This window comes from Myodes glareolus, chromosome 6 (genome assembly GCF_982192425.1).
Source record: "Myodes glareolus chromosome 6, mMyoGla1.1, whole genome shotgun sequence".
In the NCBI taxonomy this organism is placed as follows: Eukaryota; Metazoa; Chordata; class Mammalia; order Rodentia; family Cricetidae; genus Myodes; species Myodes glareolus.
The window spans coordinates 12,651,349-12,918,916 of record NC_142031.1 but is presented as its reverse complement, the minus strand read 5'-3'; the positions used below and the strand labels follow the sequence as shown (position 1 = coordinate 12,918,916).

The 267,568-nt window shown below is 50.2% G+C and overlaps 4 protein-coding genes and 1 long non-coding RNA gene across 10 annotated transcripts; 1 reads left to right on the top strand and 4 right to left on the bottom strand.

The window, feature by feature from the left end:
• Positions 1-12,193: 12,193 nt before the first annotated feature.
• Positions 12,194-21,446, bottom strand: Ctrc (chymotrypsin C). Its single transcript, XM_087906926.1, has 8 exons — positions 21,292-21,446; positions 20,131-20,222; positions 19,951-20,048; positions 18,118-18,243; positions 15,874-16,010; positions 14,199-14,344; positions 12,698-12,850; positions 12,194-12,269 (listed from the first exon to the last, which is right to left on the bottom strand). Exons 1-8 carry the CDS (start codon positions 21,329-21,331, stop codon positions 12,255-12,257), a joined length of 807 nt encoding a protein of 268 aa, XP_087763052.1. The 5' UTR covers positions 21,332-21,446; the 3' UTR covers positions 12,194-12,254.
• Positions 21,447-24,944: 3,498 nt separating this feature from the next.
• Positions 24,945-41,995, bottom strand: Efhd2 (EF-hand domain family member D2). Its single transcript, XM_087906925.1, has 4 exons — positions 41,643-41,995; positions 28,696-28,843; positions 27,600-27,734; positions 24,945-26,534 (listed from the first exon to the last, which is right to left on the bottom strand). The coding sequence occupies exons 1-4, from the start codon at positions 41,942-41,944 to the stop codon at positions 26,403-26,405; spliced, it is 717 nt and encodes a 238-aa protein (XP_087763051.1). The 5' UTR covers positions 41,945-41,995; the 3' UTR covers positions 24,945-26,402.
• Positions 41,996-55,843: 13,848 nt separating this feature from the next.
• Fhad1 (forkhead associated phosphopeptide binding domain 1) lies at positions 55,844-186,073 on the bottom strand. 3 transcript variants are annotated; one of them, XM_048426648.3, is made up of 34 exons: positions 185,939-186,073; positions 182,690-182,796; positions 171,971-172,177; positions 157,996-158,260; positions 151,518-151,627; positions 148,468-148,713; positions 139,946-140,069; positions 137,658-137,788; positions 135,730-135,819; positions 134,086-134,190; positions 128,811-128,918; positions 126,448-126,531; positions 125,052-125,204; positions 122,430-122,625; positions 111,695-111,765; positions 110,671-110,811; positions 105,770-105,877; positions 105,421-105,528; positions 101,758-101,865; positions 100,656-100,760; positions 90,966-91,139; positions 88,393-88,618; positions 86,341-86,425; positions 84,396-84,502; positions 82,462-82,621; positions 82,041-82,158; positions 76,255-76,384; positions 75,499-75,626; positions 72,015-72,110; positions 71,367-71,587; positions 70,394-70,559; positions 65,958-66,026; positions 62,933-62,986; positions 55,844-56,813 (listed from the first exon to the last, which is right to left on the bottom strand). In XM_048426648.3, the coding sequence occupies exons 2-34, from the start codon at positions 182,780-182,782 to the stop codon at positions 56,703-56,705; spliced, it is 4,398 nt and encodes a 1,465-aa protein (XP_048282605.3). In that variant the 5' UTR covers positions 182,783-182,796; positions 185,939-186,073; the 3' UTR covers positions 55,844-56,702. The 3 variants fall into 3 exon arrangements, with proteins under 3 accessions (XP_048282605.3, XP_085546443.2, XP_085546444.2); XM_085690317.2 differs by lacking the exon at positions 62,933-62,986; XM_085690318.2 differs by lacking the exon at positions 128,811-128,918.
• Positions 186,074-190,557: 4,484 nt separating this feature from the next.
• Positions 190,558-191,560, top strand: LOC146894088 (uncharacterized). The gene is made up of 2 exons (XR_015002173.2): positions 190,558-190,889; positions 191,130-191,560. It is a non-coding gene; the product is annotated as an uncharacterized LOC146894088 (long non-coding RNA).
• Positions 191,561-208,473: 16,913 nt separating this feature from the next.
• On the bottom strand, positions 208,474-257,575 carry Tmem51 (transmembrane protein 51). Of its 4 annotated transcripts, none has more exons than XM_087906924.1 (3): positions 256,775-257,575; positions 214,636-215,008; positions 208,474-209,580 (listed from the first exon to the last, which is right to left on the bottom strand). In XM_087906924.1, the coding sequence occupies exons 2-3, from the start codon at positions 214,974-214,976 to the stop codon at positions 209,169-209,171; spliced, it is 753 nt and encodes a 250-aa protein (XP_087763050.1). In that variant the 5' UTR covers positions 214,977-215,008; positions 256,775-257,575; the 3' UTR covers positions 208,474-209,168. The 4 variants fall into 4 exon arrangements, with proteins under 4 accessions (XP_087763050.1, XP_087763049.1, XP_087763048.1 ...); XM_087906923.1 differs by having other exon boundaries at positions 214,636-215,174; positions 256,775-257,574; XM_087906922.1 differs by lacking the exon at positions 256,775-257,575 and adding an exon at positions 256,347-256,532 and having other exon boundaries at positions 214,636-215,174.
• Positions 257,576-267,568: the final 9,993 nt, after the last annotated feature.

The window sequence follows — 267,568 nt, the reverse complement described above, 5'->3', positions numbered from 1 at the left end:
AATACACAGTTACTGGGGACTCAGAGCTGATCACTAATACATGTAATCCATGCAGGCAACCACAGGGGCTGCAGATGTAGTTCAGGAGTGTTTGTTTACGTCATGAAGCGCTGGGTTGGAATCTCAGCAGAGCATTAGATCCCAGTGGCTCAGGCCTGTGATCCCAGGGCTCCTGTGGATGGAGGCAGGGGCATCAGGTGTTCATCTTCAGTTATGCAGCATCTTCAGCCTATGTGAGACCCTATCTCAAAAAAGAAGGGAAGAGGGAAGAGAGGGAGGAAAGTAAGAAAGAAAGGAAGAGAGCAAGCCAGCCAGGCACAGTTCTGGGACTACTGTGTGGGTGGCAGACTCAGGACAAAAGAGTCTGGCAAAGATGAGGGGTGTTGGGTGCAGAATCCTGTGTTCTGGTTCGAGTTCTACCGCTAATGGTCTGTAATCGATAGGACCTTTTATTATGGTCATTAGGGTCGTGAAAGCAGCCATTTTAGAAGTGTCAATTTTGCCTTAAAGTTCAAAGTGCAGGTAGCATTCTCCTCTGGCGGTTGGTTCTGATATCGAAATAGGTTTTCTCTGGTTAAAGTCATTGAACAAACAGCAGTTTGGCACAAGCCATGAGCTCGCCGTTGTGACCTTGGGCAAAGAAGGCAGGCTTTCTCTTGAGGGGGGTTGTTTATCCACAAAGTGGAAGAAAACACGTTCAGTTTCCGTCTCTCTCAATGTGAACCTGGGACTTGAACATGCTAGTCAGGCACCTGCCTCCTGAACTCTGTCTCCAGCCCCCTATCCATAACTGCTGAGCCATTTCTCCAGCCCCAAATCATTTCATGCCTGGCAGACAAGTACTCCACTAACTGAGCTGCGTGCCCCCTCCACCAGTGTTTTTTCTCTAGTGATGCTTGGCGTCTCACTGTAGGAATCTCTTCAAAGTGTCGTTGTTCCCACTCCTTAGACACCATCCCCAATTTGACAACCAAAGATGTCTCAACCCACTGCCAATTGTCCCTGGGAACAAGTCGCCCCTTAGCTGATTCCTTTCTATTTGTGGTTGTAGCCTCAGATCGTTTCATGAGAACTTAAGGTAGTTCTTCTCAACAAGCAGATTGGGCTTGCTTCTGGTCATATGACCTTCCTAGGACCCAGGGCCTGCTAGGGAAAGGGATGTAGTGCGGGGACTGGTGGGGCCTGCAGCACATGCTCCATCCGTGGTCTCGGCAGGGAGGGCGTCCCTCAGACCGCTTTCCCAGGACTAAGACTGGGCTGCACATGAATCCAATCCTGTCTTCTGTGCTCAGAGGAACAGCAAGGCACCACTGCAGCCCCATCTATCCCCTTACACCCCACACCCCACTGCTGCACTGTGGGATAGCCTGGCTGTCCAGTGAGCTCTAAACTGGTCTGTGTGACCTTGAGCTTCTCCAGGTGGAGCAGTCCTGCAGATGGGACCTTCTCACCAGCTCTTGACTCGGTCAGAACAGCTACTCTGAGAAACCAGGTGGCTGGCTCCCTGGCTCTGGGCCTGGTCTCAGCATGGGCGTTTCTGTGTGGGCATGCTGGTTGGAGGTTCTGGCCTGGCCTTGTTGTTGGGGCCAGCAATGCTGGAGCAGATGGGAAGATCGGAACTCCCACCGGACCTCTGATCTCCGGATTCGGCAACTGCAGCCAAACATCATCTGGGGTGAGATACTGGCTTGGCACTAGAGCATGTGGCATCTCACCGTTCCTTAGCAAACAATCTCAAAGTCAATGTTAATCCCTGATTCTGGCAGTCTATTTCCTTAGATTCTCAGAAGGGGAACTGTGTATGCAGTGTGTGTGTGTGTGTGTTATGTGTATGCATGTTTTTATGTATATGAGTTTGTGTTTAAGTGTGTGCATATGTGTGTATATGTATATGAATCTCTATATATGTATGTCTCTGTGTATGTGTGTGTTTAAGTGATCTTTGTATGTATGTATGTGTATATGTATCAGCATATGTGTGTGTTATGTATGAATGTATATATGTATACGAATATTTCTCTATGTATATGTATGTGTGCATTGATATATTGTGTGCATGTTTAAGTACATGTGGTTTTTTGTGTGTATGCATTTATATGTTTGTTTATATGCATATCAATGTGTATATATATGTGTATTTATGTCTCTGTGTGAGTGGGCATATGTGTATTTGCTTATGTATGTATTTATGTGTACATGTATACGTTAGGTATGTATGCATGTGTTTATGTATATATGTGCATTAGTGTATTTATGCAAGTGTGAGTGTACATAAGTATATATGTTCTTGAATGTATATATATCTGTGTGTACACTTGCATATGTCTGTGTACATGTGTGTGTTTATGTGTCTGTATGTATCTGTGTTAGGTGTGTGTGTGTGTCTATTTGTATGTGTCTCTGTGTGTATGTATGTTTGTGTTTAGTTGGGTGTGTGCCTGTGTTTATGTGGGTGTGTGTATATGTATGTGCTTGTGTGTAAGCAAGGCCTCATATAGCCCAGACTGGCCTTAAACTCACTATGTAGGCTGGATCAGATGGCTTAGTGAGTCAACACTTCCGTGTAAAGGTGGAAGGAGAGAATGAATCCTGAATGTTGTCCTCTTCCACATGTGGCATGTGTGCACCTCCCATATTGTATACGCACAAGAGCAATTTTAAAAAATTCATCACATAACCAAGGATCCAGTGGATACATAGAGCACACACCTGCAATCCCAGATCCTGGGAGGTGTTCGTTCTGTTTGTTCTTTTTCTTTTTATTCCTCTTTCTTTCTTTCTTTCTTTCTTTCTTTCTTTCTTTCTTTCTTTCTTTTTTTTTTTTGAGACAGGGTTTCTCTGTGAAACTGACTGTCATGGAACTCACTCTATAGACCAGGCTGGCCTCGAACTCACAGAGATCCGCCTGCCTCTACCTCCTGAGTGTTGGATTAAAGGCGTGTGCCACCACTGCCTGGCCTTTTTCTTTTTTTAGACAAGGATCTCACCCTGTTTCCTAGAACCTGCCTAAGCCTCCCCAATGCTGTTATTATAGATGTTCACTACTGTGCCTATCCAGTGATCTTTCTTTTTCTGTGTGACTTTATCTATGTCTGTTTGTCTGTCGGTCTACGTGTGTGTGTGTGTGTGTGTGTGTGTGTGTGTGTGTGTGTCTGTCTGTCTGTCTATCTATCTATCCATCCATCCACCCACCCACCCACCTACTTACCCACCTATCTACCTACCTATCTATGAGATAACTACCTCCTACTATGAGATGGAGATCTCAGGTAGTCCAGGCTAGTCTATAACTTGCCATATAGTTGAGAGTGACCTTGAACTCCTCCATTGCTCCACCAGGAGCAGTAATTCTTTCCCCTGTCTCTCGAGATTCTTTGCTGCTCCCTGCCGCCCACGCCCCCTCCCTGGTAACTAGAACACTTCTGTACTGAAGGGGTCTGTGTGGCTTTAGGCGCCTGGTGGAATAGTGTACCTATCCAGAGCACAGCTGTGCATTTGGACTTTAAATCTTGGTGCCCTGTTCCTCGTTGTGGGACCCGAGGGTGGGGATTTAAGCCTCTCTGAGCCTGAGGTTCTCTTCTGGAAGGGATAGTGGTCAGGGTTCTCTGTGGCTGACATAAGCTGGTAGTGACGGTTCTCAGCGTGTGTGAGTCAGAGTGATTGCCACTCCTACCCACAGCAGCATCATGGGTAATAGCACAGGGCTCTCCAGCCAAAGCCAGCTACCCCTCAACCCGGTGTGAGTTCCTAGAAAGAAGCTGTGTCTGGCTGACTGATCAGACCTGTAGTGATATGGAGACTTTGGAAGGTTGTAGGTCCAGAACACAGCTAAGTGTGTCTTGTGTGGTCTTTAGCCTACTAAATATCCATTCCTTGCCCCAGCTCTGTGTCTACACAAATACCCTGCTGCCACCCAGCCTTGGCACCCTGACAAACAGATAAAAACTGTTCGGAGTGTATTAAGTTAACAAAACCCTACTTTCCCACCAGAAACGAAGGGCTGTTGTATAGCAGTGGAGGCCTATGGCAGAGTCCCCCATCTTGCTATAACCCACCTGTCTGACGTCACCACCAAAATGTTTGAACAGTGTCTTAATTTGTGGCTTTCTTTGTTCTGTTACTATAAAAAGATGATGGAATTGCAATCTTGTTGGAACATGGTATTTGAGGAGACCCAAACCTACGTTCCTGGGACATGGCCACTCTTATTTGGCTCCAGAATAAACCATGCATTTTATTCCTTTGAGGTGAATGTTGTTTCTTCATCAACACCATGAGGAAAATGGGGGATAAAGCTGGGGGTCATAGTGCACACTTCTAATCCCTACACTGGGAGGCAGTGGCAGGAGAATCTCTGTGAGTTCAAGGCCAGCCTGGTTCATAGTGAGTTCCAGGACACCTGGGGTTACATAATAGAGACCCTGTCTCAAAGCAGCGTGGGGGGGCAATTAAAACCCCAGTTCCAATCCTCTTCACTTCCACCCACCAGTCTGTGGCCTCTCAACCAAGTCCTCCAATATTGCTATCACCCAAGTGGCCCCAGGGAGTCTTCATGACCTTCCTTTATCCCTGACTCTGACAGGTTCCTTCTGTCAGGCACAATGGTGCCTGGTGTTACTTTGGCTGTGGTAACAGCCACCACACACCATGTCAATTTCTCATCTTTAAGTTCTAGAGACAGGGAGTCCAGTTTATCCCACAGGGCCGAGTCATGGTGTCAATAGGGCTGGCTTTTTCTTGCAAGCTGCAGAGAGAGTCCTTCTGGACCAGTAGTTCTCAACCTTCCTAAGGCTGCAACCCTTTAACACAGTTCCTCATGTTGTGGTGACCTCAACCATAAAATTATTGTCGTTGCTACTTTATAATGGTGATTTTACTACTGTTATGTATCATTATGTAAATATCTGATATGCAGGATATCTGATAAGGGGTCACGACCCACAGGTTGAGAACCACTGATTTGGACCTTTTCCAGCTCCTGGTAACTGCCTGCATCTCTTGTCTTGTGGAGTCTCCTCCTCCGTGTTCATAACTCCCTGACAGTGACCTCCTGGGGGAGGGTCATCCTTCATCCGTAAGCCTCTGATGTGACTCTCTCTCATCTCCTCCTTATGGGGACCCCACTGATCACACTGGGCCCAGGCTGTGATGGTCAGTTCTGTCGTCTTGACTGCCTTGAGAGTCACCTAAGAGATTATGGAAGCACACCTCTGGGCGTGTCCGTGACGTTTTTTGGAAAGGGTCTGGCCAGGTGGACCTCTGGCCTCCTCCACAGTTTCATTCAAGATTTCAGTAAGCCATTATGAGGAGGTGGGACAGGGGGAGCTGGGGCCTGGCTGGAGGAAGTAGGTATTTAGGGGTTAAGTCCGCAAGGGTTGTGTCTTTTCCTACTCAATTCCTGTTATTGTTCCTTTCTGTTCCATATTCCCCAGGCAGCCGTGCCCTTCTGCCACAATGCTCTGAAACTGTAAGCAAAGCAAATCTTTCCCCTCTGTAGACTGTTTCTGCCAGCTCACGGTGATGCCAAAACTTACACACAGATGGATCACCCCGTCTCAAGATTCTAAATCAAATCTGATAATCCTCCTTTGCCCTGGGAGCTTCCGTGTTCATAGATTCCGGGGTTATGACATGAACTTTTCAGGGAACATGATTTATTTAACCCAGACCTTGAATTTTGGGCACCGTAAGAGGATTGGGTCACAAACTGGAAAGTGTGGCACTTTCTCAAGGGCTTTCTTCAGCAGATTACATTAGGCAGTTACATTCATCCAAGTCAAAGTAGACCTTAAGCGATGAGGTGTTTTTATTTTTAATTTCACGTGTGTTGGTGTTTTGTCTGCATGTATGTCTATGTAAAGGTATCAGATCCCCTGGAACTGGAGTTACAGACAATTGTGAGCCACCATGTGGGTGCTGGGAATTGAACCTGGGTCCTCTGGAAGAGCAGCCAGTGCTCTTAAATCCTGAGTCATCTATCTCTTCAGCCCCAAGGCTGTGAGGGCTTTTTTGTTTTGTTTTGTTTTGTTTTTTGTTGTATTTCAAGACGGGGTTTCTCTGTGTAGCTTTGGAGCTTGTCCTGGAACTAGCTCTTGTAGACCAGGCTGGCCTCGAACTCATGGAGCTCCACCTGCTTCTGCCTCCTGAGTGCTGAGATTAAAGGCAAGCACCACTACCGCCCAGGGCTGTGAGGTTTTTAAACTTGTGACAAGGGACTGAAGCTAGAGTCTGCTCATTCGGGGAAACCCTTCTTAAGCTCCAGAAAGCCACAGGCACCTAGAACCCAGGAACGTCAAGTCTACTGTCCTCAGCCAATCCCAAGACTGCATGAGCTGGCCTGTGCTCTTGCACTGTTCATCCTACAGCTGAATTATTTCTCCATCCCCTGCACACTCAACCTCAGCACCAGCGCTGACCACCTTCGACTTCACCACCTTCACTCGTTTCTTTCCATTGTAGTCAATGGAAAGTTTCTCTTGGGCAGCAGTTTCTCTGTAGAATTCCTCTGAAGGCTCCTCTGTATGTGTACAGCATGGGTGCAGGTGCCTGTGGGGTCCAGCAGAGGGCGCTGGATCCCTGAAGCTAGAATTACAAATGGTCGTGGACTGCAATAGGTACTGAGGACCAGACCTGGTACCTCTGCCTGAGCAAGTGTTCTTAGCCTCTGAGTCATCTCTCTAGACTCTCCCTGTATTCGGAGACAGGCTCTCACTTTGTAGCTAAGGCCCATTTGGAACTCAATGCTCCCCAGGCCTGTGGCTCCTGTTTAACATGGTGCTAGCTAGCTGAGTGTATTTTTTCAAGATAGTCACCATGCTTTAGCAACAGTAGCTGCTGGAGTTCCCTTCCAGGCTCTCACTGTGGCTTTGCTCAGGAAGGGGACCCCCTCCCCTTTCCCTGCTCTGCTTCCCGTTAGGAGTGTGTGGAGCTGCAAGGAACTGAGGGCTAACCAGGCTGTGCAGGCTTTCCTTAATTCCAGTCCTTGGAAGGTAGAGGCAGGTGGATCTCTGTGAGTACTATGCCTCATTCTGGTCTACATAGGAAGTTCCAGGCCCGCCAAGGCTATACAAAAGATCCCGTCTAAAGAGAAGAAAGAAAGAAATGAAGCATTAACGACAGCGGCTAAAACAAATGCAGATTTTGTGGTAGTCACATGTTGGGGGGCATCTGTCGGGGTCCCGCCTCCATGGGGTTCACACACTCAAGGGTAGGAGCATGTGGATTGGAAAAATTAACATAGGAGCAACAGAGATACAAAAGAAACACAGAGACATAGGATAGAACCGGGAGGGCAATCCAGTGAATCCCGAATACGCCCATGTTTACTTTGCATAGGCTTATATACCCCAATCCAAAAACAGGGGAAGAAGGCAAAAGACTGCTCTAGCACGACACAAAGAGCAAGCAGAACAATTACTTGCCTCAATACTTGAAATATCAAGTAACTGTATCCTTTAGTTACGTATTCTGTTGTTTAGGTAGGACATGTCAGGACCACACCTTAGACCAAGCATCCTGTAGGCAGCCAGTCCCTGGGTCAAGCCTTCTGTCATATCCTTGAAGGGGCAGGCTTGAATTCTCTAATCTTTGGCTGATGTGGAGCAGACCCTGCTCTATTGGCCATCTTACTATCCAAAACACCAAGTAACCACACCCTAAGTCAGGACATCTTGTTTGTAGCCACTCCTTAAGTCGGACCTCTTGTCAGTAACTTTGAAAGGTTGAGAGCAGACTTAAGCCCTCTGACCTTCAGTCAAGGTGGAGCAGACCCACTTCTGTGGGCCCCCACAAGATTTATTTTCATTTTTTTTCCACACAGCAAAGAAATTCGAAGGGGAGTGGTTGCTGGCCTCAGTTTTGCAGCATCAGCTCAACAAGGTCTGAGCTGGTATTGCTGCAGTTCACATGGCCACAGGATGGCTGCCTCGGCTCCAGCCATCGAGCCTGTATTCAAGGCGTAACATCAGTATGTGTTGGTTCCCCTTACAGGGACGATTTTCCTTCTCCTTACATTTGTGCTAAGATCCGTGTGCTCTGGAGCCAGATTAGCAATGCCTGAGTCCGAGCTCTCCCACTTGCTAGTTAAGCCATTCTGGAAGGCCCCTAGATCATTCTGACCTTAGTTTTCTCACCCATCAAAGGGGGTGTGTATGATGATAGCCAGCCTCACTGGCCTGTGTTGGGGAGATGAGATGAATGTAAAACCCACAGGGACAGAGCTCATTGAACATCAGATTTGGTGTGGGAGGTCCTTCTGTCTGTGTGTTGCTTTTATTGGTTAATGAATAAAGAACTACTTTGAGCCTATGGCAGGGAAGAACAGAACTAGGCGGGAAAAGCTAGGCTGTATGCTGGGAGGAAGAAGGGCGGAGTCAGAGAGAAGTCATGGAGTCACTGCCGGAGATAGACGTGCTGAAGCTTAGCTGTCAGGCCACGACCTCGTGGTGATGCACAGATTAATGGAGATGGGTTAAATTAAGATGTAGGAGTTAGCCAGTAAAAAGCTAGAGCTAACGGGCCAAGCAGTGATTTAAATAATATGATTTCTGTGTGATTATTTTAGTTCTGGGTGGCTGGGACGAACAAGTGGCCCGCTGCTACACAGATTATTCCATTATTATGTTCTATTGACCAAAACCGATTCCCCTAGTTCCCTACCTGCAACGAACCTGGGGTCAGCAAGAGTTGAGCATGTATCACCGCCCACATAGAGACAGGCATGAAAGAAGGTTTCTGGGGATGCTCAGGTCAAGCAACCAGCAATACTCTTAGGAAACTTCCAATTTTAAGAACTATCTTGGGCATTGCCACCTCTAGGAATCCCTCCTGGACTTCCACTGCCAACAGACCCTGGATAAAGTAGCTCATTTCTGTTCCCCTGGTGTGTATTTCTGAACACATATGCACACATGCGTACCCTCGTGCGCACTCAGTGTTCTGTCTACTGCAGAGCAAGGATCTTCTCTAAACCTGGGGGCCCTTACACCCTATCACTTTCTGAGTAACAAAGGACACTCCTGGGAGTGGCACCCCGGGGCAGGGGAGGCCATCACAGTCCTCACCTCCAGCAGCTGACGCCTGATGGAAGGAGCAGGGCAGCTAATGGACTAATCAGTAGCTGTAACTAGGGGCTCTCGTGGGGAAGTCAGAGGCTGTGGTGCAGCCCCGGTAGATGGTGTGCTGGCTAGTTTTATGTCAACCTGACACAAGTTACAGTTATAAGGATGGAGCCGCTGTTGAGAAAATGCCTCCATAAGATTGGGCCGTAGGGGCTGGTCATAGTGCACACACCTTTAATCCCAGCACTTGGGGGGCAGAGGCAGGTGGATCTCTGTGAGTCTGAGGTCAGCCTGGTCTACAGAGGGAGTTCCAGGACAGCCAGAGCTACACAGAGAAATCCTATCTCAAAAACAAAAACAAACAAACAAACAAAAAATCAGTCTGTAGACAAGCCTGTAGGGCAGCAGTTCTCAACTTTCCTAATGCTGTGACCCTTTAATACGCAGGTTGTGCGACCCTCAACCATAAAACCATTTGTTGTTACTTCGTAATGGTAATTTTACTACTGTTATGAATCATAATATAAATATTTGATACGCAGGATATCTGATACGTGACCCCTCAAAGGAGTCATGGCTTTTGCAGAGGATTGTGGAAAGAGTAGAAGTTGGGCTAGAGAAGTCATTGGGTGTTGAAATCTCAGTGGGCTGTTCTAAGGGAGCTCGGAAGACGAGAACATTGAGAGCAGCAAAAACAAACGATGGAGGTCTGGCTCGTGGAGTTGCAGAGAGAAATTTAAAGACTCAATCAGAGCCATTTGTTATTTTTGAATTAAGATTCTCTGGGTCTAGAGGTAGTTGGATCTCTCAGTTCGAGGCCAGCCTGGTCTACAGAGCGCGTTTCAGGATAGCCAGGGCTACACAGAGAAACCCTGTCTTGAAAAACCAAAATGGGGGTGGGGGTCGTAGTTCTGGTTAGCTGAGGCTGAAGAACCAGCTGTGATTAACAAGATACAGAGCTACTGATGTGAAATCTTTGCTCTGCTGGGAGCATGACTCGATGCTGGTCGACTGGAGCTGAGAAATTAATGGTGATTAAGAAGAGGCCAGCATTGTTGAGGTGAAATCTCAGGAACGTGTTTGCTGAGAGTCAGCACACAGAAGCTATATTCCAGACATGCCTGAGTTTGTGCCTCTCACTGGCAGCCAGACTTTTAGGGTAAGAGTCACTCCATGGTGCTGGTTTTGAAGGTGTGAAGGGGCCATGGAGAGCAGCTAAGGCCCTGTGTGGCAGGGTTAGAGTCCCTGAAGAGGGCCTAGGAGAGGCTATTGGAGAAGATGCAGTCTCAGTGGCAGGTGAAGGCCCAGGATTGAAGGGATCAGGCCGAGAAGCTGAGACTTGGCACCATGTAGGGAGCCCAGGGGAGGCCATTGGTGAAAGTGCAGCCCGGTTGCAGCAGAGACCCCAGTGTTTTGAAGATGCCTGTGCCGTGGGGTGACCACCAAGGGCAGCAGTGGAGTGGAGCCAGTGGGAGCCTAGAAGACAAGCTGTGTGTGCTACAGAGGGTGGAGCTGGAGCAGTGACCCCCAAACCCTTTGGAAGAGTCCAGAAGATGGTGAGTGGATCCCAGACACTGGATACTGAGTTATAGTTGGGGTTTGGTTTTGCTTTGATTTGATTGTGTTTGATTGTGACTGTGCCCTGGTTCTTCCCTCTTGGGGTAAGAATATAGTTAGTTGGCATCAAATTTATTTTTGATTTTATAGGAGCCCATAGTTGGATTTTAAAGAGATTCTAAGTTTGTTTGGTTGGTTTGGTTTGGATTTTTGAGACAGGGTGTCTCTGTGTAGCTTTGGAGCCTGTCCTGGAACTTGCTCTGTAGACCAGGCTGACCTCGAACTCTCAGAGATCCACCTGCCTTTGCCTCCTGAGTGCTGGGAGCACCACCACTGCCCAGCAAGATTCTAGGTTTTAAAAGAGACTTTGGAAATTAGGTAGACTGAATTTTAAAGTGTTTGAATCTGTAAAGACTGGGGTCTTTAATACTTGGACTGTTTGACGTTGTATTGTTCTTATTAGTGTATCCTCTCGGGGATGAACAAGAAAGGAAAGGTTGTGGCTTAAGAGTGATGTGTTTGTGTGTCAGGTTGGCAAGGGGTCAGCTGTGCTGGCTGGTTTTGTGTCAACTTGTCACAAGTTAGAGTCACCAGAGAGGAGGGAGCCTCAACTTAGAAAATGTCTCCCTAAGATTGGGTTGTGGGGCATTTTCTTAATTAGAGATTGATGGGGAGAGTCCAGCCCACTATGGGTGGTGCCACCCCTAGGCTGTTGGTCCTGGGCTCTATAAGAAAGCAGGCTGAGCAAGCCATGGGTAGCAAGCCGGTAAGCAGCACCCCTCCATGACTCTGCATCAGCTCCTGCCCTCAGGTCCTGCCTGCCCGAGTTCCTGTCCTGCCTTCCTTTGAGGATGAACGGTGATGTGGAAGCCTAAGCCAAACACATCCTTCCTTCCCCAACTTGCTTCTTGTCATGGTGTTTCATCATGGAAATAGGAACCCTAAGACAGATGGCACACTTTCAGGCACGTCCCAGGCCAGGGGACCCTCTAGTCAGGGGACGAAGGGGCAGGGATATCTCTCACCAGACCCTGGCTAATCAGGTCTGGAGTCTCACCTGCCTCCTGAGAGCACTCCTGTCCCTAGTCCACTGTGTCTGAGACCTAGTCCAGCACTTTCTTCTCAGGGCCTCAATCTCCCTCCCCATCTTATTCAGTGAAGGCTTTTCCTAGACTGGGTAGAAATCATTGCTTTCCTCAAGGCCGTGGGTGGGTCTAGGGGCTCCTCCTCCTGTGCCGCTCTGGTTCTGGATTCATCAAACCCTTCTTCAATCAGACACCTCTGGCCAACAGTTGCTGTTGAGACTGTGCTGGGCGGGAGGAACCTGCTGGGTGCTCATCTCTAGGAATTAGTGGTTGTCTCTGAGATCCATGCATCTTCCTGTGACCTGGCCTTGAGGAACCCTCTGCCTCCACCAGCTGGAGGCCCTAGACTTTAATTCTGACCCCTCAAGCTACCTGCTTGCCTCCTGCTGACAAGTGACACCTGCCTTTAACATCTCTATGGTTTAGGGTGTATGTTTCCAGTGTTCAGAGACCCGGGAACCCCCGCAAAGCATTAATGAATGTACCCAGGCGTTTATGGAAGGAGCTTTATTGCTGCTGGGAGATGGGCCGCAAGGCTTCTGGAACCAGCTCTTCACAGTTGTATTTTCTGGTGGAACAGAAGTCGTTATGAGTGACTCTGGGACACGCTACCTTCTGGGGCAGAACAAGGCGCTTCAGGATAGTAGGTTCCCACAGGGGCCAGGCCAGACCTGGTCTCTCCTTAAAGGCTCTGGGTCTCCCAGCTTTTCAGAGCATAGCCAATGTGGGCTTAGAACATATCCTATACCTACTGGGAGCCCTGCCCAGGATGCCTCTGTCCCTACACCCTCAAGCCTTTATGTGGCCACCCGCATGCCCTCTCTGTGACCCCCCCCCCCCACCATTCTCATTCCTGACTCTAAGCTTACTCCAAGAAGGATTCAGCTAGGGTTTCTCAGTGAGTGGAAGAATGGAACTTGAATGTGGGCCAGTGAAGGAGAGTCTACATGAGGAAGTGGGCTCAGGGGCACAGGCAGGGGCGCAGGGGACACCTACCTCATTGATCCAGTCAATGTAGGCAGACACACGGGTGAAGACCCCTGGCTTCTTGGCTACGTTGCAGCCTTGAGAGGAGCCAAAGCTCACGATGCCATGCACCTGCCAGGAGCCATCTTCTGCCTGGCAGTTCAATGGGCCGCCCGAGTCTCCCTGTAACAGAGCAGCAGGTCTCAGCTTCAGTTCTCCCCCAGGGCTGCCTTTGGCTGCTGCGGGGATGTGAGCTGGGTCCTTGACCTCTCTATCTGTTATTTAGGCCTCAGACTAGCCGGAGGGATAGCGACAGAAAGCGTAGGGACTGCCTGGACCTCATTCTGTGAGGCTCTGAGGTGTCAGCTAGCTCTTGGTTTGCTGTGGTCTGGGATGATGCCAACCGACTCTGCCTCAATTTCCCCGATTGTTCAGGTCACTGTGTGTAAGCTTCTGTGAACTTGCCAGAGAGTCAAGGAGGCTGGGGACCCTGAAGAGGCCCGGGAAAGTAGGGAGGCTGGTGTGGGGACAGGGTTATCTGTTTCAGAATGGACAGTTCCCCATTGTCCTGGATGTTTTGTGGTTCTGGTCATACTCCGAGACCCCGTCTCCCTGGACTGGCACCTCGGAGCCTTCAGGAGCATGTGTGAAACCTGAAGGAAGCTATTTCATGCTGCTATAGACCCATTTAGTTTCTTGACAGCTCTGTGAAGTGGTTTCTCTCTCTTTTTTTTTAATGTGTGCATGTGCACGCATGTGTGCGTGTATGTGTGTGTGTGTGTGTGTGTGTGTGTGTGTGTGAGGGTGCAGGTATGCGTGCCAGTGTGCATGCAGATCTATGTGTATGTGTGTGGAGCCAGAAGATGCCCTTGCATGCCATCCTCAGCTGTACTTCCTCTCTTCGGCCTGGAGCTGGCCAGCTGGGCTAGAGTCATTGTCCAGTGAGACCCAAGAGTTCTCGTATCTCCACCTCCTTGGCCCTGGGATTCAGCTGCACCACCACGCTTGGCATTTTTACAACGTGAGTTCTGGGGCTCGAACTCAGGTCTTTGTGATTGCAAGGCAACGGCTACCAACTGAATCACCTCCCCAGCCCTGGCCCCGCTTTCTTTCTTGTTTTCATTTATGTCATGTGCATGCATACATGTCACAGGGCAGTGTGGAGATCAGAGGACAGCTGTGGCAGTCGGTCTTCTCCTTCTACCACGTGGGTTCTGGGGATCAGACTTAGGTCCCCTCTACCCTTTGAACCACCTCTCCCCTGCCCGCCCCCCTTTATAGAACACTTTGGCAGACCACCAAATTGCCGGTTCTGTTGGGGCTTGAAGTTGAGCCCCTCACGCCCAGCCCCCTGCCTGTTCCCATACCCTGGGGGTGAGCAGCCGAGGAGTGGGCTGGTGTGGCAGCTTTCCCCTAGGCCTGCAGGGTCCCTCGGGGCTTGGCTTTCTGGAGGGAGGGGTTTGATTGACTCCCTCTCACCCTGCTCTGCCCACCTCCCGGCCGCCCCCTGGTATGGTGCCAAGATACTCACGTTACAGGCTGAGATGACGCCGTCACCCCCAGCGCACACCATTTTCTTGCTGACCATGAGGAACCACCAGTCCCACCTGGAGCACGTGGAGTGACTCACGACGGGCTGCAGGCCCTGCTGGAGCACATCAGCGATGGGACCATCGGCTGGGGAGAGAGCAGTCGTGCCAGGGAGTCAGCCTGTGCCCTCAGCCCAGCCATAGCTCTGGCCTCCAGGCAGCAGGAGACTGGGACTCGGCAACGGCAGGTTTTGGTGTTAGTATTCAGGCATCCGTACTGGCCTGCCCTTGGAGCTCTGATGGGCTACATTCCCAGCTACAGCCACTAAGGGCGCCTCCTGCGCACATTCACCACGTTCCCTTTTTAAAAGGCCCTGCCCACCTCCCATCTCTTTCGTTCTCTCTCTGTTCCTTTCTCTCTCTCTCTCTCTCTCTCTCTCTCTCTCTCTCTGCTTCTCTGCCTGTCTCTTTGTCTCTTCCCCCTTGTCCGTCTCTCTTTTCTCTTCTGTTGCTCCTGTCTCCAGAGACCAGTCTCTCCCCTCTCCGTCCCCCTTTCTATGTTCCCTTTCCGTTAAAAACAAAAACAAAAACAACCCCCCCACAACAACAACAACAACAAAAACCTTCCACGTGAGCTCTATTGCGTGGTATCTTTCTCTCTCTTGCTGCTTTTTTTTTTTGATTTTAATTATGACATCTGATGCATGGAAGGCCGTGGAAACCGTGAATGAGCCCTTCATCAGAATGGCACAAATCTTTGGGTCGCAGTCCCCTGGAGACCACGCGTCTTTAGTTTGGAGTCTGACTTTTACTCCCTTTTTGTTTTGCTGTGCTAGGGATCAAGCCCAGGGCTTTGAGTATGCTAGGCAAGCCGTATACCCAGCCTTCTTTAAACTTTTAGTTTTGAGACAGGGTCTACCTGAGTTGCCTAGTTTAGTCTTGAACTCATTTCTGTACTGAGACAGGGTCTCCCTGAGTTGCCCAGGTTGGTCTCGAACTCACTCTTTACTGAGGCAGGTTTACCTATGATCCCTCTGCCTCAGTTAGGATGTTGAGGGTTCAATTGTCATTTCCTTCCAGAACTCCATCTTAGCTGCATATATCTGAAAGTTCTTGCCCATGATGTCTTTAAGAGCTAGCCTGTGCTTTCTTTAATTTCCTGTGTATAGCTTTAATTTCCATTTAACCATCTAGTTCAGCTGACATCTGCTTGGACATTGGCTTGCCGTGAGAACTAGCCTCCTACCCCTAAGAGGATGGTTTTAATTAGTTGGTTAGTTTATTTCTTATTCTGATACAGGTTCTCATGTAGCCTAGGCTAGCCTCAAACTCCCTATGTAGTGACCCTGAACTCCTGATCCTCCAAGTTCTGGATAACAGGCCTGCATGACCAGGCATGTCTTTTGTTTTTAGTTTGTGGCTGAGGCAATGAGCCAATTTCTCTTCTAAATGCTTGATGAGTTCTAGCCTATTTAATCCTCGTATCTCCCACCACATTCGCTTGTGACATGCTTGTCACATGATATGGGCTGAGCAATGAATCTTAACTGGCATTATCATAAAGGTTTAAAATCTATGAAACTATCAGGCAGGAGGGAGAACGTGGGAGACAGGCTGATCTTGAGTGGCACCTCTTCCAGGAAGCCTCGGGGATGTCCCGGGCCAGGCTGTACTCACTCCAGAGGCGACCCCAGCCAGTGACATAGCAGGGGTAGTCCTGAGGCAGCACGACACCGTCCTCTGGGAGGCAGGCCAGCTTGATGGTGTCACTCAGCTCCACGGGGTTGGCCAGCTTGATAATGGCAATGTCGTTCCTGGGGTGCACAGCAGCAGTTTGGCAAGTGTGTGGAAGGTGGTGCTGGGTGTCGGGCCTTGGTGGCCAGAGATCCCCCATAAAGACCTCCTAGCGGCTGATTAGCTGGTGGACACTCTGGAGGACAAATGACTGTGTGTGTGTGTGCATGTGTGTGCGTATGCACGCGTGCATGGATGTCAGGTGTCAGGTGTCAGGCTCTCTCACTCTCCCACCTTATTCCCTGGGGACAGCCAGCTGCCCCTGGAGATCCCCAGGTCTGCACCTCCCACAGCCCTGGGGTTGGAGGTTCTCCCAGCCACATGCAGCTTCTCATGTGGGCGCCAGGGATCTGAACTCAGTTCTCAAGCTCACACAGTGTGCTGTCTAATTTTATGTTGTTTTGACACAAGTTAGGGTCACCTGGGAAGAAGGGATCTTGATTGAGAAAAGCATGTATGTGTGTGTGTGTGTGTGTGTGTGTGTGTGTGTATGTATATATATATATGCTTTGTTCTGTCTGCATGTATGCCTGCAGGCCAGAAGATGGCACCAGATTTAATTACAGATGGTTGTGAGCCACCATGTGGTTGGTGGGAATTGAACTCAGGACCTTTGGAAGAACAATCAGTGTTCTTAACATCTGAGCCATCTCTCCAGCCCCCCATTTTTTTTTTTCATGACAGGGTTTGTCTGTAGCTTTGGAGCATGTCCTGGAACTAGCTCTTGTAGACTAGGCTGGCCTCGATTTCACAGAGATCCGCCTGCCTCTGTCTCCTGAGTGCTGGGATTAAAGGTGTGGTCTACTACTGCCTGGCAAGAAAAGCAACTTTCATAGGATTGGCCTGTAGGCAGGCAAGTCTGTAGGGCATTTCTTGATTCATCTGATGAAAGAGGGCCCAGCTCACTGTGGGTGTTGCTGAAAGTTGGGCGCCTGATGGCGCATGCCTTTAATCCCAGCACTCGAGAGGCAGAGGTAGGTAGATCTTGGAGTTCGAGGCCAGCCTGGTCTACAGAGCGAGTTCCAGAACAGCCAGAGCTACACAGAAAAACCCTGTCTTGACTTCTGCTCTGCCTGAGTTCTTGCTCCAACTTCCTTCAGCGATGGACGGTTACCTGGAAGTATGAAGCAAGCCCTTTCTTTCCCAGGATGCTTTCTCGTCATGGTATTTATTGCAGCAACAGAAATCTGAACTGAGACACACAGCAAGTGCTCCTAGCCCTGCAGCCACCTGCCCAGCTGACCCTTCTAATGGGCACACCTGTCCCCTGGGATGTGGCATCTTCCTCATGTGCCAGTTCATGACAGCATAAGAGAGTGGAAATGTTCAGAACCACTGCAGGTTATGACCCCCTGGAAAGTGAGCTGTAGCAAGCAATTGCAGAGGCGTGTACAGGTTCATTTCAATAGTCTCTGTTGCTGCAGGAAAATTGGTGACCCAGGCAGACATGCACTGGACTATATGATGTGGGACATATTTCTTTACTTTCTCTTTTGGATTTTTGAGACAGGGCTTCTCTATATAGTCCTGGCTATCGTCTTTGAACTCTCTCTGTAGACCGGGCTGACCTCGAACTCAGAGATCCACCTGCCTCTGCCTCTTGAGTGCTGGGACTAAGGATTTATGCCACCACTGGTGGCCTCACTGTTGTTTGTTTGTTTGTTTTTTTGAGACAGGTTCTCTCCACTTAGCCCTGGCTGTCCTGGAACTCATTAAGCAGACCAGGCTGGCCTTGAACTCACGGAGACCCACCTGCCTCTGCCTCCTCAGAACTGGGGTTAAAGGCTTGTATCACCAAACTCCACATGGATTATGTTTCTTAACCTCTCGGAGCTTTGGTTCCCTGTCTGTCGTGAGGCTTAGATGAAGGGTGGCACTCACATGTCTGTTGCAGTCTGCGCATGTGCTGAGCACTCACTCTGGGTGACACTTGGCTCAGCCTCTGGCTGGGTGAATTCTAGATGAGTTTGGTGGAGGTTTTGGAGATAGAGATCCCTTATGTACTTAATCCTAATCTTTGATCACTGTGAAGGACTGAATGGGTGCCATCTTGTGACCCTGTGGTTTGGGCATGCCAAGTGCAGGGGTTAGACTCTGTGGCTCCAGCTGCCCAGGGCTAGCACTCACCTCACAAAGAGGGAGTTCCATTTCTCATGGACGTAGATGGTGTCCACCTCTGCGTACAGGGAGCCTTCCTCATCTTCCACTGTCAGATTGTACTTTCCCAGGCCCACGCGGTAGGTTAAAGTTGTGCTAGAAGGGGGAAAAGAGACGTCAAGTGGCTTCTGGCAGGGCCAACCAGAAACTGAGAGCATTGGTGACCTGGTCCTCTTGCTACAGCAGGGCTTTGTGGGAAAGGGAGTCGTTAGTGTCTGTTCCCATCGACCCCGTGTAAGAGGAGAGAAAGGACCTGTGGCTTAGAGCCAGGGACTTGGGTCAGGTATGGCCTTGCCGCCCTAGACTGGCAGGCTAGGAGAAGCCAAGTCGCCATTTCCTCTGACTTCCGCATAGCAGTAGCCACCTGAGTGACTCCTGCTTGACTCTGTCCTCCCTACAACAAGACTCTCCTGCCCTAGGATGGCAGGCCAGCGCCACCACACCTGGCTTTCCCTGACTGTTCAGCACCTCCTAAGACAGCTGCTAACCGCCCATAGCCCTTCCCACAACTCTGCCTCTCTCCAATCAAACCACATAGTCCTTGCAAACACACCCTCACACCCCCACCCCGGCCTCACACTCTGCTCCCAGCAGGAGGCTGCCCTAGTGTTTCCCAAGCATCAGAGAGGTGCCTCCTTCAGGCATGCTGTTCCTGGACTCCACAGATCAGCCATGGCCTCCCCACTTCCCTCCTTTTGTGTCCGTGCTCTTTCAGGGAGACCTTCTCCCAGACCCGTCTCTCTTTCTTTCCTTCTCCTTTTTCTTTCTTTTTTCCTCTCTCCTTTCCTCCTTCCCTCTTTCCCTCACTCTCCACCCCCTTTCTTCTTTTTTAGCCCAGGCTGGCCTCAAATGCAAAGATATCCGGGCCCAGGATAGCCTTTAGCCTCGACTCTTCCTTCCTCTGCCTCTCAACTGATGGGATTACAGGTCCCATCACACCTGGGGAGTCAGCTCAGTTTTGTATATGCTAAGAAAGAGCCCCACCAACTAACCTACATCCCAGCTCCCTTATTTTGCTATTTTAACTCCCTCCCTCCTTCCCTTTCTCTTTCCCTCCCTCTTACCCATCTTCCCAGTTTTGGGTTATCTTCTTTTAAATTGAGCCCAAACCACCTGTATTCTTCCCCTCTTCCAGCCTCCTTTTTGTCTGATAAGTTACATATTTTCTTGTTCATCTATTGCTCTACTTTCTGCTAGAATAGTTGATGGAGGAGGGTCATCTGTCTATGTGTTACTTTCATTGGTTAATAAAGAAACTGCCTTGGCCCTTTGATAGGACAAAAAATTAGGTAGGCGGAGTAAACAGAACAGAATGCTGGGAGAAAGAAGGCAGTGAGGCAGTCGCCATGACTCTCCTCTCCGAGACAGACGCAGGTTAGGATCTTTCCCCGTAAGCCACCACCTTGTGGTGCTATACAGATTATTAAATATGGGTTAAAGCAAGATGTGAGAATTAGCCAATAAGAGGCTGAAACTAATGGGCCAAACAGTGTTTAAAAGAATACAGTTTCCGTGTAATTATTTCAAGGTAAGCTAGCCGGGATCTGGGTGGGAACACAGCCTGTTGCTCCTTCTACAAATAGTGGAATAGAACATGCTGACAAAATAGCCCCGGAGGCTGGCTTTTGTTGCCTTTGTTGTTTCTTGGCACATAGTAGGTGCACTGTTTCTTAGCACATAGTAGGGGCACAGGAAATGTTTTCAACCAAATCAATGAGCAGCTGGGTTAGTAGAGGAAAGCAGCGAACAGAGCCCAGTGCCCGGAGCCTTAGCTACTCTGGTCTCAGGATGGTCCCCGCTCACCTGATGCAGTGGGCAGCGGTGAGGACGTGTCTGTTGGTGATCAGAGTGCCCCCGCAGGTGTGCCTCCATTCGCCGTCCCTGAGGTACTGCAGAGAGATCTGCAAAAGGACCACATGTCAGCCCTCCAGGGATCCCCAACCTTGTCCCTCCGCCTCTGGGGCTGCCCCAGGAAGTGCTTACCTGCCACGGCCAGCTGTGGGGGACAGCATCATCTCCTCCTACCACCCTGGTTGACAGGTTGGGTGGGTAGGTGGGATCCCCGCAGCTGGAGGCTGGGGAGAGAGGGGCGTGAAGGTGGGTAGACTGTTGTGTCATGTGTCCCCTCACCCCACCCCGGGGCTCAGGTGTGGTGGTGGCTCACATTCTACTCAGTGACTCGGAAGAGTCCCTCTAGCTGTCTGGGTCTCAGTCCCCCAACCCCGGTGTGTGTGTGTAGAATAACACTAACTTGAGTGGCTCCTGAGTATTAAGCCACATGACACATTTAAAAAGCCATAGAAGCCAGGCAGTGGTGGCACACGCCTTAAATCCCAGCACTCGGGAGGCAGAGACAGGCGGATCTCTGTGAGTTCGAGGCCAGCCTGGTCTACAAGAGCTAATTCCAGGACAGGCTCCAGGCTCCAAAGCCACAGAGAAACCCTGTCTCGAAAAACCAAAAAAAAAAAAAAAAAAAAAAAAAAAAAAAGGAAGAGGGATGCTTCCTATAGTGAAAGGAGCAGGCCTTTTGTGTGCAGCATGTGTACGGGGGAGCATTCAGTGTGGGCTACATGGAGTCCCACACTGTCATGTCTAGGAAGTCAGTGTGTCCTTGCTCTGAGGTGAGGAGATGGGGCTGGCATTCTGGCTGGCAGCCAGCATGTGAGCCCGAGCATCACTGGACCTCTGTGTCCCCACTGTTGAATGGAGATATGATCCAGTCTGCATCTAGAGAGCTCAGCTTGACGCCTGACGAAGGGCTCTCACTTGCCAAAACCAAACCAAAGCCTATCGAACCCCTCAGTTTGTAATCTGGGAGGATGCCACCAACGTGGGAGAGCAAAGGAACCCTAAGAGGGAGACACAGATGGGAAAGGCAGGCCCAGTGGTCCCCTGGAGTGGACACAGGGTGAAGCACCTCTGGGGGCCCTGCTCAGGCCTCTGGTCTAAGCCTCACTCCCTAGAGGGTGTTCTTCTCTTCTCCAGCACCTACTAGTTTGGAAGTGGCTTAGTTGTCACACAGCTGCTCAGTAGCTGAACCCACACAGGACCCCAAAGTGCCTTTCTTGGGGAGCAGAGGACACCCCGAGGCCAGCTTGATCTTACAGTCCACTGGCTGCAGCTTGACCCCACTCCCAAGCTTACCGCAGGCTATGATGGCCGCGAGGACTGTAATTGCCAGCATGATCAGGCGCTCAGGACTGGCTGGCGTGGAGGCAGGCTGGGCATTTATAGGCCTAAGGGAGGGGGAGTGAGGGCCCAGGAGTCAAGGCTGACCTCAGCCTGGGGACAAACCTGTTCTGACAAGGCCTTTTCCTGACCTTGGTAATTACTGTTTAATTTGGGCAGGAGATGTGGTTGGCTAGAAGTATGGGGTTTCCAAGGTGGAGTGAATCCACAGGGCCTCTATCTGCCATCAGAATACTAGTCCAAACTCCAGGCTGCCTGCCTTTGTAGATGACTGTGACTCAATTTGCATATTTTTCTGCAGATTTATTATTATCGCTATTATTATTATATTATTTTAAATGTAAAGATGATTTTATGTGCGTGAATGTTTGCCTACAGCTGTACACAGCTGTGCCTGTGTGCCAGAGGAGGCCAGAGGAGGAATCAGACCTCCTGGAACTGGACTTGCAGACGGTTGTGAGCCGCTGTGTGGGTTCTGGGAACCAAACCTGGGTCCTCTGTGAAAGTAGCAAATGCTCTTAGCCACTGAGCCATCTCTGCTTCCTGCTGATTTTTTTTAAAAAAATTTACTTATCATGTGTTCTGCCTGCATGTATGTCTACAGACCAGAAGAGGGCACCAGAGCTCATTACAGATAGGCGTGAGCCATCATGTGGTTGCTGGGAATTGAACTCAGGTCCTCTGGAAGAGCAGCCAGTGCTCTTAACCACTGAGTCATCTCTCCAGCCCCTCCTGCTGATTTAAAAGAAATCAAAAGCATTCTCTTGGGCCTCTCAAGGTCTTTGGCACTACCCTTGGGTATCTTCAGTGTGCCTGTGAGCAGCCCTTTCTCAAGAGCAGCTGGTGGGGTGGGCAGCTGTTACTTTGGCCCTCTGGTCTCTGGCTCTGCTGCAGGGAATTGCTGGAGGGAGAACTCCCTTAGCCTTGGCCCATGTTGTGATACTGGGTGGGCTGACTTACTGCTCTCACAGGGGGCTGGCGGATTTCCTGTGACTCTGGAATAGGGCTTGACTTGTCTGTTTACAGATGTGTGTTTGTTTGTGTTTTACTTGGCATGCTATACATATAAAAAACACGAATGGGTTCATTCACGACCCCAAGATTCATTGAGCACTTGCTATGTGTATGCTGTGTGCCAAAGGCAGCTCCCTGTCAGCCAGGGTGACATGTTCCCCGGGGAAGACAGTAGGAGATGAACTCCATTAGGCCTAGGTGGGAGCTTGGTGGATGGGATACAGTGAGGTCTCTGCTCTGCTCATCCCATGTTCAGAAGGAGCTGGAGAACTGGGGGTGCTGAAGGCATCAGGTCCCTCCACTGTTTCCCACCATATCCCCGCTTCCCAGCACCCACAGTTGTCTCTCAGGACCTAAGATCTCAGGGTCAGAGGCTGTAATGGAAAAGTAACCACAGAAGGTACGTGAGTGCACTGGGGGCTGTGGCCTCCAGAAAAGGCCGTGAGGGAGGCGTGAGAGCCCGGGAAAGGGACAGGTGCTAGTGACAGGGCCCTGGATTCTCTGCCTCCTTCGGCAAGACTGGTGGCAGCTGTTGCCTCTTGAATGAGGCTCATTAAGTGGGGGAGACTGAAGGGCTGGTGAGGTTTTCCCTCCAATACCACAGGGCAGAACTGTGGCCTCAGAGAGAGTTTGGGGTCCACTGAAGAGTTTCAGATCAGCAAGGTAGAGTGGTAAGTTCAATGTGGGGTTGGGTGTGGCGGTACTTTTAACCCCAGTACTTTTAACCCCAATACTCAGGAGACTGAGGCAGATAGAGCTCAGAGTTTGAGGCCAGCCTGGTCTACGCAGAGATTGCCAGGCCATCCAGGGCTACATGTTGAGACCCCCGGGTCTTAAAATTAAAACAAAACAAAACAAAACAAAACCCAAATTCAGTGGAGGATCTGGGAAAGCAATGGAGACTTGGGTGGCTGGGACCTGGTAAAGAGGTATAGTGAGAAGATGGGACCTTGTGAAGTTTAGTTTTTCATTTGTTTGGATTTAAAAATAAAAGTTAAAAATTACATTTATTTATTTCCTTGTGTATACACACACATGCCAAGGTGTACATGTGGAGGCCAGAGGACCACCTGGTGGAGTTGGTTCTCTCCTTCCACCATGTGGGGCCATGGAGCCCGGGCTGGTTTTTCACTCCTGATCCTCCTGCCTCTACATCCCCAAGGCTGACATGACAGGCCGGTGTCCTAGGGATGGCTTCTGGAGCAGTCCCTCATGGGAACAGGTCATTTGAGGCCTCCTCATTTCTCAGCGGGCTTTCTCTGTAGGGTCTGCCGTGGATGGGGGTCTTGGCAGGCTAAGGCTTGCCGTCCCCAACAGCTGACACTCTGGCAGCTGATGTCAGCCTGTTGCAGTTTGAATGGCAGCTGGTCTCTTCCCCCACCAAAGTCTGTCCCGCTAGCACATTGGACTCAACCTATGGGGTTGCGACCCCTCTGGGGGTCAAATAACCCTTTCGCAGGGGTCGCAGATCAGATACCCTGCATATCATATATTTACATTCTTAACAGTAGCAGAATTAGTTTATCATGCAGCGTCAGGAAGGTTGAGAACCACTGCTCTAGCAAGTTAGGGAAGCCCTAGTACAAGGGGTATAGAGGGTGTAGAGTTCACAGATAAGTACCAGGAAGCCCTGAACTGTTGACCAGTTCTGGGAACAAGGCTTTCTTCTTCAAGGGAAGACCTGACAACTGTTTCCCATCCAGGAGGCTGTGAGTGGTTGTGTTACCTGGTCATCTTTGCACCTGATGCTGCAGTTCCACCATAGCCACATGGGGGCAGAAGAATGCAGGCAAATCAGAAACTTCTCCCACTCTGCCTAGGCTGTCTGACCACAAGTCTGCAATGACCAGTCTACCTACATGTTCGGCGATGAGGACCCGGATGCCATGGGCTCTGCAGGGGCAGCTGCTGGTGCCACCACTGCAGCCACTCCCCCACTCCAGGGACACTGAGCACGGTGGGTATCTGTACCATGGGGATTCACTGATTCTGATCCTGTTTCTTTAGATAGGGTCTTGCAGTATAGACCCAACTCAGGCTCTAGAAGGCATGCACCACATCTGGTCCTGGCCATCATTTTGGGGTCAGGTGGCACACATGGGCCGTGGGCTAGCTCCAATTGGTCTGTGTGCCTGGCCACCTTCAGGCCTCCCTACTCTATATATTCTATATTCAAAGACTTATTTATTTTATGTATATGAGTGCTTTATCTGCATATACGCCTTTATGGCGGTAGAGGGCATTAGATCTCACTAGAGATGGTCGTGAGCCATCACGTAGTTGCTGGGAATTGAACCTGGGTCTTCTGGAAGAGCAGCCAGTGCTCGTAACCTCTGAGCCATCTCTCCACACCCCCCATTCTTATCTTTAAAAGGGGTTTAAAAGACAGTGCCCTTCAGTGAGCTTCTTTCAGGACAAAATGTGTTTAATATACGTTGTGCTTGAACTGGTAGTGTTTCAAAGGCGCTAAGGGCCCAACCTCACCATCGGGAGTGTCCTCCCCAGGCTCCTGACGTGACTGCCCAAATCCAGTGACCTTTATCCTTGTCCCATCCCCTGCCCTCTTCAGTGAGCCATCAAAAACCACACACACATAAGAATATAGACTTTTATCTCGTTTTAGTTAAAAAAAAATAATCGTACCACTGAATGAAGAAGTAGCTGTTTTCTTTTTTTTTTGCTGGGGGGGGGCAGGGGAAAAGGTGGTGAGAGAGAGGGCAAAAAAATAAAATGCAAAAAGCCAAAAGCAAAGGGAATTTATATCCATCTGTATAAACATATCCACTAAGGCAAACACAAGCCAGGGCCATAGCCGCCGGGATGGGCTGGGCTCGGTCCCTCTGATTCTCATGGATGCTAAGGCTGAAAAAATAAAACCTTTGCGAGTCCCACAGGGGGAACTGGGGACTCCAGGAGCTGTGGTAAATAAAGAGTTATCAACTTCCAAAGCGGTGGCACACTGAACGCTGCACAAAGGCGGCCACTACGGCCGTTCACTTAGACTGGGTGACGTCACAGTTTCACCAACACGGCAACAGATACACACACACACATACACACACACATGTGAGCAAGCACATGGGAGCTATGGAGGAACGGCACGCGCTTCACTATGGCCTGTCTGGCGATGGGTGGGCTTGGGGAACCCCCATGCGTTCTAGGGGTGGGCATGACAGGCAGGCGTTGTCACTGGTGACAAGCGCAGGGAAGGATACGTGTGAAAGGGGTGCCAGCCCTGTGTCCTGCCAGTACACAAACACGTCAGGCACTCCAAGGCAGAATGCTGAGGTCCCTAGGAAGGCCAATCCCTTGGCACCCCACCCCAGCCCCTTGGGACTCTCAGCTTGTTCTCGGGGTAGGGTGTCAGAAACAGACATAGCTGCCCCTCCCCACAGAGCCCTGTCACTCATGTCCCCATGACATGCCTAGCAGAGTGCAGCCTGTGAGGTAGATTCAGTGGCCTTCACCCTGCCTGGGCCCCGTTTTTTATTAGCCTAGAGTGTTAGGGCCTGGGTCTCTTCATCAAAATAGGAGTCCCTCCACTTGTAGCCCCATTCATATCAGCCTAGAGTGCTAGGACCTGGATCTCTTCACCAAAACAGGAGTCCTTCCACGTCCAGCAGAGAAGGGCCTGAAAGGAAGCGTCCTGTGGAGAGGACTGACTCTCTCTGCTGGTCCTTATTTAGGAAGGGGCCATGAGGCCCAGGGCAGGGTGGCCTATAGTTAAGGGTAGGTGGGTGGAGAAAGTAGCTGGTAGACAAGGCAGGGGCATGGTGAATGGGCTGGAACTGGGCTAGAGCAGGCAGCAGGGTGGCCAGACAGAGGATGCTGGTGTCTGGTGTCACAGCCTCAGGGACAGCGGGAGGGAGCAGGGACTGGCCCAACCACCGGGGAGACTCCTCAATGAGATCCGTTCACGTACAGTTTAGATTTTAGTAGTGGTCCTGGCACACACAGACCAGGACTCAGGCCTGTCTCCCACAGGTCTCCTGTACCCATCCGTGCCCCCAGACTGCACACTGGGCAGGGCTGGGTCTCGGCCTCGGCCCTGGCTACTTGAAGGTGGACTGCAGTTCCTTGAAGGCCGCTTTCCGCTGTTTCACCTCCTCAGCCTGCTTCTTCCTTTCCTCTTGCTCGGCTTTGATCTCCTCCTCAAAGCGGCTGGACACATTGATGGCCTGGACCTGGGAGAAAGGGTGACAGGTCGGGGACGCGGTCACCATAGCACCCCTAGGAGCTGCTCACCTTCTGTCCCAGGCTCCCCGACAGTGGCCCTCATGAGCCACAGTTTCCCCTCCATGCCTCAGTCTCTCCACACAGAACCTGGCACACGGTGGCTGACCCCAGGGGCCCGTAGGGGAAGGGTAAAATAACGCACTGATAGGGTACAACTGGTAAAATGCTCGCCCAGCACGCATGGCAGCCTGGGTTTGAGCAGTACTTCAAGAAAACCAGGCGGGGCGTGGTGCTGAACACCTGTGATCCCAGCACAGGCGAGACAGAAGCAGGAGGGTCAGAGTTCAAGGCCAGCCTGGGTTGTGTGAGACTACGTCTCTCAGAGACGAAGAAAGAGTGAGAGACAGAGAGACAGAGACACACAGAATAGTCATTGGCAGAGCAGTGCCCGGCTCTGCAGGCAGGAATGATGCTCTTGATGTCCTGACCTAAGGTGAGCCAATAGGTCTGCTGATGGACCCTGACATCTCTATCAAAGGTTGGAAGAGAGGGGAGGCAGGGCAGCCTTGGAAAGCAAAGGTCTTAGTTTGGAGAAGAGGAATAAGGAAAGGCGGGTGGCCTGGGTGGGCAGGACTCAGGAGTCATTGGACCCAATGTGTCCCCCCATCTATGTGTGTGCTGAAGGGGAGGAGGCTTGTACATACAGACGTATGAGGTCTGAGGACCCCCCACCCCCACCCAGCTTCCTCCAGGGTAGGGCTGACAGGAGAGGGTCTCTAGGGAGCAATGCTGGCTGTCTCCCTCTTTAAGAGCCCCTAGCCCTGCACACCCCACAAAGAGTTGGCTCAACTGGGACAGGGAGGGATTGAGCCAGTCCCCAATCTAAGCTGTGCAGTCACATAGCTGGACCACGCCCCACGCCATCACACAGCTGGACCACGCCCCACGCCATCACACAGCTGGACCACGCCATCACACAGCTGGACCACGCCATCACACAGCTGGATCACGCCATCACACAGCTGGACCACGCCATCACATAGCTGGACCACGCGCAGTCCCTGGCTCCTCACCTTCGCCTCGAAGAAGTTCTTGGCACCCTTCACACCCTCTGTGGAGACATCGATCTCCGAGAGGCGGGCCAGGACGTGCAAGCCACTGTCTTCCTGCAACTCCCCTGCTGCTGCCTTGCGGAAGATCAGAAGGAACTGTGGAGGGGAGACACGGGGTCAGCAAGGCACGAGTGGAACAAAGTCCCGGGCCACACCCAAGCCTGGGCTCATACCTCTGTAGAAAGGCAGAGCTATGTGCTCACCAGCAGGGCTGGGTTTCAGGCCCTATCAGTCCCTATCTTCCTGGTGGACCTTGCCAGGACCTTGGGCTAAGGACCACACCCAGCTCCCACCCTCAGCTTCAGCCTGCCTCTCCTGTTTGTCATCCAGGATCCAGGGTTCCCCCGCATAAATCTGCACTGTATTCCATTCCCAAAGCCCGGGTGGGCGGGTGGGGGGAGCTCGCTCCCATTCTGCAGTTTGGAAGATGGTTTGGAGGTGGCAAAAGGCTTAAGTGATGGAAGGGAATGGATGCTCTGACCCCAACTCATTCCCATGGCCACTCTGATGTTCTTCTCAGGTCTCCTGTCACCTCCTGCACCCCAAGAAGCCCGTGACACCTCCTCTCTCCCCGACCTCCTGCCAGTTGTAAGGGACAGGGCTCCCTGAGCACCCGCCTCCCCAAACACGCAGCTCCATGCTGTTTAGAACCATAGCTATCACGCTTTAACCTTCACCCCTCCTGCCAGTTCCTAAACAGGCTGGTCCATAGCTTCTGCCTCAGAGAATGTGAAGCTACCTCGCTTGGTAGCAGGCACCACTCCCTTTCCTCTGAGCCAAGCACGTGTTCAGCTGCCTCCCCTTCTAAATCAGGCTACACAGCCTTTCCTACAACTCAGCTGGGCAGACAGAAGTCATCCAAAATAGCTGGTTGTGGTGGCTTACATCTATAATCCCGGCACTTGGGAGGCTGAGGCAGGAGGACACCTGCCAAGAATGCCTCGCAAGCCTCACCAGGTATCCACAGTCTATTGGTCAACGACAGGGCCGTTCTATAGCAAAGGCCACCCGGTGCTAAGGCGTGGCAGGCTGGGGAACAGGCTGCGGAGGAACTCACCTCCCGGAAGCTGAGCTTGCTGTCAAAGTCCTCATCCACCTCATTGATCATGCTCTTCAGGCCCAGGTGAGTCTGGGGGGCCCCCAGTTTCTCCATCATGAGTTTCAGTTCCATCAGATCGATGAAGCCATCCCTGCCGGCATCATACCTGTGGACACAGAGAGGCTTAAGGGTACCCTGATATGCCTCACGTCTGGCCATGTGGCGAGGCCACAAGCCTGGGATACAGGAAGTGGTCCGTGTCTTTCCATCAGAGCTGGAAGGGACCTCAACACACGCTGGGGTAGCATCCTGTATTTAAAACAGTGCTGATTCTCACACGAGCCCGAGGCTTGAGGGAGGAAACCACAGCCTCCCGTCCAGAGTGTGGGGTAAGCAGAAAGAGCTCCCACCATGCCTGTGGATCCAAGCTGTCTGGTCCAGGCACCTCTACAGGCACTTGTGGGGTGTCTCAGGCTCACCCTGGCCGGATCTGTGGCTCCAGTTAGGTGGTAGGCCCTTGTGAGCTGGGGCTGAGATCCTTTTTGCTCTGGGGGCTGCCCTGTGCACTGTCGGATGTTCACAGAAGTAGCCCTCCTGGGCTACGACAGCCAAATGTCCCGCAAACACTGTCAACTGTCTCCTGTATGTGTGTGGGGAAGGTGGGGGGCAGGCGGGGAGGTGCAAAATCATTCCCAGTGGTCAGAGGATGGTGTGGAAGGTGGTCTCTTATTTTTTAAACAGTCTCACTATGCAGCCCCGGTTGTCCTGAAAGTCACAATGTAGCCCAGGCTGCCCTTGCACTTGTAGCAAGCCCCTACCTCCCACATGTTGGGACTACAGACATGCACTGCCATGCCCCACTATTTATTTATTTATTTATTCATTCTGTGGTGTATGTTCCGCTCCACCACTAAGCCACATCCCTTCACATGGGACCAGTGACTCCTTTCACACCGCACCCTGCACACGGGGATCTGACTTCCTGTTCCAGCTCATGCTAGGTTCCAGGGGACAGAGTGAAAAGCACCTGACAGGTGCTCAGGCTGGTGAATAAGCGACTCAGGAAGGAATCCAGAGCCAAGAGTCTCAGCAGCCTTCGTGGAGCCCTGTGCCGGGAGGAAGGCAGAGGCAAGGCCATGGTCACAGCGGGGTAGCGGCCTTGGGTGTGTCCAGGAACAGGCTGTTCTGGGAGTCTGCAGGGAGTGGTGGGGGTTGCTGGGCAGCCTGGCACAGAACCAGCAGATAACAAGGCCTGTTCCTGCCCTTCCCTTCTTTCCTTTGACACCAACAGCCTGGTGGAGACTGGGATCAGTGAGAACAGGGTCTAAGTGTCCCTTTCCTAAGGCCACACTCCTTGTGTTGTGAGTGACCAGAAGTGGCCTCCAGCCCATTTCCTAGCTGGTAAGGTGCTGCCCATACCTGAAGCAATGGCTTTGCTTGCAGGTGCATCAGGTCTTCCTGTCAGGGTGACTGTCTCCTGGGACAGGGTGACACGTGGGGCTTTTCTGGTACCCGAGGTCTTCAGCTGGACAGATGACAACAGTCTGACACCAGGCACCCAGTTACAGACACCAAGTGCCTTCCCTGCTTATCTATGGGCTCCCCTTTGCCCCTCGCCAGTTACATACAGCCACGCCCAACTTGAGACATCTAACAGCCCCCAGGAATTGAAAACTGTCTTTGGGTGGGAGCTTGGTTGCTTACTTTAACACTTTTCATAACCAGAGGCTCAGAGAGGCTAACTGACCTGGGCAAGGTCGCACAGCAGTAAAGGAGCTGGGCTGGTATCCCATGCCTGTTAGGTTGATGCACTTATCAATCTGTCTGTCTGTGCCCCAGCCTCCTCCTGTGTCCTGCGGCCACGTGCAGAACAGTGTCTGCCGGGAACGCCAAGACGAGCATCCGTATGAGGGGTATAAATAGTTCATGCCTGAATGAGTCAGTAATGAAGCACAGAGAACACGGGACCATGGATTCCCTACAGAGTGAGAGGGCTGGGTGGGGGACAGGCAGGCGAGAGGGCCTTGAGGGCGGAGGGACTGCTGGGGTGGGGGAGCAAGTGTGAGAGGATGTGGTGGGGTGGCAGTGAGGCAGGCAAGGGTGTCATGGCCTCCATCTACAGCAGGAAGGGCCGCGAGGTGACTGGGTACCCCTCCTGACACTGCGGGATGTCTGCAGGCGGTGGAGGGCTGGGTACCAGCTGCGTGCCTTTGACAAGAAGAGTGCCCGATGAGGGGCTTGCCTTTCCCAGGCCAAGACATAAGGATGCCTCTCCTCTGAGCCCCTTGGCGCCACAAAGTCCCCCTACTTTCTGAACATTGTTTCCAGTGAAGGTCCGAGATGGCACATCATAGTTCTGATGTCAGACGGCCTGGGCTCCCCCTCAGCACAACGCAGAATGTGTGTTCTTTGAGGGACAACTGGTAACATCCGGGCCCATTCTTGGATTCATGGGTGCTACTGACCAAACACCAAGGAAGATGCCTACAGCATCCAGCATCCTAAGAAGAAATGGTCCGATCCTGTCTTAGCCTCTTTCCTGAGGCTGTGCTAAAACAGCCCGATACAAAGCAGCTTGGAGGGAAAGGGGTCTTTTTGCTCCCAATTCCAGGTTACAGCCACGATGGCTGGGGAAGTCATGGCAGGGGCTTGAAGCTACTGGTCCCATCGTACCCAGCAGGGCACAGTGGATGAATGCATGCTGGCACGCTCGCTGCTACTCAGCTCACTTTCCCTACGTGCCCTACTTAGTGCTAGTTGTCAACTTGACACAGCCTGGCGTCATCTGAGAAGGGAATCTCAATTAAGGGTTTGCCCAGATCAGATTGGCCTGCAGGTGTAGCTGGAGAGGATTGCCTTGATGGCTAATTGAGGGCCCAGCCCATGTGGGCGGCGCCATTCCCTGGCCAGTGGTCCTGGGCTGTATTGGGAAGCTAACTGAGCAGGGACCAGAGAAAGTGGCATTCTTCCAGGGTTCCTGCTTCAAGTTCCTACTTGAGGTCTGTCCTGCTGTCTCCCAATGATGGTCTATGATATCGAGGGGTAAGCCAAATAAATCCTCTTCTCCCCAAATTGCTTTTGGTCCAAGTGATTTATCATAGTATAGGAAGGAAATAATACTGTTATGTAAATAAAACCCCAAACCTAGGGAGTGGTGCTGCCCAGTCTTACACTCGGTCTTCCCATATCATTAGCATAATACAGCCCCCTACAGACACTCCCATAGGCCAACCTAGACAATCCCTCCTTGAGGTCCCCTTTCAGGGGATTCTAAATAGTGGCAAGCTGACAAATCGAAATTAACCATCAGGGGTCCTAAACGTCACTGGACCGTAGTGGAAAAACCCAGATGTCATGGTGCCTCTTGGTTACTGGGAGACCTGCCTGGGCTCACAGATGCCAAGCCCACAGCAAAGAGTCCATTCAAGGGTAGCTACCTCTGCATGGAAGCTATCTATCACCGTGAGATTTTGTTATCTTGCCAAGTAACCACTACGTGCCAGGCACCTTATTTTTATATGCTTAGCAATCATAGCAGGTCAGGACCGGGGAGCGAGACCACTAAGGAGGGAACTAGCTTGGGATTCAGACCCCAGCTTGGGAGGCACATGTCCCTTGTTTTTCTGGGTCCCCAGCTGGACCTACATTCAAGGGTCTATGCTTCTTTCAAAGCCAGAACAACTCAGTCTAAAGGAAGCACACACCATATCTAACCTTGGACGTCAAGTCGGGCTGTGGATTCCCTGGTTTCTGGCAACTTCAGGCTGGGCCAGGCCAGGCCCCAAACCGCAGTCTACATCAATCAAAGGTCAATCAATTACTAGGGCTGGGCTCCAACCCAGGCAGATTCCAGTCCCTGGGGGACAATGCAGGAGCTGGCTACAGTTCCAAAAAAATATCAATCACAGCCAGGTGACAGAGAGCCAGAAGCCTGGTGCGAGGTGGCCCTAGAGGAGGTGACCGTTCCCCAAAGACCCTAAAAATGTACATCTGTCATGTGCCTGAAGTCCTGATGTGGCCTAAGGCTGGGCGGGCAGGGCTAAGACTTGACTGCATGCTTACATCGAATCCAAACCTCAGGTCTACCTCTGCTGGCTGGGTGGCCTTGCAGGTCACCTGTCCCCACGAACCTCACCTTCACCATTTCTACCATACAGATTAAAGAACTCATTTTGGGATTGAGGCGAAGCTTGGGAGATGGTTCAAGCTGACTCAGCACAGTGCCAGGCTCGCAGCAGGTACTTAATACACGCTGATTGGCAATAATAACCAAATGCTATGGCCTGCCTTTAGGGATGCGAAAGGGTAAATGCTGATATAAAGTGGCCAGCACACGGTGGTGCCTAAAACCTGTTAATGTCCTCAAGATCACACACCAGATACTGCGCTGAGTATCTCACTCCCTTACTATGAAAAGGGAAGCAACAGTGGAATAAAAGCCACCCTGGAGCCCAAAGCACTGATGCTCAATCATAAAGACCAGGGTCTGGTTTACAGCACCCGGGCAGGCAGCTCTTCACTTTAACTCCAGCTCCACAGGATCCGACTCCCTCTTTTGGCCTTCTGGGGTACTGCATCATAAAATGCACAGAGATACATACATATTTAGGAGCAGGCACACACACACACACACACACACACATGCACGCATGCACGCACGCACGCACGTGTGTGTGTGTGTGTGCGCCAGAACACTAAATTAAAAAGGAAAAAAAAAGTCCCAAAACAAAACCAAACCCCACTGTGCTGGTGCTGAGTGTGGTGGCCCTTGCCTATAATCTCAGCATTTGGAAGATAGGGGCAAGAGGATTGCAGTGAGTTTGAGGTCAGCTTGGTTTACAAAGAGAGTTCAAGGCCAGCTAGGGCAGTCTTAAAAACAAACAAAGGAAAAAAAAAAAAAAGAAGAAGCCCTGCTTAGGGCTTGATGATGCAGGGCTGGAAGGAGAGGCTTAGGTGGACGTGACCAGGGTGGGGGTGGGTGGGAGGTGTATCTGTCTGGATCATGACAAAAGGGCTCCCCCAGAATTTCCCCTCCTCTGTAACTTACTTGTCCCCTACTAGGCCTGACTTAGGGGTCTGGCTAAGCTGAAGGAGAAGGAGCCTCAGACTGCACAGCTCCGAGTTTCCCTGCTTTCTGGCTGTAGGTAAGGGAGGTGACGGTGGTGACTGTCCCCATGCCTCCAAGCCAGTGAAGCCTGAGACCTTGGCTGGGGAGGCCCGCTTACCCTGATGCCCTTCTGAGCACAAATAGAGGATCCAGGAAAAGAAAGGTTAGCCCTCAGGGCTCATCCACATAGCCTGGTCCACCAGAGTGGGCAGTGATAAACCCAGAGTCACACAGCAGGTGGGTTCTACTAGTTGCCTCCTTCCTCCTGAACCACTGGGGTGGGGAGAGTCTCATGTTTTTCAAGTACATAGGTGAGGTGGGGGAGGTTGGGACCAATGCTCCACTTGGGGTTGGCCCAGAAGGGTCAATGTCACCCAGCTCTGTCAACGAAACTCCCAGGCTTTGGAGCTCAGCACCTTTCCCCAGCAGTGGAGAGAGGCTGTGGGCCTGGCATCCGGCCCACATTCCTGCCTGCCTCCCCCTGCATAGTTCTCAACTAGGGGAGGACTCAGCAGCTGCTGCCCCGGATGCCAGCGACAAAAGTCCCTCCCATCACCCTCCCTACAGCTGCCACCCAGGCAGACCCTGTCTTTCGGCCTAAATGTGGTCCTACAAAGAAGCTGGCTTCCTCCTAGCTTCAACTCTCCCCTCCCTAAATTCTATTAATCCAGAGTCGCAAAAGCGGGCAGCGCCTGGCTCCAGTGACATGCAGTATGGATGCCTGGCCCAGTCCCCAAGCAGGCTCCTTCCACAAGGTTATCCTTCATGGAGACTTTGATGAACACCTGACCATATGCTGGGTACTGGGCCAAGCGTGCTGTGTCAGACTCTCGGTACAGACATCCCTTTTCAACAGACAAGGAGACTGAGACACGGAAAGGAAGTGTACGGGCCAAGGTCAGCGGGGACACGGGGACAGCAAGGTACAAATGCTATAAGAGCCACACTAGCTCCCGATGCTTCCAGACCCAGGTGGAAGAGCTCCAGAGCTGCAAAGGATAGTGCAGCGAGGTCATTTCACCATGCCCCCTCCCCAGCAAGGGTCAAATGCCCATGCACTTCTTCCGCTTGGTGACTTGAATACCTCCGAGAGCAGGAGGCTCACTGTGCCCTTTGCCCTTGGACGCATCGCCTTGATTGCTCCTCCATCCCCATCCCTGCCCACTGGCTGAGATGTGAAGCCACCATCACAGCTGTCCACCAGCAAAGGGAAGGGGCACAGGGAACTACATTCTGTCCCTTCTGGCACCCAGCCCAGGCTTGTGCTGCTGGCTCCAAGGGGCCACAGGATAGACTGCGGAAGGGGTGCTGTTTATAGATTCGGGGTCCCCAGTCTGTGTGCTACACTATCATCATGAATATCTATTTTCAGGATTATTAAGGATTAAGTGTAATCATGAACAGAAAGGGGCAACCACAGACGCTTCAAGCCTATTAATTCTATTCTAATCATTAAGTGGCTGTATTCTGGGGCCTCCCCCATCCTGCTTAAGAAGGGGTCTCAGTGGCTCCCGAGCCTCTATATCTTGAGAGATGGGAAGGTATCCTTGAGGGTAAGTGACTCTTTGCTGGCTCTTCTGGCCAGCCTGGGCCTGCCTGCTTGTTTCTATGGGAAGTGCAGGTGGGTTCTAGGCAGGACAACTCAGCAGAGACAGCATAGCGTGTCCCCACCCCCACTGACTGACTCATGGGAAAAGCCAGACAAGCATCACTTCTTCTTCTCCTTAGGGTAGAATGTGACTTTGATCCTGGCCTAAGTCAGGGGGATTTAGGGCGGGACCAGGGTACCATGCTCTCAGTCCCCCAGCCCTAGGCTTCCAGAGAGCCTGAGGGTCCCATGAGAGCCCCCGAGCTGACAATGACTTGCTTGGAGGCTGTCGTGGCTCAGGGTTGTCTTAACCCCAAGTCTGACACCACCCACAGGCTGAGCCAAGGTGACAACGTGGGAGCCTCCTGTCTCTGCTCTACTTCCCACCCACCCTTAATCATCACTTATGATAGTGATCATGGAGACCGTTACTTAATGTCTAATATAATCCGGTGAGTGGGGTTACATACGCCTGACTCCATTCATCCTATTCCTGAACAGCTCAGACAGACAAAATCACCTGCCACCCTACAGTCACCCGTAAGGGACATGGCAGGAGACTGGTACTTTCTTCCTTAGTGGTACTGGGGATGAACCCCAGGGCCTCATGCATGCTAAGGTCTCACCAAGTTGCCCAGGCTGGTCTTGAACCCACTTTGCAGCACAGGTTGGCCTTGGATGTTCTATCCTCCTGCCTCAGCCTCCTGAGCAGCTGGGATGACAGGCCTGCTCCGCCAGGCTGGGGAGGCCCTTGCACACAGGGAGACTTGTGGAGGTGCATATTCTGAACTGACCACGGTAGGGCGCAAGCGATGCTGAAGGTCACTGGATCCCGTGAGGGAGGAATCAGGGTCCGGAGTCAGACCCAGGATGAGGCGATGCCTCTGCCTCTCACTAGCTATGGGACCTTAATCTTCTGAGACTCAGTCTCCCTACCTGTGAAGTGGGCGGTAAGCATCTTACAGGATGTTTGGAAAGTATTAAGAAGGGAGCCAGCCGGGCTGGAGAGAAGACTCCGTGGTTAAGAGCACTGGCTGCTCCTGCAGAGGACCTGGGTTCTATTCCCAGCACCCATATGGCGGCTACAACTGTCTATAACTCCAGTTCCAGGGGATCCAGTGCCCCGCACAGGCCTCCATGCAGACAAAACACCCGTATACATAAAACAACAACAACAATAATAACTAATAGAAGAAGAAGAAAACTAGTGTTCTGGCACCCAGTGGGTCAGTTGTGGCCCCATTCACCAGCCAAGTAAGAACTTCCTGCTCAGTACTGCCAGGCCCAGCCCCAGCTCGTCACACACCTGCCTGCCTGGTCCCGCAGCCTCTCTTCTGGTAAAGCAGAAGTCCATCAGGAAGGCTGCTGGGCAGCCAGAAGGAAGTTAGTGGCTGCAGGATGTGGGGACTGTCCTTGCAGGAGGCTGCAAAGGGACTAACTTCTCAGCAAGGCTGGCCTTGCAGAACCCATCACTGACCTGCCTCTGGCAGCACTGAGGACCCTGGAGCCTGGACTGTTCCAGCTGAAGACTGGCCAGACCTCAGGCGACAGAGTGCGAGAAGGAGAGAGAAGAGGGCAGATAGGAAAGTCCCCAGAAGGGGTGGGGGGGGGGAGTGACTCAGATGCAGAGGGGAAGTGGGAGGAAAGACGAAGGGGCCCTCTGTTGGGAATCCTCCCTCCCTGGGGCGTGAGGCACCCCAACCCCCACCAAGCTATGCTCCGACTTCTGCAAGATCAGACATCCACCCGCACCCCCCTAGCCTCCTGGATCTCGCCACACACAACTCGCACTCAGGACTTGGTCAAGTGACTCAGCCTTTGAGGTTTGAGGTCTAAATTGACCCCTAAGGTATAGGTGAGTTCCCAGGGCACTCTCTCTAACAAGGACAGGACCCTGGGACAGCTTAAGCTTGACAGCACCCACAGGAAGCCGCAGTCTTTTCAGAGGGTAAAAATACAAAAGCCTCCCATTACTGGCCCTCCGCCAGAGTCCCATGAGGTTCTCTGAGGCCTTTGGCTGGAATCTGCATATGCAGAAACTTAGGAAGCTAGTTGTTGGGTGACTGTCTTCTAAGACCACTCACGACCTTAAAAATCCCCACACCATATCTGTGCTGTTTCTGGTTTCACACACTCAACTCTTAGCACTTGGCCAGCTAGGTCCTCCAGGCCCAGGAGAAACCGAGGCTCAGAGGCCCTGTGCCCTGCCCAGAGCAACCCAGCTGGGTGACAAGGGGCTGTGCCCCAGTTTTGTGCCAGTCCGAGGGCTGCTGTTTGCTCTTCCCTTTTCTTCTGCCACCTGCCTTCCATGTAATTAAGTGATAATGAATTCATTTCTCTATTTTTGTTATTTATCAGAGCAATATGTAGCTGTCAATCAGAGCGTCTGTTGGGCAAAAGGAAAGAGGTTTATGGGCTGGATCTCTGTCATTCTGGCCCAAAGGAAAGGACTGTTGCCAGCCTAACAGCCTGGTAGCTCCGTGGGGGGGAAGCGGAGGCAGCCAGAGGCTCATTTCGAGCTACCTCAGTGTCAGCACTGATGACTGCTACCAGGGCCAGGGCATAGGCTGGACTTGGGATTGTGATACCAGTAACTTAGTAAGTATCGATTCTGTGCCAAGTACTTGGCTGAGCACTTGAAAGCACTATCAGGATGAGGAAAGCGGCTCAGAAGGAGTTAAGTAAGGTGCTCAAGTGCCACCCAGGCCTGCAGGTCATCAACCAGTTAGGGAAGAGAGGGAAGGGCAGGTGGCCCCAGGAGCTTGTGAAGAAAAGCTCAGGCCAGAAGGAAAGGGAAGCTAGCCGGCCCGAAGCAAGGGGTCCTGAGATGAAGTGGGCTGGGAGGCTAGGCAGAGGGGCAGGGCCTGTGCGGGCCAGCAGGACAAGGAACTAGGGCACCTTCCTCAGATTCCACAGCAGATTCACAGTTATGTGACTGCCTGAAAGGCAGGCAGGTGTCAGCTTACAGAGGGAGCCCTCCAGAGCTCTTCCTAGGCTGCTGTCAGCACAAGGGTAGCCATCCCTGAAATTTTGTGGGCCTGTCCCACACTTTTTATCTTGGAAGCTTCTAGAAACAACTCTGAATGAGTGGGCAGAGAGAGGGGAGGAGAAGGGTGGCAAGGGGAGAGAAAGAGCGAGGGGGGGGAGGGAGGGGGGAGGATGGATTTCGCCTGAGGCTATAGGGGTGGGGGTGCACAGGCTCTAAGATGCAAGGCCTCTATGCTTGGCAGCAGGCAAAACTCAGCCCATGTCATCTTTAAGTTCTACCTTCAGGAAAACCTATAATCCTGAGCAGGCCATTTCTCCTTTCTGGGTCTCAGTTTTCCTGTCTGTAAAATGGGGAGAGGGGCTGGAGTCAGCTGGCAGGGAGTCAGCTGGCAGTGTGGTGGGTGGCAGAGCCTGCTGCTGTTTCCTCCCATTCTCCCTTTGACCACACTGAATAAATGGACCAGGAGATTGCACAGAAGTTCTGGTGAGCATCAAGGTTCAAGACCCTGATGGAATAAGGCTGGAACATAAGAGCCTTTGAGAATCACTACACACCACCTAGCCGCACCTCCCCTCCCCCGCGCACTTGGGTAGACTGAGGTCCAGGGATGATACCTCCTAGCTGTGGCTGCCAAAAAAAAAAAAAAAAAAAAAAAAAAAGAAAGAAAGAAAAGAAAAAAGAAAAAAGAGCCATCTTCACTTCCCAGGGACACCGACTTCCTCTCCTCCCTGCCTCTCCCCTGCTCTCCAGAGCCCTGGCTACGATCCTGGGACCTGCTGGGCCCCAGGAGGCAGCAGCCACTTGCACAGTGGAAGCAGAACAAGCGTTCTGTGCTTGGAGAGGCCTTCTGTGGCGGTTCCCAGCCGGGATTCGGCTGGGCTGGGCTCAGCGGGCACAGTAAGGCCTTGTTTCCCTGAACACAGCATCAGCAGCTCTGTGCCCCAGCCAGGGGGACTCTGGCGAGTGGCACTTCCTTCCCCTGAGGTCCAGCTTTCTGGTCCCTTCCTGCCCTGCCGCCCCTCCCAACACCCCAGCGAGCAGCTAGTGCCAAGAGGCAGCTCTGAGGAGTCCACAAAAGTACTTCTCCATCAAACTCGTTCCCCCCAAAACAGCCTGTGTGAATTGAGTGCTCTTTTCAAGCACACAGCTTCCAGACCATTCTCCCTACTGGCTCTCCACCAAAGTTATTTTTCCCAAGCTTGTTCTTTAGGGGTATCTGGGTTCCCCAAAACATTGCTATGGTTTGGGGGATAAGAATACTACAGAAACACAAGAGAAGGGTGATTGAAGAGTAAGGTCAAATGGGCTGGTGGCGGCCACACGGGAGAGGAAAGTCAGCTATACACACAGACACTGGAGCAGGTATCTGTGATAGAAAACTCTGAAGGGCAGACCATGGCTTTTGAAGCTGCCAGTCTGAGTTTGAATCCTGATCCTACCATTTTGGAACTGTGAAGTCCTGGCAAGTAATAGTCTGTGGCTGGACTCCATCTGCAAGGGTGATGCAACCATCCTGGGTCACGGGGTTGGTGCAAGGCAGGCGTGAGCTCCTTCTCAACCCTATTGCTTCAGGAATCTACGATACACGTGAACGCCCTCTGGACTGCCCCACAGGGCAGCTCTACCTGGAAGTCACACCTGGCCTAGGGTTCAAAAGCACGGAGTGTGGGTTCAGAGGAGTCTGAAGCAGGAGTGTCCTCTGGCCCTTTAACCTCCATGGAGAGGTCTGGGGTGGCATTATAGTAACAGCATGGGGTTTCTAGTCACCCAGGGCTGGGAACCTAACCCTCTTCCCACGTGAGGGCTGGCTGTGGGTGTAGAGGAGAAGTGGGAAGAACCTCTCTGAACCCTGGCTGTAGGGAACGCCCCCTTCCTGGCTTCCTGGTTGGTGTCTGGGCACTGTCCACTGGGTGGGGCTGGGGCTGCCAGTCCTTTACCTGCCCACTGATGTCGGCTCTCGGGCTCCCTGCAGACACCACCCAGAGCTCAGCTGCCCCATCTGGCATACATGCACTCCAGTCTAGTACCTATAGGACCGTCTGCTCCCTTTCCAGGAACTGTAGGTGATGTGACAGGAAGTAGGAATGACCGGCACATGGAGGGGCCCTGGCACCATCCCTACCCCCATGGGTACTGTCTCTCTCCCCCACCACATTGCTTGATTTTGTGGGATGTGGAATAGCTGAGCCCACACACAGGTCTAGAGGGTATCCTTCTAGCCTGGTAAGGGTACAGCTTGGAATCATAGGAACTGAAAGGTAGGGGTGGGAGTCCCTAGGCAGGGCACAGAGCAAGGGGCCCCCTTTCCGCCCAGAGAGAGGATGGGTGCCTGGGATTGTATGGGGAGAGGGCAGCCTTCTGACAGAAAGCAGGGGGTCATCACTGCAATCACTGCATGGCCAACGAGTGAGGGGTATGGGGAGAAGAGACAGAGACATGCACCCACAGTGTATAGCAGGGGGTGGGGGGTGTCTAAGGCCCGAGGGGACTCTGCCCTGAAGGGATGATAGGGTAGTTACATGTTTGTAGACGTGTGGGGGGGGGGGGACACGACACACAACAGCGACACAGGAACCCTTTCTTAGCAAGCCCACCTGAGTGTTAAGGAAAAGGGACCTGGTCAACAGGGTGGGCGGGAAGGGGTGAGAAGGGCTGAAGGGTTTTTCACCACAGTAAGTAAACAGAATAATTGGTGTGTGTGGGGGCGGGAGGGTGAGTCCCAACCCAGAACTAGAGCTACCAGAGCGAAGCAAAAGAAATTAAGGGACCCTAGTAAAAGGCATATGCTAGGCGCGGGTGCCGAGAACGGGACGGTCCCCCTTGAGAGGCTGGGGCGCCTGTACCGCTGTGGGGATAGAGAGTCCAAGTGGGATGGGAGAGGAAGGGAAGACACCGGCCCTTTCTCAGTGTGTGTGGGTGTCGGATGGTAGGTTCAGTAACATTAACAGTGAGAGGGGAGTCGGCACCCTGTGTGATGGTGGGGGCTCGCTAGGGACCCGTGATTATCTGGAAGGAACCTCGGGTGCCCCCAACAAATGTGGGGTATCCTGAGGGCAGCATCACCAGGAGGGGGGTCACTGTCAGGGCCAGGAAAGGGGGGATCCCCAGACCCACTTGCGCGCTGGGGTGGCGGGTCTGGAAGCCTCGTGGCCCTCCGGAAAGGGCGGCAGAGTTCTCCACCCTGGTGATTCAGGGTCCTGAGGGAGCCTGGCTGGGGATGCTGGGGTTCGGGCCCGAGGCCGGGTCTAGGGTGGCGGGGAACCGGGCGCGAGGGCACTCACTGCTTGAACATCTTCTCCATGTCTTTGATCTGCTTCCTGGAGAACTCCTTGAACTCGGTGTAGGGGTTGAAGACGCGGCGGCTGGGCGACTGCGGCTCGCCAATGCCCTGGTTGAGGTCCGCGCGCCGCAGCAGCTTGGCGCTCAGCTCGTCGTCCGCGCTGCCCAACGCCTGGGCAGCTTCGTCGGGAGCCCCGGCCGCCGCCGCCGCCCCATTGAGCCCCGGCTGCTCGGTCGCTTCGCCGCCTTCGCCCTCCATCTGCAGCCTCCGGCTCAGCTTGCTGGCTAGCTCGTCCGTGGCCATGGTGGCCCGCGCGCAGCTGCCTCGGCCGGGCCCCTGCTCAGCACTGCACAGCCGGCCGCGCTCTTCCTCTTCCTGACACTCCCCGCCGACAGGCGCCGCCCCGAAGGTGGGACTTAGGGGACCGCCCGCCCCCGGGCCGGCTCCGGCCGCCCGCGCTGCGCGCCCAGTCTTTCTTGGTCCCCGGGGAGGGGGTCAAGTGCAACCTGCGCCTCAGCTCTTCATCATCGCCCCCCTCCCCGCCGTGAAAAAACATCAGCATCTCTCTGGTGACTTCTGGGAGACCGCTGAGTACCCGGGAGACCTCTGAAAGGAACCTGGTTTGGTGGTGGGGAGTGTCCCAATCCTGCGGGAGGGAAAAAGGGTCCGTTTGGTAGATGTGTATTCAAGGACTAGAGAGGGGCGCTCCCCGCAACCCCTTCTCTGGAATCCCCATCATTTGTGTCTCTTGACACCCTGTCGGTTGCCATGGAGACACTGGTAGTGAAACACTGGGTGTTCTTGATAAGGTTGCGGGAATCTGAAGAAGGTGGACCCCGGCGCAGGAGTCCAGTTGAGATTGTCCCCAGAGTCAGAATGGCTGGCATCTTTCAAGGGTGGGGCAGTTACTGTGAGGGAGGTGGCACCCTACCCAAGTCCTCAAAGGTCCCCAAAGAACTGGGAAAGGGGAAGGGGCTCGTCCTGTTCCGCGATGATTCAGCACATAGCTGCTTGATCTGGGTGATGCCTGGGCCTCCACCTTAGAGCGATTTCAGAGAGATCTTGATGTAGCCTCCTTGATGGGGATCACGGAGGAGAGACCTCCTCCCCAAAGGCTCAGGAATGGTCGCTGGAAAGGGAGAGTTCAGAGAGGATTTGGCTCTGTCATCTTATGGGTCACTTCAAAACCCCAAATCTGGGCTGGAGAGAAGGCTCAGTTGTTGAGAATGATTTTTGCTCTTCCAGAGGACTGAAAATCGGTCCCTAGCACCCACATAGGAGTTTGGGGGTAAGAGATGGCAAGTCACAAAGGCCTGTAACTCCAGGTTCAGGGGATTCAAGACCCTCTTCTAGCCTCTTTATGCACCTGCACACCTGTGCACGGTTCCTCCCCCCCCCATGCACATAATTAAAAATAAAGTATATCTTTGAACAGGGCATGGTGGTGCAGTCTTTAGACTCAGTACTCAGGAGGCAGAGGCTGGGCAATCTCTGCGAGGTCAAAATCAGCCTGGTCTACATCAGGAGTTCTAGGCCAGCCAGGGCTGCATAGCAAGACCTTGTCTCAACAAACAAACGAATGAATGAAACCCCAAAGCTGCGGTGCTCCGTTGCCAACTGCAGGGGCACTAGCTATAATGCTGATCCCCAGGCCCCACCTGGGCCCTTTGGTGCTGAGGTCCAAAAAGTTGCTTTTCGGGGACACCTGGGGAAAGCCTTATCCTCTGGAGTCAAGAGTCTCTGGCACAGATGGGGTGTCTGTTCTCTGAGATGTTAGGGCGATGCTGGAGACCCAGATACTGCCCACTCCCACAGACAAGGTGCAGAGAAAACACGAGGAGGGCAGGCTAAAAAGGCAATGCTGTGGAGGCAGAGGACACCCCAGCAGGTGACTGTTGCAGGCGGCCACAGGACAGCATGCAGAGGAAGACAATATTTGTGGATGCATCCAAAACATTGTAGAATGAAAAGGTATTTGAAAGAATAAAATGGACGTTGGAAGAAATCTATAGTTTAGAAAATGCAAAATTTTGATTCACTGTGAGGTTGTTAAGTCTAATAAAGATGCTAAGTTTAAGAGATTTCTCCCCCCCCCCCCCCCCCCCCCCCCCCCCAGACAGGGTTTCTCTGTAGCTTTGTAGCCTGTCCTGGAACTAGACCAGGCTGGCCTTGAACTCCTAAAGAGCCGCCTGCCTTGCCATTTTGTTTTCTTAAAGACCAAGATAGATTTGGGTGTTTGGATCCAGTTGCTTGTGAAAGGGCCTAAGGGAAGGAAGGTGGTTTACTGATTTCATAGAAACAAAGAATGGAGGTGGGAGGGGCAGATATTTGAATATTTAAATTGCATCTGCACGTGCCTAGGTGAGTCCTTGCAAAATGTGTAGGTGACTTTCAAAGCTCTCTGGTAAGCCTCTTTACCCAAACCTGGGACTTTATTTTAGGTAGATTTCCATGTAGCCCAGGCTAGCCTCGACCTCACTGTGTAATGAGGATGATGCGCTTCTGATCTTTCGGCTTCCTAAATATGCTGGGAGTTTAAGATGTGTGCCCTCGGACCCTGTTTATATGATGTCAGAGACTGAACACAGGGCTTTGAGCCTGCTGGGCCATCGTTTTACCATGTGATTCACGTGCCCAGCCCCATTTTTTGTTTTGTTTTGTTTTTGAGAAAGAGTTTCACTTCGTGGTCCAAGGACAGCAGCTTCTCGGGTGCTGCCATCATGGCTGTGATGCTCCCAGCACATCGACTAGCTCTGCGGGACGTGGCCGTGTCTTAATTAGGGGCAGTTTTGCCTCTGTTTGCACTGTGGTGAGATCATGGGAAGGGGCTGCTGCCTTGAAAAACATGCGTATAGATTACTCTGGGTTTCGAGCTGGAAATCTTTGAAGATACACATGTACATTAAACTTTAGTTAACATCTCACTTTGCATAGGTAAAGTCCTTGGGAAGGAGGCTGGGTACCCTTATTAATACTTCTTCTTTGGTGTGTGTGTGTGTGTGTGTGTGTGTGTGTGTGTAGCTGAACTTGTGGAGATCAGAGGCGACAATTCTTAAGGGTTATTTCTCTCCTTTCATGGTGGTACTAGGGATAGCACTCAGTTAAATACCTTTGCCTGCTGAACTATCCCAAGAGGTGTTTGTATTTTAGATGAAAGTCTCACTCTGGATAGTTCAGGTTGGCCTGAAATTCCCAGAAATCCTCGGTTTAAGCCGCTTGAGTACTGAGATTACCCAGCTTGGAAAGCCCTATAAACAACTCTTGGGTTACGTGTGTGTGCGTATACGCATATGTATATACACGTGAAGGACAGAGCCAACTCTGGCTGTGTTTCTCAGGCACTCTTCACCTTGCATTTTAAGGCAGGGTTTCTCACTGACCTAGAAACTGCAGAGTAATCTCTTTACAAAGAGTGTTGGGCATCGAACTCAGGTCCTTACACTTACATGGCAAATACTTCACCCTCTGACCTGTCTCCCAGTCCTGGGTGAACTTCCTGCCTGAACTAGAGGCACAAGTAGGAGGCTACCTTCTTCTTTCTTCTTGGGGTCATTGGATTTCAGGGAAGCATCCCCTCCCCCTTTAGAAACTAAAGCAATAGCGAAGAGAGAAAAAGCAAAGGTGATTGATGGGCTCTGACTGGAGACAGAACTTCCAGGAAATACCAGTTGACTCTTTATTAGAGGAAGTCCCTTTACAATGGCCGTGACTTCTTCGAGGTGAGCATGGATTCTGGCAGTTAGCAGGAAAGATCTATTCTGGTGGCACACTCCAGCATCTGGTCATGAAGAAAGAATGATCTTCAGGAAAAATCACCCCCTCAGCGAAGGATTTCTACCGAGGCTGGGGCGAGTGAGAGCCAATTCTGACGCTCTTGCAAGTGGGAGCGAGGCAGACTTAGTCACCGTTGACATGTCTCTTTTCTGCCTCCCACATTTACTTGTATAACTGTCTTCTGGGGAGGGGTGAAGCCATGTTAAGAAAAACAACAGCAGTTTGACAAAGAGAAGGGATGGGCTCAGTGAGTGGGAACAGTAAGGCTGGAGGACCTGAGTTCGAATCCCAAGCATCCACACTTAAAAAAAAAAAAGAGCTCTAGGGAATAAGACATAAGATAGAGTGGGACACTCAATATCACACATGTGAGTGCATGGGTGATGGGTGCGCGCGCGCGCGCGTGCACACACACACACACACACACACACACACACACATACATACACACACACACACCCGGGCTTGCCTGCATACCCAGAAAAGACAGAAGGGAGGAACAAGAAAGGGTTGGGAGGAGCTCTGGGTTGACCAGAGAGGGCATGACCACTGGACACATTCCAGAGTCTGACAGAGCTGGGTGGTCCCTCCAGCCCCTCCAGAGATGCTAGAGAATCAAGAGAGGGATTAGTGAGGCCTGCGAAGATAAGAGTGGGTCAGAGTAAGCAGTGTGCAGTTTGCTGAAGGCTCAGGAATGCTAGTATCCTAATTCATCACCATAAACATCCAGTCACCAGGAAGACCCTGACAGACCAGGGATGTTTAGAAGTCAAGGGATACCATCAATTCTTTCTCTGGCAATGGGTGACAGCAGGGTGAGGGCCACAGTCCCTGCAGTCTCCTGCAGCATCTGGAGGCCATTCGATGGGCACAGTGTAGGTAGTAGCTGGCGTCAGCTAAGGAACTAAGGCCCCCTTATGTGCAGTAAAGGGAGGTCGTAGTGGGAACTGTTTGAAATATTTAGAAGACAGCACACGTACACAGTTTTCCTTTGGAGTTATCTTGGAGATTCTGAATTGACTTGAGAAACTAGGTGGCATTTCAGAATACTTGCATATGGGCTGGGGGTGTAGCTCAGTGGTAGAATATTTGCCTAGCATGCATGGGTCCTGTGTTTTATCCTCAAAATTGCTAAGAATTAGTGCATAGGTCCAAATAGGTTGTGATTGTTTTTAATTGCATGTAAGCATAGATGTATGTATATACACACATGCATTTGTGTATGCATGTATGCCTGCCTGTATGTGTGTGTGTGCGCACATGTGTGCATACCTATATATGCATGTGTGTGTGTGCATGTATGTATGCATGTGTAGGGGCTTGTATATACGGGCGTTGGTGGTTGTGCTGGGTTGGTGTTTTATCATTCTGTCACAAATCTGGACGAGTCTGGGAGGAGGGAGCATCAGCTGAGGAAGGAATTGCTTTATGAACCAATCTGCTGGAGCAATGCTGCATCTACAGAGACTGAAGGACTGGTTACAGTTATGCGGAGAGGTTGGAATGTTGCGGGTCCAAAGGCTTGTCACTTTATCGTGGGCCATTCCTTACACCTTTCTGAAACCCCACACTAACATCCTATGACTAATAGAAACCTCTTGGAATCCAGTAACTTAGCCCACCAATCCAAAAGCCAAGATAGCATCAGATAGCATCTCGAGCCAATAGGAAAGCTTCCCCATCTCACTGTACCTGCCTGTGTGATGATGGACCCACCAATGTGTTAAACTTGCCTTGATTTATGACACTATTTGTTCTGTACAGCTATAAAAACTTCATGATACTGTTTCTGCATTGGAATATGGAATTTGGGATGATGTAGATCTGACCTGGAAACTCAGGAAACAGAGGCAGGCAGATCTTTGAGTTTGAGGCTAGCTTGATCTACAGAGCAAGTTCAAGGACAGCCAGGGCTACACAGAAAACCCTGTCTCAAAAAAAACAAAACCAAACTGTGCAAACGCAAACAAACAACCCCCCCCCCACATTATTGATGTGGGAGGGTACAGCCCACTGCCTCAGTGCCTGCCTCCAGGTTTCTGCCTTGACTTCCCTTCGTGATGAATGGTGATCAGGATGAGCAAGCCGAATAAACCCCAGCAATAGAAAGCAAATCAGAACAGTGGTGGTGGTGGGAGGGTGTGCCATGGTGCCAGGTGGAGTCAGAGCTCACCTTCCACTATGTAGGGCCCTATAGATAAAACAATATATCTATGTAGGGCCATAGATAAAACTGGCAGGCTTTGCCAGCAAGAACCTTTGCCAGCTGAACCACCCTATCCAGCCCCCAAAGGGGATTTTAAGTCACAGGCGAGTTAATGTTTAGTTAAGTTTAAGCTGAGTGAGACCCACGTCTTAGTGTTGGCAGCAATTTCCTCTGAATTGAGCTTTCCTGGCTGAAGGGAGGGGGCGGGGCTCAGGAGACCAGGAAGTAAACAGACCTTAAGAGTCCTGGAAAGAAAGCTTCCATGCTCACAAGGCTCCTCCCCAAAGGACAGTAAACAATTGCGGGGGAAGGGGGTCTCTGGCCAGCTGAGCAGCTTCCAGGTGCCCTCCAGGGTTGCAGCTTTCCCGGTCCTCACCTGGTGGCCTTTCCAGCTAAGCAGGCTCTTAGTCATCCACCGCTCCTGTAAATACCGCCCCACCCAGACGCCTGTAACTTCAATAAACTCACTGGTCTCTCAAGTAGCACGGCCTTAAAACGAGTGGAGTGGCCACCTCAGGTTGTCATCTGCTCCTGTCTGGGTGAACAGATGTTTGTTTATACAACACTTAGCTATTTTCATTCTTTAAGACAATGCGTATGCTTATGGGGAAAAGGTACCTTAAAGCCAAGCTCCTCTGGCACCATAGCGCCCTTCTGGACTCCTTCCAGAGACAGTACGAATATGGGCATAAGATCGAGAATTTTATGCTGGCACCAGCTACTCTGGGAAAGCGATGCAGGGCGACTTGCAACTAATCAAGACGTATTTGTGAAGCGTGCTGGCCCCCCCCCCCCGGGTGTGGCCCGGGATCCTTCCTGTTCTAGGCTAACAGGACTGGTGTAGGGCATAGGAGCTGAAGTGTTGAACTGGGAGACTCCCTGGGACCCCACGGAGTAGAGGGGAAAGGTCACAGCTCTCCAGCCGCGTTACTTTGGGCCCCAGCACTTAACTAACCACCGGGAGGGTTGATAAAGCAGCTGATGCCCTGGCCCCAACCAGAGTTCTGGGGTAGCCTTTGTACCCTCCCCCTCAGCTCCAGCATTGCCCCTAGCCTAGCCTGAAGTGAACGCGCTCTCTCTCTCTCTCTCTCTCTCTCTCTCTCTCTCTCTCTCTCTCTGTGTGTGTGTGTGGTGGGGATGGGGGTGTGGAGAGGTAGGGGGGAGTGGGGGGGCGGGGAGTGGAGAATGGCCTGTGATGTCCTGACAAGACTGGGGACATATCGGGTGTTTTCTCAATGTCCCCCCTAGAGCATCCAGTGGCCCACTTTTAGGTCTCAAGGTCACTGCCAAGAAAGAGAAGCTGCTAAAGTGACACCTCTGAACACAAGCTTCTCAAGTGTCCCTCCTTTGCTGTCTCCCAGGAAGTGAGAGTGGCCTCAGATGGGGCTGGGGCCGTGACATGCTGGCTTTGGGCATCACTGTGACCCAGAGGTTAAGTAGCTCTCTGCTCAGCAGACAGAAGGAATAATAATAGATAGAAGGTTCTGGCAAACACCGCATGTGGTCACCGCAGGGGGCACCTGGGAATTTAGGACACTGTAGAATTAACACATAGTGGACCAAAGCAGAAATAGGTGAAAGGTGTCTGGGACAAGCAATCTGCCTGGAGGAAGCGGGTGACTCAGCAGACACCAGGAAGTGCAGGAGTCTGAGGGTAGAATCCCTTCAGGCTAGGGTGGGGGTGGGGTGGGGTGGGGGTGGGGTGGGGGTGGAGCTACTCTTCCAGGTCAGACAGAGAGGCAGTATGGACTGAAGGTTAGGGCCTGTGCCTGCCCAGAGCACTGGGATGAATGGGCTTGGTCCTTTGGGAGTTCCAGGGTCTCTCTAGACAGCCCAGGCAGGTCTTGAACTCACTACAGAGCTTAGGTTGGCCTTGAACTTGGGATGTATTTCTTGTCTCAGCCTCCCCTATCCTGGGATTACATCCATGTGTCCATAATCATCTCTGACTCTCCTGGAGTTCTTGAGAGGATCAGGCACAAAACTATGTGACGTGTTTAGTGCCGCTGGAGGTACACATGACGCTGGAGGTACACGTGACTCCATGGGGGCTGGCGAGAAGGTTCAGGCGGTAGAGGACTTGCCATGTGAGTGGGAGGACCCGAACTCAACACTCACATAAAAAAAGGTCAAACAGGGAAGGAAGCCCAGTCCAGTCAAACTGGTGACTCCAGGCTAAGTGAGAGACCCTGTCGAAAAGTTAGGGAGCGATTGATGAAGAAGACACATGACTCCCATCTCAGGGTGTTCACCCATCTCGTGGTGAAGACGGTCATCCTGCAGCTACCTGGTGGCCAGCCACATAGCAGGTAGTGGCCATGAAGAAGCTGATCGTCTAGCCTTGAAGACAGTTTAACACGAGGACCGGGAATTCTGCTCCTTTTTATAGATAAAGTTTTACTGAAACACAGCCATGCTCATCCACGTACCTCCTTGCCCCCGAGACAGAATGAGAGTGTTCACGGAGACGCCATGGCTGATCGTGTATAATGATGACTTTTTATAGAACAGGCTTTTGTTCACGGGCTAACGTTGTCTCCACCAATCAGTGTGCAAACAGTGGGGGCCTGGACTTCCCAAAGTCAAATGGCATCCTGAAGAAGTTATCAGATTCCAGCTGCCAGGAGAGGGTCATCGCACCCACAGCTCCTGAGACAATGCCCAGTAGTAGACCCTGACAAGGTGAAAGGTCATGCGATCATCAGAGTGGCCTCATCGTTGGAACATATCCCCCACATCAATGACTCTAACTTCAGTTAAAGTAGTAGGTCAGAGGGCTGGAGAGACGGCTCAGTGGTTAAGAACACTTGCCACTCACACAGAGGACCTGAGTTCTGTTCCCAGCACCCACAGCCAGAGTCTCACACCTGCAGTCTCTGGGAATCTGATGTTCTCTTCGGATCTCCATGGGATCCTACACAGACAGGCACAGTTTACATCTAAGTGATAAATTAAAAAACAAAAAAAACAAAAACATTTTAAGAAGCCATAGATTGGGGTCTGGAGAGATGGCTCAGCCGTTGAGAACACTGGCTGCTCTTCCAGAGGCCCCAAGTTCAGTTCTCAGCACCCATCCTGGTTGCTCACAACATCTGTAACTCCAATGCCAGGGAGTCCCACGCCCTCTTCTGGACTCCATGGGCATTGCTTGCACATGGTGTGCAGACATTCAAGCACATACTCATACACATAAAATAAATTTTAAAAGCTGTAGATTACAAGGTGAAGTGGGCAAAAGCCAATGCCAGGAGGGCTGGCACAGTGACATTCCCGGCCCATAGCAGGAGCTATGTCTAATTGTTTCCCTCAAAAGGTGACTTACCAGTCAAAGGAAGCTTGCTTCTCTCGCAGTAATACCCCAGTTAAACAGAAGCTAAGGTTTCTGTTTAAGGGAGGGGAACTGTTTAAACTAAAAGTGAGATGAGACTCAAAACAAACAACCTGCTAATGTGTCCATCACGGGATGGAGGCGTGGCTATGGCTTCCTGGGAACAGATGGGCAAAAACAAAAACATTAAAAAAGAAAAAGAAAGAAAGAAAGAAAGAAAGAAAGAAAGAAGCAAGCCAGCCACATAAGGTCATGAGTTGGCCCAAAATAACCGGAGACACTGAGAGGACGGACGCAAGCCGTGTATCTCGATGGAAACCAGGCCAGCTTGATAAGCCGAAATATTCCGTCCTGGCCTCCTGCTCAGGAGGCCCCTTGCAGGAGAGAGAGGGCCACAGTTAGCGTTTGCAGGTTTTCGATTTCCTCGGCTCCTGTTCGTATTGCTTCCCCCTCCAAGGCCCCTGCCAAAGATCAGAAACCACAGTTCTTCCTAGGAGCATGGTTTGGAAATGAAGATCCGGAAGCTAGGTTTTTTTTTCTTCTCACCCAGACATCTCATGACTCTGGCTTCTGCAACAGCAGGCACCGGCGATGCTGCCAAGTTGCGAGAGAAGCCACCTTAGCTGCAGAGTCACGATTCCGGGCTTCCACACGGGCTGCCACCAGCAAGGCAGAAGAAGATGTGTGCCATAGCAGGAGGAACCGAAGGCAACTTGTTCTAGTCAGGCATAGCCCACCCACTCACATATCCAAGGTCACGTTGCTGGCACATCTTAGAGCCACCAGTGTGTACGGGGCCAAAAAGTCACTTTCTGGGCTGTCTGAGCTTCCACTTCTGTGTGGCTAACCTTTCTATTCTATTCTCTAACTCACTTCAACGCCTTTAAATAACTTAACTCTTTTCCTGGGCTTCTCCTGCGTGCAGCCAAGGAACCTGTGTGTGTGTGTGTGTGTGTGTGTGTGTGTGTGTGTGTGTCTGTGTCTGTGTGTGTCTGTGTGTGTCTGTGTGTGTGTGTGTGTGGTGTATGTACCGGTGTGTGGACATATATGTGGAGGTCAGTATTCAGCCTCAGGTGTCAGTTCTTATGTGTCCCCTTTCTTGTGACTTGAGACCGGGTCCCGGAATCCACAGGTTATTCGGGCTGGCTAGGGAGCATGAGGTATCTGCCTGTCTCCACCCACCCGCATCGTTCTGGGATTAGAAGTACACATCCCACTTTTTTTATGTGGGTTCTGGCCCTAGCGGAAGCCAAAGGCAGGCCTTAGGGCCAGCTGCCCTTTAGAAGGGAAGGAACTAGGACTGAGAGTGACCTCCAAGCAAGGTAGCTTTCTCCTGCGGTCCCCGCTGGAAATGTGCTCAGCTTCAAATAACAGAAACATGGCGAGGGAGGATGGTGAAGATTTTGAGCCCCTCCTGTACCAACTCTGGCCTTGTCTACCCGAAGACTAACAGACCCGGAGCAGGTAGAGACTACAGAGGCACGTGCTGGAACTTGTTCTCAACAGCTTCTCTCTGGAACCCGTGGCCACCACCAAACACGTGAGCCTTGTTGGTCCTCTGGGAAGATGGGAGAGAGCACTGAGCTGTAACAAGCCCCGCCAAGGCCTCCCAGGGCTGAGTTTCACAATCTCACTCGCTATCCATTGATGACGACTTGCTTCTCTGCATTGATGGATGATATGGTTCTGCGAGGTGTGGGATATTTGGCAACCTCTGCCCCCACCCTCTGTCTGATTAGTGGCATCGCTCATGGTTGAGAACCACTACACCAACCCATGGTCTTTTCAGGAAGCAGACAGCGTAGTCGGCAGAGCTTTGGCTCCCCTGGACTTGTGCAATCATGAGGCATAGTATCTGGTGTTTTATGTTGCCAAGTTTCAGGTGGTTTGTTCCGGAGCAGACTCGCACCTGACTACATTGGTTGCAGTTGTGGGGACAAGCAAAGTCCAGAGTTACACAGCCCAGTCATGACTTAGAGCTCACAGATGCCACCAGGTGCCCCCAGACCCTCTTCCTTTCTGCTCTATTGTTATTTGAAGGCAGGTTTTTCCTTCTCTTTCGGAAGCAAAGCCTTCCCGGGACTCTGATGTCTGTGACAATGTCCAGCTCTGTGTAGTACGTTCTAGCTGCAAGGGAGGAGGGAAAACCAAGATGTTCAGCATTTAACCTATATTGCAGAGGAAGGAGATGACCATACAGTGATCAAGCAGAGATAGGATCTGCTTCCCAGTGGCTTCTCTCTGTACTGTCCCCATGCTGTCTCTCTGGGCTTCTGGGGTTCCTTGCCTCTCTCTCTCTCTCTCTCTCTCTCTCTCTCTCTCTCTCTCTCTATATATATATATATATATATATATATATATATATATATATATATATATACATATTCTGGCTCTCCCTTCCAGAGAATCGGCTCTTTCTTTTTCTCTGAATGCAAATGGGAACCTGACTGCTCCAGCCCTGGGGTAGCATTGCATCACCGTTTGTCTCCAACTCACTGAGGACCTGAATGGCATCTCAGTGTCCACTTCCAAATGCCAAGGATGGAGGTGCTGATGGGCCCAGCTTGAACTGGGGGTGGGGTGGGGGAGGAGTCAGACTGGTTATTACCAGTCTGCTATGGTTGAACTGGGAGGGAGTCAGATTGGTTATAACCAGTCTGCTACGGTTGAGCCAGGAGGGAAATTGGCTATAACCATCTGCTATGGTTGATGATACAGCAAATCTGATGTGGGTTGCTGCTCTGGGGAAAGCAGGTGTCAGGAAGTGAGGTCAGTTGTAAAGGTGAGAAAAAAAATTAGCATGTCTCTCTCTTTCCTTCTATCCTTCTTCCTTCCCCCCCAGCCCCGCTTCTTTCTTTCTCTTCATGATGCTGGAGAATGAGCCTAGAGTCTTGTCCATGCTAGACAATGTCTTTACTACAGAGCTTGTATCTCACTAACCACACACAACTTTCTTTCTTTCTTTCTTTCTTTCTTTCTTTCTTTCTTTCTCTTTCTTTCTTTCTTTCTCTTTCTCTCTCCCTCCCTCCCTCCCTCCCTCTCTCCCTCCCTTCCTTCTTTCCTTTCTTTTTTAGACAAGGTCTTCTTACATAGCTCAGGCTGGCCTTGAACTTCCTATGTAACCTGGGCTTGACTTTACTCTTGCAATCCTCATGCCCAGCTACCTCCTGAGTGCTGAGATCCCACACCCGTGCCACCATCCTGGCTAATATGACCCTCGAGTAATCTAGAAACCAGTAGATTCCCACATGCTTACCTTCAGCACACGCACATCCTATGCACGTGTACAGCAGAGCAGCAGGGTGTGGTTTATAGGCTTTGGTTCTCAGATATGCGTCAGCTGCTCTTACTGCAGCTTACTTAGTGATCTAGAATGGTTTTTGGATGAAAACTTGCTGTTTGGGAGTTTGAGGACAAGGCCAATAAAATTATTCAGTTCTGGTGTGTGGGTGGCACGTGTATGTGGAAGTGTGCCTGTGTGTGCATGTGTGTATGCTTGATATGTGCATATGTGTGTGTGGATGTACGTGTGTGCTTGTGTGTGCATGAGTGTATGTGTGTGATATGTGTATGTGTGCGGATATGTGCACACACACTTATGTGTGCATGTGTGTTTGATGTATACATATGTGTGTGTGGATGTGTGTGCACGTGCTTGTGTGTGCACTTGTGGATATGTGTGGGTGTGTGCATGTGTGTGTGTATGTATATGAGCACTTGTGTATGCACTGATGCAGAAGCCAGAGAAGGCTGTGGGTGTCTCACTCCATCACTTTAACCCTATTCCACTGAGACAGGGTCTCTCACTGCCCCTGGATCTGAGCTGATGGCCAGCGAGTCCCAGCAATCCTCCTGTCTATCCCTTAGATCACTATGGTTGCAGGAGAATGTACAGACAGACACACCTGGCTTTTTACCTGGGTACTGGGGATTTGAACTCAGGTCCTCACGCTTGAGCACTGATCCATCTCCCCAACCTTCCCCTTCTGAGACAGTGTCTCAAGTTTGGCTGTCCCCAAACTTGCTACATCCTTGAGGATAACCTTGAACTCCTCCGCCACTTCCTCTGACTCTGGAGTGCTGGGATCACAGGCATGACTCAGTTCAGGTTCTTCATGAAAAAAATGTTTTTGAGATTTTTTTTTTAAAAGAGCTTTAAGAAAGCCTTTCTTTAATTAAATTTTTTGTTGTTGTGTTTGTGCTTATGTGCACCATGTGTAAGCAGCTGCCTGTGGAGGTCAGAAGAGGGCGTCAGGTCCTTTGGAGCTGGAGTTACAGATGGCTGCGAGCTGGGAACTAAACCTGGGTTGTCTAAAAAGCTGCCAGTGCTCTGCCCCACTGGGCTGTCTCTCCAGTCCTTCAGGAACATCTTCAGGATCAAGTCAAGTTCACCTTTCTCGCTGATTTTGGACACACCTGTTGTGGAATACCACATAAAGAGCTTCCCCTCTATTCCCCAAGTTTTAGCAAATATGAAGAATGTGTTTGGTTTTAGAATACACGATGTTAGCTTTCCTTGTTGACTTGACCCCACCTGGAGTCGCCTGAGAAGAGTGTCACGGAGGGACGGTCTACTGTGATTTGGTCTGCTGGCGTAGCTATGGGGTGTGGCCTTAGTGGAGTTAACTGATGTGGGAAGATCCAGCCCACTGTGGGTGGCACCATTCCCTAGGCAAGGGTACTTGAATTCTACGAGGGTAGGGAAATTGAGCTGAGCACAAGCAAGCGAGCTGACATGCGCTCATTTCTCTCTGCTCTCAACTGTGGGTGTGATGTGACTGTCTGTTTGAGGTTCCCGCCTTGACACTGGCAAAAGGAGTTGAAGCAAACCCCTTCATTCCCTGAGTTCCTTTTCGTCTGGGTATTGTATCATAGCAGCAGAATGAAACTAGAATAGAATATGAAAATATTTTTATTGTGGCTTTCAAAAATAAAACAACAACAACAACAACAAGACCAACCTATTTTGTGCTTTTTGGCTCTTTCCCCACTTAGGTGTGGCTGGCTGCAAGGCCAAGAGAGAATGACAGTGGTGAGGCCAGGCAGGTAGACAGAAGGCAGGGCACCAGAGAAGAAATGAGTCTCTGGGAACCACATGGAAATGGAATACATCTTCTTTGGTGACTGAGTCCCTGGTCTATCCTGTCGCCAGTGACTGAGAAAACTAAGGTTGCTCAGTTCAGCAGGACGGACAATGTGAAAATTAGATACCGGGCTTCCCAACCCTGCGTTTACTAGCTGAGTGACTGTAGGCAGGCCAGTCAACTTCCTGGGCTCGGCATCCTGGTCTGTGAAGTGGAGGAACGAAGGGCTTGGGGATTGATTTAGAAGTGTGTTGAGAACTGCAAAGTGCCGTAGACATGTTGATCAGGATTACAGAAACAATGAAATTGATTGGCTTTCTAAATTTATTATAATAAACTCAGATATAAACTCATTATACTGTGGTTGGGTGCTCCAAGCTTCCCCTTTGCTCTGTGGCTCTAGTTGGGTTTCTTGGCACACAACTGTATCCACAAGGCTAGAAGTCTGGGTTATAGACATATTCTTCATATACCTGAGTGTATATACATTTATAGATAGTTTTTAAAAATCCTCTCCCCACACACTCCAAAATACATTCTGTGCAAAATATTAATCTAGAAGGTCAAACAACCAAGCAACCATCTTTAGCATGCTATAAAAGTCCCTGGCTTACTGGAGAGTCAAATTGACTCACTCAGGATCACATGAGCCCTGGGACAGCATGTTTTCTAGTTCTTTCCACCCGACTTAACAAACGACAGACTCTGGCTAGACTTGCACGCCTCCTTTTTCGTCTCTTTTTCTTGGTCTGTCTTCTGGGTGGCTTTCTTGCCTCCAACCTTCAATGAACAAAAAGAACAAATGCACAAAATTTGTCAATGGACCCCAAATGGCCTATGCATTTTTTTTAAAAATTCACTTTATTTTATTTTTGTATTTTTGAGACAAGATTTCTCTGTAGGTTTGGAGCCTGTCCTGGAGCTAGCTCTCATAGACCAGGCTGGCCTCGAGCTCACAGCGATCTGCCTGCTTCTGCCTCCCGAGTGCTGGAATTAAAGGCATGCGCCACCACCACCTGGTTAAATTTGCCTCATTTCTAATTAAGTGTATGTCTGTATGCTTATGAGCACACACATACATGTACAGGTGCCTGAGGAGCCCAGAGGCAGCAGATTGCCCCTGGAGCTGGAGTTCCAGGCATTTGTGAGATTCCTGCCATGGGTGCTGGGAATCGAACTCTAGTTCTCTACAAGAGCAGTACGTGCTCTCTACTGATGGACCATCAGTTTCAGACCCTTATGCAGTTTTTGTTTCTGGAACAAAGTAAAATATGTATGCCTACAGATATGAACAAGGGGGTACAATGATTGCACACTGCCATGCTCCCCAAAGATAAGCCTCATGCGTGGGTGCATCCTTGCGGCTCACGGTGTGCAGACTGCTTTCCTTCCTCCTTAGTGACACCGTTTGCTTGAAAATGGGAGTTGTGCGATGGGGCTGCTGCTAGGGTGGAGTTTTCTACTCCTCGGGGTGGGGGGTGTCCCGCATAGCTGTCACAGGACTGAAGGTGTCCCTCTGGCTCTAACGGCTTGGCAAGAGGACAGGCAGACTCTTCAGGAGGCCCTCACTCCTTTCTGAGTCCTTCTCACTCCCTCAGCAGGGGACACCATGGTAGCCACAGGCCTGATGCTGCTCCCAGGTCACAGCCAGGCTTTTTGGATGATGGTGGCTCTAAGGATCAGGGTTAATAGACTCTAGGTGTCGTTCACTTGCTTCCTGTCACGTGACCAGGAAAGAGGTCTGCAGAGGGATGGGGTAGTTAAGTGGACAGTGTGCGCGTTTGTAGTCAAGTCGACACTGTGTGGTGTGTATGTGTGTGTGTGTGTGTTTGTGTGTGCAAACAGCATCCTGTCCTCTCCTTTGGTTCACAGGACACCCATCTCTGTTTCCATCTACACGTCTCCCATTTGTGGGCAGGTCACTACAGCTCCAGAAGCCCTCTTGCACACGACCCTCTATGTTCTGTGGACACCTTGGCCTTTTGAGTTCCTATCTAACAGGATGCACGCTTCCTGCTGTCTCCTTCACATATGACTGCAGGCATTAGTATACACACACACCCAAGGCAAACGGGAGCTGGCTGGTAATGGTGAGTTCCAGCTGTCACTATGCGACACCTCCCCCGACCTTCCACCGACAGCCTCTGTCAGGTGGAGACCAGGCTGTGGGGCCTGTCTTTCTCAGAGACTTTGGAGTCATGCTGGGAAGATTTATTATTTTTTCAACTACATTTTATTTGCTTGGGTATGTAGGCATGTATGTACATGTATGTGTGTGTGTGTTGCATATGTGTACATGCCTTGCATATAGTCAGAGTCCAACCTGCAGGAGTCTGTTGTCTCTACCTTGTGAGTACTGGGGACTAAACTCAGGTCGTGAGGCTTGGTACCAAGTGTCCTAATGTACAGGGGTGTCTCTCCAGTCTCTGAAAACATCTTGACAGGAACGCTATCTCTTCATCCCTTTGTGTTTTAGGACAGCTTTGAAATTACCCTCAGGAGGCCCAGATGAGTGGCAGATGGGAGCCTTATATGTTTGTTTTGTTTCAAATAGTTGTATTGTTTTATGCGTGTGAGCGTTTTGCTTGCAAGGATGTGTGTGCCCCACACGCATGCCTGATACCCGACAAGGTCAGAAGAGGGTGCTGGATGCCCTGGAAATGAAGTTAAGATGTTTGTGAGCCCCCATGTGGGGCTTGGGAATCGAACCCGAATGATCTACAGAGCAACAAGTGCTCTTAACCATGGAGTCAACTCTCCTCCCCTTGTTTTGTTTCCTTGAGACAAGATTTTGCCAGGAAGTGGTGGAGCACACCTGTAATCCTAGCTCTTGGGAGGCAGAGGTAGGGGGATCTCTGTGAGTTCAAGGCCAGCCTGGTCTACAAATCGAGTTCCAGGACAGCCAGGACTATTACATGGAGAAACCCTGTCTTGAGGCCCCTCCCCCCACAAAAATATGTAGTCCAGGTTGGCCTTGAAATGGTAGATAGCCCAAGCTAGCCTTGAATCCCTGATCCTCCTGCTTCTACCTCCCAAGTGTTAGGATTATAGACCTGTGCTACCTACCATACCCGGCCCTTGAATTTGTTCTGAGAGCCTGCATTCAGAATTCATTCAGCGGAGGAAAACCTGTACAGTAGGCCGCTCAGCCACTATTGACCTGACACCCAGGGAGGAAGCAACCAGACAGCAACCAAGATCTGTTCTTCATGCTTCTTTCACTGGGGTTTCAATAAAACTGCCACCTGCAGGTGGTTCCCAAATGTCACTGCTCCAACCTGTTGTGGCACCAGAGCCAGAAAGATGTTTATTAAAAATAGAGTTCCAGGTCCAGGTGGAGCCACCCCCATGTCTGCCAAGAGTGGGGGAGAAGGGACTTTTGGTGTCTATGTGACTTGACGAGGGAAGGGCCAGCAGAAGGCAGGTGTGCTCATGGGCCTGTGCAGAGGGGTAGCTGCCAACTTTGGACCGGCTGATGTAAACAGGAAGGAGCAGAGCCCAGCCTGAGATGGCCTCCAGACAGACAGCACCCAGTGTTCAGTCTGCCGTCTTTGGGATCACAGTCCACACCCTAAAGGACAGGACCCAGGCGGCAATAGTGCTGCCCTGGTGGAAATTATACACTGGGTCGGCTTTTTCTGGCAAACCGCAAGGCCAAGCCGTTCCCAAGCAGTCACGGATGCCTTAGCCATCTCCCCACATACCTCTGTGGCCTCCACCTGGGTGGGACCCCTTGAAAGAGGCCCTGGAGCTCTGCCCGCTGACCTTTGCCTTTCCAGCACTTTGACCAAAGTAACTATTAGCCCTTGAATTCGCTTAGCAAAAATAGAGTTCCAAGGCTAAGCCAGGAAGACTTATGAGTGTTCTGATCTGGTTCCCTTGTCAACTCTTCATTCATTATTACCTCTTGCTGACACTGTGGATATCTTTCCCTATGCTCTCTCAGCTATATGAAAATGTCATGTATGGTATTCATGTATGCATATATGTACTATGCATGTGCGTACATGTATATATACACATGTCAGTGCTAAGAAAGTTTGTATTTTAGATCTTTAGATCAGGGATACCCAATCTGTATGTGTGCCTGTGTGCACATGTGTCTTTGTGTGTTTTCATGTATGTGATTTACACATAAAGAATTTATGTCTGCCTTCTTGGAGGTGATATTGCCCCTTTGGGGGATGTACGATTAACCTCCACACCTGCCCTCATTTGCCACATCCTAGGCTCTCTGCTCATATCTGTCATGGGGTGGAACCTGGTGTTCACGCTTCCTACCCCATGCTCAGCAGTATGGTAGCCCAGCCTGGGCAATCAGCAAGGCTCACATAGAAAATTAGAGAAATGTCTACTTTGGCATGTGGCCCACAAGCAATGACAAAAGACTATTGGCTGCAAGGGAAAGTGATGTGAGATTCCCCTCTGTGTGTTGTGAATATGTTTTATTGCCATTGGTTAATAAAAAAATGCTTTCAGTCAATGGCTTAACAGAATAGAGTTAGGTGGGAAAACTAAACTAAATGCTGGGAAAAACTAGGCAGAGAAAAGGAAAAGTCATGTAGCCCTGCCGGAGACAGATGCCAGAGGAAGCTTTACCAGGTAAGCCACAGCCACGTGGTGATATACAGATTAATAAAAATGGGTTAATTTAAGATATAAGAGTAAGCCAGAAATGTGTTTAAGGCATTGGCCAAACAGTATTGCAAATAATATAGTTTCTGCGTGATTATTTTGTAGTCTGGGCAGCTAGGAATGAACAAGCAGCCTCTGCCAACAGGAAAGACAACCAGCCTATGGCATTTTGGAGGGCAGAAGACTAAGGCCATGGGACCTTGGTAAGTTAGGAGGGATCTGTGGGTAGGCAAGCCTGGAAGAGACTTCATAGGCCCTGTCTCTTTACAAGAGGCCAGGCGTGCTAGGGAGGGGGCCTAGCAAAAATGTGCAGGACGCTTGGGTAAAGCTTTCTACACTACTGAGTCCTAGGCCCCAATCCTTAAAGTGATGCCTTCACGACTGGAAAATGAGATCTCTGTGCTCCTAGCAGAAATACACTTTGCCCCATTATCTGCAGCCCAGAGGATGTTTGACATTCCTAGATCTCCATATCAGAGAAACATGATGCTCCTGAACATCCGGGTTCCCTAGACATCTTTGCTTACATCCTCAGACAAAACCTAGCTGCATCTCTCCCATATTTATGGGTGATTGACAAGTTTGCCCTTTACAGCAAACAAAGGTCTCAGATCTAAGGGACCCCCGGGACATTCTCTGTCCTCCCAACATCTATCCCCGTCTAGTTTTGGGGTAAAAATATTGAAGAAGAGACTTTTGGTCTTTAATAATATTTCTTATGGCCGGGTGGTGGTGGTGTACACCTTTAATCCTAGCACTCAGGAAGCAGAGGCAGGTGGATCTCTGTGAGTTTGAGGTCTATAGAGTGAGTTCCAGGACAGTCAGACTTACACAGAGAAACCCTGCCTTAAAAAACAAAACAAAACAAAAAACACAAAAAGGCCTTTATGACCAAGCATGGTTGCATGTGCCTCTATACTAGAAGACAGAGGCAGGCCAGATCTCTGTAAATTCAAGGCTAGCCAGGTATATATAGTGAGTTCTAGGCCAGCCAAAATCACATGGTGAGACCCTGTCTAAAAAACAAATTGTTTATTATATAGAATATATGCTTTTTCCAATGTTAATTTTGTTGTTTTAGAATAATGTAGCCTTTCAGGGACCTGGGGCACAACAAAAGAGGAAGTATGGGGACATGAGAGGGAGAGGGACATCTCATCCGAGGGGCTGAAGCCTCTCACAGTGGAGACACGTGATTCCCTTACTATAAAGACTGCTGACTTAGAGTCAATAGTCCTAACATTAAATAGACATCTAATGTTAAAGCGGTTAAAAGCCCGAGTGTGTCTGACCCAGGGTGGGGCTCACACTTTCCCCAGACATTGCCTGTGACTTTCAAACAAAACTTAACTCTATTAATGGAAGAAAGCCCACCTTCTGCACCCCTGTAGGCTAGACTTTAACTGTGTCGATTGTAATTCTGTTATTTGCCTCTCTGGAATGACCCAGTGATAAGATGGTCAAGTCAACCACCACCCAGATCCTGCACGTTGCACGCAGGGTCAGGAAGCACAGGGAGAACCTTGACTCTTCCCTGAGGAGCCCACACCCACACGTGAGTATCTCTGACCTAACCCTTGTGCTGAAACCTACATGAAACTAAAATCGAAAATCTCCAATTCTGCTTTATAAACTGGCTTGTCTTGAAGTGCTTTGATGCTCTGAATCCTGGTTTAGCCTCAATCGAGATCCCTTGAAGCTCAAGAGAACTCTTCAGGCTGTCGAGGGTGATACTGTGTGTGTGTGTGTGTGTGTGTGTGTGTGTGTGTGTGTGTGTTTGAGCACTGAGGCCAGGCCATACGGGGTGGGGGGGTTACTATACCTCCTTCATCTATACCCCTGAAATGCTGACAGATTTACCTCCCCTTTTGCGTACAGAGGAAGTGCGTCTCTTCCCCAGGCTTCCAAAAGCTTGCCTCTGCTTTCAGCAAGGCAGAGTGTGGATTGGGGCAATTCCAGGAAGGGCTGGATTGCAACTGCGATGGTTTGGTCTATTGAAAATGTCATAGTCTTGATTCTCAGCTCTTAAAAAAGAATATTTTAGGGGGTGTTCTCTCGGAATTGGAGAGAAATGCTTACCGGAACTGTGGTACGTTTACAGGCCTGGAAAACCCAATGTCTCCTCATTAATTGTGTGGCTGGGGACACCTCCGTCTCTGAGCCTCAGACCCTTCCTCTGTGGGTGAGGTTAACCCCCGCCCCAGAGGTGGGGGAGATGCCATGCTGCTGCCGAGTGCTACCTGGTTCTTCTCTTTCCGGCTCACCTGGAACTTGGAGTTTTGCATCTTTCTCTTGACCACCTCTACAAATATGCGTCTCTTTAACACAAAAAGGACAGTGGCAGCATTTAGTATAGACTTGCATTGCCTTCTGCGTCAGGGAGAATGGATTCCTCTCTATTTTAAGATGCTGTTTGTTTGGAATGTTAGGCTTGTTTTTTGGAAGAGGGGCAGGAAGTGACACATTTGCTTGCAGTAGTGGTGGTGGGGTGATGCTTTGGGAGTACAGGGACTCCTGCTTAGCCGGTTGGGGATCTCTGATTAGATTCTTTCTAGGAGGAGACTGGCTGGCTGAGGGCTCTCCCGGAGAACATAGACCCTTTTCAGGGGGCAAAGCTACTTCTGCTGGTGGCAGGGCCGTGCAGTACAGTGGGACAGAGGGCTCCCGGGCACATACGGGCAGGACTAAAGAGACCACAGTGACTGCCCTGCTCTTTAGGGATCGCCTGTTGGGAAGCCACTGCCACCCCAGTCCGGCAGGTTGTTCAGATTCAGAAGTGTTGGCCCTGGTGTCTTCCAGAGCCTACCTGGGGTAATTCCCAGAAGAGAGACACTCTTCAGAGGTTCAGGGGTACCAGAGGGAGGGGGCAAGCTGGGACCTCCTGGTCAGAGGTCAGCAAGTAAACCCAAAGTGCTGTTAGGGACAGGGAGTTCCCAGAAAGCTCTTAACACCCTAAAGATCGCCACATTTAGGGCTCTGGGTGGAAGAAAAAGAAGAGAGATTGGGTGAGCTACGGACCAGGAGCCTGGGTCCTTCCTAATAGGCTGGGAAGGAGGTGGCAGATGGACTTTTGGGCCTCTGTTATTGTCTCACGTTTCTCAGAGAAGCTAGAAATCCAGCATATTGAGACATTACTTAAAAAACACCACCACCGAAACCTCAAAGCAAAATACATCCCATGAGCCAGCTGAAGCACACCTGTGGGCAGCTGTTGGTGACGGCTGCTTCTGGGTCTCCCCACCTTGGCACCAAGCTGGTGTCCAATCAATATTGGTGGACTGCCAGAGAAAACGGGGCCCAAGTCCGCTCCAGCTTCGTAATGAGAGCACATTTCTATGAAAATATATCCCCTCTCCAGAGTTCCGGAGGTACGTAGACTAAATTACTAGTTGTTGTTTATCTGAGTTCAAAAGGCAGAGGGCGTGGCTCTGTAGTAGAGCATGTTCCCAACAGGCTAGCGGCCCTAGGTTCTATCCCCAACACTGCAGAAGAACGCTCCCCATGAAATTCAGCTGTAACTGGGTGTGTTTTACTTTCCCCTCCTACTCTGGCAGCCCCACCAGGCTCTCCCCAAGCCCCACGGAGGGAGGGAGTGGGGGCTGTCTCGTGGGACAGGCAGAGTGAATGCACGTCAGTCTCTTCCCTCTCCAAACAGCTGTCCCCGGAACTCTTTGAGGCCTGAATTTAGCTGGCAGCTGCCCTCTGGGTATTTTGTACTTAGGGGGCCTTGAGCTTGCAGTTGTTCAATATTTATCATGTTGGGGCTGGAGAGATGGCTGTTAGGAGCTCTGACTGCTCTTTAGGGGACATGAGTTTGGCTCTCAGGGTCCCTGTTAGAGGCTTAGGACCAACTGCCTGTAACCCCAGCTCCAAGATATCCCATGCCTTCTGGCCTCTGCAGGCAACTGCACATCTTGGCCCACCACACACATACACACATGAACACACACACTCATGCATGCACGCAGGCACACAGGCACACACGCATGCACACACACACGCTTACGCACACATGCAGGCATGTACACACAAAAACGCATGCACACACACATGCGTGCACACAAACACACATGCATGCACTCACCCCCCATGCACATGCACACACATGCTCACAAATGTATATACACACACACGTCACAAACCTGGCTTAAGGGGCCTAGGCTTGGACAATGACCACTATCCAGAGTCTGTGATATTATAAAGTGGCCATTTAAAACCTTCCCTTTTCTTTCTTTCTTTTTTTAAAGTACTGGGGATGGAACCCAGGACTTTTCATATGTTAGGCAAGGACTCTCCCACCGACCTGCAGCCCCAGCCTTGGTTTGGGTGCCTTTCTCTTTCCTTGTTTTCCTGTTTTCTCCTCTTTCTGCAGCAACCCCTTACCCAATTCAACTCCCACGAGTATGTTGGCGTAGAAAATGTATGTAGTAAAGCCACTATGGCTAATGTGGGGTCGGAGGTGTCAAGCGTCATCCTTCCCATGGAACCCAAGGACTCCGAGGAACCCTAGCTCACTGCTCCGGAATCCGTTTGTGAATGAAGGCCAGCTGGCAGAAAGCCGAGCCCTGAAGGGCAGAGCCTGGGAGCTGGACTCACAGGGGTAGGAGGACATCAAGAGCTGCTCTCAGGTGTGACTCCATGGACGCGGGGATGCTTTTTCACCAAGACTACTCTTGGGGATGTGGTCCATTATGTCACAGGAGACCCCCCACACAGGGGAATACGCTGGATGGTCCTTATTCTGAGGACACTGGGAACCACTCATGTACTGTATTTGGGCATGAGTGTGAACTGGGGACCAAGTGGGATGGATCTCCATTTCCTGGCTGACAGGAAGCCCGGAGTGAGGTGAAAGTTGATGCAGGTGTGAGGGCTGCTGTAGTCGGGGACATTCGTCTCCATTCTGGGTCCCACTTTGTACCCCCCTTGCCCTTCATCCTTAGGATGGAGGTCCTGGGATACCCCACACTCTCCCTTTTTTCTTTTCTCACGACTTTGCTTCCAAATCCCCAGGCCATTCAGTGTCCAAGATGTTTTGTCCCATCAGTCAAAAGTGCCCTGGGTTTTCTTACACTTCGGGACCCTGGGTTAGACACTTGCCTGTCTCCTAGGTCCTCTGTCCAAGGTGCCAGTAGGCAGTGGGCAGGGTGAGGCTGGGAGGGAGGGCGGGGAGGGGTGCCAGTGTCCCTGGGCAGTGTGGGCTGCTGTTCACTGCTGCGGGGCTCTCATTCCTTGCCAGGACGGGCTACTTGGCCCGGGGATGCCTGATCGTGCGGCTTCGCTTCGTACCTGCCTCTCGTTGTCTTTGAAGGGACAGCTGCAGGAGGCGTCTCTTTTCTCTTGAGTCTCGACTCGATCCTGAGTGAAATATCAGGTGAGGGAAAGAGCATTTAGTCCGTCCTGTTCCAGGCTGGGGTATACCTGGGAGGGCGTCTGGGAGATGCTATGGTTCACTGCCCAACGCTCTCAGGAGAGGCACGTGGGAGAGCCTCTTTCTTCAGGCTCTCCTTTCTTCAGCACACTCCATCTATCCTCCACACCACAGGTCTGCAGCTTATGTTCCGGCCTCCATCCTCTGGCTCTCAGTCCATTCCCATCCAATATACCTACTGACTTCTTTCATTTTTATTTCATTTAATTTGTTTATTTATTTAGCGTCCGTATGAGCCATGAGCTCATGTGGCGGTTAGAGAGAGCCTTTACTTAACAAGTCAACCTCACCTGCCCAGCGTCTACTGGTTTCTACTCCTTGGCCACCATGGGACAGAGGCAAAGAGGATCTGGACCATATCTGGGCCCACGTCAATCTTAGAAAGCAGTGAATTAATTAAGCAGAATAAGGAAGATGGCAGTGACCAAAGGTATCACTGGACATCCGACTTGCTCAGGCTTTATGCCCACGCTCTTGTTGAGTTGAACCCCGTGAGCCGTGCGTGCCCTGTTTATATTCTCATCCTGAAGACATGGGAGGAACTGGGGACTCTGGCCTAGCTGAGACTGCTCCTAACAGCAGCGCCGGAGCCCCCTGGCCTGGGGTTTGACAGTCTGGAGCCTGGAAAGGAGGGAAGTTTTCTCCCCTGGCTAAAGCAGCCACTGATAGCAGCTGTTCTCACATTTCCAGACCTGACAAAGCCCGGGAAAGGGCTGACAGGCTTCTCAGAGGGCAGCTCCCGGGTGTTCAAAAGCTTTCTATTGAAAATTCCCATCTGAGCCATTCACGGAAAGTATCTGCTCTTTCTTGGCTGAGGCCCCAGCTGCATTCACCAACTAGAAAAGACCGCTTTACAAAAGGGCTGCCAGCCCTACGGGAGCAGGAAAAGCCTCGGGGTTTGCTGGGCTCTCGGCTGTGCAGGGGGCATTACCAGCCCCCACCGTCTGGAGTTGCCTTTCTCTCCCTGTAGGACTGCTGCCATGTAGCCTTCCCCACTACTCTGCAAAGTGGGTCCTGTTTGCCACTGCTGTAGTTGAGAAGCCAGAGACGTGAGATGGTCACCTACTCGTCACTAGGTCTCAGAGGTGGGCACAGACCCTACTGTTTGACTCCAAAGTTGACCTCTTCATTCTGAGACAGGCGCCTTATCTGGGAATGTGAAAGGAAAACAGAAGAGGACTGAGCACAGCCAGGGGCATTGTCACGGTCCGATTGTCCCACAGAGAGAGCTCTGAGGTCCCAGGCTGCGTGTGTGTCCAGCATCGGGGTTTTCTTAGTGTTTCATTGCACAGCTGAAGGTGTTAGTCTACAGACAGTCAAGCCCCCCCCACTCCCCCGCAGAAAGGCAAACAGTGAATGCTGTCCCTCATTTGTGCTTCCCGAGTTTTTTGGAGACACAGATTATAAAATCGTGTATGTTTATATGACACAAGAGTAGGAGCAAAAATGTCTAGGGGACCAAGGGGCTTGTGGGATTGAGAAGAGGGATTATGAGAGAGAGTGTGTGTGCATAATGTCTAATATATATGTACAGGAGAGTGTCCTCATGTCACCCGGTGCCATGTGCAAGGCCTATATATCAATGAAAAGTCAAGAAAAGAGAAAAAGTGTTTTTTAAAATACATTGGTGTATGCATATACATGTGTGCGTGCGTGTGTGTATGCGTGTGCGTATGCACATTTCTCTGTGTATGTGTGTGTCTGTGCATGTGTACGTCTCTGTGTCTGTGTCTGTTGTGTGTGCGTTTATGTGTCTGTCTGTCTATTGTGGAGCAGCGTGGTTCTGAAGCTCCAGATGGGAAGTTTCCCTCCCCCGGGCCCAACCAGTCCATCTTTATGATATTACAAAAGAGACTTTGAAAAATATTAAGCCTCCTTAAGAAAAAAAAAATTAGATGTAAAAATTTTCTTAAAATATTAATTTTCCTTTAAGACCCCTTCCCTTAAAAAACAGGGTTTCACCAGGTGGCCTCAGACCCTCAGGGAACACCTGCCCTGCCTCCTGAGTGTGGGATGAGAGGGGTGTGTCATCACACTTCATTCTTCTTTAAGTGAAAATATACTCCTAAGATAAACAGATGATTTAGAATTTCTTTTCCCTTAGCAAACAAGAGTCTCTGACAATACATAGAGACACAGGCCTTTTATGACAAGCAGCGCCCTAGAGTAACACCCCCACTACCCTGGCAATCAGGGGAGTGTAGAGGTCACAGGGGCGGTGAGGCCGAGGGTGTGGTGGGGGTTCTGTTCTGTTGCTGGGCTGCCTAGCATTGCGGCCCTTTGTCAGTCTCCTCTGAGCCTGCCGCCCCAGGATGAGCCCCTTGCAAGCTGCGGAATGCAGCAGGTGCAGGATGGAGTAAGCGCGCCCAGCAGCAGGCACACGTGACCCTGGGTGGAGCGTGACATTTATCAGCACGATGTGGCCGTGCTGCAGGCTGCAGCTCCATCTATCTCTCCAGACTGTAAAACCCGAGAATTCCAAGCCCTAGCTCTGCAGGGACCCCTGCTGCAGGTTCAACTGGACCGGTTCAGGTCACCCACGCAGGATGTCTGGTGCCAACCGGCTGGTCGGCTGCATTGTGTATGAAGGAGGCAGCTCATGAATAATGCATGTGACACTGATTATGCAAATCTCCAAGTTCTTAGATTTTCAGCCAGCACACCACAATGGGCTGATGGGGGGCCCTCTGAGGTCCTGTTCTGTGGTTTTGGGTCTGATCTCGAGGACCTGGGCTGCCAAGTCTCAGGGGGCACCTTGGGAAGAAGTGGGCTCCCTGGCAAGTTCAGCTTCTTATCATTGCTTTAGCTGTCCTGGCATGGCTCAGTGTAAAAGGCCCCTGTGATCTGCCTAGGGTAGCCCCTGACACACACATGTGGAGGCTTGTGATGTTTAATTCAAAAGGATGAGTGTGCAAGCAGTGTTTGGAATTGCTTTCTCTGCTGGGCAGGGTTGGGCTTCTCCAGTGACTCTGCCCCCTGGTAGAGCTTCCTGGATGGGGAGGGGCATCTTCTTTTGATGTCCTGGCCTCCTCAGAGCTCACCCACACCCTACAGTGTCACATGTTGATGTACACAGAAGAGTCATGTGTATGTCTATGCCAACACAGACACATACACTGTTACAGTCACACATACACAGATATACAAGCATGTCCATTGTCATGAATATTTGCATACTTGCACATAATCATATACATGTAAACACTCATATATATATATGTATATATACGTGTGTGTGTGTGTACACATGTGCACCCGCACATAAACATGCAGCTCCAAAGTTGAAAGGGGAATCCTGGGGGACAGCCCAGCATACAGTACAGGAATCAGGGGAGACGCCTGGGGCCATGGTGTAGCCCTATATACCAGCCACTGTGTGAACCTGGGCCAACCTTTCAACCGTCTCTTTTTACTGTTTTTTTTCTTTTAGAAAGGGGCTCATCTCATGTGGCTCAGGTGGGCCCCAAATACGGCTATGTACTCTTAACTCTCCTGTCTCTCCTCCTGAGTCTGGGCTCAGAGGCAGGAATCACCACACCCGATTTATGCAGTGTGTGTGTAGGGGGTGGATCTGACCCAGGGCTTTGTGAATGTATACTCGGCAAGCACTCAACCAACTGAGCTACGTCCCATCCCCAGCCCCGGTCTCTCAACCCATCAAGGCACCATTTCTTCATCTGGAAAAAAAAAAAATCAGGGCCATGGCCCTCACCAGGAAGGCCCTTTGATGACGCTAGTATATGGCCATGGCTGTAAAGTGCAGACAGAGCCCTGGCCCTGTCCTAGCAAGAGCTGAGGGGGCTGCTGAGGTAGTGCAGAGGGTGAAGGTGTCTACTGCCAAGCCTGACAACCTGAGTTTGATCCCCAGGACCCACACGGTAGAGGGAAAGCACTGGCTCCTGAAAATTGTCCTCTGACACCCACATGTGCACTGTAGCACATGCACGTCCATGCACAGACAATGAAATAAACAGATGCAGTTAAAAACAGCACCGCCAGATGCTGGGGACTGGCGAGGTTAAGAACCTGCCATCTCAAAGCAGGTGGTGGAGAGCGGAGTGCTGAGCCCAAGTAGGTTTGTTGGTTGGAAAAGCTATCCTGCCACCTTCTGCACTGTGGGGGTCTTCCTGGAATTGTTATAGCATTTCCTTTTTCTTTTTGAGGCACAGTTTTCTGGGTAGCCCTGGCTATCCTGGAACTCACTCTGTAGACCAGGCTGGCCTTGAACTCACAGAGATCCTCAGGCGTGCGCTCCCACTCCCAGCTGTCCTTTCTAAGGGGCCAAATGGCTCACCTTCTGCTGCCTGAAGGCCCTGTTGAGCCTCCTTTCCTGGTACAGCTGCTGCTCTGTGCGCTCCAGGGCCTCCTTCAGCAGCGCCTTCTCCTCGGCTTCTTTGTAGACGTCATCTTCCAGCTTTGCCACCTGTGCCTGGTACATCTGGATGGACACTTTGCTCTGCCTGGGTGCATGGACGGACAGAGTGCCGTTTCCCCTCACCGTCCGCACTCGCCATCAAGGTCCCAGCCTCTCTAGATCCTTCCGTATGGAGCTGACTTCTGAGACCGTGACCAAGACTTGGGGAGGAGAGTGCAGAACACACTAGACATGGACAGCATTGAATGACTCAAGATGGTCGGCCTTTCCAATGCTCTAGGGTGCGGGTGGGGACCTGCAAGTCTGTGTGAAATCAAGGTTCGTGTGTGTATGTGAATGTGGGCACGCATGTGTGGAAGCTGGAGGATAAACTCAGGTATGGGCCCTTGCCTTGTTGAAGGCAGGATCTCTCTGCTGCTTTTCTGTATACCAGAACAACGAACCCCATTTCTGCCTCCCATCCTCCCAAAGGAACACAAGAACTATAGACACCTCTGCTACTGTCCATACGTGGATCCTGGGGATTCAAACTCAGTTCCTTACCATTGTGGGACAAGTGCTTTTGCCTATAGAACCATCTCAAGACTTTTGCTATCTTGAGACAGGGTCGCATGCTACCCAGGTTTGCTTTGAACTTTTTGTGTAGCAGACGATGGTCTTGAACTCCTGATCCTCCTGCCTCTACCTCCTGAGTGCTGGGATTATAGAGGTGAGTCAAGTTTTATGCACTGCTGGGGATGGAACCCAGGGCTTAACGCCTGCTAGGCTCCAGCAGGTCATGTTCCCCAACTGGTGTTTTCCCTTACTCTGCACCCTGGCCTCTGACTTGTCCCAGCCTAGCAGCGCACGTTGCTGTCCATGCTGAGGCAGGGACCACGTGCAGTGGCGGTACCTGAGTTGCTCCAGTTCCCGCTCGCATTCTCGCAGGAGTTCCTCTTTCCGCTGAAGCCGGGTCTTGAGCTGAGTGATCTTATCAAACACCAGATCCAGGTCCTTCTGCCGGAGGTGGTTGATCCTCTCACGCTCTTTGGGCGAGAGGTGCTTCAAGTTCACGTGGCCGGACATGTCCTTGATGTCCATCAGGCTGCCGAGCGTCTTGCTCATACCCATGTACTGCAAGGAGATGGGGTGCTGGTGAGGGCAGCGCTAGGGGCGGCCTGGAGGCCGTCGGGAGGCTGGCGTCGACTCTAGCGCATTCTTTGCAGCAAACGGAGGAAGCAAATCAGTATGTTGGAAGTGACCGCAGTCAGGTCTTGCATTCCCCCCACAGCCATGTACAATAAGTCCTTTCCGGAATGGATGGAGATTGACAACAGACTTTAACACTCATTCTAATGATGGAGCTTTCAAGGAATTGGGCTATGTGTTGATTCCTGACCCATGCAGCGTAGCAGCCGGGTCTGGCCGAGTTATTAGAACGGCTCAATAAGACTCAGGGGTTGATACTTAGTAAAAGGCCCTGTGGTTAATGGTGATGACATGTGGGGACCCGTGCTGGGCAGAAAGAAAGGGGAAGGGAAGGGATGGCGCGTGCACACACCAGCTTCTCACTGAGCTCCAAGGCTTCTGCGGCATCTGTTTTCATGGACTTCTCGACGGCCAAGTTGGACGTTGAGCTGAAAAGGCCATTCTGAGGCTGAAATGAAAGAGAAACGAACACGCCCTTGGTGGTCTGTCGGTGTCAGCCATGGGGAAGCCAGGACTCTGTGTGACTGTGGAAGAGGGGGTCCCACAGGTTTCTTATCTCTACTCCTGACCCTCTGGACGGAATTATTGGTCATTGGCTTTGTTATATGTCTGTCGGCTCCTCCTCTGATGGCTTCCCTCTAGAACAGCGTCTCTCGGCCAGGTTAAGTTTGCACCCCAGTCTAGAATAGTGTCTCTCAGCCAACTTAAGTTTGCACCCCACTTTCCCCGGTTGTTAGTGATGTCTGGGCTCATCTGAAGAGGGCAAGTGCTCCTGGCCATCCAATGGGAGGATGATGAGGTTGCCACTGAACCAGACAGTCCCCAATCAAACTGGCCTGGAGTCATCTGACCCTAGATATGGTGTGCGTGTGGAGACGGAGGCCAGTGGCCAACCTCACGTGCCATTTCTCAGGAGCTGTCCACCCTCCATCTTGTTCTCTGATACAATGTCTCTCACCAGGTCCTGAGGCTTGCTGATCCCCAGAAATCCTTCCGTCTTCACTTCTCCAGCACTGGGATTTCAAGAGCACATTACAGTGCTCAGCTCTTTTCCTTTTTTGGAGATAGGGTTTCACCGTGTACCTCTGCTAGTCTGGATTCACTCTGTAGACCAGCCTGGCCTCGAACTCACAGAGGTCCGCCTGCCTCTGCCTCGCAAGTGCTGGGATTAAAGGTATGCACCACCATGCTCCCCCCTCCCCTTTTTAATGTGGGTTCTGGGGATCAGACTCAAGTCGCCATATTTGTGTGGCAATTACTTTACCAACTAAGGTGTCGCAGCCCTTGACCCCAAATAATTGTGTCAATGTTGAAAAGCCCCGGCCTTGGTGACAAGCTTCATAGAATGGGGACCATGCTGCTGTCTGTGTGTACCCCACTCCTGTGCCTAGCATGGCAGTCACTGGTCACACGGTGGCACAAGATGTGCCTGAGGGATGACTGACGGCCACACAGGAACACCGTGTTCTCCTCTTGTTAGAAGAACCTCATTTTCACACAATAGAAACGAGTCCTTCAGAAGATGTGGCCCCAGTGTTCTCCGGGTGGGTGAGGCTCCCTTGGACTATTCCCTGAGATGATGTGGGCTGGGTCATCCAGCTGTGCGCTTGCTATGCCCCGCATCAGCCAGCTGGCCTCTGGAAGCTCCGACTGGAAGCATGGGACAGAAACCAGGCCAGGCAGAGAATGGGGAGAGCCTTGAGCAACTGTGGCACACACACCTCGTCAGGACCCAGGTGGAGCCTAGCATTCAGTAGGCACATCATGGGCATCTTGGTTGGCCCTTAGCATCTGCAGGTGCTGCCAAGTGACCCCTGGAGATCAAAATAGCACCCCCCAAAAAACCCTGGTCATAAAACTAGAAAGGCTTGACAGTGGTAACTGTGGCTTGACAATTGGTAAGAGGAGACATGGTGATATATTGAAATAAGAAAAGATTGTGTGTGTGTGTGTGTGTTGTACACATACATGTGATGTGTGTGTTGTGCACATGCATATGGTGTGTGTATATGTGAACACATGAATGATGTATGTATAACCCATGTGTGTGTGTGGAGGCCAGAGGAGGTTGGGTGTCCTGTTCTGTCACTCTTTGCCTTACTCCCTTGAGACAGGATCTCTCACTGAACTAGGCTGGCAAGCCCCAGTGGTCCCCCTCTCTCCAGCTCCCATAATGCTGGACTTAGAGGTAGGTGTGTGGCCACACCCCACTTTTTCCATGGGCACTGGGGATTTGAACTCAGATCCTTATGTTTGAAGAGCAAATGCTCTTACCCATTGAGCCATCTCCCCAGCCCTCACGGCTTTGCAGATGACAGTAAACTGAGCAGAGTCCTCTCCACCCCTCTCTGGGACCCGCCCCCTTTCCATCCTTCTCTGCAGATTGACAGAGTGCCAGAGCAAGACAGCCAGGGACAGAGGACAGGCTCCATCCTTCTGTATCTCTGCGACCTTGGATGAGGCACTTGGCTTCTGAAACCCTGATTCTTCGTCTGCAAAATAGGGACAGCGGAAAGGCGACAGCCCAGCTGTCACCGAGCATCTGAAGGGTGCAGCTCAGGCTCAGCACACAGCAAGCGCTCCATCCATGCGGGCTTTTCTTCCTTCCTACTCCTCTTAGAATTCCAATTGCTTCCAACCTTGGAGGATCGGGGCTTTGAAAACCAGATTTGGGACGTCCCCTGCTGTGTACTGGCAGTGGGGGGTCATCCACAAGGGGACCAGCCTGTCTGGGAAGCAGAGTCAGGCCATGAGATCTAGCTGACCTGCCATCTGGAAGCTGTCCCTCCACACCCAACCCTGGAGACGGGGTGTGCGATTTTTTTATTAAGGAAACTAGCTCACTTCAAATACATTCACATCCAATGCTGGTAAATGCCCAGAAAGAGAATTAGACAGGATACTGGTTCAGATAGGATAGCTCTGGTGTTCATTTTAGACTCGTCCATTTGCTTTATTCTGTGTGTCAGCCAGTATGTCGTTGGTGGGTCCTGAGATTGACACTGACCTGAGCTGTCCATTGTCATGTGTCCATCAGCTACTTAGTCTAACATCCTTTAGGTTGTAAGGTCACTTTTAATGTCACAACCACTCCCAAGGATCTTGTTATCTAAGGTCCCACTCCTTCCTTGGATGGTATTATTTAGGAATAACAGCTACCGATTATTTAGTATAAATTCTGAGTCAGGCTCTGGCCAAAGCATCTGTAGAGTTACCTTGATTTTTGCTGTTGTTGAGATGGCCATAAGTAGCCTTGGTAGACCTGAAATTTAGCATGTCTTCAAGCATGACCTGTACCCCTGATATTCCTGCCTGTATCCTGAGTCCCAGGACTGCAGGTGTGTGTGTCGCCACACCTGGCCCTCCTTTCAGGGTTTCACCAAAGCCTTGCTGGGGGACACACAGCATTCAGGCTGGACCCCATCACAGGACCCCCTGGCTCTCCCATCCCAGTGTCCTTCCGCTCGTGTGTGTTCACATCTTCGGGTTACAGGGAACAGCAGACTTTGACAAACTCATGGCATAGTCTCATGAATCAGCCTGTTGGACATCTTCCGCAGGATGTCACATCTCATGGGAAAAGGAGGAGCCCTTTGTGCTTCAAGGATCAGTGTGACTCAGGGTCAAAGCAGTGGCAGACTGCACCGTGCAGATGGAGGCCACTGTCTGTACCAATATCCAATGACTCACGGGCGGGTGTATGTAGACAGAGACCTGCTTATCAGGGAGGCCCTGGCCCTGAACCTTCAACACACTGGCCTGCGGCTCAGCTCACATCAGCCCTAATGCCCACCCTCTCATGTCAGTCACTGCAGAGATAAGCGATTTTTGGTTACCGATCGGATCTCTGTTCTTGAGAGAGTTGTCAAGTCAGGCTTTGCGTCTAATAATATTTTCTGTACATTTTTTTCCATCCTGAGAGTCTTTAGTTCTAGGAATGATTCATTCGCGTGGTCCTTATGATCTACAAAAGAAATAATTTAGACTCAGGAAGACATCATTGCACATCATCGCTGTAGCTATGGCTTATGGGACAACTTACCACAGGACCGTTTTTAATCCTTACGACCTCTCTGGCAGATGAGGAAACCAAGGCCTAGAGAAATTAAATGATTTGCCCAAGGCCACACACTGAGTATGAGGCTTTGGCCCCCAAGCTGTCCCTGCAGAGGTGAACGTCACCGAAGGCCTTTCAGGTGCAGAGATGAGGATGGGATTTGTACTGGCACACCTGGTGCTCAGTGCCTTGCTTGGCCACCAGCTGTCCATTCTGAGCCAATGCCAGCCTTTCTGAATGAGGTACTCTAAGAGGCACCCTGGGGCTCATCTTCAGGTAGCTTTAGACTATGACAAAGTTCCCACCAGGCCACAGCGAAATGAGGAGGACGACAGTGAGCTTTTCTTGTCCTATTTATTTGACATTAGGGCCTGCACTTGACTCTGAGGCGGGGCCTGGCCCGTCGCTGTTAGTGTTATAATGTCCTTCTGATCACGAGATGATGGGGGGGGGCATCCTGACCAATCAGTCAGTCCCCAAGGTGCTCACCAGGCTCTGGGGCCCCCGAGCTGGGACTAAGGAGCGGAGAACTTACTGCAGGAGTTGGCCTTCTCCAGCTCTTTGATTCGTATCCGGAGTTCCGACAAGGCCTTTCTCTGCCGCTGGATGACTTCCTCGTGTCGAGACCCTTTGCACTTGGCCCCCAGGTCGCTGAAGGACTGCTCCTGGAGACAGGGTGGCACAGTCAGCAGCTCCGTGAGGGTCCAGGTATTTCCCTCAGATTCCCGGGGACATGAACTGTTCCTGTTCAGTGGGGACCCTGCCACTCAGCACTTCTGGAAAATACCATGAGAGCTTCAGCAGGGAAGGGATTTACATTTTTCATGGCAAATATCAAGTCCCGTGTAGGAGGATTTCTGACTCCTCTTCCTACTTAGTGGTACTATAAATAAAACACCCCCTAGACTCCGTCTCTGTAGCCCATATTTCCTTCTTCTAATGGTCTTTCATGCCTGTGGCTCCATTTCTTTTCTTTCCTTTCTTAATTTTTTTTGAGACAGGGTCTCTCTACATAGTCCTGGCTATCCTGGGACTTACTAAGTAAACCAGGCTGGCCTTGAGCTCAGAGCTCAACCAGCCTCCCGAGTGCTGGGATTAAAGATGTGTGTCACCCCACCCAGCTTTGGGTTTCTGTTTGTTAAAAATCTGATCTTGTTCTGAATAGTAACTTTTTTTTCCCACCTGAGACAGTGTTTCTCTGTTTCTCTGGCTATCCTGGAACTTACTATGTAGATCAGGCTGGCCTTGAACTCACAGAGATCCACCTGCCTCTGCCTCCCTGAGTGCTGGGATTAAGGGTATGTGACCCAATAATAACTTTTTTAAAATAATTATTGTTTAAAATTTTGTGTGTGTGTGTGTGTGTGTGTGTGTGTGTGCATATGCACATGTGTGCATATGCAGGTACTTGTGCAAGCCAGAGAAGGTGTCAGGTCCCAAGGAGGTGGGGTGGCAGGTGGTTGTGACCTGCCTGATGTAGGTGCTGCCAACAGAATTCAAGTCCTGTTCAAGAGCCACATGTGAACTTAACTGCTGAGCCGTCTCTCCAGCCCCTCCAGTTCTGCTTCTGTGGGGTGGGGTGCATTTTTACTGTTTTCTTTCCCTGTTTTCTCTTCTGTGTTGCTGAAGATGGAACCCAGGTCTCAAGCACAATAAGCCCCCGCTTTCTTGCTCAGTTGTATGCCCAGCCCCAGAAGGGCATTATAGCTGAGACCTGGTGAGGTTTCCTTTTACACTGGTTACAAGGATGGTTTTCTCCTGTCTGCTTGGGGGCACTGGACAGCCTGGACTTGGCTGTTCTGGAGAGACCCGTCTCTGAGACTCCAGGATCTCTAGATCCTGTGGCAGGTACAACAGGACGTTCTATAACACTAGAACGTTCCATGCCTGCCTCGCACAGTATGGTAGCTGCTGGCCACATGTGGGTCCCATGGGACCGTTAGAGACTAGACTGAGGCTTCCTCAGGGCACAGACAAGGAAGGTCATTGAAGGTCATGCTCCGAGGACACGCACCCCAGTAAGGCAGAGTGCTTATCTAGTGGACACGAAACCCTGAGTTCCACCCCCAGCACTGCACACATTGGGTGAGATGGCACTCGCCTGTGATCCCAGCACTTGGGAGGTGGATGGAGAAGGATTAGAAGTCCTTCCTGGCTACAGAGTGAGTTTGAGGCCAGGCTGGGTTACCTGAGACCCTGTCTCTGTTCTCTAGTGGATCATTCATTCACTCCGTGCGCACCTCGGACTGCTAGGCTCGCGCTAGTGAGTGGCGCTGGCAAGTCCCCACTGTCCTGGATTTTGTACCCCAGGATGAGGGGACAGACAGTGGGTAGGGGAGTACATAGGGAGAGACATAGTGGGCAGGGGAAAATGATAAGCGGATAATTAAGTGGGGAGGAGGCTGGGATGGGGTGCTGAGAGCGGATTTCTGTTGTCTGACAGTTGCTAGGGGGAGGCCTCAGCCAAACTGGCAAGGAAGGGAATAAAAAACCAACGATCTCTTTTTTATAACTATTTTTAAAATAGCAACTTTTGGTTCATTTTAGATTACAGAGATAGATACCAAAGACAAATATATAGCACGAGGTGAACTGAAATTATGAAAATTTTATATAGATAGGCATCTCTGTCTCTATTCCTTTTTTTTTTTTTTTTGAAATTTTTCCTTTTTAAATTTTCCTTTGAGACAAGATCTCACATAGCCCAGGTTGCCCTCAAACTGTCTATGTAGACATATGCATATATATGTATATGGTCCTATGTGTGACCTTGAACTCCTGGTCCTCTTGTCTCCACCTCCTGAGCGCTGGGATTTCAGGCCTGTGCTGCTGTGCTCAGTTTGTGTGGTACTAAGGGGTGAGCGCGAGGCTCTGTGTGCCCCACAAGCACCCTACCAACTGAGCCACATGCCCAGCCGTCTCTGTTTCTAGGTATGTATACGCACGTGTCTATCAATCCGTTACCAGCTACCCATATTCTCATTCATATTCATTGCCCTCCCTCCCCCTCCCCTGTGCGAGATGCTATTCCAGGCACCTCCATCAAAGACCCAGGCTGAGCCCTCCCGTGGATCTGAACTCTGTGCACCAGACAGATGATGCGCAGTTCAGCTTTGCACACACCCTAGCATCAGAGAGAGAGAGACTCCACCCATAGACAGAACAGAGGCCAGGGAAAGAGAAGCATTTGCTCTTCCTCCGCTGACTCTCGTTGCTTCCTTAAGGCCAATAGGATGATGGGTCCCAGGCTCCCTGCTAGTCACACCGGCTCCCTGTGTGTGTGGGGGGGGGGCAGGAGGGTATTCAAGGCCCACAGCCTCCTTCAAGGGGCTCAGCAATGCTGTCTGAGGCCTCGTGGAAATGCCCCCCTCTCCTTGATGTTTCTGACACTCACACTCTTTCTTCCTTTTGGCTCTGCTCTAAATTTCCCCCTGTGGGAGCCTCTAACCAGCAGCTCTGAGAGAACCTGTGTCTTATGACGCTCTTAGCTACCGTTCTGGTCAGGGTTTTTGTTTTGTTTTGCTTTTGTCCCCGGGACTCATCTGGGAAGAGGGAACCTCAGTTGAGAAAATGTCTCTATCAGATTGGGCAGATTGATGTGGGAGGACTCAGTCCATTTTGGGTCGTGCTACCCCTGGGCAGGTGGTCCCCGGCTGTATAAGAAGGCGGGGAGATGGGCTGGAGAGATGGCTCAGCAGTTAAGAGCACCAGCTGCTCTTCCGGAGGACCCAGGTTCAATTCCCAGCACCCACATGGCAGCTCCCAGCTGTCTGCAACTCCTGTTTCAGGGGGATTTCATGCGCTCATACGGACATACCTGCAGGCAAAACATCAATGTACATAAAATAAAAATAAATAAATTAAAAAAAAAAAAGAAAGCAGGGTGAGCAAGCCAGTAAGCAGCACTCCTCCATGGCCTCTGCTTTACTCCCAGCCCCCAGGGTCCTGCGTGCCCTGACTTCTTCTGTAATGAACTGGAAGCTGTAAGATAAATGAGCCCTTTCCTCTCTAAGCTGTTTTTGGTCAGAGTCTTTATCACAGCGATAGGGAACTAATTAGGACCGTCTCAAGTCCTGCCCTAAGGGCTCCTCAAGCTGCTTCCCCGCGCCCCCCCCCCCCCAGGATGGTTTGTTCTATACTGGCTACTTTCTTTCTGTTTCCTCCCTTCCCACACACAGGCTCCATGAGGGCAAAGCACACCTCCCTCAGAGACGGTGGTCCTCTCTGTCCTGAGCATGCGCTGACCGTGTGCACAGTCTGGAAGGAGTGAGCAGCCTTCCCCGGCTTCTGATAGTGCTGGGACTGCCGGGTAGGTGAGGGGACCTAACTAGTCTGGTATATTGCCCCAAAGCTGTCCCACCTCTGGGCTTGGTTCTGCACGGGTCCCAATCATCTGCCTGAGGGCATCTGTTTCTCCTGGAAGGAGTCACCTGAAGGCTCCCTCCTTCTGGACAGAAGCGGGGAGATGCTGCACTGGGGCAGTAGGAAGGGCTCAGCAGCCAGGCCACAATTCCCCTAGGCTTCCACGTGCTGGGAGAGGAAGCACCATCACCATGTGACCTCTCCTCAGGCTCCTCTGGGAACTCTCTTACTGAGGGAGGACACGGATTCTTTCTCATACAACTCTTGAGCCCTCTGACCCTCTCTGGCTTCGGAAATAGGAAGTAGCCTGGGCAAGGATCACTGTTCCAAGAAGGGATGCTTTTTGCCTTTGATCTTGCATCCTTCCTACACCTCCCCCGCCATGAGCCTCAGCTTGGAGACAGACACTAAAAGTCACCATTCAACAGGACCCCCATGGAACACATGTGGGGGGGATGTTGGGGAGGGTGAGTGTGTGTAGGGCACCTGTGAACCGTTTTCTGTCTAGCATAAGGCCTGATCCAAAGTAGGTGCTCAATAGTGGCTGTGGGTCAGAGCCTGCTTCTAGGGCTCAGGATTCCAACGGGAGTGATGGACATTTTCTGCCACCCAGCTGAGTTTCCAGCCACCTGGGCCGTTGCACTCCTCCTCCTGGTTGCCCTGAGCAACCGGAGCCCCTTCTATTAAAGTGCTGTGAAGGGCACTCAGTGCCAGGGACAGCTGGCTGGACCTCAAACGCTTTCATCCTGGCTGCCTGAAGCCTGGGCTCACTGCTGTCTGGCAGGGGTAATGTCTTTGTTGACATATTTGGCCTTGTTTCTTTGCAGATGACTCATGCTCTGGTTTCTCAAAGTGGAAAGAAAAGGTTGTTCTGGACTGGACTCTAGGAATCGGAGGCCTCGAGGAACCGCTGCACCCACAGTGAGCCTACTAAGAACGATGGCGAAGGCAACGGCACAGGCATGAGGCAGAGGGTGAACATCAGCTTTGGGGACCTTCTGATGGAGGCTGTTGTCACTCAGACATGCTTCCCACTGAATGAGCATCTGGGACTTCTGGGCAGTCACAGTGACTACCATGGTATGCATTTGGTTCTGTGCCACACAGTTTAGGAAGCCCCTTGGCCACAGCAGGTTCACAGCCAGGCGTGAGTTCTACACAGAGGCAACTTACACTAACTACAGCACCGGGTTAAGGGAGACACAGCTGAACTCTCCACCACCTGGGGACTGAGTGGATAAAAGAGACACAAAATAGAATTCCCCAAATAGTAACCCCAAAGTTGATGGGGATGGTGGGGGGGTATGGAAATAGGAGAACACTGTGGTTTGCTCACCAGCCAGCCCTGCATGAAAAATAAAATGGTACATACCCGGTTGGGCAAGGTACCCTGTCTCAGGGTGATAAGACAGTTTGGGCCAGAGAGCTTACAGCCAGTGTCCTCCTTCGGTGTCCGCACGTGCATAACACACACACACACACACACACACACACACACGAGCGAGAGGAACAAATTGAAGAATTAGCAGAAAATTTTCTACCAGATGTGTTTGTAGGTGTGCATAAATAAAATGTATTCCCAACCACCCTTTGGAGTGGGACTCATATTCTCAAAGGCGAGAACTGGGGTGCTGTGATTTCCCCATGGGCAAGGACTTCCTATGCGTGGAGGGGTTGGCATTCAAGCCCAGGCCAACTTGCTCCAAGGCGGATAGCCGACCACTACCCCACCACTACCCCACCGTGATTGTAGGAAGACCTGGCAGCTTCAGAAGAGAGAGCTGCTGGCCCTGTCTCCGTTGTTGATAGTGTAACCATGGAGACTGTGACCATGGGGCAGCACTCTGTCTGGCTTTGCCATTCCATGCGAATGAGCAATACTTTTAGGGGCCATTAATCCTTGTGCCTTTGGCTGTCACCAACCCAGTCCTGCCTGGAGCCCCAGCTCTAGACACTGACCTCTTGGAAACAGGAGAATGTATCTTGGTGCACTGGTTCTATCTGTAGGGAGATGTCACACTTGGGGGTAGGATTCCTCGGCTTCTGCTCCGTGCTCGGGTGGGGTCTATGGGAAGCCCTGGGATAGAGAGGGACATCACGGGTGTCAGAAAACTCAGGGACCTTTGTATCCCTCCGTGACCTGGAGGTAAAAGCTATCTTCATAGGTGACTGAATTCTTTCAGACTTCCCTGCATTTAAGCTGAGCCCTGCTGCCCGGGAGAACGCCCAGTCCAGCACACAGCGCAGCCCTGTTTTAATGAATAGGTCTCCACCACTCCTTCACCATTCCTTCACCCCTCCGATTCCACCACCATCTGCCGAGCCCTCTCTCTGTGCCAGGCGCCTTGGGGTGGTCATGCCACAGGGACCCTTCCCACACCTGAGCGCCTCCCTGAGGACCTTCAGTTCCCTGTCTTTCTTCTCCACCAGGCCGTTTGTCTGTGCCACCTTCGCTTTGAGCATCCTCAGTTCGTTGTTCTGCTGTTGAACCAGGGCCACGTGTCGCTCCAGCTCCATCTTCTGCTTCTCACTTAGCTCCCCTGTGGTGACAGATGTGGAGTGGTGAGCGGTTTTCCACCTCCGATCTCTGTCCTGGCCTATCTGACAGCCCTATGAGATAAATTCGTGAGGCAGATCTGCCCCAGGGTTCTCGGGGGGCTTGGGTGCCACCTAGGAGCTCTGCCAGAGCCTCGGCATGGGGTGGCACAGGAAGCCCCCTGCTTCTGCCTCACTCTAGTGTTACACCAGCAGTCGCTGGGAGGGCCCTGACCATGTCCCCCTGATCTTTTAGGGCATTCTGGCCAGTGTTCAGCTACCTGCTTCCGAGGCTTTTTGTTTATTCTTTTGTTTTCAGACAGGGTCTCCAGCTCTTTATATAGTCAACAACGACCTTAAACTTCCAATCTTCCCGACTCCACCTCCTCAGTGCCGGGATCACAGGTGTGTGACACCAACCTCACTGTCATTTAGAGTGGGACTTGAACCTGGGGCCTCCTGGAGGCTCCACACACCCAGCTGCCCCTGTGTCTCTTTTGCCCAGGGCTCTTCTTGGCCCCTGGAATCTTCTGGGCTATGTGCCTTCCAGGTACAACAGTGTTCCATCCACAGCTCTCTCTGGCAGAATTATTTCTGGGTACCTTGGTGCCCCCTTGATGGACAGACAGCCTACTGTACTTCATTTTCTTTTCCTCTGGCTCACGCTCTGTTTCACTGCGGCATTTACTGGGGTTACTGGGGTTATGTAGTGGAATTCCAGTCTTAGGGTCCATTGCTGAGAGAATCCACACTTAGACCTTTGCATGGCCTTAAATCTTCCATGGCAGGTTACTGGTGGCACCCTCATTTCACAGATTCAGACACTGAGCCTCAGAGAGGTAGAGTCTCGTCTAAAGTTAAGGACCTAATGGTGGCCAAGTTCAGGACTTGGGTCCTGACTCACTGTATCTTGTGTTATTACTCTCCTTCCTATTGGAAAGCCATGGGAATGGTCTCAGGGAGCAAATAGGCCTGAGGGTTTGGGGGATGTCAGAGGCTGGTGATGGGTGAGACAGTCTCCCCTCCTCTCTCCCTCCATCCCTTCTTCTCTCCCTTTTCCCACCTTCCACTTCTGGAATCTAGTTTTGCTACCTCTCGACTCCTAAATACCTGAACTTTTTGTCCTGCCAGAGGCTGGGGATGGGAAGAAGGAGGCCGTGAGAAGCAAGAGGAAGGATGGAGAAACGTAAGGAGTGGGAGGGACTGAGCCAGGCTGTGTGTCCACGCAGGAAGGTGCGTGACACCTGGCTTTCTCTCCCTTACCCATTGTGGAAATTCATTCCACCTATAATAGCTTTGGGGTGCTGGCTTTAGGGCGTGGCTTCTTGTCTGTAGGAGATTACACCTGAAGACAAGAAGCCACCCCTTAAAGCCGGTATGCTAAAACTATTGGCAGAATGGATTCCTACAACACCTACCCTGGTTTGATGGCCTATGAGGAAGGAGGTATGTGATCTTTTTGCCTGATGAAGAGGCTTGTAAGGTCCCTTCACATTGCACCCAGGCTCCTGCAAAGGGCCCAGTCCCGGGGTGGGGTGGGGCGGGGCGGGGGAACCTCACTACTGCCCTCCCAGGGGTTGAGAATGCTCCGCAGTGGAAGACAATATTGATGCTCAAGGTCCACCGAGTATGTGTGATTTCCCGGATAACGGGCTGCAGGCACGCAGGCAAGCAGGCAAGCAGGTCCAGGAGAGGCTTTGAGACCAAGGCTGCTGACTCTGCCTTCACTTCCTTCCTGAGAGGGTCAGGGTGTCGAGTGACCCAGGAACTCATACCAACCTCTCAGGTCTGACATGCGGCCGTGGGCTTCACTGAGATCTGTCCTCAGCCTCATGATGATCTCCTGCTGAGACAGGATTTCCTTCTGAGCAGTCAGTAAGTCATCTCTGCAATTAAACAACAACAGTAAGAGTCAGCTGTGCTCACGTCTCTGGCGACTCCCGATGGCGGCTGGAAAGGAGGCCCCAGAGAAAAGGTTCAAAATGCCCAGGGATGAATCCTAGGACCCGAGCCCAGCCAGGGGACGGGCAGCCTTTACACACGCAAAAAGAACACCATCTTGATGCACTTGGCACACTTTGAGAAAGAACGGAAGGGTCAGGTTGGGTTGGGTGGAGGTCCACTGTGGCTCTAGTGAGGGTGTGATCTGGTCCTGCATGGAACCTGTCAACACCGATTGACAGGCCAGTTGGTTTTTTGGAAAGAGGGTGGAAGACCATGGCGGGGGATGGGGGTTCAGAACTTCCATGAGGATGGGAAGAAGAGGGGGAGACAATGAGGGCTTTCTGTTTGTTCTCTGGCATGCTGGGCTCCTGGGCACTGGGGACGGGACGAGGAAGGAGATGTGGGAATGGTAAGAGGGTACATGGCACGGTTGACACCATGAGAGTTGCTGCTCTCACTGGAGGGCTATTCCACAGGACAGGGGCTCGTTAGGGACCGCAGCAAGTAGGCCTGCGAAGGGGGTGGAAGTAAACGGAACCTGGGTTGTGCTTTTGAGGGAGTACGAGGGACCTGGGTGTGGTACACTAGAAGGCAGGATTGAGGTCTGTCACTTGTCACTCTCTAGCAAGCTTAGAGGTTTTGGGGGCCCTAGGCTCTTCTCTTACACATATGTGAGTGTGTGTGTGTGTGTGTGTGTGTGAAGGAGGGAGAGAGAGAGAGAGAGAGAGAGAGAGACAGACAGACAGACAGAGGCATCCATGTAAAAGTATACACACACACACACACACATATATATATATTTTACACACACACACACAAGCACATACACACACACACAAGAGTGCCTCTGTCTTTCTTGGAGCAAAGATTTAATGGCTCTTTGTTTACATATTGTTCTGCCTTCTGGACTATTCTACTCCTCACTTGTTTAAATTTTTTAGCAGTACTGGATCCAACCCAGGGCCTCACACATGTAAGCTAAACACTCCATTACTGAGCTACATTCCGAGCCCCCTATTGTGTGTTTTGAGTCATTACGTAGTCCAGGATGGCCTCCTGTGCACACTCCCAGGTAATGGGATCACAGGTGTGTGCCACCACACCTGGACACGGATAAGTTTTGTTTTCTCAAAAATTGTCAGTTCCTTGAGGCTCCCTGGGCTCCTTGACCATTAGGGTTGGAGAGGAGAGCTCATTAGTTAGGTCATTTAGTACAATCCTTTTCCCCCTCCTTATATTCTATTTATTTATTTTGTATGTGTGCATGTGCCATGCTGCATCTGTGGAGGTCAGAGGTCAGCTTGGGAGACTGTTTCCACCGGATGGTTCTGGGGATCACACTGAGGTTGTCAGGCTTGGCAGTGAGTGCCCTTACCTGCTGAGACATCTCACAGCCTGTTAACCCTTTCCAGAACATTCCCTTGTAAGCAGTCTCCACTCTTAGCAGGGATCTTAAGAATGAGATTCTTCCCAGGAGTGTTTGTGTGTGTGTGGGGGGGCGTTCAGGATTGAAAGCAAATCACAGTGCCTGCTCACAGTCCCCAAGTTGCAGGCATGGTCCTCCTACAAATGCAGCCGCTTAGGGAAGTAGCCCGACTTCCCCAGGACTGCAAGGCCACCAAGGGTGGACCTGTGATCTGAGCAGAGACAGCTGCCTGGGTCTTTCCACCACATTGTCCTCACTTGCAACAGGAACTGAGAAATCTAAGCGACTCTGAGAACACAGATCTGGCCATGTTCCTCCTGCTCCGATGCCTCGAGACCCCGCCTCGGTACTCACATCAGGTGGTCGCACGCTATTTCTTTGGCACTGCTGTCCGGCGCGGGTCCCGCTGCGGGCTCTTTGGGTACCTCCTCCTTTTGAGCTGCATCAGAGGGTTAGGTCAACATCACCACAGTCCGTACTCAGTGGACTTTCCCTTTCCCCTCTCCTGTGAACACACTTGTGTCTCTCACAATTTATTGCAGCTTTCTTTACCCTGAGACTTTCTACGTGGAAGGCCCAACAGGCCGAGGCTGTCTCTGTGTATGAGGTCAGGATGTGGCTTGTGTCCTCTGGGATGACATGTTGACATTTAATCTCCACTATGAGGCTTAGGAAGGTGGAGGCCAGATCTCACTGTGGTGTTAGAGGTGTAGATCAGACAAGACCATGATGGTGGAGCCCGGGACACCAGGGGGACAGAGACCAGACACAGTCATACTCCTTGTCTCTCATTCTTTTCTACCTTCCCCTATTTTTAAAAAAGAGTCTCATGTAGCCCAGGCTGGCCCCAAACCCACTATGTAGCTGAGGATAACTCTAAGCTTCTGACCCTCCTGTCTGTACCTCCCCAGTGCTGAGATTCCAGGCATACAACACTAGATCTCATTTATACGGTGACAGATTGAACCTAGGGTTTCCTGCATGTGCAACCAGTGCTCCACCAACACCTTTGTACACTCCAAACTGTCTCTTGACAGGTGACACCCTGGGCTTTCTCGGGACTCTGCTGGCAAGGACATCACCAGAAGTAGACTGTCCACATTGAACCTAACCTCCAATTAGACTTCTTTTCTTACTTGTCCACTTGTAGGTCTGGGCTGTCAGCAATAGAAAATGGGCTAATATGGCTATGAGCTCTTCCTGACTACTGGGTGAGGCAGGGGTCACCAGTGACATTTACAGACAAGGAAGCCACATGAGAACGAGGAACCTGATGGCAATGGCCCAGCCAAGCTTCAAGAGGTACAGCCTTATTGATGGGTCATACCACCTACCCTTTTCTCTTTACAGACATTGATCTTAGAAGCATCCATGTTTTCTGCCTCCTTATTTTCTCTATTTACTCCTTAGTCCACTACTCAGTAGTCCTCTACTTTTCAATTCTTACTCAATTTATTTATTCATTCAACAAACATGTATGTGATGCCGGTTTATGCCAGACACTTATCTAAGGGCAGACATGACAAAGATGCTGTCACCCCTAGGTCCCATTGAGTATCCTCCCTCTTACCTGAATTCTGGGCTAGGGGTCAGAGCCTGTTCTGTGCCCTTGTTTTGGGGCCCCGCTTATCCCAAGTCACTGTCAGGGCCCTAACTTGGTTACTCACAGGGATAGCGGTTGGCTTGTCTATCATGGATCTCCAGTGCCTAAAGGAAGCTGGGGCATTGTAGATGTGCAAATAGGAGGTGCGTGAGGTAAACCTGAGCTCACCTCCGGGTCTCTCACTGGAGGCTAGCTCACCTCTGGGAGAACTTTGGCATGTCTGGAGACACTTGGCCGTGAGGGGGGAGGGAGGAATGAAGCCAGTTGTGGAGGTCAGGGATGGAGCTAAAGCAGGCACCCTGCCCCCAAGCAAACACCGACAGTGCTGATGTTGAGAGACCTAGGGCCTGCGGCTTCCAGACCTTTCCACCCAGGGCTTAGTGTCTGTCACGAGTGGCCTAGGTCGTTTAGGGTGAGTGAGTGACGTCACTCTGACTGCTGTTTTTAGCCTCTTTGGGTTTATTTTGTAGGAGGCCGGTCATAGCTGCCCAGGGGAGCTGTTAGTAGGGTCACAGTGGCCAGTGGCACAGAGAGGGCCCTGGACTGATGTCCTCATGTGGAAAAGACAATTCCACTAATAACTCTGGCTGCCCGTGCCTCGCCGGCTCACTGGGTTAACATAAAGGCTGTCCTAACTCATTGGCATTACTTTGGTTCTGCTAGGCCTCGGAGGGCGTTTAGTGTCATGTGGGATGAGGAGCAAAAGGGGCCGACAGAGAGCGAGGGAGCTGTGAGATGGGTCCCAGCCCGGGGCCAGGCAGGAGCTGCTGGACGGTGGGTTTCTCCCCCAGCCCCAGCCCTACCTGATTCATTGTCTTTTAACGTCGCAATCTCTCCTTCTATTTTCCTGTGGTGCTGAGTCACTTGACAGAGCCTCTCCTCCAGGCTCACGATGGTCTGCGAGTGCTGTTTGATTTGTTCTTTGTATACTGTGATTTCCTCCTCGAAGCCGTGCTTCTGGGATTCCCGCTCATCCTGCATTGCCTGCATCGACTGCTGCTGCAGCCTCAGCCGCTCCTCCATCATGATCTGGGGGAACATCGAGGGAGGTGCAGCCTTAGGGGCTGGATCAGGTGGCGACAATCTGCCTCCTTCACCTGTGCAGGCGCTAAACTGCATCTTACCCGAGAGTCTCGTATACATGTCCCTGCTAGCATTCTTCATGCTTCCTCCCTGTGTGGCTGACCTGTCTGTTAGAGCCAAACCTTTCAGAGTTTGGCTCTCACTAACACTACTGCTTCGAGGAACTTTCCTGGACATGTGTTCATGGACGAGTCCCAGATAATTTCTCTTTTGTTTGTTATCTTCTTCCTGGGACCTTAATCAACACCTGACATGGTCCTGGATTCTTGTTTCTCTCCCCTGCGAGTCCCTCAGATTCACACAGCAGAAGCCTTGCCTGCTGTCTTACTGGTGTGCCCACCGCACCTAGGCCCAGATGTTTGATGAGAATAAACGAATGGTGTGTGTGTGTGTGTGTGTGTGTGTGTGTGTTTGCGCGAGCGCATGCTGGAGAGATGGTTCAACAGTTAGGAGCACTGGCTGCTCTTTCAGAGGCCTGGACTCTATTCCCAGCACCCACATGGCGATTCACAGTCATCTGTTACTCCAGTTCTAGGGAATCCAACACCCTCATCTGGTCTCCAAGGGAACCTGGCACACACATGGCGCACTGACACAAATACAGACAAAACACCCATACATATAAAATAAAAATAAATGTGGCTTTCAAAAAAGAATTAATGAACCAGGCAGTGGTGGAGCACGCCTTTAATCCCAGCTCCAGGGAGGCAGATGCAAACGGATCTCTGTGAGTTTGAGGCCAGCCTGTTCCACAACATCTAGTGCTACACAGAGAAACCCTGTCTTGAAAAACCAAAAAAAAAAAAAATCAATCAATAAATAAATGAAATAAAATATTAATGAATGGATAAATAGTTGGATGAGGGGAAAAAAGCAAACCAATTTGTATTTCTTGTATGTGTATGTACGCTGTGTGTAGAGGTCAGAGGACAACCTTAGCTGTCATTCCTCAGGTGCCATCCACCTCTTTTACTGACACGGGGTCTCTTCCTGACCAGGAACTTATCATGTAGACTATGGGGCTGGTCAGTGAGCCTCAGGGATCTGCCAGTCTCTGCCTCCCTGCTGCTGCGATTCCCATCAGCTAAAATCACCAACAAAGGCTTTTGGGAAATCAGCCATCCTCTCCTTTCTGTGACCACCCTCCCCTTTCTGTGACCACCCTCCCCTTTCTGTGACCACCTTCCCCTTTCTGTGACCACCCTCCCCTTTCTGTGACCACCCTCCCCTTCCTGTGACCACCCTCCCCTTCCTGTGACCACCCTCCCCTTCCTGTGACCACCCTCCCCTTCCTGTGACCACCCTCCCCTTTCTGACCCTTCCTGATGTCTCTACCTCAGTCCTTCCCACCTTGCCTTCCTAGCTCCTGCTCTCCCCTTCTAGAGAGTATGCTGGACTCCCAGCTCCTACCAGTGGATATTTTGCAAGCGCTCCAGATCCCCACATTTATTTTATTTAGAGACAGGGTCCTAATCAAGTTGCTTTGCTGGTTTTGAACTCTCTTTGTTGCCCAGGCAGACCTGGAATGTATGTTTCGCTTTCCTCAGCCTCCAGAGTAGCTGGGATTATGAATCTGTCTCACCCAGTCCAGCAGGACGACCTTTCCCATCAGAGGTGATTTTTGCCTCTAAAGGACATTTGGCAATGGCTGTCTCAGCTGGGGGCGGGGAGAATGCTGTTTACTGTCCACAAAGCGCAGGACAGTCCCTGAGAAGAAAGGTACTTGGCCCAGAATGTCAGCAGCCAGAGGCTGGGCAGGCCTGGTTTCAGTCTTCCCCCACGCCCGCAATCTCCTGCTACTGTGTCAGAGTTCGAATTTCTATTGCTGTGATGACCACACACCAAAGCACCTTGTGGAGGCGAGGGTTCACTTCAGCCTACGACTCTCGGGTCACCCTCCACTGCTGAGGGAATTCAGGGCAGGGACCTGAAGGCAGGAGCTGATGCAGAGTCCGCGGCTGGTGCTGCCTACTGGCTTGCTCCCTAAGGCTTGCTTAGCCTGCTTTTCTTATAGAACCCAGCACCACCAGCCCAGAGGTAGCCCCACCCACAATGGGCTGGACTCTCCCTCACCAATCATCAACCATCAACTGAGTAGGGCCCACCCAACCAGTCATCAATCACCAATCAAGAACAGGCACCACAGGCTTGGCTTCCCCACAGGTCAGTCTGGAGTGGGCATCTTCTCCCTTTTCCCGAATGACTCTGGTTTGTGTGCCAGGCTGATACAATCCTAGCCAGCACATGCTGCAGTCTTCCACGGGGGAAGCTTGCAGTTTTCAGATCAACCCACCATTTTTGTCTTGGTTTTTTCAAGCTCGGCTACTGTTCCGTCTAACTTGAGGGCAAGGGTCTCGGCTTTGCGGCTCTCGGCTGCCTTCATCTGCTGAGCCTCCTCCACCATGGCCAGGGCATCGTTTAATTTATTATTTAAGATGTCCTCTTTTTGTCCCTTCGATTCTATTTCCTAGACAAACAGCAAACACCAAATTAACGACGCCTAGGAGTCAATATTTACCTTTCTCTCCTTATTCCTGGAGCTGTGAGAGAGGACACAGACCCCAGTCTGTCGATGCTTCTTAAGTCCAAAGCCCGAGGATTTTCTGGAAGGTTCCAATTACTGCAGAGTTCTCTTTTTTATCATCAGCAGAGATCTGTCTCCTTGATTTCTGGTCTCTGAGCCCAATTCTGTCACCGGGAGCCCTTGACTCGGTATTATTTCTTTTTTATGAGACAGCCCTTTAAACATTTGAGGAGGGCTGTCATGTCTCTCTTTAAATCTATTTTCCAGGATAAATGTGCTAAGTGCCTTCACCCTTCATCACTCCAGGACCCTGGTCAGAAAGGATCCCAGTTCCAAGTCCTTGGCATAGCTTATGTCTTCCTCTCGAAACCGTCATTCATTTCTATCACAATCCTACTGTCCCCTTGGGGACCTTCTTCCAAGGACTGGAGTATGGGTTCCTGCTAACCGTATGCTGAAGTCCCAAACATCATTTTTTTTAATGTGGGTGTGTTTGAGTATACATGGTTGTATATGTATGTACAAGTGTGTGTGTGTGTGTGCGCGCGCGCGCGCGCCGGAAGCAAAGACCTGTATTTTGAGATCTGTATTTTGTTTACAGCCATCTTAAGCTCACAAGTAAAATATTCACCTCTATCCCCTTTGCAGGGTAAATTCTGCAGGGCCTAGGAAATCAACCTGGTATCTTGTCTCCTAGTGAGACCTGCAAGCACAGGCTTTTAAAAACAATTAGCATTTCCTTTGTTAGTCAACAATCACAGACCCTCAGTATTTTCTTATCAGCTAGGGATGTCTCCAGGCCTGAATTCCAGCCGACCAGACACACCTCCTCTCCCCCTTGCCCATTTGCTATACAACAGCTTCTGAGGAATAATAAAATCAGAGGTTTGATCAGAAATCATGTCTTGTTGTTCAATCACGCAGTTGTTCAGCCCAGCACCTTTTGCTTATTTGTTTATTTAATCATTGTTATGATTATCATTGTTTTTTAAGGACAAAGTCTCAACAGCTCAGGTTGACTTTATACTCCTGAGTGTCTGTCTTGGCCTCCTGGGTGCTGGGATTACAGGCACAAGGCACCAATCATTTTCTATACCCATGCAAAGTGGGAAACAACCCCAAGCCTAATGGAGGGAGCGATAACAACCCAGGGGCCGCACCACACAGGGCAGACCCAGGACATTCTTCAGCGGCAGGCAGTGGGAGGTGATTCAGTGACATGGAGACGTTCGAGAAATGCATAATGTATCAAAATAATTTCCGAAACAGTAGGCACTGTGTTGGGAATAATACTTCTGTATGATGTGACTATGTATTCCTCTCATTGGTTCATGAAGAAGCTATTTTAGCCTATAGCAAGGGAGAATCAGGCCAGGCAGGAAAGCCAAACTGAAAATAGACAGAGGAGAAGGGCAGGGTGGGAGATGCCAGCCAACTGACAAACCAGCAGGACATGTAGAAAATGAGGTAACAAACCACGAGCATCGTGGTAAAATATAGATTAATAGAGATGGGTTAATTTAAAAGTAAGAGCTAGTTAATAATAAGCCTGAGCAATAGGCCAAACAGTTTGTAATTAATGAAAGTTTCTGTGTGATTATTTGGGGCAATGTGGTCCTGACACAAAAGCCCCATCTCTGTTTATAGCACCATGCTACTATCTTGGTAATGAGTTGGCACCACCCATGTCTATAATAACAGCACAAAGGCATCCGAGAGAGCATCACATCCGGATGTCAGCGGTGACAGCTCAGCTCCACAGAAGCAGGGTCAATGTTGAGGCTCTTCTGAGCCATTTTCTGTATTTGTCAAATATTCTAGAGGAATGGGGCGCGTTTGTAATCAGAAAAGACAACAGATATATTTTGGAAAAAGAAAAACAGCAGCACTACTGTCCCCAGGTTGTCCTGTACTTCCCCGGGAGTCACTGCATGATCTCTGTGTCCCAGGCTTTGTGTGAGGCTTGACGTCACGTCAGTATTGAGGGACTTCATGGGGACAACTGACCTTGCCTAAGAGGACGTAGACACAGAGCCACTTGTCACCTGGTGCTCAATGGATTCCTCCAGGTGTCCCACAGCTGCTGTATCTGTACAGCACATGAAGCTGTCCTGTGTGAGGTGAAGAGCTGACAGCCATCCTTGGTCCACATCCATAGATACTGCAGAGACTCCTGTTGGCCATCTTTGTTCCACACTCATCCAATACATGGCCAGCTGTTGCTTCATGCTCGTAAGTCTAGAGAAGACTCACTGTCAACCATCTTCGCCCCACACCCACTGGGATGGAGCTATTTTTCTTCTATATTTTATCTCTTTTATCTGTTTGCCTGTGTAGATGACATCAACTTTTTTCCTTTTTCTTTTCTCTTTCTCCCTTTCTTTCTTTCTTTCTTTCTTTCTTTCTTTCTTTCTTTCTTTCTTTCTTTCTTTCTTTCTTTCTTTCTTTCTTTCTTGACATGGTTTCTATGTAGAGCCCTGGCTGTTATTCCTTTGCAGTCACTTTAAGGACTAACCACGCCCACCCCAGCCACTTCTGACCTCCCCCGTCGCCATCTTTCTCTCTCTTGTGTTTGTCTTGTGTCGTGTGTACATGTGTCTTTGTTTCTTTCTATGTTTCTCTTATGTTTTTCTGTTTTCCTCTTCTTTAAGCAATAAATGTCTCCTTCTTCTTTAAATAATACTATGTCCTGTGAGCCTTTTATCCGCCGTAACCGCCCGCCTGACTCCCCCGGCCGCATGGCGCTGCCACCCTGGAGATCTTGCAGGGACCCACAGCCATCCTTGTCAGACTAGAAGCTGCTCCGCGAGCCGCCTGGGGCATCCCATCATCATATTCTTTTTAAAGAACAATATTTGGTGCCGCGGACTCGAAAGATTCACCCGCTCCAATTTCTGGGATTGAATCAGGACCGAGGGCCTTCCTCAACACCACCAACTGCCTGGACTCATTCCTACAAACAACACCGGCTTCTAATTGTAAGTTTCCTCACTCCAGCCAGCTTATCTGAGTCTTTTTAACCCGGGATTGACCGGTCCTCCCGGTGTTTCTGGGCTCAGGGAGGGGTACTTCTCTTCCCTATCGCTGGCATTCATTACGGCTTGCATCCTGTTAAGCCCGTACATTCCCTCATCTGGAGGCCCGGGGTTTCCAGTCTCCTTCCTCTCTTATTTCATTCTTTTCTTCTTTCTTATCTTTCTCATGGATGGAAGGGCTGATCCGGTTCGGCCTTTAGCATCCCACATGGGCACCTCGGACGCCTGGGCACACGTTTTGGATGTTCGCTTGCATCTCAAACGGGGAGCTGTTCCCCATAGGCTCGAGATGTCATGGTTTTTGCGGGTTTTTCACAGTCTTGACCTGGAAAGCAAATCGTACCAGCCTAAATATGCCTTAAATTGTCTGTTTATGCGGGTTTTTCACGATTCAGACCCTGGATAACAACCAGGCGGCCCTCGGCTTTTAAAATTCCTGTGGTTTTTCCATTCAGGCCACAACACGTGGCCACCGCCATGTTCATTGGGGTCAGGTGACTTTATCGCTAGATTCACTGAGAGCCAGATCACGCGACCAAGCTCTCCCACTGTTATGTATGTCCTGCCTTTCCTCTCCCCTTCCTCGGTGTTCACTGAAATCCTCGTTAACTCTGATTACAGGTGTTTTGCATAGTGACATGCTTTCTGATAGGGCCCATCAGAAGCATGCACTCTGCCTAATTCCTGTTCAATCTTTCTATGTATAATGATTGTTCATTTCATCTCGTTTCAGACTACAAAATCATAAGTCTCATATTTTAAACTGGTATGGACTTTTAAGCTGTTTTCTACCAGTGTCAGTTCTGCCACTAATCTTAATGTTACAAACAGTTTTTTTTCTTTCTGTCTGCCTTTTTACAAATGTAAATCTTACCTATTAAGAGTCGATACAGTCAAACTCAGACCCAACCTTCCAGACAGATTCTATACTGCAGCTATACCTAATAATCAGCCCTCAACTGCTCAGAGATCTGGGGAATGCGATATTTAAATGTTTAATTATTTAAAAAACTTTTCATAACAAAAAGAGACAGGTTGGCTCCTAGCAAGCACTCTGTTTCCTTCGAGAAGACATAAGACAAACTGTCAAACACCAGCGTCCATCTGCAGTTTGCTTCGACTCCCAAGTGCTGACCATTGGGCAAAAACTGCCTTTCACCTAAACTGGAGACCTCCAAACGTGGACAAAATCACTGGAATCGACAGTCTAGCTGCCCAGGGTAAGGTAGGCCTGTCTTCCTAAAGATTTCTTAGCCCACAGGGTCTTCAAAAGCCGGACAGGCTCTACACTAAATAACAAAGGTCAAATGCAACCTTCAGCAACCAGGGAGGACCCAAAAGAGTAGCTCTAGATGCCAACCAAGTAAGATCTCTGTCATTTTTTAATCAGTAACTCAAGTAAAATCTTATCCTTCTCAAAGATCTCTGACAGTGTGATAGCTAAGAGGTTTTGTCAGGTTGTCTCACCAAATAAAAATACTTTTCATTATAATTTCTGTTTTTACAAACTCAAGGAGTTCTTAATACAATATATATGTCTAAAACTTCTGTTTTTCTTCTAAGTTCCAGGGAGCCAAATTAAAGAACCCACCGTAAACAGGTCAGATATAAACCCCTCAATTCCCTGGTCCTAAATTTTTTTTCTCAGTTTAACTTTGTCCTCTGTTCTGCCAACACCCTAACCAGGTACAAGGGACACCAGACATTTCCATGCCACAGACACCCGTCGGGAGCAGAGACCAACTATGCCAGAATGTGACCAACACCCAGCTTCTCTCGAATCTCCCTCACCCTCCCCCCCCGCCAAAGACGACGCCCACAAATCAGCCGGAAGCAGTCTTAAGAATTCGCAGCCCCAATTCCTTCAAACTGTAATGTCTAACCTTCTACTTTTTATTATAAAAAGGATCTGTGTAGGTACACAGGTTCCCCATTTTTCCGAGGCGCTATGCAGGGCTGTTCTGCTTCCTGGTTCCACTGCTTCAGCTTGAGGGTGTAGCATAGAACTGCCCTCTCCTGTTATGTTAATTTTGCCTACGGCCCAAGGGTGTAGCTTAGAGAGAACTCTTCTGTCATGGTAATTCCACCTGCAAGCAAGGTTCTCGCCCGCAGGCAAGGTTCCCCGGTCAGCTTTTCTCTGAGCCTGAGCACGCCCACCTGGCTTCCTCTTTTCTCTGTTTAGCTGCTCTCCGACCTTGGGTGCGTGCGGCCCCCTGACTTTTCTCTTTCCTTGATCCTGATGGGGGGCTGGTGTCCTTTTGCCCCACAGTATATATACCCGACTTATGCTTAATAAAGCTGCCATTTGCTGTTTGCTCCTTGGCAGATGAGCCCGGTCTCTTTGTGTGTGTGTCATGTGTTCAAACCCCTAGGACGGTCGTCCGTTCTCGTGGGCTCGAGTCAGGAAAAGCGCGCGCCTGTTTCGAGGTTCGGGTGTCCACAGAAAAGTGCGGAAGCTTACAGATCTGGGAATGTTATTCCTTTGCGGTCACTTTAAGGACTAACCACGCCCACCCCAGCCACTTCTGACCTCCCCCGTCGCCATCTTTCTCTCTCTTATGTTTGTCTCTTGTCGTGTGTACATGTGTCTTTGTTTCTCTCTATGTTTCTCTTACGTTTTTCTGTTTTCCTCTTCTTTAAGCAATAAATGTCTCCTTCTTCTTTAAATAATACTATGTCCTGTGAGCCTTTTATCCGCCGTAACCGCCCGCCTGATTCCCCCGGCCGCATGGCGCTGCCACCCTGGAGATCTTGCAGGGACCCACAGCCATCCTTGTCAGACTAGAAGCTGCTCTGCGAGCCGCCCGGGGCATCCCAACATCATATTCTTTTTAAAGAACAATACTGGCTGTCCTGGAATTCGCTCTGTAGACCAAGCTGCCCTCAAACTCAGAGATCCACCTGCCTCTGCTTCCCCAGTACTAGGATTAAATGTGTGTGCCACCGTGGCCAGTTTGGCATTGACCTTTGATTGCTCCATTGTGAATCCAAATAAAATTGTGTGCAAATAAGCCACTCTAGGTCTGAGTAGTGTTTGTTTTTTTTTGTTGTTGTTGAGATAGAGCCCACTGTAGCTGAGGCTGGTTTTGAATTCCCTCAGGGGCTAAGGATGACCTTGAAGTCCTGATTCTCCCACTTCTACCTCCCAAGTACTAGGATTATAGGCATGTGCCATCAAATCAAGTTTATGAACTATTGGGGCCAGAACCCAGCCTCAGGCATGCTAGGCGAGCACTCTACTGGCTGAGTTAAATACCCTCAGTTTTTCTGAAACTGGCTATTCTGATAGCCTCGGGGTTTCACTTTCCATGTATCTGCTAGTTTTTAATCTTCTTTTTAAAAACAATGTCTATTCAGGGGTCTGGAGAGATAGTTCAGTGGCTAAGAGCCCTGGCTCTTTTCCCAGAGGGCCAGGGTTCGATTCCCGGTGCCCAAATGGTGGCTTACAACCATCTATAACTCCAGAAATGTCCTCTTCTGGCTTCTTTTGGCATCAAATACGCAGGTAAAACACTCGTGGATACAAAAAAATAAAATAACATTTTTTAAAAAATGTCTATTCAGGCCAGGTGCGATGGTGCCAGCCTGTAATTCCAGCTACTTGAAAGGCTGAGAGGCAGGAGGATGATGGAACTGAAGCCAGCCTGGATTACATAGTGAGTTCAAGGTCAATTTGGTCAAATAAGTGAGACCGCATTTCAAAAATAATAAAATAAAGTTGGATGTAGCTCAGTGGAAGATGCACACCTGGCCAGTGTGTGTGAGGTTCTGGGCTCCATTCCTCAGCACCATAACACCAAACAAGTCTGTTGGGTGCCTGTGTGTTTGCTGTTGGGCCACTGAATTCCTCAGAAGGTTTAGAGATTAACCAGACCTGCATCTGGCAAGTATTTCCTGCCCAATCTGGGGGCTGCGTCTGCACACTGTTCCCTCTGCTGGGCAGAAGCTTTTAACTTGTCCATTTTTGCTTTTTGTTTGGGTTTGGGGATTGGTCGGCAGGATCCCTGCCAGAGTCACACAACATTTGCTTTGCAGTTGTGTGCTCTGTCCTGGTGCGTGGTAGGTCCCTTTGTATGGGGGGGGAGGGGTGTCACTGCTCCTCCTGATGTGTTTACCTGGTGTGGGGGGTGTCCCTGCTCCTCCTGATGTGTTTGCATGGTGTGTGTGTGGGGGGGGTGTCACTGCTCCTCCTGATGTGTTTGCATGGTGCGTGTGGGGGGGGGGGTGTCACTGCTCCTCCTGATGTGTTTGCTGTCACTGGCCAACTCTGAGGTCTCCCTCAGATGCCTTTGGGCATCTGATCTAAGGCTGCTGCTACCGCTACAGATGTCCTTTGTTGTGTGCACAATTCTTTTTATAATAGCCCCTGGTGTAGGAGCTCCTTGGGGCTGGCACCTGGAAGGGCTTCGTCCTCCCTGTGTTTGCCTGCCATTTGGCTGTGGGTCTTGAATCCTTGAACCCGGGGTCTTGCTAGGCAAGCCCTGTATCCTTGAACTCTATCTTTAGCGCTCTCTCTCTCTCTCTCTCTCTCTCTCTCTCTCTCTCTCTCTCCTTTTGATTTTGAGATAGGGTCTTAGCAAGTTTCCCAGCTACCCCCAAGCTCGCTTTGCAGCCCAGACTGGTCTTGAACTCCCTCAGTCTCCCGCGTAGCTGGGTTTACAGGTTTGCACTAATGGCCCTGCTGTGCTTGCTCTGTTTTTGTGTAGTGACTGCACAACTAGTTTTTCCTTGCCCTGGAACGGCTGGAATATATTGTAGTTTGTTTATTAATTCAAGCCATGCTTTTTAAAAAGATTTACTTTTATTTTATGTGTATGGGTATTTGGCCTGTCATTGTGCTTAAACACTACCGTGGAGGCCAGAAGAGGACGTTGGATCCCCTGCAACTGGAGTTATGGGTGGTTTGAACTGTCATGTGGGTGACAGGAATCAAACCCGGGTTCTCTGTAAGAGGAGTCAGTGCTCTTAACTGCTGAGCCATCTTTCCAGCCCTGATACACGTGTGTGTGTGTGTGTGTGTGTGTGTGTGTGTGTGTGTGTGTGTGTGTGATAAGTCTATGTATGTATATGTGTATACATATATACTTGTATATACGTTACTATATATATATATATATATATATATATATTTACATTAGTCCCATTACTAGCTTATCTTCCCTTCTTTACCACCCCTTACTGGCTTACACCCCCTCCCACTTATTGACTCATTCTGCAGCATTCCAGGGTGCAGTATTTGGGAAATAGAGTAGAGACAGCTCCTGTGGTCTGAGCTCCAGGCCCCAACATGGGAGTGTGGCAGCCCTGAACTCCTGGGCCTTGCCTTACTTTGTCCTCTGGACACCCATCCGTCAGTTAAGGCCTCCCATCCGAGTGGGGTCCAGAGCAGCTGTACCATCTTGAGAGCTTTGCTGACTTTGTTTCTCCTTAGGTGGCAGCGTTCAAAACGCTCCAGAGTCATTTGGGTAGCTTGTTGGAAACAAAGATTCCAGCCAGGCAGTGGCGCACGCCTTTAATCCCAGCACTCAGGAGGCAGGGGCAGGGGGATCTCTGTGAGTTTGAGGCCAGCCTGGTCTACAGAGGGAGTCCCGGGACAGCCAGGGTCACACAGAGAAACCCTGTCTCAAAAAAACAAACAAACAGAAACCCCTGATTCCAGATCCACCCTATGTCCAGGGCACTCAAAACACATGCACGACAATGTGTGGGTGCCTGTGTTTAAAGAAAACCACACAAAATGGAGGCATAGACACCCTTCTTAGACCAGTGGGCCCAGGAGATCCTTTCAACATAAATTTAACTCACAATTGCCAGGTTGGGTGTTGCTCACCTACTTTGACTAAGATATTGGCTAAAGTGTGTGTGTTATGTGTTCTTGCATGCTTGTGCACATGTGCATGTGTCTGTCACACGTCACCCAGGATGAGCAAGTATCTGCAGTTTTTGAGGTGTGTGCAGCCACCTCCTCTTTACCCATCAGGTCAGAACTGTGGGTCTTGTCAGAATGCATTTTAGTTTGGATGGTAATGACCGCTATGACAAACTCTGCTAAGAAAAGGACAAGGAAATGACTGGATGTCCCCTCTCTGTCATCCCTGCCTTATCCTACACAAGAGGTAGGTGAAGATGAACGGTTTGGGAGTTCTGGGTTCGGATCCTGCCCCCACCCCTGCATTTCTGAGCCAGGAGCGGACACATGCAGCTCACGCCGCGTGCGTCTGTCCGTATGCTATAGTCAATGTTGTGTCTCACCACTGAATGAAGTTGACTGTATTTCACATGTGGGAACACCGGGGCCCAGAGGCCGTGAGCAACTTTCCTAAAGTCGCACAGCAGAAGAAGGATTTGAATCTGTCTGCCTGACCGCAGGGCCTGAGGGGTCCGCGGGCACCATGGATGGACCTCTCATCTCAGAGCGCCATACCTCTGTTTGCTTGGTCAGGCGGTTCTCCAGGTCCTGGATTCTCCTCTTTTCCTTCTCTAGGGTGTCTCGCATTTTGAGTCTCTCAAAGGTGATGCTCTCTGCGATCTGGAAGTCAAAGAGGGATTTGAGGGTGAGAGCAGAAGAGAGGGGGTGCTGGTTTGAATAAGAGCCCCTCCCCATAGAATCATAGGTGTGGCCTTGTGGGAGGAAGTGTGTCCCTGGGAGGGGGCATTCCAGGCCCAGTGTCTTGCTCTCTGCCTTTGGATCCGGCTGTAACTTTTGGCTACTGCTCCAGGACTGTGGTGAGAGCTGCCATGCTCCCACCATGTCCGTCCCCCCTCACTGTGTTGTTCCCCCCATGATGATGATGGACTATAACCCTTTGAAACTGTAAGCAAGTCCTCAATCAAACACTTTCTTTTTATAAGGGTTGCCTTGGTCATGGCATTGTTCCCCAGCAGTTTAACGGGTGACTAAGACAGAGGCCAACTCACTGCAGGGGAAGCCAAGGTGAGTCACCACTGAAACCAGTGACTCGGACAAGAACTCAAGGAACCAGGCGCCTGCCTGGATGAGGTGAGAGGAAGCGAGGAGGCTGGGGAGCAGGAAGCTATGTCTCAGTCCCAGGAGGATAAGGAAGGAGGGGCTCCTTGTTCCTGGTTCCCAGGCTGGTATCAGTAAACGACATGGTCACGAGTGTTCAGCCCCGTCACTGGGTGCTGAGGTACTGTCTGACCTGGTAGGTGTGTTGGCACCAGGCCAGGTTCACCCTGGAAAGTCCCTGGCTTTTGGGAGGCGGAGCAGAGTGGCGCTGCTTGGCGCATGTTTCCTGTTTCAGCAGGCACAGCTCCTGGTAGCTTCAGAGAGGGGCTGTGTGCACTTTATGTATGGTGACTTTTGTCCCACAGAGAGATAACTTCAATTCCCATTTCTCAGGGTCCCCGCAGGGGTCTGAGCTCCAGGGATCCTCCCTGGCTGGCTGATGAGTGGCAGGTGGGGGCCACTTCCTGCACAAGTGCAGCAGCAGGACCAGGGGACTACGGGGTTGTCAGGCACACTTGGCCGCATGTCCTCCTGGAGGGAGGGCCCTGGCTGCTCCTACCTCCTTCTGCTGGGTCAGCTGGTTCTCCAGGTCTTGTGTCTTCCTCCTTTCCGCCTCCAGCGCTTCCCGCACTTTTCTTTTCTCACGGGCCACACTGTCCTCCAAGACCTGAAAGGCACGGCCAATAATATCAGCATCCGAGTTAAGGCTAGCAGCTAAGATGGGCGGTGATGTTACCCTCAGGATGACCTCACCCCATGGCACCCCTACCATAGAGCTGCTATTAGGATTCCCCTTTTTTTTTCTTTCTTTTTTTTTTTGAGACAGGGTTTCTCTGTGTAACAGTCCTAGCTGTCCTGGAACTCCCTCTGTAGACCAGGCTGGCCTCAAACCCACAGAGATCCGCCTGCTTCTGCCTCTCAAGTGCTGGGATTAAAGGTGTGTGCCACCACTGCCTGACCTAGGATCTTTTTTAACAGACAGGGAACCAGGGGCCAGAAGAGGTGGGGGCCACACTGTCTGTCAACAGGGAGGCCAGGGTCCCGAACACAGCAAACACACAAGCTGTGTTCAGAGGTTCTGGGAGGAGACCCGCACGCAGAGGGACCCACGTTCTGCGGGAGAAGAATCCCATTGATGGTGGACTCTCCAACTAGTGGAGCTGATTTCTGAAGATTTGGTCTCAGAAGGATGGAGGTATGGGGATGAATGAGCCTGTCACTGTAAGGGCATAAAAACTTTTAAAAAGCTTTGCTTGGTCAGGAGCTGGTTAAGACACATACCTTGAGCTCTTTGCAGCGTCAAGAGTTAACTGGAAACAGGAATCTTTGCAAAAGTGCAGGCCAACTGTCCCTAGCAGCTAGCCCCCTGTCAACACCCAGCTTTGAGGTCTAGACAGGAGCAGAAATAACTGCTGGGGGGAGGGCGGAGGGCACATACAGAAGCAGAAGTAGTCCATACCCTGTACTCAGCAAAACCAATCCCCTTGACCCTAAGTAAACCTGGCTTGCAGTTTTTGCCTATATATGTCAATCCCAAATGAGGAACGGGAGCTCTCCCTACTGCGCTGCATTGCATGTGGGGAACTCCCAGCTAGCTGGGAAGAATAAACCTTGCTTTTGCATTCTGGCCTTGACTGGACTCTGGTGATCTCAGCTTGAGCACAACATGAGCCTGTCACTTTCTAGGAAGTTCAGGATGAGCCTTGCAGGGATGTGCTAGAGCAAGGGAAGAGCTCTGGGCTAACATTTTGCTGTCCCTGGCCACAGAATTTCATCTGGTCCATTTTTTGCTGTGGTCACTCTGCTTATAGACTCGCTGCAGATTCCACCGCCAGAGAATCTGAAATCCCAAGAAAGGTCGCCTCAGCCTTCACAGGGTCTCCCCCTACATCACAGCTGACATCAGGAACTTGGAACTTGCAGCATGATTTCCACTAGAGTCTACAAGGCGGGGTGGGGGTGGGGATTAGCCTTCAGAGGCTTCTAATCCACAGGAGGAGGCGAGGAGCTACACAGAGACAGTTTTGTGTGGTTCATTCCCATGATCCCAGCACCTGAAGGTAGAGGAAGAATGGCCAGGAGCTCAAAGGTCACCTTTGTCTGTATAGTGAGTTTGAGGCCTGCCTGGGCTAACAGATCCTTTGTCAAAACAAAACAATCAACAATCAAAAACCAAAACCAAAAACCCAAGAAACAAATGAACAAAACACCCCTGGTGCTGGCTTAATCCTTTCTGGGGAGAAACTAAGGCCAGGCCTTGTCAGAGGTGGCCTGGCCCTCTGACAGACTGGTGTAACTAAGCCCAACTGACCCCTGCATGATGCTTAATTTTTTTTTTTAAGGCTGGGTCTTGTGCTGTACTGGTTGGTCTACAACTCTGCATGTAGACCAGGCTGGCCTCAAGCTCACACAGATCCACCTACCTCTGCTGTCTGAGATTAGAGGTGTGCTCTGTCACTTTGGAGTCTTTAAATTTAAGGGCCTGGCCAGCCCTTGTTGACTCCTGGATGGCATCTGACTGAAGTGACTCCATGGAGACCCCACCCCCACGTCCTCACTCTGCCTGGAGACTCAAAGGCAAACCTTGGTGACAGTGTTTACAGAGCGCTGAGGAGCAGCTGGGTGAGAAACCACGTGTAAACATCTCCCTGGGTTACATCAGACTGTATGGGTAGACTTGCATATGGGGGCTACTTTCTCTCTGGAGGGCAAACACTCTATCTACTTGAGGAGGGTGGGTTGTCAGGAAGCAGGGCGGGGGTGCGGGAGGGGAGCGGGGACAGGAAGGGGCTATGCCCAAGTGCTGGGAGACCTGGCTGTAGTGATAGTGACAGCAGCCACCACAGAGCCGTGACACGGTTGGGTCAAATGCTTGGTTGTCCATTATCTCTGGCCTTCCTGGCTCCCTTCCAAGAAGGGAGGTATGGATACACTCAAACTGGCGTCTCATGTGGCTGCGAAGCCTGCACCTTCAGGCCTGAGGCATCATCGAAAGCACATGTGTGAAAGGACCAGGGATCTGAGACTGATGACCAGATAAATGAACACTGGCAAGGGTTTGCCCATGGGTTAGAGTTTGGGCACATCCACAGAAACACAGCATCCTTCACGAGGGGGAGGAAAAACCTTCCCCAGGTGTCTGCGGCCGGATGATGGCATTTGGTTCTGGTTTCTGTACTGTAGGAAGAGGACAGGTGATGGACTGCAAAGGGCAAAGCTCATGAGAGAGTCGAGGCTCAAAGGATGACCCAGCTGCTGCTGCTGGGATCTATTTCACCCTCCCTGCGCCCTTTTCCTCCACAGTGGAAACGAGGGCCGGAGCTTTTTGATTTTCCAAGAGAGAATGGAAATCTGAATTTTCAAATACATTTTAGGGGTACCAACAAAAACATTCCAGGTCCGACACATCTGCAGGCCATTTCACCCACTGAACCTCAGGTCAGTGACTTCTGGAGTGCAGAGCGGCCATGGGAAGGCCATCCAGGCCAGACTCCTAGCCCGCTGTGCGTGGGCATGGGGTGGGGTGGGGCGGTAGTGGCTGGGAAGGATGTGGGAGCTGGTGCCTGGCTTTTAAACATCTAGACGGCTGTGTGGAAGAGGAAGCCTGAGGCCTGAGATGGGTTGATGATCGTCACCTTTTGGCCCGAAAGAGCGTGACTCACCCCAGCCTAAGAAAGTTCCTGCCAGTCCTGGGCATCCCTCCGCCCAGGGCCGAAGACTTCTGGGCGCTGGTACTGAAGATGCGTGAGTTTAGGATGTGGTTGAATCATTCTCTCAAGATCCTGTCATTCCCCATTCGGAGCAGACAGGACACATGCAACTAGGCCCCAATCTGTCTCAGTCTGCACTCTGTCACTCATGAGAAAGAGCCTTTGTGCTATAACCTTAGCTGGCCTCAAACTCACAGTGACCCTCTTAGTCTCCTAGTGTCAGGGTGATGGGCAGGAGCCACCATGCCTGGCTCACAGCAACCCTCTCAGTCTCCCAGTGTCAGGAGGACAGGCAAGAGCCACCATGTCTGGCTCATCACATTCACTTTTTTTCCCCTCCTCAACTGGTTGGCAAGGTTACATATCCATGGCTCTCTTCCAAGTCCTCTCTGCTTCTCCCAACTGCAGAGCCCAGGCCAGGACAAACAGCACAGGACAGTGCCGCTGTGCCCCACCCCTCTTCCGTCTCCCTCAGTCCCTCCAGCCGGCTGACCTCCCGGAGCTGGGCGTACCTCCTTTTGACAGGCCAAGTGGCTCTCCAGATCACGAATTCGAGTCTGCGCCTTCTCCAGGGCCTCCTGTGCTCTGTGTTTCTCCTGCGTGATGCTCTCCTCCAAAGCCTGCAAGCCAACAGCTGTTGTGGAGTCCACCTGTTGCCATGGCAGGACGTGGACTCTCCCTGGGCTCTGCTTGGTTTGCGCTTCCATCCTGAGCAGGCTCCACGGGGCCCGGGGAAGAGGAACCAGGGCTCAGTGGGCTCCAGAGAAGCAGGTCTGTGTGAGAGCCTCAGGTGGACCCTGACAACTGTAGACCCAGACTCGATTGTGGGCGGACTCAACTTCCCCTCTCAGAACTGCTTACCTTCTTCTGGTAGGCCAAGCGACTCTCCACCTCTCGGGCTTTCTTCTGCTCCCCCTCTAGAGTCTCCTTCGCTTTGTTTCTCTCTTGGGCAATAGCTGTCTCCAGGGCCTGCAAGTCAAGGACCCTTGTTAGACAGACCTGGAAACCATGGCAGGAAAGTGGACTCTGCCAGGTTCTGTCTTCAGTTCTTATCACACCTGAAGGAGAGTGTGGGCAGCGGAGTCTATGGGCTGGAGCACAGGTTCTGGAGTGTGGCCCGGGTCAGGTGAGAACCTGGATGGACTCTTCCCAGCTCTGGGCCCTGGCAGCTGAGGCTCTATGCATAGAAGCCTCAGTTTCCCTATCTGTACAATGAGATCAGTACTGATGTTTCTTGTCTTGGGCTGATGTGAGGAAGGGATGCTGAAATGATCAGTGTGAGAAGCTTGGCACAGTGACAGTCACCGGCCTCTGTGCTGCAGAGGGGGATACAGGCTTAGGTAGAGATATTGGAGAATCAGCCTTATCGACTCTAAATTGTGTTCTAAACCAACCTAAAGAAGACTTCCTGCCAGCTCTGGACAGATGGGTGGCTAGGGCTGAAGAAGACTTCTGGGTGGTGGGACTGAAGATGGATGAGTGTAGGACCAAGGCTAGCAAAATCCCCATCCCCTCCCACTCACTGCTGTTTCATAAATAAAGTTTTATTGGGACTCTCTATGAGCACTGTGGATGTGTGGTCTACAGCTGCTTTGTAAATAAAGTTTTATTGGAACTCTCTATGAGCACTGTGGATGTGTGGTCTACAGCTGCTTTGTAAATAAAGTTTTATTGGAACTCTCTATGAGCACTGTGGATGTGTGGTCTGCAGCTGCTTTTGAACAAAGAGCAGAGCCGCAAAATCACAGCAGAGACTGAAAACAAGTAGCCTGCAACAATCAAGACATTTATTATCTAGTGCTGTGGAGGAAGTTTGCTGACATTGGCCTACAGCAGTAAGAAGTGTGTGCAAAAATTAAGAGGGTGCTGTTTAGGACCCATCGTCATCATCATCATCATCATAATTGTAGTTATCATCATCATCATCACCACCACCACCACCACCATCATCATCATCATCATAAATGAATGCTGGATTGATGACAACACCTGACATTTCTTTGGCCACTTAAAAAAAGTCCTTGGAGCAACCAGGATTCATGGGAGGGAGGCTGAGGGATGAGCTAAAACTTAGAGACAAGTTTAGTACAAGAGGAAGGGTCATTTAAAAGCAGGACAGTGAGGGGGAGATGGCACAGTCTGTCAGGAAAGCACTTTTTGGCATGCAGGCACAAGGTCCTGAGTTGATGTTTGCTTAAAAACAGGTGTGGGGTTGGACAGATGGCACAGCAGGTGAAATGTGCAAGGGAGAGGACCAGCGTTCAGGTCCCCAGCACCCAGGGAAATGCTGGGTGGGTGTGTCAGTCTGTCTGTAATTCCAGGATTCTAGAAGCAGAGAAGAGGGAGTACTGAGCAAGCTCAATAGTTAGCTGTGTCTGTGAGCTCTGGGCTCAACTGAGAGACCCTGACTCAATCAATAATGTGGACTGTGATCAGGGAGGACCCTTGGGCCTCCACGCTTGAGTGCATACGAGTACATGCTATGCACGTGTAGTCGCACACATATGTACACCCCCACATGCATATGAATATGCATGACCTCATGAATGTGTAACACACACGGAGATACACAGAAAAGAAAGGCCAGGCATGGTGGTGTGGTCTTGTAATCCCAGTCCCGGGGAGGAGGAGACAGGTGAATTCCTGGGTTCTAGCTTCCAGGTAGTCTAGCTTACTTGACAAGTTCCAGGCTAGTGAGAAACCCTGTCTCACAAAGCAAGGAGGGGTTGTTGGGATAGCTCAGTGGGTAAGGAGGCTTGCTTGCCACGTCTGACAACTTGAGTTTAATATTTGGGAGTCACATGGTGGAAGAAGAGAGCTGATTTCTGAAAGCTGTGTTATGTCCTCAAACATGGGCCATGACATGAGCATGTCTACACACACACACACACACACATACGCACGCACACACACACACACACGCTCGAACACACACACACACACACTCACGAACACACACACACACGCGCGCGCGCGCGCGCGCGCGCGCACGTGCACACCAGGACTAAAGTCCACAGAGTTTCTTTCAGGTGAATCTCCGGGGTCAAGCTGATTGACCACTTGGTTCTTCTCTAAAATCTACCACTGTGATTTCGGCTTCTGTGGTCTGAATCTGAAACACAGGTTCCTGCTGGATAGGTTTGGTTCCCACCTGTGCCGTCATCTTAGAAGGTTCTGGAAACTTTAGGACGTGGGGCTTAGTAGTAGTAAAGTTGGTCAGCAGGGCATCTTCTCTTGGGTTATACTGAGCAGAAAGTTGGTCATAACTCTCTTGGGTTACACTGATCCCTGCTCCTTTCTCTTCTCTTTGCTTCCTGCCCACCAGGAAGCACAGGGCCCTCTCTGCCACACGCTCCTGACTCTGTAATGTTCTGCTAAGTGCACGGGGTCCGGCAAACACGTAAACTCTTCCTTCCTCTTAAAACGCTAAACACAATTACCCTACAATCCAGGTTCTAAATGAATCCAAACCAGCGGTACCTGCACATCCACGTCTATCACCCGGCCATTTATAACAGCCAAGACAAGCAACAGGCTGGACACCCCTCAGCAGGTAAACAGACATGGAAAGAAAATGTGTCGTGTTGCATAAAGCAGCCGTAGGGAAGAATGGAACGACAGTTTGCAGAGAAATAGGTGGCACTGGAAATCACCACGTTAAGAGAAAGAAGTCAGACCCAGAGAGTCCAGCATCATGTTTTATCTCATGTGTGGAACTGATGAGGGAGGTTTGGTCCACAGGTTGCATGAGGAGCTATGGATCCAGCACTAGACTATCTCTTTACTTTAAGCATACTGAGTTCCAGGCTGACCTGGAACTTATTATGTAGACCAGGCTAGCCTCTAGCCCCCAAAGATTTGCCTGCTGCTGCCACCCAAGTGTTGGGATTAAAGGCGTGTGTCACTGTGCTCAACCCTATTTCGTGGTCTTTCACACCTGGGAAGTAGTTTGCAGAGTGTGACGAGCAAGCCAAGGGGACTGTTTTGAGGAGGGGCGGAACTGAGGGGGACATACAGGAGTAATGGGGTGAATAGGGTCACTGTAGAATGTTATATAGGCGTGGAAATGTCGTAATGAAACCCACGGTTGTGTGCACAAAATACTTTTTTTTTTTTTTAAAGAATCCTTCCTTCTTTACAACTTTTTAAAACAATCAAGCCGGGTAGTGATGGTGCATGCCTTCAATCCCAGCACTCGGGAGGTGGAGGCAGGTGGATCTCTGTGAGTTTGAGATTAAAAAAAAAAAAGACCCTTTAAAAACTCTCAGGCATTCTACCCTAGCAACAAGAAGGCTGATAAGCACAGCAGCCATTGTTAATCTTCCCTTTACGAGCTTTGGCTGTTGACTCTCCCATTTTATACCCTGCACTTCACAAGAGTCAGGAAGGGGGCTAGGGAAACGGCAAAGATGTCTACTGCAATATCCGATGACCTGAGTTCAATTCCCAGGACCTACATGGCATAAGGAGGGAACTGACTGCCACTGTCCTCAGACTTACACACACACATACACACACACACACACACACACACACACACACACACACACACACTGAATAACTAATAAGGAGGAAAGGCAAAGAGGAAGGAGGAGACAGCTACCCCAAAGAAACTGACTGTGAACTGGAGGTTGGAGAGAGGGCGGGGAGCAGGTGTGTGGCAGAGAAGGACTGTCCGAGTCTGAAGCCAACAAGAGGTGGCAATGCTGTGGAAGGCCTTGTCCCTTCCTGAGGAGAGAAAGGGTTCTTGGGAGGACTTGGAGTCTGGCAGATGGGAACAAATGCACGGCCCTCCACACCCGCTCTGATTGTGGCTACCAACTACGGTTATGCTTTGCAAAGTTGCCAACCCCAGAGCCTGGGTTACACTCCTGCCTTTGTCCTCAGAGTCTGTAAACACAGCCAAGCAATGAGGTCATGAACCACTGACCAAGGAGGAAAGCAAAGAAAGCAACAGAATGGGAGGAGGTCCTCAAGTGTGATGCAGGAGAATGACGGGAACTGGATTTGGACACACTTTCCACCTTCTCCACGGAGTCTGATACAATGGGTCTTGTAACCACTCCTGTTAGTATAGTTAGCTGCAATGTAGAATGAATAGGGCACCGTTTCCTGAAATGTCAACATACCTGCCTTTTCCACTTGATCTTTCTGTGATGCTTTTCTTTCCAAAGATTTATTTATTAATCTTTTAAAAGATTTATTTATTTTATTATGTATACAATGTTCTGCTTGTATATATGCCTGCAGGCCAGAAGAGGGAACCAAGTCTCATTATAGATGGTTGTGAGCCACCATGTGGTTGCTGGGAATTGAACTCAGGACATTTGGAAGAGCAGCTAGTGTTCTTAACTGTTGAGCCATCACTCCAGCCCCCTCTTTAAAGATTTACTTATTTTTATGTATTATGTATGGGTGTTTTGCCCACATGTATGTGTGCTATCTGTGTGCAGTGCCCAAAGAGGCCAGAAGAGGGCATTGGACTCCCTGGAACTGGAGTTATAGATGCTTATGAGCTGTCATATGGGTGCTGGGAAGCAAACACCAGTCCCCTGCAAGAGCAGCCAATGCTCTTAACCACTGAGCCATCTTTCCAGTCCATTACTGTGGGTTTAGAACCCAATCATTCACCCCATTCAACTCATTTAGAACATTACACCAATCCAAAAGCTGGGGAGGTCACTGCTCAACCCCAAGCCCCCAGTGACCCATGGAAAGTTCCCACTTCTCAGCCTCAAAGGAACTGTCATGGGTCACCTTACCTTCTTCTCTTCTGCCAGCTGCTGGATTTTGGCTTTTAGCTTCTCCTCTTGTTCCAGCTTCTCTTTGTTCAGCTTCTCCTTCTCGGCCAGGTACTCCTTCTCCTGAGACTGCTGAGTTTCCTGAGAAGCGCTCACCTGGACCTGCATGGAGAGAAAAGCCAAATGAACCCCACAGGGGAGAGACTGGGGTCTTTTCTCCTTCCTTATGAATTGTTTATCTTCCAGGGAGCAAAGCCCTCCATAAAAGCTCCTTAAAAACATGGCTGAACCATTCTTGGTCTAGAGAAGTGGCTGGCGAGGAAACAGCAAGAATATTAAGATGCCACACCCTGGTCCTAGACAAGAGATCCCTGCTCTAGTTAATTCTACGTGCTTCCCCATTCCAAACAGGAGGAGTCATCCTTCCTGCATCTTATTTGTGACATGATGGGGATGTTTAGCCCAGTGCATAGTGCGTAGTAAGTGCTCAGTAAATGGCAGCTAGTATTGTTGGAAGGCTCCTACTTTAGATTCTTTATCCAAATAGTTGTGTGACAGATTATCACCAACCTCTCTGATCACCAACGTCCATATCTGCGGAATGGAACTGATGAGCTGCCGGCTATAGATCTGGTCCACCATCTGCGTGTGTGTGTGTGTGGGGGGGCATGTGTCATGGCATCGAGTGGAGATGAGAGGGAAGCCTGGAAGTCAGTTCTCTCCTTCCACCGTGTGGGTCCCGGGGGTTGAATTTAGGAGGTCAGGCTTGGTGGCGAGCACCCTGAACTGCTGAGTCACCTCACTGGCCCTCTTTCGGAGTTTTTATAGAGGAAATCAAGCACTGTGGTTACCCCAGGAGGTCAGATACAGCAGATGCTCTGTGTTTGTCTATTCCTTTGTGAAGCATCTCAGACACTGGACTCAGTCCCTTTGTGCCAATGGAAAATCCTGTCACCTGCAGGAGGGTGGGGGCTGACTCACCCACAGCATGGAAACAAATTCAAATTCACAGTTGGGGAGGAGAGAAGAGAACGTAAAGAATCACCCGAAGTTCCTGGGTCTGGCTCATGATTTTCTTGCAATGTTCCAGAAGATATATTAGAGACAGAGAGAGCCCTTAAAAAGAGGGGCGGGAGGAGAGGTATCAGTTTCCCCTGTGTCCTTTTCTTCCCCCACTTCCACCCCTCCCTCTGGCCCAGCCCTTCCTCTCTTTTTGTTTATGTCTATCCTTTTTGAGATGTGGTCTTGCCCCTTCGTGGCAGCTCACATCTTTAATTCCAGCATTCAGGAGGGAGAGGCAGGTGGATCTCTGTGAGTTCAAGGACAGCCTGGTCTGCAAAGTCGAGTTCCAGGACAGCCAGGGCTATACAAAGAAATGCTGTCTTGTAAAAACAAAACCAGCAAGAGTGTGTGTGTGTGTGTGTGTGTGTGTGTGTGTGTGTGTGTGTGTGATCTTGCTACGTAGCACAGGCTGGCCTTGAATTTGTGACCCTTCTGCTTCAGTATTCTAACTGCCCCCAGTACAGATGTGCATCACTCAGCCATGCATGAAGACTTACGGAATCTGCAATCTGCAGACAGGCGGACAAAGGTACTGTGGCCTTCCCATCAAGACAGGACGGACTGTCATCCAACATTTTTATTTTTAAGTGGTTGTTAGACAGACCAGACACAAATCCATATTGTGAATGACTCCGTTTTGGTAGAAACTAAAAACCTATCAATAAAGCATCTATTTTACAAACATTTTCTGTATGCAAATTGAGAGTGGGGAATTCTGTGAGTCCACACCCTCTCAGGCCTTAGAGTGTAGTCTGAAGTGACGGGTCCACCCTGACAGATAAGAAACACACAGGAACCATGGGTAGCACCCACGTGACAGGGGAGAACAGGGGAGTGTGAGGGTCTCGGGAGAGGGGCCGTTTTGACTGAGGAGCTACTAGGTGTGGGCAGAGTGGGAGGGAGAACATTCCAGAATAGAAGTTGAGGCTGGCTGAGGGATGATGGCACCAATGACTGGGTCCTAGTTCCTGGGACCTGTGAGTACGCGGAGAAAGGGACTTTGCCAGTGTGCTTAAGTTAAGGACTCTGATGTAGAGATTGTCCTAGGTTTTCTGTGTGGACTCAACACAATCACAGTGATTCTCATAAGGAGACAGAGGCCAGGTAACAAAACAAGGTAACTGGTCTAGATGCTGGCCTCGAGAGTAGCGAGAAAGCCCACACATGTTCCACACTTGGGCAGTGGTGACTTGGAGCAGCACATAGCACAACAATGAGAGGATGAAGACCCGTGGGGACCAGGGAGTAATGGAGTTTCCCTGGGCAGCTGAAAGGTGGTGGCGGCGGCGGGGAGAAATGGCAGGTGGAGCTGGATGGGAGGCTAAAGATCGGAAGATTGTTTCTGGCAGGCATGGGGAGGAGCCTAAAATGTACCGCCTTGATTTAAACACCTCAGAAACGAACAATGCACCTCTGTACATTTGGGTGTCACTACCCGCTGTGTGCCTGGTGCGCTGAATCAGTGGACGCTCCCCTCCCCCACGGCAGCATCCTGTCATGCCCCAGCTGACGGATGAGCTTCGAGTGAGGTGGCTGCTGGTGGTCCCTGACTCCAGCAGGGTCTGAGCCACAAGTGGCTCGGCTACTGACCGAGCAGTGAGCTGCTCTGGGAAGACCATGCTTGCAGAATAAAGGCTGGGATAATTAGAGAGGAGTGGGCGACAGGTCATCTTTACTGGTAAGGTAGGCCAGTCCCTTTCTTGCCGTGGAGACTGTCTTATGCCTTAGAGCAGTGGTTCTCAGCCTTGCTAATGCTGCAACCCTTTAATACAGTTCCTCATGTTGTGGTGACCCCACCCATACAATTCCTTTGTTGTTACTTCATAACTGTAATTTTGCTACTGTTATGAATTATAATGTAAATATCTGATGTGCAGGATATCTTATATGTGACCCCCACAGGGGTCGAGACTCACAGATTGAGAACCACTGCTCTATAGGGTGTCTAGAAGTTTCCCTTGCCTCTGTCAGATGCCAGAAGTATCTCTCTCGGCCAGCCCATCAACAGAACAAAAGGTCTCTAAACATGGCCAGATATCCCTGAGATGTTAGAGGCTCCTGCGCTGAGTTAGAGGCAGGGGACTTGCTTGTATCCAAAGGCATGCCCACGTACATGGTCAAGGACGATGTTCTGAAATAGGTTGCAGAAGCAGACTGAGAGAGAGGATGCGGGACAACGGCCAGCTCTGAGATTCCTGGAATCTGCACTACCGGAAGGACCCCAAGGGGAGCTGATGAGAGAGGAACTGGGTGCCACCTGTGGCCAGGGCCAGTCGAGGCTCTCATTCAGCCACCACCTGTGACTCAGGAGACAACCAGAAGGGCCACATCATGGGTGGGATCTAGAGAGGACCATGGTGGGGAGCAACTGAAGGTGAAGTGGAGACGGGGTGCAGACTGTGTCTCAAGGTCCGATGGTGACATATGATCATGTTGGGATTTTACCTTTGGGGAGAAGAGCAAGATTTCGTGATATTTTCAGTTACAAAGGCTTTACGTGTTCATTACTAAAACCCAAAGGTTATAGAAGTTGGTCATGGAAAGAGATTGCGGCTCTGTCTTTAGCGTTCCACAGAGCGGTCAGCACACAATAATTGCCGAGGCTGGGGTGCCGCTCAGTTGGTAGAGGGCTCGCCTAGCATGTGGGACACCCTGGGGTTGATTCCCAGCACCAGTGTAAACCGGATGCAACCTGTAATCCCAGCACTCAGGAGGCAGAGATAAGAGGGTCAGAGGTTCAAGGTCATCCTCAGCTGTGGGTCAAGATGGAGGCCAATCTGAGTCAGGTAAGAGACTCTGTCTCAAGAAACAAAAACAATCACACACACACAAAGGTTGAATGACTGAATGAAAAAGCAAAGGTCCTCTGTGATCTACCCTGTCGCCATGATAGTCCGTAATTTTGTGTGTTCCATCCCCAGATCTTTCTTTTGGTCAGCTACTGACAAAAAAATTAAAAAAGGAACGTGGTTTGCATATTGTTCTGTAACTTCTTTCTTCTTTCGTCAGGTCTCAGGCCTCCTGAACTCTGGTATGACTGGATCTTGCTTCCTTCATTTTTCTTCCTTCCTCTCTTCCTTCTTTTTTCCCCTTTCTTCTTTAAGGTTCTACATACTGATTACTGATCCAACCAGCTCACTCATGTAAAAGAGATGATTAGCAAATCTTCGCCTCAGTTGAGCCTAAATCTCCAGCCATAAAAACTTGGAGCTGTGTCTGGTAGACCAGATGGCCCCTGGAGAACGCGTCGCCCCGGAGTCAGTGTGAACAGCCTTGCTGCTGTAAACCTCCACAGGGTCTTAACAAGCTGTGCCTGACCTTGTTACCCACGGGACAGTGGGACGAGTTGGCTTTTGTTTCTTGGTCAGGGATCCCTTGACTTTGAAAGCCTTGTGAGAACACAGAGGCACGGGAGCAACCGAGTCAGCTGACAGCCCACAATGGCAGCGATGACGATGACAGAGAGCTTTTTATCTTCCCTTCCCCCACTTAAAGATATGGCATATCTCAGCTCTTCTAGAAGTGTGGATCTCCCCCCACACCACCCGAGTTGTAAAAATGGACACAGACAGGCTTGTAGAGGTATCTCTAAACAATCCTTTCTTTCCCTTATCAGGGGAGGCTGAGAGTTGCGTGGGGGGCCGCTGACGTTCAAGGCTTCCCCTTCTATGTTTCCTGTCTTCCCAGCACTCCCTTCGTTAATCAGATGGGAAGCGGTGCTCCCTGGAAGCCGAGCAGCAAGACTTCAAGGCTCCCTCACACTAGGCAACCTGGACCACTCTGGGGTTTATCTCAGGACTTGTGAGCTTGCTTGCTATGCAAGTTTTCTGTCCTGGAACGCTGTTGTGAAGGGATGCAGGAAGCATGGTGCTTCCTAGGAGCGAGGCTCCGAGGTCAAAGGGACCTGGATCAGGAAAGGACACATGGCCTTGTCACTAAGGCTGCCTTGAAAGGGCTCTTTCTCTCTGGGCCCTGCTAAGTGCTAATTCACTGCCTGGTGGAGGTTGGGTGGGGTCCGGATGCAGTTTCTACCCAGGCACAGGTCGGTGGCTGCCACACTATGTCACCAAGTATTTGTGGTTGTTGATGACAGCTGCTCGTTTTTTATCAAAGGCTCTCTGTGGGCCAGGCAGGCACTCACCCCTTATACCAACTAGTGAGGTTTGCTGACCATTTTACAAACAGGTAAGTGGAAATGCAGCGTTGTAAGGAACCTGCCCGCCCAATGGAGCACTGATCTGGAATTCCAAGCCTGGGGTCCCAAGTTCAAAGACAGAAGGGTCAAAGGAGAGTCCAAGGCAGGGGGGCTTTGTTGGAGCTGATGTCCTCAGCCAAGTTCACTTTGAAACAGTTCCCAGAGTCATACGTCATGGTATTTGGAGATGGGGCCTCTAAGGGACACTGCAGCTTTGTCAAGAGATAGACCCAGTTAGCAGCTGGCTCTGTCACTTTGACGCAGCGGGAAGGCCTCACTAGATACTTCGGGAATGGGAGCTGTATGGATGTCTTTTCTTTATAAACTGTCCAGACTCAGCTGTTCTGCCATAGTAACGGAAAGCAGGCTGAGATACCAGGGCGTGACTCTAACGTGAGTGGGACGAGGGTCACCCGGGGAGTGACATTGATGGTCTGTCTCTGCCTGGGGTCACAGTAGGACTTGTGTTGTAGGATGTAGGCACCTGGTGCTCTGCTGGACCTTCTGAGGAAGTGGGGGGCCATGATTGGAAACACACTGACCTCGTGGTGAGTTCTGACTGCCAGACGGCTGTTTTTTTAACATTAGTGAAAATAGAGACAGCGTTAACACCTGCCTCACTGGGCTGGTGGGAGGATACAAAGGCTCATAAAACACCTAGCAAGTATTCCAAACCCAGGAGTGAAGCGCAGTGCTAAGGACCCAGGAGGGAAACAAAAGTCTCAGTGCGCTAAGGACCCAGGAGGGAAACACAGTGCTAAGGACCCAGGAGGGAAACACAGTCACAGTGCTAAGGACCCAGGAGGGAAACACAGTCACAGTGCTAAGGACCCAGGAGGTGTCAGACGACCCACAGTTCCCGCTTTTCCCTCAGGAACTGTGACTACCCAGGCTCTTGGGTGCTAGTGGATGGCAGAGAGCAGACGTGGCTCCTCACTGGTCTCAGTGGTGGCAAGTGTCTTGATCACTGCATGCTGGTAGATTGATCATAGGAACTGTTTTTAAGAGATGGCTTGCTCATTCTCAAAATGACAAACAGTTCTGCCTCCTAGGGCTGTTGTGAGGGCGAGTAGGGGTACACAAGGACGTGTTGAGAATGGTGTAGAAGTACGAGTGCTTGGAGATGACTACCACGTCATTGTCGCCATCACCACCGTTACCACCATCACCGCCATCCCCGTCATCACCACCATCACAGCCATCACCATCACCACTATCACCATCATTATCACCATCCCCGTTGTCACCACCATCACAACTGTCACCATCACCATCACCACCATCACCACCATCACCGCCATCCCCGTCATCACCACCATCACAGCCATCACCATCACCACTATCACCATCATTACCACCATCCCTGTTGTCACCACCATCCCAACCGTCACCATCACCGCTGCCTTAGTCAATGTTCTATTGCTGTGAAGAGACACCACGACCAAGGCAACTGTTATAAAGAAAAATATCTAATTGGGGCTGGCTTACAGTTTCAGAGGGTGGACTCCATTACCATCATGGCGGGGAGCATGGTGGTATGCAGGCAGGTGCTGGGGCAGTAGCTGAGAGCGACATCCTGATCCACAGAGAAAGAGAGAGACTCTGGGCTTGACATGGGCTTTGAACCCTCAAAGAACAACCCCAGTGACATACTTCCTCCAACAGGGCCACACCTCCTAATTCTTCTAATTCCTTCAATTAGTGCCATTCCCTGGTGACCAAATCTGTGAGCCTATGGAGCCCTTCTCACTCAAATCACAATGACTTTCATGACCATCGTCACCGTCACCACCATTGTCACTACTACCTTCTCTTCTGCCATTAGCATCATCAGCATCACCATTATCTTCACCATCATCACCACTAACACCGACATCATTACCTTTACCAAACCCTCATCATCACCACTGTGGTGGTTTGAATAGCAGTGGCCCCCATAGGCTCGTATGTGTGAAGATTTGGTTCCAGGAGGGATTAAGAGCCATGGCCTTGTTAGAGGTGTGTCATGGCAGGCTTTGAGGTTTTAAAAATCTCTTATCATCCCCGGTGTGTTCTCTTTGCCTCCTGCTTGTGATTTGAGATGTGAGCTCTGACATCATGGTAGCTGTTCCTTCCACAATGCCTTCGCTCTGCCATCATGGACTCTAGCCCTCTGACACCAGAAGCTCAACCAAATGCTTTCTTTATAAGCTGCCTTGGTCGTGATGCTTTACCAGAGCAATAGAAAAGTAATTAATACAACCACCGCTGTTGTTTTTAACAAAATCTTGATCATTTGATTTTATCAATAAAGACTTGGGAGTCAGATGTTGGGGTGAAGGCCTGCTAGCTCAGAGTGGGCAGAGAGAGGACCCAACTGACTTTCCTCCTTAGTCAGCACCCCAGAAAACTCCTTCCTCCTCTTTGTCTCCAACACTTCTCTTTAAACTTTATGTCTCTCCCTTCTACTTCCTATGTGCCTATCTGTCCTTCTGGCTCCTTCTTACTCTCTATGGTCACTTTCTGTCAACCAGCTACCTGCTCCACCTCTTGACCTATAGTTGACTTTATCCAATCTTGTTTACAATATTCAATCAGAAAGCTCTTGGATTAAAGGTATGTGCTAGGGCTGAGCCACACCACAAATAGAAACAGTTTTTCTAGTTAGTACTGCAATCTTGGGGTTCACAGTGTGATCAAATATCCTGCAACACATCACTACCTTCACCACCGCCATCACCTTCACTACCGCCATCACCTTCACCACCACATCACCTTCACCATCACAACCATCACCTTCACCATCACAACCATCACCTTCACCATCACCACCATCACCTTCACCACCACCATCACCTTCACCACCACCATCACCTTCACCACCACCATCACCTTCACCACCACCATCACCTTAGCCACCACCACCACCACCACCATCACCTTCACCATTACCTTCACCACCACCACCATCACCTTCACCACCACCACCACCACCACCATCACCTTCATCATGATCATCTTCAGTGCTACAGTCACCACTATCGTCACCAGCACCCCCTCCATCTTCCCCGCCCTCTTCCTTCCACTTCTCTTCCTTGTGCAGATAGCTCTGTGCTGGAACCAGGGGCAGGGTGCAGAAAGTAGGGAGCACTCCAGCTCGCCCGCTCCTTTCAGTCTTTTGGGATCTCAATCTAACGCTGCTTAAGCCGAGAGAAAAACCCCTTTGCCAGCTACTTCCTCTTCCCCACTGCTCCTCTTATTACTCTTTGTCTATTCCTCTTTACTTTGCAGAAGCAAAGTCACTGTAATCACAGAGCACAGCCAGCAGCCCCCATCCCACCAGCGATCCACAGATCACCTCCCCCCAAAAGCAAGCTGTGGATAAGGAGCACTAAGGCGCCTGCACTGGGGAACCTCCCATCCTCTGTCCCTCTGCACACAGTGTGAAGTGAGGAACCCCCCATCCTCTGTCCCTGTACTCACAGTGTGAATTGAGGAACCCCCCCCATCCTCTGTCCCTGTACACACAGTGTGAATTGAGGAACCCCCCCATCCTCTGTCCCTGTACACACAGTGTGAAGTGAGGAACCCCCCATCCTCTGTCCCTGTACACACAGTGTGAAGTGAGGAACCCCCCATCCTCTATCCCTGTACACACAGTGTGAAGTGAGGAACCCCCCATCCTCTGTCCCTGTACACACAGTGTGAAGTGAGGAACCCCCCATCCTCCCTCTGTCCCTGTACACACAGTGTGAAGTGAGGAACCCCCCATCCTCTGTCCCTGTACACACAGTGTGAAGTGAGGAACCCCTCATCCTCTGTCCCTGTACACACAGTGTGAAGTGAGGAACCCCCCATCCTCTGTCCCTGTACACATAGTGTGAAGTGAGGAACCCCCATCCTCTGTCCCTGTACACATAGTGTGAAGTGAGGAACCCCCCATCCTCTGTCCCTGTACACACAGTATGAAGTGAGGAACCTTCCATTCTCTGTCCCTGTACACACAGTGTAACTGAGGAACCCTCCATCCTCTGTCCCTGTACACACAGTGTGAACTGGGGAACCCTCCCATCCTCTGTCCCTGTACACACAGTATAACTGAGGAACCTCCCGTCCTCTGTCCCTGAATACACAGTGTGAAGTGAGGAACCTTCCATTCTCTGTTCCTGTACACACAGTGTGAACTGGGGAACCCCCCATCCTCTGTCCCTGTACACACAGTATAACTGAGGAACCTCCCGTCCTCTGTCCCTGAATACACAGTGTGAAGTGAGGAACCTTCCATTCTCTGTCCCTGTACACACAGTGTGAACTGGGGAACCCCCCCCATCCTCTGTCCCTGTACACACAGTATAACTGAGGAACCTCCCGTCCTCTGTCCCTGAATACACAGTGTGAAGTGAGGAACCTTCCATTCTCTGTTCCTGTACACACAGTGTGAACTGGGGAACCCCCCATCCTCTGTCCCTGTACACACAGTATAACTGAGGAACCTCCCGTCCTCTGTCCCTGAATACACAGTGTGAAGTGAGGAACCTTCCATTCTCTGTCCCTGTACACACAGTGTGAATTGGGGAACCCCCCATCCTCTGTTCCTGTATACACAGTGTGAAGTGAGGAACCCCCCATCCTCTGTCCCTGAATACACAGTGTGTGTGAACAGAGGAAGGTTCTGCATAGCCCAGCCCAGCGCTGCTCAGAGCTCAGGGTGGAAGCCGGGAGAGAACAACGGTGGGTCTGAGCAGTGCTGCCCAAGGCCCGTCTTTCTCAGCCTTTCTGGAACGGCCGCCTCAACAGCTTAACTTCATATCCATATTTCTTTACAGCAACAGATGGCTCCGTTTACAGACACAGACAGTGATGACAGAGATGGTCTTGGGAGTGAGGAGGGGACAGTGTGCACACAGCTTGGTGCAACGTTACCCGAGGGAGAGACCCGGATCTGCTTCCTATTGCTTCCAGCCTGGACAAGCAACCAGAAGCCTAGGCCACTCCTCCCCTGGCAACTCCGGCTGGAGAGCCACTGGTGGGTGGGAACACATCAGCTCCCTCACCTCTGACCCAGCCCTCATCTCTCATTTCTGTGTACACATTTAGATAAATTAAGTTTATTCTTACTTTTTTTTTTAAAAAACAACTTTACCCTGCCTTATGGATTATATTGGAGACACCCTGTCTGGGAGGCTAAAGCATCAGAATGCAAACATCTCTCTATAGTCTCATTAACAGCTGTATGAATGCCATGTTTATGCAGCCCTTTTTGTAGCAATTTTTCAAGGAATGGCCACAATTTTCCAAATGTTGGTGCTACTGTAAGTGTGTCCCTGGGAGCTCTCTCCACTCACTCTATATGATCATTTTGTATACTGTCCACACCTATGGCTTTATTCATCATCATCATCATCATCATCCACCCACCCACACAATCACCCATCCATACCCCATCCACCCATCAACCCATCCCCCATCCATCCCCCATCCATCCCTTATCCATCCATCCCCCATCCACCCATCCATCCACCCATCCCCCACCCATCCCCCATCCATCCACCCATCCACTCACTGATCCACTCGTCTACCGTCTACCCATCTACCATCCTTCCTATCTGCCCACACCCATCTTTCCTCCTTTCCACCTCCCACCTGCCTTTTCTTCCTTCTTTCACACTCACTCCTTTCTCCTCCCATCTCTCTTCCACAGATATTTATGAACCTCTTCCAAAGTGGCAGAACTCCCCTGAGTACGGGATGCATCGCCGGTCTCTATCCAGGTGGAGCTGCCTCCTGAGCTCCGCATCACTTGAACCCATCCTTTCCCGTGAACCTGGGCTGCATCCAGTATGCCAGAGACTTAACAGTCACGTAGATCGGTATCTTTCTGCCATTTTCTGACTGTGTTCAATTCTACTACTTCTTAAAGACAGTAGAATCTTTTCTCTCTCCACCCCTGGTCTGGCTATCATTTGGCCGCTGTCACCTTTAATGATAACTCACTATGTAGACCAGGCTGGCCTAAAACTCACAGAGATCTGTCTGTCTCTGTTGGACAGTCACCATACCTGGCTATACTTAACATGGTTTTTTTTTCTCGAAATGTTTGTTTGTTTGTTTAGTTTTATACATGTGTGAGTGTTTTGCCTGAATGTCAGCCTGTGTGTCGTGTGCCCTCAGGAGAGGGCATCAGATCCCCTGGAACTGGAGTTACAGATGGCTGTGAGCTGCCATATGGGTATTGGGAATCCCGGGGCTCTTAGCTGCTGAGACAACTCTCCAGCCCCTCTACTTAGAAACACTAAGTTCTATTTCCTGTTTCTTCTGTGTGAAGGTTTGTAAGGAGCAACCAGAGGCTGCCTTTTGGGAGCTGGTCCTCTCCTTCCACCATGAATCCTGCAGACTGAACCCAGCTCACGAAGTTTCCTGCTGGGCCGTCTAGCCAGCCCTAATGATTCACAAATTCCCTCCTCACCAGCGTGTCCTATTTCAGGAGGATTCATGGTGACATTCCAGACACATGCAACCGTAGGAGAGAAAAGGGCCGGGTTACCTTTGTCGGAACCCGACATTTCGATGCTGAGGTCCCTAAGCAGCTGCTCCGTTTCCTCCAGCCAGGACAGGGCCACCCGCAGGATGTCCAGGACAGCCTTCTGAAGCCCTGCCACGGGTGGGCTGAGCTGCAGGTGCTGAAGGAGCCCCACCTCCTTCTTCAGGTCGCTGCTGTTGCACGATTCCCTCAGGCAAGCCTGAGAACAGACAGCTCATGAGCAGACAGACCCAGCATCTATAAATGGCCCTGGTGTGACTGGCCTGGGAGGAAGCCGTCATGAAGCCACCACTGCCCTGGGGTGTCCCAGCTTCATTCAGTTTCTTTATTTTCTCCCATTTTAATTTGGCCTCAGTGTGTGTGTGTGTGTGTGTGTGTGCGCGCGTGTGTGTGTGCGTGTGTGTGTGCGTGTGCGTGTGTGTGTGTGTGTGTGCGCGAGCGCGTGTGTGTTCTCCTGTCTCTCTCACCTTATTGCCCAGAGACAGTGTCTCTCAGCGAACCACCAGTTCACTATTTCAGCTAGCCTGACTAGTCAGTGGGCTCTTGGGATCGCCTGTCTTCACCTCCCAATGCTGGGTTACAGGCACCTGCAGCCAGGCCTGGCTACTTTACACGGGTGCTGAGGATTTGAACTCGGGTCTTCATGCTTGCACAGTGAGCACTCTATCCACCAAGCCATGTCCCCAGCCCCTCTTTTGATGGGCACAGGGTCTCCTTTTTAGGCTGTGGAATGCCCAACTGCTGCGTCAATCTGTCTGACGTGAGAACCGAATCTGGCTACTTCAAGCCATCAGAATTCCTGATCAACACACGCGCTGGACAGAGAGTGTGGTTTCCTGACTTGTTGGAAAGACCACTGACGAGCCAACATTTGCACAAAACTCCCCAAATAGCAGCTTCTGATTGCAAGACAAGCAGAGGCAGCTGCGTGCTCTAACTGCTCAGAGTAGGGGCACTGAGGGCACCCTGGACCTTCGCCCCGCCTCTTCTAGAGGGGAAGGCAAGGGGCTGGAAATAGTTTGCACTGCTGGGCCAGAAAATGAGGATTTTGAGCAGAAACATCTGTTTCTTTTTCTGTCTCTGTCTCGTGTATCTGTGTATGTGCATGTGTGTGTGTTCATGCACGTGTGTGCACATGTGGGTGAGGAGGTATGAGTCTCAGGTGTGGCTCCTCAGGGGCCATTCGCTTTGTTTTTTGAGCTAGAGGCTCTCACTGGGTAGGGTAGTTGGCTGGCCAGTGAGCCCCATGGAGGCACCTGTCTCCACTGTGCAGGGATTAGCAGACATGCATAGCCATGCTCGGCTTTTTTATGTGGGTCTAGGGATTGCATAAGCCACCATTTCACCAACCGAGTCATTTCCCCAACTGTGGTTTCTTTCTCTCTTTCTCTTCCTTCCTTCCTTCCTTCCTTCCTTCCTTCCTTCCTTCCTTCCTTTCTTCCTCCCCCCCTCTTTCTTTCTTTTTTTTTTTAAACGTCCAGAACTGGGGACTTCCCAGAGCTGGTCCACCATCTCCTCCTGTCTCTGAGGAGTTAATCAGTTTCAAGACAAAGATGCCAAAATTTGAGGAAGTTCAAATCCCTTCATAAGGGGCATGACACTTGTATACAATCTACATACATCCTTCTGTATACTTTAAATGGCCTCTAGGCAACTTCTAATAACTAGCACAATGTACATGCTAGGAGAAAAATGACCTGAAAAATGTCCGAGTGGAGATGGGCTTCGGTTACAGTACTTGCCTGCTGTGTATGAGGTCAAAGCTTTCGTTCCTTGCACGACAAAAGCAGATAGCCCACCCCAAACAAAATCAAAACTTCCCTGGCACACGACTGGCTTTTGGGGTGTATGTATGCAGGCCAGAGGTGAATGTTGGGGTCTTCCTCGACCACTCTCTACCTTGCTTTAAGGACATTTTTGGGGTGTTTGAGATAAGGTCTCATGAAACCCAGCCTGGCCTCAACCTTGTTGTGTAAAATGACCTTGATCCTAGAGCCTTCACCTCCCAAACACGGGCATTAGAGACCTGCCTCAGCAAGCCCAGTTTTCTGTGGTGATGTGGATCAAACCCAGGACTTCATGCACGCCAGGGCTTAACTACACCCCACCCCCACCCCATTTATTCTTTGGCAGTATTTCTCACTGAACCTAGAGCTAGCCTCTTTGGCTAAATCGGGTGTCAAACAAGCCTCAGCATCTTTCTGCATCTGCTTCCCCAAGCATTAGGGTTACAGGTGTGTGCTGCCCAGCTTTTTAACGTGGGTGCTAAGGATTCGAACTCAGGTCCTCATGCTTGTACAGCCAGCATGTTCCTGACTGAGCTATATTTTGAGTTGAATTGAGAAAATGAATCTGTCCATGTTCAATGTGGACAACACTCTTTTCCTTTGCTATTTTTGGTCCGCAGATGTGAGATGCTGGGCACAGCAGGCTGACACTACCTGAAAAGGGTCGGCCATCTATTCCTGGCCGTATCGACTTTCCCCGGGGGGCATTTTTGAGTGGAAGGTTGATTTATGAAAGGAGAATGTTTTTCTGCAACCTCTCCAGAAATCAGGACCATTTCTAGGCAAGCAGCAGAGAAGGGAGAGAAGGGGGTGGCGAGCCTGTGGGGTCAGAGGCTACCTGGCAGCTGCTCAGCCGTGCCCTCAGCTTCTCCATGTTCTCCGTGGTCTCCTCCCGCTTGGAGTTGCTCAGATGAGTCTCCTTCTGCAGGGTCCATCTCCTCTGCTGGAAGCTGAGGTTGTCCTCGGTGACCTGCACGATCCTCTCTATCAGCTGGGGGGGGGGGGGGGCGGAGAGGAAGATGTCTCAGGGCAGCGTGTCCCGTGAGGCAATGGCTGCACAATGGCTACACGGATTCTGTCTCAGTGGGCCAGGAGGAAGGCCCTCAGACATTGGCTCTGAAGAACACATTGCCCAGAAACCGCAGGTCTGTACTCTCCCTCTGAATCTGTTCCAGATCCTTCCACGCTTATAGCAGTGACTCTTGACACTAGCCAGGTGTCCTGTGTGCCTTTACAGGCTGGGTTCTCCTTTAACTGCCCACTTGTGTTTTTTCTGTGTTTGATTGATGTGTGTGTGCGCGTGCGCATATGTGTGAGAGTATGCATTGTGTATGTATTTGTGTGTGTGTGCACATGAGAATATGCATTGTGTATATATTTGTGTGTGTGCACACATGCGTGAGAATATGCATTGTGTATGTGTGTGCACATATGTGAGAGTATGCATTGTGTATGTATTTGTGTGTGTGTACATGCACATGTGTGAGAGTATGCATTGTGTGTATGTGTGTGTGTGCATGCGCGCATGTGTAGGCCAGAGGACACTTTGGTTACTGTTATCATTCCTCATGTGCCATCCACCTTGTTTTATTGAGACAGGGTATCTCATTAGCCTAGAACTTGCCAAGTATGCTAAGTCTGGCTGGTGAGAGAACCAGAGCCCCTGGAATCCGCTTGCTACTCCCCAGCATTGGGGTTACATGCATGCATATCACACCACACAGACCTTGGCGCTTTATGTGTTTTAGGGATTGAACTCAGGTCCTCGTGCTTGCGAGTCAAGCCCTTTCCCAACTGACCCATCTCTCTAAGCTCCGCTTATGGCTTCTTATCTGCCCTTGGCCAAAAGGGCTGAAAGATAACAAGGCCAGCACCACAGAGGCCTGTACATACTGCTGTGGCCATCTTCCCCTTTGGAAGGGATCAGCCAAGGTATGTGGCCTGAAGCCAGGCCACCCCTCCGCTCACAGGGCATCAGTATGTCTGGTGACCAGACGCGAGTCTGCCTGGCCTGGACTTGATTTCCACGAGTTAACATTTCGAGGGAGTTTTAACCAGTTTTCACTTCAAAAGCCAGGAAATCCCCTAAAATCAAAACAAATCTCTGTGGTGTAGCAACAGTGTGAAGAAATATGTGTCACTAACAAAAACAGAAGCATATGCTCTCAGGGTCTGGCATCCAGATCCCCCGAGACAGAAGCGAAGGAGTCACGTGGCCGGAGAGCCACACGAACCTGCTGGTCGGTGACGGGCTTGTCACGGAACGGCTTTGTCTTTCCGAAAGTGGCTTTGATGACCTGGCTTCTGAAGTGCTCCAGCTGTGGAACAAAGAGGGTGACAGGTCAGGGGGAGGGGCTGTGGGGACAGAGGCGAGGCTGCGATGGCGTCTCCACCTCTGGGTCCAGGCCACACCACTGAACACCATTCAGGGCTCTGAAGCACTGGGCTGCGGAGCCATAGACAGAACAGAGCTGGCTGCAAGTATTCCTGAGTGCCCGGCCCGACCCAGGCACCCGGTCCCTGTGCATACGTCCGCGCCCTCCAAAGAGCCCCTTGCTCTTATCCAGCGGGAAGCCTGGACCCAGGAGTGCTTTCTCATAATTGCTAGGCTATGAAATAACCACAGAGGCTGCAGTCCAAATACGTCTGTAACCAGCATTGGCGATGGGAGAGGAGAAAGCAACTTCTGCCTCCCGGGGCGTTGGACGTCAACCGTCCCAAAGCCTCTGTCCATTGTAATTCATTTTTATGCCCCCTGAGTCAGCACCGTGCAGGCAGGGAGTGGGCCCTCAGTGGGTGTTTGCTGGGCGCCGGGACATGGAAACATACAGGTCAGGCCTATTAGATGGTACCCAGTGCCTCCCGTGGGCTGGAGTTTTCAGCTTCAGGTGAAGGGGATCAGATCACCCTGTGTGTCAAGTCAGAGCCTGGAGAACCCCAATTCTAATGTTCCCCAGACTCTGTCAGGAGGCAGAGGCTAAGAAGCTAAGAATTTACTCCCACAGCAGCCCATGACCTACAGCTGTGTGGACAGATGTGGGCATTAATGACTAACATCCATCCATCCCTAGGAGGGCCACCAGATGAAGCCAGAGTGAAGGTGCTCATAGACCTCTGGACTCCAGGGAACCAGACATGGTGACAGTACCAAAGACCTCCAAGCCAGGAGCTGCAAGCTCTCCTGGCCCAAGGAGGGGCCAAGCTGGTCAGGAAGTTGGTGAGGTGAGGACGCCCTGAATGCAGGGCCCCTGGTGTCGCTGGAGGGACTGTTTGTGGGGATGAGTGCCCACAGTGGGAGGTGACAGGAGCTCAGGTGGCATGCTGGGTGCTGCTGACACTAGGCTGGGCTGAGGCGATGTCAGCTGGGCAGGGCCTTGAGGTAAAGGGATAGCGAGAAGGCCAGAAGGAGGGAGGAGAAAGGCTGATTCCCTCGCTCTGCAGTCTGTGCGTGGAGCAGTCTCAGGACCCTCTGTGTGACCCAGCTTGGAGCGGAAATGAAGGCCTTCAGGCAAGGGGCACAGGCCATGCCCTCACATCAGGTGTATTTTGTAGGGGGAGCTGAGGGGGCAGCTCAGGGACACAGACTGGCAAGTCTGGGTGATGGGACAAGGGACTGAGGACTGAATGGAGGAACTGCAGATGTGATGGGTTATTTGATGAGGGCCTCTAACGACTGTCCAGTGATTAGCACCATCTAATGGAGTATGCCTCTGTGTCCCGAGTGTGGGGACCAAACCTGGTTACAGTCTGGATGGTAGGAAATAGAAATCATTGTGGACTTGGTGCTGGGTGCTCTAGAATTATGGTTCTTAGCCTTTTGGGGGTGGCTTGGAGCCCTTCTGAGACCCCGCTAAGCCCTACAGTAGACCCTTCTCCCAGACACGGAAACACAAAACCATGGGAATACAAAACGAGTCTTGAGCCAGGTGGGGCATCAGGAGAGTTTCCCACAGAGAATTCTGGATGGCTGTCCTGGGTGGCTTAGGTTTCTGCTCGTGGCTTTACATTGGCTCTCCCAGTCCCTTGGTAAAGTCTTGGGGGCATTTTGTGTCTTTCACAGTGGGACTCTGTGCCGTGAAGGCCGATTGGCTGTCTTGGACCAGAGCAGTGGAAGCTGGCCTTTCCTGCCCAGCTGGCCAGGGACTCTGTCACTATCCTGCCCAGGATCTTCTCTGTCTGGTGGGGACTTTGGATACTCAGGGCTTACTTAAAAAAAAAAAAAGGTATTTCCTTAAGGTCACTGTGAATCTGCTGGGGTTCCCTGGGGGAAAAAAGACCAGAATAAATAAATGCCAGCAACAGAAAATAGCGGGAGAAAGTTCTAGAAACATCCCAGAGAGGAAGAGGGGGTGGGGTGGGAGTGGTGGATATGGGACCAGGGGACCATGGGCAGGGTTGGCTGGCCAGGGTCTTGGGTCACAGCACACTATTGGAGTGAGAGCTGCCCAGCGGGAGAAGAAGGATGGTATGGCGCCATCTTCTGGCCTTAGGCATCACACTCCACCCCACCCCACCCTGACACCAAAATTGGCTGCCTGGGTGTAGGAGACCCCCGGGGGCACATGGCCCAACAAGGAGGGCTACGGGGCACTCCTACCTGGCCTACTGCCCTTTCCAAATTGATTTTAATGAGGTTCTCTCTGTTCCCCATTTCTTGCAGCTGAAGCAATTTCCTTCTGGAATCTTCCTGAAGCTTCTCTTCAACCTGAAAGGATGATGAAGGTGTGTGCCGTCCGCTGCTAATGCGGTCCCGAGGCAGTCTGGGGAGACCCCTTGCGGCGGGGGTCAAAAGGGAGTACGGTGCAGAAGCAGGCTTACAAGGCACCGTACCCTGGGGCCAAGGACCAGGCTTAGCTCCCTTGGGCTCAGCCAGGCTAATCCTACCTCAGGCTTGAATCCAAGGGCAGCTCCGAATAAGTCATGTGACTTCAGAGAGTTATTTTGCTGGGTCTGTGACTCAGTGTTCCGTGGGGTAGGGGAAGGGGGTGTAACCAGGGCTGCCTCGAAGAGTTACTATGGGGTTAGGTGTTTGGAGTAGCCGTGGTATGTCCTAAGGGGTCTCCATGTTGTGTTAGGGTTTGCTGTCTCTTACAAAACTGGAAGATAAGCCGCCATTATTCTGCCATCTCAAGTGACCTGTCCACAACAGGCTTGGTAAATATTGTTATTAGATATGCTCTCCTGGCCACATCACCAGTGGGGACCGCACGAGGCTAGCCAAGCAAGACTTTGAAAGCTGGAACTTGCAGAAGCAGTTTAAAAGGGATGGGGACCAGAGCCTGGCGACTTATTCCCACCTTGTATGCCTGAGTGTGCTCAATGCTGCTCTCTGCTGGCCATTGTGGGGCACGGCGGCATCTCCAAACAACCTTTTTCAAATTAGTAGATGTTAATTAGGTAGAATGGGCTTCTTGATGGCATGTTAACACACTTATTCCTCGCTACCCTCTCTTGACCTCTCCCACATCAGCTCTTCCTCTTTCTGACATATCCCTTCCCCTTCCACGAGGACCTCAGCTCTAGCGTGGACTGGAGGGGCAGGGAGTCGGGGGGTGTGATGGGGGTTGCTCCTCAAAGGTTTCATGCTGACACAGTCACACGAGCCTCTTATTGGGGTCTGGAGGGGGGTGCAAAGATATCATACACCTGTAGGAGCCAGCCATGATAAGCTAAATATGAACAGATCACCCAAAGGAAGTTCTTTACTTTCAACTATTATCACCTGCCAGAGTAGGACACAGCCATAAGTTTAATGGAGGCCCGAGTCTCAGTAGTTTACTCTGAAACAATACCTGGTTTCAGGAAGAACCATAAACTAAGATTACCTGAGCACCACCCAAGAACAGACCATCCAAAGAAATGCCTAACGTTCCAACCGTTGTAGATAGGATCACCTGCCAGCACACTCACCAGGACACCCCTAGACAAATGTCAGTCAATCAGGAGTCCTGAGCCTCAGAAACCCCTCATCCCCACCACTACAAAAGCCCAACTCTAACTGAGTTTGGGGCTTTCCATTTATTCCAGTATGTTTGACACATGGAGAGAGCGAGTTTGTAAACTTGCATAAAATAAAGGCTCTTTGCTTTTACATACAGGACTTAGTCTACTTGTTGGTTTTGGGGGGACTTCGTGGATTTGGGCATAACAACACCCAGAACTCTTCAGAACTTTCTTCAGAGCTCCGTGGGACGGCGAAGAGCCTCTTAGACCGAGGTTGCTTGAGCAGACACCTTATAGCTTAGGTCGTCATGGCTTTCCCTGCAGGTCTTCCTCGGTCTAAGAAATCTGGACAGCCGTGCTTGGCCTTGGATCTGTTCTGGAGCCCTCAACCCAGTGGTCTCCTTCCTACTCCCCAGCTCAAAACCCCAGAGCGGCCTCAGCCACAGTGCAATTCTGCCCTGGCCCGCGAGTGTCCTGCCTGCCCTGTCCCTCCACACTGGCACAGAGAAGGTATTTAGAGGGGCATTTAGTCCACAGAGACTTATCAGGACCCTACCCTGACCACAGATATAGGCTGGGCACTGGGGACTTTTGACCTGAGATTTATGTTCCTTCTAGTGCATTCTTCAGGGTACTGCTGACAGTCACCCAGATGTGTCTGAAGCAGCTTCCTTCCATGAGGCCTGGATGACCCAGGTTGCCTGATGCCGTGGCCACTGGCCATGTCTGGATATACGTGACATGTGATTAGGAACAATGAATACATCCTTGCTCAGTGGAGGACGTGGACTTTCAATTGAATTTAAAAATAACATTTTATTTTTAAGTATGAGTATGGAGAGGTTGGATTTTAAAACGAATTTGATTTCAGTTTCAATCATCACACATGGCTAGTGGCTGTGCCATATGGATGAGTCACCTAGATGGGGCTGCTGGCTTGGTTTTTTTTGTCCCTTACTGAGTGCACGATTTCACATGAGCAATTCTGCTCCGAGATGCCTCCTCAGCCCTCACTCCCTCATCCGGCACATGGACAGGACGGTTTCCAGACCTGAGAGTGGGCTGAGTGAAAAGGCAGGATGCCTGTTGCAACACCAGAGGCAACATTGTCACCATGGTCGTGACTAGTCACAAACCCAGCATGGCCAATGCCTGGGTCAGACCCTCCAGGTGCTCCTCTCTGCGTTCAGTACACAGCCCCAACACCGAACTTAATCACAAAACAAAACAAATAAAGCCACCAAGTCTAAGATGCAAGAAGCCCATAGGAATGGGAACAGAGTAAGGAAGAGGCGTTCACCCAGGAAAAGTTGTTGTACGCTAGCTGTGAGCCAAAGGGAAAGGGAATCTCAAAAAACAGCAAGGGAAGACTGGTTACATAATAACCATCCCACAGTAATAGTAATTATGTGATAGTTAGACTTACAGTCAGGAGACAATAGACTATAGACAGAAAATCACTGTCAACCGAGAAGTCAGCGCACAGTCAAAATATGTTCCCAGAATGAGGGATAATACATATGCATTCGCACATCGAACACACACACACCAAAGCACACACAGAACACATGCACGCGCGCGCGAGCGCGCACACACACACACACACACACACACACACACACGTACCACACGCATGCACTCCTGAGAGACTCTGTCATCAATCGAGCCCAAATCCTTGAGGATATATTGTTTTAAGCAGAAGAGAAAGGGCCCTGGATGGTTACCCAGGGATGCAGGTGGGTGTGAACACAGAGTGTGCAAAAGCACTTGGGATGTCAGTGTATGGAGGGATGTCCAGGTACCAGTGGTGCTAAAGAGGTGATGTTGGTAGCCTTTGCGGCATCCAGGAGTGGGGCGAAACCACCCACGGACACTGGGTTTTGAGAAGGTGAAAGTACATGTTTAGAATAACTGAGGAAAGATACCCAAAGAGTTAAAACTCAGGCAACATTGGACTGTGGAAAGACACAGTAACTTCTGTGCTGTTCTTACCTGAAGGGGAGCCAAGTGAGAAAACGCCAAGTGAATACAGGGGAAAACAAACCAGGGAAAACGGTCAATCGAGAGGTGAGCATGATGGTGCTCGCCTTTAACCCCAGCCCTGGGGAGGCAGAGGCAGGCAGATCTCTGTGAGTTCGAGGCCAGCCTGGTCTACAGGGCGAGTTCCAGGACAGGTTTTAAAGGCTACACAGAGAAACCCTGTCTCGAAAACAAAACAAAACAAACAAAAAAGAGAGCCTCAGGCAATACCAGAGGCTAAAGCCACCCTGAGAAAGACCTCTGTACACAATGTGATCAGCCTAGAAGCCAATAACCAATAGACAGCCAAGAAATCCTCATATATTTAGATATTAGAAAATAACCCCAAATATCCCATATGCCATTGGAAAAGACTGGGTTCTGAGTAACAATGGAAAACATCCTAGAACTGTGGGGTGCAGCGAAAGCCTCATTTAGAGGAAAACGTATGGTCCAGAAAGCAGCTTGGCTCTGCTACTGTGATGACAATGACTTTGATGAAGAGCAAAGCCAAAGTCAACCAATTTTCACTGAAAAGGTCTTCTGCATAGTGAAGTTCATTGAGCCAGTGACTCGGCATGTTTCTAAATGTTTCTGTTTTCATTGTCTTGGAATTGTTTTTACCTGGACACGTTTTTGGGGACAAATTTTACAGATAGTTTTTCTGGTCACTGTCGTTTAAAAGTTATTAATTTTATCTTTACGTGTGTGTGTGCGCACGTGTGCACGCACGTGCATGTGCACACGTGCATATGAGTGCAAGTACCTGAAGGGCCTGGTGACCTGGGTCTCAGCAGACACATCAGGCAGCTCACCACCACCTGTAACTCCAACCCAGGGGACCTGACACTTCTTCTGGCTTCCAAGGGACTCATATGCACGCAAGTGTGTGTGTGTGTGTGTGTGTGTATGCCAGAGGTGTCCTTTTTTCCTTTCCAAATACAGTTTCTTTTTATTGTGTGAATTTCTCTCCAACCCCCACTTTCCTTTATCCTTTTTCTTATTTTATGTATGTGAGTGTTTTCCTGTGCACGCCTAGTGCCTGCAGAATTCACAAGAGGTGTTGGATCCCTTGGAACTGGAGTTACAGATGGCTGTGAGCGCCACGTGGGTGCTGGGAACTGCAGCCGGATCCTCTGCCAGGGCAGCCGGTGCCCTCAGTCACTGAACCATCTTCCCAGGCTCTGCTCTTTTCCCTCCCGACTTTATCTGCTCTTTTGAAAAACCCTCTGAGTCTGGTTAACTCTGCAAATATATGCATGGCTGCGGGGCCATGAACCCAGGGCCTGCATCCTTGAAGAAAGCTGGCTCTAATCCCCCAGCCTTCAATTGCCAATAGCTCCTCGGCTAGCGGTGGGACCCTGCGATTTGGGCTGATTCTGGGTGTCTTTATCATTCTCCCCTTTTCTTGTTTTGACAGTGTCATTCATTGAACCTGGATTCTTCCAGATTGGTTAGAGGGCCCCTGGGGTCTGCTCACCTCCATCCGCCCCAGTGCTGGAATTATTACAGCTATGCGCTACCCCTTATGGCTTTTACATGGGTCCTGGGGATCTAAACTCAGATTTCCATGCTTGCATAACAGCCAGTTTCCCCACCGAGCCATCTCCCCAGCCCTGAATTTTATTTTACTTTACTTTCAGTTAATTTAAAAACTAGATAGTCCTGTGTGGCTGTCGCCCACTGAAACGGATGCCACATTTCCCGGGACAGGAAAGCAACTTGAGACCTACTAGGATCTGCAGGTGGGGGGTGAGCCTCACTGAGATAAACCGGGAACCATTTTATCCTGCGGGACTCCCTGTTACCCGCTCCCATCCGCGAGCAGCCGCAGATACCAGCATCGGCCACACGGGGACGCTGTGCGGGTGGAGCGGGACGGGGGACGCAAACTTCCATGAACCACGCACCTTGCTCCTTTCTCGCATGATCTTGGAGATGGTGTTCTGATTGGAACAGTTCTTCTTCAGCTCCTCTCTGAGCTTCTTCACTTCTTTCTCCATGTCTTCCATTTGCTGAAAATAAAATTCAACCGCAGAGAAGTCAAGTTTCCCTAGGCGTGGCAAGAGTTACCTCCTAAATGGAAGGCTCCTCTTCCTCGGGACTCCCTTATTCCTGGAGCTCGTTAAGGAAGGATCCTTGCCCCGTTCCAGGTAAATTCCTTCACAGCTCTATATCTGCAGGCAAAGCAGACTGTTTCCTCTCCAGTTAGTATATTCAGAGTACTTAATGAAGGAAGAGTTTCTTTGGGGGGAAAATCAGCAGAAGGGTTTGGAAGAACGGCTCAGTGACTGATTATTTGCTGTGCAAGCCTGGGGTCTGGGGTTCGGATCCCTAGCAGGCAAATAAAAAGTTGATGGGTGCGGTAGCCGGCCTGTAATCCAGCAGCAGAAGGTAGGGACAGAGTCTCTCAATCAAATCCAGAGCAAACTGGCTAGGGATAAGAGTCATATGGGGAGCTCTGGGTTTGATGGAGAGTCCTGCCTCAGTGGTGGAAGAATGATGGAGGATTACATCAACCCGGGTTTCCATACGCTCACGTGTGCACACACACGTGTACACCTCTCCCCACATGTGTGTCTACACACATGCGTGCCACAGGCATGTGGAAAATGGGGAAAAACAATAAATAACCAGCACAAATCCTGGATTTAGTACGTAAGATACCCATTAACTCATTAGAATCATCACTACTTTGTATTTTTAAATCGACTAAGATAAGGCTTATTTGAAGTATAGAATAGTATAGATTGTATTATTATTATTATTATTATTATTATTATTATTATTACTATATTTGAGGCAAAGGGAAAGTTGTCCTCAGGACCTGGAAGAGCACACACATCTCCTCCTGGAGAATGGAAGCTATTTGGCCAGCCAGTGAGATAAAAGATATAAGCATATTTTCATTGCAGTTTTTTAAAGGTTTATTTTTAAGTGTCTGTGTGTGTGTGTGTGTAGGTGTACATGAGTGTGGGTGCCCTTTGAAGCCAGGAGAGGGCATCATATACCCTGGGACTGGAGTCACAGGTGGCTGTCAGTCCCACAGTAAGGGTGCTGGAAAGCGAACTCAGGTCCTCCGCAAGAGCGTTCTTCCTTGTAGAGCCGCCTCCCAGCCCTTCCACAGTTACATTCTGCTGGTTGCCTTCTCTCTAAGGCAAATGATAGCCTTTCTCTTTCTTTCATTCTCCCCGAGTGTCATAAAGTCTCTGCCGTTAAAACCACAGAAGACACTCCTGTTTGCAACACTGCCTGCCCGTGGCTGCAACCACATTTAAGATGGCGCAACTTGGACTTAGGTAAACATAGGTCCAGGGCCGGGAACCTGAATAGACTTCTAGGACAGCAGCAGGTGTGACCTCCTGTCCCCATCCTTGTCCCTGCTCTGAGAAAGACAGAGTCAACTGGCCAGGGAAGCCTGGAGAGAGCTCTATGACTTCCTCCAAACAGCACACAGCCAGAACCTTATACTCTGGGGAGGGCCGGGGGTCCCGTCAAAAACGCCAAGGTCAGTCTCTCAGAGGTGTGCTCACCGACGAGGACAGTCAACTCACGCTTCGGCAGAATTTCAGCTCTTTCTCCTGAGCCTCCCTGCTCTCCCTCTGGGCCTCTTCCTTCCTTAGCTCTTCTTTCAGCGCGGAACACTGAGGAGAGAGAGGACAGCAAAGGAAGAGGCCAAGGCTGGAGACGTGGAGGTGTCTGGGGGAGGGGCGTTCCCAGGGCCCCAGCCGGCCCAAGAGCGCTCTGTGCTGCTCCACTCCAACCGCACACCCACGTTGAGCCGGGGGACAGCTGGTATTTGACAGGAACACAGATGCGGCAGGGGCTCCGGGTTCCTGCCTCTCTGAAGGTCTGAGATCTCAATTCACTTTTCAGAAGCTGGCAATCCGCATCACGAGAAAAGCCCATCTTTGAAGAGCTGGGTAAGGGGACCGGGGTGGCGCTAAGGGCTGCACCTGGGTGTTTCTCAGGTTGTGACCACCCGGCAGTGGAAGGAAATGCAGCCCTCTCATTGGAGGGGACGGGGCAGCAGGCAGTTGGAGCGTAAAAAGTGCCCTTTATCCCACCCAGTGATTCCACATAAGAGTCTGTTCAGTTTTAACTGTCAGCTTGACCCTTCCTAGAGTTGCCTGGGAATAGGGTGAGGAATTATCTGCCTGGGTTGGCCTGTGTGTCTGCCTATGGGGTGCTGGTGGTTGTTGTGATTCTTAACGGATGTGGGAAGACCCAGCCCATTGTGGGTGGCACCACTCCCGAGGCAAGGGGTCCTGAACAGCGTGAGAGAGGAGGAAACAACCAACAACAAGCAAGCAGGGCCTGTGGGATCATTCTCTCTCTGCCCTTGACTAAGGACCTGAGGCTTCGAGTCTTTCAAGTCCCTGCTTTGACTTCCCCTCAGTGTGAACTACAGCCTGGAATTGTAAGACAAATAAATCTGATGAATCCTTTCTTTCCTGAGTTGCTTTTTTTTTTCTTTTTCTTTGTGGGGGGAGTCAAGATATTTTACCTCAGCAACAGAAATGAAACTAGGGCAGAGTGCACTCTAAAGCCCATGGCTGGATCCCATCAGGGAACCTGAAGGCTTAAGGACCTTCCAAACCATGTTCTGCATGTGGTGGTTTGAGTGTGAAATGCCCTCCGTTGGCTCGTGTGTTTGAACACGTGGTTCCCAGCTGGTGGCACTGTTTTGAAAGGTTGTAGAACCTTTGGGAAGTGGAACCTTTTGGGTGGAAGTGTGCCAACTGGGGTGGGCTTTGAGATTGGACAGCCCAGTCTCACTTCCTGTCTGTTCTCTGTTTCCTGAGGATAACGTGACAGTCACCCCAACTAAGGTCCTCACGCTTGCATAATAGGTACTTTGACTCCCCCCTCCCCCAATATCTTTTGGGAACAGTCTCATATAGCCCAGGCTGGCATTGAACTCTTGATCTCCCTACTTTAGCCTCCCAAGTGCTAGGATTATAGGCTTATATCCCATATGAATCATGAACATGCTTACAAGTTAGATGCTACGTGATGGTAATTCTGAGCCTCATGCTCACTGTTCTTTGGAAAGCTGCAGGGAGGGGGCTGGAGAGGTAGCTCAGTGGTTAAGAGCACTGGCTGTTCTTTCAGAGGACCCAGGTTCAATTCCTAGCACCCACATGGCAGCTCATAAACACTTAACACCAGCTCCAGGGGGATCTTGCGCCCTCTTCTGGTCACTACAGGTGCTGCACTCACCTACCCGCGCAGACAAGCGTAATTAAAAAGAATTCTTAGAAAGAAAAGAAAAGCCATAGGGAATCTCTATGTTGGTCTGTCGAGGAGAACATTTTAGGATTTAGTTTCCAGGCAAGTCCTCCTTATGTGCTTGGACCCCACGCTGCGGGAGGAAGCTGTGTTGTCCAAAGTCAAGGCTAAGAGAAGTGAAGAGGGGCGTGCCACATGACTAGTGTGGGTCCCTCACACAGCACTCAGGAGCCGTGACCTGGACGCTTACCCTGGAGCTCAGGGCCTCCAGCTGGTGACCCTTCTCCTTGTTCTGATTCTTCAGTTGGTTTATTTCCTCCTTCAGCTGCTGGACTTGCTCATTCCGCGCTGACACATCTTTCTGTAACGACGTCACCATCCCTGTTTTGAACAAAGCAAGGGCAGAGTCCAAAGACACAGCGAGGATTACTGTTATGGCTGCCACCGAGGACCCCAGGAGCTGGAATGGGGCTGAGACCATGTTGTGCGGCTGTTTCTTCCACAAAGAATCTCTTCCCAGGGGAGGAAAGATGCTTCTCCAGCCGGTTGCCTGGCTCAGCATTGATGTCTGACTTTCCCTTACTCTCTTTTTTGTTTGTTTTTTGAGATAGGGTCTCTCACCAAGCCCGGAGCCTATCAATTATATGAATCCCAGGGATCCTGCTGTCTCTGCCTCCCCTGTGCTGGGATTACCAGTGTGCACCACCGTGCCTACTTTTAACACGAGTTCTGGGGATCGAACTTGGGTACCTTTGCAAATACCTTACTGACTGAGCTGCTTCCCTGGACCTTTGTTCCGGAATTCTTGACACTCTTCCCTTTCTCTCTCCTACTGCCTCTATCCTCTCTGGTATTGAGAACACACTGCACTCTGCTTCAAATACCCCAATGGCTTCCCAGCACATTTAGAAGGGATTCCCCATGGGATTTGGCTCTGCCTTCTTCTCTGACACCCTCTCTCTCTCAATTTTCCTTTCCTTGAGACTCACCTGTTGCTCCTTCAGCAGAGCTAGCTGGTTCCTACCCCAGGACCTTTGTATACGCTGCTGCTAACAGCACTCTGTTCCTATAGGGCTTTTCCTGTGGACACATGTGGTCTTCTTTTCCTTATTCCCGCAGCCCTTCAGCACCATGCTGGCCCGTGTTGTTTTCTTTATAGCATCATTCTGTCTCCCAGACATGCTTGCCTACTTACCAATTTGACTGTCATTGCATCACCCTCAGAGGAACTGATTATGACTTGCTCAGGGTTCTCCTCCCAGGAGTTGTCAGTAAATGTATTATAGGGGTGGATGGATGGGTGGGTGGATGGATGGATGGATGGATGGATGGGTGGATGGATGGATGGATGGGTGGGTGGGTGGATGGATGGATGGGTGGATGGATGGGTGGATGGATGGGTGGGTGGATGAATGGATGGGTGGATGGATGGATGGGTGGATGGATGGGTGGATGGATGGGTGGGTGGATGAATGGATGGGTGGGTGGATGGATGGGTGGATGGATGGATGGGTGGATGGATGGGTGGATGGATGGATGGGTGGGTGGATGGATGGGTGGGTGGATGGATGGATGGGTGGATGGATGGATGGGTGGATGGATGGGTGGATGGATGGGTGGGTGGATGAATGGTTGGGTGGGTGGATGGATGGGTGGATGGATGGATGGGTGGATGGATGGGTGGATGGATGGATGGGTGGGTGGATGAATGGGTGGATGGGTGGGTGGATGGATGGATGGGTGGATGGATGGATGGGTGGGTGGATGGATGGGTGGGTGGATGAATGGGTGGATGGGTGGGTGGATGGATGGATGGGTGGGTGGATGGATGGATGGGTGGGTGGATGGATGGGTGGGTGGATAGGTGGGTGGGTGGGTGGATGGGTGGGTGGGTGGGTGGATGAATGGGTGGGTGGGTGGATGGATGGGTGGGTGGGTGGATGGATGGGTGGGTGGGTGGATGGATGGGTGGATGGGTGGGTGGATGGATGGGTGGATGGGTGGGTGGATGGATGGGTGGGTGGGTGGATAGATGGGTGGGTGGGTGGGTGGATGGATGGATGGATGGATCCATGCTAATTAATCCCTGTGGCTGGCAAGGTGGCTCATGAGTTGACTGTCTCCTCACCATATTCTTCAGCATGAAAGTACCTCAGTTGATCAGTTGGTAAAATGTCTTTACTTGGGTCAAGAGCCCATTCAAGAAATGGTTCTCAGGGCTCCAGGCCACTCAGCATCTTTGTTCTCCCGAAGAGATGGGTGCTAGCTAACAGATGATGTCTACTCAGATATTGAGTGACTTTGGTCACAGGATGGCTGACTTTGAGGTGGTCCCTGGGCTAAAGCTGGCTGGTGAGCACACTTCTGGGGAAGACCCCCAGTCACTGACAGCACGGCTTGAGGGTTGTTAAGAACTCTGAGGCTCTGTCCAAATTCAGGGAGCAAAATGCGGTGGTTGATTGGTGATGTCTGCCAGGGCCACAAGAGTGAGTGGTGGGGTAGCGAGCGTCTCCTAAGCCTGACTCCAGAAGAGCTCACCTGATGTGATGGTGTGGTCTTTCTTTAAGTTCTCGCCTTCATTCTTCAGCGACGTGATTTCTGAGTTGCGCTCGGCCAGGGTATGACACAGCATCTGGCTATAGCCTTTTTGAAGGGCGCTGATCTGTGAGAGGAGGCAGCACATAGTCAGAGGGCAGCTGGCCCAGATCCAAGACGCAGGGGTATTTCCCAAACCTGTGCAGAGATTCTGATGTATCACCAGACCTTGTTTTGGGGCTGACAAAGGTGCCGCTGCCCTGGGATATCTGTCCTTTAATGTGCATCCTTAGGTCATTGGAACTCTCATAAACAGACCAGCCCTGGGGTTCCCGTCAGCCATCACTGGCTAGATGTCGAGCAGAGTTCAAGAGAGGGCACAGGTCATAACCTTAATTTCCTCAGATGACAATGGGCATATTTCACAGAGCCCTCTAGAAGACATGATCAACCTGCCACCCACAGACTGTGTGTGTGCCCCCAGGTTAGCTATGGATGGGATCCAACACAAAACCAGAAACTGGTTTAAAACACTATGAGTTTTAAAAACAATTTTATTGGGGGGTTTGTTATGAGCATACCATAGTGTATCTGTGGAGGTCCAAGGACAACCTTCAGGAGTTGGCTCTCTCTCTCTCTCTCTCTCTCTCTCTCTCTCTCTCTCTCTCTCTCTCTCTCTCCCTGTGGGGCCCAGGAATTTAGCTTAGGTAGTTAAGGCTGGAGAGATGGCTCAGCAGTTAAGAGTACTGCCTACTCTTCCAAAGGTCCTGAGTTCAACTCCCAGCAACCACATGGTGGCTCACAACCATTTGTAATGAGATCTGGTGCCTTCCTGAGGAAGAGACCTGGTTGGTTGTCCTCATCTAATGTTGGTTGTCAACAACATTAGACCACGGAACTCAATATGGACAAGTTCAACAGAACCACCATATATGGGCTGCCCATGCATGCTTCAGCATTGCCAGGGCATACGTTTCATTTTCTTTTTCATTTCAGTTAAGGCTTGGGAGAAAACGCTTTCACTGGCCCATGATGTTACTATTATTTTGACATATTTTTTAAATAGTGTAGTTCTTACACATGAATTCTGTCAATGGCATTGTTGAATTGCGATGTCCAAAAGTCAGACACACTTGCCAGTGCTCCAGACATAGGCACAGACCCGGTTTCTTCTACAGAGCCTTTTAGCATGCTAAAAGATGTCCCCATATGGTTCCCACTTGAAATCAAGATCAGGAGATCTGGGATGGCCTGCTTAGGGTCTCACAGTTGGCCTGCTGTGGGGCTTCATTTAAGCTCAGCCTGCAGGTGCCTGGCTCCCCATCTATCACAGACCACAGGTACTGGTGTTGGATGCTCTGGGGGCTGATGTCTCAGTGGGTGAAGTGCCAGCTTTGTGAGCATGAGGACAGAGGCTGGTTCAGTGGTGTGTCCATTACCCCAGCCCTGGGGGGTGGGGACAGGTGTGTCCCTGAAGCTCATTGGCCTGCTACAGTGGTCTGTGCATTTAACCGCCAGTCCAGGGAGCTGGTGTGGGAACAGGTGGCCCCTGAAGCTTACTGACCAGCCAGTTTAGCTTGACCATAACCTTCTGGCTAATTAAGGATCCTGTCAAGAAACAGAAGTGGAGAGCTATTGAGAAAAGATTCCTGAGATGGGTGTGGTGGCGCACACCTTTAATCTCAGGACTCAGGAGGTGGAGGCAGGTGGATCTCTGAATTTGAGGCTACCCTGGTCTACAAAGGGAGTTCTAGGACAGGCAGGACTACGCAGAGAAACCCTGTCTCAATAAATCTAATTGGGACAGTGTTGGGGAATATTACTTTCAGGTGTGTGACTTTTGCTTATGCTGAATCTGTTTAACTCTGTGAAGCTGTGTTACTGGATCTGTCTAAAACACCTGATGGTCCTAATAAAGAGATGAACGGCCAATAGTGAGGCAGGAGCAAGGATAGGCAGGGTTAGCAGGCAGAGAGGATAAGTAGAAGGAGACATCTGGGAGGAGGAAGAATGAGGAGCCATGAGAGAACAAGGAGAGAAGAATGCCTGGGGCCAGCTAGCCAGTCACCCAGCCAGTCACAGAGAAAGAAGCAAAGAAAGGTACACAGAGGGAAAAGGTAGCTGGGACAAGTTAAGAAAAGCTGATAAGAAACAAGCCAAGCTAAGGCTGGGCATTCATAACTGAGAACAAGTCTCTCTGTGTGATTTATTTGGGAACTGGGTGGTAGGCCTCTTAAAAAAAAAAAGCAAAAAGGATAAAACATCACACAATAGGACAGGGGCAGATACCTGGCTTTAATCTTTAGTCTCTAGCCTCTATATATACACACCTGCATGCATACACAGACACCTGCACACAACCACATTCACACACACACACACACACACACACACACACACACACACACAGAGAGAGAGAGAGAGAGACACACACACAGAGAGACAGAGAGACAGAGAGACAAGAGAGCGAGCTGGCGTCTATACTGTGTAGCCTGCACTTGCGGGGTGGGGACTGCCAACATCTGGTCCCTTCCATCTCTGGTCTCTGCTGCCATAGGAAAGACCCTGGGTCCTGTCTTAGGTTTTTGTTTGTTCGAGACAGGATTTCTCAGTAGAACAGGCTGTCCTAGAACTCACTTAGTCCAGGTTGGTCTCAAACTCACGGAGATCTGCCTGCCTCTGCCTCTCCCAAGTACTGGGACTAAAGGCATGCGCCACCGTGCCATGCCTGGTCCCATCTGAGCTTTTAGTTCTGTGAGTGTGGTCATGCAAGTACGACTTTTCAGGGCTGTGGAGAGATTTTATAAGCTAATAGCTTTAAAAGTGCTCAGACAATGCCTGTGATTATATGATTATCTCGTGCTATTTTGGCTTTAGCCTCTGGTTGCTTTGGGGGAAGGAAGACAGACTATACTTTTGTGTGTGCTTGTGAATCCTGTCTAGACAAACTTAACTACCGGTGACTGCTGACTGTCACACCCTGTCACAGTCCTGGCTTGAAAAAGACAAAGGGCAGATCCTGCTCCACCCATATGATGGTGTTGGTGGTGGGGTGACATGACGCTGCACCTGCATCTCACCACTAGATGGCGCAAGAGGCCTGAGTTGGACTTCCCTCTGATTTCAGAAGGACAAACGTCATTTGTTAGCCCTCATAACTGGATCTTAACTTTTAGGTTTTTTAGTTTTTTCTTTCTTTTTTTTTGTATTATTTGTGTATGAGTATACGCCTGTATGTATGTCTGTGCACCACATGTATCCGTGATGCACTAGGAGGCCAGAAGAGGGCATTGGATCCCCCTGGAACCAGAGTTACAGGCTATTGTGAGCCACCCTGTGGGTGCTACCAGAACAGCCTGGGTTCCGCTGAGCCATCTCTCCAGCCCCTATATCTATCTATCTATCTATCTATCTATCTATCTATCTATCTATCTATCTATCTATCTATCTATCTATCTATCTATATTGCACTATCTATGTGGAAGTCAGGGAGAAGTGCCTGGAAACTAGAAAGCGGCCGTGAGAGGGGAAAGGGTCCTTTATGCAGGAAGTGGCCCTATAATTAAATCTCAGTGAATGTTAAGCACACTTTAAACCCCAACACATCATGATTGGCTAGCCTCAACCATAGGCAGCCTCAAGGTCCTCATGAGGCTGTTAGGAGCCGCTGTTCACATTCACTTCTTAGTAGCAGATAAGGCTCCTGATGGTGCTGTCCTGTTGTTTCTCACATTTTCACCCATTTTACTATTTCCAGTGGGTTTCGGTTTTGTTTGGCTCATGACGCCCTTTTACTGTTCATTAATTCTTACTATGTAAATTTAAATCCCCTTTACTTCTTGTTTGGGTTAAGGCTCTACCCCAGCCCCTGGCATCCATATACCCAAAAGTCTGGAATGTTTGGGTGGAAGTTCCATCCCAAGCCCCCTCCTCTGGGAGTTGCCTCAGTCCAGATTCCACCCCTGAGAAAGCCCTCCAAGTGATGACCCCTCCCCAGAGATGCTCAAGACCACTCCCACAGTGTATTTAAACAGCAACCCAGAGAACAAACACACGGTTTTCTGGTCTTCCTTCCCAGCTCCTCTCTGGGGGGCTAGAAGGCCACCTGGGAGCATTGGCATCCATTAAACCTGGGCTTTTTCTAATTTAGTTTGATTTGGTCTGATTTGGATTATTATGTTGGCAGAGAGGCTTATTGGGACGTAAAAATTTCACTTTTCAAGAGTTCATATTGTGTGAATTTAAATCTTCTAAAAAAATTTTAAGTAATGAAAAAAAACCAAGGAGGGTAAATGCCAGAGTGTGTGTTTGGGGGGGCACAGGCTGTACCCCTCACCATCCTTGGAGTGACACACCCGAATGTGTGCTTTGGAAACTGTAGGGTAAAAGGGACAACTGGAGCAGGAAACCAACCAATCACTGAGCATCCTGACTCTGAGCCTGGTCAGTAAAAGAAACACTCTTTGGATCTGAGACCTGAGCCAGGGCGGAAAATATCTTTATTCTTGAACCCAGGACTAAAAACATGTGCCCTGACTCTGAAACTAGTATCAAAGAAACACATTTTGTCTCTAGACTCAGAGGCAGTGAAAGAAATATGCCCTGGTCCTAAGATTAGAGTCAAAAAGCTAAGAAGGACCAGTGAAAGAAACACAGATTGGCCATAAAGTCAGAGCCATCTCTGCCCCTGACCAACTAAACTAACCAATCCCTCTTCTCCCTGGGAAAACTCCACCCCTAAGAAACCCTATATAAGCCTCTCTGCCCAGTCAGTTAGAAGCCACATTTATCCCTCCCTGGCAGAGGCAGCCACTCCCCTAGACTTCTCTGTCCCAAACTCCTTTTCCTCAAAAGAGTCTTGGGTGACAGCTTTCATTCGCTGGTGCAGACTAGAAGGACCTGTGTGGGACGCTCCCCTAGGGGACCCTGAGCAAGGTGGAGCAACACAGAAGAACCTTGCTAGGATGCTCCTTAAGGGGTCTGAGCAAGGCCAGGCAGAAAAAGGCAACAACCTTTTCCCAGGAGCCAGAGGAGAATGCTACATTTCTGCACCGGCTTCCACTTTAGCAGAGTGTTAGCAAAGGAAGAAATATCTTGGGCCGGAGAAAAGGCAAATAGCTCTGCTAGGATGCTGCCTTAAGGGAACAGAGCAGAACTCAGCTGTATCGACTCTCCAGCTTCAGGTAGCCTGGCTTCCCAATAGTCAGAACACCTTTCCTCCAGGGCTGATCTGTCTTATTGCAGCTCTATCCTTCAGAGCTGAGCTGTCCTATTGGGGCTCCAGCCTCCAGGGCTGTCCTATTGCTGCTCTAAGTATAACCTGGCTTCCCAATAAGTCAGGACATCTCTGCAACACTACAACTGTAACCTATTCCCCTACATAAACCCCGGATGAAGACAACTCACCTCTTCCTGCTTACTGTAAAAGATACCTGCAATTAGAAATAAATGTTTCTAGGGGTTTCAGAGACAGCTTAGTGGGTAAGAGATCTTGCTGCTCAAGCATGAGGATCCGAGTTCGGATCCCAGCACCCACATGACTAGCAACAGCGTCAACACACAAGCCCAGCCCTGCGGTCCCTGGGGCTTGCTGGCTGTCAGTCTAGCTCCAGGCTGAACAATCCTGTCTCAGGGGAAGAAGACTGAGTGGGACAGGTGTGTGCACCGGTTCACATGTGCAGGCATGCACTACACACATTCAAAACTAAAAACAAACGTTTCTAATTCTCAGTCTAAATCTTTCTTGTGCAGGTTAACAAAGGCCTTCTCTAAAGATGAACTTGTGGCCAAGATGGGAAGGGATGCCCCTGAGAGTTCAAGGCCATTAGATGGAAAATATTTCAATCAAGCGCCACAGCCCCAGGGTCTCAAATTGCAAACAGTTTTCAGCCGTCTTCATAGCCTTCATTACCCAAATAAATATCCAGATTGTCTGTCATTGGCACAAGCCCCAGGGTGTTTATTGCCTGGTTAGGCTGCGTAATAAAACGGGTATTGGATCATAAGAAAGTTAACAGCTCGAGAAGAATGATTGCCGAGAGGTGATAACCAGCCGCTAATTAGCGCAGGCGCAGAAAGGCATGCGTGGTTTAGTGGCACTGTGGCGGATGGAGTGCGTTGAGAGCAAATCGTTAGGTACGCGCTTTCAGGAGACCCTTGCTAACACAAAATAATCAGAGCCATTCGTTAACCTGCCGTGCAGCTTTGACTTCTGCACAAGGGTTCTGCTGGCAATAAAATAGTTCAGACGCTAAAACAGGAGCCGGTGGAACTGGAGTCGGATTCAGATCCAGCACATCTTTGGGTTCAGACAGGCTGTGACTAAATACCCGAGAAAACCAGCTTCCTGAAGGAGGGTTTACTCTGGCTCATACTTCCTTCCTTTCTTCTTCCCTTCCTTCCTTTCCTCCCTCCATCCCTCCCTCCATCCCTCCCTTCCTTCGTTTTGTTTGTTTGTTTTTTTCAAGCAGGTTTTTTTCTGCATAGTCCTGACTATTTTAGAACTCACTCTGTCCATCAGGCTGGCCCTGAACTCACAGTGATCCACCTGCCTCTGCCTCCCTAGTGCTGGGAATAAAGGTGTGTGCCACCATGCCTGACTCATTGTTTCTTTGAGACAGTGTTTCCCTGTGTAACAGTCCTAGCTGTCCTGGAACTAGCTCTTGTAGACCAGGCTGGTCTTGAACTCACAGGGATTCACCTGCCTCTGCCTCCCAAGTGCTGAGATTAAAGGCGTGCACCACCACTGCCTGACCTCAGCCTGCTTTCTTTTAGAACCCAGACCCACCAGTCTATGGATAGCACTGGCACAGTGAACTGGACCCTCTCATGTTAATCATTAATAGTTTATGTACACAACCAATGTGGCCACACATTATTATTTCTTTCAACCTTTTTGTATGTATGCAGGTGTGTATGCAGGCATATGTATGCAGGTGAATATGCAGGTATATGCTTGCAGGAGTGTATGCAGACATATGTATGCAGGTGTATATGCAGGCATATGTATGCAAATGTGTATGCAGGTGTATGTATGCAGTCATGTATGCAGGCATATATTTGCAGGTGTGTATGCAGGTACATGTATGCAAGTGTGTATGCAGGTGTGTATGCAAGCATATGTATGCAAGTGTGTATGCAGGCATATATTTGCAGGTGTGTATGCAGGTGTATATGCAGGCATATGTGTGCAGGCATGTATGCGGGTGTATGTATGCAGGTATGTTCATGTGTATGGGTATATATGTGCATGTAGAGCCCAAAGGTCAACCTCAGACCTTATTTTTGGGGAGTCACTGACCAGCGCTTCTTATTGGGGCCTGGGGCTTGCCTCTTTGACTAGATTGGCTGACTGAAGAGGCTGAAGACCTTGTCTCTACCTCACCAGTGCTGGCATTATAAGTACCTTGCTTATTTTAAGTATTTTTAATTAGAATTTTTTAAGAATTTCATGTATGAGTACTATACTTACATACTTTCTGCCTCTCCCCTCCTTCTCCAACTCCTCCCATGTCCCACTCTCTCTCATATTCCTGACTTCTTCATCTTTAATCATTATTGTTACATCTATACAGATATGTACTATAAATTATTGCTATATAATTTATTACATAATTATATTTATTATATAATTATTCTTATATGATTGTATATATAGATACACAGATATATGTATGCATATCTATATGTCTATAAATCTATCTATCTATATATATATATCCTACTAAGCCCATTTAGTGCCGCTTACAGGCACGTGTGTTTCTGGCTGACCACGCCATTGGCTGATTGTAGCTCTTTAGGGGTGGGGCCTTGTAAGAGTTTCCCACACACGCTGCATGCCTTGCTCCTTTCCACGGGCCTGGGGATCGAACTCTGGTCCTTGCGTTTGTACAGCAAGCACTATAACAGTTGAGCCATTTCCTCAGCCCAGTTGCTGTTACCATAAAACAAGAATTTGGATCTAGCTCCAGAGACTGGACGCTGCCTGGTTAACGGAGACCGTCCAAGTGGGGAGTTCTCATTTGATGACACTGCCTGTCACGGAGCCAGCGGCGACCTTCAGGGCTTGAGGAGGTGTTGGAATTGGATGGGCTGGGAATCCTCATTCCTAGGCTAACTGCCCGGAACTCTCTTAGAGTGGGGCATGCTGGGTGGGATGGGAAGTCATTAATGCAAGAAAACCACGCCTTGGGGTAGAAATAAGCAGCTGGGATGAGGGTGTGGGGTCAACTGGGCAGAGCAGAACTGAGTCTGCGGTGTTCTGCCGCCTCCAGTGAGCTGCACAGGCTCTGGCAGCTCCTGGCGTCTCTGTGGGATGCATCAGAGGACCGTGGCAGCGCTAAAGAATGTTCCCCAGGACCCAACACATGCTGTCTGCTGTCTTGGGAAGCTGGGCCCTGGTGACCTTCTGCTCCTTGCCTCCATGATGTCCTAGATGCCCCTCTTCCAGCTCCTTCCACCTGCACCCCGGCTCTACTCTGAGGGTGGGGACTCTGGGCTCTGGAGGACTTGTCTCTGGGTCCTACCTGGCTTTTCATGCTCTCGATCTCCTTCTGCCTAGGGTCGTTGCCTTCATCCAGGCCCTGGAACTTCAGGGTGCCCCTGTCGCTCTGCCGGGAGGCGGTGGCGGCGGCGGCTGTCTCCGATAGCCTTTGACTCAGGTCGGCCAACTCACTCCGCAGGTTCATTATCACCGTGTCTTTGTATTTGGACTCAATTTCAAAATCAGAGAGCCGGTTGACCTCTCTCCCCAGGAGCAGGATGATCTCATCCTGTGTGCGGACAAGAGGGAGGTTAGCAGGGGTGGCTGTGGGTGGCAAGCTGGGCCTGTTTCCACAATATGAGGGAAACATGGGTGTCACTCTGGGGAAGTTTGGAGTAGGGGAAGGTAGGCAGAAGACCCAGCAAAGGAATTAAAATGGCATTCAGTCCCAGCACATTCTGACCACAACAAGGGTATTAATTTAATACTTTTTATGTATTGTGGAGGGGTCATTTCTTTTTTCTTTCCGCTCTCCTGGAATTCTCTACATCCTATGGAAGCCCCCATGAGAGTGTATTCAGGGAACTGAGTCAAGAAATAATGCCGAATGCCTGGTGGCTTCTGAAAACTCTGGGATGGGGGGGCGCTGCCGGCAGAGTTTCCCACAGTAGGAGCCAATGCGACATCTCCCTAGGAAAACCAAGTGACCAAAGAATTCTCCCTGTTTCACCAAAGCAGGAGAGGGTACCCTGAACCCCTCAGAATGTCAGACAGACCGGAAAACCAGAATCCTAACTACATACATGTCTGGGGATGGAAGACATCACAGGCGTGAAGGAGCCTGCTGGCATTGCCAGCTGCTTCCACGTCTTTCTCTTGCTAACACTTATGTTGCAGCTTCCAACGGACTCTGTGGTCCCAGGCAACCCCTGCCTCATCCAAAGAGAGCCACTTGGGGCCTTTATGTTCAGCATAGAATATGCTTGATCATTATTCGTGGCACAAGCATTTCTTGGGCGCCTACTGCGAGCCTGGTTCTACACTGGACCCTGGATATAAACCCTTAGGTATGGTGTCCAGCAATGGCCTCTGTGTGTCTGGTGAGGTCCCTATGCCCCCCTTAAGGAGTGTCACGCAATCCCTCCATGTGGTCTTGGTAGCATTGATGTCAGTCAAGTCCCTCCCTCCCCCTCCCTCCTCCTCATGTCCCTGTGACCCAGGCTGGTCAACCACGTTTTCTCAGAGCCCCTGTGTACGGATTTTAAGATGGCCGCAAGGGTCTTGGATAACGGACTTAGGTACAGAGGCTTGGGCTTGGCCACAGTCATCCTGTCCAGCGCAGGAAACCAGCCTGCTGGAGCATGTCAGACTGCAAAGGGGACAAAGAGTAGAACAGGCAACAGCGAGCATTCCAGTGATGCCACTGAAGAGCCTAGATCCAGCCACGCCTGAAGCCTTTCAACTGTCCCGTAAGATTGGCTAATGAACATTTTTACCTGTTTGCTGATTGTCCCTTGTTCTTGGAGGCGCCTTGGGAAATCAGGGCATAAATGGTGTGAAGCAGCAAAACTTATTCTGTTTTCACTTTATTCCCAGTGTAACGACTGTGGTGGGCTAGACACGGTGACAGTGTGTGGCTTTTGTCACCAGGTGGTGTTTCTTCTCCTGTCCACTGAGTCTCAGCCGGCTTGTGACTCCAGTGCACAGATAGAAGGTAGCTAAGATACAGTGAGTGAGCTCAGAGTAAGCAGAGTGGACAGACAGATGGACGGAAGGTAGTGGAAGTGGTACAGAGGGAGGGAGCTCCGATGAACAGTCAAGGTACGCAGGGTCCGCCATGACACACTGGGGACCTGGGGGCTGCTGTGACAGGGAGAGATGGCATGCAGAGAGCTTGCCATTTCCACCATCTGGCTGAGGACCCAGACCTACGTGTGGCTGCTACCGCCAGAGACCGCCAGCCCTGCGACACTCCGAGCTGATTGTGGTCATGTATAAGGTGCGAAACACTGGCAGAGGTCAACCCAGGGGAGACGGGGGAGTGGTGGTGGCTTCTTTCTACCACTGGGTTTTGGGGTGGCTTGCTGCAGGGTGACAGACTAGTGACAATGTCCTCAAGGTGGTTTCTCATCTTCCTACAGCACCTCATGGTCTGGCCTCAGGACATCAGCCTCAGAACTGCCTCCTGGCCCTAGCTGCAGAACTCTCAGGTTGTGACCCAGAGTCGGAGGAAGCCCGCGTTCCTGTTTACCACATGCTGAACCTCCCTGGGCTCAGACCCTGGTCTGTAAGGAAAGAGGGTATTGGTGGGCTGTGCTTTGTTGTGGCCTCTTCCTTTGGAGGCAGGGTCTCACGTAGGCCCAGGCTGGCCTTGAACTTATTATACAGCCCAGGATGCCCTCGAGCCTCTCATCCTCCTGGTGATGAGAGGTAGCACTCAGCTACCTCTGAGTGCTGGAATTACAAGTGTGCCTTACCTGCTTGATTTATGCAGTGTTGGGGACCAAAGCCAGGGGACTTCCTGCATGCCTGGTGCCTGCCTGGTAGGCAAGCCACGCCTTCTCAGACTTCTGTTTTGTTTTCAAGCTGTGGCTAGGTGGGGAGTGGTCAGTTTCTAAGCTCTACCATGCTGATTCCCTTAAGGGTTCAGCCTCTGACCTCTCCTCTCTTCTCTAAGGTGTCACCTTGGCTTCGCTGTCCCCAACCTTGGTTCTCACTCCCTCCCACCAGTATGGGTGTGTTTTTCCCACCGCTGTGCAATCACTTGGGGCTGACTGGGTGTGTGAGAGAAGTGTGCCAGACCTGGATGCGAATCTAGTTCTACTTCTCGCACTGTGCGCCCTTGGACGTGTCGCTCAACTTCTCGGGCTTGGAGTCGCCCCATCAGTAAATCTGTCTGAAGCCTCCAAAGGCAGAAGGAGCTGAGAGTGTTGTTAGGGGCTCAGCCTGGCTCACAGCAGATGCTCAGTAAACTGGCTGTGGACGTGACTGTCCATTAGATAAGAAGTGGTTCCTTGGAGAAAGGACATAGAGAAGAGGTGGCCTCTGGCTGCTAGAGCACCGCGTCCCCCTCCCCCTTGAGGCCCCCCTCACCTTGTCTTGCTGGCCTAGGTCCTGGTCCATGAAGATCTCGGTGGGAGGTATCGTCCCGGAGAGTCCCTCGACCATGCATTGCTCTGACAGTTCCATGGCGCTGGCCCACACTGTGTGACATCCACAGAGAACAGGGCATGGTGGGTTCCCAAGCTTGGAGAGGCCCCATGCACTGAGCTGTCGACTTCGTTTCCCCTTGAAGGTCACACTACTGTCCATTCTCTGAGATGCTGCCCCAAACTCACCACATAGAGCAGGGTGGCTCCAAATTCTCTGCGGTTTTCCAGCCTCAGCCTTCTGAGTTACATGCATAAGCCAGGCACCTTGCTCTGAAGTTTATATTTTCTCTGGCTTTGATGATTATTATTATTCAAACAGGGTCTCACTATATAGCTAGCCCTGACTATATAGTCCTGGAATACTCTCTGTAGATCAGGCTGGCCTCACACTCACAGAGATCCTCCTGCCTCTGCCCCCAGAGTGCACTGCTGCCATGCCCAGCCTTTATTATTATTATTTTTTTAATTTGTGTATGCCTGTGTGTTCCTGTGCACATGTCTGTGGGCGGGTGCATGTGCACATGTGTGCAGGTGCATGTGGAGGCCAGAGGTCAACACTGGGCGAGTCTCTTTACCGCTCTCCATCTTTACCTTTTGACACAGGGTCTCCCTGAACATGGAGTTGTTCTGGCTGCCAGCGAGTTCCAGCGATCCTCCTATCTCTGCCTCCCCATTGCTGGGATTTTACAGAAGGGAGCCACGCTGCTTTCCATGGCTTCTGGGGACCTGAACCCAGGTCTTCGTACTTTGGCAGCGAGCACTCTGCCCCCCATCTTCCCAGCCACTTCTCTGACTTTAAAGCCTAGAGCAATGTGAGCTGAGAGGCAATGACATCGCTGGGGAAGGACCGGCCAGGAGGGGAGCCACCTCATCCCCCTTCTCCATCGCCATGTGGCCCGCCAGTCACTGGGGAATCTTCCTCTGCTGCATTAAGATCTGGTGACCGTGAGGGGGTCATTAGGCTCCCTCTGCCTTTGTTTCCACATATATAATTTAGTGACCTTAACAGTCTCTATCACAGGGAGCTATTATGAGATTAAGTAAAATCAGATATAGAGTAGTGCTGACTCTAGGACCAAACTGGGCCTTGAAATGCACTGTGTAGCCCAGGCTGGCCTTGAACACATGGCAATCCTCCTGCCTCAGCCTCTTAAGTGTCGGAATCACAAACATGAGTCACCATCTCCTTATAATGCTTTGAAAAATGTTTTTATTGTTTTTAATTATATGTAGGCATGTGTGTCTGCATGTGGGTATTGTATTGTGTCTGCACGTGGGTATTATATATGTGTCTGCACGTGGGTATTGCACTGAGTGGGGGTGTCTGAGGCCAGAGATAACTGTATCTTCTGGAGGTGGAGCTACATACGGTTCTGAGTCACCTGATGGAGGTGCTGGGACCTGAACTCCCGTCCTCTGCAAGAGCAGCCAGTGCTCTTACCCACCAAGCCCTCTCTTTAGCTCCCTAACGCTTTCTAAAAATAAATTTTTGGGACTGGAGAGAAGGCTTAGCAGTTCAGAGCACTATCTGCTCTTGCAGAGGTCCAATTCCCAGCACCCACGTGGCAGCTTGCAACCATTTCTAACTCCAGCTCCAGGGCATCTGACACCTTCTAACCTTCTTTTGGCCTCCTCAGGCACAGAACTCATGGGTTGCATAGGCACACACATGCAGGCAAAACATCCATGTGCATAAAATCAAATCAATATATTTTTAAAAAATTTTGAGCTGGGCAGTGGTAGCACACATCTTTAACCCCAGCACTTGGGAGACAGAGGCAGGCAGATCTCTGTGAGTTCAAGGTCAGCCTGGTCTATAAAATGAATTCTTGGACAGTCAGGGCTACATAGTGAGATTATTTCTCAAAAACCAACCAACCAACCAACCAACCAACCAACCAACCAACCAACAAACTTATAAAAATTAAGTTTGACTGGAACGTGGCTGGAATCATTCACTTTTGGTTCATCCACAGCTGCTGCTTTTTGCTCTCCAAGGACAGGGATGAATAGTTCCAGCACAGGCCATGTGGCCCCAGAGTCTAAAATGTTTGCTATTGGCATCTGTGATTCTGCAATATAATCAATACTCACTGGGTCTCAGCTGAGCCTGTAATCCCAGCTACCTGAGAAGCTGAGACACTGTGGAGGAAAGTGAATTCTCTCCAGCAGATTCTCACTGGGTATACAAACCACACCAAAGGGCAGGTCCATGACCAACCATAGACTGTTCCAGGCTGCTTCTTTTGGGCCACCAACAAGCTCCCAAATCATGACATGGAGACTTAATATTTATAATTATGGAGTCTTGATGTAGGAGGATCTTCTTTCTATGTGTTGCTTTCATTGGTTGAATAAAGAAAACTGTCTTGGCCTTTTGATAGGGCAAAACTTAGGTAGGCGGAGTAGACAGAACAGAATGCTGGGAGAAAGGAGGCAGAGACTGAGAGAGCCACCTGCCATGAAGCTGCCAGGTCAGTCATGCTGAATCTTTCCCAGTAAGCCACGAGCTCGTGGTGACATACAGATTATTAGAAATGGGTTGAATCAAGATGTGAGAGTTAGCCAATAAGAGGTTAGAACTAATGGGCCAGGCAATGTTTAAATGAATACAATTTGTGTGTTGTTATTTCAGGGTATAAGATAGCCAGGCTGCTGGGAGCCAGGCTGCGTGAAGCGGCCCGACGTTCCTTTTTACCACAGAGTCTTATCTTATGCTCATTTTTTGCTAGCTCTTAAAATTTAACCTGTCTCTCACCATCTATGTTTTGCCTCAGGGCTTTTAACCTTTCTTTCTGTACGGTGTCTACTTCTCCTGCTTCTTCCATGTCTGTCTGTCTGGCAGCGGCCTGTCTTGCTGACTCCAAAATCTCCCTCTTTTTCTTTCTCATTCTCTTCGTTCCTCTTCCCTTTCCCTAGGGTTTTGCCTAGAGTTCTCCTATTTATTCTCTCTGCCTGCCAGCCCTGCCTACCCCTCTCCTGCCTAGCTAGTGGCCATTCAGTTTTTTATTAGACCAATCAGGTGCCTGAGGCAGTCATGCTGAAACAGCAACACATCTTTTCATAATAAAACAAATGCAGCAGAAACAAATAGAACTCATCTTTGCCTAGTTAAAATAATAATCCATAACAGCAGATGGCCAACACAAAGCCAACTCAGTGGTGGTTTTGGAAGATTTTTGTCTCACAATGCTTTGTGTGGGTATTTTTTTTCTTTTTAACCTTATTGGTATTTTGGTTCTATATTATGGTTTCCAACTTTGTTTCTGTGGATTTTCTGTGTGTGCAAATGTGTGTCAGTCAACATCTGTATGGGTTTTTTATGATTTTTCTTTGACTCCCCCACCCCTGCCAGTTTGTTTGTTTTTATTTTATCTAATTTTATTATTATTTTAGGTGCCTTTTTGTATTCTAATGAAAGAGAAAAAGGGGAAGGGTGTGGATTTGGATGGGTAGAGAGGATTTGGGAGGCGCTGGGGGAGGGGAATTATGATCAGAGTATACTCTATGGAAAAAATTGTTTTCATAAAAATTAAATTAAAATACCATATATATGTGTATATCTATATATAGATAGATAGAGAGAAAGAGAGAGCGGGGAGAGAGCCCACAAATTCAAGGTCAGCCTGGGCTATACTGAAAGTTCAAAGCCAGATTATGGTAACTTAGTGAGACCTTGTCTCAAAAATGTAAGAAAGAAAAATTGGCCCAGGGCTGAGCTTTAGCAGCGGAGCCCCTGCAGCAGGCATAAGGCCCTGGGTCCAATTCCCGGCTCCTCAACAGCTACTGTGTCCAGTGAGCACCCTGACTGCTGTGCACCCGCCCCCAAGATGAACTCCATACCTCTGGAAACAGGAGCCAAATAATCCTTCTCCCAAAATCCTTGTTGTTGTCAGCACCAAGGATGAAGCCCAGGGCCTCACCCAGGAGGCAAGCCTTCACCCACTGAACTACACATCCAGGCTCCTCTCTTTTGTGTTTGGAGACAGGATCCTGCTAAGTGTTGTGGAAGAATCTTTTTGTACACTGCGAGGATGTGTCTTTGCCAAGGTGCCTTCTGATTGGTTTAATAAAGAGCTGAATGGCCAATAGCTAGGCAGGAAGAGGTTAGGCGGGACTTCCGGGCAGAGAGAGGAGAGGAGATGAATCTAGGTGTGGGTGAGACGCCAGAGGACACAGAGAGGAAACAGGAGGTGCAAGATGGAGGAGAGGTGACAAGACACAAGGCAAAATGGAGAGTAATAGAAATGGGTTAATTTAAGTTGTAAGAGCTAGTGGGACAACATAAGCCATAGACTGAGCTTTCATAATCAATAATAAGTCCCTGTGTCTTTGTGTGTGTGTGTGTGTGTGTGTGTGTGTGTGTGTGAGCGAGCCAATGGCCTGAAGGAAAGTCCACCTATGGCTAAGTTACCCAGAGTGGCCTTGAACCCACACTTTACTCGAGCAGACTCTGAATCTACGATCATCCCACCTATGCTAGAGTTCAAATGTTGGAGATGACAGGCTGCTTCCAGAACCTGGTGGCTGCTTTGATAATGACAAGGAGGAGGGTGACGTCAGCCTTAGAGGTCCATTGGCTTACTCCCTAGCCCCGACATTTCACAGTGGCGTTATCATTTCAGTGATGGAGGAGGGTGACTAGATGGAAGGTCAGGATCAAGGCTGGGGTGGGCGTGGAGAGCACCAGGAGAATGGGGACTCTGGGGGCTGTGGAGTTGAGGCAGAGAAGGAGAAGGATGAAGCCTTGATAAAGCCACCATGAAGGAAGCCTGGGGACTACGCCCAGAGCCCGAATCAACATCTGCTCTGTTGCTCGGGCTACTGTGGCCAAGAGGACAGGAATGGACACAATGTTCTACTCCCCAAGTACCCCGAGACTTTTGAGGAGGGGTTGGGATATGAGTGAGACGCTACCCCAAAGGCTGTGTGTTCGTTCACACACGACACAGCTGTGAGCGGGCAGTCATAGAGATAACATTATATGACGTGTTAAATCAGACCAGAGTGGACATGTCTGTCCTCTGGGGAAAGGGATTTCCCTAGCAACCATCGCTCCCTGCTCACCTGCACTGTGGGAACAGATCTTAGAGCTTCCTAGGGCAAACAGGGTTCCTGATACCAACATGCCTGCTCTTCTACAGCAAAGGAGAATGTGTAGATGCCCCTAAACACTACATCCATGAACATGTGTGCACAAGGAACCGCAGTGTGGACCAGGACTCTGGGGCAGTCTGGGAAGCACACAGGAGCTCGAAGGAGAAGCCAGATGCTACAAGTACTTCCAACTGTTCCCTCCTGTTCTGTTTATTTTAACTATTTTTACTCTTCCTCCCCCTCCCTTCTTTCCTTCTTTTTTGAGACAGGGTCTCATTATGTAGTCCTGGCTATCCTGGAACCCACTGTGTAAACTAGGCTGGTCTCGGACTCACAGAGATCCGCCTGTTGCTGCGTCTTGAGTGCTGCGATTAAAGGTGTGACCACCACCATGCTCACCTTTATTTATTTAAGGAGGTTCTCATGTAGCCCAGGCTGGCTTTGAGTGCACCATGTAGCCTAGGATGGCCTTGATCTTCTGATACTCTATAAGCCACCATGTCTTGTTTTGTGCAATGCAAGACTTCAAGGCCTCCATACATACTAGGCAAACACTCTACTAACTACATTCCCAGCCTTCTCTATTTAAGTAATCATGTTTTTTAAAATAACATTTCATTTATTTATTAATTTTACAGATTTATTCTTCTATTATGTATACAGTGTTCTGCCTGCATGTATGTCTGCACACCAGAAGAGGGCGCTAGATCTCATTATAGATAGCTATGAACCCAACTCTGTAGACCAGGGGGGTCCTTGAACTCACAGAAATCTGCCTGTTTCTGTCTCCCAGTGCTGGGGTTAAAAGTGTGTGCCACCACCACCAGCTCAAAACTTTCTAAAGACTTCTTGATTTGATGCACACGAATGTTTTGCCTGCATGTATGTCCGTGCAGTCCATGAGTGTTGTGCCGGAGGAGGCCAGAAGAAGGTGTCAGATGCCCCAGAACTGGAGTTAGAAATGCTTGTGAGCTGTTATGTGGGTTCTGGGAATTGAACTCAGGACCTTTGGAAGAGCAACCAGTGCTCTTAACCTCTGAGCCATCTCTCCGGTCCCCCATTTCATTCATACATGTGGCTGTACCCCATGGCATGTGTAAGGAGGTCAGAAGGACAGCTTGGGGGTTCTGGGGATCGAACTCAGGTGGTTAGACTTGGTGGCAGCCCCTTTACCTATCCAGCCCTCTCTCCTGCACACCGCTATACTTTTTACAATTAGTTACAGTTCATTTTTAGAATCAGAGAGAAGCGAAAAGCAAGGGCGATCTATCTTCCTGGCTTGAAGCGCTTGCCGGAAGTCACCACCAGAGCCTGGCACATACCTTGCTTGATGACGGGGGACTTGGGATCCATCACGAAGGAAAACATCTTCCCGCTGGCACTCACGGGCCGCTGGAAAGGGGTAGGTGGGACCATGGTGGGCCTGGGGCAGCCCTGCGACCAACTCCTCTGCACCGTAGCTGGCCGGATGCCCTGGTGGAAGTGCATGTGGGGTGGCGAGGCTGACAGGTGTGGCTGCCGCTGTGTGGTCTGAGGTGGCTGTGGCCTTGGCCAAGGTACCGGGCCCATCACCCACGGGCAGGAGACCTGCAGGGCAGACGGGAGGCTTAGAGGAGGCGGCATTCAGGGATGTCATAGTTTGTCTTAGACCCAGCTTGTGGGTCACTCCCTTCAGGGAACCTTCTTGCACGCTCCTCAAGTTTGGGACAGTGACCTAGCCATGGGACGCTAGAACAACATCAGACACTGCCAAGAGATTCCCCCCTGTATTTGTTCATTTAGCCCATCCCTGTCAATGATGCTGAGGCAAGATCATGTAGGAAAGATGTGAGGATCCAGCTGCTGTTCAGGCCTCAACATCTGCAGGCCTCCTCCTCTTCCTCCTCCTCCTTCTCCTCCTCTTCTTCCTCCTCCTCCAGACACTGACAGACACCTAACAGTGACCCAGGGGCCAGCGCCTCTAACCTGAAATTGGGTTTACATCAAAGGGGGTACTGGTGGCCATACTCCCTCCTTCCCACCCTTCCTTGCCTTCTGCCTGGGAACCTGAGAGCCTGGCTGTGGGTGTATGCTATGAAACCTTCCTGCCCTCAGGAATGTGTAAAAAGAGACTTCACTTTTGCCACGTGGGCCTCAGTTTCTCCCTTCAGATCCTCCACCAGGCTGTCAGTCTCTGGCTCTGGGGCCTGAACTCTGCTTAGAGCCCATGCCATCCTGTTTTCTTTCTGATTGTCCATGGCATTAGTAAACTATTCGAATACACTCCACACCCGCAATGAACCATCTCAGGGCCCCCTGGCACCCTCATCCAAAACTTCCACACATGACTTCTCCCAAGCTACTGACATAGCCCCTAACTGCTCTCTCTCTCTCTCTTTTTTAAAAGACTTATTTATTTATTATGTATACAACATTCCTTCCATGTATGCTTGCATGCCAGAAGAGGGCACCAGATCTCATTATAGATGGCTGTGAGCCACCATGTGGTTCCTGGGAATTGAACTCAGGACCTCTGGAAGAGCAGTCAGTGCTCTTAACCTCTGAGCCATCTCTCCAGACCCCAGCCCCAAACTGCTGAACTGATGGTGTGTCACTCTTCAGGGACTAGGACTTCCCCTCTCTTGCACACCTACAGTGGACGCTAGGCATGGCATGCTGGGCGCAAACAGGGGCACGGAAGGAAGGGTGAGCAGGCCACTGAGAGTCAGGCCAGCTCCAGGGACTCCCTGAACACCTGGTCCCAGCAGGAGCTTCTTAGACACCTCGAATCTGGGACCCAAAGAAGGTGTCTGTGACTGCCTCAGTGGAGATGCTGGCAAGAGCCTTCCCCCAGGAGAGACATCAGGGTCTGTCCTCTCAGGAATCCAGAGTGGAGCTGACGCAGAACTTGTAATGAGACTTCTCCCCCATGCCTTGTCCTTCAGTGATGACGGCAGCAGGGCTGTGGTCCGCTGCACTTGGGCTCCCCTATTCCCACAGCAGCCCTTGGATGAGTCACCACTGGAGAGGGCTCACAGCCTCTCTCTCTCATCCCGCCTCCCTGCCCTTCTCTAGCTTTCACCTCTTTCCCTGTGCTCTCTCTCTCTCTCTCTCTCTCTCTCTCTCTCTCTCTCTCTCTCTCTCTCTCCCTCTGTGTGTGTATGCATGCGTGTGCGCGCCCATGCCTACCTACCTCTGTCTGTCTCTTGCCTCCCTCTGGGAATACCCCGCGCACTGTCCAAGTGCCAAGCTCTGCTGAGAGCTTTGTGGCCCCAGAATTTTCAAAGCTGTTATCTCTCTTTTTAAACAATGACCAATGAGGAGCAGGCAGCCACTTCCTGACTGGAGCTTGCTGAGACCATCAAAGGAAGACTGTCCCTTGCTCAGGGGTCTGTCCTGGTGTGAAGCAGGTTGAGGACCCTCGGCATCCCAGAATACTCTTATAGGAGAAAAGTATCCAGGGAAACTGAGTCACCTAGGAATGCTACCCCACTGACCCACTTTGAGTCTGCTTTCAGGAAGGTGGACACTGCTGAGGTCTGTTCCTGGCTGGACTCTCTAACCTCAGTTGTTTTCTTCTAGACTGTCCTACTGAATTAATAGGTGCTCACTGAACATGTGGGCTGAATACATCTCAGGCCAACCAACTGCGAGAGTACTAGATGATGTGGAGCATCACCTCCCAGACCACAGGCAGGACCCACTCGACATCTCTGGGTCTGGGTGTTTCTGCGCAATTCCCCCTGTTTATGGGAGGGAACACGTACCCAGCAGTCACGTCTCCTGACTTGACTATAAGGATTGGTTCAAGGAGTGTGGGCTCCAAGCAGGACTGGGTAGACTAGGCTGGGCCCTAGGGTCTTCTGCTACAGTTGATTCTTCGGGCTTGAGAACACAGCAACCCCAAAGGAGGAAAGGAGAAGTGGGGCTCTTTTTTTTTTTTTTTAAGATTTTCTTATTAATTATGTATACAGTATCCTCAGTGCTCTGCCTGCAGGCCAGAAGAGGGCACCAGATCTCATTACAGATGGTTGTAAGCCACCATGTGGTTGCTGGGAATTGAACTCAGGACCTTTGGAAGAGGAAGTGGTTCTCTTAACCACTGAGCCATCTCTCCAGCCCCGAGAAGTGGGGCTCTTAAAGACTAAACAAACAAGCCCCCAGAGGACAAAGACGGGTGTGGTGGAGCATGCGTGTAACCCCAGAACTTGGGAGGTTGAGACAGGAGACAGGAAGACCATGAATTTGAGGGTTGCATGCACAGAGATCCTGTTTCCAAGGCTGCACCAAGTCTGCCCCATCCTAAGTGTTTCTAAGCACACACAGGAATGGTGTTAAGCACAGCCTTCAAGCTGCTGGGGGCTGTGTCTTACAAACCCGAAGCTCTCTTCTCGCTCCTTAACTCCCTTTTCCTGCCTCTTTCTTTCTCTTTGAACCTGACCTCGTAGAAGCTGAGCTCCTTCTCTGCTCAAATATGGGCTCATGTAAATGCTTAAAAAAACTTAAAAAAATATGTATGTCTGTGTATGTGAGTTCAGGTGCCTGTGGGCGTTGGAGGCACTGGATCTCTGTAGAAGTAGTGACAGTTTGGGGCACTGGTGGGTCCTGGGGACTTGGGTTCTCTGAGGGAACAGCCCATACTCTTAACTGCTGAGCCCTCTCTCCAGCCCCACGTGAGTTGTTGTATGACTGGCTTATTTCTCTTAGCACATCGCCCTCAAGAGCTAAAGCATTGTAGCAGGTGTCTGCAGTGAAGTCAGATGGGGTGCTCAGTGTTCCATGTCGTAAGACCCCAGAAAGGTCCCCTCCGCATTCTAAGCAGCCGGCGAGCACACACCACATTCACACACACGTTCTAAGCAGCGGGCGTGCATACACCCCATACTCACACATGTTCTAAACATGCACACTGCTCAGTCAACTTTTAATCTAGATGAGATCTGGGTGACACCTCAGACTGGATGTGAGGTTTCATAGCCTTAGGATTATGCACACCCTAACTTCAGAGAGAGAGAGAGAGAGAGAGAGAGAGAGAGAGAGAGAGAGAGAGAGAGAGAGAAATTGCCTGTGTGGATGCACAGGGGTCAGAAATCGATCTTGGGGTGTCTTCCTCAATCACTTCTCCATCTTAATTATTTTTTGAGACAGTGTTTCACACTGAACCTTGCTGTTTTGGTGATGTAGATCCCCACAGCTCACTGGGCAGCCGGTCTAGTTGAACCGGTGAGCTCCAGGTTCAGGGAATGACCCTGCCTAAGGTCGAGAGTGATGGAGGAAGATATTCAATGTCACCCTCCGGCCTCCACACACATAGGTGAGTGCATCTGCACACACATGCATAAACCACACCTTCTCACACTCTGCCCCCCTGCAAGACAGTGATAGATAATACATTAACAGTAATGTTATGTAACAGAGGCTAAGTGTTGTATCTGCAGCTACTGCATCTTGAAGAGCAGACATGTTCTTCCAGTATGGGGAAGCCAGCATCCGATTCAGCAGGGAAGTCTATTAGGAGTTGGGGTTGTTGATGGACAGGGGCGGTCCGTTTCCCGTCACATTTATTTCACCTTTGTCTTACTCATAAGCATGGATCCCACCAGGACTTAGGTTATAAACTCACTTATGTGTCAGTTGTCACTATGAGCTGGGGTAGGGATGGCAACATTTGGTGAGACTCACTGCCATCCAGAAGTCACAGTAGTGAGCATTTAAATGATTACTATTGGTAAAGGACACACTGTATGGTCTATTGGTAACTTCCATGTTATCCATGCAGGCTTCACTCTTCTCCAGAGCTACTAATTAAACCCTGCCTGACAGATTGCTGGCTGAGCCCAGCACCCGGCGGGGTGCCTGGCACTCACTGATGGTTCCTGCTGGTCCACCTGGACTCACACTTGACCAAACAGAGTAGTGTAAGCAAAAAGGCTTTGGTTGATTCTGGGGCTGGGTGGGGAGAAGACACACTAAACCGGGGTGCTTTGCAATAGCGGGAAAATGGGAACTCGCTGAAGGACAAAACGGAAGCCGCTGAGAAAACAATGTAGGTGTGTCGCAGGGACAAGCACCCCACTTGAGAGAAGCGCCCAATGGCCAAGGCTAGACCAGTTTGCGTGCCGGAAAGACAAGAGAGGGGTCAAGGAGATGGCTCAGTCGGTAAAATGCTTGCTGTGTGTAAGTACTAGGGACTGAATTCAATCCTAACATCTGTGTAAAAAGCCAGATATGCTGGCCCACATGTATAATCCTATCTCTCTGAGAACGTGGAGACAGAAGGGTCTAGCCTACCCAGTGAGCTCCAGGCTAGTGAGAGTCCCTTTCTCATATTTAGGGAGATGGCATTCCAGGGGTTAACAGTAGAGGCTGTCTCTGGCTTCCACATGCATTCACACATGTTCTGAAGTCGCACACCCTCTCTATCAAATTTAATGAAATTCGATTATAAATCAGAGTATAAAATAAATAGACGCAAGCCTGCCCTGCTATACATAATTGAGTTAAATAAGCAGCTGGAGAGAGGAGGAGGCTTCCTTGCAGAAGTCAGTGTAGGTGGAGAGCTCTGAGTAGGATTTCCCCGTGGAATATGCTCTCCCATAGGTGGTGCAGGTCCCCGCGGAGGCTGAGCTACAGCTAGTGACTTGCTACCTGCTTCTCAAGAGCTGAAATAGAGACTCTATCACAATGAAACCTGGCGAGTACGGCCCTCATTCATTGAGAAGGAGACACCTATGTGTGTCAGTGGACAACGGTGCCCCCGACAGAACTGGCTGATGAGGGCGTTTCACCTTGGCTGGTCAGGGACTTCTGAAAGCTTTGACCCTGGTACTTTCAGACTAGGGGACAGTGTCCAGGATATCTGGCCAGGACTCCTTAGCACTACCAAGGAGAGATGAGAAAATGTCACATAGCAAGGGGGTGTGGTGGCTGAATGCAGCATAGGTCCTGGCTGCGATGCGGGCCCTGAGGTGTGGTTATAGTGATGACACAGGTGGATCCTGTCTTGTTCCTGACAGCTGTTGGCAATGGGGCAAATGGAAGAAGAGTCTCTAGAACTCTGTTACAGTGCCCGCCTTTCTGTAAACCCAAAATTACGTCAGAATAAGGCTAGTGTGTGCATATGTGTGTGTGTATGCATGTGTGTGCATGTGTTCATGTGTGTGGGTGGGCACATGTGTGTGCATGTGTTCATGTGTGTATGTGTGGGGGTACACATGTGTATGTGTGTGCGTGTGTTCATGTGTGTGGGCAGTGCATGCGTGTATGTGTGTGCATTTGTTCATGTGGGTGGGTGCACATGTGTATGTGTGTGCATGTGTGTGGCATGTATTTGTGTGAGTGTGTGTGTGTGTGTGTGTGTGTAGGCCAGGTGATAACTTTGGGTTGTCAGGACCCATCCACTTAGTTCTTTTTCTTTCCTTCCTTCCTCCCTTCCTCCCTCCCTCCCTTCCTTTCTTCTTCCTTCCTTTTCTTTCTTCCTTTCTTCCTTCTTCCTTCCTTTTCTTTCTTTCTTCCTTCTCTCTTCTCTTCTCCTCTCCTCTCCTCCTCTCCTCTCCTCTCCTCTCCTCTCCTCTCCTCTCCTCTTCTCTTCTCTATTTGAGACAGTCTCTCATTGGCCTGGATCTCTCATGACCCATGACCCATCTCCACCTCCTCAGAGCTGGAATTGCAAATGTGCCACCCTGAGAGTTCTTGGGATTAAATTCAGTTCTTTGGGTTTGTTTGTTTGTTTTGTTTTAACAGGATCGCTCTACTCTCTAGTAGCCTTGGCTGTCTTGGAACTCTCCATGTAGACCAGGCTGGTTTCAAACTTTCAGGCTACCTGCCTCGGCTTCTTCTTCCTCTTCTTTTTATTTTTTTTCCCTTCGAGCCGTGCTTTTTATTTTTTTTTTTCCCTTCTCTGGGTAACAGTCCTGGCTGTCCTGGAACTCACTCTGTAAACAAAGCTGGCCTTGAACTCACAGAGATCTGCCTACCTCTGCCTCCCCAGTGCTGGGATTAAAGGCATGCACTACCACACAGGACTGGGATTCAGTTCTTCATGTTTGCAAAGCAAATATTTTATCAACTGAAATAGTCCCAGGCTGCTTGTTTGTTTGATTACTTTTTAGATCTTTAAGTTACAAGATGAGAGTGAGAGAGAGAGAGAGAGAGAGAGGCCTGTAGCTCACTCAAGTGAAGGCGTCCTTGGGCCACTGGCAAGGAAGCCCCACTTCCTTTGGTTTTGTTCTCACCACTACACAACTGCAATAGCTGGAAGGACAGGCAGGTGGCAGAGGATAGAGTACAACCACCCCCTGCTCCCCATTTCCTGCCAGCCCTGCTCCCCAGCAACAGGTCTGGCTGCCTAGTAGGCAGAACTCCTAAAGTGCAGATTCCACACTAGGTGGAGAAAGTGGATTATTGTCTTTTTCCTCTCTGGATCCTCTGATGCTCTGTTCAGTCGGTAGGAACTCTTCTTATTGCAGCATCCGTGTCTTCCCATAGTGTGTCCTTTAGTGCATTTTCTGGGCAGGACTGGGCTGCAACTTAATTTTTCTTTGGGAGAGATACCTTTCCCTCTCTCAATTCTATGCATTTGTGTGATGTAGGTATGCACACACTTGTTCTTTTATTTCTTCAATTTTTTTAAAAAAATTATTTATTTATTTATTTATTTATTTATTATGTATATTCTGTCTGTGTGTATGTCTGCAGGCCAGAAGAGGGCACCAGACATCATTACAGATGGTTGTGAGCCACCATGTGGTTGGAATTGAACTCAGGACCTTTGGAAGAGCAGGCAATGCTCTTAACTGCTGAGCCATCTCTCCAGCCCTTCTTCAATTTTTTTTATGTGTGTATGGTGCTCACGTGTGTATAGAGGCAAGTATGGGGGCATGTGTGTTTGTGAAGGCACATACATATGGAGGCCAGACATCAACATCTTATGTCCTTCACAATTACCACCTTATGTTTTGCAACGGAGTCTCTCGTGGAACCTGGTGCTCATTGGTTCGGCTATCCTGGCTAAGCTTCCCTGCCCAGTTTTTTATGTAAATGCTGGGGCTCAAACTCACTTCTTCAGGGCCAGGGAGACAGATCAGTAGTGTGAGGACTGGAGTTGAATTACCAGGACCCCTGTAAATGCTGGGTAGGCATGGTGGCCCACTGTAACTATAGCCTTGGAAGGCAGAGCAGCTACGGAGTTGCTGTATCGGTGAACTCTGGGTTTGATTGAGAGATCCTGCCTCAATGAATTAGGTGAAGGCACCATTGAGGATGATTTCTGATATCAACCTAGGGCTTCCACACGCACATGCCTGCCAGCACACATGCATACCTACACATATGTAGGCCTACACGTATGCAAACATGCATGCCTGTGCAAACATGCATGCCCACATGAAAAATGTAGAGAAATCAAAGACCAAACTCAGGCTTGCCAGCCAGCTCTTTATCCACAGGATTGTCTTCCCAGCCCCTCCCTCTCTGTTCTGAGTCCCTGCAATCCCAGCAGAGCTCATCCCCCTTCCATGCCAAGAAAATGCCTATGAGAGGGCTTGGCCAATCAGAGTGCCCATACCTCTGGCATCAGTAGAAGTTGCAGATAGGCATACGACCTAAGACAAAACAACGAAAAAACCTGCTGCTCGTGAACTTGCTCCAAGTGAGCCCAGTGCAGAATCTGCCTGAGACAGTGAAGCTATCGAAGCAGGAGGAGACAGATTCCCAAGCATCATGGAAGAGAGATGGATTCCCGGGACACCGTTTGAGCGCCTGGATCCAACCAGGCCCGAAGCAGACGCTTCCCACTTACATGGTTTTGTTTGTTTTTTCAGTTTGATCCAGGTTTCTGACACCTATAACAATAGAATGTACTGGACAGTAAGCTCACGGACACTTCCTGCCCACGCCACTATGTGTCCACAAGGAAAGGCTCTCTGGCAGGCTCGGATAGAACCCTCCATGCTGCAGTCACGCACTAAACTTAAAAGTAAAACAGTGGCCCAGAGATTTAGACGAAGACCGGCAGTGAAAATTTAGAAAAACAGGAAATAAAAGACCCCTCACCTACAGCCCGCAAACCCCGCTTCCATACAGCCCGCAAACCCCGCTTCCATACAGCCGCAAACCCCGCTTCCATACAGCCACAAACCCCGCTTCCATACAGCCACAAACCCCGCTTCCATACAGCCACAAACCCCGCTTCCATACAGCCGCAAACCCCGCTTCCAGCTACAGAAGCGGTTCTCAACCTCCCTAATGCAGTTCCAACCCTTTAATAAGGCTCCTCATGATGTGGGGACCCCCAACCATAAAATTACTTTTGCTGCTACTTCATAATTATAGTTTCCGATCGTGACGTGAACGTCTGTGTTTTCCGAGGGTCTTTTGGGTCAAGAATCACTGAGCTATAGATGGCTACAGAGCACAAACCCACGTTTCTGCTTCAGAAGTTATAACATGGGAACTTTCCAAAGTTCTCACAGGAAACTTTCCAAACAAAGGAAACAAATGCCTTTTATAACACGCCAGTGTATGCACATTGGATAGTAAAGATCCAGCATGTTTACCTGTCACAGCGATTTGGGTACCTCGTGGTGTATGCAAATACACACATTTGCATATGCAAATCCACAGTGGTGGGTTTTAAAGGGACGGTGGAAAGAGTGTTCAAAGTCTGTTTTTCTTTTTCTCACTACCAAGTTAGGAGAGTGAATTATTAACCGGCACAGCCCTTGGCAGACAGCAGGGCTCAGCATGCATAAATCATGTCTTCTCTCTATGCCCATTTTTAAATTCTTCTTTGAGAAACTGAGTAAAAGCAAGCAGGAGCCTGGCAGAGCGTTCCCAGTGGAGGTTGGTAAACTCATAGCAAGACAGGTAGTATTTTTGTGCATGGGTCAGGAGAGTAAAGAGGGGCAGCACCCACATGAAGAGAGGCAAGACCTTGTCCCAGTAAAGCAGTGGTTCTCAACCTTCCCAATGCTGCGACCCTTTAATACAGTTCCTCATGTTGTGGTGACGCCAACCATAAAAATTTCACTGCTACTCCATAGCTGCAATTTTGCTACTCATATGAATCATAACGTAAATACCTGCTTTTGTCGGATGATTTTAGGTGACCCCTGTGAGAGGGTCGCTTGCTCCCCAAAGGGGTTGCAGCTCCCAGGCTGAGGGCTGCTGCAATGAAACCTCATTCCTAAACACAGACGCTGGCCTCTGCTTCGCTCACTGCAGGAATCTGTTTTCAAACATGCCTTGAGCCATCTTAGGTCCAAATGCAGGCAAGCAGAGAACACTGGACCCTCCCCAGACTCTGCTCGTCTCATTGCCTGCCAACACGAACCAAAAACCGAGAGTAAGGGCGGGCTTGGTGGCACACCTTTAATCCCAGCTCTTGGGAGACAGAGGCAGGTGGATCTCTGTGAGTTTGAGGCCAGCCTGGTCTACAGAGTGAGTTCTAGGACTATACAGAGAGACCCCGTGGCAAAACACAAACAAACAAAACAACAAGAAATGATAGAGTAAAATTATCAACAGTCAAGCTTGCCTGCAGATGTGGCAAAGTCACATGCCCGACAAACTTTAAACCCAACAGGCCGTGAAAGGCAGATACGGACCCGCACTCTGTCTTTGGTTAAGAGAGAGACAGGATCCTGAGTAAATTGGGAGCATGGGGACCTTGGGAGAGGGTTGAAGGGGAAGGGACAGGCAGGGAGGGGAGCATAGAAAAAAATGTATAGCTCAATAAAATCAATTAAGAGAGAGAGAGAGAGAGAGAGAGAGAGAGAGAGAGAGAGAGGAGCTGGAGGAGGGCTCAGAGAGGGCTGCTTCTGTGGAGGACCAGGGCTTCTACAGAAGACTCAAGCTCCAGGGTATCTGCCTCCTTCTGGCCTCTGCAGCAACTGCACTCATGTGCATGTGTGTGCATGTGTGTGCGTGCGTGTGTATGTGTACACGCACACACACTCATGCATGCGTGAGTCTGGACACATATGCAAATAAAAATAAAATAAAAATCTTTCTAAAAGATGAAATAGGGTCTGGAGAGATGGCTTAGGGGTTAAGAGCACTGGCTGCTCTTTGCAGAGGACTGGGTTCAGTTCCCAGCAATCACTTGGTGGCTCACAACCATCTATAATGAGACCTGGTGACTTCTGACCTACAGGTATAAATGTAGGCAGAACACTGTATTTGTAATAAATAATTCTTTTAAAAAATGAAATAGACTAATGTAAGCAGCAAAGGACAAGTCAAGGCCCAGGTGCTGTGTGGGGTTGCATCCACCTGGCCACTCAGCCAATGAGGAGAGGGCTTGCATTACGGTTACACTAACTGTTCTCTGCACTCAGTCAGGTGTCGACCATGCTGGTCTAATGTTAGGACTTGCAAAGTTGCAAAATGCACTTCCTTGCCTTTAGTAGTCTGAGTCAGTGCTTTTACTATGGAGCGTGGAGGGGGACACATTTCTCACGCTTGGGTACTGGACTTTGTTGATGTGTCCCCTCTAGTTAAGGGGACAGGATTTGTTAATAAGCAAAACTGGGTCCAGCTTCGTCTCTGCTCCTGACCACTTGACAAGTGATGAGTGTACAGTTCTCAGCCTCAGCTCTTAGCAGTGACTACCTGCATTGCAAAACCTCAATCAGACAATGTCCACGAAGCAACTGGTCCCCTTCCTGACATTTAACGCTGGCTGCCAGGCACCACTGTCGTTATAAGTCAGGGAAGAAAGACGACCAGGGTTGCCAGGGACCGCAGCAGCACTCTGAGCGGAAGCCCAGACAGAAGAGGAAGCCCGTGACTTGAGTGTGTTTTCTTCCATCATAGAGGCTTCCCTTCCCATCGTGTGCTGGGTCAGCCCTGTCAGCACAGGCTGCTGCAGGCTCGGGGGATGTGGTGAGGGATGTGGCTTGAGTTCTCATGTCACCGGGGTGCACTGGGTTCTGGCAAAGTCCTCCTAGATCAGAGCACAGGAGATCTGGCCATTACTGACAGGAAACCCGGGGGCTGGGGAGATAGATGGCTCGGTGGGTAACGTGCTTGCTGCACGCAAGCTTGAGGACCCAAGTTCGTATCTCCAGAACCCATGTGAAGCCTGATATGGTAGTGTACATCTGTAATCCCAGCCCTCCAAAGGTGAGACAGGGTGTGGAGACAGGGGGGCTCTCCAAAGCCTGTGGGCCAGCCTGGTGTACACAGAGGTGAATAAGAGAGTCTGTCTCAAGCAAGAGGAAAGTGAGAAACAACTTCTGAGGTTGACCTCTGACCTCTACACATGGACCACACATGTACACACACATAGGAGAGAGAGAGAGAGAGAGAGAGAGAGAGAGAGAGAGAGAGAGAGAGAGAGAGAGAGAGAGAGAGCTGGGAAAGCTGAGCCCTTGTGGGCCTCATATATACCAGCATCGGTAGTCTTCACGCATCTACAGAAACTCCAAAGGAGAAAAATAAGCCCATGACACTCACCTACATCTGCTTGGCAGAATTAGAAACAGAAGCCAGAAGGTTAAGTAAGGGCTGGGGATGTGGCTCAGTTAGCGGGGTGCTCCTCCAGTGTGAATCAATACCTGGGTTCCATCCCTACTATCATGCAAGCCACATGTGGTGGTGCACACCTGTAGCCCCAGCACTTGAGAAGCGGAGGCAGGAGGAGTAGAAGGATCCGAAGTTTAAAGACATCCTTGGCTATGTAGTAAGTGCAAGGCCACCCTGGCCATCAAACAAAAGACAAGCAAACAAAAGGTCCCTCAAATGTCCGATGAGAGTCATGAGCCGCTCTCCCCATACCCCTCTGTCCTCTTTTGGTTTATTTTTGTAGCCCACAGGTCCGGGTCATCAGGCAAACAGAAAGTGGAGTCATGGGAAAGTAGCTGAGTCCCCCAGCCCATCATTCATCCTGAGGGAGATAACCTACGAGACACATCTCTAGGCACGTCTGCGAGGGGTTATCTCGGGTACGATCAGTGAGGTGGGAAGGCACACCCTGAATGTGGGTGACATCGTCCCCTGGGTGCCATAAAAGGTAGAAATTGAGCTGAGCCCCAACATTCATCTCTCTTTGCTTCCTGATTGTGGGTGCCGTGTGCCCAGCTGCCTACACTTCTGTCACCATAATGGACTGCGTCCCCTTGACCTGTGAGCCAAGATAAACCTTGCTTGCGACAGGCGTTTTCTTACGACAACAATACAATAACTAATACACACCAGGCGGTTGCTTTTACAGAGTCAGGACATAATGGTGGTTTGAGTGACTGGGGGTGCATGGGGGGGAGTGTTAGTGTTTGAGGGACATGGAGTTTCAGTCACATGAGCCAGTTCTATGATTCGACACACAAACAGAGAGAATGGACATAAAGCAAACAGACTTACCCCCATGGATGTGGGTAAGACGGTAAATTCCAAGGCAAATGTAGTTTGCCACAATTTTAGAAAAGAGAAATAAAAACAGACAATTGAAGGCATCAGGCACGCCACAGGCTTCGTATAGGGAGGCAAGCATTTTGTAAACAGACTGTGTGAGGGCTGGCTCAGAATTTCCTTGATTCTACTGAGGTGTCCACACAATAGCTAGATGAAGCTCCTATTGAGTAACCCACACTTGGGTGGAGCTGCCAAAGGCAGCTGTCAAGCAAATGACCTCTACACCCATGAGTAGGTCGGGGTGGTGACCTTCATCACCTGCTGTAGCTGTGACCTGTTTTTACAGGAGTACTCACATGCAAAACCACCCATCCCACCCTTGAAACACATGTAGTTCACTGTAGAGTAAGTTCACCAGGGTGGAGTGTGGGTTTTAGAAAACAATGCTGGGCTGGGTAGACGGCGCAGTGGGAAAAGGCGCTCGCGGCCAAGCCTGATAACTGAGAGCTTCTTTAGGACTGAGGCTGCGTGAGTTTTGAGTTTTCTTTCACTTGAATCGATATTGTAATTTAGGATGTGACCTCAGGCCCATTCTGAGTTGGTCCAAAACAACACCTGGCATGTGTCCATCACCTACTCAGACACGAACTTTAGAGTTTAAAGATATACCCTCTCAGTGTCAGGTGCCACGGAGAAGACTCTGTCATATGGGGGATCCACATTGGACATCTCATATAATGCAAGGAAGTGTCCATCGTGGGAGCTGACACATTCCCCCCACACCCACTAAGCCCCCTGGGAGGCATCCGAACTGGGCCTTTGTGGAGTCTTGTTGCTATGCCATGCGTGGTCGGTGTAGGTTGCAGAGTGCTTCCAGCGACGGCGGTGCCTGAGAACAGGACTGCACGTATGCGCCGGCTTAGCACCCCCCACCTCCACCCTCTGCCACACAGCGGCTGGGCTCACCTGGGGCGGGTTCTCAACAACCAGCTCGTAGGTCAGTCCTGTACAGCCGAAGCGCAGGATGTCCCCAGGGATCAGCTTCACCGCCACGTTCTGAATGTGGCACTCGTTGACAAACGTGCCGTTGCGGGAGTTAAAGTCCTGAAGGACGAAGCTGCCCTCGTCCTCGTTAAATTCGATGAGGGCATGGTGGTTGTCAATGTCTGAGGACTGAGACAGAAAAAGCAGTCAGGGCTGCAAGCATGATCATCACAACATCCTTGATACTTGCTTCTCATGAGCTGCCAGAAGGTGGTGACACGGAGCGTTCTTGCTGGATACTCACCAGTCCTCATCTGTGTGTGTGTGTGTGTGTGTGTGTGTGTGTGTGTGTGTGCATGCAGTGTGAGTACACCTGTGCACGTGTGTGTGTGGAAGCCGAGATCAATACTGGGTGGTGGCGTGCTGCAGCTTACACCAAGGTAAAACAGTTCATCTTGGAGGGTAGGTACTCAAGACACCAGATGTTCAAACAGAGATGAAACAACAGAATGTTCATCTAAGGCAGCGGTTCTCAACCTTCCAGATGCTGCTGGCCTCTGATACAGTTCCTCCTGGTGTGGTGACCTCCCACCATAAAATTGCTGGTTGCTAATTCAAGACTGTAATTTTGCTACTGTTGCGAATTGTAACACAAATATCTGTGTTTTCTGATGATCTTAGGCAAGCCCTGGGAAAGGGTGGTTTAACCCCCCCTCCCACGCACATACACAAAGGGCTCTTGACCCACAGGTTGAGAACCACTGTTCTAAAGGGAGGGGAAACATTCCATCCTGCTGGGAAGCTCTTTTAAGCTAGGGAAGGAAACAACTCAAAGGCATTATTTGGGGAAATTCCCGAAACTATCAGATGCACTAGGTCCCTCCCTCCCCAAGCTTATATAAGCAGTGGAGCTGCCAAGAGAGACAGACAGACAAGCTGAACTTCCCAGAAGAAGCAGAGCTACCCAGAAAGGACACTCCAACCTGCTGAGCTGCTGCAGGCTGTGCAGCGTGCTCCAGGTTCCCAGCTTTATGAGCCGTCACCCATGCTGGCATGGGCTTTCATGATAGAACTGTCGTTGAGTCATTTCTGCTCCTGCGAGTAACCCCTCACCCATGTTCCCATAAGTAACCCCAACACAACCTATTGATCCACTAGTGGGACTTTGGTGGTGTCCATACTTTGGTCTGTCATCAGCTCCCTTTCTGAGGTGTAGAGATATTTTTTCAAGTCTCCCCAGAAACAGTGTCTCATGGCTGGCACCTTCATTGCTCCTTGCCTTAACTTTTGAGACAGTGTCTCTCACTGCATCGTTGCTGTGGATGGACTGGTTGGCCAGCAAGCCCAGGGCTCCTCCCACCCACTCACACCAAGCCCTGGACTTCCAGATGACCTGACTTTTCATGGGGAAGCTGAGAATCTAAGCTCAGGTCCTATCCTCATCTGTTTCTCTGTTGCTGAGGCAAACGCGGACCAAAAACAATTTGGGGGGAGGAAGGTTTATTTGGCTTACAGTTAAGGTTCATCACGGACAGACATCAGGGCAGGGACCTGGAGGCAGGAATGGAATTGGAAGCCATGAAGGAGTGCTGCCGAGTGGCTTGCATCCAGGCTTATGGCCAACCATCCTTGCTAACTACCCAGGCCTATCTGCCCAGGGACAATAATACCCAGAGAGGGCTGAGCCCTCCCACATCAACCAGCACCCAAGAACACGCCCCACAGACATGCCCACAGGCCAATCTGATGCAGGCCAGTCAGTCTTCAGTAGCGGGTCCCTCCTTCCAAGTATGTGGGGCTGACAACCGGAATCAGTGAGAACAGGATGTCAGACACATCGACATTTTAGATCTGTTACTATCCTTGGCTCAGTTGCAAATGGTATCACACACATACAATGGACTATTAATCTGGGGGCTTATCCTAGTGGGACTTACTGAGTCATGGGAGTCAGGGACGGGACTTTCAAGGACCGAGGAGATGGCTCTGTTGGTGAAGTGCTTGCTTTCTTTTGAAGCATGAGGACCTGAGGTTATCCCCAATAAAAAGTCAGGCTGGTGGCGCATGCTTGAAATCCTAGCTGTGGATCTTTCAGGCTCCCTGGCTGGCCAGCTTCGCCTACTTGGTGAGCTTTAGGCCACTGAGAGGCACTGTCAAAAAATGTGTGTGTGTGTGTGTGTGTGTGTGTGTATACCTGAAAAATAACACCTAAAGTTGTTATCTGATCTCCACACACATACATGCACATGTGCACAAACTTGCACATACACACACATGCACACACACATGCATGCACCAGTCAGACCAGCCTTTTGGTAGCTGGATCTAAAGAGGAGTCTGCAGGGGAAATCACAGGCAATCTGCCTCTGTGGCTGGTTTTAACGGCAAAAGGGGTCAGAAGCCATGGAATGTTGGGAGCTTCCAGGACCCAAGTATGTCCTCCGACTGACAGCCAACAAGGAAAGGGGGGTCTCATTTCTGTAAGTGCAAGAAAATGAATTCTTTCAAAAGCCTGAATGGGCTTCAAGACGTCAGGGAGGACCCCAGGGCCGCCAACACTTTGCTTTTGACTTTGAGTGACAGAACGAGACTGAATCCACCCAGGTTTCTGGCTGGAAGCTGTGAGGTAGTAAGTGTAACATTGGAGACAGAAAGCTAACGTAGCAAGGGAAATGTTCTGCTCTAACAGCTGCCAGTGGCGGTCCCAGCCACTTCCCAGCAGAGCGATCTCATGACACTGTCACCACAAAGGTCCCCATTGCACATGCTCAGAAGCGGTGGCTGAAGGAGACTGCACAGCTTGTCCGCACCCTGTACCCTACTGGGCAGAGCCGAGCTCACCCACTTGCCACTAAAAACCAATCAGCCAGTTTCCCATTCTTTCTGCCTGCTCAAAAGTCTCTCAGAGCAACAGAGGTGGCCAACGCAAAGCCGTTTGTGGGGAGGCTCCATCTTCCAGGTACGTTCTGTACTGAATGCTTAGCCTTGCCTGCCCACGCTACCAAGGTTCTCTGTTCCTTGACTTGCTGTCTTAGGGTTTCTGCTGCTGTGGAGAGACGCCATGACCAAGGCAACTCTCATAAAGGAAAAACATTTAATTGGGGTGACTTACATTTGGAGAGGTTTAGTCCATTATCATCATGGTGCAGCATGGTGGCATGCAGGCAGACATGGTGCTAGAGAAGCCAAGAGTCCTGTAACTTGGCTTGCAGGCAAAAGGAAGTGGCCTGAGACACAGGGCGTGGCTTGAGCATACATGAGAACGTAAAGCCCACCTCTGTGGCACACTTCCTCCCACAAGAGCACACCTACTCCAACAAGGCCACACCTCCTATAGTGCACTAGATAGTCAAAGGGAATAAACTCCTTTTGGGGGCTGCTGTCTTTTGACCATCAGTCTTGCCAAGCCAGACCACTGGTCACCGAATCCAGACCCTCGCACTAGCTGCTGGGTGTCCTTTGCAGACCGACTCTGACAGGCTTCTATTTAAAGAGGCAATTAGGCTTCGTTTACTCTGAGAACCTGCCCTTAGTACCCCAGGTAGGACTCAATGACTACCCTAGTACAGCCTCCAGATCCACTTAGGGAAACATGTTGTTACCCTAGTTGCCCAGCAGAGGGCGCCAGCCCAACGTGCTGCCTCGAAAGAGAATCACGAGCTAGTCAGCTGGTTTACTGTTAGCTCTCATTAAGGATTCCACGGCTTTAGGTGGCTGCCTTAGTATCCCTGTGAACCCACAGGATTTTTAGATGCTCCTCAAGCCACATGGGAAAGCATGGAGTCAGTATCACTTCTGAAACCGCTCCTGTGGTTTTGGCTTTTCCAAGACCCATTTACACACTTTGGTATATAAGAGGATAATAACAATAAAAGTGGTTTTTATCTCATAGGGTAGCATTGTGTGTGTGCATATTCATATGTGACAGTGTGCATGTGTGTGTGTGTGTGTGTCCAAGCGTGTGCATTCATGTGTGCCAATCTCTTTCCTTAGGTGCTGCTCACCGTATTTTATGGCTCAGGGCCTCTTGCTGACCTGGAACTTGCCAGTATGGCTAGTCTGGCCGGCCAGGGAGCACCAGGCAGCCCCCTGAGTTACCCCTCTGTGGAAGCAATCTCACAGACACACCTTCAAAAGATATGCTTCCTGAGGGATTCTAAAGCTTGCTACGGCAACAATGAGATCAGTTGTTGTAGAAGTAAGGGAGGTGGAAGAGAGGATGCTTCCAGAAGAGAAGAGGCTAGCGGGATGTGGCAAGTGGAGGAATCTGATAGTTAGGAGTCTGCATTTAGTAACCAAACTCATAAGCAAGTGCAAAGCCCATCAGCCGCGGGATGGGGACATTTCTTCGTTCTGCCTTTCCCAGCGGAGCTCAAATAACCATCGTGCTCACCAGGCGCAGAGATGTGCGTCTGTCATCAGTCATCAGAGGGATGTGCACTCTGTCACCGTGTGTGACAGAGGCAGGAGGATCGCTCAAGTTCAGGAGTTTAGGGCCAGTCTGGGCAACATAGCGAGACTCGTCTCATAAACAAAGAAAGAGGGGCTGGGGAGGTGGCTCAGCGGTACTCCGCTTACCATGCAAGCCTGAGAACCTGGCTTTTGATTCCCACCGTGAGTGACAGGCATGGCAGGGGCATCTGGAACCCTAGCCATGGCGGTATATAGGAGGGTGAAGACAGGTGGATCCTAGGAACCCAGACTTTGAGTTCCAGGGTCAGTGAGATGCTGTCTCAAAATTTAAGTTGGGTCTAAGAGATGGCTCAGTGGTGAAGGGGGTTTGAAGCGCTCTGAAATCTATTAGCTGTACTCAGGAAGTTCACAACCTGTTGTAACTCAGCTCTGAGGGCTCCCACACCCTTAACTGGCCTCTGCAGGCAGCCACACAGGCACACACACACACACACACACACACACACACACACACACACGCAGAGGCAGAGAGAAACAGAGAGGAGAGAAAGAGAGAGAGAGAGAGAGAGAGAGAGAGAGAGAGAGAAGCAGTCAGTAACCATCTCCAATATTAAACTGTACAGATTACACTTCAGGAGGGTTTAGCGCTGAGCTGAGCTGGGTTAAGTCAGGGAGTGGAGTCTAATCACATTGTAGCCAGAGTGGCCATTTTGAAATTTAGTCCCTGTCCCTTGCCAGGAGTCCTTGAGTTCCTTTCTCCCCTTGCTCTCCCAGACTGAACCAGAACCTTAGTAACCACCCGAGCGCCCCTTGCCTCTCAACCCCTTCCCAGTCTTCCTTCGGGACCCACTGCATTTCTTCCAGGACTCCGGGCTCACCACGTGTCCTCACACTCCAGGGCCTTTGCACGCAGAATGCCCTCGCTCGCTCCCTTGGGTGGCTGAGTCCTCCCTGACCTTTGCCGATCTTTCCCTGATGCTGACGCTGACAGTCAGCAGGTCCGTGGGCACTCATGGCCTGTATGTATCTGCTTCCTGACTGCAGGACCATGTGGCTCTGCCCTAGGTGCTTTCATGCCAGGTAAATATTTGTGAAATGAACGTGTGGTGGGAACAGTGGAGACCAGGCTGGCTAAGGGGGCTTCTTACTGCCACAAGGAAGCCAAAACTTGCACAGGGGACAGAGAAAAATCTGGAAGGAAACCCTGGAGATGAGCCTTGGCTATACCCAAGTCCTATGGTCATGTTTGACTTTTCCCCTTATACTTAATTGGTTTATTTAGTTTCATTTTTGAGACAATCTCACTATGTAGCGCTCCACTGGGCTGGGACTTGCTATGAAGGCTAGGCTGGCCTTGAACTCATAGAAATCTAGCCACTTCTGCCTCCCAAGTGCTGGGTATAAAGGCCCCTGCCTTCATGTCTGACTACTTTCTATGATTTTAAGTGCTCGACTCCCTTTCATCTTCAGAAAATTTAATGTCAAAATACAATGACATCTATGCCCAATATGAGGTTGGGTTTACCAATGGAAAGAAATCTTGGCGAACAGGTTCCCCATATTTTAGAATTAACCTAGGCAAATCAAACTATTTATTGTAAGTTTTTTTTAAATTACATCATTTATTAATTTGGGGGCATGCCATGGCACACATGTGGAGAGCAGAGGAAGACTCACGGGGACTGGCGCTTTCCTTCTACCTTGTGGCTCCCAGGATCAAGCACAGGTTATCAGACTTTGTGGCAAGCCCCTTTGCCCACTGAGCCTCACCAGCTAAACTTTATTCAGTGGAGTGAATTTTTAAATTTGTATTTTTACACGTGTGCGTGAGTGTGTGTGTGCACGTGCGTGTGTGAGCACGTGCCTCTCTGTGTGTGTGTGTGTGTGTGTGTGTGTGTGTACACTTACTGAATGCTGGATCCCTGGAATTGGAGTTACAGGCAGTTGCGAGCCTCATGTGGGCTGGGCTCTCTCTTAGCAGCAGGCTCCTTAACTGCTGGGCCATCACTCCACCCTGGCGGCTTCCATTTGCACGAGGCCAAGGACAGTAGGTGGCCGATTATTTTTATATCAAATGCCACTCAATTTCTGCCGGTATAATAATGATTCTCATTGATTCCCTTTCCCAAACAGCCTCAATATCTGTCGGTGCCCCCTTGCCTCCCTGGGCTCCTGAAAATATCTCTCTCAGCCTCATTTTATGAGACCATAATAAAGACTATGGTGTTACTTACTTAGCATCGTGGGCCGAGCGTTTGGATGCCTTTTCTCATTCACGCAACACAAGAACCCAGAGAGGGACATAGTTTACAGATGGGAACGTGAGCTTAAAGCTGCACAGCCAGGAAATGGCTGAAAGGAATTCAGGTCCAAATCTGCTTTCCTCAAAGCCTGTGCCTTGCCAAACCTTTATGATTTTTTGTTCTGATAGTCAGGTTCCAGAAGAGATCCCTGGGGCGGTGAAATGGCCCAGCAGGTAAAAGTGCTTGCCTTTGGGACAGCTGGCCCTGAGGTCGTCAGAGCAGGAGGGCTGTCCCTAACCCTCATCAACTGCAGCACTCCGGAGAGTGGCCCCTGAACCTCAACTGGAAGCACAATAGAGCTGGCCTTGAGGGCGTCCCTGTGGGAGAACCAACCTGAGGATGCAAAAGCAGAAGAAGCGGCCACACCCCTTGCTCATTGCTGCAAGGGTGAACTGGCCAGGGCATTGCTGGAGAGCGCACCCTGGTGGTGAAGACAGGGGAGAGCTGGTCGGCCGACCAACCCTGCAACTACCTGGACCCAGAACCAGGGTTATGCGTTGACCCACCCCAATATCTACCCATCTGTGGTCTGCGGGGGCACAGGTGGAGAAAACAGTAGTACTGCGGAGTCAGGGTTGCAGGATTTCTATGATGCAGGGCAGCAAGGGTACGCCCAGGAACAGTCCCAGTGAGGGTCCAGCATCAGTGTAGCAGAGGTCAGGGGCCTCGAACCAAACCAATGATTCTTTGCGATGAAGGCCTGTATATAAAGATGTACGGATAAAGGGGTCCATGTGACCCACTGTGTCACACCGCAGCTTCCCTGACAAGATTTTCCCTTTCTACCTTTTCTTTTTCGTCTTAAATTTTATTTTGTTTTATTTTGGTGGGGGGAGGTTGCAGGGGCAGAGGGCAGATGTGAGGGGACGGGAGATGGGTGAGATTGGGATGCTTGGTGTGAAAGACACAAAGAATAAATTAAAAAGAAAGTTAAAAAAGAAAAGTGCTTCCCATGCTAGCCTGGGCAGATGAGTCCAATTTCTACCTCCCCTCATAAAGGTGGAAGGAGAGAACCAACTCCAAAAAGTTATCCTCTGGCCTCCACATGCCACTTCTCATGGTTCTCTCTTCTCTCTCTCTCTCTCTCTCTCTCTCTCTCTCTCTCTCTCTCTCTCTCTCTCTCTCTCTCTCTCTCTCTCTCTCTCTCTCTCTCTCTCTGGTTTTTCAAGACAAGGTTTCTCTGTGTAATAGCCCTGGCTGTCCTGGAACTTGTTCTGTAGACCAGACCGGCCTTGAACACACAGAGATCTGCCAGCCCCTGTCTCCCTAGTGCTGGGATTAAAGGTGTGTGCCACCACTACCTGGCCCACGGCAACTATAGTAAAGGGAACACATTCAGCTGGGGCTGACTAATGGTTCAGAGACTTACTTCATTATCATGGTGGGAAGCATGACAGCTTGCAGGTAGACATAATGCTAGGGTGATGGCTGAGAGTTCTACATCTTGATCGCAAGCAACAGGAAGGGAACTGTACACTACACTGGGCATAGCTTGAGCATATATACAAGATCTCAAAGCCTTCCCCCACAGCGTCGCACCTCCTAACAGTGGTATTCCCTACGGGCCAAACATTCAAACACATGGGTCTATGGAGGCTATACCTATTCAAACTACCACAGGGGTTAATTGATGATCAATCTGATTGAGAGAGCTAGCCCTGGGCATTAGTGACGCACATCTCTGGGGTGTCTGGAAGGGTGGTTTTTATGGAGATGCTGAGGACTGATTCAGTGTCTGGCTTTGTGATAAGATAGAATGATCTGGAGGTGGTGGGAAGTGGGCTCTGGGCACTGGGGCGTGTCCTGAGGCCTGTAGCTGCCCTGGTGTTGTATGTATTTCCACTCTTTGTTTCCAGTCTGTCATGAGGTCTGAAGTTCCTCTGCCAACATCCCTGCCACCATGATGCTCTGACCACACAATGGGCCCAGGAGCAATGGTGTGAACTCTCTTGGATACTGTGCTCTCAGGCAAGGTTCTCTGTAGTTTCCATCAGGTATTTAGTCCCAGCAATGAAAAGATTAAGTACCACAGGGGGATGCAGAACTATTTTTAAATTGGTCAAATTTGTTCTAAGACTAGCAGACTCTCCAGAAACACTCTAGCTAACCTGCTGTGTAATGGCGGGGTGCTGAATGTTGTCTCTCCAGAATCAGAAATGAGGCAGATACAGAGATTTATGGGGCCCTTGTCACTCTTACTCAACACCTAAAATACAACAACCATGGACAGCACTCACTGCTGGAGCGGATCGCGGAACCATCCACACTGTGGGTGGAGATGGAAACCGCTTTGGACAGTACCATGGTGTGTCTAGGTATCAAACAGACATTGTCAGGTGACCCTGCCATCACATTCCCAGGCATTTATGCCCTCTCAAAAGCTGCATACAGCACTGTGCTGGTTGGATGTCTTGTAAATTTGGTGCAATCTAGAATCATCTTTGAAGAGAAGCCTCAATTAAGAAAATGCCTCCACCAGATCGACCTTTGGACAAGACTGTGGGATTCTCTTGATTCACGGTTGGTGTGGGAGGGGTCAGCCACATCACCTGGGCAGGTGGTCCTGGGGTGTTTAAGAAGGCAAGTCAGTAAGTGGTGTTCTCTGTGACCTCTGCTTCAGTCCCTGCCTTGAGATCCTGAGTTGAGGTCCCTCAATGCTGAGAGGCGATCAGAACACGTAAGCCAAATAATCCCTCTCCTCAAGTTGCTTTTGCTCATGGAGTTTAATCACAGCACTAGACCTGAAACGAGAGGCTCTCTGTAATGGTCCTGAACTAGAGATAATCACAGTGTCTTGTACACAGATGGATAAAGAACTGCAGTGTGTCCACTCCACCGAATACTACCCAGCAATAAAAAGGGAACAAGATAGCAATCTAAATACATCCCCAGGCCCGAGTAAAAGGGAAACCAAACCAAACCAAACCCTGGCTCAAGAGGTCACACACCATAGGCTGTTACTGATACAACTTTCTCCAAACAACAGACTTATCAATACGAAGAAGAGAGTCCTGGTTTCAGGGTTCAGGGGTGGTGGGAGGGGCTGCTGTAACTCTGAAGTGGGATCCAGGTCTATGATGGCACGGTTATTTTGCTTCTAGGCTACTGAATCCGCACCCGTGATAAAACCATGACCACCTGCTCTTCACAGGCCACCCTCCCCCACACATATGTCCAGAACCGTGGTCCATGTCCTGGCCTGTTTTGATGCTGATATAAGTCACACGAGTGTAATCACTGAGGAAACAGACAGAGGTGCACGCTCAAGCTCCCTCTACTGAGTTTGCAACCTTCTGTGAATCTTTACCTGTTTCAAAAGAAAGGTTATTAAAGACGTGTGGGGCAAGGTTGGGGGCAGTGCACCTGCTCTCCCACTGGAGGAGGCTCCGCCTCCTGCCTCTCTGCCCTTCCATACATATTTTAAGCTGCTTAAACATTCAAAGAGACTCTGAGCCTCCGGTTTTTTATCAGTCATTTCTTCCGCTTCCCTAGCTGTCAGTGAATGGAGGCTCTGGACCAAACCACAGCTCATCAGAGACCAGAGTGAGATCAGAGGAGGCTGTGGCTAAGCCCAGGGCTTCCCCTCAGAGCTTCCAGGGTCCCCTCACAGGCAGGCTATGGAAAGGGAAAGGTTTGGAAAGAGAGAGGCCTCCTCTGACACAGGGAGGGGAGGGTAGTTCAATGCACCTGCCCTATGCACACCTTCCAAATTCACCCAGAAGGCTGCTTCTGGGCAGGGTACAACTTGGGATGTGGGAAGTTGTGTTCAGCAACAGGTAGACGGCCCATCACCTCCAGGTGATACTCAGCTCCCCTTCTCCACCCAGAAGATTCCTACACATGATAGTGGATCCTTGGCAGCACAAGAACTGAGACCCGAGGTGGCTGCTTGCCGGAGGTAGCCATTGGACTCTGAGAGCCCTGCATCCACCCCACACTAAGGAGCACTGGGGTAGCATGGGGCACGGGTGGGCTGTGTTCTTACCTGTAGGACGAGGTCCGAATCCGCATGTTTGCCGATTGTGGTGCTTTTGTTTAGGACAAAAAAGCCATCTGCGCTCTTCAAATAGGCTTTCATTCTCTCTGATTTCCCTGCAGAATGGTTCAGAAAAACTTTGGTGAGAGAGACACATTCTAAGTCAGACTGGGCTGGATGTGGTCTCCATAGGGTCCTGAGGGAGAGGGGTCTGTAGAGACAAGGAGTGGCCAGGTAGTGTGACAAGATCATACCTTCTGAAGGTCATCTCACCTAATAGTGATCACCAACAGAGAAGAGTTGAAATCTAATAATCAGACTCAAGGTATTTATTTTTTAACATATTTATTTATATTATGTCAATGTGTGTGTGTGTGCTTGAGTGTATGTGTGCTCACCAAGTGCATGCAGAAACATACAGAGGTCAGAAGAGGGTACCAGATCCCCTGGAATTAGAATTACACGTGGTTGTGAAGGGGGGGTTGTGCTGGAGAGATGGCTCAGAAGTTAAGAGTTCTGGTTGCTCTTTCAGAGGTCTTGAGTTCAATTCCCAGCAACCACATGGGGCTCACAATCATCTATAATGGGATCTGATGCCCTCTTCTGGCACAAAGACATACATGCAGATAGAGCCCTCACGAAAAATAAATAAACAAATATAACCCCTCCCCCAAAACCAAGAACCAAGTGATTGTGATCTGCCATGTGGGTGCTGGAACTGGACCTGGGTTCTCTGCAAGAGCAGTAAGAATTTTTAACCACTGAGTCCTCTCTCCAGCCCCCTGAAGGTATTTCTTAACCGGGGGAAGCAAAACCAAAGCTCTACATAACCCAAGCACACCCTGAATGCCTGGATGATGGCTGCCCACCTAGTTATCCATGACCCCAATGCTCATGCGGATTAGTTACAGCCCAGCATTTACTAGTGCAGAGACTGTGGGTGAGTTATTCTCTCCTAGGCTGCCTGGTACACAACAAACTCTGCTATTATTGATGCTAACCTGGGCTTCTCAAACTCCAGTTCAGAGACCCACATGCTCCCACTGAGTTTAAAGCACCAAGAGCTGGGCCCTGAAAATGCAGGCACCAACTGATACTTTCTTCATAAGTCACAGAATTTCTCCATAGATTGAATTAGGAAAGAGCGATTTCTTTTTTAATTTTAAAACTCTCTCTCTCTCTCTCTCTCTCTCTCTCTCTCTCTCTCTCTCTGTGCATATTTGTGCAGGTGTTCATAAACCTCAGTAAATATACAGAAATCATAGGACAGCTTGCAGGAGTCAGTTCCCTCCTTCTTCTGTGGGCGGTGATGGGAATCAAACTCAGACCCTCAGGCTTGCTCACCAAGTACTTTTACTGGCTGAGGCACCTCACCGGCCCAAGGACTGATTTCTAGGGATGATGTCGGAAGATGCAGGATTCTATGTGACCAGAACTCTGCGCAGATTTCCCCAAACATTGTATTATGGAAATGTCAGCTATACAGAGAGCTTTAAAGACAGTGAACTGGGTGTGGTGATGCACGCCTGGAACCCAGCACTGCGGAAGCGCAGGCAGGAGGATTGCGAGCTTGAGGGTGGACTAGGGTCATAAGAAGAAAATCAAATGGAGGCAGAAAGATGGGTCAGAGACTGAAAGCACTGGCTTCTTGGGTTTGTAAAGGACATGGGACCGTCCACAATCTCAGTTCCAGGGGACCTGATGTCATCTTCAGACCTTTGTGGGCACCGAGTGGACACAGTGCATGGACATACTTACGGCAAAACCCCAGAAAGAAAAGAGAGGAGTAGAAATTGAATTAATATGAGCTGGCCACCCAGATTCTGTAGCCAATAGTTTCCTGTTATTGTTATTATCATTGCTAGGTTTTGGGTTTTGAGACAGGTTCTCCAGGTAGCCCAGGCTGATCTGAAAACTCACTGTGTAGCTGACAATGTCTTTGAACTTATTTTCCCACCTCTCCCTCCCAGGAGCTAGGATTCCAGGTGTGTACCACCATGCCCAAGTGGCTGTGTTTTCTTTCTCACCTACCATTCGTATCTCTGTCTCACAATGCACTCCAAGTAAGTTCCGCACAGTTTAAAAACACTGCGGACGCATCTTTCGGTTTGAATTCTAACTACATTCCATCCAGGAGCCCAGGACACATTGCAACGCCAGTTCTAAGCAACTGTCCTCATTTTCTTCACCAATGGGAAACTTCTGGAAAGTAGTGTTATGAAACTGGGGGGTTGAAACAAAAAAGCCCTCTAGCTGTGATGGCAGGGACACTCGGGTCTCTGTTCTCCATCACCACCCTTTTCTGAGCCTAATCAAGGCTAGGCATTCAAGGATGACCTTGAACCCCTGGTTCTATGCCTTCACCTTCTGGGAACTGTGTTCACAGATGTGCACCACCACACCCACTGCTGAAGGGCAGGACCTGGAGTGGAGGCAGGACCACCTCGGCAAGGGGCGGGGGTGGGATCTCTGGTCGAGGGGTCTCCTGTCTTCTGCTTTCCCTCACTTCTTAGTTTGCTGATGGAGTGAAATCTTGGGACCCTTTGCCATCCTGACAGTGTTGGTCGCTACTCTATCTCCAGTGCCCAGAGCTGCCATGCCAGGCAGATAGAGGTGTTCAGGAAATACTTACCCAGTGAGAGAACAAAACGATATCTCCAAGGAAGGTCAACCTCTAGCTGAGGAGGGTACCACCTGCCTTTCCGCCCCCCCTTCAGTGTCAATCTTAGACGGAATGTGGAAGCTCAGACTATGTCTTCCGCTGCCTTGCCAGGCGGCTTTTCTACACCTCCGTCTGACCCTGTGCGGTCCCTTGCCTGCCTGAAAATACTGTAATCATTTGAACGTGCTTAATTATGGATTGACTTTCTCTTAGTGCCCCATCAAGAGCCAAAAGGCTTCCATCACACGTGGGTCGGAGATGGGTTAGAAATGGGCTACGGAGTGAGCATTCTGGGAGGGCTACCTAGCTTGGGCGCCAACTGTGTACTTTCCTGTGCGTTACAGCGGGGCACGTGAGACCAGGCAAGAGGATCTCTCTGCCGGCTGGTGGACGACCTCCAAGGCGGACATCCTAGGGGCCTAAGGTCCCGTCACGATGCCTCTGGGGACAGGGTGTGGCTGCACTTTGAGAGGAAAGGTTGGTGCTTGGACAGCTGTCCTGAAACTGGAGCCTGGATTGGAGAGCTTGGGGCGGGGACACGCCTCCTCCCATCGCCGCTGCTGCTCTTTGCCAGTCCTTCCTGGAACCGCACTCACCTGGCAGGAGGAGGAAGCTAGCGTTCTGTCCTCCTCCGAGAGCCCCGCGGGCTGGGAGCCGCTTGACAGCTCCAGGGCGAGGCGGCCTGCCGCGCTCTGCCGAGTCTCCAGCTTGGCCGGCACCCCGCGCGCCTGCTCGGCCTGTGTACGCGCGTCGCCATGGCAACGCGGCGGGCTGGATCAGCAGGTGAGGGGTGTGGCCTTTGCGGGGGCGTAGCCGCGCTCTGAGCACCCCGTGTTCTATCGTTCTCTCTCTCTCTCTCTCTCTCTCTCTCTCTCTCTCTCTCTCTCTGTGTGTGTGCGCGCGCGCGCATGTACACAGGGTGAGGATCAGGTATGACTATGTATTCCAGGCAGTCCGAAAACACCTCATTTCACAAATGGAGAAACTGAGGCTCAGAGACCCCACAAACTTTTATAAAATAATGATGGAGCTCAGAGGGTTCATTTTGCTTCTCTCCGTCGAGGGGGTGTGGTGACACGTGGGTTGGGAGGTTGGAGAGCCTTGGGAGTCAGTGCCCAGTCTCACTCAGACACACCCCCTCTGGAGTAATTGAGGATGGTGTTTATTGTGGAGTTAACTAGACAGAACCAGGATTCTTTCTTTGTGCTAGGGATGGGCTGTTTCCAACCTCACAGTCCTCCCATCCTCACCCCTTTATCCCTGTCACGAGAGACACTTAGTCTGTCTCTCCATGCATTGCCTGGAGCCCTAGACACACTAGCCTGTATAGCGCCAATAGCCAAACCTGACAGGCTTGTTCAGTGAGCACAGGACCAGCAATGTCTTGGGATGACTGGCCTCTGTGTGCACAGGTAAGCAAACACCACCCATAAAGACCTGTTCATACTACTGGACTCAGTGAAAACCAGGACACTGTGAGGGGGGACTGCCCAGGGTCAACCTTCTGCATCGTGTGTGGCTGCTAGCCCATTCCCACGAGAGAGTCTAAGCTCCCAGTGAACAGATTTTCAGAGTCCTTGGAATAAATAGAAAGCGCCCAAGCCTGGTCAATCTTCCAACCTGATTCCATGCAGTCCAAATTCGCTTGGGAAGCAACGAAAACCATTCTAATTGCATAGGGCTTTACACTAGTGCTTCCTGGGTGGAGTAAGGGCCCTCTTAAGCAATGGGCAGGGTCTTAATTAGGGTTTCTTTTGCTGTAACAACACACCATAACTAAAAAGGAAGTTGAGGAGGGGAGGGTTTGTTCAGCTTACACTTCCACATCACTGTTCATCAGCAAAGGAAGACAGGGCAGGAAGTCAGACAGGACAGAAACCTGGAGGCAGGAGCTGATGCAGAGGCCATGGGGGAGCACTGCTTACTGTCTTGCTCCTCATGGCGTGCTCAGCCTGCTTTCTTACAGAACCCAGGACCACCAGCCCAGGGATGGCTCCACCCACAATGGGCTGGGCCCTCCCCACATTGATCACTAGTGAAGAAAATGCCCTTATAGCTGGATCTTACGGAGGCATGTTCGCAACTGAGGCTCTTTCCTTTGTCATGGCCCTAGTTTGTGTGTCTAGTTGAACTGAGACTAGCCAGCACTTCCGGGTGTTGAAAACACTGCCTGTGAAGAGGATACCCAAGACTTTGGTGCCTGTAACCAAACTCAAACCGTTTGACTGAGTTCTGGGTGGCTTGGGGGTGGATGCCGGGGACACACAGAAACACTCAGGGGAGTGGCTGCTACAGTGAGACACTGGAAATGCCAATGAGACTCCTACTTCCTGTGAAATCACTGCCCTTCTGACAGAGAAATGAAACTTGGAGACACGGAAGGGGCCCGCGGCCACACCCACTAGACAGCCGAGCAGGATCTGTGGCCTGACTGACCGTTTATGATGGCCTGACAGAGTTATCTGTGCAGTAGGAGTTACATTCGCATTTTGATTCTTCCTGGACTAGAGACATTGCATGGAATGTGAACCCCTTCCTCCTGCTTGGCGGCAGCCCTGGGCTACAGCTGCCTGTCAGACTCTCCCGGACGGAAGTAGCTTGTTCTGTACACCAGGGCTGTACTGCCTGCCTAGTGCTCAGCAGGTTTAGTGCATACAAAAGCGTTTTCAGTTCACAATATCCACCCCCACCCCCCGCGTGTATGGTCTGTCTCTCTCTCTCTCTCTCTCTCTCTCTCTCTCTCTCTCTCTCTGAGACAGGTAGTTTGAATGTAATTGTGACCCCAATAAACTCATAGGGAGTGGTATTATTAGGAGGTGTAGCTTTGTTGGAGTGGGTATGTTCTTGTTGGAGGACATGTATCACTATGGAGGAGGGCTTTGCTCAAGATACTGCCCAGATACTCAGACCACTTCCCGTTGCCTGCAAGATGTAGGACTCTCAGCCACTTCTCCAGCAGCATGTCTGCCTACATGCTGCCGTGTCCCACCATGATGATAATGGACCGAACCTCTGGGCTGTAAGTGAGCCACCCCAATTAAATGTTTTTCTTTACAAGAGTTGCGGTGGTCATGATGTAGCTTCACAGCAATAGAAACCCTGACTAAGACACAAGGTCTCTCAATGTCCTGGAGTTCAGCAGTAACTAGCCAATGAGGCCCGGGGGGCCCATCGGTCTACATTTCTCCGGTGTTGGTATCACACTCAAATGTCACCGTGCTTACGGACTGAGATTCCAAGATCATGACCCTGCACTTGCTCAGCACGTTACGGAGCTAGCTTCTGAGTTGGACATTTTCGATTTATGACAAACGTATTAGGTCATAACCTGTTTGTAAAGCAAGGAGTACCTGTAGATGAATGTAACAGGGGAAGTGTCCGCTCTTAGGCACCGTGACTGGCAGCTGTCACAACTGAAAGAACAACACCTGCTTGCTATCTGCTTCCCTGCCTTCTGAGCGAATTGAGCTCCTATCTGTCCCAAAGACCCAGGCAGAGACAGAATGCAGGGGGAAGGGTCACAAGCCAAAAGGGGCCATCTCAGGTCTGTCCCCATCCCACCCGCTGCATTCTGGGAGTCCAGCTTTTCTCCTGCAACTTCAGTTCCCACAGAAATCTCATTTTCTCCTGCCACCCTCCCCTGACTGCCCTTATCCCCTCCCTGGAGACCTCCAGATGTTTCTACTCTTCTGTTCCAGCGAGGAGAGGCGGGAGGCTCTATGGTTGACTCAAAGGAAGTTACTGGTCCTGTAGCCCAGTCTAGAAGCCCCCTGATAGACCTGTGATGTAATCCATACTAACTGTCACATTTGGGCTCCGGTGGTAGTAGATCCTCAACCTGACCCCGGATCAGGGTCACCAAATCTCTAGGCCACCATGCTGACAGGCAGATTGTGTGACACTAGATGACAAACCACACCAATGTCTTTCTGTTTGCACAACTTCCTGGGTACGCAGAACAGCATCTGGAGTGTGCTGCGCCCACGATCCTTTTTTCACATGAGTGAGTGAGGTTAGGTAGCAGTGGACCAAGACGAGGACCCTCGGGAGGGTGGAGCCACTGAGATGGGGAGGTGAATGATGCCCCAAGCTGGGGTGCACACCTCGGAGAGCCCAGAGCTTTTGTTGTTTGTAATAACAACTCTACTACATTTGAGTATTTTATTTTTTTTGTGGGGAGGGCAGTGGCGTGTGTGCCACAGCACACGCGTGTGGAGGTCAGAGGGCAATCCACGGCGTCAGTTCTTTTCTCCCACCACGTGGGACCCTGGGATTGAACTCGGGTCACCAGGCTTGACATCAGGGACCCTTAGCAACTGAGCCGTCTCCTCAGGTGAGGTTGGAACTTTTACAGGCTTCTTCTCTGCCATAACAACTGGCGATGGTCAGCTTTAGCTGCTGTGTCCCTCACAGAAACTGTGGGGCTCAGGAAAGCAGGCGTGGGAACTGTGTGCCCACGGAGATTAAGATGTGAGAACAGATAGCTCACTCAAGGGTGACTCATCCATGACACCTGACTCCCTGGCCACTGGGACCCACAGTGGCTCTCTGAGGCACGTCTCATGGAGGCGCTCTTGTCTCCATTAGTTGTACAGAAAATTCTAGAAGGCTTTGGTGGATGGGTGTTTCCGGCAGTGGCAGAGCTCTACCATGTGAGAAAGCTTCCTCCAGTCACCGACTTGAGATGACCTCATCTGTCACTGGATTTGTGGCATTTCACAGGGTGTTCTCAGAAGGCCTTAGTCATCTCAGAGGTGCATTTGTGGGGCATAAAGTGACTGTTTCAGGTCATTCCTGGCTCTAACTTTTCCTTTCCTTTCAAAGCAGGTTGGCTTGGGCCTCTTTGGTCATTTCTTTCTCCTCGGGTTTCCTCTGAATCATTCCATTTGGACTGATGACATCCGGCCTCGTCCCCACACTCTGCATAGACTCTCTCTCTGGGAACAATTGCTCTTTTCTTTCCGGGCTCTGGTCCACCCTCGTCTGTTACCCCGTCTTCTCGTCTCTCCTGGGAATGGATTGTTGCTCAGAAACTTAAGCCTCAGAGATTGTCCCCTCTAACCCAGGTCTGAATTTAGACCAGTCAAGGGCTGAGAGACAGGAATGTTCCCGAGTCATTGGAATCCAGCAGAGGCACCGATTGCTCTGTGGGGCTCAGAAGAAATTGAGGTAGAGAAGTGGGGGGGCTTGTTCTTAAGTGACCCTATGACTCGTGTGTTGAAGGCTTGGTCTCCAGTTCATGCTGCTCCTGAGATGTCGTGGGAACTTTAGGAGTGGAAGAGGTGGGCCACTGAGAGAGTGTTCTTGGAAGGGAATGTCTCCTTTTCTCCCTCCCTCTCCTCCCCTCCACTTCCTTCTTCTCCTTCCCAGGCACCCTAAGCTGTGCAAACTGCCCTCACCACACACTCCCAGACCAGACGCTCTGCGGCATAAAAAAATCCCAAAGCATGGGGGTCAAGCAACCATGGATTGACACCTGTAAAACCATGAGCCCAAACAGACCTTCCCTTCTGTGTCAGCTGGTCACCTCAGTGAGGGAAAGCCGAGGTAGGGGCAGTCTTCTGCCTGGGGCAGGGTCCTAGGGGTCAGAAGAGAAGCATTTGACCCGAGTCCTGAAGAACTGACAGGATTTCAGGATGTGAAAAAGGAGAGAATGGGAAGGTGGAGGGAGGGGCTGAGGGACAGAGTGGGAGCCAGGCTGAGTGTGGCAGGGTGGTTAGACAGGTTAGACAGCCTCGGTCAGCTCTCATTTGCTGATTTTCATATTGATCTAAAAACTTTCTGCAGCTCCATGGACCCCAACGTCAGCATGAACTGGGCCAGCTTGAGAGCAGACTCACTGTTCCCCATGAACGGGTGTCAGCAGGTCTGTGCTGGCTGGTCTTCTGTCACTTGACACACAAGCTAGAGTCATCTGAAAGGAGGGAGCCTCGGCGGAGAGAATGGCTTCATAAGATCCGGCTGTAAGGCATTTTCTTAACTAGTGATTGATGGAGGGCCCAGTCCGTTGTGCGGGGTACCATCCCTGGGCTGGTGATCCTGGGTTCTATAAAAAACAAAAAAAGCAGGATGAACAAGCCAGGACACAGCACTCCCCTCCATGGCCTCTGCATCAGCTCCTGCCTCCAGGTTCCTGCCCTGTTTGAGTTCCTGCCCTGACTTTCCTCAGTGAAGAACAGTAATGTGGAAGTGAGCTGAATAAACACTTTCCTCCCTAACTTGTTTTTCGGTCAGGTGCTTCATCACAGCAATAGAAAATGTAACTAAAGACAAGGTCCTTCTGCTCTTTAGCTCTCGGCAACACTGCTGCCCCAGATGGAGTCTCTGAAGAGTTAATCACAACAGGGCAGCCCCAGCTCCAGCCCTTCCACCCCTCAGCTTTGGCTCTCTCCCCCCGAAGGGAAGAGTGAGATCTCCCTGTCAACTGCTCCTCGGCTTCTCTGGCTGGGTCACACACCATCAGTAGAACTAGAGATGGAATTTTGTCTGCCACAAGGAGGCTGAGAGTCTGGGTGGAGACTGGGAAGAGCATGAGGACCAGAGTTCGAATCACCAGCATCTGTGTAAAAATCTGGGCATGGTGGAGGAGTTAGCCTCTAAGAACGAATTGTAACTACAACGTTCACATCAAGGCCAACATGGGCAAATCATTTTCATTTTCTTTGAAAATATGGATTTACAAGATTTTTAAATTTGTATTTGTGTGGGGGTGGGTGGGTGGGGGGGTGCAAGGCCAGAGAATATTCAGGTGTCCTCTTTAATCCCTTTCTGCCTTATTCCTTTGAGATGAGGTCTCTCCTTGACTCAGGAGTTCCCTGAAGGCTAGATTGGAAGCCAGTGAGTTCCAGCTACTCTCCTGTCTCTAACCAGTGACTGTCTCCCCAGTCACTGGAGTTACAGGCACACTCAGCCACACTGAACTTTTTTTTCCATGGGCACTGGAGATTCGAACTCAGGTCCTCAAGTTTGGACTGCAAGCGCTCTTACCCACTGAGTCATCTCTCCAGCTCTGGATATACAGATTCCCCCCATACCCCGCTTGGAAAACCAGATCAGCTCCACGGGGAGGCTGCCCTCTGTACACGTCCATTCCCATGCACACACTGGGATTTTTTTCTCTGGGTTCTGCAGACACTGGAGCTTTTAGCTCTCGATTAACTTGGTTGTGTGGAGTGGTCCGTTTCTTCCCAAGGAGTGGACACGTCCAAAGCACGGGTTCTCCTTGGTTCTTTGTGCTTCTCCTTGGGGACCCACAAGCCCTGGGTCCAAATGCCTGGGGACCCACAAGCTCCTGAGTCTAAATACCTCGGGACCCACATGCCCCTGGGTCCAAACGCCTGGGAACCCACAAGCCCCTGAGGTCAAATGTCTGACTTTGCTTTTTGTTTTGTTTTGTTTTTCTGTACTTATTTTGTTGCGTGAGTGGGGCTTGAACTTGGGACATAGCAGGCAAGGCTCTCCCCTGTGCTGTGCTTCAGCCCCAGGTCGGTCTCTGTTATGTGATCCTTATTGATGTTTTCCTGGCAGGGATCTTGGGTGCTGCTTCCAGAGGATGTAAAACTGGTTTAAAGCCCTCCTCTTCCCCAGCGGGTAGAGCTCTTTGAAGAATATTGACTTAGTATGGGCATTTATTTTAATTTATTAATTTTGCCCTATGTGTGCTGTATATAATGTGTGTATGCGAGTTTGAACGTGTAGTGTCTATGTATGTGTGAGTGTGCATGTGTGTAGTATGTATGTGTGTATAGTGTGTGTGGTGTGTCTATGTATGTAACATATATATGTATGTATGAGTGTGCCACATATGTGTAATGTGTATATGTGTGTGAATGTATATCTGTTACGATTATGTGTGTGTGTGAATGTGTATATGTAGTGGGGGGGAGTATGTGTAGATGTGTGTGAGTGGGTGTATATGGTATGTGTTTGTACATATCTGCCTTTGGGACTGTTTACCTACAAAGAAATTGGTTTTTATTGCAAAGCTTTTGAAGTTGAACTTGAAGAACAGCGTTTAGCCCTGTGCGCCCTTTATCCATCTTCCACATTTTCCCAGCTTGCCTAATCTCTCTTCCTCCTTGGATTTTACTCCCTTTTCCTAGGCTGATCTAAAGTCAGTTGGGCCACTCCACTCTCAGACACTTCCTCCCTGAGAGAATCTCTACTCTCCACTCTGTTCCCCTGGGAAACTGTCACATCTCACTGAACGAATGGCTACTGCTGAGCTCCGGCTTCTGGCTTCTGCTATTCCCCAATTCTCCTGGATGCCCCTGACTGCTGGCTTGTTAGCGTCACAGCCTCAAAGCCACACTTGGCTGCTGCGTCCCCGAAACCTCTTTATTTCTCAGCAGTACTCTCGCCCCACCTTTTGGAGAAAGAGCCTCACTATGTAGCCCAGGCTGGCCGCAAGTTCGTGACGCTCCTTTCTGTGCGTCCTGAGGGCTTCAGACTGTCCACTCTTCGACGCCATTGATTTGCTAGAGTTCCTGGGTCTTGGTCCTTGTTGTGGTTTGAATGAGGAATGTACTCCATAGATTCATGTATCTGAACACTCAGTCCCTGGCTGGTGGCGCTATGAGGAGGTTATGAAACCCTTAGGAGGTGGAGCCTTGTTGGAGGAAGTACGTCACTAGGGGGCGGGCTTTGAGGTTGTATAGCCTGGCTTCGCTTATTCTTCTCTTCATCCATTTCCTGACTCCCAGGCTGGCCTCATGTTCCTCCCGCCATGACATCATGAACCCTTTCTCTCCAAAGTTGCCTTTTGTCGGGGTATTTCATCTGTCACAACAGAAAAGGAACAATACAGCCTGTAGACGCCTCCCACCTGGATTTGGCTGCTCCTGGGAGCTTCAGTGCTTGCTCCCGCTTGGCACAGTTCTTAGATACAGAAGCCTGCTTCGACTCAGCCCTCTGATTGTTATGAGTTCTTTCCAGCCAGGCTGTGTGATTTGACACCCCATGCTGAGCACAGAGGTACCTGGTTCATGTAGCTGTAGCTGGTGAGAGACGGGTCCAGTGTGCATCTCCTACGTATGGTTATTATAGTGCCTTCAGCTTTGGTCTTTTAAAAATACGTCAGCAAAACAAAACAAAAATATATCAGCCACAACTACAGCAACAAATCATTGCTAAGTGATGGTCTGAGGCCAACTGGGTCTGCAGAGTGAGTTCAAGGATAGCCAGGGCTCTGTTCCACAGAAACCCTGTCTTGAAAAACAAACCAAAACCAAAACCAAAATATATTTATGTATCTTATTATTTATTTATTTGTGTGTGTTGTTTTATTTTTATTTCTGGGAAGAAAGCCATTGAGATTTCTGTAAAAATTGTACTGTCTGTAGATAGCTGTTGGTGGTCTGGACGTTTTAAGCTATGGGTGTTTCTCATCCACAAACACGGGGTTTCTGTCCTTTGTCTGTGTTCTCTCAATTTGTTCCGCCAGTGTTGGTAATTTTCACCGCTGGAATCATCCACTTGGCTTGGCGGCATTGCCTTCTCGGTGGTTAATCTTCTATTGCTCCTGTGAGTGGTGGTGTTTGTGAGCGGGGTCATTTTCTTGACTTCTCTCACAGTATTTTGCTGTTGGTAGATGAAGGGGCTGCTGGGTCATGCTGCTGACTTGCATCCTGAAATTGCCTTTATTATCATTATCATTACTGGGACTCGAGGGAAGGTCTCAAGTAATAGGGATAGGCTGACTGTCCTGACTAGGGACTAAAGAAACGACAGACACGCAGACCCGGACATTCGTACTGAAAAGCTGGGATCGAGCAGGACATGCCCCCTGAGGGAGGTACACCGCCAACAGCTACAGAGACTCAGTGTTTATTCCACGTCTCTGATTGGAGGGGCATTTGATCCAGACAGCTGGACAAGGGGCTGGTTTAGCTCCTCCTAGTAGGAGGACTTTGCAAAGGGACCAGACTAGGGCTGTAAATTTCCCAGAGGAGGAAGCTGTGATTGACAGTTTCTGCTCCCTCAGCTGAAGGTCAGTCATTTGCAACATTTGTAACATTTGCTCCTCTTGGACCTCACCTGGAAAAACTTTGCCATTCCCCTGGGTCTGAGTCACTGGGGTCCGTAACATGGCCATTACTGTGTCAAGAACACACATGTACTCAGTCTTTCATCTACTCCTTACACATTCCCTCAGGGCTTCCTTCACTCTCTACAATCTTATGTAGCCTGGGTTAGCTTCAAGCTCACCAGGTAGCCAAGGATAACCTTGCATTTCCGGTCCTCCTGTGTCTACCTACTGGGTGTAGAGAATTACAGACACTCACTACTTCGCCTAGTTGATGAGATGCTGGGACTAAACCCAGGCTTCACGTGGTCTAGACAAGCACCCTATGTACTGAACTACACCCTCAACCCTAGTTAGTCTCCTTAAAAAGTCCTCTTTCACAATTACTTACTGTGTGTTGGGGTAAAGATGTGTTGGGGTAAAGAGAGCAGTGTGCACGGGGCATGTGGAGGTCAGAGGACAGCTTGTGGGAGGGAGGTGGTTCTCCCCAGTTCTCCCCTGATGTTACTGAGGTTCCAAGGACCAAGCTCACGTCATCAGGCTTGGCCGCAAGCACCTTTTTACCTGCTCAGCCATCTTGCCAACTACCGCGCCAGCACGGTCTGGAACCACGAGTCTCGGTGGAGGGTGTCCAGGTTAAATGAATCCACAGAGCACGAGGTTGAGGTGAAACAGCAGCTTGTTTATTATTCTGCTGGGGCTAACTTTTATACCACGGCACCAAATGGGGAGGGGGCTGCGAAGGGACTGTCACCTGACCCAAGGAGGGACTGTCACTTGACCACAGTAGGGGTCAAGGACTGATCACGTGCACTCGACCTTCACCTGTCCCCAGTAGGGACTGTCACCTGACCCCAGCAGGGATCAAGGAATAATCATGTGCACTCAAACTTCCTTATCCGGTTATTCTATTTTTAATGAGGCCGAAATTGATAAATGGGATCAGTCATAACAGACTGATCTGTCTGTGATAAAGTCCCCATCAACTCTTTTTTTGTTCCTTCAATAACCTTGTTTCCATTTTAAATTGGGGCAAAATACACATAATATATCATTTTCTGCTTTATCCATTATTGTGGGAGCTCAGTCCATTTAGCCAATGGCATCTGGGGATAACTTGCCATGGGTGTGGTTTTCTCTGGAGACATGACCAGATAAAATGGAGGTTAAGGGCCAGATGAGCTCTCTTGGTGTGGTCAGTGCTGGAACATGCATGGAGACGTGGTGTGGTTGGTGTTCTTCACCCTAGAGCAGAGCAGCTGGATCAGGGGTGGCTGTTTGGGTAAAAATAAAATGCTGTGGATCCCCAAGTGGCTGCAGCAGCAGAAATCCTGCAGGTCCCCAAGTGGCAGCAGTGGGAAGCAGGTCCCTGAGTGGTGGCAGGGAGCAAGCAGCAGGTCCCGAGACCATGGTGGGTCACGAAGGCTGCCAGTCCCAGGCAGAGAGCCCTCAAGTGGCAGCCAGTGGATCCCAGGCAAGGAGCCGTGGGGCAGGTGAGAGACCTCGGCGGGGCAGCCAGTCTCATGAGGAGAGACAAATGGATAGACATGCCATGCAGAGTAAATGGGTATTTATTTAGTGAGTTATGAAGGGGAAAGGGGGAAGGGGAGAAGGGAGAAAGGGAGAAGAGGAGGGGGGAGAGGAGCCATGGCAGCGGCTATCTCTTTGGGAGAGAGATGGAAAGGGAAGACTCGGGCTGCAGGCAGGAAGGGTTATGTAGGGGTAAGGAGGGAAGGGGAGAAGGGAGAAGAGCAGAGAGGCAGAGAGAAAGAAAGAGAAATGGGGTGGGGGAGAGGGGATATGGGGAGAAGGGAGAGAGGCAGAAGCTGCCTCTTTGGGAGAGAGACTGAAAAGGAAGGTCTCAGGCTGCAGGCAGGAATGAAGATCTGCCTGCCTCAGCAATGGACAGGGGAAAGAGTGGGTGGGGCTTGTCTCTTAAAGGGACAGAACAGACCATTACAGCTGCGTCTGCTTTGTTCTGTATCTGTGAGTTTGTCTTGTCATTGCACCCCTAATAAATTGGTTACAGACTTTTGTGAGTTCTCACTTTAATCAATTTTAAGAATTTGTTTTTGTTATTTTTTAATTACATGGTGTGTGTGTGTGTGTGTGTGTGTGTGTGTGTGTGTGTGTGTATAGTTATGTACAGGTTAGTGCAGATGCCCATGGAGGAAAGAAGGCATTGGATCCATTGGAGCTGAAGGTACAAGTGGTTGTGAGCCACCTGTGGAGGCCTCAAAATGTGAGCCTGTTTCCAAGTTAACCAAAGGTCAGAGAGCTACAACTTCCCTCTAGTTCCTTCAAGGCTATTGTGCTTCCACCCCAAACAAAGGTTCCACCTAGAAGAAGAACAGAGAGTTCTGCTCTCTCAAGGTTATTGTCAATAGATGTGACTTATAGCCAGAACTTGTACTCCAGGAATAGAGAAGTAGATCTGTCCCTACCTCAAACAAAAACAAAAGTCTAAGGATCCAACTAAATTTCAGTTCCCTTAAGGCGATAACTTTGGATTCTACCCAGGGAGTGGTTTGGTCTAGTGTGTGAGTGTGACTTGTTTGGTTCTAGCAACAGAATGTTTAACTATGAATGTAGCCTGTGACCTTCAATTGGTGTGTTCATTTCCTTCTGTAATGTTAATGCGGGTTTTTTTGTCTTACTTCTACCTTTTGGGGTCAGGGACATTTTAAGCAGTTGGAAATTAAACACGGATGAAGTTTTAGTACTCACTGGAACTCCGTTCCAATACTATCCTATATGTTTCTCTGTTTTATTATTTTCATTCGTGTATTTGCATTCTTTGCTATATTTCTAAATCCCCACACCTCTACCCTGGTTCGAGGTAGTTTTGTCAAGACTGGTCACCAACAACCACCCAACATGGTTGCTGAGAACTGAACCTGGGTCCTTTGGAAGAAGAGCTACTCTCTAGCTCTGAGCCATCTCTCTAGCCTCTGCTTTACCCAGTAAAGCATGCATTTTACAAGTGTTGAATGTTTTTGTAGGCTGTGCAGTCACTCTCCAGGAGACTGTCATCTTGTAAAACTGAAAGCAGACCCCATAAATACAGGCTTCTTTCTCCTTCCTCCCAGGCTCGATACAGGCATTTACTTTCTCTTTCTATGAATTTGGCTCCTGCTTATTCCTCATAGAACTATGTGTCTCTGTGCCTGTCTTTAAATTTTATTTATTTATGTATTTGTGTGGGAGTGTGTCAGGGGCATATGTGTAGGCTGCATGCTCATGTATGCAAGAGGCCAGAATGGGACATTGGGTGTCTTCTTGTGTTGCTTGCCACCATACTCTGTCTTGGTTATACTGACAGACCAATGAGCTCTGGTGATCACTTGTCTCCACTACCCCAGTGTTACCATTACAGGGGTGCGAAGTGTACCTGGCTTTTTACATGAGTGATGAGGGGTTTGAACTCAGGTCCTCATACTTGTAGATCAAGCAGTCTTCCTCAATGAGCCATCTCCCAGCTCTCTATGGCACAAAGTCCTCATGGTTTATCATGGTGTAGAATATCAGAATGGTGTAGAAGGTTCTTCTGTTCATGTGTTGTTTTCATTGGTTAATGAATAAAGAAACTGCTTTGAGCCTGATAGGGCAGAACTTAGGTAGGTGGAGAAGACAGAACTGAATGCTGGGAAGAAGGGCAGAGAGAGGGATGCCTTAGATCTTCTGCCTGAGACAGATGCCAGTTAGACTCTTGCCGGTGATACACAGATGAATAGAAATGAGTTAAATTAAGATATAAGGATTAGCCAATGAGAATCTAGAGCTAATGAGTCAAGCAGTATTTTAATAATACAGTTTCTGTGTGGTTATTTCAGGTGTAAGCTAGCCAGGCAGCCAGGACAAACAAAGGGCCCCCTCTCCTTGTAACAGATTTCCTCTTGTTTTGAGGTGGGTAACTCTCCATGATACACTTTGTTTACTCATTCACCCATCAGTTTCCTGTGGTGGCTTTTTGTCGATTGCTAACTAGAACTTTTCTATAAGGAGTTTTTCTTCTATTGTTTATCATAAAATACCATCTAGGGTACCACCTAGAATATTTGTTGACAGAGGTTTCTGTTCTGCCCAGTCCTGTAGCTGTTTAGTCCCAAAGAAACACACAGAGGCCCTGATTAATTATAAACTGGTTGGCCTATTAGCTCAGGCTTGTTATTAACTAATTCTTACATTTTAAATTTGTCCATAATTCTTGTCTGCGTCAGCCATGTGGCTTGGTACCTTTTATCAGTGAGGCAGTCTCATCCTGCTTCCTCTTGGCCTGGGTGATGACTGCAGACTGAGCCTTTCCTCTTCCCAGAATTCTCCTATTCTGGTTTCCCTGCCTATACTCTGCCTGGCTACTGACCAATCAGCATGTTATTAAGCCAATACAGTGACAAATCTTTACAGGATACAAGATCATTGTCCCACAGTACCCTCTTCCCACTTTTTCAAAATAAGAACTCTGTATCTAATCTCCTTTGTTTAGCTTTTTTCCAGACCATTATCCTTAACAACTTGTAACCAACATTCTAAACAAAGATAAACATCCATAATCTATTTTTGGGGAGTGTGGGAATAGTTTTTTTAGGTTATGTTCTGCTGATTGGGGCACTGATAATCTTATGGGAACCTAAAGAAAATTTATGATTGTGGCCAAGTCCTGACTGGAATATTCTGGGAGGCTTGATCATCTCAGCCAGCAGTCTTGAGGTTTTTCTGGATGTAGAACTCAGAGGAAACTCCAAAAGAGATCCTCTGAAATTTTGGATCATCTTGGCCATCTGCTCCTATTGGAGATTTTTCAGAAGACCTTCCTTGATCAAACCTGATTTTCCTTAACCCAGAATGAATTCAAAGCCACTCATTTCCTATGGAAACTAAAGCAAAACCTCTTCTCCAAAACAACATGTCTTTTGACTTAAATTTTGAAGTCAATGCATTTTCAAAATATATATGTTGGATTAATTCAGCAGTATTTATAATCACATGTGTTTTAGCAGCTGTTGCTCCCTCTTCAGACATCAAACAATTCAAAGACAACACAATAACATACAGTATCCAGATTCTCTGTGTAGTTTCCATTTTTATGTGGCTTTATTTTAAACTCTATTTCTTTTATTTTATTTTTGCTTTTTTTGAGACAGGGTTTCCCTGTGTATCTTTGACTGTCCTGGAACTCACTCTGTGGAGCAGGCTATCCTTGAACTCAGAGATCTGCCTGCCTCTGCTTCCCAAGTGCTGGGATTAAAGATGTGCGCCACCACACCCAACTACTCTCCTACTCTCTTTCTTTAAAGGACTTTATCCTTTTTCTTTTTTCTCCTAAGCCTACATATAAGCACACAGTAAACTGTTTAAAGGTTTTCTTCATCTTTGAATCTATCTTCACTGTATCTCTCTTTTTCTGACCGCATGAGTCTTTAATTTACTAAGCAATATGGTTAGGATCAGAGTCATGGCTTTGACGGCTAGATCCACCTCATTCCTTAGCTTTCTGATAATCTAGCTTCATGGTGGAAGTACTGGTCAGAGTCATCAATTAGGGGTTGATTATAACTGGTATTGGTATAGGGTATAGGGTTGGGGGTTGGGGTGGAAATTATGTAAGCTCAGAGATCTCTTTGGAAAAAAAGGGGGGAAATTGAATGGGATAATAGGTAGATTAGTGTGAGTAAACTCTAATTATTAGTAAACTAATAATAATAGTGAGTAATAGAGTGAATACTTATGAGCTATTATTGATGGGCAATTTACTTTGATATAGATTCTTGTATATTGATACAAGTTCAAATTATATTTGTTATATTGAATATGCTCCTATTTCTGTTTACAATATTTGTACACCTATGCAAAATTATTTTGTCAGGTTGTATGCATGCATGTCTCTACCTCTGTTTAAGATGCTTTGTATATTGATACAATTTAAGGATATATTTATCATATTGCATTGTAGATTTCTACCTCTGATCAAGATACTTGTACATTGTTTGCATTTTGGGGTCATTGTCCTCAATTGCTGCACAGTTGTTTAAAGATTGTTTAGTATTCTAATATGAAGTCTTAGTCTTTAAGTTGTACAGGTATTAAGAACTATAGGTAAATAGTCATTCATGTTTGTCATAGTTAGACTAATCATGTTCTTTAGATACATAGAGATTATATTCTGTGTAGATAGGTAAATAGGGAGCATGGGGACCTTGGGGGAGGACTGAAGGGGGAGGGGAGAGACAGGGAGGGGAGCAGAGAAAAATGTAGAGCTCAATAAATATCAATAAAAATGTCTAAAAAAAAAGATACCAGCCCACTTTTGCATAAAGCATATGTGCTCACTCTCTCTCCAGGCTTCTGGATTTGGTTCCCTGTTTGTGCAGAGGACTGTGATCTGTGAGTCTACCCCTAAATAAATAAACCTTTATTAAATGCAATTCTGAGCTAGTGTGGGATTATTTTGTAGCTTCCATCTTCATAGAATTACCTGGGAGCAGTCTTAATGAGGGATTGTGTACACTGGTTTGGCCTGTAGGCAAGCTCATGGGGGGTGTCTTCAGTAAACTGATGTGGGCCCAGGGTGGGCAGCACCGTTCCCTAGACAAGGGCCCTGAGCTGTGTGAGAGTGGAGAAATTGAACTGAGCACAAGCAAGCAAGCCATCATTGACCTCTCTCCGAGACTCTTGGCTGTGGGTGTGATGTGACTATCCTTTGGAAGTTCCTGCCTTGACTTCCCCCAAATGACAGGTGCTAACCTGGAACAGGGAGCTGAAATAAACCCTTTCTCCCATAAGCTGCTGTGTTTTCAGGGTATTTTATCACAGCCCAGGCAGGAAATAAGAGCAACTAGTCAACACGCTTCTCCCATGGAAACCACGATTAGGTCTGATGCTCACAGGGTGCCCCCTCAGGGTTCCATGGATGGGGTGTGTCCTGTGCCCTTTGCTTTCCCAGGTGGAAAGCACAGAGTATTTACCTATAACTGCTGATGTTTGCATAGTGTGGTGTGGCCTGCAGACAAAGATGGTATCTCTGTTCTCCTTTCCTGCATAAGGAAGTTGGGCAAGAAGAACTCTGGAGCCCTTCCTACTCAAGGCCCTGTTGCCGGATCCTCTTTACACTTGACCCACTCCTTTGATTTTCTGCCTTGTGACCCAGCTGTTTTCAAAATTGCCTTGTACAAGCATGGAAATTACCACCCGATTAGAGTCATTTTTTCCCCTCCCTAATTTTTCCATGTGGTTTTCAACCCAGTGATATTTTCCTCTTGGGTGAGATTGGATAATATCTGGAAACATTTTGGACTGGCACATGCGTTGGTCATCTTTCCATTGCTGTGATAAAATGCCTGAGACAATCAACTTAAATGGAGGAGAGCTTATTTAGGTTCACCCCTTCAGAGGTGATGACTGGTTGACTCCATTGCTTTGGAACCCGTGGTTACAGAGGTCAAGTGGGAACACATGGTAGAGAAGGCAGCTCTTCTCAGGTGGACAGGAGAGAGAGAGACAGAGAGAGAGAGAGACAGAGAGAGAGCGAGAGAGAGAGAGAGAGAGAGAGAGAGAGAGAGAGAGAGAGAGAAGATCAGGCTCTCAATCCCTGCTGCCCATAGAGACAATTTAAGGATGGAAGGGTTTATTTTGGCTAATGTTTTGAGGGTGCTGTCCATCATCGCAGGAAAAGGATGGCGGTGGGAATGTGAGGCAACTGGTCACATGGTATCCCCAGTCAGGAAGCAGAGAGAAATGGATGCTGGTGCTCAGCTCACTTTTTCTTTTTGATGGACTCTGGCATCCCAGTCGATAGGATGCTGCTGCCCACATTCAGGGTGGATCTTCTCACCTTAATTAGCCTACTCTGACTTGCTTACAGATTTCCCCTGAGGCCTGTCTTCTAGATGCTTCTAGATTCTGTTTATTTGGCAATCAATATTGACTATCATAGTGGATATAACCTCAAAGGACGTACTGCCCGTGATCTACTTTGCCAGCCAAGTCCCATCTTCTGGTTCCACAGCCTTCCAATGGTGACACAAGCCAGGGTCCCAACATTCAAAACACAAGCCTACAGGAGATAAACTAGATCCAGGTCATGATGCCCCAGTGGGCTGATGTCCTTCAGCTAAGTTCCAGCTTTTTCAAGGATCCACCATCTTCCACTGGTACCGCAGGCTGGTGACCACGCCTTTTCATAAACCATTGAGGACAACCAGATTCCAACAATAACAGCCTACCCAGAAGGTGCTCTTGGCATCTCGTGAGTAGAGGCTGAGGATGCTTCTGGCCATCCTTACATCATTGTCACCCATCCCCCAATGTGAGAAGGTCAGTGTGAAACACTCAGTGGAGAGAAGATTGTATTCATTGAGTTTAACGTTTACTCAGTGAAAGGGTGTGTAAAAATGTTCTCATCTGCTGCGGGGTGGTGGTGGATGTGATCATGGTGGTGTGACTCAGACGGAAGAGTGTTCACCTAGCGTGCACCAAAACCTGCGTTTGATCCCCGACATTTTCATGTTTGTAACTCCAGCACTCGTGAAGTGGAGGCAGGTGGATCAGAAATTCAAGGTCATTCTCAGCTACTTAGCAAGTTCAAGGCCAGTCTGGGATATATGAGACCCGTCTCGGAGTGGGGAAAGTACATATCTAAGTATTCCAGTCTCCATAAAGTAGACCCACGGGACAGCCTGTCTTCAGCGTATTTATGGAATGTAGCCGTTGCCATTCCCCAGCCTCTACGTTGGTCCTATTTCTGGCTCTAACTTGCCCTCTTGAGACCTTTCTATTATTGGCGTAAGGAAAAGATTGATGGACAATTTTTACTGCTTTCAGAAAATGGAAACATTTTAAGACCTAGAATGTTTTTCTTAGCTTGGAAAATGAATATAAAAATCAAGCCTTAAAATTTGTGGTTGCTGTTGTGGGTTGGGGTTTTTTGGTTTTTTGGCATTTTGATTGATGAAATGAATGTTTTTAATTGACAGCATTATCTTTTAAAAATCATTTATTATTGTGTGTGTGTGCACAGTGTGCATGGGTGAAGGCACATGCCACAGCTTGCATGTGGAAGTCAGAGGACAACCTATGTGCATGCCAGGTGGGCTGGCTAATTCTATGTCAACTTGACATAGGCTGAATTCATCTAATAGGGGGAACTCCAATTGAGGGGAAAAAATGCCTCCATAAGATCGGGCCTGTCGGGCATTTTCTTGATTAGTGATCAACACAGGAGGGCCCAGCCCATTGTGAGAAGTGCCATCCCTGAAGTGGTAGTCCTGGGTTCTATAAGAAAGCAGGATGAGCAAGCCATGGGGACCAAGCCAGTAAGCAGCACCCCTACACGGCTTCTGTATCAGCTTCTGCCTATGAGTTTCTGTCCTGTTTGAGTTCCTGTCCTGACTTCCTTCAGTGACAGACTATGGATGTGGAAATGTAAGCCAAGTAAACCCTTTCCTCCCCAACTTGCTTTTTAGTCTTGGTGTTTCCTCACAGCAATAGAAACCTGAACTAAGACACCGGGAATTGAACTCAGGTCACCTCCACACGCTGAGGCTCATCACCCCCGTATTACTATTAAAACTTTTTCTTAGTCTGTTCGTGCATTTATTCAATATGCACACACGTGTGTGTGCATGCTTGCTATAGCACATGTGTGGAGGTCAGAGGATAGTGTGCAGGAGTCAGGGATGGAACTCAAGTCATCGGGCTTGCATTTCAATCACATTTACCTGCTGAGCCATCTTGTCTACCTCAGCGTTACTGTTAGTCATTAAAATGATTGTCTTCCTCCTGCAGCATCTCCCGAAAGAAGCATATTTCTGCAACCTTATCTCTGCTGCCTTTGTGTGGACTCTGGTGCTGAAATGGATATACTTTTGCAAAGGCTTGCATGGTGTGCTCAGACCTAAAAACACACCAACAAAATAGATTGTGTGCTAGTACTTGCGATCTGATTTTTATAACAAACAAGAAATTTATCAGAAATAAAATGCAGCTCTTGCTCTCTCATTTAATTTTGAAAGAGGCAGAAAATTGGATGTCACGGGTGTCTTTATGTACCAGCTTATGTCAAATCCTCCCTCATTTCCATGCAAACACTATTTGCATGGCTTATCAGATTTTATTCAAGAAGTAGAAGTTCCTTCAGCATATTATTTTTGTCACAGATGTTGGTGACTTTATTAGGCTGGGCACAGGCCTCGGGGGACCTTCAGATAGGACACTGCAAGGACAGATATGAAGAACGAACATTTGTCTGGTTCTGAAGTCGCACACAGTTCCTGAATTCTCCACAGTACTGAGGCTTATCTCCGGGAGCCATACCGTCTTATCTGACGTTTTCTTTCTTTCTTTTTCTGGAGAAGATTTACAGCCCAGAAAAGTCACGCCATGATGTTTCCAAAATTTTACTCTGGTCGTTTAATTTTGTTACATGCTCCCCATTGACTCCAAGCATGCTGCTAAATAGTCTAAAAATTCCCAGAGTGTATTTGACTTTGTAGGCACACTGGCCGTTATCTTTTTCCCATACCTTTTTATAGAATGTTAATAAATTCCAGGTTATGAAAACTTTGAAAAGTTCTGTTAAAGGCAGGCTGGGGAGAAAGGGACCAGAAGTATGTTCCTATGAGGCCATGGGGAATTAGACTTTAAGTCTAGAACGAGGGAGGAATAGGAAAATTGGCTTAATAAAAGTTACTTAAAGAAAAGACGCTCTTTTTTAGTGACACACTCAGGCTGATCTCTAAGGATGGCAGTTTCTTTTTAAAAGAGTTCTTTTCATTTATTATTTTATTAGTACGTAGACATGCACTTGCCATGATGGACATGTGGGGAGCCGGAGGACCATTTACAGCAATGGACTCCCTCGTTCCATCACGAGATGGACTGAGTGATGGTTGATGGGGTCTCAGAGGTGAAGGGTGTCTAGGCGACTGTCTTGAGGGCCAAGGTGAGGGGATCGGGGAGGCTGCTGTGTAAAGAGAATGAAGCTGAGTGCAGAAGGAGACACCTCTGACGAGCTGAGGACTCTCAGTCCTTGTCCCTGGGTGGGGGCGCAGGAGCTCCATTAAAAATGCTGTGTCCTGCTGCCTGCCTGACAATCTGAGTTTAAACCCTTCAACCCAGCACGGAAGGAGAACTCGTACCTGCATTGCTCTTCTCATTTCCACATGTTCACTGTGATGCGGCCCCCACATGCATGTGTGCATGTGCACACATGCGTACACACACTCATGTGTTAACATACATTCATGCATGCACACATGTACAGATTTTTTTTTAAAGAATAAGCATCAGAAGGTGCTTTGAAGTTCAGGTTACAGTACTTAGTGGTGGGGCCGTCACAACAGTCAGCTGGTCACATCACACCTGCTGTCAAAAAGCCTGGAGCAGCAACCGCATGTGTGTTGTTGGTACTTGGTTCCCATCTTCCGCTCACAGTCAGGGACCAAATTCCTAGAGGGAAGGAACCTTACCCAGCCCAGCTTCTGGTTGGTCTTCCCAAGTTCTTTTTGCGTTAACCTGAAAGTATGAAGGTCATGAGGCACCCACAGGACTGCTGAGCTTCCTCCTGTCATGGGTCAGGGACACAGCTGGATTGTTAATGCACCTCAGATGAGATTCTCTCTGCTGTTTCACAGTCCGGGGCCCAGGCAGGCCCAAGAACACCCGGGTGACTTCTTGAGTTTTGTCCCTGATCTCTGCCTTCTTCTATTTGCCTTAGGAACAAAAATGTGACAGGAAGACAGCTGGGGGCGGGGTTCAGCATGTGCATGTGTGTGGTGGTGGTGGAGGTGAGATGATTGTGGTGGTGGAGGTGGTGGTGGATGTGATGGTGGGGGTGGTGGATGTGGTGGTGGATGTGGTGGTAGGGGTGATGGGAGGTCGTGGTGATGGAGGTGGGGGTGATGGTGGTGGCGGCAGAGGAGGTGGTGTGGTGTGTGATGTATTACATCCTTAGCATCCAAAGGAAAAAAGTCTCAAGAAGAAATGAAAGAGAATGAGGTTTTGCTTTTGCTTTTACTTTTTTATTCTTCCTCTTTCTTTTTAAAAAATTGAAAAGTACAAAACCCTAAAACTCCTCTTCTCTCTCCATCTCTCTCTATCTCTGTCTCTTTCTCTCTCTTATACACACAAATGCACACGCACAGACTCTGTTTTTACACATTCTGTGTTTTGACACAGGGTCTCACATAGCTCAGGCTAGCCTTGAACTCACAGACAATGACCCTGAATTCTTGATCCTCCTGCCTCCAGCTCCTGAGTGCCGGGATTGCTGGTGTGCATTACCAACCTGGTTTATGTGTTGCTGGGGATCGAACCCAGGGCTTTCTGCATGTGAACCTAATTCACTCCCGACTGACCTACATCCCCAGCTCAGACTTTCATACTGATGTATGCCTTTTAATACCATCCATCTTGCTTGGGGTCAAGCCTGTGATTTCCCATCTAGCTTCCCGGAACTTGCTGTGAAACATTCAGAGCCCAAAGACTTTCTCTTCCTCGGACACCGAGGTGCCCGTGCGGCTCCCAACAGGTCACTCCATGCCACCCATAACAGAAAGAATCCTTAGGACTCAAGTCTCTCCCAGGCTTTCCTCCAGGGCCAAGATCTAAGACCCCAAAGTTCCAGTTCCCTTCCTTAACAGTGTGTGGTCCCTGGGGTTTTCCACAGTGGTGTGGACTGCACTGGTGACAGTGTGTCCTCCTACGGGACGTATCTACCTCCAGTCAGTGCTGGAGGTAGGTGACAGGCTGAGCTCCTTCCTGGGTTGCCTGGGGAGGGGATGGGGGCCTGCTTGAAGCTACCAGTGCCTACTATGTGACCTGTGGGTTGACAGGGCAGCCTCAGGTACTCAACTAGGAGAGTAAGAACTCAGATTCTGAAACCAGATGGTCTGAGCTCAGAACTACTTGTTAGCAGTACAATACGGGGTGCCTGGGTTGACCGAAGCTAGGGAACTAGTCCGCAGAATAACGGGGCACCGGACTTGGGTACAGGTGACATAGGGGTACCACCTCTGGTCCACAGAGCACAGCTCCCTGTGAATTAAGTATTCATGTTGACTAGCTGTTATTATTGGTATCTTTCCGTTAAAATGACTCGATGGTCAGGTGTGCTACACACATATAAAACACTTTATTATAAAACACCCAGCCGCATGACCTCCAAGAAGACACGAACAGCAGCTTTTTCTCGCTTGCCACGGGAGACCAGTGAACTGATTCAGACAACCACCTCACGTGCCACACGCTGAAGGTCATCAGGCCCTGGACCCTCAAAGAACCGACAGCACCAGGAGCCCCTAGGGGCCTCCCGCACCACTCACCCCCACATGATCTCATTGTATTCACAAGACAGTTCTGTTATCCTTTGGGCCAAAGCTGAACCGATGTCCCCGCCTGTTCAAGGCTCCAGTGGAGAAAGCAAGCAAAACACTTGGTTTCTTTTTGAAACACAGCAGCTGTGGTGGAAAGCTTGGAGGAGACAACCTCGGTCTACACCGATCACTAGGGATCCTATCCCATCTCAGACAAGGAGTGTGTCGCCAGCCATCCCGAGTTGGGAAGGAAGGTGGAGGGGATTGCCAAGGCCACACACCTTGTTGTGGTCCACAGTGTCACAAGCCCTCAGCATCCTCCTGGTGCTCCCGCTACGTGGGGCTCTGTGAACCGTCCTTAGTAACTCCCTCTCCCCAGATTCCCCATCACAGTGGCTAAGTGTGTCCTGACCCCTCTCTGGCTGAAGTGGCTTCGGCGCAGTCTGTTGGTGAGGAGGGTGAGACAGGAGGGAGTGATGTCAGAAGGGTCATTCAGTCGGGAGGCCGGGCATCAGGGGCCTTCGCCTGGACTTCATCATACTGAGGTGGAGGAGTTAAAGGCTCAATAGAAGGAGGAGGGACGTTCTTTTCTGGGAGGTTGATCCTGAAGTCTTTGAGGTGAAGCTTTTCAGATTTAATCCTTCGAACTTTCAGTGGTTTCAGGCGTTTGGCCAGCTTGGAGTTTTGTCTGTCGGGAGCATGCCCTGGACTGGCCTCCGTCTCCGCCCTGGTACTTGTGGGGGTCGTCTCGTCGAGTCCCGTCAGTGACTCATAGGAGGGGAGAGAGATACTTAGTCTGGGGTTCTGCTCCTGTCCTCTGGTTTCCGAGTAGCCTGTGTTCATCACTTCCTCGTAGCTGGGGACATAGTACCGTGAGGAGGCCTCCTCGTCCTCCTCCTCCTGGCTGCAGGATGACAAACACAGGGTGTCAGCACACACTCAAATCATCAATAGTCCACAAAAAGTAGACTTGGGGTTGCTGGTGAATACTAAGGCCTGCACACACCAATTCTGCAAACCATATATGGGCCCTAGAAGTAATCAATATTTTAGCGTAGAAGAACCAAGTTCCCGTTTCTAACCACACTGTAAGTAAAGGCTTTTATTTTGCCCATTTTACAAATGCAAGAATGAATACATCAAGACTGATGATTAATGACATTGTCGACTAGACAGGATCTAGAAGCCCCTAAGAGGGAAGCCTGTCTCTGAAGGGTTTCTAGATTGGGCTAGCTGAGGTGGGAAGACCCATCCTGAATGTGGGTGGAATCGTCCCACAGGATGGAGTCCTGGACTGAATAATAAGAAGTTGAGCTGAGCACCAGCACCCATCTCTCTCTGCTTCGGACTGTGGGTGCCATGTGCCCAGCAGTCTCATGCTCCCAGCGCCATGTTCCCCTGCTAGGAGAGACTGTGCCCTCAACTCTGAGCCCAAACAACCCCTTCCTGTCTGAAGTTGCTTCTCTCGGTATCTGACAAAGCAACAAACATGGAGATCAAGGGACCTGGTCCCAAATGTGAGGAAGAGGGCAGGAAGCAAAGGCCTTACTGAGCTACTACATGGTGTTGTTTGGGTGTGAGCTTGGCCTTCGTAACATACTGGGGAGAATATTTATCCCAGTGCCCAGCTGGGTCCCGGCCAGAGGCGAAGTGCTTGAAACATTGGACATTAACCGAGAGGAGTGTCCCCAAGTAGAGAAGGAACATCTGGGCGAGAACACCCTCTCTCTCTCTCTCTCTCTCTCTCTCTCTCTCTCTCTCTCTCTCTCTCTCTCTCTCTCTCATTATTCTTTACTTTTTTATAGCCCCATGTTCAAGGAACTCACCTGTGCATGTGGCAAGGGTGGGGAACTATGGGTAACTGAGTCTCCTCTTTTCTGTATTTTCCACGTTTTATAGACTAAGCCTGTGAGATGGTTAATTCTGCATGATGACTATGGAATGGCTAAAGCCTTCCATAAGAGGAGGCTTATGTCTGAATCTCAGAAGACGTCCTTCCAAGGTCTCAGGCCTCACCTCTTCCATGGTAGCCCTCAATAGAGCAAAGGTGGCTGGGAGTAATCTGCCCCTTTCCTAACTCACTGTGGAGCTGGGACAGTTCACATCCTCTCATGCCCTGGACCAGGGAAGGTCCCCAAGGATTCCCCTGAATCTCAGGTTCTTAGATTAAGGCACCTCTGAGAAACCTCCCTGGCATCTAGCTTGCGAACCAGGGATGAAGGGACTTCCTGACCTCTACAAATCCATGACCTAGTTCCTTATAATAGAGTTCTCTCCCTTTCTTTTGGAGACAAGGTCTCAAGTGGCTCAAGTTAGCTTTGAACTCCCCATGTAGTAGAGGATGACCTTGAACCTCTGAACATCTTACCTCTGCCTTCAAAGTACTGGGATTATAGGTGTGTACCACTGGTTTATGTGGTGGTGCTGGGGGCTGAACCAGGACATCAGGAGTATTAGGCAAGCTCTCTGCCAACTGAGCTACATCCCTAGCTTCTCCTTCTCTTAATTACAGATACATTCATGTACCCCTTATAGGATCACATTTGGCTCAACAAGGGACAGCTTACTGGGTGCTGATCTCATAGGCTGTATCACCTAGTAACACAGTAGCTGCCTCAATTTGTATAAAATTGACCCTGACCTCATATTTCTCAGAATGTGTCCCTGTCATTCAGTAGCAGGTAGCTGTCTCTGCATTTTTTGTGGGGAGGACTAACACTAACATAGCAAATATCATATATATTTCTGTTTTCTGTAGTGGGTATGGTACCCTGGGCTGCACCCATGTAGGCAAGTGCTCTACCAATGTAGTGCACCCCTGGCCTGTGTGTATATTTTGATGGCCAGAAAATGAGGCCAGGGTATGGTTTAATCTCAGTACTAGGGAGGAAGAGGCAGGTGAATCTCTATGAGTTTGAGGCTATCCTGGTCTACATAGTAAGTTCCAGGCTAGTCAAGGATACATGGTGCCTCCAAAAAACCAAGGGGAAAAGAAAGAAGGGAAGGAATGAAGGAAGGAAAGAAGGAAGAAAAGAAGGAAGGAAGAAAGAAAAAGAAAAAGTTAAGAGAGTGCTGTGGGATAATGCTCTTGTACCATGTAAAGATTTATCACTTGTATTGGTTTAATAAAACGCTGATTGGCCAGTAGACAGGCAGGAAGTATAGGCTGGACGACCAGACTAAATTCTAGGAAGAGGAAAGATTCAGTCTGCAGTCACCCGTCAGAGGCAGAGGAAGCAAAATGGGAATGCCTCACTGATTAAAAAGTACCAAGTCACATGGCTAAAAACAGACAAGAATTATGGGTTAATTTAAGTTGTAAGAGCTAGTTAATAATAAGCCTGAACTAATAAGCCAACCAGTTCATAATTAATATAAACCTCCATGTATTTTGTTGGGACTGAATGGCTGTGGAAGCAGACAGGAGAGAAACTTCTGTCTACGAGAGAGAGAGAGAGAGAGAGAGAGAGAGAGAGAGAGAGAGAGAGAGAGAGAGAATGAGAATGAGGCCAACTTCCTTCCTTGCTGTATAGACATTCCAAGGGAAGAAAATAGAAGCATTGCAAATCCTTCCATCTTCATTTCCTAAAACAAAGTCAAACACCTAATTCTCCCACCCAGAGGCGATCATGGTGAATAAATACTGTGGTCTGTCTGTCTCCCACTGAACCTCTCTAGCCCCCTCCCACAGTGTCTGATGTGCTGGGGCCTTTCTAAAGGCTACATACACTACCATTTTCCTTCTTAGTGTTGTGGGAACTGCTCCACATTAAAGGACACAGCTGTGACTGGAAGAACCACAGGAACGGGTACATCCCGAGGTCACTTGATTGGTGGATAAAACAATTAGGTTGTTTTCTAAGTTCTCCTATTTTAGCTTTTTCATCTGTCTGTCTGTCTTCTATTTGAGTGTGAATACTCATGTGCTTGTGTCATCGTACACATATGAAGGTCAAAGGCAGTTTTCATGTGGGTTGCAGGGATCAAATCTAGGTTGTCAAACTTAGCCGCAGGCTCCTTAACCCCCTGAACCATTTTGCTAGCCCCATTATGTCCATAGCTCACCGCCCTTGCAATTCTCCGATGCCAGAGGCTGCCTGTCCTGGCTAATAGAAGTGACAGAGCTTGGAGTAGAAAGTGTCTTGTTTATATCCTAGGATCTAGGATCAATGAGGTTAAACGCCTATGAAATCATTGTTTATGGCCTTTGTCTGTTTTCAAACTAGGATGTTCATCTTCCGTATTTATTCACAAGGACTCTTTTGCGGTGCGGGGAGGGGCTCACCTTCATTGCCATATTGAGATTTGGAAGCACCTAGGAGACACATCTCTGGGATATCTGTGAGGGTTGTAGGGAATGCATGAAGCCCCGAGTCAATGTGTATTGTTGACATGGGCAGGGCGTATTGAGGATGCCAATGTCCCAGATCTAGGGTCGACCAGTAGGAGCAGAAAGTACCGACTACAGCTTCCACCCCAGATGACTACAGTGTAAAGCTACTCCCCTAGAGAGAACCCCTAATATGGTGAGCTTCCTGGCTGTTGCTGGTGCCTCTCCATCTGAGTGCACCACCCACCTTATACCAGCTTTACTTGGGTTTGCATTTCTTTATTCCCTGTGGCCCCAGGCCAGGTCAAGTCCAAAGACATGCAGGATGAGACCAAGGGTGTTTCCAGAGCGGTTTAACTGAGTACAGAAGATCCCCTCTGACTTAAATGTGAGCAACACCATCCAGGGCAGGGTGTGGATGAAATGGGGGGAAGGAGAAAGTGAACTTAACAGCAGCCTTCATCTCTCTCTGCTTCCTGAGTTCCCACATAATATCACGGGTCATCCTAGGCCCCTGCAGCCGCACCTTCCCTTCCACGATGGACCCTAGACTCAAACTGAGAGGCGGGATAAACCCTTCCTTAAGCCAACTCTGTGCATTTGGTCAGAGCAATGAAAAGTACATCGAGTATAGGCGCTGGGCTAGCTTTGAGTAGTCCTCAGCTTGACACAACCTAGAATCAGCTGGGGGACTGGCATCTGAGAATGTTGGTGTCTGTCCATGTTGTGTGTGTGTGTGTGTGTGTGTGTGTGTGTGTTGTGTGTGTGTGTGTGTATGTGTGGTGTGAGTGCTACCTTGATTATGCCAATGGGGGTGGGAAGACACACCCTGAATATGGGTGGTAGCATTTCGTGGGGCCGAGACTGGATGCAAAGGAGAGCCAGGGTCTGTATACATTAACTCATTGCTCTCTGCTCTTGACAGTGGGGTGAGGCAGCCAGCTGCTTCAAGCTCCTGCCCCCTCGGCTCCCCTGAAATGATGAACAGTGGTCTGGAATTGTGAACCAAATAAATCCTTTTCCGTTTAAGCTGATTTCGTCAGAGTGTTTTTAATCATAGCCACAGAAATGAACCTTAAGAGAGATGCCAGATTTTATCACATACCCCCCACCCCTGTCTGTCATCTACCTTTTAAATATGCTTGTGAGGGGCTAGAGAGATGGCTCAGTGGTTAAGAGCACTGACTGCTCTTCCAGAGGACTTGGGTTCAAGTCCTAGCACGCACATGGCAGCTGACAACTGTCTGTAACTCCAAGATCTGACATTCTCACACGGACATACATGTAACAAAACACCAATGCAAATAAAATAAAAATAAATTATATAAATAAATAAATAAATAAATATGCTTGTGATATTTTGGGGCCAAGTGAAATACTGTACTGTGATCTTTTCAAATCAAAGTAGACACACACAGCACTTGGGACAGAGAGACAAGCAAGCAACCTAGAGCCCCGGTCCCCACCCGTTTCTGTGGGACACCTTGTAATCCACCTCAGCCGCAGGAATCGGGAAGCCTGTATCTAGTAAGCACGAAAGTATTTGTGAAAGGGTATGAGGTACCTTCCTGGAGGAGAGTGGAAATGCAGACTCCCCTGGGCTGGAGGGAGCAGCCGGGCATGCCTCACCTGTCTTCCTCCTGCGTGGGAGGCACAGCTCCCGCCTGCTGCTGGATATGGGCCAGTTCCTCGCTCTGCCGCAGCTTCCTCCTGTCCCGGATGCTCAGGCAGATGGACAGCAGCAGCAGCATCACGCCCGCACCAACCAGCACGTAGGCCACCGAGAACGTCTTGCTCTTGAGGATGCCACTGCCTCCTTCTGTCTTGTTGCCCTGCGCCGCTGGCTTATCCGCAGCGCTGAAGCCAGGGACCAGATTCCACATGGCCATGATGACGCCGAGGACCAGCATCCCCAGGCCGATGGCCGTCAGCGCGTAGTGTGAGCCGTTGGCCTTGGACTGGGCCATCATGGTAGCAGAAAGGGGCAAGACCCGGCTCAAAGCTAGAAGAGGAAATTACAAAACCGTATTGGTGACAGACGCTCCTTCCTCACACCAAAGAAACTCTTTGACGCCACAGTAAAAAAAAAAAAAAAATCCTCAGCAGATACTCAGGCGATGACTCTCTTCAAATGCCGGGCATTCTGGGTGGACTGGGCAGATAGAGGTCTGAGAGAGGAGAGAGGAAGGGAGATTAATAGCTCTGATTTGGAGAGGTTCTATGTGAAGCTATCAGGCTCCACCCTGGCCCCTGGCCTTACCTCTAATACATTCCAGATGTTCCAGCCACCACCCCTCTGCTAAAAGGGAAAACCAAATTTGCCCCTGCAGGAGGCCACTGAGGTCAGTGCTGGGAGCAACCGAAACCTGCTGTGAGGTTTAATGAAGTGTGGTCTGATGACATCTCTGCTAGGAGAGCTTGGCGGGGGAGGGGGGGAATGGGGAGACGGCATCATTTGGTCATGGTCAGTAACATCACAGTCACTGGGGTGGGGGAGACACGGGACTGCAGCAGTTAATGATTTCCATCCAGTAAGCCTACTAGGGTCAGTATATACTACCCTCACTGGCTCCCTATAGTCTTGGAAGAGAAAATCTGTCTTCTTAGAAGGATGCACAGAGCCTCTGGCCTTACTACCTTGGTCTGCCCTTTCTTGTACCTCTGTGGTTACCATGTCACCCCCTCCCTTCCTGGTGTTTGTGTATGCCCCATAGCTACTGGGGACATACCCTGTCCCTCCTGTTGGCCTCTTCATTGTCTCAGCCCTCCACACAGCACGGTCTCAACTGAGTGTGTGCATGTCCACTGAAATGGATGGAGAGCTTGGGATTATCCAGAAACATAAGTGGTTCCATCTTCCCTCACTTCAGAAAGGAGGCAGAAGTCTGCATGGCCTCATCTTCCGCGTTCAGGAGAACCCAAAACCAAACCAAATAGCCAAACAAACAAACAGATCCCTCTTCCGAAGAAGCAGCTCAAAGACCCAGCGCATGGGAGCTGGAATTCCAGAAACCTCCGTGGTTGACGGAGCCCCGAGGCAAGGCATCGGGAGCTGTAGTTTAGGATAGACTTGGAGGTCATGGAGGAGGAGAGGACACGGTCCCAGTATGTCCACCCTTCGGTCAGGGGGTGTGGGGTGTGGGGGGGAATAGGAAACATGGCCAAGCAGGATTGCCCAGTAGGCGCTGAGATGGACAGGCCCTGTTTTCAACTCTGCATTCTTTCCGACCTTTCTAAAAGCACAGCTGATCAGGGAGTCTGAAACAAGATGCCTCCAAGATGTTTTCTTGTGAAACTTTCACTTTCATCTGAAACTCTCCGCTTTGTTAAAAGTCACTCTAAAAATATCTAGGACAACATTCTCTCTCAGCTTGAGGTCCGCGCCTTCTTTTTTTTTTTTTTTTCCACCCAGTAAATATTTCTGGTGCATCTGGTTACCTGAGAGTTGCATGGGAGACACTGCAGGTGCCTGGGGGGAGGAAGGTGAGGACACTCCAGAAGCAGAGACAAGGGATGTGTGACCTGTGGATCTGGGCAGCAGGGGTCCAAGCTCAGGCTGGGGCTTAAAATAAGCTTCAAAGAAGGGAAGTTTCATTGGTGTGATGGCCACATACAGAATTCACAGGTGTGTGCGTGGGCATGTGTGTGTGTGTCTAGGCATATACATGCATGCCTATATACATACAGGCACATATGCATGTGTGTGAATGCATGATCTGGGTGTGCGTGAACACACATGAATGCTTACATGTGCAGGTGCCCTATGAACACAGGAACATGGAAGGCATGAGTGTATGTGTGTGTTCATGGTGTATAGAGCACAGACGGTTGCAGTATGATCAGAAGGGCTAGCCTGTCACACACGCAGGATGCTTGCTACATTGTTTGAGACAAGGTCTCATGAATCCCACTCTGATCTCCTATTTATTATATAGCCTAGGATGACCTTGAGCTTCTGATCCCCCCGTCTCCTCCTCCCGAGTGTTGGGATGACAGGTGTGTGGCACCACATCTGGTTTACATGGTGCTGAGGCTGGAAGGCCTCCTATGCTGGACAAGCACTCAATTGTCAGGGCTACACCCTGGCAGGATTGTAAGTTCATTGGCAGCTGCCTTTGGAACCTACGGTCTCCAACCCACGGGCCCCTGGGAAAGTCAGTTCCCACTGGCCCGCTGTTTGTCTCATATCTGGCTTGTTGATCACCCATGGCCCTGTGGTATATTTAGCCCAGTTTGCTTTCCCTTGCAGAATAGACACAGAAGCTAATTTTATGCTTAGACGATTTGGGCCACATAGCCTTCAGCATGTCCTTAACAAGCAGCGGCCTGGGGTGGGCGCAGAGACGGGTGTTTGGCTCTGACAGGCTGCTCTCTAGACCCCCGTGCTAGACCTGCCCGCCCATCGCATGTTTGAGGCAACCTGCTGACACACAGGCGCTGCTCTGTCTAGGCTTTAAAATGCCCTGTTAGCAGAGGAAAGAGGGGATCACCTGGGGTTACTGGGGAGACACTGGGCACACTCGTACATAGTTGTCAGGCTAAAACCTTCCCTTGTGGATCCGCCTAGAAAAACAAGAGACGGATTAATCTAAGGAAGCCGTGGGCATTTTGATTCTGTGAGGTGCCCACGGTGGGACACCTATTTTAGGGTTGAGAGCTTGAGGTGGGCTTATCTAAAAGGGGATACCAAAAGAAGACAGTGGGGGCTGGGGAGATGGCTCAGTCAGCAAGTGTTTGCTGCACAAGTGTGAGGACCTGAGTTCAAATCCCCAGGACCCAGATAAAAAAAAAAAACAGACTCTGCCATGTGTGCCTGTAACTTTAGGACCTGGAGGGTGGAGGCAGGAGGATCACTGTGGCTTGTTGACTGCAAGTCCAGCTCCAGGTTCAGTGCGAGACACTGTCTCAGGGGAAGAAGGTGGACAGCAATAGAGCGGGACACCTGTCATCCTCCTCCGGCCTTCCTACCGTATACATAGGCATACACAGCTATGCAAATGCATGCATGCAACACACACACACACACACACACACACACACACACACACACACACACAGAGGGAGGCAAGGAGAGAGTCAAAACTCTGTAGAACTTATAGATTCTGGGCCACAGAATAATGACAATCAGTGGCACGCTGCGTCCGCCAGCAGAAGAGACGACCACAACAAGATTCTTCTCAGAGCGTACTTTTATTGGGAGCGCACAACTTGAGGTTGATGGCGAAAGACCCCGGACCCTGGCACGCACGGCTTATAAGCCGTGCAGAACAAAGCCTGAGACGTGTCTATGTCTGAATGGCTCTGGCCGCTCCTGATCTTACGAGTCAGCTCATGATTGGCGGCTGGATCGCGCCATTCGGGAAGCTGCTTGAGAGGCAGGAAATGACGGCAGGGTTGTGGCGCCTTGGCGCCCTACAACAATCCATGGGCCACACTGATCCCCAATCCTTCCATGTTCTTCCTCAGGCTGATGTGGCTCCAGAGAAGAAAATGGAAGCACATCCTGGCCACTGCATGAGGGATAGATGGGCACCATAGCAAAACCACTAAAAGGCATGCTCAGGAGGAAAGGCCACTCCGACGTGACAGCCTGTAACAGCCTCTGCTCAGTTTTCATTCTTCCCCACAGATGGATGCCACCATCTCAGTCTGCGACATCCTCATTTTGGCTCCCTGGTCCCCTGCATTTGAATTTCAACTTCGAGAAAGGCACCTTTTGTCTGCCTTGCTATAATGCGTTGGCTCCCAGCACACTGTGCCAGGAATGGAGCAGGCCCTTAACAAATATGTGTAGACTGGACAAATGAGTACCCAGCAGGTTTAAATGGTGAGCCCATATCTCTATCAGTGAGGGGACCTCCAGGCAAGGTACCGACAGGCAAGGATTCCTGAGGTCTAACTCAGAAGCACAGGACACCCACATCTCGTTCTCATATGCAAATGATATCCCAGTAACTAGAATGAAGGTGATTGCCACTGGGGCCTGGGAGCGATCTTATCAAATTCCCTGGAGGGGCTGAGATTGCAGTAGCCCAACTCTCTGGTCCTCCCAGCTGGGGGAGGACCATCTCTGCTCCAATACCAGAGTGCTCCCTCGGCTTGGCTGAGGCCAGAGTGGGTCATGGCTGCTCATTCTCAGCCGGTCCCAATTTCCATGGACTCCAACTTTAAGACAAACAGTGAAATGAAAGCAGACAGTAAAGACTGGGGGCTGGCTCAGTGTAGGGCCCCTGCCTCCCCCTCTCCCACTCCCAGCACTGTGAATTCAGAACAACAGCAGACACTGAACACAGAGTTCTGGCTGCAGTGGGGTCCAGAGTGCCCAGACTGGTCTCAGAGCCTTGCTTGGCCATTCTGCAGCTTAGAAGCTAGGAAGTAAATTCTATTCCCAGAAGGCTCCTTGGCGCTGCCGTCGGCTTTACTGGGAGTAGGGCTTGCCAGACCGAAGTGGCTTGCAGGACCTCAGAAAGACTCCTGGCCACTGCCCTGCAGTACCACTGCCTGCCACAGCTGGGAAGGTGATCTCATTCTGGGGACACAGGGTGTGCAACCCTGACACCCCAGCAGACTTCCAGCGAGACCTGCCAAGTTCCGCCCACGGTTGCTTTTAGAGCCAGCCGCCGCTGCTGTTGGGGTCCTCCTGTCTGTCAGGGAACTTTGGGCCACCTCCCTCCCAGGACTAAGAGCCAAAGGTATCGGGTACCTGTTTTAAGAGCACAGGAGATCTCCGTGATTCAACACCTGGGAAAATGAGTCAAGGTGACAGAGGACAGGGCTGCTATGCCAGAGAGCAGCTGGGCAGGCATGATCAAGCCTCTGAGCAGTCGGTGAGGAAAAGGCTGGAGGTCTTGGTGACATTCATGGCTTTTCTGGCTCAGTGAGAGTCAGGAACCCACGGGCACTCATCCAGTATTTCCGGCCACTGATGGTGTGATGAGCCATCCCAGACTCTCTCTGTCCTGGTAAGCAGTTGGGTCAAGACTCACAAGCAAATCTGGCTGACTCTGAGGCCACCCTCCCTATCCTGAGCCAAGGCTGAATCCCCAGGGCCACTCCCTGGGCTAGGCAGACAGGTTCTTCCACCTGTCATCACAAAAGCAGAAAGAGTGGCAGACGGACATTGCTTTGACTTTGAAGAGTTTGATTTAGATCATTCCCGGGCCGTTCTGCGTGTTGGGGCCTAGGGGTGGCATTTGTACACAGCCCATAAGAATGACCAACGATTCCCTAATAGGGGGAAAGTTCATGTGTGAGTGACAGTGAGATGCTTGCCTGGCACCCAAGCCTTTGGGAAGCTGAGGCATGAGGATCACTGTAAGCTCCAGACCAGCCTGCACTATGGTGTGAAACCGTGACTCTGGCCCTAACTAACTGAGCTGTAGGAGAACCACATGAGTTTTTCCCCAGTGACTCGCTTGTTGACCCTAAGCAGCTCTTCAGATCCAATGGCCTCAAGACAGCCTCACTGGGCACCCAGCTTCTAACATAGAACCTTCAAGGGATACACTCAAGAAACAGCCAAACCATAGCAACCATCCGAAAGCTATTAGTTCGGTTTTATAAAGAAGCCCAGGTTCAGAGAGGCAAAGCAACTTGTCTAAAGTCACACAGCCAGAGTAGAGCTGGGATGGGAGCATAGTACATTCTACAACTTGTGACTTTCACCCCAGGTAGCACCTCTCAAAGGGACGAGACACAAGAAGGGAGAAGGAGAAACGGCTCTGCAGCATCTCGAGCTGCCTATGGGGTCTGGGCTAGGAGATGGGGCAGTCCAGGGGAGGAACCCGAGTCAGTCCGTAGAAAAGCAGGCATCTCCCAGAATGCACCTAGCCTTGCCGGGAAGAGAGGCAGCTTCCCTCCCGGACTCCTGGCACAGGCGCTGGCAAACTTCATGGGCCAACATCGCCAGGTCCCTCACTAATTTACTTATGTGTCTGATAAGTTAAAGACATCAAGTCTGCCCTGCGATCCCTGGGGTGCTGTCCACAGGAGGCGGGCTAAGGAACCCATGTCTCCCATGGGAGTTTGTCTCAAGCTACTCTGTTAGCAAGTGGCTAATGTCTGGCCCTACGGACAAGACTGGCACCAGCGATCCAACCCCTCAGTCCCGGGGGTATTCTGTGTTCCCTGGGAACCATTACACTGGCGGCCAGTCTTCCTCAATGGGAACGGAGCCCGTGAGTCCTAGGTGTAGCATGAATAATAAAAACCAAGAGATAGAAATTGGGGTTCAACCTGAAAACAGGGAAACAAAGCAGCCAAGCCACTAGAGAAGCCTTACCTCTATCAAGGCTGGGCGACCGTAGACTAAGCTGACTAAGCTTCTCTCTCCTCCTGTTTTATATTCCTTCTAGTTCTGGGATTAAAGACGTGTGACTCCCTAGGACTGGGATTAAAGGTATGAACAAATCCACCACCACCTGGATTTGTTTCTGTATTGGCCTTGTAAAGCCCAGGGTGGCCTTGAACTCACAGAGGTCCACCTGTCTCTGCCTCCCAAATCCTGGGATTAAAGGTGCGTGTCACCATTGTCTGACCTCTCGTGACTTTAGCTTTGCCTCTGGCAAGATTGATTTATCAAATACAAATAATATACCACTACACCCAGGGGCATTCTGTGTTTCCTGGGAATCATTACACTGGTGGCCTGTCTTCCTCAATGGGGACGGAGCCTGTGGACACCAAGCAGCAGCCCGGCCCCTGCACTGTCCACTCTAAATGACTCTGATACTTGGAACCGACTCTGGCTGATTCCCTCGGCCTCTCTGAGATGAGCCATAACTGGGCTGCCATGCTGGCAAAGGAGGATGGACGGCCATGGGCTAGGCCGCCTCCAAATTCCTGCCCTGGCTGAGCCAGACGCCTCACGGTCTGTGCAGCTGAGCCTGTCATATAATTGTGAGCCTAAAGGAGGTGCTGTCCCAAGTTTGCTCATTTATGGAAGAAGGGCTCACGGTACACAGAGGCTTGTCCTGGATCCACAGGCTGAGGAGTTGCCAAGAGCAGAACCGACACCTTCTGAGGCATTGGCCAGGTCTGAGGAGGATGGGCCTGGCAGGGAGGCTACACACATTGTTAAACAGTCTGTGTCCTCCTGACCCCAGGGACACACACACTGCTTAACTGTCCTGACCCCAGGGACCCCCTGCTGAGAGCGTCTGTCCAGGGTACACAGCAGCTTCAGAGAGCAACTGCATCCCTTCACCTTCCCCAGACCATGCCACCCAGGGGAGCAGAGAGGGGCAAGAAGGGTTTAAAATTTAGAGTTTCTGTTCCCTCACAGAGCCCCAGGGAGCGGTATGCATAACCGAGACCATGTCAGAACGGGCAGAGAGGATCTGAGTGTCTCTCAGACGGTGGCTGCATTGCTTACCACTGTGCTTATTAGAGTTTGGGAGGTGGTACACGGTAGCCCAGACACATGCTAACTCCAAGATAGCCACGGGATTTTTTTCCCTTTTGTTTAAAGACAAAGTATTATAGAACCCAAACTGGCCTCCTGCTTGCTATGTAGCCAAGGATGACCTTGAACTCCTGATCCCTTGAACTCCCGATCATCCTGTCTCACCTTTGGGGAGCTAGGGTTTCGGGTGTGCACCACCATGCCCAGTTTATGTAGTGCCAGGAATCAAACCCAGAGCCTCATGCATTCTAGACAAGCACTCTCCCAACTTGAGACACATGAGACACATGCCCAGCAATCCCCGGGACTCCCAGACTGGGACCTTATATGGCCAAAGCGCTTTTCAGTCACGATTGAGCCAGGGATCTGAGACGAGCAGATTCCTCTGGATAGGTGGGTCCAACCGACAGAATTACAGATGTCTTTTTATGACAGAGGTGAGGAGGTCAAAGAAGGAAGTGGCATGTGGGTGGAGTTGTATGGGACAGGAATACTGAGGAGTGCAGGAAACTTCCAGAAGCAAGGGGAAAAAAAGAAACTGGTTCTACCCTGAGCCTGAGAAGGGAGCCTGCCCTCCTGATTGACGTCAACAGTCAACACGGACTTGGACTTCTGAACACTGGGAACTGAGAGAGAATGTGCTTTCAGCGGGCACCCTTGGGGGCGTGGATACGGGCAGTGTTCCTATACCTGCCATCATAAGGCCTGCCACTCCACAGCAGTCGGTGTGACTGGGGCCACACAATGGCTTCCTCCAGATACACAACCTCTTGGTGACCTTTTGCAAGTCACTCCTTCTGGAACCTGTGCAGCAGGCCCCAGCAAGTGGCCCGCCTTCTGAGTTTGCACTTTAACCTAGGCTCTGCCATGACCCGGCGAGCTGGTGCCCTGACTCCCACGTGGGGCAAAGACTTGAGGGAGAAAGGCACTCTGCTACCTCATCCATAGCCGCACTGATTTCTCAGCCTCAGAACTGCACTCCCAGACTCAAGTCTGGTGGTTGCAAGTGGTGGTGGTGCATGAGCGGTGTGTGTGTGTGTCTTGCCTAGCCCTGGATTCGAACCCCAGTTCCATATAAACCAGGCATGGTGACTCATTCGTGAAATTAGGTACTGGGGAGATGGAAGCAGGAGGACCAGGAGTTTAAGGTCATTTCTTTTTGTTTTCAAATTTATTTAACTTTATTTTATGTGCATTGGTGTGAAGGTATCAGATCCCCTGGAACTGGAGTTGTAGACAGTTGTGAGCTGTCATGTGGGTGCTGGGAATTGAACCAGGGTCCCCTAGAAGAACAGCCAGTGCTCTTAACCACTGCGCCATCTCTCCAGCCCCTAAGGTCATTTCTTAGCTAAGTAGTAAGTTCAAGGCTAGCTTGGGCTGCTTGAGAATAAACAAGATAAAGACCCTACCATGTGAGGGAGTGTGACCCTAAGTCACATGAGAGACGGGGTCCTAGCTGGCTGAGGTTGTCCGTGAGAGCCAGCTTTCTGTGGTCCTTGGCTGTTTCTACCCATGAGGACACACTTGGGGATGCCGGTGAGTCTTCTGCAACTCTCTCCCTTCGGAGCCACGTGCCTGCCTTTTCCCTTAGAGCAGTAGACCCCAACTATTTCCCCCAGCTCAGGATCTTCCTGCCTGATGCTCTGGTACCACTTGGTGAGCCAGGTTCCATCTCTACCTGCTCACTAGAGCATCTGAGCGGTCCCACTCAAGTGTCCGATGAATTTATCCAGCATCCGCACCAAATGACTGCTTCCCGGCTGTTCCTTATTATTTATGACCTATTCGTTATCCTTTGAATATTACTATTATGTTTGATTCATGCCATCTATGTTATTCATTATGTATTTACTTCTTATCAACAACTCGCTGTTTCTCTAATATGATCATGCTTGAGTTATAAAAGTCATGATCGTATGTATTCAACTTTTCCAAACCTCCGTGATGAATTTTCAGGAAGAATGTCAAAGAAAACTTGAAGTTCAGAGAAGTCCAGACACCTGCTCAAGGTCACACAGCAAATGGCACAGCAGATTCGAGATGCTTATACCCGATCCATTGGAGACCTCCCTGATCCCCACCCTAGCTCCTTCCCAGAAACCCTGGCCAGGTCAGAAGGTAAAATGCCTTTCTCCTTGAGTTGTTTCCAGCGTGAGTCACTCTGTCCCCACAGCTCTGGTCCCTTCTGGCTGTAGTTTGAGTAATTTGTGCTGGATTGTTTAACTATTAACCTGTTAACAGGCTGAGGTGAGAGCCAGGAGGAGCTAGGAGAGTCATGGCCAGGACTAGCCTGCTTGGTCACCATGGCCAGGCACACACAGGGGCCTTCCCCAAAGCCAGGGTGCTGACTGGGTTGATTTCTCTAAGGCCACTTTCCTGAGTCATCCCTCTGTGTGGTGTCTAATGTCCTCTGCTCCTGTTCTGTTTGTGACCGGGTCTCAAGGAGCCCAGGCTAGCCTCAAACTCAGTAGGTAGCTGAAGGTGACCTTGAACTCCTGATTTTCCCGCCTCCACCTCCCAAGTGCTGGGATGCCAGGCACGGCTTGGCCACTATGCCAGGCTTGGCCTCTCCTCTTTGGATAAGGACACCAGTTGCACTGAAGGAAAAGGGACACCCATACGACAAGGTCGGCTTGGTCACCACTTCAAAGGCCCTGTCCCCAAACACAGCTCCATTCCGAGGTCCTAGATGACCTCAACACAGGCACTTGGGCACTCAGTCAGCTAGAACACACCCCTGCAGGGGCTTTGACTCAGCACCTCTCTCCCTCTGGCTGACAACCCGCAAGGCCAGTGCCTTTCCCACCTCACCCCCCCGCCCGTTCCAGCAGCCCTGGAAGGGTGCCTTCTACATACCCCCACTTTGCACAGAACGAAGTTTCCAGCCGTGAGACTGTTTTACACAGCAAACACCAAGGTTCAGAGCTTCGGGGGAGGCAGGACCAGTGGTCTCTCCCGGGCTGTCGCTGGCCCGCTGGCTCAGGCTCCAGACCCCTCTGGCCACTTGCTTTGTGTTCTCCACAGCTGTGCCGCCTACATCACAGCACAGCAAGGCCCCTTATCTCCTCAGGTGCCTGGCAGAACTCCTGAGCTGGAAAACAACGTCAGAGTGGGGTAGGGGCCTCGCTGGCTTCCTGCCTCTTCTCAGCCAGAAGGACCCAGCAGGCCCCAGGAGACCTGCACAGCCCAACTCACCTCCAAGCAGGGGAGCTGGCTAATTGTGTCCCTTTTCCCACCTGAGTTGGAGGAGGTTGGAGAAGGGACGGTGACATTTCTCCCTGCTGGGATTCTCGTGTGGTCCGTGAGGTTGCTTCCTATGTCTACTCTCTCCTGATTGACACTTAGCTCCCCATGGTCTCCCAGAACACAGACAGCATTACTCAGTCTCCTAGGAAGGGGGTGCTTCATATGACTGAAGCTTCATATGGCTGAGTTCTGGCCAATGAGATCCAAGTAGCAGTGGACCCGGGGGGGGGGGCACACTCATGAAGCATTCTTCAGTGAAAAAGATGTGCTTCCTCTTTCCTCCTGGTTGTGCCGTGGATGTGATGGCTGGGGCACAGGCAGCCATCCTGGGTGGTAAAGGATGGCAGAGGTAATGAGTGACAGAGAGAAAAGATAAGAGGAGCCTGGGTCCCTCACGGCCACAGAGTTGTCACTTCAACCCTGGACACCTGACCTGTGGGTTCCATTGACATGAAAGAAAAGGAAATAATTTTTTTAAACTCTTGAATTGTTTTTATCGTATGAGTTTAGTCTACCTTTACCTGAAAAAAATGATAATACGGTATTACTATATTATCTGAACACTTATTAGGGTTCAGTTATGTCAAAGAGATTTATCCACATATGTTTATTTGATATTGTAAGAGCCATGTGAAATTTTCCCATTCTGTAGGGTCTTTCTCCAAACAGACTCTAAAGGCGGCCCTACCACCCAGTGTTTGTGGTGGCTTTCGCTTTTCATTTTGTTTTGTCACATGTGTGGGTGTTTTGCCTGCAGACAAATGTGTGTACCACGTGTGTGCCTGGTGCCTGAGGAGGCCCGAGGAGGGCACTGGATCTTCTAGAACTGGAGTTACAGGGGCGGTTAACCATGATGTGGGTATTGGGGAAAGAACCCAGGTCCTCTGCAAGAGCAGCAAGTGCTCCTAACCTCCTGGCCATGTCTCCAGCCCCTGCTGTTCTTGGTTTTGCTCCTGAGTGTAGGCAGGTCACACAGTTTGCCACTGACCAGTTAGGATATGGCCAACGGGATGAGAAAGAAGATTGTGTGGGTGGCATCATGAAAGTAAATAAAAGTAAAGTGCCTTTACTTTTATGAAGCAGGTGACCATCCAGGGAAGAGATTCACTTAGCAAGGGATCAGAAGAAAAAAGCCCCAAAGACCGCAGCCTTCTTCCCACACCCATGTCTGGAGGTAGGGGTGGGGTCAGTTCCATCAACCGGGTTTGTCAAATGGGTTTCTCCAAGCTGCCCAGTCAGATGAGCATAAAATCTTGTCTCCAAGTCCCTAATCACAGCTCAGCTATGGATGGTCCAGGCCAAGCCAAGCCTTAAACCCTTCAGATTGTGATAAAACATTAAATGTTGGCTAATCAGTCTGAGGTGTGTGGCTGTCTGCAGAAACCCTGAAGGGCCCCTTAGGGACTGGGCAAAGACTATGGGCTGTGTAAAGGCCAGGGAGGCCAGCAAACTGGGGTGAGGTGGGCCAAAGTGCTTGATAATGTGGGAGTAGAGACTGGAGGTGGCTGGGGACAAGTACCAGAGGGGAAGGTATGTGGTTTTACAGCCCCGCAGGTGATGGCCTCAAGGAAGTGAACACCCGCTAAAGATGGGACCAAGACAGTTACAAGCTCTGGACAAAGTTGGTTCTTTTCACTTCACCACCAGAAGTTCTCTGTGCCTCTTATTTTTTTTTAGTTTTGGTTTTCTGAGACAGGGTTTCTCCGTGTAGCTCTGTCTGTCCTGGAACTCGCTCTATAGACCAGGCTGGCTTCAAACTCAGAGATTCACCTGCCTCTGCCTCCTGGGTGCTGGGATTAAAGGCGTGTGCCACCACCGTCTGGCCTCTCTGTGCCTCCTAGAGCTTCAGCTTCCTCGTCTTTAGAATGAGAATAATGATGTTTCCCAGGGCTGGAGAGATGGCTGAACAGTTAAAGTGCATATCCCTCTGCTGGAAGACTTCAGTTTGGATCCTAGCACCACATTAGGCAGCTCACAACACCTGTAGCTCCACCTCCAGGAGATCTGACGCCTTCTGGCCTCTAAGTGCACTGTGCCCACACGTGCACACACATACACACATGCACACACACATGCACACACAGCTTTGCAGAAGCAAGGATGCAGGCAGCCCTCTAGAGCCTCCCTCCCAAATCTGGTGATTCAATCAACCATAAAAGTGTGTCCCATGGCTTCCCCTTCAAGTCTCACCACAGTGGTCTTGGCCGATGACTATGGTGTAAACCTTCCCATCATAGCCATCTTGAGCCATCACAAGGTTCTTGTGCTCAAGGTAGGAAGGAACACGCAAGGTGGCGCCCTGAGAACCATAACACTGTGGTGGTGTCCCTGCTTCATGCTCAACCGTGCAGAGTCCTGCTTCTCTTGTGTTAACCACATGTTTCAAGGCTCCGAGGTCCCCTCCAGAATTGACAGTCAGCCTCTCCTAGGAAGAGCTGTGCATTAGGAGTGTCCAGGGTTTCTCCTGCAATTCACACCGCTGAGAAGGCCCAGGGAACAGGGATGAGGCACAGCATAGCAGTAGCCTCTAGCTGGGGACCAGGGAGGGAAGGCAGTGTGGAGACACTCAGCAGGGCCTCCAGAGGCCAGGTGGGATGTTCTGTGCCAGGGACAGTCCTGGCTGTCCCCACTGTGAAAACCGGATAGTCACAGGATTCTCCCAGCTCCCTGCCGCTGAGAAGGTCTGATATGTCCTGTGGTTGTCAGGACAGACATTCGGTAATGTAGCGGTTTAAAGTGACACTAATCTATTTTCCTTGAGTTCCAGAAGCCTACACTGAAGCCTACACTTCCGCCTTCCCCTCACAACCCACTGTCTAGCCTTTCACAACCTCCTGATATTGCCAGCATCCCCTGGCTTTGGCCTGTTTCTCCGTCTTCCAAGCACACTCCAGACACCCTGGCTCTCCCTGCTTGCCCCCTCCTTCTATGACTCTGGGACTACCAAAGTCAACTGGACGAGCCAAGGGTACCTCCTCCCTTCAAGATCAAGACACAGTTGCATGTACAAAGGCCCCATCACCACAAGGCAGGTCTAGCCCACAGCCTGCAGGCTGTATTCACCTCGGGATAGCTATAAATCTGGTCCAACACAAAATTGTAAAGTGACTGTTAAACATTATGAGACACTTTTAACTCAACTGCAGGGTTCTCAAGAGTGAACTTTGTAGATAACGTACTGTGTCACCAGCTTGAAGGCTAACAGAGACGTGGCCCTAGGATGAAGATGTAGCCTTCTGCGGAGAGGCGGGGGAGTGTTATTAGTCAGCCCAAATGGTGATAGGCACACTTTGATAGACTGTCCTCTAGCTAATGTGAGGCTGATGCTCGCTGTAGTTCTGGGGCTCCTGGCAACTGCATACAGCGTACTTAGGATTACAGATAAAGGTTCACACCTTCTATGGAGGAGGGGGCATCTTCAAATTCATCAGACTGGCTTGGATGCACTGATGCTGTTGTCCGCCAGGACGCTCACCCTCACCCTCGGGATTAAATGAAGACACTACTGAAGCAAACTCTGAGGTCCCAAGAACCACCTTAGTCTGTTCAAAGAACCTCGTTAATAAGTAGCAAAGCTCAGCCGCCAACCAGAGTCCAGAGTCCACTCTCCACCTCGCTGCCCCGCCCCTCACGTGTCCCACGTCCATACCCTGTACTTTTTTTTACTTTCTTTCTCTTCTTTTTTCCCCAAACCTTCTATCCACAGCGCCCACAAACAGCAAACTGCATTGGCCAATGTCAGAAGCAGAAGTTTGTGGATGACAGACACAGAGAGAGGGATAAGGGCTTGATACCCAACATACAAGAATGAGAATGAAAACCAGAGTCTTCAATCAGCTGCCTCGAGCTGGGGAGCCAAGTTGAAGGCTGACTGGGCCCTCTTTGCCACCAGGTTCAGGATCTCTTAACTTGGGGCTCATGCTCATGGGGCTGCCTGACCCAGGACTCTGCCCTCATTGAGCCACGCCAGTACAGGGCCAGGGGTCGAGATTAACCACAGGCCCAGGGCTCCTGCCTGCTCTGGACATTGAATGCAGCCTTTAATCCTCTCTTCTCATTCCTTTTGGTTGGGAACATCACCATCACCTCAACTCTTCAAGGTGTTCAGGTCCAAATTCTAGTTCAAGGAAACAGAACTCCAAATGTTCTGGTGGAAAATGAAAACGCTAAAAGTATGCTACATGGGAGTCAGCAAGGGGCAGAACTGTTCCCAGAATCCAGGGAAAACACCCAGGCTGAGTGACCATAGCCACAGCAATAAAACCCCAGCTGTTGTTTCCTGACTGCCTCTGTACAGGGGCAGGGGTGGTGCTGTCTGGTGAGGTGGGCCCTGGGGGTCATAAAATAAAGGTGTCACCATCTGCCTTCTGCTCCCTCTGTCACACACTCAACACACACCCACGGAACACCCACAAACTCAGGAATCCAGGTGCCAGGGACCCAGCGATGAGCATCTCAGAGCAACCCAGAGCCCAGCACCACATAGGTAAAATATTCTTTATGAAACTTCAAACAGGAAACCTCAGACCAGCAAATGGGATGACACCGGTTATCGGAAAATAAGCCACTGTAGGGACACTTTAAATATGCCTCTAATCTCTGAAGAATGTGGAGCTGTCCAAGCTTGTCACACAAATGATGCCCAGAGTGGATCTCTAAAGGCTGGGGGACTGCCACACCAGGCTGGGGGAGCAGGCTGCCCAGTGCTGTCCCCTTGAGCACTGATGAGCCCCTGAGCATCTGCTATCCCTGCCTACTTCAGGTTCTAAGAGTAGGCGTGGTCAGCCTGGCCAATCAGTTCCTCTGGTTCCCCGGAGGGTGTGGCCTCTGACAGGTCAGAACCCAGAAGACCCAACCGATTCTCTGCTCCGAGACCCTCTGGGTTCACAAAGACAGATAGGGATCTGGACCTGCTGGGTCCCAGCATGCCATTCCAAGGGAAGAGACTGCCACGCTTACAGGGATGCCCAGTGGGCACAATGACAGCAGAGGCCATGTACGGATGAGGCAGAGAGGACACTACCTGGACCCAGACCTGCGGCTAATTTCACTATGTGACCCAAATAAGGTCAACAAAGCAAAGCCAACAAGATCCAGCTGCTTGGAGCTTGGACTCTCCCGGCAGCTGTCCCCACAACGTCCTGAGTTTAATTCCCAGCACCCACATGGCAGCTCACAACTGTCTGTAACTCCAATTCCAGGGCATCTGACCCTCACACCAATGAACATAAAATAATAAAAATAAAATAAGTTTTTAAAAAAGAGAGAAAGAAAGAAAGAAAGAAAGAAAGAAAGAAAGAAAGAAAACTTGGGTGTGGGTTTCATGCAGGCAGCATGGTGAGGGGCCATCTTGTCTTTCTGGTTTCAACCCAGGGGAACCAGAATGGCTTGAGGAACTCACTAAAAAGGGGTTTGGGGTTGGGGAGGAATAAAATGGAAGGAACGAGGAAGGAAGGAAGGACAGGAGGAAGGAGGAAATGAAGCAGGGAAGAAGGGAGGGAGGGAAGAAGCCAGCAAGAAGGGATGGGGAGGAAGGAGAGGAAACGCATTCATGATAAAGGAAAGGCTGTGCTCATGGCGGCTTATCTTCACGACAGCTTGACAGGCGTTCGAACACACCTCTGCTCTCCAGCATTTCAGTGGCCGTAATAATTATAACAACAACATCTCGCCTTTACAAAATGCTTCCTAGACAAAGGTTTTGTGTGTGTGTGTGTGTGTGTGTGTGTGTGTGTGTGTGTGTGTGTGTGTATTGTGACCCTGATACAGATGAGGGGCCAAGGCTCAGAGAGGTTAAGCTGCTTGCACAAAGGTGCACAGCTGACTATGGAGCGACATGGTGGGGGTGAGGGGCTGAGAGTCCCTAAGAGCCTCCTTTAGGCCACTCTCTCGGGTTGAAGCTTTCCCACTGAGCAAGCAAAACAACCAGCCCCGCGTTTCTACACAGCGCCCCTCCACACACAGCCCCTGCCATTACTGTCATTATCATTTGACCGGCAGCCTGGCAGACAGAACCCAGAGAGGGCCTGTCTCGTCCTGCCTGCTACCTGGGGCCTGGAGGATTTCCGCAGTTGTGTGACAAGTCCCACCCTCTGCCCGCCTGGTACACAGGCCCTGTGATGCAGGGCACACGGCCAGAAGCTGCCCGGTGACCGAGGGCGCCTTGTCTGAGGCTTAGCGCGGGGCTCTCAGAAGACCAGGAGACAGCCCTGGGGTCGCCTCCACCCTAATTAGACTTAGGCTTAAAAATAGACTCAGCAAGCGGCGGCTGACATCCTCAAACGCTCAGTTGTGTGGGCTTGGCCACGGGCCTGGTGATACCCACTCAGGCTGGGCATCCGGTTGTCTGTGGTGTTTGTGGGAGGCTAGAGAAGCCACCCCACACCTGCCGACTGTGAGGGCCAGGGCTGGGGCGAGAGCTCTGCTTAACCCCTCTGCTTAAGATGTGATTTATCCAAAGTAAAGGTAAAGACACCCTGCAGTGTGCGGGTGGGTGAGGAGTTAAAGTGTGGTTGGGTTTTTTTTGTTGTTGTTGCTGCTGTTACTGACTGGTTATTTGTGTTTGCGGTGCAAAGGATGGAGCCAGGGTTTTGAACCTGCTAAGTAAAAGCTCTGCCACTGACCCTCATCCCCAGCCCTTAAATACACACACACATGCACGCCCACCGCACACAAATGCAGACTCTACAAGGACCCCTCTGAAGTTGAAGTTACAGGGAGCTGCTGGGAACCACACACCCCAAGAACAGTAGACACGCTTCCCTCTCAATCACTGAGCCATAGCTCTTGCCTCTGCCTCTACCTCAGAGCTCTGGGGTGACAGATGTGGCCACTCAGTTTTAAGATTTTCTTTTCTTTTTACCTTAAAAAAAAAATAGGGCCCAAGTCCGTGAAATTCTGATCCTCCTGTCTCCACTTCTTGAGTGCTGGGATTACAATACACATGTTCTGTGTAGAGCTGGGAATGGAACCCAGGGCTTTGTGCACACTAGGGAAGCCTTCTATCAGCTGAGCCACAAGCACAGGCCCCGGATGACTTTTCACAGTCGTGTATATATATATATATATATATATATATATGAATGAGAGAGAGACTTTTCTCTGGCCCTCAGGACCTCCCTTGTGTCCCCTTTCAGTCGACCTCTGTCCCTGCCCTAACAGCAGTCACTACATGTGGGATGAGGCAGCATGTTCTCCTGCAAAGACCTGCATCTCTTGCCCGCGGGTGGCATGCACTACAGTGAGTACCACTCAATCCTGATGAGCAGTGGCCCATCCTGTGGCGTCCCACAGACTGTGCACCTGCTGACAGCTGTTGGACACCTGCTGCTTCCTCCATCGGCAGCTGCTTTAAAATGAACGTGGCGCCGCAGGCCTTGCCAAACACGGGGCTGGGCTCGCTGGGTCGCAAAGAAAAGCACGTCTTTAACGGTCTCTCCAGGAGCTGCCGCTGCCCCCATGGGCCGGGGTCCTCCGGTCTACTGTCTGTACATGCTCTCTTCAGTTGTGATACCTCTGAGGGCCTGGGTCACAGCAGAATCACTTTGGCTGACGAATGGTCGTGGCTCACGTTACATTCTGCTTCACTTGGCTCTGAAAGCTGAGCCGATCTGGATGGTTTGTTCTGACTAATGATTAGCTGTTCGCGCTGGGGCTAAAAGCCATCAAGTTGATGGAGACAGGAACAGTCCAGATGCCAGGGCTCCCCAGGGGTTGGCTTTCCCTGACAGTCTAGACATCAAAATGCGTTGTTAAGATGTACAGTTCTCAGTTCTTCCTCTGCACCCATCTGCGGCTTCCAGGGGACCATCGGCAGCAGCAGAGACCTTGGAGCTTAGAATCAATGGTGACAGGAGTTCAGGTGTGTCCCCTGACTTTTCTCACGATGGCTTTCTACCGTCAACCTGACTGGGTTTGGAATCGCCTAGGAGACACATCTTTTTGAATGTCTATCAGGGAGATTCCAGAGAGATTTACTGAGGAGGGAAGACCCACGCCGAATGTGGGTGGCGTCATCCCCGGGCTGGGATCCTAATGAAAGGGAGAAAGTGAGCGCTGGCTTTTATCTGTCTCTGCTTCCTGATTGCAGACGCAATGAGACCAGCCGCCTGCTTCTCGGGCAGCCAGGATACATTACGCCCCTCCCCGCACTGTGAGCCAACTAAACTCTTCCTTCCTTAAGTTACATTTGTTGGGTATTTATTTCATCACAGCTCCATGCAAAGTAACACACGACCTCACCTTGCCAACGGTCAGTTTCCTTGTCCACAGGACGGGTGTGTTATCAATGCGAGCTCTTCCCACCACAGTATACAGAGGGGATAAGAGAAAGCTTCAGTAGCTAAGGTGGCAGATGGGGCTGTGAGAGCAGAGGGGGTGGAAATACGAGCCTCTGCTATTATCTGAGGTTTTCTCGGAGAGGCAGTGAAATTGGGCTGCACGCCAGACTTCTGATGCTCACCGAGCCTTGGAACGCAGCCCCCACCAGTGTGGATCCGTGAGGAGCCTCATGAGTTGGCTGGGCATGGCTGACAAACACAGATGGTGCGTGAGGGATGAGAAAGAAGTTAGGACCAAGCCAGAGAAATCGAGGGTCAAACAAAAGGGACGGATGTAGTTTTATTCTTCCCTCTTGGAAGAACACCTGCTCTACAATACCCTCCCCCTACACTTGACCTCCTAGCCGGGCTCCAGACAGGCCAGAGGGGTCTCTGGTCGCAAAGACATCACAGGGTCTAATGGTGACCTCAGCAATGTCATATAGCCTTTGTGAGGGAGGTGTTCCAGGCCAGGCAGGGGCTCTGCTTCTGCACTTCAGAGGAGGTATTGGGAACAGCTCTCTCAAGCTTCTCCTCATACTCACATCATCCCTGCAGTGTGCATCCTCCCTCCCGTCTCAGCTTCCACCCATCTCCTCTGAGCCGCTCTGAATGGCCCAAGTACTTAGCTCTCTAGCACCCAAGAGCCAGGGCAGCTCAGCTCTGAGACCCCGAAGATGTGGTCCAGTGTTTGAGGTCTGAATTAGAGACTTCTCTAGTTGCTGAGATAAATACTTCACAGAAGCAATTTAAGGAGCATTATGGTTTGTTTTGGCACACAGTTCAAGGGCACAGCATATCATGGTGAGAAAGGCGGCAGGAGTGTGGGGCAGCTGGTCACACGGCACCCACGTCAGGAAGCAGAGAGAGATGGATGCTGGTGCTCAGCTCGCTTTCTCCTTCCTATTCAGTCCAGGACCCCAGCCCAGGATGGCTCTACTGATCTAAATTAACCCCATCTAGAAACTCCCTCAGACACAGCTCCTTAGGTGCTTCTACACCCTGACAAACTGATGGTATTAACTGGCATACGGGTACCTATGGAGATAAACTGGACTGCAGCAGGTACCAGAACGTCAGGCACAGGCCCTGCAAGGAAGTTGCCCTGAGATATGTAGGGAGTGTCATGTCTCAGGTGACTGACTGAGCAACAGCAGACGTCCATTTAGGCAAGGGACGGCTCCTCCGCCTTCTCCCCTCTGGGCCGAGGTCACCAGACACCAGTGGGGGAGTGGTTTATTCAATGTTCAGGGGCTATATTTTTTGTACATAATTTTGTTTTTATTTTTTAAAAAAAATCGTGTGTGTGTGTGTGTGTGCACGTGAGTATGTGTGTGCATGCGTGCACGTGGCGGTCAGAGGACAACTGCAGGAATCACTTCTCTCCTCCAGCAACCTGGTGGGTTGAACCCAGGTCATCAGCCTTAGAGGCAAGGGCCTTATCCCACTAAGCCATCTCATTTCATCAACCACTGGCGATGCCAGCAAAAGACACTCATCCTGAAAAACCTGCTCGAGCCAAGTCCTAAACAATAACTCCCGCTGGCCGGGGGAGCAAATATCCCTGTGCTGAATGCTGAGACTTAACCACGTGCCTGTGAGCCGCCAGCCTGCTCCCGACTCTCTCGAACATCATCATCTCAGCAATGCAGCTTTGCACACAGCCCTTCCTCAGGGTTGGGGGGCACACCTGAACCCCCATCCCATGGTGGAGCTGAATCAACCACCAAACCTGACCGCAGTGGCTGCAGTGCACTGACCGAATGCTGCTGCTCTGTACATCCTTGGAGTTTGTGTTGTTTAAGCCTGATGCGAGATGTGATTGGCACACGCCTGTAATCTGAGGTGGAGGCAGGAGAATCAGTAGTTCAAGGCCAGCTTTGACTGTTATTTAATTTGAGGCCAACCTGGCCTACATGACACACACACACCAGCAGCAGCAACAACAATCTCAAAAACTCAAAGGCAAGCACACCAGAGGTTTCACCACACAGCCATTTTATTTCGTGATCAGACAAAACGATTTTATCCCATATAGGACAGGGTATGAAGACACAGTTATCCCTAGGTTTGGGATGTCTTAGAGACACTGTACTTCCTGGGTATCACTGAACAGGGACACTTCCACCCATGATGCTGAGCAGGGGACACCAAAGATGAAGGCCAGACTGAGTGGACCGATCAGGATGTCGGTACCTTTCCTCTGAGCTCCTGCATTTCAGATGAGGAGGCCAGGGCCCGAGGGGATCAGGTGTCTCATAAAGCAAACATCTGAGACTCAAGGCCAAGGCTACCTGTGAAAGGAGGGGCTGTGATCTCTCAGAGCCAGCAGGGTCAGTATTTTCCTCTGCGTGTGAACAGGGCCCAGCTACGTGGGACCAGTGCGGACTCTGCTCAAGATCACGTCCACCTTCTAAGCACCCCAGGCTTCTACGGTATCCACTCTAGTGTATCTTAGGTTACCTCTCACCAGGGTACCAATCAACAGAAGAGAACAACCCCTCTCCAATCCCAAACAGCAAAACGTTTACCAGAAGCACAGGTGACACCTAGAGGGGCCACTCCATATTGGTCCCCGTGAGGAACAGCTCAGGCCTCCTCCCTCCTCTGAAGCACTCTCCTTTGGCAAGCAGGGCTTCCCCAGGACCAGTTGTTGGTCTGTGACAGAAGTTGGTGACCATCCCTCTTCCTCCCTCAACCACCTCTAGCTCTGCCTGCTCCACCTTTCCTTTGGGGCAGGGTCACAGCGTGGTCTGGTGACCAGCACTTGAAGGCTGAGTGATCCTGGGCACCCTCTCACCTCCCTTGCTCCACCCTCAGTACATACATCCACCCTCACCTCAGACTGGCAGCCCCAGGGTGGAGCCTGCACCCCCTCCTAGGTAAGCTTCTTATTTGGCCTGGGAGGTGTCGGGCGTTTATCTCAGGTACTGTGGGATAGCCACACATGGGAGCTGCACATTCCACGTGCTGATATTGAATAGAAACGTGACCCTGCCCACGTACCTGGAGTGAGTCACAACTTTGCCCACGGAAAGGGTCTAGCCTTCCCTTTGCCCTAGTCACCACCACTCCCTATTGCCACATGTCTGGCCTGACTTCATCTTCCTAGAAAGATCTTTCTGGGAATGCGGATTCATTATTATTATTATTATTTTTTTTGGTTTTTCGAGACAGGCTTTCTCTGTACTAGAATTAGCTCTTGTAGACCAGGTAGATTAGTTCGAGGCTGGTCTCGAACTCACAGAGATCCGCCTGCCTCTGGCTCCCGAGTGCTGGGATTAAAGGTGTGTGCCACCACCACCCGGCTGGATTCATCATTCTTGCCCCATTGCACACTCCATTGTCTTCCCAATGCACCGCTTCTCCACAGCCTTTCCTTCCTGGGGTCCCCCTTGCCCCAACTGACCTCACATCATCATAACCAGATTCGCCCGCCTTTGTCAGCTACCAGGCCTAGTCGTGCCAACCCTCCGGTCTGTGTCACCAGCACACAGCGGTCCCTCACAGCCTCCACGGGAAGCTCTAAAGTCCGAATGCCCCGTCTCACCTCAGTCCTACACCACTGCCCCTCGAACGCTCACTTTGAGCAGAGCACGGGCCTGACACCAACAGTGTCAGTGAGGATAGGTGTGAGCTTTCTCCCAGGAAGATCAGTGCCAGGCTGGGGCACACCCAGGGTGCGGAACACTTGGCCTTCTCCTTTCCCCCACCGATAACCAGGAAGGCCCAGCCTCCTTCCACATCTGACTCCTCTTTTTCTCTCTGAAGTCTCCCACTTGGCCAGAAAGAAGGGACTGTAATGGGCACTCTCAATGGTCGAACTTGACTGGTTTGAGAAACACCTAGGAGATTAGTGCCACAGACCTTAAGGATGTCTGTGACGTGTTTCCAAAGAGGGTTAACTAACGGGGGGCATCCTGAATGCGGGTGACATCACATAGTCTGAGGGTCCCTATGGAAGAAAGGGGTGTGTGTGAGAGTATGGTCTCTATATCTATCTATCTATCTATCTATCTATCTATCTATCTATCTATCTATCTATCTATCTATCATCTATCTATCTATCTATCATCTATCTATCTATCCATCCATCCATCTATCTATCTATTTATCTATCCACCTACCCACCCACCTACATACCTACCCATCTCTTCCTCTCCTCCTACTGCTTCAGGCCTGGGTGAGGCAGTTCATCATGGCAGGAGCATGTGACAGAGGAGACAGGTCATTCAGCAGCCAGGAATCAACATCAGAGAAGGAGAAGGAGCTTGGGGCCTGGTATCCCCTCCAAGGGCATTTCCCCAATGACTTAACTTCCTCCCACAAGGCCCAACCTCTTATTAAATGTTTCACCACCTCCCAATAGTGTTATAGGCCAGAGGCTAAGCCTTCAACACATGGACCTTGAGAGGGGCTTAAGATATAAATGCCTTGCAAGCTTCCTCCCTGTTCTTTCTTTCTCCCCCCCCCCCCGTGTGTGTGTGTGTGTGTGTGTGTGTGTGTGTGTGTGTATTTTTATGTTTGCAGATGCCAGAGGTCAACCTCGGTGTCATTTTTCTGGAGCTGTCTCTCTCTAGGATCTCGAGCTCTCCAAGTAGACAATACTGACTGGCCAACAAGCCCCAGAGCCCCACCTGACTCTGCCTCTCTGGTACTTGAATCTCATGTTCGAGCCACCGTATCTGGCTTTTCACACAGGTGCTGGGGAATCAAACCCAGGCCCTTGTGTTGCTTGCGTGGAGCCGTCTCCCCAGCCTCCTTCCCGATCACTGGCGGCTGGACTTGCCTTCCCTCCCCCACCTCCGAGTAGCTGAGGGGCAGCCTTTTCCTGCCTAGCTGCTCCTGCGCAACTTGGAAGTGACAGCTTTCTTGGGAGCCATGGCAAAGCCAGTTCTCTCCTTACATGATCAGCAGGCCGGGGACACAGCTGTGATCCGCTGGGGGACGAGTCTGAGAAAACTGTCTCTAATTTGCTCCTTTGGAAAAGTGGTTCCTTCAGCCAACAAAGATACAGCAACGCCACAGAATAACCACCTGACAAATGCCAAATAAATTCAGAGACCTCCAGCCTGGGGTGAGCCGCAGTTTGCCACACCTGTCACGCCAGCACTGGGGAGGTGGAGGCAGGGGGCACAGGAGTTCAGGGTCAGCCCGGGCCACATAGTGAGTTCATGGCCAAACAAACCCCAACCCACTAAAAACAAACCAAAACTGCTTTCAGAGGTAGCAGGGCTGAGTGCTGAAGGGTCCAGGGAGTTTATTTTTTAAGACAGAGTTTGTGGGATTTGCCTAAAGAAGAAACAAGCAAACGATATTTATATGAAACAATGCCTGGAATGTGAACTCCGGACGGGAAACGCAAGTCTGGCTTTTACAATGTTGGGTAAACAATCTGCGTAAATACAGGGTCAAGGCCAAGTCTGGCTCCTAAGAGGGCAGCGAAGACTGGTTGGTCTGACATGAACCCTGAACACTTCTAAGCCTAGTTGTCCACTGTTGACTACACAGTATTTCACACACCGGAAGCTTAACACATGTGGCATCCTTCATCCCTACAGCTTCAGAGAGGAAGGAAGGCAGGCAGGCATCACCCCTATTTTACAGAGAAGTAAAAAGTACCAGACCAGAGAGGATAAGCCACTTACCCAAGACTACAAAACTACCAAGCGTCAGAATCAGAATTATAACCCACCCCATCTTGGCTCCACAACCTGTTTTCCATGGCATCAGAATCCTCAAGCTTGGGGTAGGTGGAGCAGGGTATAGCTCAGATGGTAGGCGAGGCTTGCCCAGCGTGCACGGAGCCCAGGGTGCAATCCCAAGCATTGTGTTAACCTGGAGTGCTCGTGCACGCCTGTAATTCCAGAACTCAGAAACTAGAGGCAGATCCCTCTCAGCTACACAGTGGGTTTGGGGCCAGCCTGGCTACAAAAGACCTTGTCTGAAGGGGGGGTAGTAATTAAATTTAAAAGGGGAGGGTCGACTAGAAAGCTTGACAACAGTTCTGATACTTTGGCTGCCTGTTGATGTTTGACTGTGAACACTGGGTCAAATCCATTTCTATAAAGTTCCTTAAAGAATGCTGGTCCTACTTGGCAGAAAGTTACAGGGATGGATCACATCTGTACTGGCCCAACAGTTCTGCTGTGGGAGCTGGACTTTGTGTCTGGAGACAGAAACCAGACCCACAGCAGAGCCCTCCAAACTGCCTTTGGGCTCAGGTGGGTGGCTTATGGGCTACAGGACCTCAGGCTCCCAGAATCTTCTTCCTGTCGGGTTCTTGGTGAGAATTAGCCAAAGAGAGACTGCATGGCTACACGGGAAGACCACTGTGAGGCAGCAGCCCTCATGATCTCCAGGGTGTCCAAGCCTAGTGTGAACCGACAGATCATGGGTTCCAGCAGTCCCAAGCACACCATGGGACACTTGGTTGGGTACATTGTAGTGGGAAGATGACGGGCCCCGGGGTTCCACTAGACTTCCTTCTCACTCTCCCTTCTGCCTTCCACGTATGTGAACATGACCTTCCTCCCATCCTTGATCCCAGCTTCCCTGAATGGCCCTTAATGATCTCATCTTCCTCTCTGACCGTCATTCTTATTTGTCACCCCATGTCAGGACACCAAATTGCTTCATCGTGCAGGAGACAGAAACCAGACGTCAGTCGGAGCAGCCCCTGATGACGTGGCAAAGCAGGAACCTGGCCTCTTTGCTCCACTGTGCCCAGAGGCACAGGAGTAAACACCATGGGGGAGCCAGATCACTCTTGGGCCCACATCGCTGGCCCTTCTGATAGGAAGCCCCATGGGCTGCTAGACATGGCTGGTTTGGATTAGAAATAGGTTCCCCATAAGGTAAAGGTTTTCAAAGCTTTTTTTAGGTCTGGGGCACGCAGCTCAGTTGTCAAGGAGTGTTCACCTAGTTTGGATGAGGCTCCAGGTTCAGTCCTCAGCACTGCAGGAACTGATATGCGGATACTCTCAGCACTGAGAAGGTGGAAGAGCAGCGAAGTTCAAGGTCATCCTCAGCTACAGCTACACAGTGGGTTAGAATCCAGCCCGGTCTACATGCAATTCTGTCTTTTAAAAATGCAACCCTAAGAGTAACAATGCTTAATTAAAGCTGACAATTATCAGCCAGTTCATTTAATCTTCACAAAATTGCCCCCTTCCCTCCATGTCCTTGGTCCACACTGGTCTCTACCCTCCTGCCTTAGTTTCTTGAGTGCTGAGATTACAGGCCTGAAGGCTACGATGCCCAGCTCTCACAAAACCCTAAAATGATTCTCTCCATTTAGAGGAGCTGAACAATAGTCTGACATCGTTAGAACAAAAGTTTGAATTTTAGTGTTACTTTAATCCAAGGTAATACATGTTTCTTGGTAAGGTATTTAGTACAGGTGAGAACAGAGAATTCAAATCTCCCAGAATCTATTACCATCAGAACCACTACAATAAAAGGCTGACATTTTTCTTTTGTTCGGGGTCGGCAAGATGGCTCAGCCAGTAAAACAGCTAACCTCGCAAGCCTAGAGACCTGAGATCCATCCCCGGAAGAGAACCGACTCGACCAAGTTGTCCTCTGTTCTCCATATTTGAGCTGTGTCTTGTGCACGGCCCCTACAAGTTCATCGTGCACACAGACAATGATACGAAATAAAAAGGCTTTCAAATTTATCATCCATGTAGTTTTTGAAATAAAAAATAGCCGGGGCAGCTTCGTAACCTGCCCTTTCACAGTGGGAGTCATAATGAGTGCCTGATGTCCCCATGTGGGTAGAACTCAGTTTTCCAAGCCTTTGCATTGGACACTTGGGTGGTTCGCCTGGGAAAACACTTTGGGTGTTGGGGAGAAAAGCAAAGACTTCTTCCTGCAGAAAGCAGCATGGCCGCTGGGGAGAGTCAAGCGCCAGCAGCAACAGTGGGAACTGTGAGGGAAGGCTCCCCTTTGCATGTGCAGAACCTGGGCATTCTCATCTACAAGCCAAAAGGCAGTTCTCGAATGCACCCATGTCATTTGGTGGAAAGAGGGGCTTGCTACCTAGTCAACATAAATGCAGACTCCAGGCCTGCAAGCTGGCTCAGCCGGTAAAGGTGCTTGCCTCCAAGCCTGAAGACTTGAGTTTCATCCCTGGGACCCTCATGGTGGTAAGAAAGAACTAACTTCTGCAAGCTGTCTGATGTGGGAGGTCCTTCTGTCTATGTGTTGCTTTTATTGGTTAATGAATAAAGAAACTGGCTTTGCCTGATAAGGCAGAGTAGAGTTAGGCGGGGAAAACTAAACTGAATGCTGGGAGAAGAAAGGCGGAGTAACTGAGAAATTGTGTAGCCCTACCAGAGACAGACATGCTGAAACATTGGCAGTGCCTCATGGCAGAATATAAAATAATGGAGATGTGTTAATTCTAGATGCAAGAGCTAGCTAGCAATACACTTAAGTAATTGGCCAAGCAGTGATTTAATTAATAGTTTCTGTGTGATTATTTTGGGGCTGAACAGCCAGGAACCAACAAGTGGTCTCCTTGCAACAGTTATCCTCTGGCCTCCACACTGCCGTGGTATGTATATGTGTCCATTCACACGCATACATGCACACACACACACACACATGCACACACACACACACACACACACACACACAGTGAACGAATGAAATAAAAACCAATGTAGCAAGCAAACAAAGAGCACAGACTCTGGAAGTTGCCTGAGCAGAGCCCCAGCGGGACTTCCTAGCTGCCGGCCCCGTTACCAACAGTGAAGCAAAACCCGAATGACCTCCCTGGCCTCAGTAGCTTTCAGTGGAATTTAAACATAACTCCAGGTCAGAGGCCACAGGTGACTGAGCACTGTCCTGGTCACCCATGGCATGAGGATCATGATGACAATAGTTTCTGAGGCTTCTCTTTTAGGAACTTGTAAGCGGCTTGTGTTGAAACCACTGGCCTGCACTGGTGTCCAGTGTGTGACCTTTTGATTCAGAAAGCAAACACTGCCCCTTGGCTCATGCCCCAAAGAACCCAGAACATTGCCTGCTCCGGTCACCTCCACCAAGCTGTATATCACTCAGTTTCTTTATCTCAGAGGTCTCCCTAAACTGTACTCCAGTAGATGGTATTACTATGTAGCCCAGGCTGGCCACACTGAGCAACCTTGAGAAGAGGCATGCCACAAGGCAGCTCAGGCAACCCCTTAGACATGCCTGAATGACCATGTGGAGCCAAGATCCTCCCATCCCTACTTAAATGACAAATATTTAAATTATGACCTAAGTAATTGAAGCCCTAGAGAAGTGGGGTTGTTTGCGCAGTGGCTAGCACCCTCCTGCCTCAGTTTCCCCACCAGTTATAAGATTGTTCTGAGCATTAACCAGCTGCACATAGACAAGGATGATTTGAAAGACATTCCCCACTCTGCTCCAGATATCAGTCCTATTAAGGACGGCCCCCAAACATTCGTGACTGTCCTCACCACCCGGATGTGGCTCTGTCCACCAGGAATTTCCCTAGCTACTTCTTGACTAGCGGCTCAACTCTTCAAGTTTCCAGTAACCCGCTCATCCCGGGTGAGAGAACACACGTGCTCTTGGCTGCCAGCGTGCTTCTTCCCATTCATGAGTCAGTGCTCGGGCGGGGGGGGGGGGGGGAGGCACAGCTGAGGAAGCGGTGGGTGGTGGGAGTTTCCCTCACCCATGACAAAGCTATTGCACCAACTGCCTCTCCGCCTGGCAATCAGAGAAGCACAAACCAACGGTTCAGTCCAGAGGTCATACCCAGCACAGTGGTTACCTCTGTGTATAAGCTTGCTTTGCAGACCTCCCTGCCTAGCTCTGACCTTCCTATTCTGAAATTTTTATTTTATCTTATGTGCATTGGGGTTTTGTCTGCATGGATGTCTGTGTGAGGATACCAGATCCCCTGGAACTGAAGTTACAGACAGTTGTGAGCTGCCGTGTGTGTGTGTGTGTGTGTGTGTGTGTGTGTGTGTGTGTGTGTGTGTGTATGGATGTGTTGGGAATCGAACCCAGGTCCTCTGGAAGAGTAGCTGCTACTCTCAATTGCTGAGCCATCTCTCTCTGGTCTCCTGAGCTTTCCTTTCTTTGATGCGCAGACCCCTTGGAATATCTGCTGAAAGCTACTGACTTGCCTTCCTAAAATGCAGATGTGGCGGTCTGAGCATAAAATTCCAGGTAGTTAGTTGGTCCTTAATGTCACCATGTTACGGACATGAGTTAGCGCACGTTTAAAAGGACTCAACAGTTTTGCCACTCTCCTTACAACTGTAATACTCTATTGCCTTGATGACCAGGAGCTCGAGCAAATGCAGCGTTTAAAGGTGCCGCTAAATGGAGAGATGTTTTCTAGAAGGGTATAGGAGGAGTCAGGAACCTTGAGCGCCTCCAGTGTGCGTCAGGAAATAGAAAGGGGATTTAGTATTAGTGTTAGATAGCCTTCAACAGGGATTGTGTCCTGTGTAGACAGCACTTTTGCAATTAAAGAGTTAGCAACCCATCATTTAAGAACCATACACAAGCTATTGTTACTTCCAGGCCTGCCAGGGGAAGGGAGGGGTCAGCAATGAGGAGGAGGCCAGATTCCTGCCCAGCAGGGAGTTGGGGAACCAAGTCAGCTGGTGGAGGGCAGGCAGATAAGACTTAAGACCAGAAACAATTCGGTAGTCGCTGCTGAGTCTTCACCATGGGGCCTTAAATTTCCACGTGGGACAGGAAGGTGCTGGCAGTATTTCATTAGTAATACCTGCTGACTGCAGGGACCAGCCAAAGCCATGCACGTTTGTCCCTTTTATCTAAAGACAAACACACAGTCACCTGCAGAGGCAGGAGAGGGTGTTTGTTCAGCACCCTGGCTTCTTCCTGCATCCGCACCCTAGCCTCCAAAGTCTCTGGAGGGGACCGAGGTTTGAAAGCTAAGGGAGTCTGTATTGAACATGTCCGTGATTTTTCTTGTCATTCATCATCCCTCAAACAAGACAGTTTAAGAATTCTACAGTGTTTACATTATGATTGGTACTATAATAAAGAGTCAGCCATGGGGGTACTAGCTTCTAATCCCAACTCTCAGGAGGCAGAGGCAGGAGGATTGCAAGTTCCAGACCAGTCTGGGCTCTATCAAAAGACCCTGCCTCTTTTCCTTTGCTGTGATAAACTATCCTAGCGAAGGCAATGGAAGGGAGAAGGGGTAGATTCTGACCAGCACTTCCAGGATATAGCCCATCATGGCGGGGAGGTCAAGGCAGCAGAAGCAAAGCGCATCACATCCACAATCAGGAAGCAGAGGCGAAAGAGTGCATGCTGGTACTGAGCTCCAGAGAGAGTGGAGGGAAGGAGAGAGGGAGAGGGAGAAACCTGAATTCAGTTTCCAGGATACACACAGCAGAAAGTCAACTCCTTCTGACTGTTGCTAGACTTTGACAAGCACTGGGTGACAGGCATGCATCCTGTGAGTGCCCACACACACAGAGAGGGGGGAAGGGATGAAGGAAGGGAGAGAGGAAGGGAGGGAGGGAGGGAGGGAGGGAGGGAGGGAAGGAGAGACAGAGAGAGACAGAGAGAGACAGAGAGAGAGAGAGAGATTTGGACAATTTGAACAGACAAGCAGAACAAACAGGAAGTGAGACGCCATCAGACTTCCTGACCAGGGGTGAGCAGTAAGAAGGAAGTGGAAAGTGACTGCTTGGGACCAAGGCCTGGGGTCAAAAGGGCCTGGCAGTGGACATTAGCTGGGTGAATGGAGGGCAGGGGCCTCTGAAGAGGTCAGTTCCGAGAGCTGGGGAGCACCAGCTGCCAGGCCTGCATGCAGGCGGCTGCACAGCAGCCAAGGTGCTGCACATGGACTCCGCCTACTCATTTGATGGCTCCCTAGTTCGCCAACTCCTCCCTGCTCCCCGATAAGGTGTGGGCCCCTGGAGGGCAGCGGCTGCCCCAAAGTCAAGAGTCACACCTGATCGGTAGGAAAACTCACGGAGTATGGAGTCATATTTCCAAAATGATTCTGCCCTCATTTTTTTTTATTGTGCTAAAATTCTACTGGGAAATCCCATTTGTTCTTTATAACATAAACTTTATGACTCTCCCAAGTTTTTAAAAAATATTATCGAGAGGGTGTGCACCTGTGGAGGTCAGAGGACAGCACTGCGGAGTGGATTCTCTCCCTCCACCTCTCTATGGGTCCTGGGGAAGTACATCACTGCTGAGCCATCCCAACAGCCTCATTATCGGGTTTTCAGTGTGCAGTTTGGTAGCGTTAAGAGCACCTGTCGTAGGACAGCCTTCACCAGCAGCACACCCATTCATATAGCTCTTTATTTTGTAAAGCCACACCCCTCCCCAGCTCTTCCTAGCTCACTGTCCCCCTCCCTTTTGTCCCTGGAAGCCACTTTACTTCCTCTACTAGCCTGGGGGTCTGAACATGGGTCCTCGAGCTTGCAGCAAGCTCCGCCCACTGAGCACGCCCCTCTAGTTTGTCTTCTCATAGGCTTTCTTCTCTTAGCACAAAGACCGCAGGTCACAAGTGCCAGACGTCCTTTGGTTTGAAGGCGGAAGGCTATCCATTCTGTGCACGGGCCACGTTCTGTCTGTTTCTCCACCCACCAGTGGATGCCCCTTCCACGTTCTAGCTCTCACACACACAGCTATGAGCACAGCACGCAAGTGTCTCTCCTGAACCCAATTCTCTAGAGCACATACCCAGAAGCGGGGCTGCTGGATTGCATGGCAACTCTATTCTAAGTTTTTGAGGAATTGCCAACACTAAAATAACTTCTAGTAGTTTCCCCCCACTTCTACCTCACCCTCTCAGCTCTATCAGCCCCTGTGAACTTAACTCTCCTACCCCACCCTCTCAGCTCTACCAGCCCCTGTGAACTTAACTCTCCTACTCCAGGGATTTTGCACAGGTTGCTACATCCTTCGGTTTGCTGCTACCTAAACTTCGTTACCCTTCCCAGTTCAACTCAGACTCCCTTTCTTTAAAAATCCTTTCCCCGAGGCTGAGGTATGTAGCCCAGTAGGCAGCCTGCTTGTCTAGCACGTGTGAGGTCCTGGGTTCAATTCTCAGCACTGCATTACGTGGACGTGCTGGGCAGATCTCTAATCCCCGCACTCTGGTGTGGATAAGGAGTTCAAGGCCATCCTCGGCTACAGGGTTCTAGGTTAGCCTGTGCAACATGAAATCCTATCTCTAAAATAAAATTAAACCCTTCCCTGTGCTCTGCATTTTGAGTTAACATCTCCTTCCTGGGCCTGGAATATTCCTGATCATATTCCAACTGTACGGTGTATTCCCCAGTCTCTCCTTCTGATGTGGGATTCCCCTCTGCGTACCATTGGGTAATAAAGAAATTGCTTTGGGCCTCTAGCAGGGCAGAATTGAGTCAGGTGAAAATTCCAAGGAGATAGAAGAGGAAAAAAGGCGGAGTCGGGGAGATGCCACGTAACCGCTGGAGGCAGAAGACGGAAGTGCGTGGTACCGGTAAATGACAAGCCTTGTGATAGGATATAAAATAATAGGAATGGGTTAATTTAAGATGTAAGAGTTAGATCACAAGAAGCTTAAACTATTGGCTAGACAGTATTGCAATTAATATAGTTTCTGTGTGATCATTTTGGGTCTGGACGGCTGGGGACGAACGAGCAGTCTTTGTCTACATCCCTCAGGACCACAGGCTGTATCCCTGGGGGCAGGGGCTGCCTCTGTTGAACACAGGCTCAGGAACTAAGGACTGTAACAGGGCATTTGTTTATGCAAATATCTTTGCATATGTCTAGGTCCAAGACACAGCCATTTGCGCTGCTAATCCTCTGAAAAACCAGAGTTACCCAGAGGCAGGTCCAACCCCTAATTACCAACCTAACCTACAGTTCATGGTGCTACAGACCTGAAGCCTCTTCAGATTGCTTTCCTAGAGGGAGGCTGAGAGCTTTGAAAAATCATGTTCCTTCCACCGCATATCAATAATCCTGGTCCACGCCCTAATCAGGCCAGACAGTGGGAGCAGGGAAAACACAGCATAAGAAGGTGAGTTATTCTCAGCCCCCGCCCTCCAGACCTGATGTGAAGAAGAAACTGGCAAAAATTAAGATTCCATTAAGAGTAGCTGTGCCTACAGCTTAGTGGTTTGGTTATGCAAGGCTCAGGGTTTAGTCCCAGCATCTGCCCCCCCAAGCCTCATGAAGAGAACATGCCAGAACCTTCTGAAGATTTCCAGAATTATATATTACATGAGACCATGATCTCAAAGTACTGGTGAGCTTGGGTTCTGGTTCTTGCGTTCATATGTTGGATGGATGAAGTTTCTGGTCCTGTTAGGCCAGGAAGACAGTCCTGGGGGGTTGTCAGTCAATCCACAAATCGCTGCATAGGTGCACACACTACACTCATACACACACACACACACATTACACACACACACACACACACTATACACATACACACTACACACATACATACACACACACACACACACACACACACACACTACACACATACAGAGAGAGAGAGAGAGAGAGAGAGGGAAAGAGAGAGGAAGGATTGGGATGCAGTTCACTGGAGGAGTGCTTGTCCAGCAGGCTCAAAACTCTGAGTTCGAGCCCCACACCATACAAACTAGTGTGGTGGGCACGCCTATAATCCTAGTACTCAAGTGGTAGAGGCAGGTGGATCCGGAGTTCAAGATCATGGTGGAGAACTTGGTGAGTTTGAGGCCAGCCTGGGACATGTGAGACCTTGCCTCAAAAAGTGAAAAGAGAATGTTAAAAAGAAGAGCTGGAGAGATGGCTCAGCGGCTAAGAGCACTGACTGCTCTTCCCGAGGTCCTGAGTTCAATTCCCAGCAACCACACGAAGGCTCACAACCATCTATAGTGAGATCTGGTACCCTCTTCTGACATAAAGTTGCACATGCAGATAGAGCATTCATATACATAAAATAAATCTTTTCCTAAAAAGAAGAAGAAATGATTAAATAGGAATTAGATTACGCCTGAATGATAGATAAGGGCTGCCAGTGAATAAAGTGATGTGTGCTTTTTCAAAAGAGTTATTTTTAATTTATTTGTATGTGAGTGTTTGCATGTATGCGTGTGTGTGTGTGTGTGTGTGTGTGTGTGTGTGTGTGTGTGTGTGTGTCCGTGTGTCTGTAGGAACCCAAGGAACCCAGAAGAGGACATCAGATCCTCTGGAACTGGAGCTCCGGGCCGTTATGAGCTGCCATGTGGGCTCTGGGAGTCAAACCCAGGTCTTCCGCAAGAGCAGCCAGTGACCCTAACCATCTCTCCAGCCCTGATGGAGGGATGCTTTATGACAGCATTATAAGCAGGCTGCTGCCAGACAGCAATGGACTTTCCTAAAGAGTCTTCCTAGTGCACACACTGTGTGGCCTTCAGCCAGCACAGTCTCTCTTCCAGGCCAGCTCGCTTCCTCACACCAACGCCTAGCTTCCTTTGGAATGCTGGTCACAGTCTCCACTTGGAAGCACTCATCAGAGTGAGGTCCCGTGCCCACCGCCCCTTGCTTCTGTTTCTTCTAAGAATTGAGGAGGCTCAGGAAAGAGCAGCATTCTGCTTTGGGATGGATTTTACTTTTAAGGTCTCTGGATTCCTTAAAGGGACCGTTTGCACTCAGGGTGTATGTAGAACACTTGCAGGCAACTCCTCCTTCCTGCTGGCCCTGCCTCCCACCCCTGACCTCTGTCCTTGCAAACCCCTGAGCTGCTTCTTGGGAACCATCCAAGGAAACCCGAGTTCCCAGGATCACAGCATTAAAAACCCAGTGGCCCGGAGCAGGACCGCCCAAAGCTTTTACTGCAGAGACAAACATACCCTGTTTGATTCAGACTACACTCACGGACAGACTGCCCATAAGCCCAAGGGATGCTTGGCAGGCAAAGGGATGTGTAGCGAAGCCGAGCCTCATGACTCGCGTTTGATAGGACCCGCTTGGTGGGAGGAGAGAACCAACCCCTGCCGGTTGTCCTCTGGTCTTGTCAGCCATACCTTGGCACAAGCGCACCCTAGCTCACACCCACACCCACACATGCACACACGAAATAAGTAAATAAATGCGATTTTAAAAATACACTGGGTGTGGGGGCACACGCCTTTAATCCTAGGACTCAGGAGGCAGAGGCAGGAGATTCTGAGTTCCAGGACAGTCAGGGGTACATGGTGAGAACTTGTCTCAAAATACCAAAATATTAATAATTTAAAATTTTCAATAAAAATGCTTTCCATGGGCCAGTGAATGACTCAGAAGGTAAAGGTGCTTGCCACCAAGTCCAGTGACCTGAGTTTGATCCTTGGGCCCCACATGGCGGAAGGAGAGAGCCAACTCCTGCAAGTCATCCCTTGACCTCTGTGTACGAGCCATGGTACCTACACACTGCCTCAGTGCCTCTCAGACAGACACAAAACAAAGTGTTTTTAAAATCATGCATATAGATTTCTAGTCCTTCTTCTCTTTCACAGTTTAAAAAGACAGGGCAAGAACACTTAGCCAACTGTCAAACCACTGATAAGACAACACATAAACTGGTAGCAAATGCCTACCAGAACCAGAGTGGTGAAGGCAGGAGGATCAGGCTATATAGCTAGCGGAGACCAGTCTGGGATACAAGGTCCCCAGTCTCCAAAAACCAAACCCAACTTGAACAAATAAAAGAAGTTGCTTACAACCTGTAAAAATTAACCTAGAAGACACTCATTGTCCATTCAGTACTCCACCATCAGTACCATGTCCACCCAGGACCCCATCATCAGTACCATGTCCATCCAGGACCCCATCATCAGTACCATGTCCATCCAGGACTCCATCATCAGTACCATGTCCACCCAGGACTCCATCAACAGTACCATGTCCATCCAGTACCCCATCGTCAGTACCATGTCCATCCAGTACCCCATCGTCAGTATCATGTCCATCCAGGACCCCATCATCAGTACCATGTCCATACAGGACTCCATCATCAGTACCATGTCCACCCAGGACCCCATCATCAGTACCATGTCCATCCAGTACTCCATCATCAGTACTATGTTCACCCAGGACTCCATCATCAGTACTATGTTCACCCAGGACCCCATCATCAGTACTATGTTCACCCAAGACCCCATATCAGTACTATGTTCACCCAGTACTCCATCATCAGTACCATGTTCACCCAGGACTCCATCATCAGTACTATGTTCACCCAGGACCCCATCATCAGTACCATGTTCACCCAGGACTCCATCAGTACCAGAAGTCTTCACCCCAGGCAGCCCCCTCCCTGCATCACTGCCTAGGAAGCAAATTCTCTGCACATTTTGTTTTGTCTTTGATTCTCTTTTTAAAAAACGTTTTAAAATATTTAAAATAAGTGTGTTGGGGGAGGAGTGAGAGAGAGTTGTGTGCCTGTGTGTGTGTGTGTGTGCACGCGCGCGCACAGCAGTGCACATGTGCAAAGGCCAGAAAAGGGCTCCATGCATCATCCTCTAGCTCTCCCTACCTTATTCCTTGGTGGCAGTGGTTCTCAACTTACGGGTCGCAAACGACCTTTCACAGGGGTCACATGTCAGATATCCTGCCCATCAGATAATTTACATTAAAATTCATAACAGTAGAAAAATACAGTTATGAAGTAGCAATGGAAATGCTTGTATGGTTGGCAGTCACTCCAACATGAGGAACTGTATTAAAGGGTTGCAGCATTAGGAAGGTTGAGAACTACGGCTTTGAGGCAAGGTCTCTCCCTGAATCTTGGGCTCTCGTTTCCTCAGCTAGACTGGAAGCCAGTAAACCCCAGGGATGGTCCAGTCTCCATCCTCGACAAAGCTGGGGTTATAGGCAATGAAGAGATACGCAGACTGTTACTTGCAAGCTAGGATCCGAACTCCTGATTGTAGAAAAAGTGTTTTTAGCCACGGAGACATCACTCTAGCCTCCACTTTTGCTACCTCTTCCCAGGAAGAAGGGCTGAAATGAACAAGCCCAAATTAGATGTTCCTTGGGACTTACTTCTGACATCCCACAATGCCTAGTCTGGGGAAGCCATGGGACCAGGGATGGTGTCACCGGTTGACTTACGATGAATTCAACCGAAATCAGATTCTTCCTTTGTGTTACCTTGGGCTCCCACCAGTGCCATCCAGATGCCAGCCTCCTCTTTCTAAGAACCTCATGAGATGCGAACATCACAATCCTCTAACACTCGTAGTGATGGAGAAGCATGGACTCCGAAGCCCCGTGCACCTTACATTGTGTTAGATTTGGGTCAAGGCAGTATCCTGACTGAACTAACCCTACAATCCAGACTCCCGAATTGCTGATGGCCTTCAGGTAGAAGCACGCGAGTCTAGCATGCCAGAACCTGGGGGGGAAAACTAGTCCCTTCGGAGCACCACACCTCAGAAAAAAAAAACGACATAACATGGTAGAGCAAAATCACTCATTCCTACAGCCAGTGTCACTGGGTCCATGACACTGCCCTTCCCTGTCTTGAGGGACAGGTGTGTGCTTGCTGTGCGGAGAAGCAGCCTTTTCCTTAGTCTGCGATTCCAGAGACTGTGTGGCTCAGTGGGTAAGGCAGTCTCAGATGCCAACATCTCCCTCCCAGAGGACAATGTCAGACCCACTCCCACATCTTTCAGGCCCCCTACCCTTAACTCCTCAACACACCGCTGTGGAGAGTGTGCGGCATAGAGGGGGGGAGCTTCTGCAAGGGGGTTCACCCTGCTTTGGCTTCCAGCTTCAACTCTCTGCTCCTAAGAATCACCCATGGGGTCTGAAGATGTGGGGCTCAGTTGGTAAAGTGCTCACCACCCAGCACGCTCGAGGCCCTGCGTCCCAGCCCCAGCACCACGTCCCAGCATTGAATGTCCTTACGTTCGGGAGGTGAGGCAGGAGCAGCAGAAGCCATCCTCAGCTACATACAGAGTACAAAGCCAGCTTGGGCTGCATGAGACCCGGTCCCTCAAACTAACCAACAAACAAACAGAAGGATCCTCAAAAACATCCAAGACAGACTGATGAGACGGGTCAGCAGGGAAAGGTGTTTGTTGCCTAGCCCCAAGACCTGAGCTCCTATCCCCAGAACCCAAGGTAGAATTAAACAACTGACTCCCCAAAGTTGGCCTCTGACCTCTACACACATGCTTCGGCAAGCACATACCTGCACATCCACACTAATAGTAAATAAGATAAAATAAAAAGAAACCATCCTGGACAGAGTTGGGAAAGTCAATCTCTGGTCCTGGCTCTGATCTCAGGCTTGTCTTTCCCCTTCCTTGAGCCTCAGTTTCCCCATTTGCAAGATCAGCAGATTAGACTTCTGAAGCTGAGGCCCCTGCTGATTCCAATATTCTAGGTCCAAAAGTGCCCAGCATGCAAATGGGAGGGTGGCTGAGCCTGCAAATCTAGGCCAAGGGAGACAGGAGCCCGAGTAAACAGCTGAACGGCAGCAGGCTGTGCACAAGGGCTAAACAGCCATTCTGAGCTAGGACTGGGGCTTGAGAGAGGGAGTGAGAAGTCAACCCAAGGTGCGGTGGCTGGAACGGCTTAGCATAGACCCACCTGTCAGATCTCTGGCCCTGGTCTTGAGCCATCTGGAAGTGGTCAAAGCAGCCTGGCCTGTGGCGGGGGAAGGAAAACCAAACAAGAACTCCCAGGAGAGGAGGCCCGGCGCCAAGGCCTGGAAAAAAAAAAAAAAAAGACACTGCCTAGGCCAGGCTAGGCTAGGCTGTGCCACCTGTCCAGGATGGGGAAAAGCAGGACTCAATAGAACATCCAGAAAGATCCAGACGCTAAGAAATCATCCAACCTGACCCCCACGTGGTCAGGCCCCCTGGGGATCACATGAAGGACCTCAGAGGGCACCTGGGCTTCTGTGTGCCTCTAACTGCTGGCCCTTCTGAATCACATGGGTCACATGAAAGTGGTGGGCAGACAGCTGGACGCTCCCCCACTACCTGCTCCATTGCAGGATCCCCCTGTAACCTCCAGGCAATGAGAGAATTCGGACACGGAAGGTGTTCTTGAGGCTGCTCAGTGCAGGATGTGCTCCGCTGTGCACCAGAGCGCTGCTCATAAAAGTGAAAGGAAACAGCAGCCAGACACAGATTCCTCACACCCCACTGGAAGATGCTGGAACTTTCCCGGCATCTCCGACTCCCTAGGATCCTGTCCTAGACTCTCCACAAGAGGAGCTTAGGGCCCAAGGCCTTCCACTCTGGTCCAAGAGGCTGGAGAGGGTTCCCTGCCTTTCTCAGAACAGGGAAGGGCAAAAGTGCAGAAACATGATGGTGTAAATCTCCCCATCCTCCCCACCCACACACTGCCAGGGCAAGCGGCTCATACAGAATGTGAGCAGAAGCCACCTCTTCTGTCCCCAGTGTGGACAGAGAAAGGCCTGAGCCTGTGACATCTGGAACCCAAGCAACAGTTGGAGAGTGCAGGGCCCTGCCCACATTCTGGGAACTCACGGGCTCCCTTGTAGGAAAGAGGGCAACCATTTGGGCCTCCCACGGAGTCCAGGAATCTTGTCCTTGATCATTAGTCGTGTGTGAAGGTCACAAGTTAATCCTTGCCTCCCGTAAGGTCTTCTACCCAGTGCCCCTCGGTGTCCCGGCTGTCCGGCCCTTAGTCAGTTTTCCCTCTCCTGTCTTTTTGAATTAAGTTTGAGAAAGTCTGGTGGCTGCTGCTGTGTCTTGTTCAGTGCTGGGGGGTGGAACCCAGGGCCTCATGTGATGAGCAAGCACTCCACCACTGAGATCCGCCCGCCACCCCCACAAGAATTATCTTAACCTTGTGATCAAATGACTCTCCTGCCTTAAGACCTGGAATGAAATGTGTCCACACTTCCCACCTTAGGCAGCTCCTGGCCCATGGAAAATGCCCCGTCTATCTCTGCCCGTCTCTGCGGGATGCTCCAAGACAACCCTTGCCTGCCTGGTCTGTCTCATCATGGACTCCCCCCTAAACCCTCCCACGAGCCCACCCTCATTCCCTGACCGGCGTTCCTTCCAGCACATCTTCATAGTGTTGCTGCCATCTCAGTAGCTCTGACACCTTCTTCTCCTGTCCCCCAAGGGATGCCAGTGTCCCGATCACTACACCAGTGCTTTGCTCTTTCTTCCTCCTCGGCCCGCCTAATATAATGAACTACAGAGTATGCGCCACCATGACCTCATCCCAGTCTAGGGACCCAGCACTCCCATCTCAGAGGAGGAGACTGGCCATCCTCGATCACACAGCCAACAGAAGTACAGCCAGACTGCAGCATCAGAAGCCCTCCAGGACCCTTGCCATGTCTATCACTGATTTCCTGACTGGGCAGGCCTGGCCTTGGGTGACACCCAACATCCAGCAGACTTACCACCAGTCTCTCTTGCTCCCCTGCCATCTCTTTTGGTCTGGGTTTGGAGAACTTTTGATCAGTTTTGAGAGAGAGGTTTAAGTGGCAGGTCTCAGGGGGGAAGCTGTTTGACCCTTCCATTAAGAGATCAACCTTCACATTAGCCTTCCAAACAAAAAACAGAGGAGGCCCCGGAGGGGACAGGTGGGGACTCCCTGCACCCGCAAACTTGTGTGGTCTCACCTACTTAGGCCCTGCCCCTTCGCTCTGCCTCCTAAATTCCCAGATTGGCCAAGAACCTGGCTCAGAGCCACACGCATCATCAGAGAAGCAAACCTCCGCTTTACAGGGTCCCCCATAGCAGCATCCAGGACAGATCTCCTGTTCCTGCCCAGCGGCTGAGAACAATTGTCTCTTAAAGTGGCCAATGTGGTAATCAGACATGGTGTCTCCTTTTCAAATGCACCCCCAATGCTCACATCAAGTTCGAGCAAAGTTACTCTCTCGCAGGTATCTTATCTCCCTTGAGCCCTGTAACTTATCTACAGAGTCCTTGGTCTGCTGGACAGGAATGCCTAGCCTCAGCCTGGGGCTCTGCCATTCCTATTTTCCTGGTAAAGAAACCAAGGATCCTGGAGGCTCTCCACCCCTCGATTGCTTCTACAAGCACTAATCTTAATCCGGTAACAGACAGAAACAAGAGTAAATGGTGTCCACCAACAACAACTAGAATAGGGGCTCGCGAGACCAGAGAGGTGCCCTGTTTCTCAAAGCACCAGTTCCTTTCTTGCAAAAGCACCCGAGCCCAGGTGCTCCTGTCCAGGCCCAGGCAGATGGCACCTGTCCCAGCCAACAGGGGGCCCCCGAGCGATGCGGGAGGCGGGAGTACCCCCACAATGACCGGGTGCGTTGCAGAGGGTGCAGGATTCGGAGTCCCCGGGGGGGACAGGTTCTGCGTGATACTCCGGGAAGCACGGAAACCCGACTGGAGCCCCACAGTTCATCCCCCGGCGCAAGGGCGCAGACTCACCCAGGAGGCAGCGGGTCGCACTGGGTCTCTGCCCCGCCGCCCGGGGCTGGGGGTTCCGCGACACCCCCCACCCCAGGCAATCATGGGTCGAGGAGCCGGAACCAGGGAGCGCAGCGTGGAGAGGGAGCGCAGCCCGGCTACTGCGAAGGGGATTTGCCAGCGCCGGCCGAAGCGCGGAGAGCTCGTGGGAGGGACCGAGGGCGCCCGCAGGAGGCGCCGCCCACCTGCCCACCCTGCGCCCTGCGCCACCGGGCGGGGACCAGGACCCCGGGGCGGAGCAGGCTGGAGGGCCTGGCACTGCACAGCGCAATGCATGGTCCCTGACCTCGATCTCTGCGGCAGGGGGATGACTGTTTAGGGGGGACACTTGTGGGGGTAATGGGAGCTGGGAGTTCCTGCTGGGCGACCTCACCTGGCGGTAAACTCACCTTCCTGTGCGCGCAGGCGGTCGCTTTTTCTCCACCCGCAGCTCCCGGTCGCCCAGCCCAGTGTCGGGCGGAGGAGGGAAGGAGGAAGGAAGCGAGGTTTTCCCAACCTCTCAGCTCACGCCCTCGGCCAGCTTCCCACTCCCGGGTCTCCCGGGCGCTTTCAGGATCCTCACTTTGAGTGTGCAGCCCGGTGCGCGTTACCAGTTTGGCAGAAAACTTTCCAGTGAATCACAGGCAGACTTCTCGCTCAGCCTGGAGCCGGGGAGTGTCCTACGAACTGAGAGCTGTCTCACCTGCCTGGAAGTTTGCCTGGAAACGCCGCGACTCCAGGCACGGATCTACGCTCCTTGTCAACTCAGAATTCCGACGTGGGTCAGACCAGGGTCTGCTTCGTGCGTGCGCGCCCAACTCTTTGAAGTTCTAGGCCTGAGAAGTCCTTGGGCCGCCCGGTGTCAGAGAAGCTGGTTGAAGACAAAAGGCGCCTCCTACTGGGGATGACCGCTTTCTGGACAAGCTGCACAGCTTGCTCCCTTGGGATTCCTGGGTACTCCCAGTCTGCAAATTCACCGTGCTGTATACTGCCAGAGTTCAATCGCACACTGTAGGCTGCTACTTCTAACTTGCAGTAACAGCTAGCAAAAGATTAATTTGAGGATGATTTGTGAATTGGGAGGTGCAAACGGCGTTTTTGGAAATAGAGGCTTGGAGCGCAAAAGTAGCTGCTGTAGCCTTACCCTGAACCCAGCCTCGGTTCCCATCCGCTCCCCTGACCATTCTCCCTCAATCCTTCACAAACCTGCAGATAGTTATTGGTTACACCCAACGCCCAGGCCTCTAGGTTGCAATTCATCCTGACAGACTGGAGGCAGGTCATTCATACTGCCCCTAAGGTGGAAACAAGGAATACTGGTACTTTTCCACGCCTGGGATCCAGGCCCAGCCCCGCCCTACTCCGCACCTCATCCAGCTGGGCGGGTCCATCTATCTCGGCTATCTCGGAAAACCAACCTCAAGGGTGGAGATGCCAAAAACTTCACAGTCAAAGCTGGGCTATGAGCAAAGCCGAGAGAGTGTCAGACGAAGTGTGTGTTGCTATTGCCTCCCCTGTTCAACTCTCCGCCTCCGTGTGATTCTTTCCCCTGTATCTTCCCACACAGAAGCTGCCGGCCAATTTACCCCACTAAATTAGCTCAGCAGGATCTGAGACGTGCCCTTAGGGCAAAAGATTCAAAGATACAAATCTCAAACAGTGACTTTCTATTATCTGCTGTGCTGTGTACCAGGCTTTTCCTTTCTGGACACTAACCAGCCCCCAAACCACATCACAGAGACTTCTTATTAGCTTTGAATGCTCAGCCTGGCTTGGGCTGGTTTCTGGCTAGCGCTTTTCACTTAAATTAACCTGTTCCTCTTTATCTACCTTTTGCCTGAGGGCTTTTAACCTTTCTGTATATCTTACTTTCCCTCCTTGTCTGTCTGTCTGGCATCTGCCCGACTTCTTGCCCCGTGTGTCCTTCTTTCTCTCTCTCTCTCTTCTCCCCTTCCTCTCCTTCTTCTCTAGTCTAGATCTCTCCTCCTATTTATTCTCTCTGCCTGCTAGCCTTGCCTATCCTATCTTTCCCTAGCTATTGGCCTGTTCACTCTTTATTAGACCAATCAGGTGCTTTAGGCAGGCAAGATAAAGCAAGTGCAACACATCTTCACACAATGAAAAAACATAGCATAAACAAAAGTTACACTCCTTTACACGGTTAAAGGAACATTCTGCAGCATAAGCAAATGTAACATAACATCTTTGCCTAGTGAAAACAATACTCGAGCCGGGCGGTGGTGGCGCACACCTTTAATCCCAGCACTTGGGAGGCAGAGGCAGACAGATCTCTGTGAGTTCGAGGCCAACCTGGTGTACAAGAGCTAGTTCCAGGACAGGCTCCAAAGCTACAGAAAAACCCTGTCTCAAAAAACAAAACAAAACAATATTCTACAACAGTGCTGTCTAATTTTAAGTCGACTTGACACAAGCTGTAATCATCTTTGGGAAGAGACCCTCAAGTATGAAAATGCCTTCATAAGTGTAGGCAGACCAGTAGGACTTTTTCTTAAATTAGTGGTCAATAGGGGAAGGCGCATTCCACTGTGGGTGGAGATACTCCTGGGCTAGTGGTCCTGAGTGCTGTAGAGAGCAGGCCGAGAAAGCCATGAGGAGTAAGCCAGTAAGCAGCTCCTCTCCATGGCCTCTGCATCATCTCCTGCCTCCAGGTTCCTGCCCTGTCTGAGTTCCTGTCCCGATTTCCTTCATGATGAATAGTGATCTGGGCGCATAAGCCAAATACCACTCATGACTTGCTATTGGTCATGGTGTTTCATCACTGAAATAGTAACCCAAACTAAGACATCTGTTATTACAGGAGAGCAGGGCCAGGGTCGGAGGGCAGTTACCTACTGAACCCTGCCCTGCAAACATCTGACCTTCACATAGCACTAGAAGGAAGACCCTTGCTCTGACTTTTCAGGGGAGGTCACTAAAAACAAGGTAAGTTACACACTTGGATCTGCCAGCACCGAGGGAATTGGGATTTGAACTAAGGGTCTTTGTAGGACCCTGGTTCTGAATAGCTATATCAGGAGTCTCCAAGTCTGGCAGGATAATATCCCCTGAAAGATGTTCACATCTCCATCTCCAGAATCTGGTACCTTAGATGGCAAAGGAGACCGCGGGTGTGATCAAGCTGTGAGTCTTATGATCAGGATTCATACAAAATGGTCACAAGGGCTTTTATCAGTGGAAGGTAGGAGAGCCAGTCACATCAGAGACACGGCAGTGGAAGTCAGCATCAGATACACCTTCTGAAGAGGGGCCATTAGCCAAGGGATGCCGGCATCCTGTAAGAGCCGGGAAAGGTAAGAGAAGACCTTGCAGTAGAAACCTCAGGAGGGTCATCACCCTTGATACGCTGATTTCAGCCTGGGAGAGGCTGGTACCCAAACTCCAGAACTGTGGGATTAAGTAACCTTGTTAGTCTAAGCCATGCATCAGTTCCTGGCAATTTGATACAGCAGCCTCGGTGAATGGGTACATCCAGCACTCTCAGCTGTATAGGCCAATGCTGACTTCCCCAGCCCTTCTGCTGACTGTCTTCTGTAAAGCTCTTCTCTCAAGAGGCACCGGGATAAATCCTGAATCATGGATTTAGAAAGAGGATAGGATTTCATCAGAGCTGTCTTTATTTTATTGTATTAATTTATTTATTTATTTTGGCTTTTCTGCATTTGTGAACTGCGTGACCTTGGGAAAACGTCTTACCCTCTCTGGGTCTCAGTTTTCTTCTTTAAATGTAAACACAGTGTTGCTGGCTGGGTACAGAGGGGATATATGCCTATGACCACAGAACTTGAGATGCGGTGGCAGGAGGACTGTACATTTGAGGCCACCTTGGGCTGTCTTCTTTTGTTACCGGTGAGGACTGAAGTTTGGGCCTCATGCATGAGAGCTGACTATTTTACCGTGAAACTTAATCTCCAGCCCTAGCCTAACAAACTTAATGAGCTTCTCTCCAAAACCAATAAACTAATTAAGTTAATTAAGTAATTCTTAACCTCGGGGCTGAAGATGTAGCTCAGTGGGTAGAGTGTTTGCCCTACCTGTGTTCCCCGGCAGGCCATAAACCAGGGGAGTGGCACACCCCTGTAATCCCAACTTTAAGGAGGTAGAGGCAGGAGGATCAAAAGTGCACGGTCATCCTCGGGCCCATAGCTAAATTTGAGGCCAGCCTGGGCTACATGGTACCCTGTCTTTCGGTGATGACGACAATGATGAATGCATCGTGTCCGTGTGTGGCCCTGGGTCCTGTCTTCAGCTCATAGAGCACAAAATCAGAATAAAAATAGTGATGCTAAAAATACCCCCCATTGCAGGATCAATATGAGGATCGGATGCAGCAGCGTGTGCCGGAGCTCTGAGTGAGGCCCTGCGTCTTCCAAACTGCAGCTGTTCGGGACACTGGCCTGTCTGCTCCTGAACACAAGGCTCTTCGGGGTCTAGCGGGCCCCGTCCTGAACTCTGGCTGAGTGGGCAAGAGATACTTAAGAATGAGAGTCTATCTGGGCTTGGTGGTGCATGCCTGTAGTCCTGGCATTTGGGAGCAGAGGCGGGGCGGTGGGGGTCAGAAGTTAAAGGTCGCTCTTCCTATAGAACAAAATTGAGGATAGCTCTCTCTCTCTCTCTCTCTCTCTCTCTCTCTCTCTCTCTCACACACACACACACACACACACACACACACACACACACACACACAGAGAGAGAGAGAGAGAGAGAGAGAGAGAGAGGGAGAGAGAGAGAATCCAATCAACCAACCAAATAAACAAAATCACTATTTTTTCTTTTAAAAGAACTATACATCATCCAGCACTCAGGAGGCAGAGGCAGGCAGATCTCTGCGAGTTCGAGATCAGCCTGGTCTACAGAGCGAGTTCCAGGACAGGTGCTCCAAAGCTACAGAGAAACCCTGTCTCGAAAAACCAAAAAAACAAAAAACAAAACAACAACAACAACAAAAAACATACACTTGCCTTTAATCCCAGAACTCTGGAGGCAGAGGCCTCTCTGTGAGTTCAAGGCCAGCCTGGTCTAAAATGTGAGTTCCAAGATAACCGGAGCTGACACAGAGAAACCCTGTCTGGAAAAACAAACAAACAAACAAACAAAAAGTCATACATTGTTCCTGGCCAGTGACTACACCCTTTTCTGACCACGTGTAAGTGGAAATAAAAATATTTCTTCAATAAAAAACGTGCTCATAGGCCAGCAAGATCGCCCGGTGGGTAGAGGTGAAACACGTGCTGGGCAAGCCTGACAATTCCCAGACCCAAGTGGGGGTGGAGGGGCAGATCCGGCTCCACAAAGTTGTTCTCCGACCTCTACATGAGCACTGTGACATAGGTATGTTCCCCTCCATACACACGTAATTGTTTTATGTGTTCGTGGGCCAGCAGGATGGCTCAGTGGGTAAAACTCATCGGCCTGAATTTGCTCCTGGCGGAAGGAGAGACAGACCCCCGAAAGTTGTCCTCTGACCTCCATATGTGCGTCCGTGAGCATATGCACATAAGTAAATAAATGTGATTTAAAATTTTAAAATAAATGTTTGTAATATTTAGAAGTTGGTCAGGAGCCAGCTGTTAGCCCTGTGCCCTCTATGACTGGCTGTGACTTCTGCCATCTGTCACTGTTTTTCCTCCCAGGTTCCTGTTTTTCCTGCTTACTTTTTTTTTTTTTAAACAGAAATCATTGTGTACTCAGACTTACCTCAAACTCAGGATCCTCCTGCCTCAGCTTTCTGATTGTCGATTCCAGCTACGTTTACTAAGGGTTCATTTCTACACCCAGGAAGGGCTGAGACCCGACTTCTTTGCCTCCGACACTCGCACAGTCAGCAATAAGTCACACGCGTGTGCAACCTGGCCTCAGGCTGGATCATCCCTGCTGTTCACCAGGAAGAACCGTGTCTTGCGTGCGGGTTTTAGGAGTGGCATAGTTGTCCCTGAAGACTGTGGCCAGCAAACTGTGCTTACATGGTGCCAAGCAAAATCAGAGAGTGGGGCCATTTGTTTAAAGGAAACAGTTTTTTGCCTCATTTCCTGAACAATTTTAATTTCAGAAGTTTGTTCTCTGCCTACTCTCCCGGTGTCACTGGCCGGCTGGGACAAGCCAGAGCCTGGGAGGACATCCCAACATTTGGAACAGTTTCTCTTATCCCATTCTGTCTTTTCAGACAAGGTCTAACGACGCTTGCCTCTGAATGCTGGGGTTCCAGGCATGCACTACCATGCCTGGCAGGCAGCAGTTCTTGAGAATCCTGATTGCACAGAACCAGTGACTCCATCTCTTACTACCAGATGTGTGTACCCGGGCTTGCAGAAACACCCCTTTATGCCTCATTTGCCCCTTTAAACCAATGGTCCGCATTGCGAGGTTGAGAATGTATGAGGCAGATTTTAGCTCGTTCCCACTGCTCTTGGCATCACTAGGCCTCTCCCCTCTAAACAGGTGTGCTGCTCAGCCTTGAGACTCATCACCTTAGGTCGCTAACCGGGCCATCTCCTCTCCAGGTGGCTCTCGTCACTAGTGATAGACTTCTTGGATGTTCCTGTCAAGTTATTTGGCGTGCTCTATTGGCAGAGCTCCTTACGGCAGTGGCTGTGACTCTTGGGGTCACCCAGAGGCACTGGAGTCACACGGAAACCTCTGCAGACACAAAGGCTTTGCAGCAGGACGGTAGCTACAGCAGTGAGAGCCAGAGTTAGGCCATTACAACCACACCCAGGCTTGCTTTCTTGCTGCAGAGAGAGTGAGACCAAGAAGTGTCATGCTGGCTGGGGCTTGCCAACCCCCAGGGCATTGCAGGATTCTTTTTTTTTTTTTCCTGACTGTCCTCTGATTTATGGCTTAAGTTAGTCTGAGGGCATTCTGGTTAGTTTTTGTCAACTTTACACTAGCTAGAGTCATCTGGAAAGAGGGAACCTCAGTTTAGGAATTGCCTCCATCAGACTGGCCTGTGGGCGTGTCTATGGGGTATTTTCTGACTAATGATTGATGTTGGAGAGTCCACACTGTGGAGGCCCGGAAATGTGAGCCTATTTCCACATTGACCAAAAGTCAGAGAGTTGAAACTTAACTTTGTTCCTCAAGGTTATTGTGTTTCTACCTCAAACAAAGGTTCTACCTAGATTTAGATCAGAGTGTTCTGCTCTCTCAGTGTGTGGAGAAGTTGATAAGTTTCTACCTCAAACAAAAGTCTATGGAACCAACTAAGTTCCAGTTCTTTTAACTGGAATATACCATTGGATTCCACCCAGGGAGTGATTTGCCTACAGAATGTTTTGGTCTAGGGTGTGAGCTCGACTTGTTTTGTTCTAGCAACAGAATCTTTAACTACGGACTTAGCCTGTGACCTTCAACTGTTGTGTTCACTTTCTTGTATCAGTTTTTTGTCTACCTTTTGGGGTCAGGGGTATTTTAAGCAGTTGGAAATTAACAGGGGCGAGAGGTACTTTTGTTGAGGCTGGTCCCCGACGCTACACCACAATGAGTGAGTGGTACCATCCCTGGGCAGGTAATTCTGGGTGCTGGGTGAGCAACGAATGGAAACCAAGCCAGTGAGCGCCAGTGAGCAGGGTTCGTCCAAGGCCTCTGCCTCACTTCCTGCCTCCAGGTTGCCTGCCTTTAGCTCTCTCCCTGGCTTCCCTCGATGAAGGACGGTAAGCTGTAAGATGAAACAAACCATTTCCTCTCCTGATTGGTTTGGCCAGCGTTTTACTGCAGCAGGAGAGAAGCAAGTTAGAAGACAGGACTTTCTACTTCTTGCACCAAAAAGACGTGAGAAGAATCACGTTGAAGCCGGAACCAGCAGTGGGGAGGGACCCGCAGTGGGGAGGGGCCCACGGAGGGAGGAGCCCACAGTGGGGCGGGGCCTGCAGCACTGAAGATCAGGTCAAGATACTATACTGGTTCTGCTGCCAGTTGGTAAGTGCTTTGAAATCCCTGGGGAAGCATGAGGATCCCCTGTGGCTTAGATACAGAAGAAATGAACTCAGCCCTTAGGCAGAGAAATGGCAATTAAGACCCACTCCAAGGCTGAAAGGTGGCTTGCTGCGCGATCATACACAGCTGGGTAAAGAAGGAGTGCTGTGGTGGTGGATGCTTACAAGCACAAGGCTATGGGTGTGGAAAGGGAAGGACACCTGGGGTTTGCTGGCCAGGCAGTCTAGCCTAATCTGTGAGCCCCGGGTCCTAGTGAGAGACTGCCTTTAAAAATACAGTGGACAGCTCCTGAAGGCAAACACCAAAGGTTGATCCCGGCCTCCATATGTGCACACATGTGCAGACGCGCGCGCGCGGGCACACACACACACACACACACACACACACACACACACACACACACACGAACTATTCACCTTAGCAGCCAACACCCACAAAGTGTTCAGTGTATTTGTGTTCTTCCTACACTGAGTGCTGACCTCAGTCATGCAAGAAAGAAAGTCACCAATTGAGCCCACCTTACAGATTAGAGACAGACACAGCAGGACCAAAGGGCTTGACAAAGTGCTTTCCGCTGATGTGTGTTAGGGTCTGAGTGGGACCCCAGGGAGTCCGTTGACAGTGTCCTGTTGGCCCAAGACTTCTATGCGTGTACAGGGTAAGAGCTTTACCACAGAGCTACACCCAGCTGTGCAAATGGTTCTTCCTTTTTAATTAAAAAATTTAAAGTCATTGATACTAGACAAAGTATCTGCTTCTTTGATCATTGGGAGTAGAAGAGAGCTAGGCATTTTTTTAATTGCATTCTTTTCTGTTTGCTTGTTTTTTATTTATGTTCAACGTTTATTTGTTTATTTATTGTGTGTGCATGTGTGTGTGTGTGCGCGCGTGTGTGTTGACCCCACACCCCTGCGTATGCTACACAAATGCTCTACCACAGTGCTGCATATACTGGGTGTGGCAGGAGGATCAGAGGTTCAGCATCGCCCTCAGCTGCATACCCTCAGCTACATCGTGAGTTCAAGGTCAGCCTGAGAAACACAAACTCCTGATTCAAGAAAAGGAAGGAAGGCAGAAAGGAAAAGAGGAAGGAAGGAAGAGAGGGAGCCAAGCATGTGGTTTGAATAATGATATCCTTCATAGGCTCATGTATTTGAATGCTTGGTCCCCAGTTGGTGGAACTGTTTGGGAAGGATTAGGAGGTGTGGCCTTGTTGGAGGAGGTGTGTCACTAGGGGTGGGCTTTGAGGTTCAGAAGCCTACACCACCCCTAGTTATCTCTCTGACTCATGGTTGTGTCTCAGGATGGAAGCTCTCAGCTACTGCTCCAGCGCCATGCCTGCCTGCCTGCTGCCATGCTCCCCACCATCATGGTCATGGACTCATCCTTAGAAACTGTAAGCCCCAAATAGTTTTTTTCTTCTATGAGTTTCCTTGGTCCTGGTGTCTCATCACAGCTGTAGAAAAGTCACTAAGGCAACAGCTATGGACGCAACATGACAGCTGCCCCACACTCCCGCCATGCCTCCCTGCTACCGTGAGAGAAAATAAGCCCCTCAATCCTTTCTCCCTGCTTTAACTTTCCTTGTCAGGTGTTTACTCATAGCGTTTGGAGAAATAAAACAGAGTTCAGGCTGGCCTTGAACTTATGGTCTTCCTCCCCCAACCTTCTCAGCAGCAGGGATGATGTAATAGGCCAGCACTTCGCCCACTGAACCATATCTCTGTGGCCCTAGCTCGGTATTGAATCTTCAAGATTCACCATACTTGGGGAGCTGGCTATCTGAGTGGGCAAGAGATTAACACCCTAAGAACAACCTTATTTTTGATCCCCAAACTGTGAGTTTTTAAAGGGAAGAAACAAAGGCCGTCGGTCAGCTGGAGCTGTCTGTCCCTCTGCTCAGGTGGTCAGTCTTATTCCTGGGACTTGTGGTGTCCATGGCTCTCTCCTAATCACTCCCTCTTAACTGTCTCTGGGCATCCAGGCTCAGGGACTCTTTGGAGGCCTGGGTCTGGTCAGCGTCTGCCAGGATCAGACCTGATGTCCTTCCTCCAGGCACCATCTGGGCTGGATGGTCACTCAGAGCAAGCAAGCCATGTATAGTGTATACCTGCTGACCTATTGATAATATATACATGTCAATTCCTTTGTCCCTGTATGTAACACAGAAATGGCTCCTCCATTGTCCTGGAATTGTAGGCTCGTGGCTGTCACTTTAGACTCTCAAGCTACTACCTCAGAGTTCGCCATATTCCCCACTCTTCCCTATATGACACCCAGACTGATTTACTCTTCACTTTGTGTGTGTGCATATTTGCGGTGTATGTGTGCTTGTGTGTGCATACGTGTGACAGCTAGAGGTTCAGAAGTGTTTCGACCACGAAGATCGGCTGGGATGGGGGTGGGGGGCTGGGGATGTATAGCTCATTTGATAGAGAGGCTCACTGGGTTTTGGCGGTCCTGATTGGCTAGACTGGCCGGCCAATAAGCGCCCTCCCCAGCACTGAGGTTACAGATGTTTAAAAAAGCGTGCATGCAACACAAGCTTTTCTGGGGACCCACAAGCAGTTTAACCGTGGAGCCATGTCTCCAGTCCTTTTTTTTTTTTTTTTTCCTTTCTTGAGACAGTTTCATGTATTCCAGGTTAGTTTCAGACTCTCCACATAGCTGAGTATATCCTCGAATGAATGGAACTTGAACCCAGAGCTCAGGCCCTTAAATCCTTAATTCCCACTCAGTCAAAGGTGTAGTTTTGATTCCCAGACATACTTTCTGTGGTGTCCGCGTCCAGAAGAGACTGAAAGACTATTGGGCCAGTTTTTTCTTAAAGCCCGCCTCTGAAGGTGGCTGATTGGCTGATGCTGCCTCAGTGGCTTGTGTTCAGACAGGGTGTGCTCTGGAACTCCATCCTGGCCGAGCAGCCAACCAGCGCCGACCTGCTCCCTGGAGGAAGGCAAGGGCCAGAAAGGTAGGACGGAAGCAGAGGCTGAGTCACTGAGCTGGCAAATCGAGTTACTTTGGGCGCTCGTTGACTGCTGACAGGTAGGTCTAAGTCAGCAGCTGGCCTAGCGAGCAGGGTGAAGTCATTTTTCAGAAAATCCAGTTGTCACTCATGAAGGGTCTGAAGACAAGAATAAAAATATAGAAATAGAAATATAGACACTAAAGATTAGAAGGCAGAAGTTTAGGATGTAGGAAGAAGGACACATAAAGCTGTAAACCTAAGTAAACTATCAACAACTTTCCCAGCAGAT

Coding starts and splice junctions, on each gene's coding strand:
- Tmem51 (XM_087906924.1), bottom strand. CDS start 214,976: ATGATGGCCCAGTCCAAGGCCAACGGCTCACACTACGCGCTGACGGCC. Junction 209,581..214,635: donor CCCACGCAGGAGGAAGACAG/GTGAGGCATGCC, acceptor GTCATCCTGCAG/CCAGGAGGAGGAGGACGAGG.
- Efhd2 (XM_087906925.1), bottom strand. CDS start 41,944: ATGGCCACGGACGAGCTAGCCAGCAAGCTGAGCCGGAGGCTGCAGATG. Junction 28,844..41,642: donor ATGGAGAAGATGTTCAAGCA/GTGAGTGCCCTC, acceptor CTGTGTCCACAG/GTATGATGCCGGCAGGGATG. Junction 26,535..27,599: donor AGAACTTCTTCGAGGCGAAG/GTGAGGAGCCAG, acceptor CCTTTCTCCCAG/GTCCAGGCCATCAATGTGTC.
- Fhad1 (XM_048426648.3), bottom strand. CDS start 182,782: ATGAAAGCCTATTTGAAGAGCGCAGATGGCTTTTTTGTCCTAAACAAA. Junction 111,766..122,429: donor AATGTCGGGTTCCGACAAAG/GTAACCCGGCCC, acceptor CCTCTTTTTAAG/GGCTCTCTCTGTCTCTAATA. Junction 62,987..65,957: donor TCAAAGACAACGAGAGGCAG/GTACGAAGCGAA, acceptor TTTGTGTTAAAG/AGACGCATATTTGTAGAGGT.
- Ctrc (XM_087906926.1), bottom strand. CDS start 21,331: ATGCTGGCAATTACAGTCCTCGCGGCCATCATAGCCTGCG. Junction 20,049..20,130: donor CCCACAGCTGGCCGTGGCAG/GTAAGCACTTCC, acceptor GTCCTTTTGCAG/ATCTCTCTGCAGTACCTCAG. Junction 16,011..18,117: donor TGGAACTCCCTCTTTGTGAG/GTGAGTGCTAGC, acceptor TGTGCACCCCAG/GAACGACATTGCCATTATCA.